At 31.6% G+C, this 281,585-nt stretch overlaps 2 protein-coding genes, 3 long non-coding RNA genes and 1 pseudogene across 9 annotated transcripts; 4 read left to right on the top strand and 2 right to left on the bottom strand.

Moving 5' to 3' along the window:
- Positions 1 to 59,193: 59,193 nt before the first annotated feature.
- Positions 59,194 to 91,807, bottom strand: LOC143241672 (uncharacterized). Of its 3 annotated transcripts, none has more exons than XR_013022253.1 (3): positions 91,681 to 91,807; positions 60,787 to 60,895; positions 59,194 to 60,368 (listed from the first exon to the last, which is right to left on the bottom strand). It is a non-coding gene; the product is annotated as an uncharacterized LOC143241672 (long non-coding RNA). The 3 variants fall into 3 exon arrangements; XR_013022252.1 differs by lacking the exon at positions 91,681 to 91,807 and adding an exon at positions 91,316 to 91,441; XR_013022251.1 differs by lacking the exon at positions 91,681 to 91,807 and adding an exon at positions 82,170 to 82,447.
- Positions 91,808 to 97,593: 5,786 nt separating this feature from the next.
- On the top strand, positions 97,594 to 192,980 carry LOC143241891 (endosome/lysosome-associated apoptosis and autophagy regulator family member 2-like; annotated as a pseudogene). The gene is made up of 20 exons (XR_013022329.1): positions 97,594 to 97,967; positions 114,423 to 114,546; positions 121,313 to 121,520; positions 127,704 to 127,851; positions 128,898 to 128,987; positions 131,166 to 131,340; positions 134,121 to 134,390; positions 135,781 to 135,885; positions 138,196 to 138,412; positions 139,610 to 139,677; positions 141,372 to 141,569; positions 143,556 to 143,777; positions 147,396 to 147,525; positions 151,373 to 151,488; positions 155,491 to 155,567; positions 161,091 to 161,136; positions 161,425 to 161,611; positions 169,532 to 169,743; positions 172,901 to 173,084; positions 189,272 to 192,980. The product of XR_013022329.1 is annotated as an endosome/lysosome-associated apoptosis and autophagy regulator family member 2-like (transcript).
- On the top strand, positions 184,206 to 187,619 carry LOC143241892 (uncharacterized). The gene is made up of 2 exons (XR_013022330.1): positions 184,206 to 186,445; positions 186,500 to 187,619. It is a non-coding gene; the product is annotated as an uncharacterized LOC143241892 (long non-coding RNA).
- A 5,491-nt stretch (positions 192,981 to 198,471) lies between the features above and the next one.
- On the top strand, positions 198,472 to 222,744 carry LOC143241674 (protein SSUH2 homolog). Of its 2 annotated transcripts, none has more exons than XM_076484904.1 (12): positions 198,472 to 198,690; positions 198,988 to 199,067; positions 205,876 to 205,980; positions 208,681 to 208,753; positions 212,380 to 212,509; positions 212,860 to 212,920; positions 217,122 to 217,309; positions 218,270 to 218,376; positions 219,666 to 219,758; positions 220,700 to 220,802; positions 221,737 to 221,841; positions 222,013 to 222,744. In XM_076484904.1, exons 2-12 carry the CDS (start codon positions 198,995 to 198,997, stop codon positions 222,157 to 222,159), a joined length of 1,185 nt encoding a protein of 394 aa, XP_076341019.1. In that variant the 5' UTR covers positions 198,472 to 198,690; positions 198,988 to 198,994; the 3' UTR covers positions 222,160 to 222,744. The 2 variants fall into 2 exon arrangements, with proteins under 2 accessions (XP_076341019.1, XP_076341018.1); XM_076484903.1 differs by having other exon boundaries at positions 198,498 to 198,595.
- A 9,853-nt stretch (positions 222,745 to 232,597) lies between these two features.
- LOC143241676 (uncharacterized) lies at positions 232,598 to 245,918 on the bottom strand. The gene is made up of 3 exons (XR_013022254.1): positions 245,871 to 245,918; positions 243,237 to 243,319; positions 232,598 to 233,082 (listed from the first exon to the last, which is right to left on the bottom strand). It is a non-coding gene; the product is annotated as an uncharacterized LOC143241676 (long non-coding RNA).
- LOC143241675 (uncharacterized) lies at positions 245,472 to 278,031 on the top strand. Its single transcript, XM_076484905.1, has 17 exons — positions 245,472 to 245,976; positions 250,691 to 250,899; positions 250,982 to 251,165; positions 253,170 to 253,268; positions 253,912 to 254,022; positions 254,912 to 257,842; positions 258,775 to 258,989; positions 261,340 to 261,526; positions 261,912 to 262,013; positions 263,633 to 263,743; positions 264,338 to 264,481; positions 264,789 to 264,929; positions 268,713 to 268,909; positions 271,342 to 271,525; positions 274,893 to 274,994; positions 276,672 to 276,782; positions 277,853 to 278,031. Exons 1-17 carry the CDS (start codon positions 245,853 to 245,855, stop codon positions 277,939 to 277,941), a joined length of 5,241 nt encoding a protein of 1,746 aa, XP_076341020.1. The 5' UTR covers positions 245,472 to 245,852; the 3' UTR covers positions 277,942 to 278,031.
- The last annotated feature ends 3,554 nt before the right edge of the window (positions 278,032 to 281,585 follow it).

Raw genomic sequence — 281,585 nt, 5'->3', positions numbered from 1 at the left:
AATACAACAGAATCTCTAACCAGTTGAAACTCGAACAAAAGTTCTAAATCTGTGTTATCCAATACAACAGAATCTATAACCAGTTGAAACTCGAACAAACAGTTCTAAATCTGTGTTATCCAATACAACAGAATCTATAACCAGTTGAAACTCGAACAAACAGTTCTAAATCTGTGTTATCCAATACAACAGAATCTATAACCAGTTCAAACTCGAACAAAAAGTTCTAAATCTGTGTTATCCAATACAACAGAATCTATAACCAGTTGAAACTCGAACAAAAAGTTCTAAATCTGTGTTATCCAATACAACAGAATCTATAACCAGTTGAAACTCGAACAAACAGTTCTAAATCTGTGTTATCCAATACAACAGAATCTATAACCAGTTGAAACTCGAACAAAAGTTCTAAATCTGTGTTATCCAATACAACAGAATCTATAACCAGTTGAAACTCGAACAAAAGTTCTAAATCTGTGTTATCCAATACAACAGAATCTATAACCAGTTGAAACTCGAACAAACAGTTCTAAATCTGTGTTATCCAATACAACAGAATCTATAACCAGTTGAAACTCGAACAAAAGTTCTAAATCTGTGTTATCCAATACAACAGAATCTATAACCAGTTGAAACTCGAACAAAAGTTCTAAATCTGTGTTATCCAATACAACAGAATCTATAACCAGTTGAAACTCGAACAAAAGTTCTAAATCTGTGTTATCCAATACAACAGAATCTATAACCAGTTGAAACTCGAACAAAAAGTTCTAAATCTGTGTTATCCAATACAACAGAATCTCTAACCAGTTGAAACTCGAACAAACAGTTCTAAATCTGTGTTATCCAATACAACAGAATCTATAACCAGTTGAAACTCGAACAAACAGTTCTAAATCTGTGTTATCCAATACAACAGAATCTATAACCAGTTGAAACTCGAACAAAAAGTTCTAAATCTGTGTTATCCAATACAACAGAATCTATGACCAGTTGAAACTCGAACAAAAGTTTCTAAATCTGTGTTATCCAATACAACAGAATCTATAACCAGTTGAAACTCGAACAAAAGTTCTAAATCTGTGTTATCCAATACAACAGAATCTATAACCAGTTGAAACTCGAACAAAAGTTCTAAATCTGTGTTATCCAATACAACAGAATCTATAACCAGTTGAAACTCGAACAAACAGTTCTAAATCTGTGTTATCCAATACAACAGAATCTATAACCAGTTGAAACTCGAACAAACAGTTCTAAATCTGTGTTATCCAATACAACAGAATCTATAACCAGTTGAAACTCGAACAAACAGTTCTAAATCTGTGTTATCCAATACAACAGAATCTATAACCAGTTGAAACTCGAAAAAAAGTTCTAAATCTGTGTTATCCAATACAACAGAATCTATAACCAGTTGAAACTCGAACAAAAGTTCTAAATCTGTGTTATCCAATACAACAGAATCTATAACCAGTTGAAACTCGAACAAAAGTTCTAAATCTGTGTTATCCAATACAACAGAATCTATAACCAGTTGAAACTCGAACAAAAAGTTCTAAATCTGTGTTATCCAATACAACAGAATCTATAACCAGTTGAAACTCGAACAAAAGTTCTAAATCTGTGTTATCCAATACAACAGAATCTATAACCAGTTGAAACTCGAACAAACAGTTCTAAATCTGTGTTATCCAATACAACAGAATCTATAACCAGTTGAAACTCGAACAAACAGTTCTAAATCTGTGTTATCCAATACAACAGAATCTATAACCAGTTGAAACTCGAACAAAAGTTCTAAATCTGTGTTATCCAATACAACAGAATCTATAACCAGTTGAAACTCGAACAAAAGTTCTAAATCTGTGTTATCCAATACAACAGAATCTATAACCAGTTGAAACTCGAACAAACAGTTCTAAATCTGTGTTATCCAATACAACAGAATCTATAACCAGTTGAAACTCGAACAAAAGTTCTAAATCTGTGTTATCCAATACAACAGAATCTATAACCAGTTGAAACTCGAACAAAAGTTCTAAATCTGTGTTATCCAATACAACAGAATCTATAACCAGTTGAAACTCGAACAAACAGTTCTAAATCTGTGTTATCCAATACAACAGAATCTATAACCAGTTGAAACTCGAACAAAAAGTTCTAAATCTGTGTTATCCAATACAACAGAATCTATAACCAGTTGAAACTCGAACAAAAGTTCTAAATCTGTGTTATCCAATACAACAGAATCTATAACCAGTTGAAACTCGAACAAACAGTTCTAAATCTGTGTTATCCAATACAACAGAATCTATAACCAGTTGAAACTCGAACAAACAGTTCTAAATCTGTGTTATCCAATACAACAGAATCTATAACCAGTTGAAACTCGAACAAAAAGTTCTAAATCTGTGTTATCCAATACAACAGAATCTATAACCAGTTGAAACTCGAACAAAAAGTTCTAAATCTGTGTTATCCAATACAACAGAATCTATAACCAGTTGAAACTCGAAAAAAAAGTTCTAAATCTGTGTTATCCAATACAACAGAATCTATAACCAGTTGAAACTCGAACAAAAAGTTCTAAATCTGTGTTATCCAATACAACAGAATCTATAACCAGTTGAATCTCGAACAAAAAAGTTCTAAATCTGTGTTATCCAATACAACAGAATCTATAACCAGTTGAAACTCGAACAAAAAGTTCTAAATCTGTGTTATCCAATACAACAGAATCTATAACCAGTTGAAACTCGAACAAACAGTTCTAAATCTGTGTTATCCAATACAACAGAATCTATAACCAGTTGAAACTCGAACAAAAGTTCTAAATCTGTGTTATCCAATACAACAGAATCTATAACCAGTTGAAACTCGAACAAACAGTTCTAAATCTGTGTTATCCAATACAACAGAATCTATAACCAGTTGAAACTCGAACAAACAGTTCTAAATCTGTGTTATCCAATACAACAGAATCTATAACCAGTTGAAACTCGAACTAAAAGTTCTAAATCTGTGTTATCCAATACAACAGAATCTATAACCAGTTGAAACTCGAACAAACAGTTCTAAATCTGTGTTATCCAATACAACAGAATCTATAACCAGTTGAAACTCGAACAAAAGTTCTAAATCTGTGTTATCCAATACAACAGAATCTATAACCAGTTGAAACTCGAACAAACAGTTCTAAATCTGTGTTATCCAATACAACAGAATCTATGACCAGTTGAAACTCGAAAAAAAAGTTCTAAATCTGTGTTATCCAATAAAACAGAATCTATAACCAGTTGAAACTCGAACAAAAAGTTCGAAATCTGTGTTATCCAATACAACAGAATCTATAACCAGTTGAAACTCGAACAAAAGTTCTAAATCTGTGTTATCCAATACAACAGAATCTATAACCAGTTGAAACTCGAACAAACAGTTCTAAATCTGTGTTATCCAATACAACAGAATCTATAACCAGTTGAAACTCGAACAAAAAGTTCTAAATCTGTGTTATCCAATACAACAGAATCTATAACCAGTTGAAACTCGAACAAAAAGTTCTAAATCTGTGTTATCCAATACAACAGAATCTATAACCAGTTGAAACTCGAACAAAAAGTTCTAAATCTGTGTTATCCAATACAACAGAATCTATAACCAGTTGAAACTCGAACAAACAGTTCTAAATCTGTGTTATCCAATACAACAGAATCTATAACCAGTTGAAACTCGAACAAAAAGTTCTAAATCTGTGTTATCGAATACAAGAGAATCTATAACCAGTTGAAACTCGAACAAAAAGTTCTAAATCTGTGTTATCCAATACAACAGAATCTATAACCAGTTGAAACTCGAACAAACAGTTCTAAATCTGTGTTATCCAATACAACAGAATCTATAACCAGTTGAAACTCGAACAAACAGTTCTAAATCTGTGTTATCCAATACAATAGAATCTATAACCAGTTGAAACTCGAACTAAAAGTTCTAAATCTGTGTTATCCAATACAACAGAATCTATAACCAGTTGAAACTCGAACAAAAAGTTCTAAATCTGTGTTATCCAATACAACAGAATCTATAACCAGTTGAAACTCGAACAAAAAGTTCTAAATCTGTTTTATCCAATGCAACAGAATCTATAACCAGTTGAAACTCCAACAAACAGTTCTAAATCTGTGTTATCCAATACAATAGAATCTATAACCAGTTGAAACTCGAACAAAAGTTCTAAATCTGTGTTATCCAATACAACAGAATCTATAACCAGTTGAAACTCGAACAAAAAGTTCTAAATCTGTGTTATCCAATACAACAGAATCTATAACCAGTTGAAACTCGAACAAACAGTTCTAAATCTGTGTTATCCAATACAACAGAATCTATAACCAGTTGAAACTCGAAAAAAAGTTCTAAATCTGTGTTATCAAATACAACAGAATCTATAACCAGTTGAAACTCGAACAAAAGTTCTAAATCTGTGTTATCCAATACAACAGAATCTATAACCAGTTGAAACTCGAACAAAAGTTCTAAATCTGTGTTATCCAATACAACAGAATCTATAACCAGTTGAAACTCGAACAAACAGTTCTAAATCTGTGTTATCCAATACAACAGAATCTATAACCAGTTGAAACTCGAAAAAAAGTTCTAAATCTGTGTTATCAAATACAACAGAATCTATAACCAGTTGAAACTCGAACAAAAAGTTCTAAATCTGTGTTATCCAATACAACAGAATCTCTAACCAGTTGAAACTCGAACAAACAGTTCTAAATCTGTTTATCCAATACAACAGAATCTATAACCAGTTGAAACTCGAACAAACAGTTCTAAATCTGCTTTATCCAATACAACAGAATCTATAACCAGTTGAAACTCGAACAAAAGTTCTAAATCTGTGTTATCCAATACAACAGAATCTATAACCAGTTGAAACTCGAACAAACAGTTCTAAATCTGTTTTATCCAATACAACAGAATCTATAACCAGTTGAAACTCGAACAAACAGTTCTAAATCTGTGTTATCCAATACAACAGAATCTATAACCAGTTGAAACTCGAACAAAAGTTCTAAATCTGTGTTATCCAATACAACAGAATCTATAACCAGTTGAAACTCGAAAAAAGTTCTAAATCTGTTCTAAATCTGTGTTATCCAATAAACAGAATCTATAACCAGTTCAAACTCGAACAAAAAGTTGTAAATCTGTGTTATCCAATAAAACAGAATCTATAACCAGTTCAACCTCGAAGAAAAAGTTCTAAATCTGTGTTATCGAATACAACAGAATCTATAACCAGTTGAAACTCGAACAAATAAGTTCTAAATCTGTGTTATCCAATACAACAGAATCTATGACCAGTTGAAACTCGAACAAACAGTTCTAAATCTGTGTTATCCAATACAACAGAATCTCTAACCAGTTGAAACTCGAACAAAAAGTTCTAAATCTGTGTTATCCAATACAACAGAATCTATAACCAGTTGAAACTCGAACAAAAGTTCTAAATCTGTGTTATCCAATACAACAGAATCTATAACCAGTTGAAACTCGAACAAACAGTTCTAAATCTGTGTTATCCAATACAATAGAATCTATGACCAGTTGAAACTCGAACTAAAAGTTCTAAATCTGTGTTATCGAATACAAGAGAATCTATAACCAGTTGAAACTCGAACAAAAAGTTCTAAATCTGTGTTATCCAATACAACAGAATCTATAACCAGTTGAAACTCGAACAAAAGTTCTAAATCTGTTTTATCCAATACAACAGAATCTATAACCAGTTGAAACTCATACAAACAGTTCTAAATCTGTGTTATCCAATACAACAGAATCTATAACCAGTTGAAACTCGAACAAAAAGTTCTAAATCTGTGTTATCCAATACAACAGAATCTATAACCAGTTGAAACTCGAACAAAAGTTCTAAATCTGTGTTATCCAATACAACAGAATCTATAACCAGTTGAAACTCGAACAAACAGTTCTAAATCTGTGTTATCCAATACAACAGAATCTATAACCAGTTGAAACTCGAAAAAAAGTTCTAAATCTGTGTTATCCAATACAACAGAATCTATAACCAGTTGAAACTCGAACAAAAAGTTCTAAATCTGTGTTATCCAATACAACAGAATCTATAACCAGTTGAAACTCGAACAAAAAGTTCTAAATCTGTGTTATCCAATACAACAGAATCTATAACCAGTTGAAACTCGAACAAAAGTTCTAAATCTGTGTTATCCAATACAACAGAATCTATAACCAGTTGAAACTCGAACAAAAAGTTCTAAATCTGTGTTATCCAATACAACAGAATCTATAACCAGTTGAAACTCGAACAAACAGTTCTAAATCTGTGTTATCCAATACAACAGAATCTATAACCAGTTGAAACTCGAACAAAAAGTTCTAAATCTGTGTTATCCAATACAACAGAATCTATAACCAGTTGAAACTCGAACAAAAGTTCTAAATCTGTGTTATCCAATACAACAGAATCTATAACCAGTTGAAACTCGAACAAACAGTTCTAAATCTGTGTTATCCAATACAATAGAATCTATAACCAGTTGAAACACGAACAAAAGTTCTAAATCTGTGTTATCGAATACAAGAGAATCTATAACCAGTTGAAACTCGTACAAACAGTTCTAAATCTGTGTTATCCAATACAATAGAATCTATAACCAGTTGAACCTCGAACAAAAAAAGTTCTAAATCTGTGTTATCCAATACAACAGAATCTATAACCAGTTGAAACTCGAACAAAAAGTTCTAAATCTGTGTTATCCAATACAACAGAATCTATAACCAGTTGAAACTCGAACAAACAGTTCTAAATCTGTGTTATCCAATACAACAGAATCTATAACCAGTTGAAACTAGAAAAAACAGTTCTAAATCTGTGTTATCCAATACAACAGAATCTATGACCAGTTGAAACTCGAAAAAAAAGTTCTAAATCTGTGTTATCCAATAAAACAGAATCTATAACCAGTTGAAACTCGAAGAAAAAGTTCTAAATCTGTGTTATCCAATACAACAGAATCTATAACCAGTTGAAACTCGAACAAAAAGTTCTAAATCTGTGTTATCCAATACAACAGAATCTATGACCAGTTGAAACTCGAACAAACAGTTCTAAATCTGTGTTATCCAATACAACAGAATCTCTAACCAGTTGAAACTCGAACAAAAAGTTCTAAATCTGTGTTATCCAATACAACAGAATCTATAACCAGTTGAAACTCGAACAAAAAGTTCTAAATCTGTGTTATCCAATACAACAGAATCTATAACCAGTTGAAACTCGAACAAAAGTTCTAAATCTGTTTTATCCAATACAACAGAATCTATAACCAGTTGAAACTCGAACAAACAGTTCTAAATCTGTGTTATCCAATACAAGAGAATCTATAACCAGTTGAAACTCGAACAAAAAGTTCTAAATCTGTGTTATCCAATACAACAGAATCTATAACCAGTTGAAACTCGAACAAACAGTTCTAAATCTGTGTTATCCAATACAACAGAATCTATAACCAGTTGAAACTCGAACAAACAGTTCTAAATCTGTGTTATCCAATACAATAGAATCTATGACCAGTTGAAACTCGAACTAAAAGTTCTAAATCTGTGTTATCGAATACAAGAGAATCTATAACCAGTTGAAACTCGAACAAAAAGTTCTAAATCTGTGTTATCCAATACAACAGAATCTCTAACCAGTTGAAACTCGAACAAAAAGTTCTAAATCTGTTTTATCCAATACAACAGAATCTATAACCAGTTGAAACTCGAACAAACAGTTCTAAATCTGTGTTATCCAATACAATAGAATCTATAACCAGTTGAAACTCGAACAAAAAAGTTCTAAATCTGTGTTATCCAATACAACAGAATCTATAACCAGTTGAAACTCGAACAAAAAGTTCTAAATCTGTGTTATCCAATACAACAGAATCTATAACCAGTTGAAACTCGAACAAAAAGTTCTAAATCTGTGTTATCCAATACAACAGAATCTATAACCAGTTGAAACTCGAACAAACAGTTCTAAATCTGTGTTATCCAATACAATAGAATCTATAACCAGTTGAAACTCGAACAAAAAAAGTTCTAAATCTGTGTTATCCAATACAACAGAATCTATAACCAGTTGAAACTCGAACAAACAGTTCTAAATCTGTGTTATCCAATACAACAGAATCTATAACCAGTTGAAACTCGAACAAACAGTTCTAAATCTGTGTTATCCAATACAACAGAATCTATAACCAGTTGAAACTCGAACAAACAGTTCTAAATCTGTTTTATCCAATACAACAGAATCTATAACCAGTTGAAACTCGAACAAACAGTTCTAAATCTGTGTTATCCAATAAAACAGAATCTATAACCAGTTGAAACTCGAACAAACAGTTCTAAATCTGTGTTATCCAATACAATAGAATCTATAACCAGTTGAAACTCGAACAAAAAGTTCTAAATCTGTGTTATCCAATACAACAGAATCTATAACCAGTTGAAACTCGAACAAAAAGTTCTAAATCTGTGTTATCCAATACAACAGAATCTATAACCAGTTGAAACTCCAACAAACAGTTCTAAATCTGTGTTATCCAATACAATAGAATCTATAACCAGTTGAAACACGAACTAAAAGTTCTAAATCTGTGTTATCGAATACAAGAGAATCTATAAGCAGTTGAAACTCGAACAAAAAGTTCTAAATCTGTGTTATCCAATACAACAGAATCTATGACCAGTAGAAACTCGAACAAACAGTTCTAAATCTGTGTTATCCAATACAACAGAATCTATAACCAGTTGAAACTCGAACAAACAGTTCTAAATCTGTGTTATCCAATACAATAGAATCTATGACCAGTTGAAACTCGAACTAAAAGTTCTAAATCTGTGTTATCGAATACAAGAGAATCTATAACCAGTTGAAACTCGAACAAAAAGTTCTAAATCTGTGTTATAAAAATACAACAGAATCTCTAACCAGTTGAAACTCGAACAAAAACTTCTAAATCTGTTTTATCCAATACAACAGAATCTATAACCAGTTGAAACTCGAACAAACAGTTCTAAATCTGTGTTATCCAATACAATAGAATCTATAACCAGTTGAATCTCGAACAAAAAAGTTCTAAATCTGTGTTATCCAATACAACAGAATCTATAACCAGTTGAAACTCGAAGAAAAAGTTCTAAATCTGTGTTATCCAATACAACAGAATCTATAACCAGTTGAAACTCGAACAAACAGTTCTAAATCTGTGTTATCCAATACAACAGAATCTATAACCAGTTGAAACTCGAACAAAAAGTTCTAAATCTGTGTTATCCAATACAACAGAATCTATAACCAGTTGAAACTCGAACAAACAGTTCTAAATCTGTGTTATCCAATACAACAGAATCTATAACCAGTTGAAACTCGAACAAACAGTTCTAAATCTGTTTTATCCAATACAACAGAATCTATAACCAGTTGAAACTCGAACAAACAGTTCTAAATCTGTGTTATCCAATAAAACAGAATCTATAACCAGTTGAAACTCGAACAAAAAGTTCTAAATCTGTGTTATCCAATACAACAGAATCTATAACCAGTTGAAACTCGAACAAAAGTTCTAAATCTGTGTTATCCAATACAACAGAATCTATAACCAGTTGAAACTCGAACAAAAGTTCTAAATCTGTGTTATCCAATACAACAGAATCTATAACCAGTTGAAACTCGAACAAAAAGTTCTAAATCTGTGTTATCCAATACAACAGAATCTCTAACCAGTTGAAACTCGAACAAAAGTTCTAAATCTGTTTTATCCAATACAACAGAATCTATAACCAGTTGAAACTCGAACAAACAGTTCTAAATCTGTGTTATCCAATACAATAGAATCTATAACCAGTTGAATCTCGAACAAAAAAGTTCTAAATCTGTGTTATCCAATACAACAGAATCTATAACCAGTTGAAACTCGAACAAAAAGTTCTAAATCTGTGTTATCCAATACAACAGAATCTATAACCAGTTGAAACTCAAACAAACAGTTCTAAATCTGTGTTATCCAATACAACAGAATCTATAACCAGTTGAAACTCGAACAAAAAGTTCTAAATCTGTGTTATCCAATACAACAGAATCTCTAACCAGTTGAAACTCGAACAAAAAGTTCTAAATCTGTTTTATCCAATACAACAGAATCTATAACCAGTTAATACTCGAACAAAAAAGTTCTAAATCTGTGTTATCCAATACAACAGAATCTATAACCAGTTGAAACTCGAACAAAAAGTTCTAAATCTGTGTTATCCAATACAACAGAATCTATAACCAGTTGAAACTCGAACAAAAGTTCTAAATCTGTTTTATCCAATACAACAGAATCTATAACCAGTTGAAACTCGAACAAACAGTTCTAAATCTGTGTTATCCAATACAATAGAATCTATAACCAGTTGAAACTCGAACAAAAAGTTCTAAATCTGTGTTATCCAATACAACAGAATCTATAACCAGTTGAAACTCGAACAAAAGTTCTAAATCTGTGTTATCCAATACAACAGAATCTATAACCAGTTGAAACTCGAACAAAAAGTTCTAAATCTGTTTTATCCAATACAACAGAATCTATAACCAGTTGAAACTCGAACAAACAGTTCTAAATCTGTGTTATCCAATACAACAGAATCTATAACCAGTTGAAACTCGAACAAACAGTTCTAAATCTGTTTTATCCAATACAACAGAATCTATAACCATTTGAAACTCGAACAAACAGTTCTAAATCTGTGTTATCCAATAAAACAGAATCTATAACCAGTTCGTACTCTAACAAAAAGTTCTAAATCTGTGTTATCCAATAAAACAGAATCTATAACCAGTTCAAACTCGAACAAAAAGTTCTAAATCTGTGTTATCCAATAAAACAGAATCTATAACCAGTTCAAACTCGAACAAAAAGTTCTAAATCTGTGTTATCCAATAAAACAGAATCTATAACAAGTTCAACCTCGAACAAAAGTTCTAAATCTGTTTTAATTAATGCAACGTCAGATACAACAGAATCTATAAGCAGTTCAAACCAGACACTACACTTCTATCGTTGTTCTAGACAGTCCATAGGAGGACGGACACAAACACTACATTCTTATAAAGAGTAAACAGTTTAACATTGGAGACCAGTTAAACCTAACAAAAGTTCTATGTTTAATGCGAGGCTTTCAAACGTAAGCAAATTCCAGCTGCACGGGGGGACTCGTATGTGGAATAAGGTTTTAAGGAAGCAATCATATAAGGAACAAAGCTTTAAGGGGACACTTTGGACTGCACGGGGGATTCGTATGTGGAATGAGTTTTAAGGAAGCAATCGTATAAGGAACAAAGCTTTATGGGGACACTTTGGAATGCACGGGGTGACTTGTATGTGAAATGAATGTAATTTGAATGTAATTATTTAATTTCACTAATATATGGTTAATATATTATAACCATAACTTTTAAGCCATGAACACAACACATTAAAAATTAAACAAAATACGCTGGATATTTCTAAAAAACGATCCTACGTCACAAGTTACAACGTAGAATAAAAAATATATCCTAGGTTTTCGAGGTCACTGCGGAAGTAGGACCCACATTGCGATGGGGACACCACCGTCTAACAGTCTTGAACTGCAATTCGCTAGTCTCAGATACGAAGATTTGAAATTTAGAAATTAGGAAAGCGAGATGTGCGTGTTGAAGTCCTACATGTATATACCCTTCACTATCTCCCAAGTGAACGCAAGAATAAAAAAACAGATATACATGAAAAGATAAAAATTAAAAACATATTAAAAACAAATATGGAAATAAGTTACTGATATCTGGTGGTAAGTAAGATAAAACATACCTCTTGAAAATAGCATTCCTGCCCCCAGTATGGTTGAGACATTAACTAACACGACACCAGTAAAGTGACAATTTGAAAACAAAAAGAATAAGGCAGGTATAAACATATCTGTCCCTACTACTTAAGGAACAGATATATCTGGGAGTATTTATTTCTCTTCACCACTTTCAAGACAATTGTTAGATCTCAATACACGGAAGCAATAAAAAAAGAACAAACAACTTCAAACTTTGCTGCAACTCCCATGCTTTTATATGCAATGTATACATCCACATAAAGTAGTTTCAAATCTCAAGTGACCTTATTTCTAAGTAAAAATAATTATAAGTGGAATGTCTCTGATTTTACTTTCTTTGCAGTTATTTAATACATTCTTATTTTTATTGCAAAAAAAGAATTAATAAATTTATGTCAGATTATTAAATCCATTAACTATTAATTTTCGTATCAGTACATCAATGTTATAAATAAAATACTGTAATTTATTACAAATTTTACAATATCTGAATAACAGTGTATTTATAATAGATGGGTATGAAACATTACTATGTAAGGAGGGTACACAATGTTTGAATAACTGTGTAGTAAAACGTTTATAATAGATGGGTATGGAACATCATTGTGTAAGGAGGGTAAAATATCTGAATAACTGTGCAGTTATAACGTTCATAATAGATGGGTATCGAATATTGCTATATAAGAAGGATAAACAATATCTGAATACCTGTGTAATTAAAACATTTATGATAGATGGGTATTGAACATTACTATGTAAGGAGGGTACACAATATTTGAATAACTGTGTAGTAAAAACGTTTATAATAGATGGGTATGGAACATCATTGTGTAAGGAGGGTAAAAATATCTGAATAACTGTGCAGTTATAATGTTCATAATAGATGGGTATCGAATATTGCTATATAAGAAGGATAAACAATATCTGAATACCTGTGTAATTAAAACATTTATGATAGATGGGTATTGAACATTACAATGTAAGGAGGGTACACAATATCTGAATAACTGTGTAGTTATAACGTTTATAATAGATTGGTATGGAACATTACCCTGTTAGGAAAGTAAACAATATCTGAATAACTCTGAAGTTTTAATGTTTATAATAGATGGGTATCGAATATTACTATATAAGAAGGATAAACAATATCTGAATAACTGTGAATTTAAAATGTTTATAATAGATGCGTATGGTACATTACTATGTAAGGAGGGCAGACAATATCTGAATAACTGTGAATTTATAATGTTTATAATAGGTGGGTGATGAAGAAAAGAACCATAATGTAGCTCTTCCTAGTAAAAGTTACTAATTTCATGTCTCGCCACCTTCTGGTTGACTAGTGAACAAAATAATCAAAATTTAACCCTTCAGATCAGTGAACAAAAGAACTATAATCTAATCCTCTATGGAAAGAGTTACTTATTTCATGAAAACTAGTTAGCTGTTCTATCTTACTTTTCTATAATCACTGTAACATTATATTGGGCCGAACAAGAAGTTTTAAAGAACGCCCATTTCAGCCTATACCTACAGGCCACTTGCATATTTCTTCTCGAGCAGCTGTGATAAAAGAATGAAACTTCTCTAAACCTGTATTTTGTTTTACAGATGGTAGAGTTAGATAAAACCCTCCACGCCACTGGTACATACTTCTCCACAATTACTCCACCCTCACTCTCTAAATGCTGACATCTGTATAGAAATCATTTATCATATTTATATGTGAATATGATATAAACAAGCAATGTGAGGAATGAATAAAGATGGTGCTAAGACTATGCCAACACCATCTGCTCACACATATATCACCTGAGAGGTTTGGAACAAATTTACTCACTGTAAAATTCTAATACACAAAAATAATCATAAAAACTGTTCTATTATAAATAAACTGAAAAAAAGAGTCTTCCCGGTGAAAGTTTTAACAAAGGAATAACCGTCAAAACTTTTGTATCAACAATACACTAAACATTAGTCTTCCCGGTGAATGTTATTACAAAGGAATAATCATCAAAGCTCTTCTATCAACAATAAAATAAACATTAGTCTTCCCGGTAAAAGTTTTAACAAAGAAATAAATATCAATACTATCGTATCAACAATAAACTAAACATAAGATTTCCCGGTGAAAGATTTAACAAAGGAATAATCATCAAAACTGTTGAATAATCAGTAAACTAAACGTAAGACTTTCCGCTGAAAATTTTAACAAAAGAATAACCGTCAAAACTCTTCTCTCAACAATAAACTACACATTAGTCTTCCCAGGTGAAAGTTTTAAAAAAATAATAATCATCAAAACTATTGTATCAACAATAAAGTAAACGTAAGACTTTTCGGTGAAAGTTTTAACAAAGAAATAATCATCAAAACTGTTATATTACAGTAAACTAAACATTAGTCTTCACGGTAAAAAGTTTAACAAAGGAATAATAATCAAAACAGTTGTATAAACAAAAAAATAAACATTGGTCTTCCCGGTGAAAGTTTTAACAAAGGAATAATCATAAAAAGTGTTGTATCAACAATAAACTAAACATTAGTCTTCCCGGTAAAAGATTTAACAAAGGAATAAATTTCAAACCTGTTGTATCAACAATAAAGTAAACGTAAGACTTTCCGATGAAAGTTTTAACAAAAGAATAAATGTCAAAATTGTCGTATCAACAAAAAACTAAATCTAAGACTTTCCGGTGAAACCTGTTGTATCAAAAAAAATACAAACGGAAGATTTCCAGGTGAAAATTTTAACAAAAAAATAATCATCAAAACCGTTTTATCAAAAATAAACTAAACATTAGTCTTCCAGGTAAAAGTTATAAGAAAGGAATAATCATTAAAACTGTTGTATCAACAATAAACTAAACTTTAGTCTTCCCGGTAAAACTTTTAACAAAGAAATAAATAGCAAAATAAACTAAACGAGTTGTATGAACAATAAATTAAAAGTAAAACTTTCCGGTGAAAACTGTTGTATCAACAATAAACTAAACGTAAGTTTCCGTAGTAAGATTTAACAAAAAAATAATCATCAAAAGTGTCGTATCAACAATAAACTAAACATAAGACTTTTCGGAGAAAGTTTTAACAAAGGAATAATCATCAAAACTCTTATATCAACAATAAACTACACATTAGTCTTCCGGTGAAAGTTTTAACAAAGGAATAATCATAAAACAGTTACAAACAATAAACTAAACATTAGTCTTCCCGGTGAAAGTTTTAACAAAGGAATAAACATCAAAACTATGGTATCAACAATAAACTAAACATAAGACTTCCAGAAGAAAGTTATAAAAAAGGTATAATCATCAAAATTCTTGAATCAACAATAAACTACACATTAGTCTTCCTGGTAAAAGTTTTAACAAAGAAATAAATGTCAAAAGTGTTGTATGAGTAATAAATTAAACGTAAGACTTTCCGGTGAAAGTTTTAAAAGAGAAATAAATGTCAAATCTGTTGTATCAACAATAAACTAAACGTAAGACTTTCCAGTGAAAGATTTAACAAAGGAATACATGTCAAAAGTGTTGTATGAATAATAAATTAAACTTAAGACTTTCCGGTGAAAGTTTTAAATGAGAAATAAATGTCAAAACTGTTGTATCAACAATAAAGTAAATGTAAGACTTTCCGGTAAAAGATTTAACAAAGAAATAAATGTCAAAACTGTTGTATCAACAAAAACCTAAATGTAAGAAATTCCAGTGAAACCTGTTGCATCAACAAAAAAATAAACGGAAGATTTCCCGGTGAAAGATTTAACTAAAAAAATAATCATCAAAAGTGTCGTATGAACAATAAACTAAACATAAGACTTTCAGGTGAAAGTTTCAACAAAGAAATAATCATCAAAACTGTTTTATCAGCAATAATCTAAACATCAGTCTTCCAGGTGAAAGTTATAACAAAGGAATAATCATCAAAACAGTTGTATAAACAATAAAATAAACATTACCCTTCCCGATAAAAGTTTAACAAAGAACAATCATCAAACCTGTTGTATCAACAATACACTAAACAATAGTCTTCCGGTGAAAGTTTTAACAAAGGAATAATCATCAAAAGTGTCGTATCAACAATAAACTAATAATACGACTTTACCGTGAAAGTTTTAACAAAACAATAAACATCAAAACTATGGTATCAACAATAAACTAAAGATTAGTCTTCAAGCTGAAAGTTATAAAAAAATAATCAATAAAACAGTTGTATAAACAATAAACTAAACATTAGTCTTCCCGGTGAAAGTTATAACAAAAGAATAATCATCAAAACTGATGTGTCAACAATAAACTAAACTTTAGTCTTCCCGGTAAAAGTTTTAACAAAGAAATAAATATAAAAATAATTGTATGAACAATAAATTAAACGTAAAACTTTCCGGTGAAAACTGTTCTATCAACAATAAACTAAACATAAGATTTCCCGGTGAAAGATTTAACAAAAAATAATCATCAAAAGAATGGTATCAACAATAAACTAAACATAAGACTTTCCGGTGAAAGTTTCAACAAAGAAATAATCATGAAAATTTTTGTATCAACAATAAACTACACATTAGTCTTCCCAGTGAAAGTTATAACAAAGAAATAATCATCAAAACTGATGTATCAACAATAAACTAAACATTAGTCTTCCCGGTAAAAGTTTTAACAAAGAAATAAATGTCAAAAGTGTTGTATGAATAATAAATTAAACGTAAGATTTTCCGGAGAAAGTTTTAACAAAGGAATAATCATCAAAACTATTACATCAACATTAAACTAAAAATTAGTCTTCCCGGTAAAAGTTTTAACAAAGGAAAAAATGTCAAAACTATTGTATCAACAATACACTAAACATTAGTCTTCCACAAGAAAGTTATAAAAAAGGTATAATCATCAAAACAGTTGTATAAACAACAAACTAAACATTAGTTTTCCCGGTGAAAGTTTTAACAAAAAAATAATCATCAAAAATGTTACATCAACAATAAACTAAACATTAGTTTTCCCGGTGAAAGTCTTAACAATGGAATAATCATCAAAAGTCTTATATAAACAATAAACTAAACGTAAGAGTTTCCGGTGAAAGTTTTAACATAGGAATAATCATCAAAACTGTCATATAAATAATAAATTAAACGTAAAACTTTCCAGTGAAAGTTTTAACAAAGGAATAATAATCAAAAATGTTGTATCAACAATAAACTAAACAATAGTCTTCCATGTGAAAGTTTTAACAAAGGAATAATCATCAAAATTGTTACATCAACAATAAACTAAAAATTAGTCTTCCCGGTAAAAGTTTTAACAAAGGAATAAATGTCAAAACTGTTGTATCAACAATAAGCAAAAATAAGACTTTCCGGAGAAAGTTTTAACAAAGAAAAAATCATCAAAACTCTTCAATAAATAATAAACTAAACGTAAAGGTTTCCGGTGAAAGTTTTAACAAAGTAATAATCATCATAATTGTTGTATAAACAATAAACTAAACATTAATCTTTACGGTAAAACTGTTAACAAAGAAATGATTAACAAAACTCTTGTATCAACAATAAACTAAACATTAGTCTTCCGGTCGAAGTTTTAACAAAGAAATAATAATCAAAACTGTTGCATCAACAATAAACAAAAAAGTAGACTTCCGGTGAAAATTTTAACAAAGAAATAATCATCAAAATGTTGTATAAACAATAAACTAAACGTAAGAGTTTCCGGTGAAAGTTTTAACTAAGGAAAAATCATCAAATCTGTTGTATCAACAATTAACTAAACATTAGTCTTCCAAGTGAAAGTTATAACAAAGAAATAATAATCAAAACAGTTGTATAAACAATAAACTAAATATTAGTCTTCCCGGTAAAAGTTTTAACAGAGGAATAAATGCAAATCTGTTATATCAACAATAAAGTAAACGTTAGACTTTCCGGTGATAGTTTTAACAAAGGAATAAATGTCAAAACTGTTGTATAAAAAAAAAACTAAATGCAAGACTTTCCGGTGAAAACTGTTGTATCAACAATAAATTAAACGTAAGATTTCCCGGTGAAAGATTTAACGAATGAATAGTCATCAAAAGTGTCGTATCAACAATAAACTATTAAAAAGACTTTCCATGAAAGTGTTAACAAAGGAATAATCATCAAAACTGTTGTATAACAGTAAACTAAACATAAGACTTTCCGGTGAAATTTTAACATAGGAATAAATTTCAAATCTGTTGTATGAACAATAAACTAAATGTAAAACTTTCAGGGAAATTTTAACAAAGGAATAATCATCAAGATTGTTGTATCAACAAAAAACTAAATGTAAGATTTTCTGGTGAAAGATTTAACAAAGGAATAAACATCAAAACTATGGTATCAACAATAAACTAAACATTAGTCTTCCAGGTGAAAGTTATAACAAAGGAAAAATCATCAAAACAGTTCTAAAAACAATAAACTAAAAATTAGTCTTCACGGATAAAATTTAACAAATAAATAATCATCAAAACTGTTGTATCAACAATAAACTAAACATTATTCTTCCCGGTAAAAGTTTTATCACAACAATAATCATCAAAACTCTTGTACCAACAATAAACTACACATTAGTCTTCCCGGTAAAAGTTTTAACACAAAAATAATCATCAAAACTGTTGTATCAACAATACACTAAACATTAGTCTTCCAGGTTAAAGTTATAACAAAAGAATAATCATCAAAACAGTTATATACACAATAAACTAAACATTACTCTTCCCGGTAAAAAATTGAACAAAGGAATAACCATAAAAACTGTTGTATCAACAATAAACTAAACATTAGTCTTCCAGATGAAAGTTATCAGAAAAGTATAATCATCAAAACTCTTATATCAACAACACACTGAACATTAGTCTTCCCGGTGAAAGTTTTAACAAAGGAATAATCCACAAAACTGTTGTATGAACAAGAAACTAACCATTAGTATTCCCAGTAAAAGTTTTAACAAAGAAATAAATGTCAAATTTATTACATCAACCAGAAACTAAACGTAAGACTTTCCGGTGAAAATTTCAACACAGAAATAAATGCAAATCTGTTGTATCAACAATAAAGTAAACGCAAGACTTTCCGGTGAAAGTTTCAACAAAGGAATAAATGTCAAAACTGTTGTATCAACAATAAACTAAACATAAGCCTTTACGGTGAAAGTTTTAACAAAGGAATAATCATTAAAACAGTTGTATCAACAATAAACTAACCATTAGACTTCAATGGAAAAGTTTTAATAGAGGAATAAATGCAAATTTGTTGTATCAACAATAAAGTAAACGTAAGACTTTCCGGTGAAAGTTTTGACAAAGAAATAAATGTCAAAACTGTTGTATCAAACAAAAAACTAAACATCAGTCTTCCAGGTGAAAGTTATAACATAGGAATAATCATAAAAATTGTTGTATAACAGTAAACTAAACATAAAACTTTCCGGTAAAAGTTTTAACAAAGAAATAAATGTCAAAAGTGTTGTATAAACAATAAACTAAACAACAGTATTCACGGTAAAATATTTAACAAATGAATAATCATCAAAACTGTTGTATCAACAATAAACTAAACATTAGTCTTCCCGGTGAAAGTTATAACAAAGAAATAATCATCAAAACAGTTGTATAAACAATAAAATAAACATTACCCTTCCCGATAAAAAGTTTAACAAAAGAACAATCATCAAACCTGTTGTATCAACAATACACTAAACAATAGTCTTCCCGGTGAAAGTTTTAACAAAGGAATAATCATCAAAAGTGTCGTATCAACAATAAACTAATAATACGACTTTACCGTGAAAGTTTTAACAAAACAATAAACATCAAAACTATGGTATCAACAATAAACTAAAGATTAGTCTTCAAGCTGAAAGTTATAAAAAAATAATCAATAAAACAGTTGTATAAACAATAAACTAAACATTAGTCTTCCCGGTGAAGGTTATAACAAAAGAATAATCATCAAAACTGATGTGTCAACAATAAACTAAACTTTAGTCTTCCCGGTAAAAGTTTTAACAAAGAAATAAATATAAAAAGTATTGTATGAACAATAAATTAAACGTAAAACTTTCCGGTGAAAACTGTTCTATCAACAATAAACTAAACATAAGATTTCCCGGTGAAAGATTTAACAAAAAATAATCATCAAAAGAATGGTATCAACAATAAACTAAACATAAGACTTTCCGGTGAAAGTTTCAACAAAGAAATAATCATGAAAATTTTTGTATCAACAATAAACTACACATTAGTCTTCCCAGTGAAAGTTATAACAAAGAAATAATCATCAAAACTGATGTATCAACAATAAACTAAACATTAGTCTTCCCGGTAAAAGTTTTAACAAAGAAATAAATGTCAAAAGTGTTGTATGAATAATAAATTAAACGTAAGATTTTCCGGAGAAAGTTTTAACAAAGGAATAATCATCAAAACTATTACATCAACATTAAACTAAAAATTAGTCTTCCCGGTAAAAGTTTTAACAAAGGAAAAAATGTCAAAACTATTGTATCAACAATACACTAAACATTAGTCTTCCACAAGAAAGTTATAAAAAAGGTATAATCATCAAAACAGTTGTATAAACAACAAACTAAACATTAGTTTTCCCGGTGAAAGTTTTAACAAAAAAATAATCATCAAAAAATGTTACATCAACAATAAACTAAACATTAGTTTTCCCGGTGAAAGTCTTAACAATGGAATAATCATCAAAAGTCTTATATAAACAATAAACTAAACGTAAGAGTTACCGGTGAAAGTTTTAACATAGGAATAATCATCAAAACTGTCACATAAATAATAAATTAAACGTAAAACTTTCCGGTGAAAGTTTTAACAAAGGAATAATAATCAAAAATGTTGTATCAACAATAAACTAAACAATAGTCTTCCAGGTGAAAGTTATAACAAATGAATAATCATCAATATTGTTGTATCAACGATAAAATAAACATTTGTCTTCCATGTGAAAGTTTTAACAAAGGAATAATCATCAAAATTGTTACATCAACAATAAACTAAAAATTAGTCTTCCCGGTAAAAGTTTTAACAAAGGAATAAATGTCAAAACTGTTGTATCAACAATAAGCAAAAATAAGACTTTCCGGAGAAAGTTTTAACAAAGAAAAAATCATCAAAACTCTTCAATAAATAATAAACTAAACGTAAAGGTTTCCGGTGAAAGTTTTAACAAAGTAATAATCATCATAATTGTTGTATAAACAATAAACTAAACATTAATCTTTACGGTAAAACTGTTAACAAAGAAATGATTAACAAAACTCTTGTATCAACAATAAACTAAACATTAGTCTTCCGGTCGAAGTTTTAACAAAGAAATAATAATCAAAACTGTTGCATCAACAATAAACAAAAAGTAGACTTCCGGTGAAAATTTTAACAAAGAAATAATCATCAAAATGTTGTATAAACAATAAACTAAACGTAAGAGTTTCCGGTGAAAGTTTTAACTAAGGAAAAATCATCAAATCTGTTGTATCAACAATTAACTAAACATTAGTCTTCCAAGTGAAAGTTATAACAAAGAAATAATAATCAAAACAGTTGTATCAACAATAAACTAAACATTAGTCTTCCCGGTAAAAGTTTTAACAGAGGAATAAATGCAAATCTGTTATATCAACAATAAAGTAAACGTTAGACTTTCCGGTGATAGTTTTAACAAAGGAATAAATGTCAAAACTGTTGTATAAAAAAAAAACTAAATGCAAGACTTTCCGGTGAAAACTGTTGTATCAACAATAAATTAAACGTAAGATTTCCCGGTGAAAGATTTAACGAATGAATACTCATCAAAAGTGTCGTATCAACAATAAACTATTAAAAGACTTTCCATGAAAGTGTTAACAAAGGAATAATCATCAAAACTGTTGTATAACAGTAAACTAAACATAAGACTTTCCGGTGAAATTTTAACATAGGAATAAATTTCAAATCTGTTGTATGAACAATAAACTAAATGTAAGACTTTCAAGGAAATTTTAACAAAGGAATAATCATCAAGATTGTTGTATCAACAAAAAACTAAATGTAAGATTTTCTGGTGAAAGATTTAACAAAGGAATAAACATCAAAACTATGGTATCAACAATAAACTAAACATTAGTCTTCCAGGTGAAAGTTATAACAAAGGAAAAATCATCAAAACAGTTCTAAAAACAATAAACTAAAAATTAGTCTTCACGGATAAAATTTAACAAATAAATAATCATCAAAACTGTTGTATCAACAATAAACTAAACATTATTCTTCCCGGTAAAAGTTTTATCACAACAATAATCATCAAAACTCTTGTACCAACAATAAACTACACATTAGTCTTCCCGGTAAAAGTTTTAACACAAAAATAATCATCAAAACTGTTGTATAAACAATACACTAAACATTAGTCTTCCAGGTTAAAGTTATAACAAAAGAATAATCATCAAAACAGTTATATACACAATAAACTAAACATTACTCTTCCCGGTAAAAAAATTGAACAAAGGAATAACCATAAAAACTGTTGTATCAACAATAAACTAAACATTAGTCTTCCAGATGAAAGTTATCAGAAAAGTATAATCATCAAAACTCTTATATCAACAATACACTGAACATTAGTCTTCCCGGTGAAAGTTTTAACAAAGGAATAATCCACAAAACTGTTGTATGAACAAGAAACTAACCATTAGTAATCCCAGTAAAAGTTTTAACAAAGAAATAAATGTCAAATTTATTACATCAACCAGAAACTAAACGTAAGACTTTCCGGTGAAAATTTCAACACAGAAATAAATGCAAATCTGTTGTATCAACAATAAAGTAAACGCAAGACTTTCCGGTGAAAGTTTCAACAAAGGAATAAATGTCAAAACTGTTGTATCAACAATAAACTAAACATAAGCCTTTACGGTGAAAGTTTTAACAAAGGAATAATCATTAAAACAGTTGTATCAACAATAAACTAACCATTAGACTTCAATGGAAAAGTTTTAATAAAGGAATAAATGCAAATTTGTTGTATCAACAATAAAGTAAACGTAAGACTTTCCGGTGAAAGTTTTGACAAAGAAATAAATGTCAAAACTGTTGTATCAAACAAAAAACTAAACATCAGTCTTCCAGGTGAAAGTTATAACATAGGAATAATCATAAAAATTGTTGTATAACAGTAAACTAAACATAAAACTTTCCGGTAAAAGTTTAACAAAGAAATAAATGTCAAAAGTGTTGTATAAACAATAAACTAAACAACAGTATTCACGGTAAAATATTTAACAAATGAATAATCATCAAAACTGTTGTATCAACAATAAACTAAACATTAGTCTTCCCGGTGAAAGTTATAACAAAGAAATAATCATCAAAACTGTTGTATCAAAATAAAATAAACATTAGTCTTCCTGGTAAAAGTTTTCACAAAGAAATAAATGTCAAAAGTGTTGTATAAACAATAAACTAAACAACAGTATTCACGGTAAAATATTTAACAAATGAATAATCATCAAAACTGTTGTATCAACAATAAACTAAACATTAGTCTTCCCGGTGAAAGTTATAACAAAGAAATAATCATCAAAACAGTTGTATAAACAATAAAATAAACATTACCCTTCCCGATAAAAAGTTTAACAAAAGAACAATCATCAAACCTGTTGTATCAACAATACACTAAACAATAGTCTTCCCGGTGAAAGTTTTAACAAAGGAATAATCATCAAAAGTGTCGTATCAACAATAAACTAATAATACGACTTTACCGTGAAAGTTTTAACAAAACAATAAACATCAAAACTATGGTATCAACAATAAACTAAAGATTAGTCTTCAAGCTGAAAGTTATAAAAAAATAATCAATAAAACAGTTGTATAAACAATAAACTAAACATTAGTCTTCCCGGTGAAGGTTATAACAAAAGAATAATCATCAAAACTGTTGTATCAACAATAAACTAAACTTTAGTCTTCCCGGTAAAAGTTTTAACAAAGAAATAAATGTCAAATCTGTTGTATAAACAATAAACTAAACGTAAGACTTTCAGGAAAGTTTTAACAAAGGAATAATAATCAAGATTGTTGTATCAACAAAAACTAAATGTAAGACTATCCGGTGAAAACTGTTGTATCAACAATAAACTAAACGTAAAATTTTCTGGTGAAAGATTTAACAAATTAATAATAATCAAAAGTGTCGTATCAACAATAAACTAAACATAAGACATTCCGGTAAAAGTTTTAACAAAGGAATAATCATCAAAACTGTTCTATCAACAATAAACTAAAATTAGTCTTCCCGGTAAAAGTTTTAACAAAAAAATAAATGTCAAATCTGTTGTATCAACAATAAACTAAACATAAGCCTTTACGGTGAAAGTTTTAACAAAGGAATAATCATTAAAACAGTTGTATTAACAATAAACTAAACATTAGACTTCAAGGGAAAGTTTTAACAGAGGAATAAATGCAAATTTGTTGTATCAACAATAAACTAAACGTAAAACTTTCAGGTGAAAGTTTTGACAAAGAAATAAATGTCAAAACTGTTGTATCAAACAAAAAACTAAACATCAGTCTTTCAGGTGAAAGTTATAACATAGGAATAATCATTAAAACTGTTGTATCAACAATAAAATAAACATTAGTCTTCGAGGTGAAAGTTATAACAAAGAAATAATCATCAAACCTGTTGTATCAACAATAAACTAAACATGAGTCTTCCCGGTGAAAGTTTTAACAAAGGAATAATCATCAAAACTGTTGTATAACAATAAACTAAACATAAAACTTTCCGGTAAAAGTTTTAACAAAGAAATAAATGTCAAAAGTGTTGTATAAACAATAAATTAAACAATAGTATTCACGGTAAAATATTTAACAAATGAATAATCATCAAAACTGTTGTATCAACAATAAACTAAACATTAGTCTTCCCGGTAAAAGTTTTAACAAAGAAATAATCATCAAAACTGTTGTATCAAAATAAACTAAACATTAGTCTTCCCGGTAAAACTTTTATCAAAGAAATAAATGTCAAAACTGTTGTATCAACAAAACTAAACATTAGTCTTCCCGGTGAAACTAAACATTAATCTTCCCGGTGAAAGTTTTAACAAAGGAATAATCATCAAAACTGTTGTATCAACAATAAACTAAACATTAGTCTTCCCGGTGAAAGTTTTAACAAAGAAATAATCATCAAAACTGTTGTATCAAAATAAACTAAACATTAGTCTTCCGGTGAAAATTTTAACAAAGAAATAATAATCAAAATTGTTGTATAAACAATAAACTAAACATTAGTCTTTCCGGTGAAAGTTACAACAAAGGAATAATAATCAAAACAGTTGTATAAACAATAAACTAAACATTAGTTTTCCGGTGAAAGTTTTAACAAAGGAATAATCATCAAAACTGTTGTATCAACAATAAACTAAACATTAGTCTTCTCGGTGAAAGTTTTAACAAAGGAATAATCATCAAAACTGTTGTATCAACAATAAACTAAACATTAGTCTTCCCGGTGAAAGTTTAAACAAAGGAATAATCATCAAATATGTTGTATCAACAATAAACTAAACATTAGTCTTCCCGGTGAAAGTTTTAACAAAGGAATAATCATCAAAACTGTTGTATAAACAATAAACTAAACGTAAGACTTTCCGGTGAAAGTTTTAACAAATGAATAATCATCAAAACTTTTCTAAGAACAATAAACTAAACATCAGTATTCCCGGTGAAAGTTTTAACAAAGGAATAATCATCAAAACTGTTGTATCAACAATAAACTAAACATTAGTCTTCCAGGTTAAAGTTATAACAAAGAATAATCATCAAAACTGTTATATAAACAATAAACTAAACATTAGTCTTCCCGGTGAAAGTTTTAACAAAGGAATAATCATCAAAACTCTTGTATCAACAATAAACTAAACATTAGTCTTCCAGGTGAAAGTTATAACAAAGGAATAATCATCAAAACAGTTATATAAACAATAAACTAAACATTAGTCTTCCCGGTAAAAAATTTAACAAAGGAATAATCATCAAAACTGTTGTATCAACAATAAACTAAACATTAGTCTTCCCGGTAAAAGTTTTAACAAAGAAATAAATGTCAAAACTGTTGTATCAACAATAAACTAAACATTAGTCTTCCCGGTGAAAGTTTTAACAAGGAATAATCACAAAACTGTTGTATCAACAATAAACTAAACATTAGTATTCCCAGTAAAAGTTTTAACAAAGAAATAAATGTCAAATTTGTTACATCAACAATAAACTAAACGTAAGACTTTCCGGTGAAAGTTTTAACAAAGGAAAAAATGCAAAACTGTTGTATCAACAATAAACTAAACAAGACTTTCCGGTGAAAGTTTCAACAAAGGAATAAATGTCAAAACTGTTGTATCAACAATAAACTAAACATAAGTATTTACGGTGAAAGTTTTAACAAAGGAATAATCATCAAAACAGTTGTATCAACAATAAACTAAACATTAGACTTCAATGGAAAAGTTTTAACAAAGAAATAAATCAAAACTGTTGTATCAACAATAAACTAAACATAAGTCTTTCCGGTGAAATTTTGACAAAGAAATAAATGTCAAAACTGTTGTATCAAACAAAAAACTAAACATCAGTCTTCCAGGTGAAAGTTATAACATAGGAATAATCATCAAAATTGTTGTATAACAGTAAACTAAACATAAAACTTTCCGGTAAAAGTTTTAACAAAGAAATAAATGTCAAAAGTGTTGAATAAAAATTAAACTAAACAATAGTATTCACGGTAAAAAATTTAACAAATGAATAATCATCAAAACTGTTGTATCAACAATAAACTAAACATTAGTCTTCCCGGTGAAAATTATAACAAAAAAATAATCATCAAAACTGTTGTATCAAAATAAACTAAACATTAGTCTTCCCGGTAAAAGTTTTAACAAAGAAATAAATGTCAAAACTGTTGTATCAATAATACACTAAACATCAGTCTTCCCGGTGAAAGTTTTAACAAAGGAATAATCCACAAAACTGTTGTATCAACAGTAAACTAAACATTAATCTTCCCGGTGAAAGTTATAACAAAGAAATAATCATCAAAACTGTTGTATCAAAATAAACTAAACATTAGTCTTCCCGGTAAAAGTTTTAACAAAGAAATAAATGTCAAAAATGTTGTATGAACAAGAAACTAAACCTAAGAAATTCCGGTGAAAGTTTTAACATAGGAATAAATGTCAAATCTGTTGTATAAACAATAAACTAAACGTAAGACTTTCAGGGAAAGTTTTAACAAAGGAATAATAATCAAGATTGTTGTATCAACAAAAAACTAAATGTAAGACTATCCGGTGAAAACTGTTGTATCAACAATAAACTAAACGTAAGATTTTCTGGTGAAAGATTTAACAAATGAATAATAATCAAAAGTGTCGTACCAACAATAAACTAAACATAAGACATTCCGGTGAAAGTTTTAACAAAGGAATAATCATCAAATATGTTGTATCAACAATAAACTAAACGTAAGACTTTCCGGAGAAAGTTATGACAAAGGAATAATCATCAAAAACAGTTGTATAAACAATAAACTAAACATTAGTTTTTCCGGAGAAAGTTATGACAAAGGAATAATCATCAAAAACAGTTGTTTAAACAATAAACTAAACATTAGTTTTCCCGGTGAAAGTTTTAACAAAGGAATAATAATCAAAACTGTTATATCAACAATAAACTACACATTAGTCTTCCCGGTGAAAGTTTTTGCAAAGGAATAATCATTAAAACTGTTGTATCAACAATAAACTAAACATTAGTCTCCCCGGTGAACGTTTTATCAAAGGAATAATCATCAAAACTGTTGTATAAACAATAACCTAAACGTAAGACTTTCCGGAGAAAGTTTTATCAAAGGAATAATCATCAAAACTGTTGTATAAACAATAACCTAAACGTAAGACTTTCCGGAGAAAGTTTTATCAAAGGAATAATCATCAAAACTCTTGTATCAACAATAAACTACACATTAGTCTTCCCGGTGAAAGTTTTAACAAAGGAATAATCATCAAATATGTTCTATCAACAATAAACTAAACATTAGTCTTCCCGGTGAAAGTTTTATCAAAGGAATAATCATCAAAACTGTCTTATAAATAATAAACTAAACGTAAGACTTTCCGTTGAATGTTTTAACAAATGAATAACCGTCAAAACTTTTCTATGAAGGATAAACTACACATCAGTTTTGCCGGTGAAAGTTTTAACAAAATAATAATCATTAAAACTGTTGTATCAACAATACACTAAACATTAGTGTTCCAGGTTAAAGTTATAACAAAAGAATAATCATCAAAACAGTTATATAAACAAGAAACTAAACATTAGTCTTCCCGGTAAAAAATTGAACAAAAAAATAATCATCAAAACTCTTGTATCAACAATAAACTAAATATTAGTTTTCCAGGTGCAAGTTATAACAAAGGAATAATCATCAAAACAGTTATATAAAGAATAAACTAAACATTAGTCTTCCCGGTAAAAAAATTAACAAACGAATAATCATCAAAACTGTTGTATTAACAATAAACTAAACATTAGTCTTCCCGGTAAAAGTTTTAACAAAGAAATAAATGTCAAAACTGTTGTATCAACAATACATTAAACATTAGTCTTCCCAGTGAAAGTTTTAACAAAGGAATAATCCACAAAACTGTTGTATGAACAAGAAACTAAACATTAGTATTCCCAGTAAAATTTTTAACAAAGAAATAAATGTCAAATTTCTTGCATCAATCAGAAACTAAACGTAAGACTTTCCGGTGAAAATTTCAACACAGGAATAAATGCAAATCTGTTGTATCAACAATACACTAAACATGATTCTTCGAGGTGAAAGTTATAACAAAGAAATAATCATCAAACCTGTTGTATCAACAATACACTAAACATGAGTCTTCCCGGTGAAAGTTTTAACAAAGGAATAATCATCAAAACTGTTGTATAACAGTAAACTAAACATAAAACTTTCCGGTAAAAGTTTTAACAAAGAAATAAATGTCAAAAGTGTTGTATAAACAATAAACTAAACAATAGTATTCACGGTAAAAAATTTAACAAATGAATAATCATCAAACTGTTGTATCAACAATAAACTAAACATTAGTCTTCCAGGTAAAAGTTTTAACAAAGAAATAAATGTCAAAAATGTTGTATAAACGAAAAACTAAACCTAAGAAATTCCGGTGAAAGTTTTAACATAGGAATAAATTTCAAATCTGTTGTATGAACAATAAACTAAATGTAAGACTTTCAGGGAAATTTTAACAAAGGAATAATCATCAGGATTGTTGTATCAACAAAAAACTAAACATAAGACATTCCGGTGAAAGTTTTAACAAAGGAATAATCATCAAAACTGTTCTATCAACAATAAACTAAAAATTAGTCTTCCCGGTAAAAGTTTTAACAAAGGAATAAATGTCAAATCTGTTGTATCAAAAATAAACAAAAATTAAGACTTCGAGAGAAAGTTTTAACAAAGAAATACTCATCAAAACTCTTGTATAAACAATAAATTAAACGGAAAAGTTTCCGGTGAAAATTTTAACAAAAAAATATCATCAAAACTGTCATATAAATAATAAACTAAACGTAAGACTTTCCGTTTAAAGTTTTAACAAATGAATAACCGTCAAAACTTTTCCATGAAGAATAAACTGCACATGAGTCTTCCCGGTGAAAGTTTTAACAAAGGAATAAATGTCAAAACTGTTCTATCAAAAATAAACTAATGTAAGACTTTCCGGGGAAAGTTTTAACAGAGGAATAAATGTCAAAACTGTTGTATCAACAATAAACTATACATAAGACTTTCCGGTGAAAGTGTTAACAAAGGAATAATCATCAAAACTGTTACACCAACAATAAACTACACATTAGTCTTCCAGGTGAAAGTTTTAACAAAGAAATAATAATCAAAATTGTTGTATAAACAATAAACTAAACATTAGTCTTTCCGGTGAAAATTTTAACAAAAAAATAATCATCAAAACTGTTACATCAACAATAAACTACACATTGGTCTTCCCGATGAAAGTTTTTGCAAAGGAATAATCATTAAAACTGTTGTATCAACAATAAACTAAACATTAGTCTTCCCAGTGAAAGTTATAACATAGGAATAATCATCAAATATGTTGTATCAACAATAAACTAAACATTAGTCTAACCGGTGAAAGTTTTATCAAAGGAATAATCATCAAAACTGTTGTATAAACAATAAACTAAACGTAAGACTTTCCGGAGAAAGTTATGACAAAGGAATAATCATCAAAACAGTTGTTTAAACAATAAACTAAACATTAGTTTTCCCGGTGAAAGTTTTAACAAAGGAATAATCATCAAAACTGTTATATCAACAATAAACTACACATTAGTCTTCCCGGTGAAAGTTTTTGCAAAGGAATAATCATTAAAACTGTTGTATCAACAATAAACTAAACATTAGTCTCCCCGGTGAACGTTTTATCAAAGGAATAATCATCAAAACTGTTGTATAAACAATAACCTAAACGTAAGACTTTCCGGAGAAAGTTTTATCAAAGGAATAATCATCAAAACTGTTGTATAAACAATAACCTAAACGTAAGACTTTCCAGAGAAAGTTTTATCAAAGGAATAATCATCAAAACTCTTGTATCAACAAGAAACTAAACATTAGTCTTTCCGGTGAAAGTTATAACAAAGAAATAATCATCGAAACAGTTGTATAAACAATAAACTAAACATTAGTTTTCCCGGTGAAAGTTTTAACAAAGGAATAATCATCAAAACTGTTACATCAACAATAAACTACACATTGGTCTTCCCGGTTAAAGTTTTTGCAAAGGAATAATCATTAAAACTGTTGTATCAACAACAAACTAAACATTAGTCTTCCCGGTGAAAGTTTTAACAAAAGAATAATCATCAAATATGTTGTATCAACAATAAACTAAACATTAGTCTAACCGGTGAAAGTTTTATCAAAGGAATAATCATCAAAACTGTTGTATAAACAAAAAACTAAACGTAAGACTTTCCAGAGAAAGTTTTATCAAAGGAATAATCATCAAAACTCTTGTATCAACAATAAACTAATAATTAGTCTTACCGGTGAAAGTTATACCAAAGGAATAATCATCAAAACAGTTGTATAAACAATAAACTAAACATTAGTCTCCCACGTAAAAATTTAACAAAAGAATAATCATCAAATTTGATGTCTCAACAATAAACTAAACATTAGACTTTCCGGTGAAAGTTATAACAAAGGAATAATCATCAAAACTGTTACATCAACAATAAACTAAACGTAAGACTTTCCGGAGAAAGTTTTATCAAAGGAATAATCATCAAAACTCTTGTATCAACAATAAACTACACATTAGTCTTCCCGGTGAAAGTTTTTACAAAGGAATAATCATTAAAACTGTTGTATCAACAATAAACTAAACATTAGTCTTCCCGATGAAAGTTTTATCAAAAGAATAATCATCAAAACTGTTGTATAAACAATAAAGTAAACGTAAGACTTTCAGGAGAAAGTTTTATCAAAGGAATAATCATTTAAACTCTTGTAGCAACAATAAACTACACATTAGTCTTCCAGGTGAAAGTTTTAACAAAGGAATAATCATCAAATATGTTGTATCAACAATAAACTAAACATTAGTCTTCCAGGTGAAAGTTTTATCAAAGGAATAATCATCAAAACTGTCATATAAATAATAAACTAAACGTAAGACTTTCCGTTGAAAGTTTTAACAAATGAATAACCGTCAAAACTTTTCTATGAAGGATAAACTACACATCAGTTTTCCCGGTGAAAGTTTTAACAAAGGAATAATCATCAAAACTGTTGTATCAACAATACACTAAACATTAGTCTTCCAGGTTAAAGTTATAACAAAAGAATAATCATCAAAACAGTTATATAAAGAATAAACTAAACATTAGTCTTCCCGGTAAAAAATTGAACAAAGGAATAATCATCAAAACAGTTATATAAACAATAAACTAAACATTAGTCTTCCTGGTGAAAGGTTTAACAAAGGAATAAATGTCAAAACTCTTCTATCAAAAATAAACTAATGTAAGACTTTCCGGGGAAAGTTTTAACAGAGGAATAAATGTCAAAACTGTTGTATCAACAATAAACTAAACGTAAAACTTTCCGGTGAAAGTGTTAACAAAGGAATAATCATCAAAACTGTTACACCAACAATAAACTTCACATTAGTCTTCCCGGTGAAAGTTTTAACAAAAGAATAATAATCAAAATTGTTGTATAAACAATAAACTAAACATTAGTCTTTCCGGTGAAAGTTATAACAAAGGAATAATCATTAAAACTGTTGTATCAACAATAAACTAAACATTAGTCTTCCCGGTGAAAGTTTTAGCAAAGGAATAATCATTACAACTGTTGTATCAACAATAAACTAAATATTAGTCTTCCAGGTGAAAGTTATACCAAAGAAATAATCATCAAAACAGTTGTATAAACAATAAACTAAACATTAGTCTCCCACGTAAAAATTTATCAAAAGAATAATCATCAACACAGTTGTTTAAACAATAAACTAAACATTAGTTTTCCCGGTAAAAAATTGAACAAAGGAATAATCCAAAACGGTAAAAAAAACTAAACAAAGGAATAATCATCAAAACTGTTGTATCAACAATAAACTAAACATTAGTCTTCCCGGTGAAAGTTTTAACAAAGGAATAATCATCAAAACTGTTTTTATCAAAGTATCAACAATAAACTAAACATTAGTCTTCCCGGTGAAAGTTTTAACAAAGGAATAATCATCAAATATGTTGTATCAACAATAAACTAAACATTAGTCTTCCCGGTGAAAGTTTTAACAAAGGAATAATCATCAAAACTGTTGTATCAACAATAAACTAAACATTAGTCTTCCCGGTGAAAGTTTTAAAAAGGAATAATCATCTGTTGTATAAACAATAAACTAAACGTAAGACTTTCCGTTGAAAGTTTTAACAAATGAATAATCATCAAAACTTTTGTATGAACAATAAACTAAACATCAGTTTTCCCAGTGAAAGTTTTAACAAAGAATAATCATCAAAACAGTTATATAAACAATAAACTAAACATTAGTCTTCCCGGTAAAAAATTTAACAAACGAATAATCATCAAAACTGTTGTATTAACAATAAACTAAACATTAGTCTTCCCGGTAAAAGTTTTAACAAAGAAATAAATGTCAAAACTGTTGTATCAACAATACACTAAACATTAGTCTTCCCGGTGAAAGTTTTAACAAAGGAATAATCCACAAAACTGTTGTATGAACAATAAACTAAACATTAGTATTCCCAGTAAAGTTTTAACAAAGAAATAAATTTCAAATTTGTTGCATCAACTAGAAACTAAACGTAAGACTTTCCGGTGAAAATTTCAACACAGGAATAAATGCAAATCTGTTGTATCAACAATAAAGTAAATGTAAGACTTTCCGGTGAAAGTTTTAACAAAGGAATAATCATCAAAACTGTTGTATCAACAATAAACTAAACATTAGTCTTCCCGGTGAAAGTTTTATCAAAGGAATAATCATCAAAACTCTTGTATCAACAATAAACAAAACGTAAGATTTTCCGGATAAAGTTTTATCAAAGGAATAATCATCAAAACTTTTGTATCAACAATAAACTACACATTAGTCTTCCCGGTGAAAGTTTTAACAAAGGAATAATCATCAAATATGTTGTATCAACAATAAACTAAACATTAGTCTTCCCAATGAAAAATTGAACAAAGGAATAATCATCAAAACTCTTGTATCAACAATAAACTAAATATTAGGCTTCCAGGTGCAAGTTATAACAAAGGAATAATCATCAAAACAGTTATATAAACAATAAACTAAACATTAGTCTTCCCGGTAAAAGTTTTAACAAAGAAATAAATGTCAAAACTGTTGTATCAACAATACACTAAACATTAGTCTTCCCGGTGAAAGTTTTAACAAAGGAATAATCCACAAAACTGTTGTATGAACAAGAAACTAAACATTAGTATTCCCAGTAAAAGTTTTAACAAAGAAATAAATGTCAAATTTCTTGCATTAACCAGAAAATAAACGTAAGACTTTCCGGTGAAAATTTCAACACAGGAATAAATGCAAATCTGTTGTATCGACAATAAAGTAAACGCAAGACTTTCCGGTGAAAGTTTCAACAAAGGAATAAATGTCAAAACTGTTGTATCAACAATAAACTAAACATAAGACTTTACGGTGAAAGTTTTAACAAAGGAATAATCATTAAAACATTTGTATCAACAATAAACTAACCATTAGACTTCAAGGGAAAAGTTTTAACAGAGGAATAAATGCAAATTTGTTGTAATAACAATAAAGTAAACGTAAGACTTTCCGGTGAAAATTTTGACAAAGAAATAAATGTCAAAACTGTTGTATCAAACAAAAAACTAAACATCAGTCTTCCAGGTGAAAGTTATAACATAAGAATAATCATTAAAACTGTTGTATCAACAAAAAACTAAACATTAGTCTTCCCGGTGAAAGTTATAACAAAGAAATAATCATCAAAACTGTTGTATCAAAATAAACTAAACATTAGTCTTCCCGGTAAAAGTTTTAACAAAGAAATAAATGTCAAAAATGTTGTATGAACAAGAAACTAAACCTAAGAAATTATGGTGAAAGTTTTAACATAGGAATAAATGTCAAATCTGTTGTATAAACAATAAACTAAACGTAAGACTTTCAGGGAAAGTTTTAACAAAGGAATAATCATCAAGATTCTTGTATCAACAAAAAACTAAATGTAAGACTATCCGGTGAAAACTGTTGTATCAACTTTAAACTAAACGTAAGATTTTCTGGTGAAAGATTTAACAAAGGAATAATCATCAAAAGTGTCGTACCAACAATAAACTAAACATAAGACAGTCCGGTGAAAGTTTTAACAAACGAAAAATCATCAAAACTGTTCTATCAACAATAAACTAAAAATTAGTCTTCCCGGTAAAAGTTTTAACAAAGGAATAAATGTCAAATCTGTTGTATCAACAATAAACAAAAATTAAGACTTCCGGAGAATGTTTTAACAAAGAAATACTCATCAAAACTCTTGTATAAACAATAAACTAAACGGAAGAGTTTCCGGTGAAAGTTTAACAAAAAAATATTATCAAAACTGTCATATAAATAATAAACTAAACGTAAGACTTTCCGTTGAAAGTTTTAACAAATGAATAACCGTCAAAACTTTTCCATGAAGAATAAACTACATATGAGTCTTCACGGTGAAAGTTTTAACAAAGGAATAAATGTGAAAACTGTTCTATCAAAAATAAACTAATGTAAGACTTTCCGATGAAAGTTTTAACAGAGGAATAAAGGTCAAAACTGATGTATCAACAATAAACTAAACGTAAGACTTTCCGGTGAAAATGTTAACAAAGGAATAATCATCAAAACTGTTACATCAACAATAAACTAAACATTAGTCTTCCCGGTGAAAGTTTTATCAAAGGAATAATCATCAAAACTGTTACATCAACAATAAACTACACATTAGTCTTCCCGGTGAAAGTATTTCCAAAGGAATAATCATTAAAACTGTTGTATCAACAATAAACTAAACATTAGTCTTCCCGGTGAAAGTTTTTCCAAAGGAATAATCATTAAAACTGTTGTATCAACAATAAACTAAACATTAGTCTTCCCGGTGAAAGTTTTAACAAAGAAATAATCATCAAATATGTTGTATCAACAATAAACTAAACATTAGTCTTCCGGTGAAAGTTTTAACAAAGGAATAATCATCAAAACTGTTGTATAAACAATAAACTAAACGTAAGACTTTCCGGACAAAGTTCTATCAAAGGAATAATCATCAAAAGTCTTGTATAAACAATAAACTAAACATTAGTCTTCCCGGTGAAAGGTTTAACAAAGGAATAAATGTCAAAACTGTTGTATCAACAATAAACTAAACGTAAAACTTTCCGGTGAAAGTGTTAACAAAGGAATAATCATCAAAACTGTTGTATCAACAATAAACTAAACATTAGTCTTCCGGTGAAAGTTTTAACAAAGGAATAATCATCAAAACTGTTGTATAAACAATAAACTAAACATTAGTCTTTCCGGTGAAAGTTTTAACAAAGAAATAATCATCAAAATGTTGTATCAACAATAAACTAAACATTAGTCTTCCCGGTGAAAGTTTTAACAAAGGAATAATCATCAAAACTGTTGTATAAACAATAAACTAAACATAAGACTTTCCGGTGAAAGTTTTAACAAAGGAATAATCATCAAAACTGTTGTATCAACAATAAACTAAACATTAGTCTTCCAGGTGAAAGTTTTAACAAAGGAATAATCATCAAAATGTTGTATCAACAATAAACTAAACATTAGTCTTCCCGGTGAAAGTTTTAACAAAGGAATAATCATCAAAACTGTTGTATAAACAATAAACTAAACATTAGACTTTCCGGTGAAAGTTTTAACAAAGGAATAATCATCAAAACTGTTGTATCAACAATAAACTAAACATTAGTTTTCCCAGTGAAAGTTTTAACAAAGGAATAATCATCAAAACTGTTGTATAAACAATAAACTAAACATTAGTCTTCCCGGTAAAAGTTTTAACAAAGGAATAATCATCAAAACTGTTGTATCAACAATAAACTAAACATTAGTCTTCCCGGTGAAAGTTTTAACAAAGAAATAATCATCAAAACTGTTGTATCAACAATAAACTAAACATTAGTCTTCCGGTGAAAGTTTTAACAAAGGAATAATCATCAAAACTGTTGTATCAACAATAAACTAAACATTAGTCTTCCCGGTGAAAGTTTTAACAAAGGAATAATCATCAAAACTGTTGTATCAACAATAAACTAAACATTAGTTTTCCGGTGAAAGTTTTAACAAAGGAATAATCATCAAAACTGTTGTATCAACAATAAACTAAACATTAGTCTTCCCGGTGAAAGTTTTAACAAAGGAATAATCATCAAAACTGTTGTATCAACAATAAACTAAACATTAGTCTTCCCAGTGAAAGTTTTAACAAAGGAATAATCATCAAAACTGTTGTATCAACAATAAACTAAACATTAGTCTTCCAGGTGAAAGTTTTAACAAAGGAATAATCATCAAAACTGTTGTATAAACAATAAACTAAACATTAGTCTTCCCGGTAAAAGTTTTAACAAAGAAATAATCATCAAAACTGTTGTATCAACAATAAACTAAACATTAGTCTTCCGGTGAAAGTTTTAACAAAGGAATAATCATCAAAACTGTTGTATCAACAATAAACTAAACATTAGTATTCCCAGTAAAAGTTTTAACAAAGAAATAAATGTCAAAACTGTTGTATCAACAATAAACTAAACGTAAGACTTTCCGGTGAAAATTTTAACAAAGGAATAAATCAAAACTGTTGTATCAACAATAAACTAAACATTAGACTTTCCGGTGAAAGTTTCAACAAAGGAATAATCATCAAAACTGTTGTATCAACAATAAACTAAACATAAGACTTTACGGTGAAAGTTTTAACAAAGGAATAATCATCAAAACATTTGTATCAACAATAAACTAAACATTAGACTTCAAGGTGAAAGTTTTAACAAAGGAATAAATGCAAATTTGTTGTATCAACAATAAACTAAACGTAAGACTTTCCGGTGAAAATTTTAACAAAGAAATAAATGTCAAAACTGTTGTATCAAACAATAAACTAAACATCAGTCTTCCAGGTGAAAGTTTTAACAAAGAATAATCATTAAAACTGTTGTATCAACAATAAACTAAACATTAGTCTTCCCGGTGAAAGTTTTAACAAAGGAATAATCATCAAAACTGTTGTATAACAATAAACTAAACATAAGACTTTCCGGTAAAAGTTTTAACAAAGAAATAAATGTCAAAACTGTTGTATAAACAATAAACTAAACAATAGTCTTCCCGTGAAAGTTTTAACAAAGGAATAATCATCAAAACTGTTGTATCAACAAAAAACTAAACATTAGTCTTCCCGGTGAAAGTTATAACAAAGAAATAATCATCAAAACTGTTGTATCAAAATAAACTAAACATTAGTCTTCCCGGTAAAAGTTTTAACAAAGAAATAAATGTCAAAAATGTTGTATGAACAATAAACTAAACCTAAGAAATATGGTGAAAGTTTTAACAAAGGAATAAATGTCAAATCTGTTGTATAAACAATAAACTAAACGTAAGACTTTCAGGGAAAGTTTTAACAAAGGAATAATCATCAAGATTCTTGTATCAACAAAAAAAACTAAATGTAAGACTATCCAGTGAAAACTGTTGTATCAACAATAAACTAAACGTAAGATTTTCTGGTGAAAGATTTAACAAAGGAATAATCATCAAAACTGTCGTATCAACAATAAACTAAACATAAGACAGTCCGGTGAAAGTTTTAACAAAGGAATAATCATCAAAACTGTTCTATCAACAATAAACTAAAAATTAGTCTTCCCGGTAAAAGTTTTAACAAAGGAATAAATGTCAAATCTGTTGTATCAACAATAAACAAAAATTAAGACTTCCGGAGAATGTTTTAACAAAGAAATACTCATCAAAACTCTTGTATAAACAATAAACTAAACGGAAGAGTTTCCGGTGAAAGTTTTAACAAAAAAATATTATCAAAACTGTCATATAAATAATAAACTAAACGTAAGACTTTCCGTTGAAAGTTTTAACAAATGAATAATCATCAAAACTTTTGTATGAACAATAAACTAAATATGAGTCTTCACGGTGAAAGTTTTAACAAAGGAATAAATGTCAAAACTGTTCTATCAAAAATAAACTAATGTAAGACTTTCCGATGAAAGTTTTAACAGAGGAATAAATGTCAAAACTGATGTATCAACAATAAACTAAACGTAAGACTTTCCGGTGAAAGTGTTAACAAAGGAATAATCATCAAAACTGTTACATCAACAATAAACTAAACATTAGTCTTCCCGGTGAAAGTTTTATCAAAGGAATAATAATCAAACAGTTGTATAAACAATAAACTAAACATTAGTTTTCCCGGTGAAAGTTTTAACAAAGGAATAATCATCAAAACTGTTACATCAACAATAAACTACACATTAGTCTTCCCGGTGAAAGTTTTTCCAAAGGAATAATCATTAAAACTGTTGTATCAACAATAAACTAAACATTAGTCTTCCCGGTGAAAGTTTTAACAAAGAAATAATCATCAAATATGTTGTATCAACAATAAACTAAACATTAGTCTTCCCGGTGAAAGTTTTAACAAAGGAATAATCATCAAAACTGTTGTATAAACAATAAACTAAACGTAAGACTTTCCGGAGAAAGTTTTATCAAAAAAATAATCATCAAAACTCTTGTATCAACAATAAACTACACATTAGTCTTCCCGGTGAAAGTTTTTGCAAAGGAATAATCATTACAACTGTTGTATCAACAATAAACTAAATATTAGTCTTCCAGGTGAAAGTTTTAACAAAGGAATAATCATCAAAACTGTTGTATCAACAATAAACTAAACATTAGTCTTCCACGTAAAAATTTAACAAAAGAATAATCATCAAAACTGATGTATCAACATTAAACTAAACATTAGTCTTCCCGGTGAAAATTTTAACAAAGGAATAATAATCAAAATTGTTGTATAAACAATAAACTAAACATTAGTCTTTCCGGTGAAAGTTATAACAAAGGAATAATCATCAAAACTGTTGTATCAACAATAAACTAAACATTAGTCTTCCCGGTGAAAATTTTAACAAAGGAATAATAATCAAAATTGTTGTATAAACAATAAACTAAACATAAGACTTTCCGGTGAAAGTTTTAACAAAGGAATAATCATCAAAACAGTTGTATCAACAATAAACTAAACATTAGACTTCCCGGTGAAAGTTTTAACAAAGGAATAAATCAAAACTGTTGTATCAACAATAAACTAAACGTAAGACTTTCCGGTGAAAGTTTTAACAAAGAAATAATCATCAAAACTGTTGTATCAACAATAAACTAAACATTAGTCTTCCGGTGAAAGTTTTAACAAAGGAATAATCATCAAAACTGTTGTATCAACAATAAACTAAACATTAGTCTTCCCGGTGAAAGTTTTATCAAAGGAATAATCATAACTGTCATATAAACAATAAACTAAACGTAAGACTTTCCGGTGAAAGTTTTAACAAATGAATAACCATCAAAACTTTTGTATGAACAATAAACTAAACATCAGTTTTCCCAGTGAAAGTTTTAACAAAAGAATAATCATCAAAACAGTTGTATAAACAATAAACTAAACATTAGTCTTCCCGGTAAAAAATTTAACAAAAGAATAATCATCAAAACTGATGTATCAACATTAAACTAAACATTAGTCTTCCCGGTGAAAATTTTAACAAAGAAATAAATTTCAAATTTGTTGTATCAACAATAAACTAAACATAAGACTTTCCGGTGAAAGTTTTAACAAAGGAATAAATCAAATCTGTTGTATCAACAATAAACTAAACATTAAGACTTTCCGGTGAAAGTTTTAACAAAGGAATAATCATCAAAACTGTTGTATCAACAATAAACTACACATTAGTCTTCCCGGTGAAAGTTTTATCAAAGGAATAATCATCAAAACTGTTGTATAAACAATAAACTAAACATAAGACTTTCCGGTGAAAGTTTTATCAAAGGAATAATCATCAAAACTCTTGTATCAACAATAAACTACACATTAGTCTTCCCGGTGAAAGTTTTAACAAAGGAATAATCATCAAAACTGTTGTATCAACAATAAACTACACATTAGTCTTCCCGGTGAAAGTTTTAGCAAAGGAATAATCATCAAAACTGTTGTATCAACAATAAACTAAACATTAGTCTTCCGGTGAAAGTTTTAACAAAGGAATAATCATCAAAACTGTTGTATAAACAATAAACTAAACGTAAGACTTTCCGGAGAAAGTTTTATCAAAGGAATAATCATCAAAACTCTTGTATCAACAATAAACTACACATTAGTCTTCCCGGTGAAAGTTTTAGCAAAGGAATAATCATTACAACTGTTGTATCAACAATAAACTAAATATTAGTCTTCCAGGTGAAAGTTATACCAAAGGAATAATCATCAAAACAGTTGTATAAACAATAAACTAAACATTAGTCTCCCACATAAAAATTTAACAAAAGAATAATCATCAAAACTGATGTATCAACAATAAACTAAACATTAGTCTTCCCGGTGAAAGTTTTATCAAAGGAATAATCATCAAAACTGTTGTATAAACAATAAACTAAACGTAAGACTTTCCGGAGAAAGTTTTATCAAAGGAATAATCATCAAAACTCTTGTATCAACAATAAACAAAACGTAAGATTTCCGGAGAAAGTTTTATCAAAGGAATAATCATAAAAACTTTTGTATCAACAATAAACTACACATTAGTCTTCCCGGTGAAAGTTTTAACAAAGGAATAATCATCAAATATGTTGTATCAACAATAAACTAAACATTAGTCTTCCCAATGAAAAATTGAACAAAGGAATAATCATCAAAACTCTTGTATCAACAATAAACTAAATATTAGGCTTCCAGGTGCAAGTAATAACAAAGGAATAATCATCAAAACAGTTATATAAACAATAAACTAAACATTAGTCTTCCCGGTAAAAGTTTTAACAAAGAAATAAATGTCAAAACTGTTGTATGAACAAGAAACTAAACATTAGTATTCCCAGTAAAAGTTTTAACAAAGAAATAAATGTCAAATTTCTTGCATTAACCAGAAAATAAACGTAAGACTTTCCGGTGAAAATTTCAACACAGGAATAAATGCAAATCTGTTGTATCGACAATAAAGTAAACGCAAGACTTTACGGTGAAAGTTTTAACAAAGGAATAATCATTAAAACAGTTGTATCAACAATAAACTAACCATTAGACTTCAAGGGAAAAGTTTTAACAGAGGAATAAATGCAAATTTGTTGTATCAACAATAAAGTAAACGTAAGACTTTCCGGTGAAAATTTTGACAAAGAAATAAATGTCAAAACTGTTGTATCAAACAAAAAACTAAACATCAGTCTTCCAGGTGAAAGTTATAACATAGGAATAATCATTAAAACTGTTGTACCAACAATAAACTAAACATTAGTCTTCCCGGTGAAAGTTTTAACAAAGGAATAATCATCAAAACTGTTGTATAACAGTAAACTAAACATAAAACTTTCCGGTAAAAGTTTTAACAAAGAAATAAATGTCAAAAGTGTTGTATAAACAATAAACTAAACAATAGTATTCACCGTAAAAAATTTAACAAAGGAATAATCATCAAAACTGTTGTATCAACAAAAAACTAAACATTAGTCTTCCCGGTGAAAGTTATAACAAAGAAATAATCATCAAAACTGTTGTATCAAAATAAACTAAACATTAGTCTTCCCGGTAAAAGTTTTAACAAAGAAATAAATGTCAAAAATGTTGTATGAACAAGAAACTAAACCTAAGAAATCATGGTGAAAGTTTTAACATAGGAATAAATGTCAAATCTGTTGTATAAACAATAAACTAAACGTAAGACTTTCAGGGAAAGTTTTAACAAAGGAATAATCATCAAGATTCTTGTATCAACAAAAAACTAAATGTAAGACTATCCGGTGAAAACTGTTGTATCAACATTAAACTAAACGTAAGATTTTCTGGTGAAAGATTTAACAAAGGAATAATCATAAAAAGTGTCGTACCAACAATAAACTAAACATAAAACAGTCCGGTGAAAGTTTTAACAAACGAATAATCATCAAAACTGTTCTATCAACAATAAACTAAAAATTAGTCTTCCCGGTAAAAGTTTTAACAAAGGAATAAATGTCAAATCTGTTGTATCAACAATAAACAAAAATTAAGACTTCCGGAGAATGTTTTAACAAAGAAATAATCATCAAAACTGTTGTATAAACAATAAACTAAACATTAGTCTTACCGGTGAAAGTTTTAACAAAGGAATAATCATCAAAACTGTTGTATAAACAATAAACTAAACGTAAGACTTTCCGGAGAAAGTTTTATCAAAGGAATAATCATCAAAACTCTTGTATCAACAATAAACAAAACGTAAGATTTCCGGTGAAAGTTTTAACAAACGAATAATCATCAAAACTGTTCTATCAACAATAAACTAAAAATTAGTCTTCCCGGTAAAAGTTTTAACAAAGGAATAAATGTCAAAACTGTTGTATCAACAATAAACTAAACATTAAGACTTCCGGAGAATGTTTTAACAAAGAAATAATCATCAAAACTGATGTATAACAATAAACTAAACATTAGTCTTACCGGTGAAAGTTTTATCAAAGGAATAATCATCAAAACTGTTGTATAAACAATAAACTAAACGGAAGAGTTTCCGGTGAAAGTTTTAACAAAAAAATATTATCAAAACTGTCATATCAATAATAAACTAAACATAAGACTTTCCGGTGAAAGTTTTAACAAATGAATAATCATCAAAACTTTTGTATCAACAATAAACTAAACATTAGTCTTCCCGGTGAAAGTTTTAACAAAGGAATAATCATCAAAACTGTTGTATCAACAATAAACTAAACATTAGTCTTCCCGGTGAAAGTTTTAACAAAGGAATAATCATCAAAACTGTTGTATCAACAATAAACTAAACGTAAGACTTTCCGGTGAAAGTGTTAACAAAGGAATAATCATCAAAACTGTTATATCAACAATAAACTAAACATTAGTCTTCCCGGTGAAAGTTTTAACAAAGGAATAATCATCAAACAGTTGTATAAACAATAAACTAAACATTAGTCTTCCCGGTGAAAGTTTTAACAAAGGAATAATCATCAAAACTGTTGTATCAACAATAAACTAAACATTAGTCTTCCCGGTGAAAGTTTTAACAAAGGAATAATCATTAAAACTGTTGTATCAACAATAAACTAAACATTAGTCTTCCCGGTGAAAGTTTTAACAAAGAAATAATCATCAAATATGTTGTATCAACAATAAACTAAACATTAGTCTTCCCGGTAAAAATTTAACAAAGGAATAATCATCAAAACTGATGTATCAACATTAAACTAAACATTAGTCTTCCCGGTGAAAATTTTAACAAAGGAATAATAATCAAAATTGTTGTATCAACAATAAACTAAACATTAGTCTTTCCGGTGAAAGTTATAACAAAGGAATAATCATTAAAACTGTTGTATCAACAATAAACTAAACATTAGTCTTCCAGGTGAAAGTTTTATCAAAGGAATAATCATCAAAACTGTTGTATAAACAATAAACTAAACGTAAGACTTTCCGGAGAACGTTTTATCAAAGGAATAATCATCAAAACTCTTGTATCAACAATAAACTACACATTAGTCTTCCCGGTGAAAGTTTTAACAAAGGAATAATCATCAAATATGTTGTATCAACAATAAACTAAACATTAGTCTTCCCGGTGAAAGTTTTATCAAAGGAATAATCACCAAAACTGTCATATAAATAATAAACTAAACGTAAGACTTTCCGTTGAAAGTTTTAACAAATGAATAACCGTCAAAACTTTTCTATGAAGAATAAACTACACATCAGTTTTCCCAGTGAAAGTTTTAACAAAAGAATAATCATCAAAACAGTTATATAAACAATAAACTAAACATTAGTCTTCCCGGTAAAAAATTTAACAAACGAATAATCATCAAAACTGTTGTATTAACAATAAACTAAACATTAGTCTTCCCGGTAAAAGTTTTAACAAAGAAATAAATGTCAAAACTGTTGTATCAACAATACACTAAACATTAGTCTTCCCGGTGAAAGTTTTAACAAAGGAATAATCCACAAAACTGTTGTATGAACAAGAAACTAAACATTAGTATTCCCAGTAAAAGTTTTAACAAAGAAATAAATTTCAAATTTGTTGCATCAACCAGAAACTAAACGTAAGACTTTCCGGTGAAAATTTCAACACAGGAATAAATGCAAATCTGTCGTATCAACAATAAAGTAAACGTAAGACTTTCCGGTGAAAGTTTCAACAAAGGAATAAATGTCAAAACTGTTGTATCAACAATAAACTAAACATAAGACTTTACGGTGAAAGTTTTAACAAGAGAATAATCATTAAAACAGTTGTATCAACAATATACTAAACATTAGACTTCAAGGGAAAAGTTTTAACAGAGGAATAAATGCAAATTTGTTGTATCAACAATAAAGTAAACGTAAGACTTTCCGTTGAAAGTTTTGACAAAGAAATAAATGTCAAAACTGTTGTATCAAACAAAAAACTAAACATGAGTCTTCCCGGTGAAAGTTTTAACAAAGGAATAATCATCAAAACTGTTGTATCAACAATAAACTACACATTAGTCTTCCCGGTGAAAGTTTTAGCAAAAGAATAATCATTACAACTGTTGTATAAACAATAAACTAAATATTAGTCTTCCAGGTGAAAGTTATACCAAAGGAATAATCATCAAAACAGTTGAATAAACAATAAACTAAACATTAGTCTTCCACGTAAAAATTTAACAAAAGAATAATCATCAAAACTGATGTATTAACATTAAACTAAACATTAATCTTTCCGGAGAAAGTTTTATCAAAGGAATAATCATCAAAACTCTTGTATCAACAATAAACTACACATTAGTTTTCCCGGTGAAAGTTTTAACAAAGGAATAATCATCAAATATGTTGTATCAACAATAAACTAAACATTAGTCTTCCCGGTGAAAGTTTTATCAAAGGAATAATCATCAAAACTGTCTTATAAATAATAAACTAAACGTAAGACTTTCCGTTGAAAGTTTTAACAAATGAATAACCGTCAAAACTTTTCTATGAAGGATAAACTACACATCAGTTTTCCCGGTGAAAGTTTTAACAAATGAATAATCATCAAAACTGTTGTATCAACAATACACTAAACATTAGTCTTCCAGGTTAAAGTTATAACAAAAGAATAATCATCAAAACAGTTATATAAACAATAAACTAAACATTAGTCTTCCCGGTAAAAAATTGAACAAAGGAATAATCATCAAAACTCTTGTATCAACAATAAACTAAACATTAGTCTTCCCGGTAAAAGTTTTAACAAAGAAATAATCATCAAAACTGTTGTATCAACAATAAACTAAACATTAGTCTTCCCGGTGAAAGTTTTAACAAAGGAATAATCCACAAAACTGTTATATGAACAAGAAACTAAACATTAGTATTCCCAGTAATAGTTTTAACAAAGAAATAAATTTCAAATTTGTTGCATCAACCAGAAACTAAACGTAAGACTTTCCGATGAAAATTTCAACACAGGAATAAATGCAAATCTATCGTATCAACAATAAAGTAAACGTAAGACTTTCCGGTGAAAGTTTCAACAAAGGAATAAATGTCAAAACTGTTGTATCAACAATGAACTAAACATAAGACTTTACGGTGAAAGTTTTAACAAGAGAATAATCATCAAAACAGTTGTATCAACAATAAACTAAACATTAGACTTCAAGGAAAAGTTTTAACAGAGGAATAAATGCAAATTTGTTGTATCAACAATAAACTAAACGTAAGACTTTCCGTTGAAAGTTTTAACAAAGAAATAAATGTCAAAACTGTTGTATCAAACAAAAAACTAAACATGAGTCTTCCCGGTGAAAGTTTTAACAAAGGAATAATCATCAGAACTGTTGTATCAACAATAAACTACACATTAGTCTTCCCGTTAAAGTTTTGCAAAAAGAATAATCATTACAACTGTTGTATAAACAATAAACTAAACATTAGTCTTCCAGGTGAAAGTTTTAACAAAGGAATAATCATCAAAACAGTTGTATAAACAATAAACTAAACATTAGTCTCCCACGTAAAAATTTAACAAAAGAATAATCATCAAAACTGATGTATTAACAATAAACTAAACATTAATCTTTCCGGAGAAAGTTTTATCAAAGGAATAATCATCAAAACTCTTGTATCAACAATAAACTAAACATTAGTCTTCCCGGTGAAAGTTTTAACAAAGAAATAATCATCAAATATGTTGTATCAACAATAAACTAAACATTAGTCTTCCCGGTGAAAGTTTTATCAAAGGAATAATCATCAAAACTGTCTTATAAATAATAAACTAAACGTAAGACTTTCCGTTGAAAGTTTTAACAAATGAATAACCGTCAAAACTTTTCTATGAAGGATAAACTACACATCAGTTTTCCCGGTGAAAGTTTTAACAAATGAATAATCATCAAAACTGTTGTATCAACAATACACTAAACATTAGTCTTCCAGGTTAAAGTTATAACAAAAGAATAATCATCAAAACAGTTATATAAACAATAAACTAAACATTAGTCTTCCCGGTAAAAAATTGAACAAAGGAATAATCATCAAAACTGTTGTATCAACAATAAACTAAACATTAGTCTTCCAGGTGAAAGTTTTAACAAAGGAATAATCATCAAAACAGTTATATAAACAATAAACTAAACATTAGTCTTCCCGGTGAAAGTTTTAACAAAGGAATAATCATCAAAACTGTTGTATTAACAATAAACTAAACATTAGTCTTCCCGGTGAAAGTTTTAACAAAGAAATAATCATCAAATATGTTGTATCAACAATAAACTAAACATTAGTCTTCCCGGTGAAAGTTTTATCAAAGGAATAATCATCAAAACTGTTGTATAAACAATAAACTAAACGTAAGACTTTCCGGAGAAAGTTCTATCAAAGAAATAATCATCAAAACTCTTGTATCAACAATAAACTACACATTAGTCTTCCCGGTGAAAGTTATACCAAAGGAATAATCATCAAAACAGTTGTATAAACAATAAACTAAATATTAGTCTTCCACGTAAAAATTTAACAAAAGAATAATCATCAAAACTGATGTATCAACATTAAACTAAACATTAGTCTTCCCGGTGAAAGTTATAACAAAGGAATAATCATTAAAACTGTTGTATCAACAATAAACTAAACATTAGTCTTCCCGGTGAAAGTTTTATCAAAGGAATAATCATCAAAACTGTTGTATAAACAATAAACTAAACGTAAGACTTTCCGGAGAAAGTTTTATCAAAGGAATAATCATCAAAACTCTTGTATCAACAATAAACTAAACATTAGTCTTCCCGGTGAAAGTTTTAACAAAGGAATAATCATCAAATATGTTGTATCAACAATAAACTAAACATTAGTCTTCCCGGTGAAAGTTTTATCAAAGGAATAATCACCAAAACTGTCATATAAATAATAAACTAAACGTAAGACTTTCCGTTGAAAGTTTTAACAAATGAATAACCGTCAAAACTTTTCTATGAAGAATAAACTACACATCAGTTTTCCCAGTGAAAGTTTTAACAAAAGAATAATCATCAAAACAGTTATATAAACAATAAACTAAACATTAGTCTTCCCGGTAAAAAATTTAACAAACGAATAATCATCAAAACTGTTGTATTAACAATAAACTAAACATTAGTCTTCCCGGTAAAAGTTTTAACAAAGAAATAAATGTCAAAACTGTTGTATCAACAATACACTAAACATTAGTCTTCCCGGTGAAAGTTTTAACAAAGGAATAATCCACAAAACTGTTATATGAACAAGAAACTAAACATTAGTATTCCCAATAAAAGTTTTAACAAAGAAATAAATTTCAAATTTGTTGCATCAACCAGAAACTAAACGTAAGACTTTCCGGTGAAAATTTCAACACAGGAATAAATGCAAATCTGTCGTATCAACAATAAAGTAAACGTAAGACTTTCCGGTGAAAGTTTCAACAAAGGAATAAATGTCAAAACTGTTGTATCAACAATGAACTAAACATAAGACTTTACGGTGAAAGTTTTAACAAGAGAATAATCATTAAAACAGTTGTATCAACAATATACTAAACATTAGACTTCAAGGGAAAAGTTTTAACAGAGGAATAAATGCAAATTTGTTGTATCAACAATAAAGTAAACGTAAGACTTTCCGTTGAAAGTTTTGACAAAGAAATAAATGTCAAAACTGTTGTATCAAACAAAAAACTAAACATGAGTCTTCCCGGTGAAAGTTTTAACAAAGGAATAATCATCAGAACTGTTGTATCAACAATAAACTACACATTAGTCTTCCCGGTTAAAGTTTTTGCAAAAGAATAATCATTACAACTGTTGTATAAACAATAAACTAAATATTACTCTTCCAGGTGAAAGTTATACCAAAGGAATAATCATCAAAACAGTTGAATAAACAATAAACTAAACATTAGTTTTCCACGTAAAAATTTAACAAAAGAATAATCATCAAAACTGATGTATTAACATTAAACTAAACATTAATCTTTCCGGAGAAAGTTTTATCAAAGGAATAATCATCAAAACTCTTGTATCAACAATAAACTACACATTAGTCTTCCCGGTGAAAGTTTTAACAAAGAAATAATCATCAAATATGTTGTATCAACAATAAACTAAACATTAGTCTTCCCGGTGAAAGTTTTATCAAAGGAATAATCATCAAAACTGTCTTATAAATAATAAACTAAACGTAAGACTTTCCGTTGAAAGTTTTAACAAATGAATAACCGTCAAAACTTTTCTATGAAGGATAAACTACACATCAGTTTTCCCGGTGAAAGTTTTAACAAATGAATAATCATCAAAACTGTTGTATCAACAATACACTAAACATTAGTCTTCCAGGTTAAAGTTATAACAAAAGAATAATCATCAAAACAGTTATATAAACAATAAACTAAACATTAGTCTTCCCGGTAAAAAATTGAACAAAGGAATAATCATCAAAACTCTTGTATCAACAATAAACTAAACATTAGTATTCCCGGTAAAAAATTTAACAAACGAATAATCATCAAAACTGTAGTATTAACAATAAACTAAACATTAGTCTTCCCGGTAAAAGTTTTAACAAAGAAATAAATGTCAAAACTGTTGTATCAACAATACACTAAACATTAATTTTCCCGGTGAAAGTTTTAACACAGGAATAATCATCAAAACTGTTGTATAACAGTAAACTAAACATAAAACTTTCCGGTAAAAGTTTTAACAAAGAAATAAATGTCAAAATTGTTGTATAAACAATAAACTAAACGTAAGATTTTCTGGTGAAAGATTTAACAAAGGAATAATCATCAAAAGTTTCGTACCAACAATAAACTAAACATAAGACATTCCGGTGATAGTGTTAACAAAGGAATAATCATCAAAACTGTTGTATCAACAATAAACTAAACATTAGTCTTCCCGGTGAAAGTTATAACAAAGAAATAATCATCGAAACTGTTGTATCAAAATAAACTAAACATTAGTCTTCCCGGTAAAAGTTTTAACAAAGAAATAAATGTCAAAAATGTTGTATGAAAAAGAAACTAAACCTAAGAAATTCCTGTGAAAGTTTTAACATAGGAATAAATGTCAAATATGTTGTATGAACAATAAACTAAACGTAAGACTTTCAGGGAAAGTTTTAACAAAGAAATAATCATCAAGATTGTTGTATCAACAATAAACTAAACGTAAGATTTTCTGGTGAAAGATTTAACAAAGGAATAATCATCAAAAGTTTCGTACCAACAATAAACTAAACATAAGACATTCCGGTGATAGTGTTAACAAAGGAATAATCATCAAAACTGTTACATCAACAATAAACTACACATTAGTCTTCAAGGTGAAAGTTTTTGCAAAGGAATAATCATCAAATATGTTGTATCAACAATAATCTAAACATTAGTCTTCCCGGTGAAAGTTTTATCAAAGGAATAATCATCAAAACTGTTGTATAAACAATAAACTAAACGTAAGACTTTCCGGAGAAAGTTTTATCAAAGGAATAATCATCAAAACTCTTGTATCAACAATAAACTACATATTAGTCTTCGCGGTGAAAGTTTTATCAAAGGAATAATCATCAAAACTGTCATATAAATAATAAACTAAACGTAAGACTTTCCGTTTAAAATTTTAACAAATGAATAACCGTCAAAACTTTTCTATGAAGGATAAACTACACATCAGTTTTCCCGGGGAAAGATTTAACAAAGGAATAAATGTCAAAACTGTTGTATCAACAAACAATAAACTAAACATTAGTCTTCCCTGTAAAAAATTTAACAAAAGAATAATCATCAAAACTGATGTATCAACAATAAACAAAACATTAGTCTTCCCGTTGAAAGTTATAACAAAGGAATAATCATCAAAACAGTTGTATATACAATAAACTAAACATTAGTCTTCCAGAAGAAAGTTATAAAAAAGGTATAATCATCAAAACAGTTGTATAAACAATAAACTAAACATCAGTTTTCCCGGTGAAAGTTTTAACAAAGAAATAATCATCAAAACTGTTGTATAAACAATAAATTAAACGTAAGACTTTTCGGTAAAAGTTTTAACAAAAGAATAACTATCAAAACTGTTGTATCAACAATAAACTAAACATTATTCTTCCAGGTGATAGTTATAAAAAAATTAATAAATGTCAAAACTGTTGTATCAACAATAAACAAAAGTAAGACTTTTCGGAGAAAGTTTTAACAAAGAAATAATCATCAAAACAGTTGTATAAACAATAAACTAAACATTAGTTTTCCCGGTGAAAGTTTTAACAAAGGAATAATCATCAAAACTGATGTATCAACATTAAACTAAACATTAGTCTTCCCGGTTAAAGTTTTATCAAAGGAATAATCATCAAAATTCTTGTATCAACAATAAACTAAACATTAGTCTTCCAGGTGAAAGTTATAACAAAGGAATTATCATCAAAACAGTTGTTTTAACAATAAACTAAACAGTAGTTTTCCCGGTAAAAAATTTAACAAAGGAATAATCATCAAAACTGTTGTATCACCAATAAATTCAATGTTAGATACTTTAATATATATTTATGAAACAAGTTAAAAAGTAGTTATAAAATATAAGAACATACTTGGAGTATGTAATATCGCCATCTATTGAGAAAACACAACGGAAGTGTCATATTCAACAATTCTTACTTATTAACAAAGGAACAACGTATAGGACTACATTGATGTTGTTTTAGTCTTATTACACAGCAGCATAACGTGCCTGAAAAGATATTGTATTAATAATGTGTCCCGAACAGGTAGGTTCTTTTACTTTTCATAAAAGCACAAATATACGGCATCCCCAAACCTCATAAACCAGATTGTCCATTACGACCAATAATGTCCACATATGAATCGTTTAATTACAATCTTGGTAAATACATAGCATGGGCATTCTCCAAATATGTAACATCAGCCAGCTAATTCATGAAAGAGTCTTTTAATTTCAAGTCTAATCTAATGCAACTTGATCATAAAGCCTTAATGGCCAGTTTCGATGTTATATGTAAAGAGTTACAGACGTTCTAACCCAACTATAGACATTCCCAGCAACCAATTAGCAACCCTTATAGAATTCACCTCGATAAAGACAGACTTCATGTTCAACAACCACAACTATACACAAACAAATGGCCTAAGCATTGGCAACCCAGTATCACCAGTTCTAGCCAATATTTTTATGACACAAGTTGAAACACAAGCAATTATCACAGCATTACATCCACCACTATACTGGTACAGATATGTAGATGACACCGTTGCGGGATTCAAATCTACAGAACAAATACTTAATTTTTTTAATCACATTAACTTTATACATCCCAACATTAACTTCATATGTGAACAGGAAAAAAGCAATCAAATATCATTTCTTAATCTCAAAATTACAAGAACCGACACACAATTCAAAACAGAAATCCACCGAAAATCACCCATACTGGACTATACATTCCTTGGGACTCAGCACATGAAACAAAACAAAAACTCAACATACTAAGAAACCAAATAAACACAGCCATAAAACTATGCTCACCAGATAAAATTAACGATGAATTAGACAAAATAAAACATTACTACATCAACATCAATAAGTTTCCTTCACAAACCGTAGAAAACATTATACGCACACACCTAGACAGAAAGCAAAATCAACCAACTTAAGTAAATATATCTCACGAATGAAAAAATTACGAAACCATTTACTGCTGCATACCATATATTCTTGACATCAGTAGACAAATAACCAACATTTGGCAAAACTAGTAACAAAATATGACATTCCATTTAGTACCAAATTTATTCAAAAACGAGGCACAAAACTGAGGTCTATACAATGTAAAAACTACACTGACAAACACCACACCAACATTATTTATAAAATACAATGTGATAACTGCCACGACTTCTATATTGGAAAAACAAGTAGAAAAATGGAAACCAGATTCAAAGAACATAAAAATTCACCTTCACACGTTTTCGAACACTGCAAGTCAAATAAACACAACAAAACCATAGAAAACACTCAAATACTAAATAAAGAAACAAACATAAACAAACGCAAAATTAAAGAAGCCTTACTTATACAACTTAAACCCAAAATAAACCACTATAAAGGAACGTCTTTATACCTATATTAATATAATAAAATAAATAAAATTATATATTCAAACATGTAACACCGCCCTCTACATTCCGACACTCAGTTACACAACCCCTTCCAAACATTTAGTCAGCTTCCGGTCAGTTACCTCTTTCTTTGTGAACATGACAATGACCGAAGAAGGTCGAAACGTTGTTCGCTCTTCTATATAAAATATTTTCTCAACCCAAACGAGCCGTTTTTGCATATAAATTTCTCAACAAGTGGGTTTTCTCGACATCACTGAGAATATCTAGTTACACAAACTACTGTTTCATGAACAGAATATCCAGTTACACAAACTACTGTTTCATGAACAGAATATCTAGTTACACAAACTACTGTTTCATGAACAGAATATCTAATTACATAAACTACTGTTTCATGAACAGAATATCTAGTTACATAAACTACTGTTTCATAAACACCATATCTAATTACATAAACTACTGTTTCATGAACAGAATATCTAGTTACATAAACTACTGTTTCATAAACACCATATCTAGTTACACAAACTATTGTTTCATGAAGAGAATATCTAGTTACATAAGCTATTGTTTCATGAACACAATATCTAGTTACACAAACTACTGTTTCATGAACACAATATATTTATTTACCTATGTACTGAGAAGCCGCATGACTCGATGTAAGGATATCCATACCATCTTTATCCATGTCCAGAGAGATCACATGACTTGATGCAAGCATATATGTACCATCTTTATCTATGTCCAGAGAGACCACATGACTCAATGTAAGGATATCCATATCATCTTTATCCATGTCCAGAGATCACATGACATGATGTAAGTATATACAGTCATGTCAAAAAGTTAAAACACCCTATTAAAGCCTGTGTATTTTTGTAACATTTTTGGATATACAGATATATATTTAATCTCAATTTTAACAATACTGAGAGATTATAGAAATATAACTAAACAATTAAAATTGAAGAAAAGACTTTTCAAGATCTTCTGTAAATGTAATTCTACAAAAATGCATATTCTAACTGAAAAAAAAGTTAGGACACTCCCACATTTATTCCCACTTAAAATGGCTCAACTCACACACAGGTGTATCACATCAGGTGCACATGATTAGAAGATAGTTACTCAGCATTTTAAATGAGGCTTCCCTATTTAAACCTCAGACATTTAGTTTGGTGTGCTCCTGACTGTTGAAGTGAGAGTGAGCACCATGGTGAGAGCAAAATAGCTGTCTGAGGCCTTCAGAAAGAAAACTGTAGCACCTTATGAGTCTGGTAAGGGATTTGAAAAATCCCAAAAGATTTTGTAATCAGCCATTCCACTGTCCAAAAGATAGTCAACAAGTGGAGGGCTTTCAAAACAACTGTCAACATGCCCAGGTCTGGTCGTCCAAGCAAGTTCACCCCGACAGCAGACCGCAAGATGCTAACATGTCATCACGGAACCTACAGCAGGCTCTGGCTACTGTTGATGTAAAAGTGCATGCCTCTACAATCAGAAAAAGACTGCAGAAGTTTAACTTGCATGGGAGGTGTGCAAGTTGGAAATCTTTGCTAAGAGAAACATCAAGGCCAGACTGAAGTTTGCCAAAGAGAATGTAGACAAATACCAGGACTTCTGGGATAATGTTCTTTGGACAGATGATTCCAAAATTCAATTATTTGGACACCAGAACAGAGGACATGTTTGGCATAAACCAAATACAGCAATCCAGGAAAAGAACCTCATACAAACTGTGAAGTATGGAGGTGAAAGTGTCATGGTTGGGGCTGCTTTGCTGCAGCAGGACCTGGACAGTTCACAATCATAGAATCCACCACGAATTCTACTGTGTATCAGAGAGTGCTTGAGGATCATGTGAGACCATCTGTAGAAACATTAAACCTGAAGCAAAACTGGACCATGCAACACGAGAATGACCCAAAACATACCAGTAAATCCACCAAGGACTGGCTGAAAACTAGAAATGGAGAGTCCTGGAATGGCCGAGCCAAAGCCCAGATCTTAATCCCATTGAGATGCTGTGGGATGACTTGAAACGAGCTGTACATGCAAGAAACCCCTCAAACATCTCACAGCCGACAGAATTCTGCATTGAGGAGTGTGGCAAACTTTCTTCAGGCCGATGTCAGAGACTGTTAGATGGCTACAAGAAGCGTCTCACTGCAGTTATTTCACCCAAAGGAGGTAACACTAGCTATTAGGGGGTAGGGTGTCCTCACTTTTTCCTCAGTTCAAATATGCATTTTTGTAGCATGACATTTACAGAAGTTCTTGAAAAGTCTTTTCTTCAGTTTTAATTGTTTAGTTATATTCCTATAATCTCTCAGTACCCTTGAAATTGTGATTAAATATCTATATATCCAAAAATGTTACAAAAATACACAGGCTTTCATAGGGTGTCCTAACTTTTTCACATGACTGTATGTACCATCTTTATCTATGTCCAGAAAGACCACATGACTTGACGTAAAGATACCCGTACCACCTTTATCCATGTCCAGAGACACCACATGACTTGATGTAAGTATATATGTACCATCTTTATCCATATCCTGAGAGACTACATGATTTGATGTAAGGATATCCATACCATCTTTATACATTTCCTGAGCCTCCACGATAGAGAGATATTCGTACCATCTTTATCCATGTCCTGAGAAACCACATGATTGATGTAGAGATACTCTTTATCTGTTTAACCTTGAACGCTTCGGCTAGATTTGGGAAAAGCTGAAAATGAGTAGTTACTTGAGATTGAACTGTCCGGTAATATCTTATTTTGGTGGGTGTGGCCATAAACTAAAGCGTACATGAGCCACGTGAGAACTTGTTGTTCATGTGTGTAACACACTTTTGAACAGTTTAACATGTCGAACAAGACAGATCAGATATAAATGTTGGTTAACTTCTGTCGCTGGTATTGAGCTGGTATTGGTATTCCCGAATTGCTTCAAATATTTAGTTCACAAAAAAATAACAATATTAGTTACTGACTGAATACTTACTGTAAATGTTGAGTGTCTTACTGAGTGCTGACTCTACAAGATGAGTGTCTTACTTAGTGCTGACTGTACAAGTTGAGAGCTTTATCAAGTGCTGACTGTACAAGTTGTGTGTCTTATTAAACGGTAACTGCATACATTCAGGGTTCAGTGTCTTACTTCGTGTATAACTTTATAACAGTGCCAGCGTATTGATTTGTTTATCCTACCGACAGATTAAACTTTGCACGAGACAGGTTTTCCTTAACAGCAAAAATAGAATACGTCACTAAAGAAATACCAAAGAACAAAAACTCTCAAGCGAAATTGTTTAACTCTTTGGCTCTGTCATAATTCACTATAAAACTAAAATTAGAGTCCTTGTTTAACCCTAAATCTCTGATAGAAACTACCGGAAGACTAATAAGAAACTACTGACTGAGTGAATTAGGTGTGACAGCATATGTAATACATTCTGTAATAATGAAGGAACTGGGTATTAAAATACTACTGTAAGATCTAAAAAACACACCGAACGTTTATATTAAAAAACGTTGCTTTTATCTAACTGCTTTTCACTTTTAACTAAATGTACATGTCCAGCATAGCCAGGTGGTTAAGGAACTCAACTCGTAACCCGAGGGTCGCAGGTTCGAATCCCCGTCACACCAAACATGTTCGCCCTTTCAACTGTGGGGGCGTTATAATGTGACGGTCAATCCCACTATTCGTTGGTAAAAGAGTAGCCCAAGAGTTGGCGGTGGGTGGTGCTGACTAGCTGCCTCCCCTCTAGTATTTCACTGCTAAATTAAAGTCAGCTAGCGCAGATAGTCTTCGTGTAGCTTTGCGCGAAATTCAAAATAAATCGAACCAGTAAATGTACGGGTGTGTGAACATGGCCTTAAGGTTCAAATATATAATCAAACACTGTACAGAAACCTATAAATAAACGCATACACGTTTAGGATATCTGATGTTATGTACGAGGTTTTCTTACGTCATACAACAACGTATGCCAAACGTAATCCTTACAGAACGTTTTAGTACTTTTCTTTATCTGAAGGCCCGAGGTGTGTCTATAGCTGGAAGTCAGCTACACTGACGCTTTTGTAGGTAATTTTTGTGTTTTTTCTATTTATACACATAAATACAGATATATATTCAGGCATCAGTGAAACTCGTGTTTTGTTAACTACATCCATCGAGTACTTCATCCAAGTGAAACATCCAAAACGACTTAAAATTTCTGTCTCCTAACATAGATATTTAATGTGTTTCGAAATGTCCCTTTGTATACATACTTAATGTGTTTCTTAACTGTTACTAGCGCAGATAGCATTTGAATAGCTTTGCGAGAAATTCAAAAACAAAAAAAAATCAAATTAACTGTTGCCTTGCACAGATATTCAATATGCTTCCGAAATCTCTTTGTACCTAAGCCTAACGTAATTTTTACATGTCCCATTCTCACTGATATGTAATGTATTTCCAAAATGTCTCCTGGAAGATGTACTTAAACGTGTTTCTAAGATGTCTCCGTGCACTGATACTTAATGTGTTTCCTAAGTGTCTCCTTGTACAGACATTTAATACGTTTCAGAAACGTACATGTTTTTAAACATTGTTTGGTTTTAAAAGATGTACTTCGGTACAATCTGTACATGTTTCTAAACACAATTTTGTTTTACTCTACCAACTACATGATTAATAATTCACGTTTATCTTTCTTTAAGAAATGACCTTTCATGTTTTCCTCATGTCACTAACTTCTTACCACCAAATTGTGACGTCACAGTGTTGTCCGATATAAACATGGTAGGAGATTGTCAGTGTAAACAAAGAAAATAAACCTGATATTTCTTTGTAAAAGTAGGTAATAATTTAACTATCAAAAATTCTGTCAGTTATTAGTTGCACAATACAGTGATTTCAAATCCTGATGACTCTTGTTTGAACACTCAGTGATCAGCGATTTGTTTAATTTCGCGCAAAGCTACTCCAGGGCTATCTGCGCAGGCCGTCCCTAATTAAGCAGTGTAAGACTCGAGGGAAGGCAGCTAGTCAACACCACCAAACGCCAACTCTTGGGCTACTCTTTTACCAACGAATAGTGGGATTGACCGTCACATAATAACGCCCCCGCGGTTGAAAGGGCGAGCATGTTTGGAGCGATGGAAATTCGAGCCCGCAACCCTTGAATTCGAGTCGAGCTCCTTAATACACCAGGCCATGTTGGGCCCTGATGGTTGGGCCAGATAATTAATGTAGCGATTTTTAGCAATAAATATGAAACCTTCTTCTCTTTACTCATGTACAAAAACAACTATAAAACATAAAGCTTCTCTTTACTCATGTACAAAAACAACTATACAACATCAAACTTTCTCTTTACTCATGTACAAAAACAACTATACAACATCAAACTTTCTCTTTACTCATGTACAAAAACAACTATAAAACATAAAGCTTCTCTTTACTCATGTACAAAAACAACTATAAAACATAAAGCTTCTCTTTACTCATGTACAAAAACAGCTATACAACATCAAACTTTCTCTTTACTCATGTACAAAAACAGCTATACAACATCAAACTTTCTCTTTACTCATGTACAAAAACAACTATACAACATCAAACTTTCTCTTTACCCATGTACAAAAACAACTATACAACATCAAACTTTCTCTTTACCCATGTACAAAAACAACTATAAAACATAAACCTTCTCTTTACTCATGTACAAAAACAACTATAAAACATAAAGCTTCTCTTTACTCATGTACAAAAACAACTATAAAACATAAAGCTTCTCTTTACTCATGTACAAAAACAACTATAAAACATAAAGCTTCTCTTTGCTCGTGTACAAAAAAACAACTATACAACATCAGGCTTTCTCTTTACTCATGTACAAAAACAGCTATACAACATCAAACTTTCTCTTTACTCATGTACAAAAAACAACTATACAACATCAAACTTTCTCTTTGCCCATGTACAAAACAACTATATACAACATCAAACTTTCTTTTTGCCATGTACAAAAACAACTATAAAACATAAACCTTCTCTTTACTCATGTACAAAAACAACTATAAAACATCAAACTTTCTCTTTACTCATGTACAAAAACAACTATAAAACATCAAACTTTCTCTTTACTCATGTACAAAAACAACTATAAAACATCAAACTTTCTCTTTACTCATGTACAAAAACAACTATAAAACATCGAACTTTCTCTTTACTCATGTACAAAAACAACTATAAAACATCGAACTTTCTCTTTACTCATGTACAAAAACAACTATAAAACATCGAACTTTCTCTTTACTCATGTAAAACAACAACTATAAAACATAAAGCTTCTCTTTACTCATGTACAAAAACAACTATAAAACATCAAACTTTCTCTTTACCCATGTACAAAAACAACTATAAAACATCAAACTTTCTCTTTACTCATGTACAAAAACAACTATAAAACATCGAACTTTCTCTTTACTCATGTACAAAAACAACTATAAAACATCGAACTTTCTCTTTACTCATGTACAAAAACAACTATAAAACATAAAGCTTCTCTTTACTCATGTACAAAAACAACTATAAAACATCAAACTTTCTCTTTACCCATGTACAAAAACAACTATAAAACATAAACCTTCTCTTTACTCATGTACAAAAACAACTATAAAACATAAACCTTCTCTTTACTCATGTACAAAAACAACTGTAAAACACCAAGCCTTCTTCTCTTTACCTATGTATAAAAACATCTGTAAAACACCAAGCCTTCTTCTCTTTACCTATGTATAAAAACAACTATAAATCCTCAAACCATCTCTTTAGTGATGTATAAAAACAACTGTAAAACACCAAACCTTCTCTTTAGTGATGTATAACAACTACTATAAAATATCAAACCTTCTCTTTACTCATGTACAAAAACAACTATAAAACATCAAACTTTCTCTTTACTCATGTACAAAAACAACTATAAAACATAAACCTTCTCTTTACTCATGTACAAAAACAACTATAAAACATCAAACTTTCTCTTTATTGATGTATAACAACAGCTATAAAACATCAAACGTCCTTCTCTTTACTGAGGTATAAAAACAACTGTAAAACATCAAGCCTTCTCTTTAGTGATGTATAAAAACAACTGTAAGACATCAAACCTTCTTCTCTTTAGAGATGTATAAAAATAACACAACTTACCACATCCATTACTTGTAATGCTTGCTGGTTATCTTTTCTTCTCACAGTTAACGAACCTTGTGTAAACACTTCGTCTTAGCTGTCGCAGCCGATCGACCTTTAGGATTTCCTGAGAACAGAATATATTTCACTACATCAGTAACAACAATGTTCACATAGAAATCTGCGCTTGCAAGTTAGCTCTATGCTCTCACAACATTTGTGCACTTATCAAACGATGTATGGTGTTTTACCAACACAACAAATAACTCGATGTCTTGTTACCATGATACGACAGTGATTTCCGTTTCTTAATGTCACACTTTATAGAGCCCAAGGCTCGAGCTAGTTTTCTCGACACAGTCGAACAGAAAAACAAGTTTTGTGCAGAGAACTGGAGGGAATCTAACAGTTACTGCAGCAACACTCGTTCATGTTGTCTCCCAAATCAAACTTCTCTAAAGCCATCGTTTATTAAAATTGAACACTACACCAAACGGTAGACTTATGTTTAGATTGCGGCTGTAGTAAGGACGAGACCGAACGCTCTATGTGCGCGTGTGGTGTTGGAACTTTCCAATGAAACACTGATAAAGATATACTCGGGATAAAATTTCCGCCAATACGTGTCCTGTGCCAATACAACAAGTTTCGCGGTTAAGTGAGGGCGGGAACAACGGTCGCAAAACACCTGTATGACCTACAAAACGTTATCCAATCAGAGACTGCTTAGAAATGCTACCAGCTCCGCCTATCGGACACGAAACAGTTGGAAAACAGCACGAATTCCGAATTCCGTGACAGTATCCTGCGGTGACGTCCGTATTCTTGATCCGTATACAGAAAACAAACTGGGCGACAAATAATGATCTTGGTCACATAATGACACTGTAGACAAAATGAAACTGTTGGTACGACACCTATAATCACAGATAATCGTATTAGAACTTGCTTTTCTCGGATAGTTGTGATAAAACTACGAAATATTTCGCTCCTTCTGAGCTAAGCTTGAGGTTAAGCGGATATTCAAAGTTTACAATCTTTAAATTAACTAGATACAAAAACAAGTATTTTTCATGACACGCGTTTGTTTAATATCTTTCAAAGTCGCACCAAAGGTTCGAACTAGTTTACTTCACACACGTGGATTGTTCAGAGAAACGAAACAAATGGACCAGCAGGCTGGTGTCATCACTTTGTTTTTTATGTTATTTGTACATCTAGATTCTTTTAATTCAGTTCAATCCCGAGTAGAAGTTTCTTTATTTTAGGTTCGGATCTATTCACTTGTGTGTAAGTTGTTTCTTCAAGTAAAACTGTGAAGTTTCTTAGATGTTTAGTACATGCTTCAAGATAAACTGAGTTTCTAATCTTGTTAATTGAAATTTGAGGAACAATCTGGAATATTCTTACACTAAAGGTTTCTGATTTTAAAACCCTTTGTTAGAAACTATAAAATTAGGTTCTTTAAGTCAAGGTTCATTTATATTCAGTAATTATTGTGTCAAATTACAATCTAAAGATTCCGGTATGTCACACTACGGAACAAAACAGTCCGGTATCTCAGACTGTGGAACAAAGACTCTGGAGTGTTAAAATTCGGAACAAAGAAGTCTGGTGAGTCAGTCTATGGAACAAAGAATCCAATGTGTCAGGATACGGAACACAGAGTTCAGAATTTCATACTACGGAACCAAAAAGAGGCGGCTTTTCTGTCCACGAAACAAATATTGCGAGACAGAGGGTTCGGTGCTCGAAATGTGAATACACTCCACAGTTTGGGCGCATTATAAAAGTGACAGTCAATCTTGCTATTGGACTGAAAGCCCTTGTGACCTTTGGCATATTGATTGACTGGTCACTAGGTCAAAACGTCCAGTACGTTGTATACTGTTTATGTCATTCTGGGCAATGTGAGTGAAAGTTCTAAGCACCTAAGGTGCTAAATACGTCACGCATGAAACACCAAAAGTTAAATTATTTTTATCTTACCTGTTTCACCAATTATCATGTTAAAAAGTGGCATTAACTGTGGATATCATTACTATAAAAACACTTCCAAATAAATTACAGGATGCTGTAATTATAAGACATTTTATTGTTGCTATCGCCATCTAGTGGTGAAATGTGTCTTAGCCTGCACTTGTCCTATACGAAATTTACTTTAATTGTTGTATATATTTTTAATATTATACCTTAATACTAATGCAATAATATTCAACACACGATAAGCTTATTGTAAAGTGCAATATGTAAGAGTAAAACAAACAAAGTGTGAATGTAGAGATATGTAGAAATGTTCAACTCTATACATACATACATACACGAAACGTAAGTAGAAACCTTTCAAATATGTACACTTAACATATACTAGTAATGTATTCAAGATATGAGGAACATAGTACATATACAGTGTATATTTGTATCTTGAGACAAAGGAATAGCAGTATGTCTGATAGTTTGAAGTTTCCATAAAACTTTATTCTGTGTGATATATATATATATATAAAGACTTTACATAAACCACCCAGACCTACAAGTACCTATACAGACTTTACATAAACCACCCAGACCTACAAGTACCTATACAGACTTTACATAAACCACCCAGTCCTACAAGTACCTATACAGACTTTACATAAACCACCCAGTCCTACAAGTACCTATACAGACTTTACATAAACCACCCAGTCCTACAAGTACCAATACAGACTTTACATAAACCACCCAGTCCTACAAGTACCTATACAGACTTTACATAAACCACCCAGTCCTACAAGTACCTATACAGACTTTACATAAACCACCCAGTCCTACAAGTACCTATACAGACTTTACATAAACCACCCAGTCCTACAAGTACCTATACAGACTTTACATAAACCACCCAGACCTACAAGTACCTATACAGACTTTACATAAACCACCCAGACCTACAAGTACCTATACAGACTTTACATAAACCACCCAGTACTACAAGTACCTATACAGACCTTACATAAACCACCCAGTACTACAAGTACCTATACAGACCTTACATAAACCACCCAGTCCTACAAGTACCTATACAGACTTTACATAAACCACCCAGTCCTGCAAGTACCTATACAGACTTTACATAAACCACCCAGACCTACAAGTACCTATACAGACTTTACATAAATCACCCAGTCCTACAAGTACCTATACAGACTTTACATAAATCACCCAGTCCTACAAGTACCTATACAGACTTTACATAAATCACCCAGTCCTACAAGTACCTATACAGACTTTACATAAATCACCCAGTCCTACAAGTACCTATACAGACTTTACATAAACCACCCAGTCCTACAAGTACCTATACAGACTTTACATAAACCACCCAGTCCTACAAGTACCTATACAGACTTTACATAAATCACCCAGTCCCACAAGTACCTATACAGACTTTACATAAACCACCCAGACCTACAAGTACCTATACAGACTTTACATAAACCACCCAGACCTACAAGTACCTATACAGACTTTACATAAACCATCCTGTCCTACAAGTACCTATACAGACTTTACATAAACCACCCTGTCCTACAAGTACCTATACAGACTTTACATAAACCACCCTGTCCTACAAGTACCTATACAGACTTTACATAAACCTACCTATACAGACTTTACATAAACCACCCAGTCCTACAAGTACCTATACAGACTTTACATAAACCACCCTGTCCTACAAGTACCTATACAGACTTTACATAAACCACCCAGACCTACAAGTACCTATACAGACTTTACATAAACCACCCAGTCCTACAAGTACCTATACAGAGTTTACATAAACCACCCTGTCCTACAAGTACCTATACAGACTTTACATAAACCACCCAGACCTACAAGTACCTATACAGACTTTACATAATCCTACCTATACAGACTTTACATAAACCACCAAGTCCTACAAGTACCTCTACAAACTTTACATAAAAATTTTAGTATACAGAGAGAGTTGTATACGTCACTCTGTAGTTCACATAGTGGGTGATATCTGTCATACTAGTTTACGGAGAGAATTATATCTGCCACTTTGTAGTTGAAATACTGATGGTATCTGTCAGTCTAGTTTAAACTGAACGATGTATTCATTACTCTGTAGTTTGCATTGTAAGGAGTGTCCGTCACTGTAGCTTACATGGAAAATGGTATCCGTCACATGGTAAACAGTATCTGACACAATAATTTATATCAATAGTAATATTTATCATATTGTGAGAGGTATTCGTCACTCTATATTTACACAGATCGGTATCGTCATTCTGTAGTGTAAATGGTATGTTAATGTTACGTAACTGGCTTGAAACGGACGCCATATTGGAGATAGAGTTTTAAATTTTTTGGACTGTAAAAGTTGAAATTACAGCATCAGATAGTTGGACGCAGATTGCTGAAGGTATGGTTAGATTAGGTTAAACTCTTCGTCCTAAGAAACGTATAAAACATATAATGATAGAGTACAAGAAATAGCTTTCTTTTCTTCCATTAAATGTAAATGTGGCTCACAACGAACGAACGACTTATCCGTCACGTGTTTTAATAGATATGTTTGGTGTACTTTCTACAGGCAGTTTCGAAACGACTGTTACAGGCCAATGTCTGTGACACAAGGCACAGATGGCGGCCCAGTTCCAGCACGTGAGCGCCACGGGTGATAGCTCTGGACAGGAACTACAAAGAAGATGACTGCTAATTCGGGATTTTAATTACAAGTTACCAGTTTCTATGTGGAAACTACGTCAATATGGTAATGTATATTATGTAACAAATTTCGTACTTAAAGATTTTTATAGTTAAACTTCATTCATGTTGTGCTCTAAATATTCATGGTTCGAGAAACAACTCTTCAACTCAAACAAAAGCTGATCCTGATGATAACAGAATATGTTAGACGTTTACACAAAGAGAAAGAGTTGTGAAACTCTTAATAAATCATCATATGTATACTGGAACACACTGCACAATAACGACTATAAAAACACTGAATAAGATCTACTTACATCTTAAATAAGCCCGAAATAAGCAAAGTAAATATATCTACCTAATCCCTACATAAATAAAGTAAACATATCTATCTAATCACAACATAAACAAGAAAAATATCTACCTAATCCCCACATAAGCAAGGTAAACATATCTACCTAATCCTTATATAAATAAGGTAAACATAGCTAATTCCTACATAAAAACAAGGTAAACATATTTACCTAATTTTTACATAAACAAAGTAAGCATATCTACCTAATCCCAATATAAGCAAGATAAACACACCTACCTAATTTTTACATAAACAAGTGAACATAGTTAATTTCTACATAAACAAGGTAAACATATCTACCTAATCCCAATATAAGCAAGATAAACACACCTACCTAATTTTTACATAAACAAGTGAACATAGTTAATTTCTACATAAACAAGGTAAACATATCTACCTAAGCATTACACAAGCAAGGTAAACAATATCTGCGTAATCCCCACATTAGCAAGGTAAACATATCTGCCTAATCCCCATATAAGCAAGGTAAACAAATCTATCTAATCCCTACAAAAAACAAGGAAACATATCTTTTTAATGCCTACATAAACAAGGAAGATATCTATCTAATCCACACAAAAGAAAGGTAAACATATCTTTTTAATGCCTACATAAACAAGGAAAATATCTATCTAATCCACACAAAAGAAAGGTAAACATATCTATCTAATCTCACGTAAACAAGGTAAACATATGTACCTAATCCCTATATAAGGATTGTAAAAATATCTAACTAATCTATACATAAACAAAGTAAAAATATCTCTCTAATTTCTACGTAAGCAAGGTAAACATACCTACCTAGTCCCTATACGAACAAGGTAAACATACCTACCTAGTCCCTATATGAACAAGGTAAACATACCTACCTAGTCCCTATATGAACAAGGTAATCATAGCTAATTCCTACATAAACAAGGTAAACATACCTACCTAGTCCCTATATGAACAAGGTAATCATAGCTAATTCCTACATAAACAAGGTAAACATATCTACTTAATCCCTACGTAAACAAGGTAAACATATGTACCTAATCCCTATATAAGGATGGTAAAAATATCTGTCTAATTCCTACGTAAACAAGGTAAACATACTTATCTAATCCCTATATGAACAAGGTTAACATATCTACCTAATCCCTATATAGACAAGGTTAGCATATCTACCTAATCCTTACATAACCAAGATAAGCATTCCTACCTAATCCTTATATCAACAAGATAAGCATTCCTACCTAATCCTTATATGAACAAGGTAAGCATTCCTATCTAATCCTTATATCAACAAGATAAGCATTCCTACCTAATCCTTATATCAACAAGATAAGCATTCCTACCTAATCCTTATATCAACAAGGTAAGCATTCCTACCTAATCCTTATATCAACAAGATAAGCATTCCTACCTAATCCTTATATCAATAAGGTAAGCATTCCTATCTAATCCTTATATCAACAAGATAAGCATTCCTACCTAATCCTTATATCAACAAGATAAGCATTCCTACCTAATCCTTATATCAACAAGGTAAACCCATCTAATCTAGCTCTACAAAATAAGATTACACACATTGTTGTAAAAATAATTGAACAGTTGACAAAACTTGTTGCAACAAGTATCAAAAATGTAGATATAACACATGGTGAAACAGCTACACGTGTGTTATATGTTTACTAATTTTCTAGCTATGTTATGAATTAGCATGTATTATGACAACACATGTTAATATGTCAGTAACACACAATACAACGTACGCTGTGATTGAATCATCAAGGTGTTCTACTTTGGGCTTTAGCTCGGCATGACCAGGTGGTTAGTGGGTGCTTGACTCGCAATCTAAGGGTCGCGAGTTCGTATCCACATAACGCCAAACGTTTTCGTCCTTTCAGCCGTGGGTGCGTTATTATGTGATGGTCAATCCCACTATTCATTGGTAAAAGAGTAGCCCAAAGAGAAAGAGATGGCGGTAAGTGGTGATAACTAGTTACCTTCCCTCTCGTCTTACCCTGCTAAATTAGGGACGACTAGCGAAGATAGCCTTCATCTAACTTTGCACGAAATTCGAAAACAAACAAACGAAGAACTTTGTCGCAGAACACAACTGGTTAGAACACAGTCAGTTGCCACACAGACTTTGCTCTGAGTGAAGCTTCCAGGAAATTTTTTTCGAAAGTAAAATCACTGGAAAGAAGAACCAAAGTCTTCTAGTTGTCTGATCTAAACTGTATAGTTCGCTGTAGATAAAGACGACGAACAGAAATTATATGTGTTTTTATTATACTTCTTGTGTTCTGTAGTATAGGAATATATTCACAATGTTTAAGCCTTATGTACTGAAATAACACGAATTAAAATTTGTCATCAGTGTAATATACATTTCAATGTGATATATTTATATTATCTTACATAGCTTTACTATTTTTAGCCGCGGCATAAGGGCTGATAGAACGGCTTTAATTTTTTTTGAAATACACATTTTTAGCTCATTGACCGGTTTGAGATCTAATTCCACTTTTGATGCAGATGACCAAGGTCTCCGATCAGTTTTCTCTACTTCTGCCTTAAGTGCTGTGATTATTGAAGTATCCCTCTTGTTCTACCTGAAGAAGAATAGTTTGAACACTTGGTGAATGTGTCAAGCATCGAATCGTCATAAAAGTTTAAAATACAAAACTGATCATGTTTACCACGTGGTAACTTCGACACGTTTAATGGCATGTTCGTTCACCGGTGACACTAAAGTTCCAAGCACGAGAAGAGCACGTGCCAAAACACAACCAGGATGTTAGAATGTGTTGTGTAGAACCGCGTGCATTCCGATATTGGAGAGAAGTTTTTAGTTACCCATTAAGACAAGATGTAATGGACATGTTTGCCATTTCTGTCCCTTTATTGCTCATGCGCAAATCAATTGTGTTCAAAGAGAACATTCCTTCCATTTTGAGGATTGGTTATTCTATAACACAATTTTTCTGTTTAAAGAATTAAACAAATATGTCTTTATTACTTATTGCTTAAATGTTTGTTCTCGTTATAAAATCGTAGTAATAATAATGATTAAGACATATAAGTGGTAATAATAATAATGACACGTAAGTGGTAATAATAATAAGGTCATGTAATTGGTAATAATAATAATAATGTCATGTAATTGGTAATAATAATAATAAGGTCATGCAATTGGTAATAATAATAATAATAAGGTCATGTAATTGATAATAATAATAATAAGGTCATGTAATTGGCAATAATAATAATAATGACATGTAAGTGGTAATAAAAATAATAAGGACATGTAAGTGGTAATAATAATAATGACATGTAAGTGATAGTAACAAGAAAAAGAACATGCAAGTGGTAATAATAATAATAAGGACAGGTAAGTGGTAATAATAATAATAATAATAATAAGGACATGTAAGTGGTAATAATAATAATAATGAAACGTAAGTGGTAATAATAATAATGTCATGTAATTGGTAATAATAATAATGTCATGTAATTGGTAATAATAATAATAATGTCATGTAGTTGGTAATAATAATAATAAGGACATGTAAGTAGTAATAATAACAATAATGACATGTAAGTAGTAATAATAATAATAATGACATGTAAGTAGTAATAATAACAATAATGACATGTAAGTAGTAATAATAACAATAATGACATGTAAGTGGTAATAATAATAATAATGAAACGTAAGTGGTAATAATAATAATAATGAAACGTAAGTGGTAATAATAATAATGTCATGTAATTGGTAATAATAATAATAAGGACATGTAAGTGGTAATAATAATAATAAGGACAGGTAAGTGGTAATAATAATAATAAGGACATGTGAGTGGTAATAATAATAATAAGGACATGTAAGTAATAATAATAATAAGGACATGTAAGTAATAATAATAATAAGGACATGTAAGTAATAATAATAATAATAAGGACATGTAAGTAGTAATAATAATAATAAGGACATGTAAGTAGTAATAATAATAATAATAAGGACATGTAAGTAGTAATAATAATAAGGACATGTGAGTGGTGATAATAATAATAATAAGGACATGTGAGTGGTGATAATAATAATAATAAGGACATGTAAGTGGTAATAATAATAATAATAATAAGGACATGTAAGTAATAATAATAATAAGGACATGTAAGTAGTAATAATAATAATAATAAGGACATGTAAGTTGTAATAATAATAATAATGACATGTAAGTAGTAATAATAATAATAATAAGGACATGTAAGTAGTAATAATAATAAGGACATGTGAGTGGTGATAATAATAATAATAAGGACATGTGAGTGGTGATAATAATAATAATAATGAAACGTAAGTGGTAATAATAATAATGTCATGTAATTGGTAATAATAATAATAAGGACATGTAAGTGGTAATAATAATAATAATAAGGACAGGTAAGTGGTAATAATAATAATAATAATAAGGACATGTGAGTGGTAATAATAATAATAATAAGGACAGGTAAGTGGTAATAATAATAATAATAATAAGGACATGTGAGTGGTAATAATAATAATAATGACATGTAAGTAATAATAATAATAAGGACATGTAAGTAATAATAATAATAATAATAAGGACATGTAAGTCGTAATAATAATAAGGACATGTGAGTGGTGATAATAATAATAATAAGGACATGTGAGTGGTGATAATAATAATAATAAGGACATGTGAGTGGTGATAATAATAATAATAATAAGGACATGTGAGTGGTGATAATAATAATAAGGACATGTAAGTTGTAATAATAATAAGGACATGTGAGTGTAAAATACGATGGAATTAAGCTTGTTTGTTTTTGAATTTCGCACAAAGCTACACGAGGGCGATCTGTGCTAGTTGTCCCTAATTTAGCAGTGTAAGTTCGCGCACAAAGCTACACGAGGGCTATCTGTGCTAGTTGTCCCTATTTTAGCAGTATAAGACTAGAGGGAGGACAGCTAGTCATCACCACCCATTGCCAACTCTTGGGCTACTCTTTTACAAACGAGTAGTGGAATTGACCGTCACAGTATAACGCCCCCATGGCTGAAAGGGCGAGCATGTTCGTTGCGACGGGGGTTCGAACCCGCGACCCTCGGATTACGATTTGAACACCTTAACCCACCTGGCCATGCCGGGCTTGCAATTAAGCATTAACTTGAAGCTTAGGATAAAGACAAACATTTGTTTTACAAATAAACTGAGAATACAGCTAATTATCTTTTAAGCAGACACACCAAACCTTCATCTCGCGGAGTTTCTTACACAGACTTGTTAACTAACAAAGAAGTTGTTTGACGTTGGCATTATGGTATCGTTTATTCTTTAGAATATATATTTTTTAAACACACATGAGCACAAAATCGACGAAACATATACAGTTTAAGTAGTTTATATTGAAATGATTTTAGCGCCGCATCACGTTGTTATAATGGAAGTTTCGTGTTCTGTTATGTTCTCTCTGACGATCGTGCATCTTGACAATAGTCCTGCAGCGTTGTTGCTTTTACAAAATACTCTATCGTAAAGCTGTCAGGCTTGTATGATACTCGTACTATTTTTATATGTTTTAATTTCCTTTTTTAACTCTACAATAGACCATATTTCTTAAATGAACTAAGATATAAAGTTATATTTTATCTATCTTAATTTACTGGTTAGAAACCCTCTTACAGAATGCATCTCCTGTAGAAACAGTGGTGTGATAAAGTTGTCTCTATGAACTGACTGAGAGGCTTCGGCCAACAGCGCGATTTTTCTGATGAAACTCGGATGGAAAATGCATTAATGATGCATAACTAAAAATAAATTCATTTTAAAGGTTTATTTTCATAGAATTAGAGTTAATTGACATTATGTCCTCACGGTTTTCGAGTAAAACGAATGTCACTTGTGCCTCTTATTGTGTCACTTCTAGAGTTTAGTGTTATGGGGTTTCCTTGGCGTAAAAGGCTATTTAAAAGATTAAGCGGTTTCTGTAAACCGAAACCTACACATTTATTTCACGTGGAACGGTTGGAATAACCACAGCACGTGGCATGGCATGTCAGATGTGACACGTGTCGCGTGGAGTGAAGAGTATTTCTCAGTGATTTAGAGAAGCCGAATCCGCTTGGCTAAGGATTACTGCAGAAGCTGTCAAAATTAATCACACGTGACCCTTCTGGTTGTAAGATGTGTAAGGAAACACTCGGGGGAAGTGACGTGCTGGAGCAGTCAAACGTCACAAAAAAGATGTGTGGTGCCCAAAGTTGTTACTGAAAGGACTTACGGTATTCAAACACAAATTACAAGTTATAGCAAGAGAATGAGTAATTAACTTTATTTGTTATCGAGAAAAATACGTTGAGATATTTCTAGTGGTTTGACAAACATTCTCTCTTGAGAAAAACAAAGTTTCAGTTTACACACGAAAAACTTTTACAGTTAATACTGACCCACACAATGTCCACAGAACAACACTTGAACCGACACGTGTATTTAACCTCTCAATACGGGTTACTTCTATCAGCTGTATTCAACCTCTCAATATGGGTTACTTCTAACAGTTGTATTTAACCTCTAAATACGGGTTACTTCTAACAGCTGTACTTAACCTCTGAAATACAGGTTACTTTTATCAGCTGTAGTTAACCTCTAAATGCGGGTTACTTCTAACAATTGTATTTAACCTCTCATCAAGGGTTCATTTTAACAGTTGTATTTTCACCTCTTATTAATATCTCGTACAAGCATCTATTTTACAATTGATATACAAACATGTATCTATTAATTCTTATAAAAAGTATCTGGTCTAATGAAATTTTATTGGAAATTACATAAATCGAGATATTTAACTTACAAATATGTAAATAATTAATTATTATAAATAATGAAATATATAATGTTCTTATTACAATCCATCCAGTGGAATTAGAAACTGAAATATTTAATATAGAGACACAAAAATTAATTTAGAAATTATTTTACTTTTCTAACTAATGGTCCACCCTGTTTTAATAGTAATGAACCAAACCCTTCTGTTATAAGTATTATAACGTTATAATCATTCAGACTTTACCAATGTTTTAATAAATTACAATATTAATGTTGAAATATTGATACAAAATATAGTAATTAGTGGATATAATAAAGAAACTAGGGACCGGCATGGCCAGGTGGTTAAGGCACTCGTGTAATCCGAGAATCGCGGGTTTGAATGATCATCACACCAAACATCTTCGGCCTTTTAGCCGTGGAAGCGTTATAATGTGACTGTCAATCCTACTATTCGTTGGTAAAACAGTTGCCACATTGGATGGTGATGACTAGCTGCCTTCCCTCTCGTCTTACACTTCTACATTAGAGACGGCTAGCGCAGATAGCCCTCGAGTACCTTTGCGCGAAATTCAAACCAAACCAAAGAAACTCTAAATAAAATTATTAAAATCAATACTATATTCAAGTATACTAGATGCATATACTAAATATAAATACTCCGTAAAAGTATAATAAATACATATATATATATTTATGTTGTATTTATGTCTAATATATATATATCAGATAAAATATTAGATACATATATGTACTAGATATTAATACTACATAGATATATATACTAGATATAAATACTAGATAAAAGTATACTATACACACATATATACTACATGCATCTATACACTATACATAAATAATAGATACATATATATATACAAGATATCAATACTAGAAACAAGTATACAAGATATATTAGATACATATAAATATCAGATATAAATACTTCGTACATATATATATATATATATATATACAATATTTAAATACTACATACATATATATATTAGATATAATTACTAGATACAAGTGTATTAATTACATATATATACTACATATAGTTACTACCTACAAGTATACTAGATACACATAAATACAAGATATAAATACTACATAAACATAGATACTAGATATAAATGCTAGATCCAAGTATACACATACACTGCTGGCCAAAATCTTAAGGCCAATGAACATAAAGAAAAAATATGCATTTTGCATTGTTAGACTCAACCACTTATTTGAGTAGAGCTTCGAAAGATGAAAATAAGAAATGGGAAAATAAAAATAAAAACCTTATTTAGCATTTAATAGGGAAAATGTGAACACTATGAAATTAGCCTAAATACTCGCTGGTCAAAAGTTTAAGACGAAACGTTAATCGGTAAAACGTAACGAAATTTAGTCATTTCTGTTCAAGCATTAGCGTTGTCAACATCTCCCACTGATCATCTCCTGTGTTACATTGGGTAAAATCATGGTAAAGGCTAAAAAGTTGACAGAGTTTGAACGTGGCAAAATTGTCGAGCTGCAAAAGAAAGGTCTCTCTCAACGTGAGATTGGGCGTAGTAAAACTGCTGTTGCAAATTTCTTAAAAGACCCTGAGGGAAACAGAACGAGAATTTTAAGTAGTTGGCCAATGAAAATTTCGCCGGCGTTGAGCAGGAGGATTCGAAGGGTTGTCCGGCAAGACACCAGCCAATCATCGAACCAGATTAAGGCCCTTACGGATGCAAAATGCAGCTCAAGAACAATAAGACAGCATCTACAAGAGAAAGGATTTAAAACCGTAAACGTCTTCAATGGCTACGCCTCCTTCCACACCACGAAACAGCTCGGTTAAACTTTGCTGAGAAGCACCAAATGTGGGACGTAGAAAAGTGGACGAAGATTTTGTTCTCTGATGAGAAAAAATTTAACCTGAGTGGTCCAGATGGCTTCCAACGTTACTGGCACGATAAGGATATCCCACCGGTGACATTTTCTACACGACACAGTGGAGGAGGTTCCATCATGCTCTGGGTGCTTTCTTCTTCCATGGAACAATGGAGCTTCAGATTATACAGGGGCGTCAAACAGTGGCTGGCTACACTGGCATGTTGGAGAGAGCATCCTTATTGAATGAAGGCCTTCGCTTGTGTGGAAATTCCTGGATCTTTCAGCAGGACAACGCTGCAATCCACAATGCCCGTATGACAAAGGACGTTTTCATGGCGAATAACGCGATTTTTTTTTTACCTTCCAGCGTGTTCGCCCGAAATGAACCCCATTGAAAATGTTTGGGGTGGATGGCAAGGGAAGTCTATAGAAATGGACGTCAATTCCAAACAGTGCATGATCTTCGTGAAGCCATCTTCACCACTTTGAATAACATCCCAGCCAGTCTTCTGCAAACGCTCATATCGACCATGCCGAAGCGAAGTTTGCAGTTATTCGCAATGATGTCCGTGCAACTCACTGCTGAGACCTCTTGTTGGGCATTTCCTACCCTGTTTAGGACTTCATTTCAGTACAGTCTTAAACTTTTGACCAGCTAGTATTTTGGCTAATTTCATAGTGTTTACATTTTTCCTATTAATTGTTAAAAAAAAAATTCCCTTTTCTTATTTTTATCTTTCGAAGCTCTATTCAAGTAAGTGGTTCAGTCTAACAACGCAAAATGCATATATTTTTTATGTTGTTTATCTTAACATTTTGGCCAGCAGTGTATACACTAGATATAAAAACTACATTCAAGTATACTAGGTACATATATTTACACAAGATATAAATACTGGATACGGGTATACTAGATTCATATATATACTAGTTATAAATACCACACACGTATATATACCAGATATAAATGCTAGATACATATATATACTAGATATAAATACTGCATAGATATATGTACTAGATATAAATACTATATACAAGTATACTAGATATAAATACTATATACAAGTATATTAGATACATATACATGCTAGATATAAACAGTAAATACAAGTATAATACATATATAAATACTAGATACATATATACAGTAGATACATATACTACATAGATTTATATCTAGTATACTTGTACCTAGTATTTATATTTACTATATAAATCTATGTAGTATACAAGATACATATAGATACTAGACACAAATACTAGATACAAGTATTCTATATACGTATACATACTAGGTATAAATGCTACATACAAGTATACTTCATATAAATTCTAGAGACAAGTATATTAGATACATATATATAGTTAATAAGTACTACATACATATATATAGTTAATATAAGTACTACACAGAAGCATAGTACAGACAAACAGAAAGTGTAAACTGATGGTATGTGTTTGTCAATACAACATTAATACAGACAGACAGAAAGTGTAAACTGATGGTATGTAAGTGTTTGTCAATACAACATTAATACAGACAGACAGAAAGTGTAAACTGATGGTATGTAAGTGTTTGTCAATACAACATTAATACAGACAGAAAGAAAGTGTAAACTGATGGTATGTAAGTGTTTGTCAATACAACATTAATACAAACACACAGAAAGTGTAAACAGATGGTATGTAAGTGTTTGTCAATACAACATTAATACAGACACACAGAAAGTGTAAACTGATGGTATGTAAGTGTTTGTCAATACAACATTAATACAGACACACAGAAAGTGTAAACTGATGGTATGTAAGTGTTTGTCAATACAACATTAATACAGACACACAGAAAGTGTAAACTGATGGTATGTAAGTGTTTGTCAATACAACATTAATACAGACACAGAAAGTGTAAACTGATGAAAGAAAGTGTAAACTGATGGTATGTAAGTGTTTGTCAATACAACATTAATACAGACACACAGAAAGTGTAAACTGATGGTATGTAAGTACAACATTAATACAGTGTAAACTGATGGTATGTAAGTGTTTGTCAATACAACATTAATACAGACACACAGAAAGTGTAAACTGATGGTATGTAAGTGTTTGTCAATACAACATTAATACAGACACACAGAAAGTGTAAACTGATGGTATGTAAGTGTTTGTCAATACAACATTAATACAGACACACAGAAAGTGTAAACTGATGGTATGTAAGTGTTTGTCAATACAACATTAATACAGACACACAGAAAGTGTAAACTGATGGTATGTAAGTGTTTGTCAATACAACATTAATACAGACACACAGAAAGTGTAAACTGATGGTATGTAAGTGTTTGTCAATACAACATTAATACAAACACACAGAAAGTGTAAACTGATGGTATGTAGTGTTTGTCAATACAACATTAATACAGACACACAGAAAGTGTAAACTGATGGTATGTAAGTGTTTGTCAATACAACATTAATACAGACACACAGAAAGTGTAAACTGATGGTATGTAAGTGTTTGTCAATACAACATTAATACAGACACACAGAAAGTGTAAACTGATGGTATGTAAGTGTTTGTCAATACAACATTAATACAGACACACAGAAAGTGTAAACTGATGGTATGTAAGTGTTTGTCAATACAACATTAATACAGACACACAGAAAGTGTAAACTGATGGTATGTAAGTGTTTGTCAATACAACATTAATACAGACACACAGAAAGTGTAAACTGATGGTATGTAAGTGTTTGTCAATACAACATTAATACAGACACACAGAAAGTGTAAACTGATGGTATGTAAGTGTTTGTCAATACAACATTAATACAGACACACAGAAAGTGTAAACTGATGGTATGTAAGTGTTTGTCAATACAACATTAATACAGACACACAGAAAGTGTAAACTGATGAAAGTGTAAACTGATGGTATGTAAGTGTTTGTCAATACAACATTAATACAGACACACAGAAAGTGTAAACTGATGGTATGTAAGTGTTTGTCAATACAACATTAATACAGACACACAGAAAGTGTAAACTGATGGTATGTAAGTGTTTGTCAATACAACATTAATACAGACACACAGAAAGTGTAAACTGATGGTATGTAAGTGTTTGTCAATACAACATTAATACAGACACACAGAAAGTGTAAACTGATGGTATGTAAGTGTTTGTCAATACAACATTAATACAGACACACAGAAAGTGTAAACTGATGGTATGTAAGTGTTTGTCAATACAACATTAATACAAACACACAGAAAGTGTAAACTGATGGTATGTAAGTGTTTGTCAATACAACATTAATACAAACACACAGAAAGTGTAAACTGATGGTATGTAAGTGTTTGTCAATACAACATTAATACAGACACACAGAAAGTGTAAACTGATGGTATGTAAGTGTTTGTCAATACAACATTAATACAAACACACAGAAAGTGTAAACTGATGGTATGTAAGTGTTTGTCAATACAACATTAATACAGACACACAGAAAGTGTAAACTGATGGTATGTAAGTGTTTGTCAATACAACATTAATACAGACACACAGAAAGTGTAAACTGATGGTATGTAAGTGTTTGTCAATACAACATTAATACAGACACACAGAAAGTGTAAACTGATGGTATGTAAGTGTTTGTCAATACAACATTAATACAGACACACAGAAAGTGTAAACTGATGGTATGTAAGTGTTTGTCAATACAACATTAATACAGACACACAGAAAGTGTAAACTGATGGTATGTAAGTGTTTGTCAATACAACATTAATACAGACACACAGAAAGTGTAAACTGATGGTATGTAAGTGTTTGTCAATACAACATTAATACAAACACACAGAAAGTGTAAACTGATGGTATGTAAGTGTTTGTCAATACAACATTAATACAGACACACAGAAAGTGTAAACTGATGGTATGTAAGTGTTTGTCAATACAACATTAATACAAACACACAGAAAGTGTAAACTGATGGTATGTAAGTGTTTGTCAATACAACATTAATACAGACACACAGAAAGTGTAAACTGATGGTATGTAAGTGTTTGTCAATACAACATTAATACAGACACACAGAAAGTGTAAACTGATGGTATGTAAGTGTTTGTCAATACAACATTAATACAAACACACAGAAAGTGTAAACTGATGGTATGTAGTATTTGTCAATACAGCATTAATACAAACACACAGAAAGTGTAAACTGATGGTGTGTAAGTGTTTGTCAATACAGCATTAATACAAACACACAGAAAGTGTAAACTGATGGTGTGTAAGTGTTTGTCAATACAACATTAATACAGACACACAGAAAGTGTAAACTGATGGTATGTAAGTGTAAGTGTTTGTCAATACAACATTAATACAAACACACAGAAAGTGTAAACTGATGGTATGTAAGTGTTTGTCAATACAACATTAATACAGACACACAGAAAGTGTAAACTGATGGTATGTAAGTGTTTGTCAATACAACATTAATACAGACACACAGAAAGTGTAAACTGATGGTATGTAAGTGTTTGTCAATACAACATTAATACAGACACACAGAAAGTGTAAACTGATGGTATGTAAGTGTTTGTCAATACAACATTAATACAGACACACAGAAAGTGTAAACTGATGGTATGTAAGTGTTTGTCAATACAACATTAATACAGACACACAGAAAGTGTAAACTGATGGTATGTAAGTGTTTGTCAATACAACATTAATACAGACACACAGAAAGTGTAAACTGATGGTATGTAAGTGTTTGTCAATACAACATTAATACAGACACACAGAAAGTGTAAACTGATGGTATGTAAGTGTTTGTCAATACAACATTAATACAGACACACAGAAAGTGTAAACTGATGGTATGTAAGTGTTTGTCAATACAACATTAATACAGACACACAGAAAGTGTAAACTGATGGTAAGTGTTTGTCAATACAACATTAATACAGACACACAGAAAGTGTAAACTGATGGTAAGTGTTTGTCAATACAACATTAATACAGACACACAGAAAGTGTAAACTGATGGTATGTAAGTGTTTGTCACTACAACATTAATACAGACACACAGAAAGTGTAAACTGATGGTATGTAAGTGTTTGTCAATACAACATTAATACAGACACACAGAAAGTGTAAACTGATGGTATGTAAGTGTTTGTCAATACAACATTAATACAGACACACAGAAAGTGTAAACTGATGGTAGGTGTTTGTCAATACAACATTAATACAGACACACAGAAAGTGTAAACTGATGGTAAGTGTTTGTCAATACAACATTAATACAGACACACAGAAAGTGTAAACTGATGGTATGTAGTGTTTGTCAATACAACATTAATACTCTCTATGTTGAAATTTTCACCTCTGAATTTGTTTTACTTTATTTCTACAACATACTCGTTGTCTAAAAATCAACAGTTATACAGTTCTGTTATAACAACATAATGATTGATCGTGTTCAATTCTGATTAAAAATGAGTTGTTAACAACTATGTTTACAGTTAGAAAAGTAGCAATAGAGCCCTCTATTTCTACACCTAACACCAGTTTCATGGAATATATATTGTATAAATTCGTGTGTATTTATTCTTTTAACTAGCTATTATCGTTGCTAAAGCTGGAACCATACAATTACGTGGGTACAGTTACTACAGCGCCCTTGTATGAAAGCAAACAGCAGAGCAGAGACCGTGGCTGACGTTTCCGTTTAAACTTATCTGACCTCAAACCAATGGTTCGTCCCGCCCGTTGTAGTGATCGTTTAGGGTAACTTATATATTTAGAGTCCTCGTAAAACAAAAGACACAGACCACTGGAATGCTAACATTAAGAGGTAATTTTTCATCTTACTTACCCCGAAATGCTAGAACCTTATTTTTATTTCAATTAATTGTTTACTTGGATGAGCAAGTCACCTCCCTAAAGTGAAGGGTGATACAGATGTGGATTGTTGGGAGCACCCACATCTCGCTCTCCTAATTCTATATCTATTGCCGCTCTATATTTCTTATGTGAGATTGGCGAATGTAGGTTACATTAAGACTTCGTAGACAGAGTATTCCCACCGCAATGTATTCCGCAGTCACCTCCAAAACCTAGGGTACATTTTATAACCCCATATTATAGGATTTGTAAATTAGATTCTGGGAAGACATATTAGTTTGTCATGTATATGGGATGGATGCAAGACTTGAGAATTCTTGAGTTAGTGGATTTCTTGTAGAAGTGTGTGGCTAGTTCCATTATTCTGTTCTTAATATTTGGGATGTTGTTAACATATAAAAGGGAGTGTATACTGGTACTCTGTATGCTATCTTCAAGGCTGTTGTACTTGGTGTTTACTGTACAAATTATCTGACATCTTACACAGGACCATACTGTGTGAAAGCGCAAAACACCAACAGTGATTATTTTCCTGACACAACTGCCCTCTTCCGAGTTATTTGCGAAATGCTTATAAACTGAACTATATGTTCCATTGGCCTTTACTTACCTCCGGAATATTATAGAGGGAGACACAATTAACTCGTTTCTAGTTAATTGTTACAGATATTTAACACATGTATAATAATTTATACTTTAAGCATACCCATTGAGTTTTAACGTGTTGAAATCTACAAATATGGTCCATTGTTGTCCATTGTGTCTTAGAAACATTTTTCCTGTACACTGACAAAATTACCATAATACAGACATTTCATATTTCAGCTTTATATCTACCTCCTATTGTCGGGAATTATTACTAGTTTGTTCTTTTTGTAATAAGTTATAGAAATTAATCTTATAATATTATTGAATAATACAATAATCAGTGATGACGAGAAACCCACTTGTTGAATTAGTTTTGAAATGAAGAAGAGCGAACAACGTTTCGAACCTTCGTTGTTCGCTCTTCTATGTAAAGTGTTTTCTCAGCCCAAACGAGCCGTTTTTGCATATAAATTGAATAATACAGTCAGTAATGAAATAATTAGTTTAAGTTTACAGATGGTGAGTCATACAACAATGTATGTATTCAGTGTTAGTGACGGTAAGTCATACAACACTATATTCAGTGTTATATCTGTAATAAATATTTTGATAAAATTCCAAATGTTTTTTTTTAGTTTTCCATCATAGGTTTTAAATAACTTTATGTTAACTAATTCAAACCATGTTGATTTATAATCTTATCTATGATGAAAACAAGCATGCTTGGTCTAGTCACTAAATCTATAAAATCAAATGTCACTTCATATTTTACCTAGATAACTTTAGTTATTGGTCTGATAATTATATAGAGCATACCAAGCTGTTTCCTTTAACAACTCGGGACTTTTTCTTTCCAATGTATTTACATCTAACTTATTAGTTAATCACTCAACTACAAAATGAATGGGGATAGTAGGCCTGTACCAGTGCTCTCAACCCGATACATCAATCCTACGTCGTCAGTTTGGACATTTTTACAACAGAGATCACCTCTTGGGTCTCAATGTAATACGGTTTCAGGTTTTCAGCCAGCTCTAGTCACATCTCTTTAAGACAATAAAGTGAATCGATAGGGTATTATATGTAAGACCTGTGATAAACTTACCATTAGCAGAGAACAGATGTGCTTGAGAGCTACCAAGGAAGTGTATCCATGGGTGAGCCAGGATGGTAGCAGTTTTCTGTTCCTGTCATTTGTTCCAACCCCAAAAACTAGAGAAACTGACCACTGAAACAAATTCTCATAGTAAAGCTTCATGGGATTGAAACCTGCTGCTTATGAAAAAATGAAATTCTATCAAACTGTGGTTCAAAATTAAAGAACCGCTCCAGTAGATAGAAATGTTCGAACTTACTGCACGTGCTCCCACACTTAAACCTAGGTGAAACTGACAAAGAGCGTGAAAGAGATCTAAATCTAAAATCGAGGTCGAAAAAAATCCATACAGGGTAATCGAAGAGCTCCGCCCACTTCAGATGTGATTGGATGATAAAGATGTTCTTCAAACTAAGAGGATAGTTACAACGATAAGAACAATAAGAAGTTTAATGAAGAAACATTGAAAGACAGGTAAAACACGATCACTTTCAATCACTTAATGTTGAAAACTGGATTTTAATATACTAACTTTTTGTTCTCCGAAGTTACTGAGAAACAAAACTTTTATCGTTCTATGACGATAATCAAATTCGGGAAAGGACAGTACACAACTGTTAACTGTTATAACCCAGGACAACTGTTATAACCCAGAACAACTGTTATAACCCAGAACAACTGTTATAACCCAGGACAACTGTTAACTGTTATAACCCAGAACAACTGTTATAACTCAGGGTGAGATCTGATAATTCATGACGTTTAGTCTGACTCTGATACACCAGGGTAACATCTGATAGTTCATGATGTTTAGTCTGACTCTGATACACGAGGGTAACATCTGATACTTCATGATGTTTAGTCTGACTCTGATACCCCAGAGTGAGATCTGATAATTCGTGAAGCTTAGTCTGACTCTGATACACCAGGGTAACATCTGGTGTATCAAAGTGGTTTAAATATGGAGGATAAATAGGTAAGTTTAAACCACTTATTTACATTGACAACGAAATTTATTTTTACTGATTACAGAAGTTATTGTTTGAAAAGTTAAAACGTATAAACGATACGCACAGGTTTAAAAAGATTAGTATTACACAAGTATTATAAAAAATATCTTTATTCAACAGAAATTATTGCAAATTTAATTTTTTTAGGAATGTTTATAGCGCCATCTTTTGGTCGTATGCAGAGTTTTATTATTACATGTCTCGGCATTCAAATAACAATGCATCCATAAAATATAATACCTTTCAATTGTAAAGAGAGATTTAAAAACAAAATTATAGAACACTTGACAAATTTAAAGCAGATAGAGTATTTTTCTTACAACAAACAAAAGAAGAAAAATATATTTAATCGCTATCAAATCAAAATTAATATTATTTTAAAACCGGGTCGCTTTACCTTTCTTTCAGAGCTCTGAATTTTAGAACCAATTATCCGAGTTGGTATCATTGCGACAGTGTAAAATATTGCCCGCTCTATAAGAGCTGTTGGCGTTATAAGAATGAAAATAAAACCTTTAGTTTGGATGGTCAGTGATAAACTTTTCCTCAGTGGCTATCTTCCTTTTGGCCATTAGGTAAAATTAGGGATGGCGGCCAGAAGATGCGAAAAGTTGTGTCATACATGAAATTAAAGTAAGTTACCCAACTAAGTATAATAATAATTGTTCATAGTAATTTTCAATACATCCGTAACTCATAGAATCTACTTATCTTATACGTTCTAATACATGATTATCTAATTAGTTTCACTTTTAATTTACTCATAAAAAATCTATATTTAAACCACTTTTCTTTCTTAATTATCTCGTACTTACCTAATTATCATCTATTTTCAAACCATTTACTTTCTTAATTATCTCAAAGTTACTTAATTATCCTCTATATTTAAACAACTATCTTTCTTAATTATCTAGAACTTACGTAATTATTCTCTATATTTAAAACATATTCATTCTTAATTATCTCGTACTTACCTAATTATCCTCTATTTTGAAACCACTTTCTTTCTTAATTATCTCGTACTTACCTAATTATCCTATATATTCAATCCACTTTCTTAATTATCTCGTACTTACCTAATTATCCTCTATATTTAAAACACTTTCTTTCTTAATTATCTCAAAGTTACTTAATTATCCTCTATATTTAAACAACTATCTTTCTTAATTATCTAGAACTTACGTAATTATTCTCTATATTTAAAACATATTCATTCTTAATTATCTCGTACTTACCTAATTATCCTCTATTTTGAAACCACTTTCTTTCTTAATTATCTCGTACTTACCTAATTATCCTATATATTCAATCCACTTTCTTAATTATCTCGTACTTACCTAATTATCCTCTATATTTAAACCACTTTATATCATAATTATCTCGCACTTACCTAATTACCCTCTATATTTAAACCACTTTCTTTCTTAATTGTCTCGTACTTACCTAATTATCTTCTATATTTAATCCACTTTCTTTATCAATTATCTCACACTTACCTAATTATCCTCTGTATTTAAACCACTTTCTTTCTTAATTATCTCAAAGTTACTTAATTATCCTCTATATTTAAACAACTGTCTTTCTTAATTATCTAGAACTTACGTAATTATTCTCTATATTTAAAACATATTCATTCTTAATTATCTCGTACTTACCTAATTATCCTATATATTCAATCCACTTTCTTAATTATCTCGTACTTACCTAATTATCCTCTATATTTAAACCACTTTATATCATAATTATCTCGCACTTACCTAATTACCCTCTATATTTAAACCACTTTCTTTCTTAATTGTCTCGTACTTACCTAATTATCTTCTATATTTAATCCACTTTCTTTATCAATTATCTTACACTTACCTAATTATCCTCTGTATTTAAACCACTTTCTTTCTTAATTATCTCAAAGTTACTTAATTATCCTCTATATTTAAACAACTGTCTTTCTTAATTATCTAGAACTTACGTAATTATTCTCTATATTTAAAACATATTCATTCTTAGTTGTCTCGTACTTACCTAATTATCTTCTATATTTAATCCACTTTCTTTATCAATTATCTCACACTTACCTAATTATCCTCTATATTTAATCCACTTTCTTTCTTAATTGTTTCGTACTTACCTAATTATCCTATATATTCAATCCACTTTCTTTATTATCTCACCCTTACCTAATTATCCTTTATATTTAAACCACTTTCTTTGTTAACTGTCTCGACCCTCATACTACGAGTCGAGTACCTTAACCATCTTGCCTGGTTATGTGTTTTCATCAGATGATATTTATCACCATCTTGCCTGGTTATGTGTTTTCATCAGCTGATATTTATCACCATCTTGCCGGGTATTGTGTTTTCATCAGATGATATTTATCACCATCTTGCCTGGTTATGTGTTTTCATCAGATGATATTTATCACAAGATATTATTAAGTTCTTTATGCGTCTGTGTGTTTCATTTTCGTTTTTTAAGTTGACAGGAGTCAACTAGCCTCATCTGCTATACACTTGATGGTGGGTTTAGGTGCTCCTGGCTTAGCTGCATAACTTGGCTCAAACCTTGGACTTTCTGATCTACCTCATACTAAGAGAAAGATCAAACTTGACTTCAATATTCCAAAATCTTCGATTTATTTGTATAAAATTTTGTCTTTCAAATATAACAAATCTTGGTTTTATAGTTCGTATCTCATTTAAATATCGGAGTTTTATTGTTTAACCCCTGATCGGCAGCCATCATCAATTGATGATACTATGTTAGTTCACAACATTACCGCTTTTAAGGGTTAAATATCATGTGTTTCATAGTGCGATGTCACATGATACACAGTATCATGGGTTCAGTAACTTGATATTACGTAATATTATTGGTTCAGTAAATCAACGTTACGTGACATTACTGGTTTAATAATTGATATTACATAACATTACTGAGTCAGTAAGTCAACATAATGTGACATTATTGGTTCAGTAATTCGATGTTACAGAGCATTACTGGTTGAGTAAGTCAACGTTATATGACATTACTAGTTCCGTAAGTTAACGTTACGTGGCATTATTGGTTCAGTAAGTCAAAGTTATAAAACATTATTAGTTCAGTAATTCGATTTTAAGTAACATTACTGGTTCAATAATTCGATTTGAAGTAACAATATTGGTTCAGCAATTCGATGTTACGTAACATTACTGGTTCAGTAAGTCAACGTTACGTGACATTACTGGTTCAATAATTCGATTTTAAGTAACATTATTGGTTCAGCAATTCTATGTTACGTAACATTACTGGTTCAGTAAGTCATAGTTATAAAACATTACTGATTCAGTAATTCGATGTTACGTAACATTACTGGTTCAATAATTCGATTTTAAGTAACATTATTGGTTCAACAATTCGATGTTACGCAACATTACTGGTTCAATAATTCATTTTAAGTAACATTACTGGTTCAGTAAGTCAACGTTACGTGACATTACTGGTTCAATAATTCGATTTTAAGTAACATTATTGGTTCAGCAATTCTATGTTACGTAACATTACTGGTTCAGTAAGTCATAGTTATAAAACATTACTGATTCAGTAATTCGATGTTACGTAACATTACTGGTTCAATAATTCGATTTTAAGTAACATTATTGGTTCAGCAATTCGATGTTACGTAACATTACTGGTTCAGTAAGTCATCGTTACGTGACATTATTCGTTTAGTAATCGATGTTACATAATATTATTGGTTCAATAATTCGATATTACATGATATTAATGGTTCGTTAAGTCAACGTTACGATATGTAATAATTCTGATATGTCAGTGTTACACATATGTAATAGTATTTTTATTGTAATATAGAACATAAGAACTTTCCATCTTCTTATTTTAAGTTCTAATACGTAAACTTGACAGACCCCTTCGTCAACTAAAACACAGTAAACATGACAGACTATACATTAGCTGAAACATAAAAGAGTTAAAAATTAATATTCATTATGTAAACGTTGATACAAGAAAGAAGCCTTAGAAAAATACAGAAAGACAGTTATTTTTATCTATCCTTCAATGCCATGTAAGTTGAAGATATTCCTCTAATATACTAAACTCTCAATTAACATGTTTATTTCCTTTCTAAAAGCACTTTACCTTTAAATTACTCATCCATAAGAATCATTTTGTCTTTAAATCATTCATCCATTGGAATCATTTTATTTTTAAATCACTCATTCATAAGAATCATTTTGTCTTTAAATCATTCATCCATAAGAATCATTTTGTCTTTAAATCATTCATCCATAAGAAACCTTTTATTTTTAAATCATTCATCCATAAGAATCATTTTATTTTTTAATTTATCATCCATTAGAAACATTTTGTTTTTAAATCACTCATCCATAAGAAACATTCTGTCTATAAGTGGCTCATCCATAAGAATATTTGTCTTTAAATCACTCATTCATAAGAAACATTCTGTCTATAAGTGGCTCATCCATAAGAATAATTTTGTCTTTAAATCACTCATTCATAAGAAACATTCTGTTTATAAATGGCTCATCTATAACAATCATTGTCTTTAAATCACTCATTCATAAGAAACATTCTGTTTATAAATGGCTCATCTATAACAATCATTGTCTTTAAATCACTATCCATAAGAAACATTCTGTCTATAAGTGACTCATCCATAAGAATCATTTTATTTTTTAATTTATCATCCATAAGAAACATTTTGTTTACAAGTGGCTCATCCATAAGAAACATTTTGTTTTTAAATCACTCACCCATAAGAAACATTCTGTCTATAAGTGACTCATCCATAAGAATCATTTTATTTTTTAATTTATCATCCATAAGAAACATTTTGTTTACAAGTGGCTCATCCATAAGAAACATTTTGTTTTTAAATCACTCACCCATAAGAAACATTCTGTCTATAAGTGGCTCATCCATAAGAATAATTTTGTCTTTAAATCACTCATTCATAAGAAACATTCTGTTTATAAATGGCTCATCTATAACAATCATTGTCTTTAAATCACTCATTCATAAGAAACATTCTGTTTATAAATGGCTCATCTATAACAATCAGTCTTTAAATCACTATCCATAAGAAACATTATGTCTATAACTGACTCATCCACGAGAAACATTTTATCTATAAGTGGCTCATCCATGAGAAACACTTTATCTATAAGTGGCTCATTCATAAGAAACATTCTGTCTATAAGTGGCTCATCCATAAGAATTATTTTATCTTTAAGAAACTCATCCATAAGAAGCATTTTGTTTTTAAATCACTCATCCATAAAAATCATTCTGTCTATAAGTAGCTCATCTATAAGAATCATTTTGTCTTTAAGAGACTCATCCATAAAAATCATTGTCTATAAGTAGCTCATCCATAAAAAAATCATTTTATCTATAAGTGGCTCATCCATAAGAAACATTCTCTATGTAAGTGGCTCATCCTTAAGAGAGATTTTGTCTTCAATATTTTAAATATTATAAGTTTCCACAGTTTTATCAAAGTTCTCTGGTTTGAGGCTGTTTTCTCTTTAGATATTTTTATATGACTTCTTCTACTTAACATTAATTGTTCAGTATTTCACTCTTGATATGGCATATACATCGGCTCACTGAACAAACTTTTGGTGAACAGTTCGGTCATATGCACGTGGCGCCATCTAATGACGACATATGTCATTCTAATCTGAAAGCTTTAATTAAATGTGATGAAACTGACACTGTAATTATTTGTATGTTTTTTCGATTCGGTGTTCTTAAGTAGTTACAAAACACGTTCTCTACTGTTAGACAACTGAGTGGGTTATACTTCTCACGACCTGTTGTGAATCCATGGCACCTAAGGTTTTTATCGACTTTGTACTTAAGAAAACAAAACACCTCTTTGAAGAGTACTGAACTCAGTTGTAAATTCCGTTTTAGGCTGCTGTGTACTAAACGGGATTTCATTAAGAAAAAACGATATTTTTGCTCAATCTCGTGGAAAACGGACAGAAACCTACGTTTCTTGTTTGCAATATTAACTACAAACTTAATTTTGTTCCTCTAGGCCTGATATTTTTCTTATATTTTGAAATAATTTAATGATATTATGTTCTCTAAAAAGATGTAATGGAAACTGTGTTTTGTTTCTATACAACTTACGCCGTAGAAATTATTCTTGGTAAGATAATATTCAAATCTTTTCAAATCTGTTTGTCATTAAGTTGGGAAATATCCGCCATCCGGCTTGCGGGAATAACAACTAGCAGTCTAATATCCGCCATCCGGCTTGCGGGAATAACAACTAGCAATCTAATATCCGCCATCCGGCTTGCGGGAATAACAACTAGCAGTCTGATATCTGCCATCCGGCTTACGGGAATAACAACTAGCAGTCTGAAAATTATGGGAACATTCTATGTATAAAACAATATAGAAATAAACGATGGTTAGTGGAAGAAATGTATTCACAGAACACAGAAAAAAAAATTATTATATGTACAAGTGATATCATACAATAATTAACAATAAAAGTTTCAACTGTATGTCTGATAGCTTATAAACTGGGTTTCGATAAGGTTTGTATAGGTATGTGCTAACATCAAACAAAGGAACTGCAGTCAGTTTAATGTATAACAAGTGAGAATATATTTGCTGAATTTCAAACTAAGCCATTCGAGGACTATCTGTGCTAGGTGTCCCTAATTTATAAAGTGATAGGTTAGAGGGAAAGTAGCTAGTCAACACCATTCACCGCCAACTTTTGGGTCACTATTAACGCAATGATAGGGGGACTGATCCTCACATAATAGCGTCCCCACGGCTGAGATGGCAAACTTCGGAAACAGGATTCGTACTCGCCACATTTAGATAGCGAGTCGAGTATCCTAATCCTAAGAACATTCGGTTTGATTTCTTTGGAAGCTTGTGAAAAACAACGCCAGAGGTAGCTGCGCTACCCCTCTCTAACTGGGAAGTGAATGACTAAAGAGAAGGCCGCTAGTCAACACCACCCACTGCCAAACCCCAGACCATGCAAGATCTGTTTTAAGAGTTAACTATTTAAAAAGACAGAATGGAAGTTTCGGTGTGTTCTGACCTGCGCGGACATTTATCATTATTTGACAATATTTTTATATGACACAATATTTCTACAAAAAACATATTAACAGTCCGAAAAATACTTTTATATGGTACAGTTAAAGGCATTGCTAGGCACCGACATAAGGGGTTCGTGCTCTAAGACACCAACAAACAGTCCCCTGAATCCTCAGTTGGTGTCTTGAAAAATCAGCAATTCCTGCGTCCCGAATCTTTCAAGCATTTAGCGACACCTGTAGGTAGAATATTTCTATACGAAAATACTTATAATTAGTGAATACAGACTTAATAGTTATGTATAAACCCACCTATAGTGTGACACGATAAAAAAAAAAGCTTGGAACGACATTTTATATCAATGTTATACATAATACTAATATCTAGAAGACGGGTGAAATGACCATAGTTGATGTCAATGTGTTCACTCGAGCAGCCGACAGCTTTAATCAAAGTCCGGTTTGCTGGACTTTAATATAGACTAAAAATAATATTATTATGTTGGTAATTTTTTTAATTTTCAATTTTTATGTTCTGCATAAAACTGTTAATTAATTTTAGTTTAGACCCGATATTACATCCCACCAAGAGGCTAGGGCCCATCTAATAGGCAAATCATTGAATGTTTCTCACCCTGAATTATAACTACATTATGTTCAAATACACATAGGTAATAATAATACATGCTACATTAAAATTCTTGTAATATAAAATAATAATAATTGTAACAAAATATTATGTTAATTAATACCCATAATATAAAATTGTTTTATTACTTATGCTAATTAGTAATAATAATTGCAACTATATAGGGTAATTGAAACGTATTACTCTTTTCAAACAGGGAAATGTTGATTTCGATACTTAACCGTAACTAACACTAGTACAAAACTTACCGGTTACTTAAAACTATGAGATAGTGAAGTCCTTACATTCCTAAGATCCATAACAATAATATTCTAAATTAATTTGGAAACAAAAAACAGACCAAATGTATGTCATACGGGATATTTAATCAAAGTAAAGTTTAAAAGATAAGGACCTTACCTACAGCTAGCTTAGCCGAACTGATATCGTTTCTTTCTGAAATTCGTGCAATGTACAGAGAATGTTGGTAGGCCCACAACGACATCCCACCCCTTGTCTGAAACAAACTTGAATGATGAGAAACAAGGGAATAATAACTCATCAGATCTCCTTGTTTGTTATCTAAATACATTTTCAAATAAAAAATACCCAAGGCTAATTTAGTTATTTAACCCTAACTAACACCCTGTGTGTGTCTTTACAACTGGACAATATGATTTTACATAATTAGTTCTAATTAACATAAGTATTGACTTGTGACTGTCAATCCAAGCGAGAAATGTAGCTTTACATAATTCACCGTAACTAACACTGATATTATTTACCTCTTACTGTTCTTCAGAAGCAGGAAATGTTAATTTAGAAAATTAACACTATAGATATTCTACTGGTCATCCACAACGAGTTATGCTGATTGAATATTAACCCTAACTAATACTCTAAATGTTTCTCATGGGCCTGGCGGATTATCGAACGTTTTAAGCAAAAGGCCATTCAGAGCGAGAATACAAAAAGAAAACAAACAAACAAACAATTATTTGTCAATAACCTAAGAAAATACCCAGTTTTACAACGATCACACAAAAACAAAAGTAGAATTTTACAATGACAACGCAGAAATGCCCATTTTTACAATAAAAGCGTTGGAAGAAATGTCTAGTTTCACAATGATAGTGTAGCAACGTGATTATATTTTAATTATAATTTAACTATTATCTAAATATTCTATTTAACAGTAGTAAAAATCTATAGATATTTATTACTATGTGATGTGATATTTATTACTAAGTTCTGGTGATTGTTGGTATATTTAACGACGTGACTACATTTTACTTGTGCCTGTAAAGTTTAGTACAACAGTTTGCATGTGACATCACTAATAATATAAAATATATAGGTGACTAAGATAGTTCCTGAAAAATCATTACAAAATATTTTCTTATTATCAGATGTATCCTTACCCCTTTCGCAGATTGTCTTCATTTTGCAAGAATTCTCAAAAGTCACGTTTTTTAATTTCTCGATAGATAGCGCTTCGTATTCAGACAGAAATCGTATCGGAGTCTCAACAATGGATTTTCTTTTTGGATATTATTTCTAGTGTCAGTTATCTTCGGATCGGGCCTGGCATGGCCAAGCGCGTAAGGCGTGCGACTCGTAATCCGAGGGTCGCGGGTTCGCGCCCGCGTCGCGCTGAACATGCTCGCCCTCCCAGCCGTGGGGGCGTATAATGTGACGGTCAATCCAACTATTCGTTGGTATAAGAGTAGCCCAAGAGTTGGCGGTGGGTGGTGATGACTAGCTGCCTTCCCTCTAGTCTTACACTGCTAAATTAGGGACGGCTGGCACAGATAGCCCTCGAGTAGCTTTGTGCGAAATTCCAAAACAAGCAGACAAACAAACGGTTTCTCTCTGACAGTTATTTACTGTAAACCCCATGGTATCATATTACAGTATCAGTCCTTATATCACTTTAAATGTAAATTTGGAGCAGGGTCAGTGACTCTTCGTTTTTATCAGGTCACTGAATCGTCACAGAACAGCAAAATTATTCATTATTATTTTTGCAGCCGCGGAAGAGAATAGGGTAGGGATGTAAGACTTTTGGCTTTCTGAACATAATTTTAGTTATGTATTTCACAATTTCGGCGAAAACATTTTCGCTATCAATTTTCCTTCATAGAAAAACAAGTTTTTATCATTATACTGATGGAAAAGATGTCTGTACATAATTAATTAACATATTTCTGAAAGAAATTAAAAATATAAAGTGGGCATCAAATAACTTCAGTATTTTCCTTAATTAAATACCCCTAATGGCTACAAATCTATACTGTGTGTGTGTTTTTTTCTTATAACAAAGCCACATCGGGCTATCTGCTGAACCGCCTATGGGAATCGAAACCCTGATTGGAGCGTTGTAAATCCGTTAGCTTTCCGCTGTACTAGCGGGGAGCAAACCTATCGGAATCAGAGAATCTGTTATACAATTTTATATAACAAAAATGTAATTTCATCACTGATTTAAAATTATTTTGGCATTTTTCATAACGGCTTTAAAAGTTGTTTTGTTATCATGGATGGTTGAAGTTTCACACCCATCACAGCTGATAAAAATTTTTATTTTCTGATTTCCAAAAGTTGTATGTCTGCTTTCCAAAATTGGTGATAAAATTCTGTCGTTGTAAGGCCTCATGTAAAAATATGAGATTCATGTTTCAGTGAGCTGTAAATAAATATTTCGTCTCCACTAGATTGTTAGAATTTTCAAACGTGTTGTTATTTTTCCTGTTAGAATATTTAGTGACTTATTATGTGATAAGATTAATAAGCAGTTTTAGTGATATTTACTCAAACGTTCTTTGCTTAAACAAGCAAGCCATTTACTCTTATCACTAAGATATGACTAACTGCCTTGCTCAAACGTGTGAAAAGGTCAACTGTTTCGAGATTATCGGCCTCTGACAACACCACGGTGGTAAATGTTTAAATTTAATATCTTTATAACGAAGGTGTTCAAGCTAAACTTTGTGGTTGGTTAAGTTACACATCTTATTTCACATCGAAATGGCTATCATTAATTACATTTCTTCTCAACTGTTTTAGCTTGTCATGTTACTCAGCACCTGCTTTATTGAATAAACTATTAACTGTTTTAGCTTGTCACGTTACTCAACACCTGTTTTGTTGAATAAACTATTAACTGTTTTAGCTTGTCATGTTACTCAACACCTGTTTTATTGAATAAACTATTAACTGTTTTAGCTTGTTATGTTACTCAACACCTGTTTTGTTGAAGAAACTATTAACTGTTTTAGCTTGTCATGTTACTCAGCACATGTTGTATTGAAGAAACTATTAACTGTTTTAGCTTGTAATGTTACTCAGCACCTGCTTTATTGAATAAACTATTAACTGTTTTAGCTTGTCACGTTACTCAACACCTGTTTTATTGAATAAACTATTAACTGTTTTAGCTTGTCACGTTACTCAACACCTGTTTTATTGAATAAACTATTAACTGTTTAGCTTGTCATGTTACTCAACACCTGTTTTGTTGAAGAAACTATTAACTGTTTTAGCTTGTCATGTTACTCGACACCTGCTTTATTGAATAAACTATTAATTGTTTTAGCTTGTCATGTTACTCAACACCTGTTTTGTCGAAGAAACTATTAACTGTTTTAGCTTGTCATGTTACTCAACACATGTTGTATTGAAGAAACTATTAATTGTTTTAGCTTGTCACGTTACTCAACACCTGTTTTATTGAATAAACTATTAACTGTTTTAGCTTGTCATGTTACTCAACACCTGTTTTGTTGAAGAAACTATTAACTGTTTTAGCTTGTCATGTTACTCAACACCTGTTTTATTGAATAAACTATTAACTGTTTTAGTTTGTTATGTTACTCAACACCTGTTTTATTGAATAAACTATTAACTGTTTTAGCTTGTCACGTTACTCAACACCTGATTTATTGAATAAACTATTAACTGTTTTAGCTTGTCATGTTACTCGACACCTGCTTTATTGAATAAACTATTAACTGTTTTAGCTTGTCATGTTACTCAACACCTGTTTTATTGAAGAAACTATTAACTGTTTTAGCTTGTTACTCAACACATGTTGTATTGAAGAAACAATTAACTGTTTTAGCTTGTCATGTTACTTAACACCTATTTTAGTGTAGAAACTGTTAACTGTTTTATCTTGTCATGTTACACAACCTCTATTTGTATGATGAAATTTCCTGGAGTTATATGCCTCTGAAACTTACCACTGAGTCACCAGGAGATTTTTCAATATCTGTCTTACTTGAAATGGTTGTGTTAAGAGGAGACATATCTTTAAAATGTTGAATAAATGAATAATTTTATAAAACACATAAATTTCAAATGAAAGCTAACAACAACACAAAAGTAAGACACTTGTATAGATAAATTCAATTTATTTCTGATTTGTTGTCATAGAAACATTTATTGTTAGTACAACAACATATTTAAAGTTAAACGTCTTTATTGTAATTGGTTTAATTTGTTTTGAATTTCACGCAAAGCTACATGAGTGTTATTTACGCTAGCCGTCCCTAATTTAGCAGTGTAAGACTAGAAAGAAGGCAACTAGTCATCACCACCCACCGCCAACTCTTAGGCTATTCTTTTACCAACGAATAGTGCGATTGACTGTCAATTATAATGCCCCCACGATTCAAAGGGCGAGCATATTTGGTGCGACGAGGATTCGAACCTGCGACCATCGAATTACAAGCTAAGTGCCTTAACCTCGTGGCTATGCCAGGCCCTTTATTCCAAAACCTTTAGGTTTCGTCAAATTTGTAAATTATTATCACCGTATAACCCTATCATACCCATTCCATAGCATACCCTAACCGTACATTTAATAGCTAACTGATAGTCGGTAAGTTTCTTTGAGAGCTAATCACAATTAACATCATTCATGAAATTATATCATTGCGTATGCGTAGAAAAATTATTGGTAAAAATTAGGTTGTTTAACAATTTCTAATATGCAGTAAAGCCAATGTGTTTTGGTAACATTACGTTCTTACAACGGGTTTTATGTCACGTCGCTGAGCAATAAAAGTATAATCTAATATTATGGTTTGTCTATATATGTGTGTTTTCTTATAGCAAAGCCACCTCAGGCTATCTGCTGCGTCGTCCGAGTGGAATCGAACGCCTGATTTGAGGCATTGTAAACCGTAGACTTACCGCTGTACCAGCGTCGGGCGTTTGGCTATATACTGAAAGTTTCAAATAAAATGTATAGACAACAAAACTATAAAAAATATTTGTTGATTAAATTTGTATTAAAAATTTGGTGATATAACAGAATGTAGCTTAGTTTACAAACGATTTAAGTTTAAAATTGAATAAATATTTTAATCTCAATGATCCATTTTATGCATTTGTCTTTGGACAAAATATTCCCACATTACGTCTTTACTTCAGGTTTATTATACCAACACTGCTATACTTATGACCGGAACCATCAACCCTTTGAGGCCCTCTTGCAACCACGACACTAAATTGATAATTGACAGAAAATAATGGAAATATTCTATTTGGATAAATGCATTTTAACTTGACCCCAGCGGTATGTCTGCGGACTTACAACACTAAAACCGGGTTTCGATACCTGTGGTGGGCAGAGCACAGATAGCCCATTTTGTGCTTAATTCAAAACACCAACATTTTAACATTTATAACTCCTCCTATTACAAGAAATCGAAAGTCATGTGACGTGATACATGCTGGCCCTTAAATAGGTTCGATAGTTTAACTTTAAATACTCGATTCATTATATTTTCAACTCATAACGTGGGTAAATTAATATATAAAAGTATAAATAGACTGTCCTTTACGTTCTTTAATCGCGAGTTTTCGGATTTCTTACCAGAGCCATTACTGGGTTTACTTTGTTTCTTTTGAATTTCGCGCAAAGCTACACAAGGGCTATCTGCACTAGCCGTCCCTAATTTAGCAGTGTAAGACCAGAGGGAAGGCAGCTAGTCATCACCACCCACAGCCACCCTTTGAGATACTCTTTTACCAACGATTAGCGGGATTGACCGTCACATTATAACACCACCACGACTGAAAGAGCGAACATGTTTGGTGCAACGGAAATTCGAACCCGCGAACCTGGGATTACGAGTCAAGCGCCGTAACCATCTGGCCATGTTTGAAAGTCTGTAAACTCTTCTTTGCCTCACTTGGGGACATACATACACACACATTTATATCTACAAATATCGAAATATTTTACATACCTAAATTATATCAGCATGCAAGGAAGTATCCGTATGTACACGTGCGCTTATGTTACATTTGATTTTTATACTAAAATATTGAAGAAATTTATGAGTATTTAAGAGTAAATTAAGTTGTTGTTGTTTTTTTTCTGTAAACGTACACAAAACAACCTAACGTTAACCCAGATGATTTCATTAATTGTTACAGGCCAGTATTTTGCGTTGTGTCTTTGTCGACAATCTGAAGAAACCGCTAGCCAAAATATTTTAAACAATAAATGAAAAAAATTAAACAGTGTAAAACGTTTTGTACATGACTGAATGTATCAAAACTACTAGTAACTGAAACGGGGAAAATACACAGAAATGATTCAGAGACATCTGTCGATAATAAATAGAAACAGCTGTTGCTACGGTGACGCATGCGTGGTATTGAAAGAATATACATATCAGTGTTTTGTTTAACATAGTGTACGATAAATAGTAGAGACGGCTGGTGTATATGTATATTCTAAGAGGGATGTTAGTTCAAAACTAGCCTTTTACATTAGACGTAATGTGATTAATAAAGCCAGAGTTAAAACGTATCTGGCTTAAATTGATTTAGAAGATAATCTGGAGACTAAATTAGATTTTTTGAATTCGTAATGGATTCAATTTATAAATGTACCTTTAAGTTTAGGTCACTACTATGTGTTCGTATGCTTTCAACATACGTGCAGGCTTATACTGGTGGTAGCTTTTATCTTAGTGCACTCGTGTTAGGCGTAGTTTGTGTTGTTTGTTTATCCCCAGAATATTGCAGTGGAGATGAACTGCCAGCGTGTTTACCAGTAAGTTGCAATATGTCAATAGAAAACCGTTTCATGTATTTTGTTAAGACTTGATCACCCTTTACATGGCAAATACGTATTTTTAAAGAATGTTTTCATAAGAAGTTGTCGTTTGTTAGGGTAACCGAAGATTTTATATTTCAGGTTTAATTATTTCAGGCGTTTTCTCTTAAATAATTGCATGAAATTGTATTAGCTTTATTTAGATATATGTAACATTTTAAATTGATTGCTAGGTTGTTATTCACTTTGTAATTGTATGAACAAAATCTATACTTTTATATAATACTGTATGTAGAAGTATAATAGTATTTCTTCATTATTTTCCTAAGTACTGCTCTTAGAATCTTATAACTAGTTTGATATAATAATATAAAATTTGTAAATAAGAAACATGAAATAGTTTATATATCAGTTTTTGTGTTGTGAGTTGTAGAACATGTAATAATACTCAAATAATGGATTATTAAGTTATATTTAACATCTTATATTGAAAACAGTTACATTATGTTAATAATGAACTGTTTAGGTTCTTGCTTATTTTGCCTGTTTCAGTGTTATCTAACCTCTTGTTTGTATATTATTTAACTGGTAAGTGTTATAAAACAGTTAAACTAGAAAGGCTACTAGGTTTTTTATCCTGGTTAATGTAATCAATGTAGTGTATTTTTGAACTTTCACCAAATGTTTTCTTTTGCTAATTTTATTGTTATAGATTCTATAACAGAAAACAAAATATGTTAGTAATTTAGAATACTACCATTTGTATGTAAGGTTTTTATTAAAAGAGTAATTCCTACAATGATTGGGTTGTGTCCATTAATTTTATTGTCTAAAGGAATTTATCCTTACTTGATATATACCAGAACTGTGTGAACCTTAGCATCTTCCACTGTTGTACATCCAGAGGTGTAGAGCCATGTAATGATACCTTTCTCTTAGTAAAGTAAAATTATTGTGTTCAACTCAATACATTCTGTCAGCTGTTTTTCATAGCAACAAATGCAAAATAAAAAAATTACCAATTTTAGAATTTTGGTATTTATTATATGGAAATGAGTTCTTCATAACACAGAAATGTGTGGAGAAGTCAACAGTAGATAAGGTAATAAACATCAGGTACTATGTTGGGTACTTATAACTTTGTACTCTATGAAAGTCAGGTGTTAGTGATACTTTAATCAGTGTCGTTTTTAAGTACCAATAGAATATTGATTTTAACATTTATTATTTTAGTATCTGAGTGTTTTAGAAGTTATCTATTTAGTAAAAATACATTCTTCTTTGCTAAGTTTTCACTTGTGTGTTTTTCCTTTCAAGTAGGTGTGCGTACCCTGCTGGTTGCAATACTTCTTCTATCAGCCAGTATAATGTCACAGTGTTTACTTGTCCAACCATCAATCAGCACTAGCAGCTTACAAAGTTGTAAAAACAGCCATTCACCCACATCCATACTTTAGATCTACACAGTCCATTTACTCAGTTTTAATTTTGTACTTAATAAATGTTTATACTATATTATTAGGTAGATAATAGATTAAATTTTCATAATTCCTAATCACAGAGTTTGTGCAAGCTAATTAGCATTAATTTGTCAATTAGACAAAGTGTCATTTTAAACCAGAATTAGTGAGAGTTTCTAATATTAAGGATAACTAAACCTTAAGACATAAACCATAGGTCTTGAGTCTTTTTACAGTTAGTGTATCCCGAACACCATGCTTGTATGGGGAAAGAAGCTTATATGAATTTATAATCTGAGGTTAAAAATTGTTCATAATATATTTTAAACTAAATGTAAAGTTTTGATAAGTTGAAACACTATAAAGCTATTTATCAAGAGTAGTCCGTTAAGTTAGTCAAGGAATTTAAAATACTAATTTATTCACATAAACACAGTTACTTCTATGTTGGAAAGCTACTTTCTAAACCTCTTTACAAAATAAAAAGGTTAGATTATACTTTGTTGATTTTCATGGTAGAAAACTGACATTTATTGAATATGAACAGTGTTATAAGGAAGCTGAAAGAAATACTATACAAGTTATAAAAGAATGAAAGGTACAGAAACATGATCTTAGTGAGTGTTGTTGTTTGACAGAAATGGTTTCTCAATTGTGTCACAGTAACAGTTTTTGAATTGTGTTGCACCAATGCTTTCTAGATTCTGTCACACTAATGCTTTCTGGATTGTGTCACACTAATGGTTTTGACTGTGTCACAGTAATGCATTCTGGAATGTATTACAGTAAGGGTTCCTGGATTGTCATACTAATGCTTTCTGGATTGTGTTACAGTAATGGTTCCTGGATTGTGTCATACTAATGCTTTTTTGGATTGTGCCACAGTAATGGTTTCTGTATTATGTTGTAATAATGGTTTGTGGATGTGTCATGCTAATGCTTTTAGGATTGTGTCACAGTAATGGTTTCTGTATTGTGTCATACTAATGCTTTCTGGATTACATTACACTAATACTTTCTGGATTGTGTCACAGTAATGCATTCTGGAATGTGATACAGTAATTCTCACTGCTTGGAAAATAACTAGACATACACGTTTTTCAATAAGTTACCAGAGTGAACAGCTTTTTAATGTAACACAACCACAACACTGGTAAATTTCAGTTGTATAATCATTTTTCTTGCTATTCAACACGTGTATATAGTTTATACCGCATCAATTTGCTTCAAGCTGACAGAAGAACAGGGCAGTGTTGTATACAGTGGCCACGTATACACGTGGTTGTGAACACACCACAGCTACGTGTGAGGCTTTACTGTGTAGGTTCAGTGCACTATCGGAAAGTTTCTATGAGCTGTGCGTGTGTTGTTTGTCAAAGTTTGGATATCAGTTTGTCTGCTATAGCCCGTTGTGTTTAAACTTTCGTAAAATATAGTTCAGATTTTCAAAGGCCAGGAAATAAAGTAGTTTTATTGTAGACGTTTTAAATATCGATGTAAACTTGTCAATAAGTTTTAAGATTTTTGCTCAACCTTGAGAACTGATGTACTCCATTTGCACGTGTGCAGACAAAATTCGAACGTTACAAAACGTGTACCACTCCTGTAATATGTTAGAAGAAGAAAGCGTGCTGTTGGCGCAACGATGGTCTGTTTCCGTTTATGCGTGATAAGGTTGTCAATTTCCGGTCTTTCCTTCTAGTTCCGCTTTCGTGGAACACAAGTTTTCTGTGAAGCTGGTGGAGTTAGACATTATGACTCACAATCACAGGTTTACAAAGTAAACAGTTTTCTTGGGTGGTTTGAAAATCTAAAATCGTATGTGTTAATTGGAAATAAACATAATAAAATAACTTACATTATATATGTGTGTATTTTCCTTTCTTTTTACACAGGATGTTGTGTGTTATATTTTCGGGTCCTAGTAAGTCGATGGAGTTACAAGACGTTAAGTCCGACGTTCAGTTCCTCACGGTGGAAACAGTGCGCTATAAAACAACATAAATTGAACCTTAAATACGTTAGCTCCTTGTGATGTAGTAACTATGAAATAAAGATTCTCTTTTTTTAGTAACCTGAAATTTGTGTCAGAAACATTGAAGTGTTAATATATGAAAAACGGATTATATCACATACATAACGTGTTGGTTTAAGACGTTTCTTATGGTAGATGTATAACGTACACAACAGTTGTTTTATTATTTTGTGTTGTATTTGTTTAGTGGTTTTCATGATATTTTTAATCGGATCATACCTGTTGTAACAATACTGCTCGCGATATATTTTACTTGCACTGTAGTTGTTCCCACGACATGTTAGTTGCACGAGGCAGAACGACAGTTGTATTCAGAAACCTTCAACACATATAACCATTTTATTAGATTTAATTATAAGTGTTAACATGTTTGCAGAACGACAGTTGTATTCAGAAACCTTCTACACATATAACCATTTTATTAGATTTAATTATAAGTGTTAACATGTTTGCAGAACGATAGTTGTATTCAGAAACCTTCTGCACATATAACCGTTTTATTAGATTTAATTATAAGTGTTAACATGTTTGCTTTTAGTATTTAATACGAAATGCAGCAGAAAGGACATTCAACAGTTTTAATATTTGTATTAAATAACACAATGGTACACTATAGACTAGTGTACGCGTACTAATTTTTATTTGTTATCAGTCACGTGCAATAAGTGATAATTTATTTTGCCTGTATCTGGATTGTGAAGAGTTTATAGTGAGCATGATATTGAAATATATTAGTGTTAACTACATGTAAGACTTCAGTGACTCTGTAAGCCGTAATATGTACAAAGTATGACAGTTAATATAGGTTTTTAACTTTAACGAATCTTTCGTTGTTAATGTAGTAACCAAAGTATGACAAAAATTCAATCAGTTTTGAAAACGTAAAATACAGGTGTGACGATGGAGCTCCGGATCCAGAGCTCGAGGGCTACGTTGAAATTAGTATAATACCACAAAATATCTTCCATGATTTTAAGTTGTGTGTTATAAGAGTCATAGGCAAGTTATTGGCGTAGATTGTAGTGTAGCTTTTGGTTATTAGTTTTAACTTAGTTATGAAGACAACCTTGCTAGCTTCCACAATATACAGAAGTATTAATAGCTTGGACAAACATAAATATATATGATTAACGTTTTACAGTTTGAAATTAGGTGCGTGAATTTTGTAATAAAACGTCTGTTAATCCACGGTGAGTACAAATGACAAACAAACAATATCCATTTTTTTGTCGTGTAGTGTGTTCTAATGGAAACATAATATAGATTTTCTTTCTCAAATCTTTATGAATCTAGAAACTCGTTATGTTCAAGGTAACAAAATGGCGCTGCTCTGTTCTGTGTTTCAACAACAGGCGTCTGTAACAGTGTACGTTCTACCAAGCACTTGTTGACCAGGTGCACCAGGTATCTAGTCTAGGCCTGTGAGAATACTCTTATCGTTGGCAGTTGTGTAAACACCAGGAACAGTTTGAAAAACAGATGCGCGGGGCGGTGTTCGTTTCTGCGGGAACGAGTTGTCCCTTTCGTGAGACGTAATCAGCGTCGTGAGGGGTAAATAAAAAGTATGTGTAATTATGTAGACCAGTGTTTATGAGTCCTAACAATTTATCGGTGATATGATGATGTCATTAGTTTATTAACGTTATCATCGCTTATTTTAAACACGTATTAAAATGCAAGTATGTGTCCATAGCAGGGACTGTTGTAGCTATTCTGGGTATTGGAGGTAATTCAGTAAATGGGGCTCCATAATTATCAGAAAACTCATAAGTAAATTAAAGGGCATAGGGTACTTCCATTGTGAGGCCCCAGGCAATTGCCCACTTTACCCAGTAGGTAAAACTGACTGTCTATTTTGACAGAATTTTGTTTCATTGATAATTCTCTTATACAAAATAACCTGGAGGAACATTTATACAAATCTATACTTCCCTGTAGATCTGTAGTCCCTTTGTACTTCCCAGAATGTCTGTAGTCCCTTCATACTTCCCTGTAGGTCTGTAGTCTATTTACACTTTCCTGTAGGTCTGTAGTCCCTTTGTACTTCCTTGTACACCATTTATCATTAAATACTGTCCACATCTGGTCAGTGTCTTCAGATAACTGAGTTGTATATTTAACTTTAATATTTAAACATTTATCATTAAATACTGTCCACATCTGGTCAGTGTCTTCAGATAACTCAGTTGTATATTTAACTTTAATATTTTTAAACATTTATCATTAAATACTGTCCACATCTGGTTAGTGTCTTCAAATAACTCAGTTGTATATTTAACTTTAATATTTAAACATTTATCATTAAATACTGTCCACATCTGGTCAGTGTCTTCAGATAACTCAGTTGTATATTTAACTTTAATATTTAAACATTTATCATTAAATACTGTCCACATCTGGTCAGTGTCTTCAGATAACTCAGTTGTATATTTAACTTTAATATTTAAATATTTATCATTAAATACTGTCCACATCTGGTCAGTGTCTTCAGATAACTCGGTTGTATATTTAACTTTAATATTTAAACATTTATCATTAAATACTGTCCACATCTGGTCAGTGTCTTCAGATAACTCAGTTGTATATTTAACTTTAATATTTTTAAACATTTATCATTAAATACTGTCCACATCTGGTTAGTGTCTTCAAATAACTCAGTTGTATATTTAACTTTAATATTTAAACATTTATCATTAAATACTGTCCACATCTGGTCAGTGTCTTCAGATAACTCAGTTGTATATTTAACTTTAATATTTAAACATTTATCATTAAATACTGTCCACATCTGGTCAGTGTCTTCAGATAACTCAGTTGTATATTTAACTTTAATATTTAAACATTTATCATTAAATACTGTCCACATCTGGTTAGTGTCTTCAAATAACTCAGTTGTATATTTAACTTTAATATTTAAACATTTATCATTAAATACTGTCCACATCTGGTCAGTGTCTTCAGATAACTCAGTTGTATATTTAACTTTAATATTTAAACATTTATCATTAAATACTGTCCACATCTGGTCAGTGTCTTCAGATAACTCAGTTGTATATTTAACTTTAATATTTAAACATTTATCATTAAATACTGTCCACATCTGGTCAGTGTCTTCAGATAACTCAGTTGTATATTTAACTTTAATATTTAAACATTTATCATTAAATACTGTCCACATCTGGTCAGTGTCTTCAAATAACTCAGTTGTATATTTAACTTTAATATTTAAACATTTATCATTAAATACTGTCCACATCTGGTCAGTGTCTTCAGATAACTCAGTTGTATATTTAACTTTAATATTTAAACATTTATCATTAAATACTGTCCACATCTGGTCAGTGTCTTCAGATAACTCAGTTGTATATTTAACTTTAATATTTAAACATTTATCATTAAATACTGTCCACATCTGGTCAGTGTTTTCAAATAACTCAGTTGTATATTTAACTTTAATATTTAAACATTTATCATTAAATACTGTCCACATCTGGTCAGTGTCTTCAGATAACTCAGTTGTATATTTAACTTTAATATTTAAACATTTATCATTAAATACTGTCCACATCTGGTCAGTGTTTTCAAATAACTCAGTTGTATATTTAACTTTAATATTTAAACATTTATCATTAAATACTGTCCACATCTGGTCAGTGTCTTCAGATAACTCAGTTGTATATTTAACTTTAATATTTAAACATTTATCATTAAATACTGTCCACATCTGGTCAGTGTCTTCAGATAACTCAGCTGTATATTTAACTTTAATATTTAAACATTTATAATTAAATACTGTCTCCATTTCTCCAATTTGACGTGCCCTTTCAGGTTTATGATGCAAGCCTTAAGCTGGTAATGTTTTTATAAATTAGATCTGGAAAGTTAAATGTGGCATAGTCAGAATTTGTGTTGTTTGTTCAACACAGGTGGATAAATATGAAAATATTATACAGCATTGCTTTACATTATTGACTTTTACAGTGTGGTGTGACATTGATTATAAATATTTGTAGCTCACTATAGATAACATAACAAAGTTGTAACTGCCTTCTATTGGTTTTTCTCAAGGTCTGGAAATGTAACCACACTTCCTTTTAGTTTGGTGAAGCTGTGTAGGATTGGAAGTTAATGGTTGACACTTCCTGTTTGTCATCCATGTACCTACAGCACACTCAATAAACCATTACTAGTTGCCTACCCAGGTTACTTATCATTTTACCAGAGTATTGATTGACTTTACAGCTAGCTTACCTAGTTTTATTGTCTTAGAAAAGGACAAAGTAAACTTAGGTTTTTTAAACAATAAGTACTGAATATAGCTAATAATCTAATTATTGTTTTGTATACTGTTTATGTAACAAATAAACTCAGGCGTTTTAAACAATAAGTACTGAATATAGCTAATAATTTAATTATTGTTTTGTATACTGTTTATGTAACAAATAAACTCAGGCGTTTTAAACAATAAGTACTGAATATAGCTAATAATCTAATTATTGTTTTGTATACTGTTTATGTAACAAATAAACTTAGGTATTTTAAACAATAAGTACTGAATATAGCTAATAAACTAATTATTGCTTTATATACTGTTTATATAACAAATAAACTCAGGCGTTTTAAACAATAATGCACTGAATATAGCTAATAATCTAATTATTGTTTTGTATACTGTTTATGTAACAAATAAACTTAGGTGTTTTAAACAATAAGTACTGAATATAGCTAATAATCTAATTATTGTTTTGTATACTGTTTATGTAACAAATAAACTCAGGTGTTTTAAACAATACGTACTGAATATAGCTAATAAACTAATTATTGCTTTATATACTGTTTATATAACAAATAAACTCAGGCGTTTTAAACAATACGTACTGAATATAGCTAATAATCTAATTATTGCTTTATATACTGTTTATATAACAAATAAACTCAGGCGTTTTAAACAATAAGTACTGAATATAGCTAATAATCTAATTATTGTTTTGTATACTGTTTATGTAACAAATAAACTTAGATGTTTTAAACAATAAGTACTGAATATAGCTAATAAACTAATTATTGTTTTATATACTGTTTATATAACAAATAAACTCGGGTGTTTTAAACAATAAGTACTGAATATAGCTAATAATCTAATTATTGCTTTATATACTGTTTATATAACAAATAAACTCGGGTGTTTTAAACAATACGTACTGAATATAGCTAATAAACTAATTATTGCTTTATATACTGTTTATATAACAAATAAACTCGGGTGTTTTAAACAATAAGTACTGAATATAGCTAATAAACTAATTATTGTTTTATATACTGTTTATGTAACAAATAAACTTAGATGTTTTAAACAATAAGTACTGAATATAGCTAATAAACTAATTATTGTTTTATATACTGTTTATATAACAAATAAACTCAGGGTGTTTTAAACAATAAGTACTGAATATAGCTAATAATCTAATTATTGCTTTATATACTGTTTATATAACAAATAAACTCGGTGTTTTAAACAATAATGTACTGAATATAGCTAATAAACTAATTATTGCTTTATATACTGTTTATATAACAAATAAACTCGGGTGTTTTAAACAATAAGTACTGAATATAGCTAATAAACTAATTATTGTTTTGTATACTGTTTATGTAACAAATAAACTTAGATGTTTTAAACAATAAGTACTGAATATAGCTAATAAACTAATTATTGTTTTATATACTGTTTATATAACAAATAAACTCGGGTGTTTTAAACAATAAGTACTGAATATAGCTAATAAACTAATTATTGCTTTATATACTGTTTATATAACAAATAAACTCGGGTGTTTTAAACAATACGTACTGAATATAGCTAATAAACTAATTATTGCTTTATATACTGTTTATATAACAAATAAACTCGGGTGTTTTAAACAATAAGTACTGAATATAGCTAATAATCTAATTACTGTTTTATATATGAGGGCTGTTAAAAAAATACGCGGACTGACGTCATAAAACAAAATGTACTATATTTACAAGTTACAGGTCTGGGACCCCTTCAAAGTACTCTCCTCCCCAACGCACACACTTATCCCAACAGTGTTTCCACTTGTTGAAACAGTCCTGGTACGCTTCTTTTGTAATGTTCTCCAGCTCCTTCGTCGCATTTGCCTTAATCTCGGGAATCGTCTCAAATCTTCTTTCTTTCAAGGGTCTTTTGAGTTTGTGGAACAAGAAAAAATCGTAAGGAGCAAGATCAGGTGAGTAGGGGGTGGGGAAGAACAGTGATCGAGTGTTTGGCCAAAAATTCACGAGTTCTGAGGGCTGAATTTCGCAGCAACGCAGTCCATCTTTAATTTTTCGGTCAAAATCTCGTAACAAGATCCAACTGATATCCCACACTCTTCAGCAAGCTCGCTGACAGTTAGACGTCGATTTGCCCGCATCAGAGTGTTGATTTTGTCGACGTGTGGGTCGTCAGTTGACGTGGAAGGACGTCCAGGACGCTCATCATCTTCAATGGACTGTCGACCATCCTTAAAACGTTCATGTTACTTGAAACATGCCGTACGCTTCATAGCAACATCACCGTAAGCCGTGTTAAGCATAGCAAAAGTTTCAGTCGCAGATTTTCCAAGTTTAACACGAAATTTCACAGCAAGTCGTTGCTCCTTCAGGTCATTCATTTTGAAATCCGCCAAACGAAAAAATTGCACTTCACTTAAAACCGCGTAGCTAATACACAAATGAAGATATCTGCAATTGGGAAATGACATCGTAATCAGCTGATCTGTGCAAATCTAGCGACACCAAACGGATTCCCCTGGAACCAACTGGAGCCGCGCAATTCAAACAGTCCGCGTATTTTTTGAACAGACCTCGTACTGTTTATGTAACAAATAAACTCAGGTGTTTTAAACAATAAGTACTGAATATAGCTAATAATTTAATTATGTTTTATGTACTGTTTATATAACAAATAAACTCAGGTGTTTTAAACAATAAGTACTGAATATAGCTAATAATTTAATTATGTTTTATGTACTGTTTATATAACAAATAAACTCAGGTGTTTTAAACAATAAGTACTGAATATAGCTAATAATTTAATTATTGTTTTATGTACTGTTTATATAACAAAACAATAAACTCAGGTGTTTTAAACAATAAACTACTAAATACTGAATATAGCTAATAATTTAATTATTGTTTTATGTACTGTTTCATTAAAATATAAACTCAGGTGTTTTAAACAATAAGTACTGAATATAGCTAATAATTTAATTATGTTTTATGTACTGTTTATATAACAAATAAACTCAGGTGTTTTAAACAATAAATACTGAATATAGCTAATAATTTAATTATTGTTTTATGTACTGTTTCATTAAAATATAAACTCAGGTGTTTTAAACAATAAGTACTGAATATAGCTAATAATTTAATTATGTTTTATGTACTGTTTATATAACAAATAAACTCAGGTGTTTTAAACAATAAGTACTGAATATAGCTAATAATTTAATTATGTTTTATGTACTGTTTATGTAACAAATAAACTCAGGTTTTTTACATAGTTTTTAATATAACTTATAACCTAATTATTCTTTTTACATACTGTTTAATTAGAAAGTAAAGTCAGATGTATATGTAATATAAAGTTGAAGTCTAGCAAAACCATAAAGGTAGTTATTTTATGTTCAAAAATTGTGGTACGTTTATCATTAAATTACTAACCTGTTTTGAACCATTGTTTCCAGTATTCTCGTAATTGAGTGTATATAATTTCATGTTTTTATTTTGTTGCAACAATTACTGTAGAAATTTTGAAGTTTTTCATTGAATGAATAAAATATGTAAGGAGATTCTTTTAGTAACACTTGTAATTACATTATTCTTGTTTAAGTTTTATTATAATATAGCTCTTACCTATCCTCACATGATTAGCTGTTCTCATTCAGTTATCCACACTATATGTAGACTCTTTCTTTATGCATACTACAAGCTATCAGCTCCCCCTGTTGGAATTAGAAGATCCCACCATTCTGTCATGCAAATCATCTTGCATTACCACTTCACCAACTGTAGAACATTATGATCATGTGACATGCAACTCTTTCTACACTCATCTACTGAACTATGACTTCTTGTTTGACAGCATTTGAGTTAAAATGTACTCTTTTATTTGTTTATTGCTGCATGTTTGACTTTGTTTACCATCACAAAGTGGTTATTTTTCACCTTAATTTGATTTATTTAACCTAATTTTAATTTGCATATTAACCAGTTAATTTAAGTCACTTTATTTATGTACTTGAGTTTGGTGAAACCTTCATGTGGAATGAATTCCAAAGTTAACTTTATCATTTCGAGGATTTCACCAACAAATAGCATTTTTCTCATGCCTCATATGTGGGCAACTGGAAAGTAAATTTACCTGTTTTTGTATGTTGGGAGACTGAATGTTTATTTAGTTTCCCAACCCTCATTCCCAGACATTGCAAAGGCTTGTATGGAAATTGCTGAATCTTTGCTGGTTGATGAGGGCTTTGATTGCAATTTTTTAATCTCCAGAGGTTTTATCACTTTTGGTGATGCAGTCTTCTGTGACATCACTGGTTCCTCTCTGTTATGCCCATATGAGATCCCTTTGGTGGATGCTTCAAGAACAAAGGAACCAGATTTATATGTCCATTTTTCTTCCAGATATGTTTCCTTCCCAGACATCCTACCCTTCCAGATTGTGACATTAATACTGTCCAATGTTCCTGTACATCTGTTTGAACCATGTTACCTCATGTTTCATCTTTCTCTTAACCTATGAATATTACATGTTGGATTTGTTTTCCATTGATATTCCATATAACCTTTATTACCCTGCCTATCTTCATTTTTATTCAGATAATTTCTTTCTCCTGAAGACCTCAGCAGCTTGGGAGGGCTGTTTGTCCTTTTATTTTATTCCTTTCATTCTATTTCACATCTCTACCATTAACCAGATTTTAAATAGACTTTTGTGTCAGGTCACTGCTCTTCATTCTTTTTCTGCCTGTACTGCTACTTTCCTGGTTACGTAATCTCGACTCTTTATATCTTGCCAGTTCTCCTCCTTTTGTGATCTTTCACCTTCTACCTTCACCAGTTGGGTACATTTTTTGGTTAGATTCTTCCCTATCTTCTTCCTCCTGGACTTTGTTTCAATTATCTTTCCATCAGATCTGACACCTTATTTTTCTCCATTGCTTTTCTTTTTTGTCATCCAATGGAAAAGACCTTAATTTGACATGTGGACCATTCTCAGTACATTTATCTGTCTCCATAATATTGCAGCTTACTCTTTGTTGGGTTTCTTCTACCACCTGTTGTGCCCATTATGCAGACTTTGGTGTGACTCACAGATAAGTTTCGTATTTACTTTCTTTCAGAGGTCTTATCTGGTTTTTATCACATGGCTCCTGTTCTGTGGTAAGTGGTGCCTGACTGGGTATTCTTTAATTCTAAATCTGTACTGTACAACCATGCTGACTATTGCTTTATCTCCATGGCTTCACATTCTAACCAGGGAGCTGGGTTGTTCCACAATATCTCTTGAAGGTGAATAACCTTGCAATATTTTGCTTCAAACAGCTCATTTGGGTTGAGAAAACTTTTTTTACGTAGAGGAGTGAACAACGTTTCGATCTTCTTTGGCATCGGTTTTCTCGATGTCACCGTCATGGACTGTTCCATACCTGGACTGCATGGGTAAAGCATAACTGGACTTCTACCAATTCTTACCATGCCTAAAGTGAATATCTCAGTATGATCTATTTTACAAAATAAGGTTTTATGATCTCTCATTACACTGTCTCCAGTGATGACTTTCTTCTGAACACTCTAACACATTGTCACCCTCCTATGAGTGAAGTATGGGTATCCTTGCCACTTACCAGTTTCAAGCCACTCTGCTGAATAAGTTCCACACAATAACCATTCATTTACAGAGTAGGACAGTGGTGTGATAATCCATACAATGGAGAGAAACATCAGAATGCAGTGTTCCCTTGCATTGATATCTGTGCCACATGGGCAGGTTTTCAGGTGACCCATCATATTTCAGCTTCTCTCTATTCTTTCATTGATTTCCTCCATCTGTGTTGTGGGTCACCACGGCAGTATGTGGGATTATTCCAGTTCAGTCTTTGGTTATCCCTTGTCCTCTCATTTACAGAGTTGTTATTGCTACTTGGGTTGTCCTGGACTGTTTCATAGTTGGGGGAATTGACTGCATGTGATTGACATTTTTTTGGTACTGGATATCAGGCTCCTTACTTGAAAGCTGAGCTAATCTCTGTGCCATACTTAGGAAGTGGAGGGTTTCTCAATTCCAAGTTTTTGGGTTTGAGGTGAAGAGAGTAAATCATCATCCCATTCTTACATGGATGTACATACATATCTCTTCATGAGGTTTTGGATGTAGTTGACTTATCAAGTGTGGTTCACCATTCCATAGCCACTCTACATCCTTGTTTACTTCTTTTTTTTGTAGGACTGAGTTACAATACATTTTTCTGGTTAAGATAACTTTTTCTGCCACATTCTCTCTCACTTGGATGTGCTCCTATTACTTTTCACCCTTGTGTCTTTCTTACTCATTCCACACGTGAGTGAAGGGTACAACTGGCTCAGAAGTGGTGTAGCTCCTTTCTTTAGGTCTTCAGGGGTATTGATTGTTTGGGAGCTACTTCTGTTGTTCCCTTGCAGGGCATGTTCTTATTGGTGAAGAGGTGTAAAGGGAGTCACATGCATCATGTGAGCAGGTCATGTTCCTCTTGTTGAAGAGGTGTAAAGAGTATCATGTGAGCAGGTCATGTTCCTATTGGTGAAGAGGTGTAAAGGGAGTCACATGCATCATGTGAACAGATCATGTTCCTATTGGTGAAGAGGTGTAAAGAGTATCATGTGAGCAGGTCATGTTCCTATTGGTGAAGAGGTGTACAGAGCATCATGTGAGCAGGTCATGTTCCTCTTGGTGAAGAGGTGTACAGAGCATCATCATGTGAGCAGGTCATGTTCCTCTTGGTGAAGAGGTGTAAAGAGTATCATGTGAGCAGGTCATGTTTCTATTGGTGAAGAGATGTAAAGGGAGTCACATGCATCATGTGAGCAGGTCATGTTCCTCTTGGTGAAGAGGTGTAAAGAGTATCATGTGAGCAGGTCATGTTCCTCTTGGTGAAGAGGTGTAAAGAGTATCATGTGAGCAGGTCATGTTCCTCTTGGTGAAGAGGTGTAAAGAGTGTCATGTGAGCAGGTCATGTTCCTATTGGTGAAGAGGTGTAAAGAGCATCATGTGAGCAGGTCATGTTCCTCTTGGTGAAGAGGTGTAAAGAGCATCATGTGAGCAGGTCATGTTCCTCTTGGTGAAGAGGTGTAAGAGCATCATGTGAGCAGGTCATGTTCCTATTGGTGAAGAGGTGTACAGAGCATCATGTGAGCAGGTCATGTTCCTCTTGGTGAAGAGGTGTACAGAGCATCATGTGAGCAGGTCATGTTCCTCTTGGTGAAGAGGTGTAAAGAGCATCATGTGAGCAGGTCATGTTCCTCTTGGTGAAGAGGTGTAAAGAGCATCATGTGAGCAGGTCATGTTCCTATTGGTGAAGAGGTGTAAAGAGTATCATGTGAGCAGGTCATGTTCCTATTGGTGAAGAGGTGTACAGAGCATCATGTGAGCAGGTCATGTTCCTATTGGTTAAGAGGTGTACAGAGCATCATGTGAGCAGGTCATGTTCCTGTTGGTGAAGAGGTGTAAAGAGCATCATGTGAGCAGGTCATGTTCCTCTTGGTGAAGAGGTGTACAGAGTATCATGTGAGCAGGTCATGTTTCTATTGGTGAAGAGGTGTAAAGAGCATCATGTGAGCAGGTCATGTTCCTATTGGTGAAGAGGTGTTTTAGGGAGTCACATGCATTATGTAAACAGGCCATGTTCCTATTGGTGATGCAAGATGGTTTGGATGAGAGACATGTTGGAATCTTACAATTTCAATACAAGAGAGTGAAAGGCTTGTGGCATGCATAAAGTTAGGATATAAGTAACATAGATAATATTGTGAGTTAAGTACCTGTTGGAAATAGATTTTAAGTATAGGAAAATCACAAGTTTTTATTCTGTGTATATTATTAGTGATCCTGTAACCAGCAAAATCATGAATCCACAAGGAATTTGGCACAGAAATGGTTTATAAGTTGACCCCATCAGTAATTCTGAAGTTAACATTTCTTGAAAGTAGTTTATTAGAAATTTAATAAGTTTAAAGCTTTTATTATATTAAATTGTGTTAGCTGTGATTATCCCTGAATTATTAGTTGAACTGCATTACTATTTTGATGTCATTTGTGTGAGGAGATGTAGGGTGGGGTCAACAAGCAGGTAGTGAACATAGTTGTATGTAATGAGAGAAAGGTGGCATAGGTGATTATCTTACGAGTGATTGTGTTTTAACTGAAACTTTACTAATTGTTAATGTTCTTACACAGCTAGGTGTGAGGTAAGTAAATTAACTAATTGTGGACAGAAAGCTCATGTTATAATTGTTTCATATACACATGTGACAGTTTTACAGTTTGGGAAAGTATTCTGCATAAGAAGAAAATATTAAAAATTGTTTTAGCTGTTTTTTATTCAAACTTCCCAAAGTTTCAAGTTTAAACATATAATTAAATTTTAACAATTAACTTCCAACAATGATTTCAGAGTTATTTTTTGTTAAAGTTTAAACAAAAGATTTCTTTATGGAGTTATTTTCTTTTATGAAGTTCTCTTCCAACAAAAAGTAAAATGGGAAGTTTAAACATAGAATTAGTAATCACAATCGAGACATATTGTCTGGAACTAAGATCAGAAAGCTTTGTAATTACATGTACCTGATTTAATTTGTGTTATTGTCTACTCTAAATGGAATTCTTAACTGAGTGAAAACCTTCCACAGAAAGACTTTCACTATGAGTTCACAGAGTGTGACAGCTATGGGGGTCGATGGAGGGTGTCAGTACCTACACCTAAAAGGTGTGTGGGTGGAGCACCAAATCCACCTACTAGAGTCAATGACTGCAGTGAGTATAGATTCATTTCTAAGCTTATACTAATGTAACTAAACTTTAAAGTATTAGTAGATGAAATACTGAAAAACAAACATCTGATGTTAAAAACATGGTAATCGGTAGGGTTCAGAGCTAAGAATATCTGTAGATGTTTGTGTGTGTACTTATAATGTGAATGTTAAAATTCTGTATGTATCTGTGCAGTTAAAAAATGTGTTAGCTTTCAAGTCCATATGTGTGTGAATAAAGTGTACATGCTATAGAATATAAAAAACAAATGGTAATCTGTAGCATTCAGAGTTAAGAATATCTGTTTGTGTGTGTATTTATAATGTGAATGTTAAAATTCTGTATGTATCTGTGCAGTTAAAAAATGTGTTAGCTTTCAAGTCCATATGTGTGTGAATAAAGTGTACATGCTATAGAATAAAAATCTGAGCATACAACATATACATTAGCTTTTGCAAAAAAATGTGTGGTTATAGTGTACATGTTAACATGAGTATGTAATGTTAAAGTGTAGATGTTAACATGAGTATGTAATGTTAAAGTGTAGATGTTAATGTATGTAATGTTAAAGTGTAGATGTTAACATGAGTATGTAATGTTAAAGTGTAGATTTTAAAATGAGTATGTAATGTTAAAGTGTAGATGTTAACATGAGTATGTAATGTTAAAGTGAAGATGGTTACATGAGTATGTAATGTTAAAGTGTAGATTTTAACATGAGTATGTAATGTTAAAGTGTAGATGTTAACATGAGTATGTAATGTTAAAGTGAAGATGGTTACATGAGTATGTAATGTTAAAGTGTAGATGTTTACATGAGTATGTAAGGTTAAAGTGTAGATGTTAACATGAGTATGTAATGTTAAAGTGTAGATGTTAACATGAGTATGTAATGTTAAAGTGAAGATGTTTACATAAGTATGTAATGTTAAAGTGTAGATTTTAACATGAGTATGTAAGGCTAAAGAATACACCTGAACATGAATATCTTAATATAAACATATGTTAAAAGTAAGTACTAAAGAACACACCTGAACATCAATATCTTAATATAAATATATGTTAAAAGTAAGTACTGAAGAACACACCTGAACATCAATATCTTAATATACATATATGTTAAAAGTAAGTTATAAAGAACACACCTGAACATCAATATCTTAATATAAATATATGTTAAAAGTAAGTACTGAAGAAAACACCTGAACATGAATATCTTAATATAAATATATGTTAAAAGTAAGTTATAAAGAACACACCTAAAGATGAATATCTTAATATAAATATATGTTAAAGTAAGTACTAAAGAACACACCTAAAGATGAATATCTTTATAATAAATACATGTTAAAAGTAAGTACTGAAGAACACACCTGAACATCAATATCTTAATATAAATATATGTTAAAAGTAAGTACTGAAGAAAACACCTGAACATGAATATCTTAATATAAATATATGTTAAAAGTAAGTTATAAAGAACACACCTAAAGATGAATATCTTAATATAAATATATGTTAAAAGTAAGTACTAAAGAACACACCTAAAGATGAATATCTTTATAATAAATACATGTTAAAAGTAAGTACTGAAGAACACACCTGAACATCAATATCTTAATATAAATATATGTTAAAAGTAAGTACTGAAGAACACATCTGAACATCAATATCTTAATATAAATATATGTTAAAAGTAAGTTATAAAGAACACACCTAAAGATGAATATCTTAATACAAATATATGTTAAAAGTAAGTTATAAAGAACACACCTAAAGATGAATATCTTAATATAAATATATGTTAACAGTAAGTACAAAAGAACACATCTGAACATCAATATCTTAATATAAATATATGTTAAAAGTAAGTACTGAAGAACACACCTGAACATCAACATCTTAATATAAATATATGTTAAAAGTAAGTACTAAAGAACACACCTGAACATCAATATCTTAATATAAATATATGTTAAAAGTAAGTACTAAAGAACACACCTGAACATCAATATCTTAATATAAATATATGTTAAAAGTAAGTACTGAAGAACACACTTGAACATGAATATTTTAATATAAATATATGTTAAAAGTAAGTACTGAAGAACACACCTGAACATGAATATTTTAATATAAATACATGTTAAAAGTAAGTACTGTAGAACGCACCTGGACATGAGTATCTTAATATAAATATATGTTAAAAGTAAGTACTGAAGAACACACCTGAACATCAATATCTTAATATACATATATGTTAAAAGTAAGTACTAAAGAACACACCTGAACATGAATATCTTAATATAAATATATGTTAAAAGTAAGTACTGAAGAACACACCTGAACATCAATATCTTAATATAAATATATGTTAAAAGTAAGTACTGAAGAACACACCTGAACATGAATATCTTAATATAAATATATGTTAAAAGTAAGTACTGAAGAACACACCTGAACATCAATATCTTAATATAAATATATGTTAAAAGTAAGTACTGATGAAAACACCTGAACATGAATATCTTAATATAAATATATGTTAAAAGTAAGTTATAAAGAACACACCTAAAGATGAATATCTTAATATAAATATATGTTAAAAGTAAGTACTAAAGAACACACCTGAACATCAATATCTTTATAATAAATATATGTTAAAAGTAAGTACTGAAGAACACACCTGAACATGAATATCTTAATATAAATATATGTTAAAAGTAAGTTATAAAGAACACACCTAAAGATGAATATCTTAATATAAATATATGTTAAAAGTAAATACAAAAGAACACACCTGAACATCAATATCTTAATATAAATATATGTTAAAAGTAAGTACTGAAGAACACACCTGAACATCAATATCTTAATATAAATATATGTTAAATGTAAGTACTGAAGAACACACCTGAACATCAATATCTTAATATAAATATATGTTAAAAGTAAGTACTGAAGAACACACCTGAACATGAATATTTTAATATAAATATATGTTAAAAGTAAGTACTGAAGAACACACCTGAACATGAATATTTTAATATAAATACATGTTAAAAGTAAGTACTGTAGAACGCACCTGGACATGAGTATCTTAATATAAATATATGTTAAAAGTAAGTGCTAAAGAACACACCTGAACATCAATATCTTAATATAAATATATGTTAAAAGTAAGTACTGAAGAACACACCTTAAAAAAAATTATTTTGTTTCACGTCTCCACTTGCGAAACCTCTTAAGATTTAGCAATATATGACAAGCATATAAGTTACCATCTAATGATGCATGTTTAAAATGTTGATGTTAGCTTCTAATGATGTGTGTTTGAAATGTTAATGTTAGCATCGAATGATGTGTGTTTAAAATGTTAATGTTAGCATCTAATGATGTGTCTTTAAAATGTTGATGTTAGCTTCTAATGATGTGTGTTTGAAATGTTAATGTTAGCATCGAATGATGTGTGTTTAAAATGTTAATGTTAGCATCTAATGATGTGTCTTTAAAATGTTGATGTTAGCTTCTAATGATGTGTGTTTAAAATGTTGATGTTAGCTTCTAATGATGTGTGTTTAAAATGTTGATGTTAGCTTCTAGTGATGTGTGTTTAAAATGTTGATGTTAGCTTCTTATGATGTGTGGTTAAATGTTGGCGTTAGCTTCTAATGATGTGTGTTTAAAATGTTGATGTTAGCTTCTAATGATGTGTGGTTATATGTTGGCGTTAGCTTCTAATGATGTGTGTTTAAAATGTTGATGTTAACATCTAATGATGTGTGTTTAAAATGTTGATGTTAGCATCTAATGATGTGTGTTTGAAATGTTGATGTTAGCATCTAATGATGTGTGTTTAAAATGTTGATGTTAACATCTAATGATGTGTGTTTAAAATGTTGATGTTAACATCTAATGATGTGTGTTTAAAATGTTGATGTTAGCATCTAATGATGTGTGTTTGAAATGTTGATGTTAGCATCTAATGATGTGTGTTTAAAATGTTGATGTTAGCATCTAATGATGTGTGTTTGAATTGTTGATGTTAGCATCTAATGATGTGTGTTTAAAATGTTGATGTTAGCATCTAATGATGTGTGTTTAAAATGTTGATGTTAGCATCTAATGATGTGTGTTTAAAATGTTGATGTTAGCATCTAATGATGTGTGTTTAAAATGTTAATGTTAGCATCTAATGATGTGTGTTTGAAATGTTGATGTTAGCATCTAATGATGTGTGTTTAAAATGTTGATGTTAACATCTAATGATGTGTGTTTAAAATGTTGATGTTTGGGTCTATATGTGTGTATATATTGAAGTGGAGACATAAAGATATAAATGTTTGTGTGTACTGAAATGTGTGTTTACCTTGAAGTTTGAATGTGTAATAAAATGTGTATGTTAGCATTTAAATGTACAAGTATAATGAAATGTGGGTATTAACATCTAAAGGTTTAATCTTTAAGTGGTACAGTTACGACAGAAAGTGTTCGTACCACTGCGTCCCAAGTGGTTTTTTTGCTCATAACTTAAAAAGTGTCAAAATTAGGCTAATAGATGTGTAATATATTATAAATATTATACTAACACACATCTACATAATTTTTTAATGTAAATTAAATGACAAATAAACTGTTTATAAACAAATAACCAAAAATAGGAGGACGTACAGTTCAGAACGTGTGAAAAACTGATATTCCCGTAAAACTTTTGTTTAGTTTGGCGAATAAACTACATTATACCACTCCAGAACTAGACATTGGGTTCATAATTATTGGAATTTAGCCAGCAAAAAATTTACTTCCGGCATTTTAGCACCATCTCCGTCATTATCTGCTTGGTCATGATGGCAAACAGGAAACAACTGTCCAGTGACTTAAAAAACTGAATTATTGTAAAATACAAGTCTCGTGTGTCTCTTTCTGGTATTGCTACACAACTTAATGTGCTGAAATCTACTGTTCAAAGCATAATTGCCAAGTTTAAGCTTACAGGATCAACTGCTAACCTCCCTCGTTCTGGACGCCCCACCAAAATTCCAGAGAGAACCAAGAGGAAGGTTCTCAGAGAAGTTAGTAGAAACCCTCGTTTAACATGTAATGACATACAGAAACTGGTAAGGGAAACTGGGGTTGAAGTAAGCATCTCTACAGTTACGAACATGTTAAGTTCTTCTGGGTTCAAAGCATCCCGTCCTCGTAGAACTCCATATTTAAAGCCTGTTCATTTAGAAGCATGATTAAGGTATGCAAGAAAGCATGTAGATAAACCATTTACCTTTTGGAAGAGTATTCTTTGGTCAACCCAGACTAAAATTGAGCTTTTTGGCCACAATAATGTTCGCTATATTTTCCGTAAGAAGGGGGAACGAAATCTTCCAAAGAACACCATCCCTACAGTTAAACATGGAGGTGGTTGGATCATGCTATGGGGTTTCTTCAGCTCTTCTGGCATATGCAGCCTTCACTGTGTTAATGGAATCATGAAAAAAGAAGAGTACGTTGATATATTAGGCACTTATATCAAGAATGATGCTCGGAACACGCGGCTTGGGCGTCGTTGGATCTTCCAGCAAGACAATGGCCCGAAGCACACACTGAAATATATGCAATCCTGGTTACAGAGGAACCATATAAGTGTTCTGGAGTGGCCATTGCAGTCACCCGATCTCAACCCAATTGAAAACGTTTGGCATGAGTTGAAGACCAGGGTTCATCAGCGTCATCTGAAAAACTTGCAAGAGTTATTGGCCTTCTGTAAAGAAGAATGGAAGAAAATACCAGTCGAGTACTATCAAGTGATCATGGAGTGCGATGAGCAGAAATTGCACCAAGTAATTCACCTGAAAGGCTACACAACTGACCATTAAAGTAGATGCACGAACAATTTCTGCCCCTCCTATGTTTGGTTACTTGTTTATAAACAATTTATTTGTCGTTCAATTTGCATAAAAATTTAGGTAGATGTGTGTTAGTATAATATTTATAGTATACTGTACTTTCATTATGCTAATCATGATATGTTTTAAGTTATGAGAAAAAAACTACTCACGACACAGGGTATGAACACTTTCTATCGTAACTGTATACACGTGTCCTGAAGTTTGAAGTTGTGAAGTATAATATCCATATTTATACTTTCAGTTTTAATTATATGAACTACATCTGTTATGAACTTCAGAATTTAATACTTAAATTAGACTTCTATACTAACTTTAGTAACTTCCATAATTTGGCTAGGTATGATCTGTTGGTTAGGGCACTTAACTCTCAATCTTTTGGTTCAGATCCCTGTCACCAACATGCTAGTTGTTTCTTTAGTGGGGACATTATAATGTAAAGGTTATTCTCACTATATGTTGGTAAATGAATAATTTTAGAGATGGAAGTGGGTGCTGTTCTCTACCTGATAGTCTATCACTGTTAAACTAGGAATGGCCATCAGAGATAACCCTTGTGTACTTTTGCACAAACTAAAAAAAAAAAAGCACTAAAAATTCCCTAGATGGCAATATTAAAGACATGTTGGGTGAATGTTATAGGTCATCAGTGAGATACCAACTTTATTAAAACTTATGTCTGAAATTCATTAGGTATCAAGTGAATATGAAGGCTGTTACAGTAAAGTATGACAAATTTACTGGATTGAGATGCATGTTTAATAGTGATGTTACAGTTCATACATGAGCATAAAAGATACTTTGTAACATAACAAGTGTCATACTTTTTAACAAATAAAAAATCATATGTCTCGCTGCTTCCTTTGCAGTGACAGCATGTGAGGCAGGTACTTACTACAATCGAACTCATCTGGACTGTGTGCCCTGCCCAACAGGGACATACTCACTTGGTGGGGGAGTGAAGTTTGACTCATGGGAGAAACTTCCACAGAGTTTTCACGTATCTGTGGAACCATTTGAGAGAAGTTTTCCCCTCGTTGGCCAAAACACGGACGAGTCTCGTATTAATTGCTCAGAGTAAGTTTATTGGTTAGTATATAAGGATTTGTGGGTTTTTTTCAAATTGAATGATGCAACAGATGTAACTTGGATATCCACCTACAACATTTTATGGACTCTTAAATTTCTTTCGTTTGAAACACTTTCCGGAGTAAAGACACTTTAGGCAGCATGAAGAAAATTATTGTCTTTTTAACTATGTCGAGGAATGGCTGACTGTTTTTATGTGCTCTTTAATTTTTAAACTTAAATAGTGAAGTGTTAGAGCCAACATAGCCATGGCTACATCTTGGACATCTCAGTTTATAGATGATATGAAAGTGGTAAAGTCTGGCATGGCATGATGGTTAGGGCACTCAACTCACAATCTGTGGGTCAAGAGTTTGAATCCTGTTACCAACATGCTCATCTTTTCAGCCATAAGGGAATTATAATGTTATGATCAATCTTGCTATTCATTGGTAAAGAGTAGCTCAAGAGTTGGTGTTAGTTGGTATTTATAAGCTGTCTTTCCTCAAGTTTATCATTTAAAAATCTGGGACATCAAATGCAGGTAACACTTGAGTTCAGAATATTCTTTTTGAACCTAAAGTAATTATTTATATGAAATATTGAATTAAAAACAATTTTAAGTTGATCTTGAGAATAAATCCTAGAATTCTAGTATGTTAGATTACTTCTGTTCATATAAATAACTATTCTTGTTCAGTGCTGTCACTATATGTAAAAGAAAAAACATTTTTAAAATATCCCACAAGCCTTTTATCTCCCTTCTATTGGAAATCATCAGATGCCAACCTTCCACCAGTATGAGTGTGACATACTGTTATGACACCTGTGATTCCCTCTATTCAAGTTTTCCAAATTACCACTTCTCATTTGTCATGTGCACAAGTTTTTATTTTCATGCTCTTTATGTGAATCATCATTTTAATAGTTTAATTACTGACGTGGGAAATTATTATTGTTACACTGAAGAAATATATTCATTATTATTGTTACACTGAAGAAATATATTAATTATATTAATTCAATGTAATTTCCAGTATTTTTTTCTCACTCTTGTATTTGATGTACACACTCCATCCTTCTTGATGCACACACTCCATCCTTCTTGATGTACACACTCCATCCTTCTTGATGCACACACTCCATCCTTCATATCTTCTCTTTCCTTTGAATTGTTTTCCTCCTACCACTTTTGTGGCTTGTGACAATAACTCCTCCATTTAGCAGCTTTTCCTTGCTTCTGTTTCACATCTTTAGTTTCATCCTGATCTGGAGAGACTTCTTTATCATGTATGTGCTTTTCTCTGTTATATTTCCTGTACATCTTTCTGTTTGTGTGTCACTTCCTCTTCCTTCTGTTCTCTGTTTGTTTATTATTGTTCCTTCTATGTTTGACTCTTTATTCAGTTGGCTGCTTTCTCTTTATCATCATGTACCACTCTAGAATATCAGAAATCAGTGATACTGTGGTTGGATAAGTTGTTTTGTTTTCTTTTTTCCCCTTTTCCTTTTATTAATATTTCTTTTTTGCATATCTCTCTGTGGAGAGTGGTGCTGGTCAGGTATTCTTTAACTGTTCATATCCACAATGTCAAGTCACATCAACTTGTATAGTATAATTCCATGGCCACTCAACACATACTACAGAGATAGGATGATTCACAAGATTGCTTGTAAGTTCATCCCTGCTACAGAATTGCTTCACAAGTTTGCTTATCCCAGACTATACCACACTCATGGATAACTACATTGGTAAAGCTGAAGGGAATAGCCATCCATCCCTGCCATGTTTAGTATTGAATAAATTGGAATGGTTTAATTTTCAAACTAGGATTTCATGGTTTTCAGTGTTGTTGTACCTCTGGATTGTCTACTGAACATTCTTTTGTCTTTTCTTCCAACATAGTTAGAGAGTCCTTACCACTATCCAGTTCCAAGCAACTGGGATGATGGACAGTGGAGACACCCTCTTGAATGGGTTAATGAAATAAAAACAAACAACAGAAATGATTATACAACCATTCAGTTGAGAGTATCATTCTGCTGGTGTTGATAATGTGATGTCGTCCAATATGAAACATAAAACACAAATGGGAGTGAGATCTCAAAATTGCTTCCTACCACCACCCATATAATCAGTTCCTAGTGGCCATACTTTATGTTAGACTATAGCCTATCAATATAAGTTCCCACAAATCTATTTACCTCCCTCATTTCTACTCCCAGTGGCCGTACTTTATGTTAGACTATAGCCTATGAATATAAGTTCCCACAAATCTATTTACCTCCCTCATTTCTACTCCCAATAGCTGTACTTTATGTTAGACTATAGCCTATGAATATAAGTTCCCACAAATCTATTTACCTCCCTCATTTCTACTCCCAGTGGCCGTACTTTATGTTAGACTATAGCCTATCAATATACGTTCCCACAAATCTATCTACCTCCCTCATTTCTACTCCCAGTGGCCGTACTTTATGTTAGACTATAGCCTATCAATATAAGTTCCCACAAATCTATTTACCTCCCTCATTTCTACTCCCAGTGGCCATACTTTATGTTAGACTATAACCTATCAATATAAGTTCTCACAAATCTATTACAGATTTCTATTTACCTCCCTCATTTCTACTCCATTAGTATTGTGGGTCATGATGGAATTGTAGATTGTTATGGTTCTTTTCCTTTGTTATCCCTTGGAGTTTCTTATTCTGAGGATGTTAATGTGCTTGTGGTGGTTCTGATCAGTTTAACTTTTGAAGGTGATAGTTTATATTGTTTAGACATCTCTTGAGGGAGATGACAGTTTATATTGTTTAGACATCTCTTGAGGGAGATGACAGTTTATATTATTTAGATACATTTTCAATAGGTTCCCAAATTGATCTATCAATTTATCATATCCACATATATTCTGCTCATGAGTCAGGAGGGTACTAGATTCTTTCTGGTTTCATGAACTTCAAGTGAAGATGTTATAATTTTCTTTTTTACCCCCCATCCCCACACCAGATGGCTGGGTTAGGGATTGTAGTTGAATTACCAACAGTATGATCATATTTCCTACCCCTACATGGTTGTTGGTACCTGGTGTCTGGGTTTTGGCTTATAGTTCACTTGCCACATATAGTCTGTTATATGCTAGCTGCTCTTTACCTAAAGGCACATCCTTTTCATTTCACTTGCTTTTGTAATTTCTGGTTTTGAGTGTCATTAATATTGTATGATTAGGATATTTATTCTTCCATAGTTCTTTCCCACTTGGATGTGCTCTTCTGTTTTCTGTCCATATATGTGACATCTTTCTACAATATGCAAAGAATATACCTGTTTCAAAAGTGGTGCAGTTCCTCAAATCATATTTTAGAATCTATCTGTCTCATCATTCGGAGTGTCCTTCAGATGCATTCGAAGGATGATTATTTCTTTACATTGCATTGATCTCTTCATCCATTCAATATAAGATTTTAGCTAGTTGTGTGAGAAGAGATAATGTACCATATCAGAAGTTATAATGTCTCCTTAACTGAAAGTGTATTTCCAGTAGGTTCTTATCTCTGCTTACAAATTAAGTGTCACTGTCTCTAGGAAACACATTGTTAACAAGTTTAACTGTAAATGAAGTGTCATTCTCTGTAAGAAACATATTGGTAACAAGTTTAACTATAAATTAAGTGTCAGTGTCTCTAGAAAACATACAGTTAACAAATGTAACATGTAAACCACATTTCACTGCCTCTAAGAAACTTTTTAAAGTGGTACCTTTGTAGTAGGATACAATAGCTTTTGGTTTTGTATAACATTAATTTTATAATAGTAGCTAGTTAAAAACAAATATTTATTTTATTTTAACCCATCTTTATGATTTTACATCACATGCCTTTTCAAAATGGTACTTTAGAAGTAAAATATACAGAACTTGAACATACATTAAAAAGGAATAACCAAGTGGGGAAAGGTTGTGTTCAATGTTTAGCAGAGTCAGTGGAGTAAGGATGTGTTTAGTGATTACTAGTAGTTGTTGGTGGAGTAAGGATGTCTTTATTATTTAGTAGTAGTTGTTGGTGGAGTAAGGATGTGTTTATTATTTAGTAGTAGTTGTTGGTGGAGTAAGGACGTGTTTACTGATTAGTAGTAGTTGTTGGTGGAGTAAGGACGTGTTTACTGATTAGTAGTAGTTGTTGGTGGAGTTGGGATGTGTTTATTATTTAGTAGTAGTTGTTGGTGGAGTAAGGACGTGTTTACTGATTAGTAGTAGTTGTTGGTGGAGTAAGGACGTGTTTACTGATTAGTAGTAGTAGTTGTTGGTGGAGTAAGGATGTATTTAGTGATTACTAGTATTTATTGGTGGAAATAGGATATATTTATTATTTAGTAGTAGTTGTTGGTGGAAATAGGACGTATTTATTATTTAGTAGTAGTTGTTGGTGGAGTAGAGATGTATTTATTATTTAGTAGTAGTTGTTGGTGGAAATAGAACGTATTTATTATTTAGTAGTAGTTGTTGGTGGAATAGGACGTGTTTATTATTTAGTAGTAGTTGTTGGTGGAGTAAGACGTATTTATTATTTAGTAGTAGTTGTTGGTGGAGTAAGGACGTGTTTATTATTTAGTAGTAGTTGTTGGTGGAGTAAGGATGTGTTTATTATTTAGTAGTAGTTGTTGGTGGAGTTAGGACGTGTTTATTATTTAGTAGTAGTTGTTGGTGGAGTAAGGATGTGTTTATTATTTAGTAGTAGTTGTTGGTGGATAGGACGTATTTATTATTTAGTAGTAGTTGTTGGTGGAGTAAGGACGTGTTTATTATTTAGTAGTAGTTGTTGGTGGAGTAAGGACGTGTTTATTATTTAGTAGTAGTTGTTGGTGGAGTAAGGACGTGTTTATTATTTAGTAGTAGTTGTTGGTGGAGTAAGGATGGGTTTACTGATTAGTAGTAGTTGTTGGTGGAGTAAGTATGTGTTTATTATTTAGTAGTAGTTGTTGGTGGAGTAAGGATGTGTTTATTATTTAGTAGTAGTTGTTGGTGGAGTAAGGATGTGTTTATTATTTAGTAGTAGTTGTTGGTGGAGTAAGAACGTGTTTATTATTTAGTAGTAGTTGTTGGTGGAGTAAGGATATGTTTATTATTTAGTAGTAGTTGTTGGTGGAATAAGGATGTGTTTATTATTTAGTAGTAGTTGTTGGTGGAGTAAGGATGTGTTTATTATTTAGTAGTAGTTGTTGGTGGAGTAAGGATGTGTTTACTGATTAGTAGTAGTTGTTGGTGGAGTAAGAACGTGTTTATTATTTAGTAGTAGTTGTTGGTGGAGTAAGGACGTGTTTATTATTTAGTAGTAGTTGTTGGCGGAGTAAGGATGTGTTTATTATTTAGTAGTAGTTGTTGGTGGAGTAAGGATGTGTTTACTGATTAGTAGTAGTTGTTGGTGGAGTAAGGATGTGTTTATTATTTAGTAGTAGTTGTTGGTGGAGTAAGGATGTGTTTACTGATTAGTAGTAGTTGTTGGTGGAGTAAGGACGTGTTTATTATTTAGTAGTAGTTGTTGGTAGAGTAAGGGCGTGTTTATTATTTAGTAGTAGTTGTTGGTGGAGTAAGGACGTGTTTGTTATTTAGTAGTAGTTGTTGGTGGAGTAAGGATGTGTTTATTATTTAGTAGTAGTTGTTGGTGGAGTAAGGATATGTTTATTATTTAGTAGTAGTTGTTGGTGGAGTAAGGATGTGTTTATTATTTAGTAGTAGTTGTTGGTGGAGTAAGGATGTGTTTATTATTTAGTAGTAGTTGTTGGTGGAGTAAGGATGTGTTTACTGATTAGTAGTAATTGTTTTAAAAATCTTCATTCTTTTCACACAATTATTGTAAACTGTTTAATTTTCTATATTTGTTTGAAAATGTAATTTAAAATCTGTGGCCTCCATCGTAGTGTTTATATATAATGGTTGAATATGTAGATGTTTATGTATCCTGGTTCAATATCATGTCTGGGTTTTATAACTTTGTTTTCAAAAACCAGCTAAGTGATTGCATGTGAATGTCTATATAGAAGTATATTGTCTGAAGTGACTGTGTGTGAGTGTCTACATAGAAGTATATTGGTTTGGGTTACTGTCTCTATATAGAAGTATATTGTTTGAAGTTGGTACACATTAAAGGTACTCTACTATCATCTTGTGACATTTACTTTATTGTTTTCAGCAATGCCTGGGAACCTATGGGCAACTTCATAGTATCACATGGTGGATCCTGTGTTAGCACACTGACCTACTCTGTTAAACTTGTGAAGCCTGGTGTTCTCTCTTACACGTATGAATATACTGACAATGATATCATCTTTAACTTTGAGGTAAAAGGAATTCATTACTGAAAACATAACTTTATTAAGTTAATAAGGAAATAACTTTGATGAAATTTATAGACAAATCTAAAGTGTTATGACAAAGTCTGACTGAATTATTTAGTGATAGAACTATAATTTTTTCAATGGTTAAACATCTAGTTCATTAATCCATGACATTCAACAAACTTGAAAATTCAGTTAATAGAATTCCATATATTTGTTCCTTCAAGTCTATCATAGTGAAACTTAACTTTTTTTGATGAAAACAAATTTAATTTCATAACATTTATTATAAATCAGAAAAAATACTAAACATATTTAGTATTTATATATAGTTTATTATAGTATTTATATATATTATTTATATATAGTTAGTATATTTACTTTGTAAATTAAAAAGATTACTGTTAGGTGCAGGTTAAGTACAGTCATGTATGTCTTGAGATGGACACACATGTGGTGGTAAACACATTGCACATTTCTAGGTGAACCAGCTTGGATATATCTTTGGAGAATTTTAAAAGTACACAGGGAAGGTAAGCATAAATAGATGTCCTGCTTCACTTGTTTGAGGTGGAGAATATTATGACTAGTAAATCAGTAATTATAACGTGTAAGGTAATATACCTTTGTAAAGTAAGCCAAACATTTGTCAGTAACATGATAAACATTTACTTTCATGAGTCACAGCACTAATGAACATAGTGGACCAGACATAAACTAGTGAGAGTCACTCATCACTGTGATGGTGTGCTGTTTTAAAAATCACTGTTTCTCCCACTTAATGTACTGAGAGAAATATAATGAATGTAGCAATGTACTATTACAACAAACAATTCTTTATTTCACTTACTGAGACATTAAACTAAAATAGTGAATTAATATTATCATACAAACCTCTTTAGGCCTCACAGGAAAAACACCGCAAATCTATGTAATTCATCTTATTTCATTCATAATATTCACATCATTATTTTGCTATAAGAAATTTCTAGGTTACCTTAAGATACAAGGCTATCTGGTATTATATGAACTCACATTTTCTACCTCAGGCCCAGAATGATCAATGTCAGTCAATAAGTGAAGTGGAAAAGTACAAGTGGCCTTCAAAATCTGAAGAAGGACAGTGGAAAACAGTAACTGTAAGAATATTTACTTTGTTACTGGTGCAAGTCATTACTTTTATAAAATAGTTGCTGTTAGTGTATTTACCTTGGTAACTGATGCAAGTCATTACTTTTATAAAATAGTTGCTGTTAGTGTATTTACCTTGGTAACTGATGCAAGTCATTACTTTTATAAAACAGTCACTGTTAGTATATTTACCTTGGTTACTGGTGCAAGTCATTACTTTTATAAAACAGTCACTGTTAGTATATTTACCTTGGTTACTGGTGCAAGTCATTACTTTTATAAAACAGTCACTGTTAGTATATTTACCTTGGTTACTGGTGCAAGTCATTACTTTTAAAAAACAGTCACTGTTAGTATATTTACCTTGGTTACTGGTGCAAGTCATTACTTTTATAAAATAGTTACTGTTAGTATGTTTACCTTGGTTACTGGTGCAAGTCATTACTTTTATAAAACAGTCACTGTTAGTATATTTACCTTGGTTACTGGTGCAAGTCATTACTTTTATAAAACAGTCACTGTTAGTATATTTACCTTGGTTACTGGTGCAAGTCATTACTTTTATAAAACAGTCACTGTTAGTATATTTACCTTGGTAACTGATGCAAGTCATTACTTTTATAAAACAGTTACTGTTAGTATATTTACCTTGGTAACTGATGCAAGTCATTACTTTTATAAAACAGTCACTGTTAGTATATTTACATTGGTTACTGGTGCAAGTCATTACTTTTATAAAACAGTTACTGTTAGTATATTTACCTTGGTTACTGGTGCAAGTCATTACTTTTATAAAACAGTCACTGTTAGTATATTTACCTTGGTTACTGGTGCAAGTCATTACTTTTATAAAACAGTCACTGTTAGTATATTTACCTTGGTTACTGGTGCAAGTCATTTCTTTTATAAAATAGTTACTGTTAGTATGTTTACCTTGGTTACTGGTGCAAGTCATTACTTTTATAAAACAGTCACTGTTAGTATATTTACCTTGGTTACTGATGCAAGTCATTACTTTTATAAAACAGTTACTGTTAGTATATTTACCTTGGTTACTGGTGCAAGTCATTACTTTTATAAAACAGTCACTGTTAGTATACTTACCTTGGTTACTGATGCAAGTCATTACTTTTATAAAACAGTTACTGTTAGTATATTTACCTTGGTAACTGGTGCAAGTCATTACTTTTATAAAACAGTTACTGTTAGTATATTTACATTGGTTACTGGTGCAAGTCATTACTTTTATAAAATAGTTACTGTTAGTATATTTACCTTGGTTACTGGTGCAAGTCATTACTTTTATAAAACAGTTACTGTTAGTATATTTACATTGGTTACTGGTGCAAGTCATTACTTTTATAAAACAGTTACTGTTAGTATATTTACATTTGTTACTGATGCAAGTCATTACTCTTATAAAACAGTTACTGTTAGTATATTTACCTTGGTTACTGATGCAAGTCATTACTTTTATAAAACAGTTACTGTTAGAGTATTTACCTTGGTTACTGGTGCAAGTCATTACTTTTATAAAACAGTTACTGTTAGTATATTTACCTTGGTTACTGATGCAAGTCATTACTTTTATAAAACAGTTACTGTTAGTATATTTATCTTGGTTACTGATGCAAGTCATTACTTTTATAAAACAGTTACTGTTAGTATATTTACCTTAGTTACTGATGCAAGTCATTACTTTTATAAAACAATCATTGTAATTATATATACCTTGTTACTGTTGGAAGTCATTACTTTTATAAAACTGTCACTGTAAGTATATTTACTGTGTTTACTGTAAGTAAGAAATTAAAGATAGGCTGAGTAATTCTTCTATAAAAATACCCACCAACCTAAACTACATGTTTAGATTATGCAACCTGCTAGGTGAGGGGCAGCAGATAAGTGAAACACATGGAATCACAGTGTAAACAACAAAGAAGATATAATTTTAGGTAACTTTTGTTAGATATGCAGATCATCATAGTATGTTGCGTAAATAGGAACAAAAGTATATGATATCCAGTAGCATGTTGTATAGGATGTAACTGATAGAAGTAGATATAGCAGTGTAGTTTCTGTGATACAAATTTTCTAACTCTTTTTTTCCATTGTTTGTTCACTACAAAATGTTGAAGGTGAATTTCATGATCTGTTTATAAATGTACTTTCCTGTGATTGTTCAGATTGCTACAACTGTATGGCTGTACTGGAATAGAGTTCATAAACTTCTTACTGTCACACAGGTGGAACTGAAAGCTGGTCTAAATGTCCTGTATTGGAAGACTGTTGATATGGGGATGATGAATAGAAATGATAGGAAACATAAGCCTGTAAGGATCAAGTCCATCACTGTTACAGGTAATATTAACTATTAATAATTATTCCTCAAATTCACCACAGAAATGTTTACAAAAACTGTTTCTAGTTTGTTCTATTTTAATTGTGTTCTGTAATAAACCATATTTTATTTCTTACGGTGAAGGAATTGTTCAACTTGATTCTTCTATCAGACTGTAGATATTAGTATGTATTCCAGTTATTAACCATTAACCTGACTCTTGTTTAACTGGTTAACAGACTGTAGATACTTGTATGTATTCCAGTTGTTAACATTTAACCTGACTCTTGTTTAACTGGTTATCACATCACACTGTAGATATTAGTATGTATTCCAGTTATTAACCATTAACCTGACTCTTGTTTAACTGGTTAACAGACTGTAGATATTAGTATGTATTCCAGTTATTAACCATTAAACTGACTCTTGTTTAACTGGTTATCAGACTGTAGATATTGGTATGTATTTCAGTTTTTAAAAGTTAATGTGTCTTGTTCAACTGGTTATGAGACTGTAAATACTAGTATGTATTACAGTTATTAACTGTTAACCTGTCTCTTGTTCTGCTGTCTTCTGCTATTGATTACTAGTCATTTACATGTAACCCATTTCATGCATAGTTGTTTATTAGCTTGTAATTACCAGTTTTTAACATATAACTCATTTTGTATGTTACTGTTTATCAGATTATAAATATCACCTATTAACCATTGTCATATATTCTTTGGCTGCTAATAAACTTTAATTATCATTATTAATAATTAATTCATCTTTTTTATAACTGTTTATTATATTGTAAGACTAGTAATTGACATTTAACGTGTCTTTCATGAAACTATTAATTAGTATAGTTGTTATATTGGTATAACTTGTTTTTTCTATATCCTGTTGAAGTTGATACATTTTTCTACACATTATTAAATACCAGAGAAAGTTAATTATTGATGTCATTTTTCAGTGTTTAAACTCCCAAATTCACAAAAGACTCAATTGTTTTAAACCTCATATATTCATATCTAACTACTAATGTAAAAATATTAAACCTATTATCTGATGTATATTTTGTGGATTAGTTACAGCAACAGAGAGTTTGGTGGATATAAATTACAGAACTTCACTAAGTGAATTTTAGATGTTTACCTTCATTTTCTAGGGGTTGCTTATGCCTCTGAGTGCACCCCATGTGAGGCTGGAACTTATAGCAGTAAAGGCTCAAAGTTTTGTACACAATGTAAAGAAAACACTTACTCGGAAAGAGGGGCTTCATCTTGTTTACCATGTGATACTGTCATCCAGTTTTCCGTAAGTTACTGTCCTTGTGTGTATTTAGGATCTTTAACTACTTATTTCCCATGAGATACTGTCATCCAGTTTGTCTATAACTTTACTGTCCTTGTGTGTATATAGGATCTTTATATCCAGTAACACAGGTTGAACGTTTCCATTGGTTAAAGGTCTATATGTTTTTGTGTACATTCAGTTTATATATAGGATCTTTATATCCAGTAACACTGAGGTTGAACGTTTCCATTGGTTAAAAGTCTATATGTTTTTGTGTACATTCAGTTTATATATAGGATCTTTATATCCAGTAACACTGAGGTTGAACGTTTCCATTGGTTAAAGGTCTATATGCTTTTGTGTACATTCAGTTTATATATAGGATCTTTATATCCAGTAACACTGAGGTTGAATTTTTCCATTGGTTAAAGGTCTATATGTTTTTGTGTACATTCAGTTTATATATAGGATCTTTATATCCAGTAACACTGAGGTTGAATTTTTCCATTGGTTAAAGGTCTATATGTTTTTGTGTACATTCAGTTTATATATAGGTTCTTTATATCCAGTAAAACTGAGGTTGAATGTTTCCATTGGTTAAAAGTCTATATGTTTTTGTGTACATTCAGTTTATATATAGGATTTTTATCTTCAGTAACACTGATGTTGAATTTTCCATTGGTTAAAGGTCTATATGTTTTTGTGTACATTCAGTTTATATATAGGATCTTTATATCCAGTAACACTGAGGTTGAATTTTTCCATTGGTTAAAGGTCTATATGTTTTTGTGTACATTCAGTTTCTGAGTGTGATCGTGCTGTATTTCAGCATCTGGGAAATTTTAATCATAAAATTAACTATTAATTATTACATAAAACTAGCAAAACAAGACAGCTTATTCATCCTGATACAACTGAAGTTTAGCAACTCTGAAACTCACTTTAAGCTGAACGATCTTGTGCCCTAGTGGTACTTGGAATAAGCTGTGTATATAATCTATTCACAAGAATTAAAGTGTTGAAACTTGTACTTGATACTATTGGTTTTTAACATTGTTTTTCCATATCTTTACACACTAAAGTGTTGAAACTTGTACTTTATAGTAGTGGTTTTTAACATTGTTTTTCCATATTTTTACACATTAAAGTGTTTAAACTTGTACTTGATACTATTGGTTTTTAACTTTGTTTTCCATATCTTTACACACTAAAGTGTTGAAACTTGTACTTCATAGTAGTGGTTTTTAACTTTGTTTTTCCATATTTTTACACATTAAAGTGTTTAAACTTGTATTTAATACTATTGGTTTTTAACTTTGTTTTTCCTATACAAATGAAGAGTTGCTATTAAAGATAGATGTTGATATTTTTTACTAGTCTGTAAAGCTACACTTTCTTATATTATCTGATATCTAAATGGTCTTATTGTATGGTTCTATTTTTGCACACCAGGTTGTTGTTCTTGCATTATGAAATGCTTTTATATTTATAAAAAAAACAACTTTATTTTTATCATCAGCCAAAGGTTCATCCAAATGTGTGGACCGTCCTCCATGTACAAAGTTTGATTACTATGAGATACAAACGCCTTGTGATGAGAAGAAACAAACTGAACTTCGCTATGAGTGGGTTAAACCAAGGATCTGTAGAGACGATCTGAAGGTTGCTGCCAAGCTTCCAGTCTCAGGTACAAAAATGGACTGTCCACCCTGTAATCCAGGCATGGAGTATTCCAACAATTCAATGTGTGCTTTCTGCCCTAAAGATCACTTCTCTGATGGTTATTCAGGTAATGTTGAAAATTAATTTACCAAGGATACTGTGGTTAGTCTTATCTATTGAACATTACTGTACAGTTTTCAAGTGAGTAAAACAGAGTCAAACAGTTTGTGAATCACTTTAAAAAATGAAGAAACTACAAACCTCTTCCCTCCAGTTGCTTAGCAATGAGTCTGAAGGCTTGTAATGCTAAAATCCAACTTTTGATAATCATGGTGGACATAGAACAAACAGACTGTTGTACAGATTTTGTACTTAACAACAAACAATAACACCTTTATAGATGAATCTGTCTTCTTCAGGTAAAAGTTTCTGAGATAGAATTATTTATATTAATTTTGAAACAACGTACAATATTTTGATAGTTAAGTTTGAGTTTCTTCTTTCAATGTATTTAGATAACACATATTACTGTTTAGGTTATATGTCTTATTTTATCTGTTGTTAGTTCCCATGACTTTAATAAATAGTATTAAGTATGTTGTATGTTAATTATGTTCACAATAGAGATTATACAAACATCAACCACACACTGACAGCTTTAAATATCTGGGAACTGGTCCATTGTTGTCTATTGTTTTGAATGGTTTGGTTACCTGGCATACCAAGTATCACTGTGTGAAAAACAAATAACAAACAACCCTTAGAAGGCTGGTTATAAAAATAACAACCCTTAGAAGGCTGATTATAAAAATAATGAACAATCCCTACAAGGCTGGTTATATAAATAACAAACAACCCTTAGAAGGCTGGTTATAAAAATAATGAACAATCCCTACAAGGCTGGTTATATAAATAACAAACAACCCTTAGAAGGCTGGTTATAAAAATAATGAACAATCCCTACAAGGCTGGTTATATAAATAACAAACAATCCTTAGAAGGCTGGTTATAAAAATATTGAACAATCCCTACAAGGCTGGTTATATAAATAACAAACAATCCTTAAAAGGCTGGTTATAAAAATATTGAACAATCCCTACAAGGCTGGTTATAAAAATAATGAACAATCCCTACAAGGCTGGTTATATAAATAGCAAACAATCCTTAGAAGGCTGGTTATAAAAATATTGAACAATCCCTACAAGGCTGGTTATATAAATAGCAAACAATCCTTAGAAGGCTGGTTATAAAAATATTGAACAATCCCTACAAGGCTGCTTATACAAATAACAAACAATCCTTAGAAGGCTGGTTATAAAAATATTGAACAATCCCTACAAGGCTGGTTATACAAATAACAAACAATCTTTAGGCTTGTGATGATGGCATAATCTCACTCTTTTTCATATAGTTTTAAATGTATTTTTATTTTATTTAAATTTCTCTATGTTATAATAAATATATTGTAGTTACTGTATGACATCAGTTCTTTAAACTCAACTTTTATCATTTCTTAGCTTGTAAACCTTGTCCTGCATCAACAGTACCCAATTATGGCCTCTCTTTCAAGTGGTGGCATGAATTACCCCCAGGAATATCTGAAAAATGTATGACCTTGGAAGGTAAGACATCATGAAATTATGGCCTCTCTTTCAAGTGGTGGCATGAAATACCCCCAGGAATGTCTGAAAAATGTATGACCTTGGAAGGTAAGACATCATGAAATTATGGCCTCTCTTTCAAGTGGTGGCATGAATTACCCCCAGGAATGTCTGAAAAATGTATGACCTTGGAAGGTAAGACATCATGAAATTATGGCCTCTCTTTCAAGTGGTGGCATGAATTACCCCCAGGAATGTCTGAAAAATGTATGACCTTGGAAGGTAAGACATCATGAAATTATGGCCTTTCTTTCATGAACTACACCAGGCATGTCTGAAAGATGTGTGACCTTAGAAGGTAAGATATGATGCAATCCTCAACCATGAATTACCCCCAGACTGTTATGTTGTGTTATTCATAATCATGACTTATTCCAGTCATATCTGAATGGTGTATGACTTTGGAAGATGTGGCATGAAATATATCATTGGGCAATTACCTCTTATGTGTGTCTAAATGAGTAGTGTCTCATTTAGAAAGGTAAGATTAGGTAAAAAATGCTCAGTATAATTTAACAAATTGTAAGAATAGCATAATTTATTCTGATTATTTGATAAAATAGTTTTATTTAGTATAGAACTTCTTTATGACTTACTTTTATAGCACAGTATTGTTCATAAAATTATAACAATATTTTAATAATTTTGTTTTTAATTTAATACATTTAACAAAGTTTTTATCTGCTGTAATATATCTCAGAATGGCTGGTATGGGTATTAACACTTTTACTGATAAGTAGAGAACAACGTTTCGACCTTTCTTAAGCTGAAGATGGAAGGTCAAAACGTTGTTCTCTCCTTATCAATAAAATACCTGTACCAACTGTTCTGAGATTTATTTTCATTTCAAATGGGTTTCTCATCATCAAGTATATCTGCTGTAATGTTCAGTTTTCTTTAGATGATTGTTATTTGCCCAAGAAATAAGGTTAAATAAAGTTACTAATTTAATTTTTGAATGATCAAGGGCAATCTTTTCACAGAACTGTTGTGTGTAGTTTCTTTTATTGCATTAGAAATAAACTAATGATTGAAATAGTTTGAAACTCGAGATAACCTTTCTGTGGCTTATGTATCTTTGAAATGTATTATATTTTAATGAATTTGCAGCTTAGAAAATTCAACAATATTTTATATTGATTTTAATAAAGAAATGGTTAAAAATGATTTGAATTACAAATGCTGTTTTATGTTTTCCTATATTTTTGTAAAATTTTCCAATAAAGCTTTTATTTTTGTAAAACTCTAAATTTTATCTGTTTTATAATATCTGTAAACAGTTTCACAGTGTTTACAATCACTGTAATACAGTTAAAATAACATTTTGTTTACCTTACCAAAAAGCCCCCCAATGGAACAGCAATATGTCTGCAGACTCTCACTGCTATAAACCAGGTTTCGATACTTGTGGTGGGCAGATAGCCCATTGTATAGTTTTGAGCTTAATTCTAAACAAACAAAACCATACCAAAATAACCAACCATTTAAAATTATTAATGAAAATATTTTATTTAATAAGTTTTAAATCCATTTGTTTATTTTACTTACAAATCTTTTTGATAATTTCCTACACTCCTTCAAGCAGTTACTTAAGCCAAGAAGGCCTAATATAAACATAGCCTAATAATTAGTGGACTTGTTGGTTAAATGAAACTTCATATAGTCAAGTGTAAAATGATCTAATTAAGACTACCTCATCTTTTCCCTTAAAACATGTCGTGCTACAACATAATTAAAATAAAGTATAAGGAGGAACTTTTTACAAAGTTTTAAAAGAAACTTAGTGTTGTAGTTGTCATAGATAAATATCTTATAACTACATACTACCAAAATAAACTTTTATAACTTTTGTCAGAAACAGTTGAAAAGAATAGGAAAAAAGAATGTATAATTCCTCAAAACTGAGATGTATAGACGGTTACATGAAACCATGAAAACTTAAGTTGAGAAACGGTGATTGGCTAAAATCTATAAAACTATTGAGGGATACTAACCAAGTTAATATTTTCATTTGGAAATCAACCTAAAACTAAAAACTTCAGTGTTTTGTATATTTTAATGTATACAGTTCAATAGATAAAACATTTTGTTGTAAAATTCAAAGTCTGAAGTATATTTATTTTTAAAATGTATGAAAAACCAAATACAAGTATTTCCTATAATGACAGGTGGAGACTCCATAGACTTACAAGATACATCAACTAAGGAAAACTTTCAAGTCTAATACCTTTAAAAAACTAATATATTTTCCTAAACAACTTTCATTTTCAGAAGGAGGATGCCACACAATGTCAGCTTGGAAGCCAGAGGGAAACTTTATACGTAGCAACTTTGGACATCGAGAATATGCTTATCTTATACTTTCACTGGACGTTCCAGGCTTTAGGACTAAAGAACGAATAGTCAATGGTCAAGCTATAGAGATAGGAAGAGTCAGTTTACATTTGAATTGGATTGTGAGAAAGACTGTGAATTTGTGTTCATGCAGGTATATAGTTTATTATGTGTTTGTGTATTTATTTCTAGCTTTATATATGTCCTCTAATGGCTCAGTGATAAGTCTGAAGATTTGGAACACCAAAAACTGGGTTTCGATACCAGAGGGGGATTATATTTAACAACAAAAGAAACAAGAACCATATATGTAGTCTTGCAGTTTGTTCTAATGCGTATATTTGTATAAATTGAAATTGTGTGTGTTTGTGTTTATGAAAAGTTATATAGGTAGATTAACTTACACAGTAATGGGTGTTTATCTAGTACTATAGGTAGATTAACTTACACAGTAATGGGTGTTTATCTAGTACTATAGGTAGATTAACTTACACAGTAATGGGTGTTTATCTAGTACTATAGGTAGATTAACTTATACAGTAATGGGTGTTTATCTGTAGATTAACTTACACAGTAATGGGTGTTTATCTGGTACTATAGGTAGATTAACTTACACAGTAATGGGTGTTTATCTAGTACTTAAGTTGAGACTTCTGATGGCAGCATGTTGGTTTTCACTTGTGTTTCGTGAACATTGTCCATGAGTGCTCAGTTTGATTCAAGATGTCTATGTCAGTGTAATTCTAAATAATTGAAAAGCATGCTGTTTTAACAAAGACATTGGCAGATAACCCCTGACTAAGACATTGGCAGATAGCCCCTGACTCCTTATACTTAATGATTGACCACCAGTGTTCCAAGAAGACAACTCTTCACTAAGCTTATTACAACCAATGTAAATGATGATCTAAAGATTATATTTGTGTCAGCTAATTGGGAGCCTACATAATAACTCATCTTTATTTCTATTTATTTATCTGTTTTTGTTTGGGTCAAAGGAGTGACAACTTATAAAAGAATCTTGAGCCAAATCTCTGGTTTTAATTCTACACTGACAAATCTGCATCTAGTTCAGTACATTATATTCTATGGTCCAGTAGCTGACTTAATACACACATATATATATATATACAGCAGTCAGTCATCCTTTGAAGATTATCAGTGAATTATGTTAGGATTGGACCTACTTTATTTTTCAGTTCTGAAATATGAATTATTGTTTGCAAGCAAATTATGTCAGAGAATTTCAGTTTTAATTAACATGTGACTTGTATACAAATGTTGGAATTTATATGATATGCAAGTTCACAGAATCATTGTTTTCATTAAATAAAATACTGCTAATTTATAGAGTACAGTGCAACGGGGCGTTTCAGCTCTAGAAACTTGGACTGGTAAACAGAAGAAGCAACATTATAGGTAAGAGACTAATATTTAGTCACTATTATACTCAGAATCTTGTCTTACACGTGTTTCCAGAGAAGGTTAATCAGTAAAGGGTACACTGAGTTTCTTTTATAAAGTTTGTTAAATAAAATACTTTTTAACCATTTTTTTAAGATATTAATAAATCACTGTAGTATAGTATAACATAATGTTTAGAGACAGTTAGAGACCTATTGGTCTATCTGCACTATCCTATCTTCTAAACTAAACTAAAATATTAAAATAAATCTCAAAGCCAGCCCTTGTATTTCATAGTTATTAAGCTTTCTCTTAACTCTGTCAGCACATGTTCGGTGGATTTAATTGACCTCATGAGCTCTTTCTACTTGTTTAAAGACTTTACAGTTTTGATGCTACTAACTTTTAAATTTGGCACACCTTTAATAAACATTATAAGACTTTCACAAAAATAATTTTTTCAGTGAAGTAATTTTAATATGTTAAAAAAGAATTGATTGTGAATTTATGGAGTATTCTGTTTCACTAGTCTGTGTGAAAAAAGGTTTTATATCAAGATTAAAAATAGTTGTCTTCATCTCAAAAATCTCAAATTTCACTTTTGTATTTTCGGAAACTTCCAAAATACATTTCAAATGTTTGTTCTTAGCAAGATTTTATATTTTATCTGTTATTTTTTCTGCTATGACTCTGTACAAGGTTGATCATTTTGACTGACCTTGTAACCACCAAAAGAAATTGAATTCAATGTAAAATTACCCTTTATTTCTCTCTAGTATGACTTCAGATAGTAACATGAAACTACATTCATTTATCATAAATAGTTTTAGCCTCACAACACCATACATCTATTTATACTTAACTATTATTGTTTTATTGGCCTTTCGATCCTGTCTAACTACCATTCTCACTGTTATAAGTTCAAAATAACTTGTGGAACATGAAGCTCATGTTATGTTATCACATTGCATCACCTAAGAGCTACATGCATTAGAGCCTTATGAAGGATTTCTATCTTATTATTATTATTTATTTTATGTAATATAATTTTAACTAACCTAAAGAGAGCACTATTTTTTATTTTAGTTTTTTTATGATAATAAATAAAGAATAAACAGGGAATAAAATATGACAGTTTCTCACTGATGACCTTTAACCCTACTCTTTTTATACTAATGGTAACAATATACTAAATAATTTTTATTTACTTAAATAATGCACAAAATAACTTAGAATAATAACACAGGTATAAAGTGATGTTTGTATAGGTAGACTTTTGGCTTCTATAGCAATGATTCTAAAATAGTTTCTATAGATAGACTTTTGTTGTCTGTATTTATTGGTACAAAATGATGTTTGTATAGGTAGACTTTTGGTTTCTATAGCAATGATTCTAAAATAGTTTCTATAGATAGACTTTTGTTGTCTGTATTTATTGGTACAAAATGATATTTGTATAGGTAGACTTTTGGTTTCTATAGCAATGGTTGTAAAATAGTTTCTATAGATAGACTTTTGTTGTCTGTATTTATTGGTACAAAATGATGTATGTATAGGTAGACTTTGGGTTTTTGTATTATTACATATAATCTAAAGTTGATGTTTGTATAGAAATAAGAAATGTTTCCTGCTTATTCTGTTTGTGTAAAAAATTCTGTTCCAATGGATAAGTCAATTTTACAGGGTTTACTGACTCTGTTTTTTTATAGTTATAAAGTGACCCAAGATGTCCCCTACACCTTTAGTTGGGCATTTCAAAAATATGGGAGTGACAGCCTGTGGAAAGATACTGACACAGTACACGAAGTAGACGACAAGGCCATAATCTACGACATTTCAGTTACTAACACCAAAAATGGTGGAGCTGCAGAGTGTCTTCCTTGTCCTGAAGGGACAGAGGCAGTTGGGTATGTGTGATTTTTCAAGCTGTTTCCTGTATAATTTATAATGTTAATATTGAACTGAAGTAGTTGGGTATGTGTGTTTTCACACAGAGACAACACATACTGTGTTCCTGAATAATTTATAATGTTAATATTGAACTGAAGCAGTTGGGTATGTGTGTTTTTTTACACAGAGACAACACATGCTGTGTTTCCTGTATAATTTATAATGTTAATATTGAACTGAAGCAGTTGGGTATGTGTGTTTTTTGACACAGAGACAACACATGCTCTGTTTCCTGTGTAATGTATAATGTTAATATTGAACTGAAGCAGTTGGGTATGTGTGTTTTTTCACACAGAGACAACACATACTGTGTTTTCTGAATAATTTATAATGTTAGTATTGAACTGAAGCAGATGGGTATGTGTGTTTTTTCACACAGAGACAACACATACTGTGTTTTCTGAATAATTTATAATGTTAGTATTGAACTGAAGCAGTTGGGTATGTGTGTTTTTTCACACAGAGACAACACATGCTCTGTTTCCTGTGTAATGTATAATGTTAATATTGAACTGAAGCAGTTGGGTATGTGTGTTTTTTCACACAGAGACAACACATACTGTGTTTCCTAAATAATTTATAATGTTAATATTGAACTGAAGCAGTTGGGTATGTTTGTTTTTTCACACAGAGACAACACATGCTGTGTTTTCTGAATAATTTATAATGTTAGTATTGAACTGAAGCAGTTGGGTATGTGTGTTTTTTCACACAGAGACAACACATGCTCTGTATAATGTTTAATGTTACTTTGAACTTTGTTTTGTGTATAACAGAAAACATTTGAACAAGTTTTGTGAAGATTTGGTTGAAAACTTGGACTAATTAATTTGGCTAAGTGTGACCATTGTAATAAATAAGAAAGGTTAATAAACTTTATTTTAGAATGAGAAACTGAAGAAATACAATATAGTATTGAATTGAAGAAATGCAGCATGTAAAGCACGTCATGAAACTGGGTTTCGATATCCCTAGTGGGCAGAGCACACTTATGTTGAAACAAACAAACTCATCATTAATAAGAAGATTGCTGCATTAAAAACATTTTTTTCTACTTGTTTAACTCCGGTGATGTTCAACTACTTTAGTTAATATATTCTTAAGGTTTAAAATACGAGTCTTTGTACATGAAGATAGCAAAATTTTGTTGAAACATTGTGTGTGTGTGTTTGCTTTGTAACAGTTTTCTCAACTGCTTATTCTTCAGAGTTTAATACATAAAAACTGTTATGATCTTTAAAGAATTGTGTGCAGAATTAAAAATAACATACGAAACATATTACTTAGTGAAATCCTTGTTATTATTTGTACTTTATACCCACTAACTCATACCACAGAGACGTAAGTATAGTAGATTTTGTACATACATTCATAATTTCAATATTTCTTTAATTCAGAGATTGTTTCATAGCCAAATAAGGCCACTAAGAATACATTATTAGCGTAAATAGTTCATAAATAATAAAGATTTCTGATCATAGTAAGCTGTGTATATAGGTCATTAATATAGTTAATTAACTACTTATAAAGATTAGAATTAATTATTTAGTCACTTGTGTGTACCGTCTCTGTTAGTGACCTTCAACAGACCTAAACCCAATAATGTTTGATGAAATTCAGCCAACTTTAGAAACTTACATTAATTATGAACACAAAATCTAAGCTAAGAATGCAAATAACCATTATAATGAAGTTATAGTTGTGAATATAAAAATATACTATTGCTGATATATATATTTGTGAAAGAAATCACTTACATTGCACAAACACAGTGATGTGTTATAACATGAAATAACATGCAAAAGTTTTCACAGGTTATCCTGAGATGACAGCCATACTGTATTTTTAACTAACAACATTTATATACTGTAATAAATTATTTGTTCACATTGTGTATGATCATATTTTCTTCTGGCACTACTCATTATATGTTTGTTTTACAGATGCATTCCTTGTCCACCAGGTCATTATATCAAAAGCAGAGACACACTGGAATGTTCTCCATGTCCTCCAAATACCTATGTGTCAGACCCATTACCATATGGAATGAAGTCCTGTAAACCTTGTGGCCCTGGCCTTAGATCAGAACATTCAGAGAGTTGCTATAGTGATTGTCATGTCTTCCTTGCTAAAGGACAGGAATTTGATTTCTCTGTGTTACCCACGTAATACATGTTTAAAAAATCAGATATATAGTATTAGTTGTGTTAGTGAAATATCAATAATTCTTATAATATATTGTAGCACTTTGTTAATGAAAGTTAGATGATTCTCATGCAACATTGTAGCAGTTTGTTAGTGAAACTTAGATTATTCTCATGCAACATTGTAGCAGTTTGTTAGTGAAACTTAGATTATTCTCATGACACACTGTACCAATTTATTAGTGAAACTTAGATTATTCTCATGACACACTGTACCAATTTATTAGTGAAACTTAGATTATTCTCATGACACACTGTACCAATTTGTTAGTGAAACTTAGATTATTCTCATGACACACTGTACCAATTTGTTAGTGACTTAGATGATTATCATGACACATTGTAACAGTTTATTAATAAAACTTAGATTATTCTAATGACACAGTGTACCAATTTGTTAGTGAAACTTAGATTATTCTCATAAAACACTGTAACAGTTTGTTAGTGTAACAGATGATTCTCATGATGCATTGTTACAATTTGTTAGTGAAACTTAGATTATTCTCATGACACACTGTAACAATTTATTAGTGAAACTTAGATTATTCTCATGACACACTGTACCAATTTGTTAGTGAAACTTAGATGATTCTCATAAAACACTGTAACAGTTTGTTAGTGTAACAGATGATTCTCATGATGCATTGTTACAGTTTGTTAGTGTAACAGATGATTCTCATGATGCATTGTTACAGTTTGTTAGTGAAACTTAGATTATTCTCATGACACACTGTAACAATTTATTAGTGAAACTTAGATTATTCTCATGACACACTGTACCAATTTGTCAGTGAAACTTAGATGATTCTCATAAAACACTGTAACAGTTTGTTAGTGAAACAGATGATTCTCATGATGCATTGTTACAGTTTGTTAGTGAAACTTAGATTATTCTCATGATACACTGTACCAATTTGCTAATGAAACATAGATGATTTTGATGATACACTAACAATTTGTTACTGAAACATAGATGATTTTGATGATACACTAACAATTTGCTTGTGATATATAGATGATTCTCATGATACACAGTAACAATTTGTTACTGAAACATAGATGATTCTCATGATACACTTTAACAATTTGTTATTTTAACATATATGTCTCTCATGGTACATTGTAATAATTTGTTAGTGAAACTTATATGGCTCTCATGACACACTGTAACAATCTGTTAGTGAATATAGTGTTTCAAGTACAGAGTTTTCTGTAGTATAACAGTTTGACCAATGTTTTCTGTAATATAACAGTTTGACCAATGTTTTCTGTAATATAACAGTTAGAACAATGTTTCAGGTACAGAGTTTTTTCTTGCATAACAGTTTGACTAATGTCTAAGGTACAGAGTTTTCTGTAATATAACAGTTTGACCAATGTTTCAAAGAGAGTTTTCTGTAGTTTAACAGTTTGACCAGTGTTTCAGGTACAGAGTTTTGTTTAGTATAACAGTTTGATCAATGTTTGAGGTAGAGAGTTTTCTTTTGTATAACAGTTTGACCAATGTTACAGAGGAGTTTTCTGTAGTATAATAGTTTGATCAATGTTTTCTGTAGTATAACAGTTTGACCATTGTTTCAGGTATAAAGTTTTCTCTGGTATAACGGTTTGATCAAAGTTATAGGTATAATATTTCCTGTAGGTTCACCAGTGTTTAAGGTACAAATGTTTTGGTTACATAACAGTTTGACAAATGTTTCAGGTACAGAGTTTTCTGTAGTATAACAGTTTGATCAATGTTTGAGTTAGAGAGTTTTCTGTAGTATAACAGTTTGATCAATGTTTGAGTTACAGTGTTTTCTGTAGTATAACAGTTTGATCAATGTTTGAGTTACAGTGTTTTCTGTAGTATAACAGTTTGACCAATGTTTCAGGTACAATTTTCTGTAATATAACAGTTTGATCAATGTTTCAGGTACAGATTTCTGCAGTATAAAAGTTTGACCATTGTTTCAGGTATAAAGTTTTCTCTGGTATAACGGTTTGATCAAAGTTATAGGTATAATATTTCCTGTAGTTTCACCAGTGTTTAAGGTACAAATGTTTTGGTTACATAACAGTTTGACAAATGTTTCAGGTACAGAGTTTTCTGTAATATAACAGTTTGATCAATGTTTGAGTTACAGTGTTTTCTGTAGTATAACAGTTTGATCAATGTTTGAGTTACAGTGTTTTCTGTAGTATAACAGTTTGACCAATGTTTCAGGTACAATTTTCTGTAATATAACAGTTTGATCAATGTTTGCGGTACAGTGTTTTCTGTAGTATAACAGTTTGATCAATGTTTGCGGTACAGAGTTTTCTGTAATATAACAGTTTTACCAATGTTTGAGTTACAGTGTTTTCTGTAGTATAATAGTTTTACCAATGTTTCAGGTACAATTTTCTGCAATATAACAGTTTGACTAATGTTGCAGGAGCATATTTCTGTACTTTAATAATTTGACCATTGTTTCAGGTACAGTTTTTCTTTAGTATAAGATTTTGACCAGTGTTTAAGGTATAGAGTTTTCTGTAGTATAACAGTTTGACCAATATTTCAGAGAGAGTTTTCTGTAGTAGAATAGTTTGACCAGCATTTAAGGTACAGAGTTTTCTGTGGTATATGAGTTTCTCCAGTGTTTGAGGTACAGAGTTTTCTGTCATATAACAGTTTAAAGGTTTGAGCAATGTTTCAGGTACACTGTTTTTCATAGTTTAATGGTTTGACCTGTGCTTCAGGTACACACTGTTTTTTCATAGTTTAATGGTTTGACCTGTGCTTCAGGTACACACTGTTTTTCATAGTTTAATGGTTTGACCTGTGCTTCAGGTACACACTGTTTTTCATAGTTTAATGGTTTGACCTGTGCTTCAGGTACACACTGTTTTTCATAGTTTAATGGTTTGACATGTGTTTCAGGTACACACTGTTTTTCATAGTTTAATGGTTTGACATGTGTTTCAGGTACACACTGTTTTTCATAGTTTAATGGTTTGACCTGTGTTTCAGGTACACACTGTTTTTCATAGTTTAATGGTTTGACCTGTGTTTTAGATACACACTGTTTTTCATAATTTAATGGTTTGACATGTGTTTTAGATACACACTGTTTTTCATAGTTTAATGGTTTGACCTGTGTTTCAGGTACACACTGTTTTTCATAGTTTAATGGTTTGACCTGTGTTTCAGGTACACACTGTTTTTCATAGTTTAATGGTTTGACCTGTGTTTCAGGTACACACTGTTTTTCATAGTTTAATGGTTTGACCTGTGTTTCAGGTACACACTGTTTTTCATAGTTTAATGGTTTGACCTGTGTTTCAGGTACACACTGTTTTTCATAGTTTAATGGTTTGACATGTGTTTTAGGTACACACTGTTTTTCATAGTTTAATGGTTTGACATGTGTTTCAGGTACACACTGTTTTTCATAGTTTAATGGTTTGACCTGTGCTTCAGGTACACACTGTTTTTCATAATTTAATGGTTTGGCCTGTGCTTCAGGTACACACTGTTTTTCATAGTTTAATGGTTTGACCTGTGCTTCAGGTATACAATTTTTCATTGTGTTATGGTTTGATATTAATCTGTAATAGGTTTAATGAACTTCGTGGAAGCCAACTTTTCACAGCAAGTGGTACCCAGTATTTCCATGTTTTCAACATCAGTCTCTGTGGTCGTGATGGGAAACCAATGGCAGTTTGTAGAAACAATGTCTCTTATGATGTAAGTGTGATGTATAAATAAATTCACATTGATGTGCTAACAAAATTTGCCAGAGCCGTTCCATGTTATATGTAGTTTTTATTCTGTGTAGTATGAAAACTTTATTATCCTGTAGTAAACCAATCTTTAACTTTGAAACTTACTTAACATTAGAGTAAACCAGTCTACAGTAGTGAATACTACCTTATTCTGTGTTAAACCAATCTATAAATAATAAAACTAATAACAATGGTAATACTGCTACAATTTTGTTTACACTGTATTATAGGTATGTAGCCATATCATTAACGATGGTATTACACTGTAGACTAAACCTGTTAATAATATAGCTGTATACATAATGATAGTTTATCTGTAACAATGAATGCTGTATTATACTATAGAATAAACCTGTTAATTATATAGCTGTATACATAATGCTAGTTTATCTGTAACAATGAATGTTATATTACACTATAGAATAAACCTGTTAATAATATAGCTGTATACATAATGATAGTTTATCTGTAACAATGAATGCTGTATTATGCTATAGAATAAACCTGTTAATTATATAGTTGTATACATAATGATAGTTTATCTTTAACAATGAATGTTATATTACACTATAGAATAAACCTGTTAATAATATAGCTGTATACATAATGATAGTTTATCTGTAACAATGAATGTTGTATTATACTATAGAATAAACCTGTCAATTATATAGCTGTGTACATAATGATAGTTTATCTTTAACAATGAATGTTGTATTACACTATAGAATAAACCTGTTAATAATATAGTTGTATACATAATGATAGTTTGTCTTTAACAATGAATGTTGTATTATACTATAGAATAAACCTGTTAATAATATAGCTGTATACGTAATGATAATTTATCTTTAACAATGAATGTTATATTACACTATAGAATAAACCTGTTAATAATATAGCTGTATACGTAATGATAATTTATCTTTAACAATGAATGTTATATTATACTATAGAATAAACCTGTTAATAATATAGCTGTATACATAATGATAGTTTATCTTTAACAGTGAATGTTGTATTATACTATAGAATAAACCTGTTAATTATATGGCTGTATACATAATGATAGTTTATCTGTGACAATGAACATTATGTTATACTATAGAATAAACCTGTTAATAATATAGCTGTATATGTAATGATAATTTATCTTTAACAATGAATGTTATATTACACTATAGAATAAACCTGTTAATAATATAGCTGTATACATAATGATAGTTTATCTGTAACAATGAATGCTGTATTATACTATAGAATAAACCTGTTAATTATATAGTTGTATACATAATGATAGTTTATCTTTAACAATGAATGTTATATTATACTATAGAATAAACCTGTCAATTATATGGCTGTATACATAATGATAGTTTATCTTTAACAATGCATGTTGTATTATACTATAGAATAAACCTGTTAATTATATGGCTGTATACATAATGATAGTTTATCTTTAACAATGAATGTTGTATTATACAATAGAATAAACCTGTTAATTGTATGGCTGTATACATAATGATAGTTTATCTGTGACAATGAACATTATGTGATACTATAGAATAAACCTGTTAATAATATAGCTGTATACGTAATGATAGTTTATCTTTAACAATGAATGTTGTATTATATTATAGAATAAACCTGTTAATAATATAGATGTATACATAATGATAGTTTATCTTTAACAATGAATGTTGTATTACACTATAGAATAAACCTGTTAATAATATAGTTGTATACATAATGATAGTTTATCTTTAACAATGAATGTTGTATTATACTATAGAATAAACCTGTTAATTATATGGCTGTATACATAATGATAGTTTGTCTTTAACAATGAATGTTGTATTATACTATAGAATAAACCTGTTAATAATATAGCTGTATACATAATGATAGTTTATCTTTAACAGTGAATGTTGTATTATACTATAGAATAAACCTGTTAATAATATAGCTGTATTCAAAATGATATTTTATCTTTAACAATGAATATTGTATTATACCATAGAATAAACCTGTTAATAATATAGCTGTATACATAATGATAGTTTATCTTTAACAATGAATGTTGTATTATACTATAGAATAAACCTGTTAATAATATAACTATATACAAAAGCATAGTTTACCTCTAACAATGAACATCATGGTACATAATAGAATAAACAGTTAACAACATGGCTTTATACACATGGATAATTTACCTTTATCAGTGATCATCATGTTATATTATAGAATAAACCTATTAATAATATGGCTGTATACGTATGTATAGTTTACCTTGCACACAAGGCACTTCTACAGAATTCTTGAAGTGGGTAAAATAAAATATTGTCATCTGTGAGGACAAGTCAGATATCTAGAAATGGGTAATATGTATCACAGTTTGTATATTTGTGATATCAACTATTCAGGGATTTTGGAAGTATTAAGTTGGTGATTGTTGGAGCTGATATCCATGCAATAAGTAATGAGCACCATGAGGGATTATCAGGATATCCATGCAGTAAGTAATGAGCACCATGAGGGATTAGTTATCAGGATATCCATGCAGTAAGTAATGAGCACCGTGAGGGATTAGTTATCAGGATATCCATGCAGTAAGTAATGAGCACCATGAGGGATTAGTTATCAGGATATCCATGCAGTAAGTAATGAGCACAGTGAGGGATTAGTTATCAGGATATCCATGCAGTAAGTAATGAGCATCGTGAGGGATTAGTTATCAGGATATCCATGCAGTAAGTAATGAGCACCGTGAGGGATTAGTTATCAGGATATCCATGCAGTAATTAATGAGCACCGTGAGGGATTAGTTATCAGGATATCCATGCAGTAAGTAATGAGCACCGTGAGGGATTAGTTATCAGGATATCCATGCAGTAAGTAATGAGCACCATGAGGGATTAGTTATCAGGATATCCATGCAGTAATTAATGAGCACCGTGAGGTATTAGTTATCAGGATATCCATGCAGTAAGTAATGAGCACCGTGAGGGATTAGTTATCAGGATATCCATGCAGTAAGTAATGAGCACCATGAGGGATCAGTTATCAGGATATCCATGCAGTAATTAATGAGCACCGTGAGGTATTAGTTATCAGGATATCCATGCAGTAAGTAATGAGCACCATGAGGGATTATCAGGATATCCATGCAGTAAGTAATGAGCACCATGAAGGATTAGTTTTGAAGAACTGTCATCAGGAGAAACATAAAAAGTTTTTTTCATTATTTTTTTTGTTTTCCTTGTGGTCCTGGTCATGTAGTTGTTTTACAGTTATTAACATGAAACACATCAGAACCTTTGACATTCTTTTCTTCTTATGTTGTGGTCATGGTTATTGAAATATAATACATGGACAGATTTGATAATAAAACTAGATCCGTACAAAGATTAATTACCTGATATTTCAAGTTGTCTGGAATATAGCAGCACCAATTTAGCTCACCATAAAACAACAAATAATATTAAATAACAAATATTTACCTTATTGGTATTTCTATATTAAAATTTATCAGTAACAAAAGAAGCCAGAGAAACAGAATGTATTTAATATTTCCCAAATATTCAACAGTTAAACTAAAACTGATAAATAAATGTGAATTAAAAACGTTTATAAATTCATATTGTGTAGTAGCTATGTGTGCTTGTACATGTATTTACCTATAGTGCTTTGTAACATTTTGCTATATCGTTCTTGCATATAAATTGGCACCAATATTTTTTTCAGCTTGGAATGTGAAAGTACAGTGCCAATAAAACTGTTTACATACATTTCACCTGTTTCATTAATAGGAAAAAGTAGAACAATTTCAAACCAACAACGAAATAAGATCTATGGTCTGTAGGTCAACACTAGTGCCTTCTACAGGTCAAGTAGCATCATTACCTATTGCTACTCAATCTGTCAGGTAAGGGATCCAATATGTAGGTCATACAAAGGTTCTCAAGTAGATTGTTTTGAAATCTCTTACCCTAACTTTAAGGAAGGAGAGTATAAGTACATTACATTATCTGTTTAGCAGTATAGGTACATTACATTATCTGTTTAGCAGTATAAGTACATTACATTATTTGTTCAGTAGTATCAGTACATTATGTATCTGTTTAGCAGTATAAGTACATTACATTATTTGTTCAGTAGTATCAGTACATTATGTATCTGTTCACAGTATGAGTACATTACATTATCTGTTCAGTAGTATCAGTACATTATGTATCTGTTCACAGTATGAGTACATTACATTATCTGTTCAGTAGTATCAGTACATTATGTATCTGTTCACAGTATAAGTACATTACATTATCTGTTCAGTGGTATAAGTACATTATGTATCTGTTCACAGTATAAGTACATTATGTTATCTGTTCACAGTATAAGTACATTACATTATCTGTTCAGTGGTATCAGTACATTATAATAACAAATAGCATGGGTTAGTGTCTTAATGCTATAATGAAGCAATTTTCAAACTTTATTATGTCAAAGTGGGTTCATTGTCATCAAATGTTACAATAAGTTATTTATATTAACAAGTAAAAAAACTAAAATATAGCACTACAAGGTAGGTTCAGATAGTTCTACATATTGAGATTGTTTCTGATATAGCACTACAAGGTAGGTTCAGATAGTTCTACATACTGGGATTGTTTCCGATATAGCACTACAAGGTAGGTTCAGATAGTTCTATATACTGGGATTGTTTCCGATATAGCACTACAAGGTAGGTTCAGATAGTTCTACATACTGGGATTGTCTCCGATATAGCACTACAAGGTAGGTTCAGATAGTTCTATATACTGGGATTGTTTCCGATATAGCACTACAAGGTAGGTTCAGATAGTTCTACATACTGGGATTGTCACCAATATAGCACTACAAGGTAGATTCAGATAGTTCTATATACTGGGATTGTTTCCGATATAGCACTACAAGGTAGGTTCAGATAGTTCTACATACTGGGATTGTTTCCAATATAGCACTACAAGGTAGGTTCAGATAGTTCTATATACTGGGATTGTTTCCGATATAGCACTACAAGGTAGGTTCAGATAGTTCTACATACTGGGATTGTCTCCGATATAGCACTACAAGGTAGGTTCAGATAGTTCTATATACTGGGATTGTTTCCGATATAGCACTACAAGGTAGGTTCAGATAGTTCTACATACTGGGATTGTCACCAATATAGCACTACAAGGTAGATTCAGATAGTTCTATATACTGGGATTGTTTCGATATAGCACTACAAGGTAGGTTCAGATAGTTCTACATACTGGGATTGTTTCCAATATAGCACTACAAGGTAGGTTCAGATAGTTCTATATACTGGGATTGTTTCCGATATAGCACTACAAGGTAGGTTCAGATAGTTCTATATACTGGGATTGTTTCCGATATAGCACTACAAGGTAGGTTCAGATAGTTCTACATACTGTGATTGTTTCTGTACAAGTTATGAATAGATGTGCTAGAGCGGAAGCAAATTCTTTCTCATAAATTTGCTTATCATGGGAAGCCCTCTATCTAAGAAATGGACCTAATATAGGAAGCATCTTGTCACCCACTAAAGGAAAGTTGTGTGTATTCTCTTTGTTGAAAATAACAACAAATGTACTTAATATAGGAAGCATTTTGTCACCCACTAAAGGAAAGTTGTATGTATTCTCTTTGTTGAAAATAACAACAAATGTACTTAATATAGGAAGCATCTTGTTACCCACTAAAGGAAAGTTGTATGTATTCTCTTTGTTGAAAATAACAACAAATGTACTTAATATAGGAAGCATTTTGTCACCCACTAAAGGAAAGTTGTATGTATTCTCTTTGTTGAAAATAACAACAAATGTACTTAATATAGGAAGCATCTTGTCACCCACTAAAGGAAAGTTGTATGTATTCTCTTTGTTGAAAATAACAACAAATGTACTTAATATAGGAAGCATCTTGTCACCCGCTAAAGGAAAGTTGTATGCATTCTCTTTGTTGAAAATAACAACAAATGTACTTAATATAGGAAGCATTTTGTCACCCACTAAAGGAAAGTTGTATGTATTCTCTTTGTTGAAAATAACGACAAATGTACTTAATATAGGAAGCATTTTGTCACCCACTAAAGGAAAGTTGTATGTATTCTCTTTGTTGAAAATAACAACAAATGTACTTAATATAGGAAGCATCTTGTTACCCACTAAAGGAAAGTTGTATGTATTCTCTTTGTTGAAAATAACAACAAATGTACTTAATATAGGAAGCATCTTGTCACCCACTAAAGGAAAGTTGTATGTATTCTCTTTGTTGAAAATAACAACAAATGTACTTAATATAGGAAGCATCTTGTCACCCACTAAAGGAAAGTTGTATGTATTCTCTTTGTTGAAAATAACAACAAATGTACTTAATATAGGAAGCATCTTGTCACCCACTAAAGGAAAGTTGTATGTATTCTCTTTGTTGAAAATAACAACAAATATACTTAATATAGGAAGCATTTTGTCACCCACTAAAGGAAGGTTGTATGTATTCTCTTTGTTGAAAATAACAACAAATGTACTTAATATAGGAAGCATCTTGTCACTCACTAAAGGAAAGTTGTATGTATTCTCTTTGTTGAAAATAACAACAAATGTACTTAATATAGGAAGCATCTTGTCACCCACTAAAGGAAAGTTGTATTCTCTTTGTTGAAAATAACAACAAATGTACTTAATATAGGAAGCATCTTGTCACCCACTAAAGGAAAGTTGTATGTATTCTCTTTGTTGAAAATAACAACAAATGTACTTAATATAGGAACCATCTTGTTACCCACTAAAGGAAAGTTGTATGTATTCTCTTTGTTGAAAATAACAACAAATGTACTTAATATAGGAAGCATTTTGTCACCCACTAAAGGAAAGTTGTATGTATTCTCTTTGTTGAAAATAACAACAAATGTACTTAATATAGGAAGCATTTTGTCACCCACTAAAGGAAAGTTGTATGTATTCTCTTTGTTGAAAATAACAACAAATGTTCTTAATATAGGAAGCATCTCGTCACCCACTAAAGGAAAGTTGTATGTATTCTCTTTGTTGAAAATAACAACAAATGTACTTAATATAGGAAGCATCTTGTCACCCGCTAAAGGAAAGTTGTATGTATTCTCTTTGTTGAAAATAACGACAAATGTACTTAATATAGGAAGCATCTTGTTACCCACTAAAGGAAAATTGTATGTATTCTCTTTGTTGAAAATAACAAGTCAGTAAACATGATCATTACACTTCAGAATGTCAGTATTTAAATAAAGAAATAATTCAATTGTTGTAAGGAGACAACAGTTATTGTGAATATTACTATAAAACAGATTATATTAATTTTGAAGTTTTAATGGTGGTTTCTAATGAACATCAACAAGTTTGTTGTTTTAACAGTTCATACTTAAAAATGCTGGAATCATTGTTAAAATAATTACATACAAAGACAAGACTGACTGAAGAAACTGTGGAAATTCTTCATGATTAACATTTCCACAAGATGTTCCAGATACATTACATTTTTTTTTTAAAGAAAGACCATGACATAGACTTGAGACTAAAAGATGTAATTTCACCAAACTGTTAGGTTGAATGATGACACACATCTTATTACATCACTATTCTTCTTTTAATTCTTTTAGGATTTTTTTCACAATCATAATAATAAAAGAAATGTTAATGGTGGTAAATGAAATAATAATTCGATTAAAAAACGTTTTATTTTACTTTTTCTAATAGAAAAATATGAATATTATTTTGGAAAGCTGCAAAGTGGAATTAAAATCTGTTTTTAAAACCAAAATAACTAATATAATGTTTAAATTCCCAGGGCTGTGTTGTGTGATTGTTATATGTGTAAAACAAGAACCAATGTCCACATTTAATTTTGACAGTTTGGGGGATACTTTAATTGGAATAACAACGAAATCTTCATACAACAACATCAGTATTGTGAAAGAGTTTGTGGAAGGTGAGTGATCTTAGTTGATGTTTCTCATTAATTATGTTATTTTAGATTAAAAATGTAGCAGTTCAGTGAAAAAACACAAACTTATGTACAGTACTGGGAAATAACACAGATGTTACTAAAGTGTTAAACTACAGATACAGCTAACACAGTATTAAACTACAGGTACAGGTAATACAGTGTTAAACTACAGGTACAGCTAACACAATATTAAATTACAGATACAGCTAACACAATATTAAGCTACAAATACTCATGTGGTTTATCAATTGAAAGTTATAGTTGTTGCTGCTAGCTGCCTTGTCTTCCATTTATAAATTATACATAATCTAACAGGTACCTGATATACAGCTATGTGTAAGGATATGAAACAAGGAGATAATAGCAATGTGAAATAATTCATGTTGTATGAAAAGTGAACCAGTTCTGTCAGCAGATAAATTCATAAAAACTTTGTCAATTAACCTAGTAAGGCCTTCTGCGAAAATGATGAAAAACTGTATGGTTGGAAGAATATGCAAGATTTACTCTAATGTTATGACAAGTAATGTTGTGTGTTCATTGTAATGTTATGACAAGTAATGTTGTGTGTTCATTGTAATGTTATGACAAGTAATGTTATGTGTTCATTGTAATGTTATGACAAGTAATGTTGTGTGTTCATTGTAATGTTATGACAAGTAATGTTGTGTGTTCATTGTAATGTTATGACAAGTAATGTTGTGTGTTCATTGTAACGTTATGACAAGTAATGTTATGTGTTCATTGTAATGTTATGACAAGTAATGTTGTGTGTTCATTGTAATGTTATGACAAGTAATGTTGTGTGTTCATTGTAACGTTATGACAAGTAATGTTGTGTGTTCATTGTAACGTTATGACAAGTAATGTTGTGTGTTCATTGTAACGTTATGACAAGTAATGTTTTGTGTTCATTGTTTTTTTAAATATAGTGTTAAAGCTATTATTTGAGCTCTTGTATCTCAGTTTGTTATGGTTTTCCAAGAGTTCTTTCTTTAAAACTATAACTTATAGATTTCCATGCATTATCTGTACATTATTCATACATTATCTGTATATTATTGGTACATTATCCAAACATTATCTGCACATTATTGGTACATTACCTGAACATTATCCATACATTATCTGTACATTATTTGTATGTTATCCATACATTATCCGTATATTATCTTTATATTAGCGGTACATTATTCATACATTGTCTATACATTATCCATACCTTATCTGTACGTTATCCATATATTATCTGTACATTTTCCCAACATTATCTGTACATTTTCCCTACATTATCTGTACATTTTCTCTAAATTATTCATACATTATCTGTACATTTTCCCTACATTATCTATGCATTATCTGTACATTTTCCCTGCATTATCCATACATTATTTGTACATTTTCCCTGCATTATCCATACATTATTTATACATTTTGCCTGCATTATCCCTGCATTATCCGTACATTATTTGTACATTTTCCCAACATTATCTGTACATTTTCTCTACATTATTCATACATTATCTGTACATTTTCCCTGCATTATCCGTACATTATTTGTACATTTTCCCTGCATTATCCATACATTATTTGTACATTTTCCCTGCATTATCCATACATTATTTATACATTTTGCCTGCATTATCCTGCATTATCCGTTGCATTATTTGTACATTTTCCCCAACATTATCTGTACATTTTTTTTCTCTGCATTATTCATACATTATCTGTACATTTTCCCTGCATTATCCGTACATTATTTGTACATTTTCCCTGCATTATCCATACATTATTTGTACATTTTCCCTGCATTATCCATACATTATTTATACATTTTGCCTGCATTATCCCTGCATTATCCGTACATTATTTGTACATTTTCCCAACATTATCTGTACATTTTCTCTACATTATTCATACATTATCTGTACATTTTCCCTGCATTATCCATACATTATTTGTACATTTTCCCTACATTATCTGTACATTTTCCTTACATTATCTATACATTATCTGTACATTTTCCCTACATTATCTGTACATTATCCATACATTACATGTGCATTTCATTGTAATATATAGTGAAAATGGAAGTGATTAAAGTACCAAAAATATTACTTTAGATCTAAAGTAATAGGTGTGGCATTTGATCACTAGCCACTTAAAAACCACCATATCTCAGTTTTTTTCTTACATAAGCTTGGAATTTTGATAATGATGGAACATTTGTAGATATTAAATATTAGAATCAAAGTAGTGTGTGTTAAATATTAGTATCAAAGTAGTGTGTGTTAAATATTAGTATCAAAGTAGTGTATGTTAAATATTAGTATCAAAGTAGTGAGTGTTAGATATTAGTATCAAAGTAGTGTGTGTTAGATATTTGTATCAAAGTAGTATGTGCCAGATATTAGTATCACAGTAGTATGTGCCAGATATTAGTATCAAAGTAGTGTATGTTAAATATTAGTATCAAAGTAGTGAGTGTTAGATATTAGTATCAAAGTAGTGTGTGTTAGATATTAGTATCAAAGTAGTATGTGCCAGATATTAGTATCACAGTATTATGTGCCAGATATTAGTATGAAAGTAGTATGTGCCAGATATTAGTATGAAAGTAGTATGTGCCAGATATTAGTATCAAAGTAGTATGTGCCAGATATTATTATGACAGTAGTGAGTGTTTGATATTAGTATCAAAGTAGTGTGTGTTAAATATTAGTACCAAAGTAGTATGTGCCAGATATTAGTATCACAGTAGTGTGTGTTAAATATTAGTATCAAAGTAGTATGTGCCAGATATTAGTATCACAGTAGTGTGTGTTAAATATTAGTATCAAAGTAGTATGTGCCAGATATTAGTATCACAGCAGTGTGTGTTAAATATTAGTATCAAAGTAGTGAGTGTCAGATATTAGTATCAAAGTAGTGTGTGTTAAATATTAGTATCAAAGTAGCGTGTGTTAAATATTAGTATCAAAGTGGTGTGTGTTAAATATTAGTGTCAAAGTATGAGTGTTAGATATTAGTATCAAAGTAGTGAGTGTTAGATATTAGTATCAAAGTAGTATGTGTTACATAATAGTATCAAAATAATGTGTTAGATGTTACTATGACGGTAGTATGTGTTAGATGTTACTATCAATGTGGTGTGTGTTGTATATTAATAACAAAGTGCTGTGTGTTAGATATTAATAACAAAGTGGTGTGTGTTGTATATTAACATCAAAGTGGTGCGTGTTGTTTATTAACATCAAAGTGGTGTGTGTTAGATATTAACATTAAAGTGGTGTGTGTTAGATATTAACATTAAAGTGGTGTGTGTTAGATATTAATAACAAAGTGGTGCGTGTTGTATATTAATAATGAAGTGGTGCGTGTTGTATACTAATAACGAAGTGGTGCGTGTTGTATACTAATAAGAAAGTGGTGCGTGTTGTATATTAATAACAAAGTGGTGCGTGTTGTATACTAATAACAAAGTTGTGCGTGTTGTATATTAACATCAAAGTGGTGTGTGTTGTATATTAACATCAAAGTGGTGTGTGTTGTATATTAATAACAAAGTGGTGCGTGTTAGATATTAATATCAAAGTGGTGTGTGTTGTATATTAACATCAAAGTGGTGTGTGTTGAATATTAACATCAAAGTGGTGTGTGTTGTATATTAATAACAAACTGGTGTGTGTTGAATATTAATAACAAAGTGGTGCGTGTTGTATACTAATAACAAAGTGGTGCGTGTTGTATACTAATAACAAAGTGGTGCGTGTTGTATATTAATAACAAAGTGTAGCGTGTTGTATACTAATAACAAAGTGGTGCGTGTTGTATATTAACATCAAAGTGGTGCGTGTTGTATATTAACATCAAAGTGGTGTGTGTTGTATATTAATAACAAAGTGGTGTGTGTTAGATATTAATATCAAAGTGGTGTGTGTTGTATATTAACATCAAAGTGGTGTGTGTTGAATATTAACATCAAAGTGGTGTGTGTTGAATATTAATAACAAACTGGTGTGTGTTGTATACTAATAACAAAGTGGTGTGTGTTGAATATTAACATCAAAGTGGTGTGTGTTGAATATTAACATCAAAGTGGTGTGTGTTGAATATTAATAACAAAGTGGTGTGTGTTGAATATTAACATCAAAGTGGTGTGTGTTGAATATTAATAACAAAGTGGTGCGTGTTGTATACTAATAACAAAGTGGTGCGTGTTGTATACTAATAACAAAGTGGTGCGTGTTGTATATTAATAACAAAGTGGTGCGTGTTGTATATTAATAACAAAGTGGTGCGTGTTGTATATTAATAACAAAGTGGTGCGTGTTGTATACTAATAACAAAGTGGTGCGTGTTGTATACTAAATAACAAAGTGGTGCGTGTTGTATACTAATAACAAAGTGGTGCGTGTTGTATATTAATAACAAAGTGGTGCGTGTTGTATATTAATAACAAAGTGGTGCGTGTTGTATACTAATAACAAAGTGGTGCGTGTTGTATATTAACATCAAAGTGGTGTGTGTTGTATATTAACATCAAAGTGGTGTGTGTTAGATATTAATATCAAAGTGGTGTGTGTTGTATATTAACATCAAAGTGGTGTGTGTTGAATATTAACATCAAAGTGGTGTGTGTTGAATATTAACATCAAAGTGGTGTGTGTTAGATATTAATAACAAAGTGGTGTGTGTTAGATATTAATATCAAAGTGGTGTGTGTTGTATAGTAACATCAAAGTGGTGTGTGTTGAATATTAACATCAAAGTGGTGTGTGTTGTATATTAATAACAAACTGGTGTGTGTTGAATATTAATAACAAAGTAGTGTGTGTTGTATATTAACATCAAAGTGGTGCGTGTTGTATGTTAATATCAAAGTGGTGTGTGTTGTAGATTAATAACAAAGTGGTGCATGTTGTATATTAATAACGAAGTGGTGCGTGTTGTATATTACAATCAAAGTGGTGAGTGTTGTATATTAACATCAAAGTGGTGAGTGTTGTATATTAACATCAAAGAGGTGTGTGTTGTATATTAACATCAAAGTGGTGCGTGTTGTATGTTAATATCAAAGTGGTGTGTGTTGTATATTAACATCAAAGTGGTGCGTGTTGTCTATTAACATCAAAGTGGTGCGTGTTGTCTATTAATAACAAAGTGGTGCGTGTTGTGTACTAATAACAAAGAGGTGCGTGTTGTATATTAACATCAAAGTGGTGCGTGTTGTATATTAATAACAAAGTGGTGCGTGTTGTATATTAACATCAAAGTGGTGTGTGTTGTATGTTAATATCAAAGTGGTGCGTGTTGTATGTTAATATCAAAGTGGTGCGTGTTGTATGTTAATATCAAAGTGGTGCGTGTTGTATGTTAATATCAAAGTGGTGCGTGTTGTATGTTAATATCAAAGTGGTGTGTGTTGTATATTAATATCAAAGTGGTGTGTGTTAGATATTAATATCAAACTGACACATGTTTGTAACATTTGTTGTTTTTCAGGTCAAGCTCATCACAATGACATTAATTTCTACTACACCTCTTCAATGTAAGTCTTTAGTCTTTTTGTTGACATAAATATTACAGTTTTAGTTTTTAAAACAAATGTGTGTGAGTCTCACTGGTCTTGTGAATAACAAGTCTTATTTCAAGTTTAAGGATATTCATATATGTGTCACAGTTTCAATTATTTTACTAGCAGTATTAACGTGATGAAATATTTATATATCATCAAGGTGCTAATTAACAGTGAGTATGTTTGTATCATCCGCTACCCTTTAATACTTTGTCACAGTCTCATTTTAAACATATAACACATCGTATTGAAATCTAATAGAACCACTCAAGCTTGCAAGTCTGGTCGTGCAACCACTATCACTCTTCACTGTGATAGTAACCAGGAGGGAACTGGCACTTTGATGCCACCTACTTCATGTCCAGATGGAACATGTGATGGATGTAACTTCCATTTTATATGGAAAACACGTCTAGCATGTCGTATATGTACCAAAGACGACTATGAGGTGAGCTCACTTGATTTATCATATTTAATATTCTTACTATTTGTTTAATAAAATACCAAACGTATTTCACTAAATAAAAAAACAGACACACTGAGAATTGGTGTATTTATTTGCTGTAAAGTTACAAACATTGTTTTGTTTATGTGGTAAAAAGTTACAAACATGGTTTTGTTTATTTGGTAAAAAGTTACAAACATTGTTTTGCTTATTTGGTAAAAAGTTACAAACATTGTTTTGCTTATTTGGTAAAAAGTTACAAACATTGTTTTGTTTATTTGGTAAAAAGTTACAAACATTGTTTTGTTTATTTGGTAAAAAGTTACAAACATTGTTTTCTTTATTTGGTATAAATTTACAAACATTGTTTTCTTTAATTGGTATAATGTTACAAACATTCTTTTGTTCATTCTGTATAAAGTTGTAAACATTTTATAAATGTAGTTTCTGTTGTTTTACTTTTGACAAATATATAATTAAAATGTTTTGCTCACATGTGTTTCACAAATCTTCACAAGAAAATTGATTACATGGAAATAACAGTATAGAATAACAGATCACTAATTAATAAACTCATATTTATTAAAATAAAATAATTGTTTCATTGTTTTATTTTCCAGGTAAAAGATAAGTTTCATTTTTTTAACATCAGCAAGTATTTCATTGTACTAATGTACTATAGTATCCTTACTGTATAGATATAATGTACTATAGTATCCTTACTGTATAGATATAATGTACTATAGTATCCTTACTGTGTAGATATAATGTGCTATAGTATCCTTACTGTATAGATACAATGTACTATAGTAACCTTACTGTGTAAATATAATGTATTGTAGTATCCTTACTGTGTAAATTTAATGTACTGCAGTATCCTTACTTTGTAGATATAATGTACTATAGTATCCTTACTGTGTAGATATAATGTACTGTAGTATCCTTACTGTGCAGATATAATGTACTGTAGTATCATTACTGTATAGATATAATGTACTGTAGTATCCTTACTGTGTAGATATAATATACTATAGTATCCTTACTGTGTAGATATAATGTACTGTAGTATCCTTACTGTGCAGATATAATGTACTGTAGTATCCTTACTGTATAGATACAATATACTATAGTAACTTTACTGTATAGATACAAAATACTATAGTAACCGTACTGTATAGATGCAATGTACTATAGTATCTTTACTGTATAGATACAAAATACTATAGTAACTTTCCTGTGTAGATATAATGTACTATAGTATCCTTACTGTGTAGATATAATGTGCTATAGTATCCTTACTGTATAGATACAATGTACTGTACTGTCCTTACTGTATAGATATAATGTACTATAGTATCTTTACTGTATAGATACAAAATACTATAGTAACTTTCCTGTGTAGATATAATGTACTATAGTATCCTTACTGTGTAGATATAATGTACTGTAGTATCCTTACTGTGTAAATTTAATGTACTGCAGTATCCTTACTTTGTAGATATAATGTACTGTAGTATCCTTACTGTATAGATATAATGTACTGTAGTATCCTTACTGTGTAGATATAATATACTATAGTATCCTTACTGTGTAGATATAATGTACTGTAGTATCCTTACTGTGCAGATATAATGTACTGTAGTATCCTTACTGTATAGATACAATATACTATAGTAACTTTACTGTATAGATACAAAATACTATAGTAACCGTACTGTATAGATGCAATGTACTATAGTATCCTTACTGTGTAGATATAATGTGCTATAGTATCCTTACTGTATAGATACAATGTACTGTACTGTCCTTACTGTATAGATATAATGTACTATAGTATCTTTACTGTGTAAATATAATGTATTGTAGTATCCTTACTGTGTAAATTTAATGTACTGCAGTATCCTTACTTTGTAGATATAATGTACTGCAGTATTCTTACTTTGTAGATATAATGTACTGTAGAATCCTTACTGTGTAGATATAATGTACTGTAGTATTCTTACTGTATAGATATAATGTATTGTAGTATCCTTACTGTGTAGATATAATATACTGTAGTATCCTTACTGTGTAGATATAATATACTATAGTATCCTTACTGTGTAGATATAATGTACTGTAGTATCCTTACTGTGCAGATATAATGTACTGTAGTATCCTTACTGTATAGATACAATATACTATAGTAACTTTACTGTATAGATACAAAATACTATAGTAACCGTACTGTATAGATACTATATACTACAGTATCCTTACTGTGTAGATATAATGTACTATAGTATCCTTACTGTATAAATTTAATGTACTGCAGTATCCTTACTTTGTAGATATAATGTACTGTAGTATCCTTACTGTATAGATATAATGTGCTATAGTATCCTTACTGTATAGATACAATGTACTGTACTGTCCTTACTGTATGGATATAATATACTATAGTATCCTTACTGTATAGATACAATATACTATAGTATCCTTACTGTACAGATACAATATACTATAGTATCCTTACTGTATATATACAATATACCATAGTAAATTTACTGTGTAGATATAATGTACCATAGTATCCTTACTGTATAGATACTATATACTATAGTATCCTTACTGTGTAGATATAATGTACTATAGTATCCTTACTGTGTAAATTTAATGTACTGCAGTATCCTTACTTTGTAGATATAATGTACTGTAATATCCTTACTGTGTAGATATAATGTACTGTAGTATCCTTACTGTATAGATATAATGTACTGTAGTATCCTTACTGTGTAGATATAATATACTATAGTATCCTTACTGTGTAGATATAATGTACTGTAGTATCCTTACTGTGCAGATATAATGTACTGTAGTATCCTTACTGTATAGATATAATGTACTGTAGTATCCTTACTGTGTAGATATAATATACTATAGTATCCTTACTGTGTAGATATAATGTACTGTAGTATCCTTACTGTGCAGATATAATGTACTGTAGTATCCTTACTGTATAGATACAATATACTATAGTAACTTTACTGTATAGATACAAAATACTATAGTAACAGTACTGTATAGATGCAATGTACTATAGTATCTTTACTGTATAGATACAAAATACTATAGTAACTTTCCTGTGTAGATATAATGTACTATAGTATCCTTACTGAATAGATACAATGTACTGTACTGTCCTTACTGTATAGATATAATGTACTATAGTATCTTTACTGTATAGATACAAAATACTATAGTAACTTTCCTGTGTAGATATATTGTACTATAGTATCCTTACTGTGTAGATATAATGTGCTATAGTATCCTTACTGTGTAGATATAATATACTATAGTATCCTTACTGTGTAGATATAATGTACTGTAGTATCCTTACTGTATAGATACAATATACTATAGTAACTTTACTGTCTAGATACAAAATACTATAGTAACCGTACTGTATAGATACTATATACTATAGTATCCTTACTGTGTAGATATAATGTACTGTAGTATCCTTACTGTATAGATACAATATACTATAGTAACTTTACTGTCTAGATACAAAATACTATAGTAACCGTACTGTATAGATACTATATACTATAGTATCCTTACTTTCTAGATATAATGTACTGTAGTATCCTTACTGTATAGATATAATGTGCTATAGTATTCTTACTGTATAAATACAATGTACTGTACTGTCCTTACTGTATGGATATAATGTACTATAGTATCCTTACTGTATAGATACAATATACTATAGTATCCTTACTGTACAGATACAATATACTATAGTATCCTTACTGTATAGATACAATATACCATAGTAACTTTACTGTGTAGATATAATGTACTATAGTATCCTTACTGTGTAGATATAATGTACTATAGTATCCTTACTGTATAGATACTATATACTATAGTATCCTTACTGTGTAGATATAATGTATTATAGTATCCTTACTGTGTAAATTTAATGTACTGCAGTATCCTTACTTTGTAGATATAATGTACTGTAGTATCCTTACTGTATAGATATAATGTACTATAGTATCCTTACTGTATAGATACTATATACTATAGTATCCTTACTGTGTAGATATAATGTACTATAGTATCCTTACTGTATAGGTACTATATACTATAGTATCCTTACTGTGTAGATATAATGTACTATAGTATCCATACTGTGTAAATTTAATGTACTGCAGTATCCTTACTTTGTAGATATAATGTACTGTAGTATCCTTACTGTATAGATATAATGTACTGTAGTATCCTTACTGTGTAGATATAATGTACTGTAGTATCCTTACTGTGCAGATATAATGTACTGCAGTATCCTTACTGTATAGATACAATATACTATAGTAACTTTACTGTATAGATAGAATATACTATAGTATCCTTACTGTATAAATACAATATACTATAGTAACTTTACACAGCAGATATAATGTATTATAGTATCCTTACTGTGTAGATATAATGTACTATAGTATCCTTACTGTCTAGATACAATATACTATAGTATCCTTACTGTGTAGATACAATGTACTATAGTAACCTTACTGTGTAAATATAATGTACTATAGTATCCTTACTGTGTAGATACAATATACTATAGTAACTTTACTGTGTAGATACAATGTACTATAGTATCCTTACTGTGTAAATATAATGTACTATAGTATCCTTACTGTGTAGATATAATGTACTGTGGTATCCTTACTGTGCAGATAAAATGTACTGTAGTATCCTTACTGTATAGATACAATATACTATAGTAACTTTACTGTATAGATACAAAATACTATAGTAACTGTACTGTATAGATGCAATGAACTATAGTATCCTTATTGTATAGATATAATGTACTATAGTATCCTTACTGTATAGATATAATGTACTGTAGTATCCTTACTGTACAGATATAATGTACTATAGTAACTTTACTGTATAGATATAATGTGCTATAGTATCCTTACTGTATAGATACAATGTACTGTACTGTCCTTACTGTATGGATATAATGTACTATAGTATCCTTACTGTATAGATACAATATACTATAGTATCCTTACTGTATAGATACAATATACTATAGTATCCTTACTGTATAGATACAATATACTATAGTATCCTTACTGTATAGATACAATATACTATAGTAACTTTACTGTGTGGATATAATGTACTATAGTATCCTTACTGTGTAAATATAATGTACTATAGTATCCTTACTGTGTAGATATAATGTACTGTAGTATCCTTACTGTGCAGATAAAATGTACTGTAGTATCCTTACTGTATAGATACAATATACTATAGTAACTTTACTGTATAGATACAAAATACTATAGTAACTGTACTGTATAGATGCAATGAACTATAGTATCCTTATTGTATAGATATAATGTACTATAGTATCCTTACTGTATAGATATAATGTACTGTAGTATCCTTACCGTACAGATATAATGTACTATAGTAACTTTACTGTATAGATATAATGTGCTATAGTATCCTTACTGTATAGATACAATATACTATAGTATCCTTACTGTATAGATACAATATTCTATAGTATCCTTACTGTATAGATACAATATACTATAGTATCCTTACTGTATAGATACAATATACTATAGTAACTTTACTGTGTGGATATAATGTACTATAGTATCCTTACTGTGTAGATATAATGTACTATAGTATCCTTACTGTATAGATACAATACACTATAGTATCCTTACTATGTAGATATAATGTACTATAGTAACTTTACTGTGTAAATATAATGTACTGTAGTATCCTTACTGTGTAAATTTAATGTTCTGCAGTATCCTTACTTTGTAGATATAATGTACTGTAGTATCCTTACTGTATAGATACAATATACTATAGTAACTTTACACTGCAGATATAATGTACTATAGTATCCTTGCTGTGTAGATATAATGTACTATAGTATCCTTACTGTCTAGATACAATATACTATAGTATCCTTACTGTGTAGATACAATGTACTATAGTAACCTTACTGTGTAAATATAATGTACTATAGTATCCTTACTGTGTAGATACAATATACTATAGTAACTTTTCTGTGTAGATACAATGTACTATAGTATCCTTACTGTGTAAATATAATGTACTATAGTGTCCTTACTGTGTAGATATAATGTACTGTAGTATCCTTACTGTGCAGATAAAATGTACTGTAGTATCCTTACTGTATAGATACAATATACTATAGTAACTTTACTGTATAGATACAAAATACTATAGTAACTGTACTGTATAGATGCAATGAACTATAGTATCCTTATTGTATAGATATAATGTACTATAGTATCCTTACTGTATAGATATAATATACTGTAGTATCCTTACTGTACAGATATAATGTACTATAGTAACTTTACTGTATAGATATAATGTGCTATAGTATCCTTACTGTATAGATACAATGTACTGTACTGTCCTTACTGTATGGATATAATGTACTATAGTATCCTTACTGTATAGATACAATATACTATAGTATCCTTACTGTATAGATACAATATACTATAGTATCCTTACTGTATAGATACAATATACTATAGTATCCTTACTGTATAGATACAATATACTATAGTAACTTTACTGTGTGGATATAATGTACTATAGTATCCTTACTGTGTAGATATAATGTACTATAGTATCCTTACTGTATAGATACAATACACTATAGTATCCTTACTATGTAGATATAATGTACTATAGTAACTTTACTGTGTAAATATAATGTACTGTAGTAACTTTACTGTGTAGATACAATGTACTATAGTAACCTTACTGTGTAAATATAATGTACTATAGTATCCTTACTGTGTAGATACAATATACTATAGTAACTTTACTGTGTAGATACAATGTACTATAGTATCCTTACTGTATAGATATAATGTACTGTAGTATCCTTACTGTGTAGATATAATGTACTGTAATATCCTTACTGTATAGATATAATGTGCTATAGTATCCTTACTGTATTGATACAGTGTACTGTACTGTCCTTACTGTATGGATATAATGTACTATAGTATCCTTACTGTATAGATACAATATACTATAGTATCCTTACTGTATAGATACAATATACTATAGTATCCTTACTGTATAGATACAATATACTATAGTATCCTTACTGTTTAGATACAATATACTATAGTATCCTTACTGTATAGATACAATATACTATAGTAACTTTACTGTGTAGATATAATGTACTATAGTATCCTTACTGTATAGATATTATATACTATAGTATCCTTACTGTGTAGATATAATGTACTATAGTAACTTTACTGTGTAAATATAATGTACTATAGTATCCTTACTGTGTAAATATAATGTACTGTAGTATCCTTACTGTGTAGATACAATGTACTGTAGTATCCTTATTGTGGAGATAGAATATACTATAGTATCCTTACTGTATAGATACAATATACTATAGTATCCTTACTGTATAGATACAATATACTATAGTATCCTTACTGTGTAGATATAATGTACTATAGTATCCTTACTGTGTAGATATAATGTACTATAGTATCCTTACTGTATAGATACAATATACTATAGTATTCTTACTGTGTAGATATAATGTACTATAGTAACTTTACTGTGTAAATATAATGTACTATAGTATCCTTACTGTGTAGATACAATGTGCTATAGTAACCTTACTGTGTATACATAATATACTTTAGTATCCTTACTGTGTAGATACAATGTGCTATAGTAACCTTACTGTGTATACATAATATACTTTAGTATCCTTACTCTATTGATATAATATAGTAGTTTGTTACTTGTTGTTAGTGTTACAACAATACCAACAGTATACAGTTACACTAATATTGTTATTTCCTGGTACAGGTAGTGAAGGGAGAGTGCATGCATGGAGTCCAAACTCTTCATTATATATCACCACAAGGTTGTATCTCTCGAGGTGGAGAGAGATCAACTCTGACACGGACACGTCCTTGCTCCATTATTCCTGTAGAACTACAGGTCATTATAGGATTAACCATCTTTTTTGGAATTTTATTGTGTGCCTTGGTTCTCTATTTCTGGAAGAAGAACAGAAAGTGAGTACAAGCTTTTAATGTTATTTATTCATGATGGTTAAACCAACGTAAACAGAGTTTCTGATGAGTCCATTATCTAGCCTAAACCAACGTAAACAGAGTTTCTGATGAGTCCATTATCTAGCCTAAACCAATGTAAACAGAGTTTCTGATGAGTCCATTATCTAGCCTAAACCAACCTAAACAGAGTTTCTGATGAGTCTGTTATCTAGCCTAAACCAATGTAAACAGAGTTTCTGATGAGTCCATTATCTAGCCTAAACCAACATAAACAGAGTTTCTGATGAGTCCGTTATCTAGCCTAAACCAATGTAAACTGAGTTTCTGATGAGTCCGTTGTCTAGCCTAAACCAACGTAAACAGAGTTTCTGATGAGTCCGTTATCTAGCCTAAACCAACGTAAACAGAGTTTCTGATGAGTCCGTTATCTAGCCTAAACCAATGTAAACAGAGTTTCTGATGAGTCCATTATCTAGCCTAAACCAATGTAAACAGAGTTTCTGATGATTCCGTTATCTAGCCTAAACCAATGTAAACAGAGTTTCTGATGAGTCCATTATCTAGCCTAAACCAATGTAAACAGAGTTTCTGATGAGTCCATTATCTAGCCTAAACCAACCTAAACAGAGTTTCTGATGGCTCCATTATCTAGCCTAAACCAACGTAAACAGAGTTTCTGATGAGTCCGTTATCTAGCCTAAACCAATGTAAACAGAGTTTCTGATGAGTCCATTATCTAGCCTAAACCAACCTAAACAGAGTTTCTGATGAGTCCGTTATCTAGCCTAAACCAATGTAAACAGAGTTTCTGATGAGTCCATTATCTAGCCTAAACCAATGTAAACAGAGTTTCTGATGAGTCCATTATCTAGCCTAAACCAACCTAAACAGAGTTTCTGATGAGTCCGTTATCTAGCCTAAACCAATGTAAACAGAGTTTCTGATGAGTCCATTATCTAGCCTAAACCAACGTAAACAGAGTTTCTGATGAGTCCGTTATCTAGCCTAAACCAATGTAAACAGAGTTTCTGATGAGTCCATTATCTAGCCTAAACCAACGTAAACAGAGTTTCTGATGAGTTCGTTATCTAGCCTAAACCAATGTAAACAGAGTTTCTGATGAGTCCATTATCTAGCCTAAACCAATGTAAACAGAGTTTCTGATGAGTCCATTATCTAGCCTAAACCAACCTAAACAGAGTTTCTGATGAGTCCATTATCTAGCCTAAACCAACGTAAACAGAGTTTCTGATGAGTCCATTATCTAGCCTAAACCAACGTAAACAGAGTTTCTGATGAGTCCATTATCTAGCCTAAACCAATGTAAACAGAGTTTCTGATGAGTCCATTATCTAGCCTAAACCAACCTAAACAGAGTTTCTGATGAGTCCGTTATCTAGCCTAAACCAATGTAAACAGAGTTTCTGATGAGTCCATTATCTAGCCTAAACCAACGTAAACAGAGTTTCTGATGAGTCCATTATCTAGCCTAAACCAATGTAAACAGAGTTTCTGATGAGTCCATTATCTAGCCTAAACCAATGTAAACAGAGTTTCTGATGAGTCCATTATCTAGCCTAAACCAACCTAAACAGAGTTTCTGATGTGTCCATTATCTAGCCTAAACCAACGTAAACAGAGTTTCTGATGAGTCCATTATCTAGCCTAAACCAACGTAAACAGAGTTTCTGATGAGTCCATTATCTAGCCTAAACCAACGTAAACAGAGTTTCTGATGAGTCCATTATCTAGCCTAAACCAATGTAAACAGAGTTTCTGATGAGTCCATTATGTAACCTGAACTAACGTAAACAGAGTTTATGATGAGTCCATTAACTCAACTAAACAAACCTAAATAAAGTTCATGATGAGGCTGTTATCTAATCTAAACCAACCTAAACAGAGTTCATGATGAGTCCATTAACTCAACTAAGCTGACCTAAATATAGTTCATGATGGGTCCATGATCTAACCTAAACCTAACATAAGTAGAGTTCATGATGAGTCCATTATCTAACCTAAACAGACATCATGATGAGTCCATTATCTAACCTAAACCAACCTAGAGTTCTTGATTAGTCCATTATCTAACCTAAACCAACCTAAACAGAAATCATGATAAATCCGTAATCTAACCAAAATTGACCTCATGATGGATCCATTAACTCACCTAAACCAACCTAAATATAGTTCATGATGAGTCCATTATTTAACCTAAACCAACCTAAACAGAGATCATGATGAGTTTATTATCTAGCCTAAACCAACCTAAACAGAGATCATGGTGAGGCCATTATCTAACCAAAACTAACCTAGTGAGTGTTTTTGATGATTCTGTAACCTAACCTAAACACACCTAAACAGAATTTTTGATGAGTCATTTATCTAACCTAAACCTAACATAAGTGAAGTTCGTAATGGGTCCGTTATCTAACCTAAACCAACATAAGTAGTTTTTGATGAGTGCATTATCAAACCTAAACCAACATAAGTAGTTTTTGATGAATCCATTATCAAACCTAAACCAACATAAGTAGTTTTTGATGAATCCATTATCTAACCTAAACCAACCTAAGGAGAATTCATGGTGAGTTTGTTATTTAACCAGAACAACCTAATTAGTGTTTTTGATGAGTCTAGCCTAAACCTAATCTAAACAAAGTTCATGATGAGATCATGAATAATGTGATTAGTATTCTACCAACTTGTCAGTTTTCTTTAAGCTTCTCAAATGATGTCTTTACAGAGCTATAATCAAAGTACAGTATTATGGAAACTAGTTCAAATAATGCCAAGGAATGTTTACAAACACATTTTTTGTGTATATGTACAATGGTTTATTTGGTACTCAACCATTGCTTTTGGAGCTATTATAATAATTGGTATTTATTTTATTATGTACAACAGTTGTATAATAATGTAAGGATAAGTAATAGTTTGGAGTTTTGCTTCAAAGTAAGTTAGTATTGTCAAGTTTTTAGATAATTAAATCTTGACTTATGTGTATACATGAGAATAATGTCTTCTGTTTACCTCTTTTCATGTGGTGACATAATTATTTATAGGACCATACAATACGTTAATTTACATGTTCAAGTTAGCCCTAGTTTTTCATTCATGGACAATGCTGGTATTTAGGTTTTGTTTGGTTTTTAAGGCTTGAGTACAGATACATGAAGTTAGTTCAGTCAAGTTCCAGCAAGGAAAGTGAGCTTCCATCAGCAGAGAGCTGTGCCATTGACGATGATGATGACGATCAGTATGACAATAGCGTTGCCTTTACTGACAAAGGAAATGGACTTCTGGGAAAATTCCGAGCCATTCGAGTGGGAAACAATAAGGTAGGTTTCAGTGGAAGAAGTTAAGTAGTAATGATGTGATTGGTAAAATTAGAATTATTATAAATTGGTCAAATTAGCTAAGTGTTCACTGGATGAAACACGAGAACCTATGGTAATTTGTTTTCTGTCACATCGTACTTCCACATTAAGAGTAAAATACAAAAACAGAGTGTTAGATGAAATTATGATTAGATATTTCATCTGACCAGCGTTATTAACACAGTACCAATGTCAGGGTCACTTTTAATATTATCAGTACTTCTTTAGGTACTTTGTGACACAGTTTTGTCATTCAAATTATTTTTTTAATTTAGAGGTAACGTAACCTTCTTTGTTTTATAACTTATCTGCACATGGAGTATTTCTAAACTATATTTTATCCAAAATTGAAACTAGTCTCATCTACTGTGCTCCATCTCAATCAAGAAACCCTCACCAAAATGACAAATCTGAAAACTAATATTTGTTGGTCTGGTTAAGTCATGTTAACTTTGTCAAGTGTATTGAATGTGCAAACTATGAAATATTTAAGTTATTTTTATGTGAACTATAGATTAAAAACCACATACCAAACATTATGTTCCAGAGAAGAAATGTTTTAAAGAAGAACCACTTGGGTGACACCTGGGATGGTGGGATGAGGAGAGACTAACATATATGAAAATATATCTCAGAGTAGCTGGTATGGCTATTAACACTTTTACTAATAAAGGAGAGAACGACATTTCGACTTTTCTAGTTCATCTGCATGTTAACAAAGAGAGAGTGTGCAACTGACTGTTGTAGGACACCCCTCAGAGATGATCAGCCCTTTGTTAACCTGCTTTATTAGTAAAAGTGTTAATAGTCATACCAGCTGTTATGAGATACACTTTTGCTTCCAATGTGTTTCTTTTCACCCAGAAGTGAAACATCTAAATTTCTTTTATCTGGAAAGAAGAAGGGTTAGAGGGTGCTTGGTTGAGGTGTTTAAGATAATTAAGGGTATTAAAGAAGGGTCAGAGGGTGCTTGGTTGAGGTGTTTAAGATTATTAAGGGTATTAAAGAAGGGTTAGAGGGTGCTTGGTTGAGGTGTTTAAGATTATTAAGGGTGTTAAAGAAGGGTCAGAAGGGACTTAATTGAGGTGTTTAAGATTACTAAGGGTATTAATAATGAAGGTCCATCAAATGTTTCTGTTTTTAATAGTTCAAAAAATAGGACAAGGTTTCATAATTTCAAATTTTGGCAGTGAAGGAGCCATTTCTAATTTAGAGAGTATTACTTTTCAAACAAGATGGTTGGCTTATGGAATGAACTGCCTTCAAGGATGATGGGGACAGAAAATTTACTGGGTTTAAGAAAAGACTGGATTATTATATAAGTAGTAACCAGTGGTTACAGTTAGGAGCTGGAAGAGACATCCTTCATGGGAAAATAAGCTTCTTTTTGTTCCTTTAAATTGTTATGAATGTTAAAAACTGATTTCCCTGTTGTAGTTAACATTAATAAGCTTATGAACAGATACAAAATATCACTCTTGTAGTGACAAACTTGTTTTTATTATAATATGTGTAATATCTTTAATATTTATTTATTCTAATTAATGTAACTTCTACTTGATATTTAATATCCACAGCTTAAATATTAAAGTAGACAAAAATAATTAAATTCTTTCATATTAGTTATGAGTAATTAATTACAGGAACCTTCTCTGTTTTCAAGGTAAAATTAATCACTTGAAATAATTCATCTAAAATTATAAAGTAAGAACCTGACCTAATTGTATATATACACACACATGTAACACACACATACAATACACACACACATATAATACACATATATATACACACACATATATAATACACATATAATACATTGAATACTTATTAATAATCCATTTTTTCTATACTAATATTTTTACAGTCACTTTTAACAAATACTGTAAATTCAATGAGATAGTGAAAATTATTTTGTCTATTTACTTCTAACAACATTATTAAGTTTTACTAACAGAACTTACAAAATTAATTTAAAGTATACTGAATGAAAGTAAAAACTTTTTCTCTCCTTGCTTTTACTATTCTCATAAAGTTACACTAACCTATCTAGCATATTAAAGTAGTAATTACATGATTAAAAACACGTTTGACCAAATTTTAAACTTGGCAAACATATGACACTAGTTGAATCGTGGACAAATCTTATATAACTGTAGTTACCCAATATCTGATGCAGTATTTCTGTAGTAATATCTTACCAGAGATCTCTGTCCTTTCCATTATACATTTGTGGTTTACTGTGGCACACAGATGTTTCACAGTGCAGTCAGCAAGACATGCTATTGGGGTGTTTGACAAGTAATATATTGTACATTATGTGTCCATTACTTTAAATTTGCTACAAAAGTGAACAGATGTATACTACTTTCAAATGATCTTACACATCACTCATTCTAGTGTAATGTAACTCTGAAGGTGAATGGATGTATACTACTTTCAAATGATCTTACACATCTGTCTTCCTGGTGTAATGTAACTCTGAAAGTAAATGGATGTATACTACTTTCAAATGATCTTACACATCTATCTTCCTGGTGTAATGTAACTCTGAAAGTAAATGGATGTATACTACTTTCAAATTATCTTACACATATGTCTTCCTGGTGTAATTTAACTATGAAAGTGAATGGATGTATACTACTTTCAAATGATCTTACACATCTACCTTCCTGGTGTAATGTAACTCTGAAGGTGAATGGATGTATACTACTTTCAAATGATTTTACACATCTGTCTTCCTGGTGTAATGTAACTCCGAAAGTAAATGGATGTATACTACTTTCAAATGATCTTACACATCTATCTTCCTGGTGTACTGTAACTCTGAAGGTAAATGGATGTATACTACTTTCAAATTATCTTACACATCTTTTAGTAGTGTAATGTAAGTATGAAAGTGAACAGATGTATACTACTTTCAAATGATCTTACACATCTGTCTTCCTGGTGTAATGTAACTCTGAAAGTGAATGGATGTATACTACTTTCAAATGATTGTACACATCTTTTAGTAGTGTAATGTAACTCTGAAAGTAAATGGATGTATACTACTTTCAAATTATCTTACACATCAGTCTTTCTGGTGTAATGTAACTCTGAAAGTAAATGGATGTATACTACTTTCAAATGATTGTACACATATTTTAGTAGTGTAATGTAAGTATGAAAGTGAATGGATGTATACTACTTTCAAATGATCTTACACATCTATCTTCCTGGTGTAATGTAACTCTGAAAGTAAATGGATGTATACTACTTTCAAATTATCTTACACATCTTTTAGTAGTGTAATGTAAGTATGAAAGTGAATACATGTATACTACTTTTAAATGATCTTACACATCTGTCTTCCTGGTGTAATGTAACTCTGAAAGTAAATGGATGTATATTACTTTAAAATGATCTTACACATCTATCTTCCTGGTGTAATGTAAGTATCAAAGTAAATGGATGTATACTACTTTCAAATGATTGTACACATCTTTTAGTAGTGTAATGTAAGTGTGAAAGTGAATGGATGTATACTACTTTCAAGTGATCTTACACATCACTCATCCTAGTGTTATGTAAGTATGAAAGTGAATACATGTATACTACTTTCAAATTATCTTACACATCACTCATCCTAGTGTAATGTAACTATGAAAGTGAATGGATGTATACTACTTTCAAATTATCTTACACCTCTCTCTTCCTAGTGTAATGTAACTATGAAAATGAATACATGTATACTACTTTCAAATGATCTTACACATCTGTCTTCCTGGTGTAATGTAACTCTGAAAGTAAATGGATGTATACTACTTTCAAATTATCTTACACCTCTCTCTTCCTAGTGTAATGTAACTATGAAAATGAATACATGTATACTACTTTCAAATGATCTTACACATCTGTCTTCCTGGTGTAATGTAAGTATGAAGGTAAATGGATGTATACTACTTTCAAATTATCTTACACATCTTTTAGTAGTGTAATGTAAGTATGAAAGTGAATAGATGTATACTACTTTCAAATGATCTTACACATCTGTCTTCCTGGTGTAATGTAACTCTGAAAGTGAATGGATGTATACTACTTTCAAATGATTGTACACATCTTTTAGTAGTGTAATGTAACTCTGAAAGTAAATGGATGTATACTACTTTCAAATTATCTTACACATCAGTCTTTCTGGTGTAATGTAACTCTGAAAGTAAATGGATGTATACTACTTTCAAATGATTGTACACATCTTTTAGTAGTGTAATGTAAGTATGAAAGTGAATGGATGTATACTACTTTCAAATGATCTTACACATCTATCTTCCTGGTGTAATGTAACTCTGAAAGTAAATGGATGTATACTACTTTCAAATTATCTTACACATCAGTCTTTCTGGTGTAATGTAACTCTGAAAGTAAATGGATGTATACTACTTTCAAATGATTGTACACATCTTTTAGTAGTGTAATGTAAGTATGAAAGTGAATGGATGTATACTACTTTCAAATGATCTTACACATCTATCTTCCTGGTGTAATGTAACTCTGAAAGTAAATGGATGTATACTACTTTCAAATTATCTTACACATCAGTCTTTCTGGTGTAATGTAACTCTGAAAGTAAATGGATGTATACTACTTTCAAATGATTGTACACATCTTTTAGTAGTGTAATGTAAGTATGAAAGTGAATGGATGTATACTACTTTCAAATGATCTTACACATCTATCTTCCTGGTGTAATGTAACTCTGAAAGTAAATGGATGTATACTACTTTCAAATTATCTTACACATCTTTTAGTAGTGTAATGTAAGTATGAAAGTGAATACATGTATACTACTTTTAAATGATCTTACACATCTGTCTTCCTGGTGTAATGTAACTCTGAAAGTAAATGGATGTATATTACTTTTAAATGATCTTACACATCTATCTTCCTGGTGTAATGTAAGTATGAAAGTGAATGGATGTATACTACTTTCAAATGATTGTACACATTTTTTAGTTGTGTAATGTAAGTGTGAAAGTGAATGGATGTATACTACTTTCAAGTGATCTTACACATCACTCATCCTAGTGTAATGTAAGTATGAAAGTGAATACATGTATACTACTTTCAAATTATCTTACACATCACTCATCCTAGTGTAATGTAACTATGAAAGTGAATGGATGTATACTACTTTCAAATGATTGTACACATCTTTTAGTAGTGTAATGTAAGTGTGAAAGTGAATGGATGTATACTACTTTCAAGTGATCTTACACATCACTCATCCTAGTGTAATGTAAGTATGAAAGTGAATACATGTATACTACTTTCAAATTATTTTACACATCACTCATCCTAGTGTAATGTAACTATGAAAGTGAATGGATGTATACTACTTTCAAATGATTGTACACATCTTTTAGTAGTGTAATGTAAGTATGAAAGTGAATGGATGTATACTACTTTCAACTTATCTTACACCTCTCTCTTCCTAGTGTAATGTAACTATGAAAATGAATACATGTATACTACTTTCAAATGATCTTACACATCTGTCTTCCTGGTGTAATGTAACTCTGAAAGTAAATGGATGTATACTACTTTCAAATTATCTTACACCTCTCTCTTCCTAGTGTAATGTAACTATGAAAGTGAATGGATGTATACTACTTTCAAATTATCTTACACCTCTCTCTTCCTAGTGTAATGTAACTGTGAAAATGAATACATGTATACTACTTTCAAATGATCTTACACATCTGTCTTCCTGGTGTAATGTAAGTATGAAAGTAAATACATGTATACTACTTTCAAATTATCTTACACATCTGTCTTCCTGGTGTAATGTAAGTATGAAAGTAAATGGATGTATACTACTTTCAAATGATCTTACACATCTATCTTCCTGGTGTAATGTAACTCTGAAAGTAAATGGATGTATACTACTTTCAAATTATCTTACACATCAGTCTTTCTGGTGTAATGTAACTCTGAAAGTAAATGGATGTATACTACTTTCAAATGATTGTACACATCTTTTAGTAGTGTAATGTAAGTATGAAAGTAAATACATGTATACTACTTTCAAATTATCTTACACATCTGTCTTCCTGGTGTAATGTAAGTATGAAAGTAAATGGATGTATACTACTTTCAAATTATCTTACACATCACTCATCCTAGTGTAATGTAACTATGAAAGTGAATGGATGTATACTACTTTCAAATTATCTTACACCTCTCTCTTCCTAGTGTAATGTAACTGTGAAAATGAATACATGTATACTACTTTCAAATGATCTTACACATCTGTCTTCCTGGTGTAATGTAAGTATGAAAGTAAATACATGTATACTACTTTCAAATTATCTTACACATCTGTCTTCCTGGTGTAATGTAAGTATGAAAGTAAATGGATGTATACTACTTTCAAATTATCTTACACATCACTCATCCTAGTGTAATGTAACTATGAAAGTGAATGGATGTATACTACTTTCAAATTATCTTACACCTCTCTCTTCCTAGTGTAATGTAACTATGAAAATGAATACATGTATACTACTTTCAAATGATCTTACACATCTGTCTTCCTGGTGTAATGTAACTCTGAAAGTAAATGGATGTATACTACTTTCAAATTATCTTACACATCTTTTAGTAGTGTAATGTAAGTATGAAAGTGAATACATGTATACTACTTTTAAATGATCTTACACATCAGTCTTTCTGGTATAATGTAACTATGAAAGTCAATAGACGTATACTACTTTCAAATTATCTTACACCTCTCTCTTCCTAGTGTAATGTAACTATGAAAGTGAATACATGTATACTACTTTCAAATTATCTTACACCTCTCTCTTCCTAGTGTAATGTAACTATGAAAGTGAATACATGTATACTACTTTCAAATTATCTTACACATCACTCATCCTAGTGTAATGTAACTATGAAAGTGAATACATGTATACTACTTTCAAATTATCTTACACCTCTCTCTTCCTAGTGTAATGTAACTATGAAAGTGAATACATGTATACTACTTTCAAATTATCTTACACCTCTCTCTTCCTAGTGTAATGTAACTATGAAAGTGAATAGACGTATACTACTTTCAAATTATCTTACACATCACTCATCCTAGTGTAATGTAACTATGATAGTGAATAGATGTATACTACTTTCAAATTATCTTACACCTCTGTCTTCCACTGTCCAGTTATTAAAAACTAAGAATTTAAATAGTCTTGCTGTAATCTTTACTTTTTCCAATGAAAGACATTTTACATTATTTCGTGAACTGTAAGTTTAAGACAGACTATACTGTGATATAAACTGTAAGTTTAAGACAGGTTATACAGTGTTATGAGCTGTAAGTTTAAGACAGGTTATTTTGTGTTATGAATTTACCTTTAAGACAAGCAATACTGTGTTATGAACTGTAAGTGTAAGACAGGCTATACTTTGTTATAAATTGTAAGTTTAAGACAGGCTATACTGTGGTATAAACTGTAATGTATTATCTGCATAGAGTTTATATGGTAAAGAAAGAAGAAGTTAACTGTAATTTAAAGACATAATAGAAGAATTGAAACCTTGTGAAAGTCCTAAGTTGGGTTTAATATACGTGTACCTGTAGGTTTATACTTGGGACCCTGACACAGAGGGTGTGTGGAGCCCAGACAGTTAGTAACATAAATTACCTGCTGGTCTCACAAAGAAGGTACTGTATTTTTATCTACATTAAGCACTGTACACTGATTATGTGTATCACCACAGTACATAAAGTATTTCTTTGAATTTGTGTGTGTTTTTTATGTGTATGTGTGTTTTTCTTATACCAAAACCACATCAGGCTATTTGCTGAACCCACTGAGAGGAATAGATATGTAGATGACACGATTGCGAGATTCAGATCTACAGAACACACACTTAATTTTTTTCACTCGCATTAACTCTATACATCCCAACATTAACTTCACATGTGAACAGGAAGAAAGCAATCAAATATCATTTTTTAACCTCAAAATTAAAAGAACCAATACACAGTTTAAAACAGAAATCCACCGAAAAAATCACCCATACTCAACTGTACATTCCTTGGGACTCAGCACATGAAACAAAACAAAAACCGAACATACTAAGAAACCAAATAAACACAGCCATAAAACTATGCTCACCAGATAAAATTAATGATGAATTAGACAAAATAAAACAATACTTCATCAACATCTGTAAGTTTCCTCCACAAACCGTAGAAAACATTATATGTACACACATAGACAAAATGCAAAATCAACCAACAAAAGTAAATGTATCCCACAATTTAAAACATCATGAAACCATATTCAGCTGCATACCATATATTCCTGACATCAGCAGAAAAATAACCAACATTTGGCAAAATTTAACAACAAATATGACGTCCCAGTTAATACTAAATTTATTCAGAAACCAGGCACAAAACTAAGGTCTATACTATGTTGAACCTACACTGGCAAACACAACACCAACATTATTTATAAAATACAATGTGATAACTGCCACGACTTCTTTTTGGAGAAACAAGTAGAAAAATGAAAAACATATTCAAAGAACACAAAATGTCACCTACACATGTTTTCGAACACTGCAAATCAAATAAACACAACATAACCATAGAAAACACCCAAATGCTAAATAAAGAAACAAACATAAGCAAATGCAAAATTAAAGAAGCCTTACTTATACAACAACTCAAGCCCAAAATAAACCAATACAAAGGAATACCTTTATACCTATATTAATAACTATATTCAACATCTAAACATGCCCTTTGCATTCCTACACTGAATTACACAACCACCTTTAAACATGTGGTCAGTAACCCTTTCTTTCTTTGTGAACCTGACAATGACTGAAGAAGGTCAAAATGTTTTATAATCTCCTACTAGTGCTTTTTCTACACATACCAGCCATTTTTTAATATAAAATTTTCTCTACAAGCAGGTTTTCTTGTCATCATGGAGTAGTACTGTAGTATCTTCCTTTGTCTACAATTCTGACTGTAATACAGTCTGCCCATAAGACTGACTGTAATACCATTACCGTCTATCAGACTAACTGTAATACCCATCTTTGAATATCATACTGACTGTAATACCCATCATTGTTTAGAAGAGTGACTGTAACAGGCATCACTGTCAATCAGAGTGACTGTAATACCCATCACTGTCTATCAGACTGACCATAATACCCATTTCTGTTTATCAAATTGACTATAATACCCATCTCTGTGTATCAGATTGACTATAATACCCATCACTGTTTATAAGATTGACTGTAATACTCATCCCACTAACTGTAACACTCATCACTGTCTTTCAGACCTAGTGTAATACCATCACTGTTTATAACATTGACTGTAACACCAATCACTGTTTATAAGATTGACTGTAACACCAATCAGTGTTTATAACATTGACTGTAACACCCATCACTGTCAATCAGGTTGACTGTACTACCCATCACTGTTTATAACATTGATTGTAATACTCATCACTGTTTATAACATTGACTGTAACACCAATCACTGTTTATAACATTGACTGTAATACTCATCACTGTTTATAACATTGATTGTAATACTCATCACTGTTTATAACATTGACTGTAATACCCATCACTGTTTATAACATTGATTGTAATACTCATCACTGTTTATAACATTGACTGTAATACTCATCCCACTAACTGTAACACTCATCACTGTCTTTCAGATCTAGTGTAATACCATCACTGTTTATAACATTGACTGTAACACCAATCACTGTTTATAAGATTGACTGTAACACCAATCAGTGTTTATAACATTGACTGTAACACCCATCACTGTCAATCAGGTTGACTGTACTACCCATCACTGTTTATAACATTGATTGTAATACTCATCACTGTTTATAACATTGACTGTAACACCAATCACTGTTTATAACATTGACTGTAATACCCATCACTGTTTATAACATTGATTGTAATACTCATCACTGTTTATAACATTGACTGTAATACCCATCACTGTTTATAACATTGATTGTAATACTCATCACTGTTTATAACATTGACTGTAATACCAATCACTGTTTATAACATTGACTGTAATACCCATCACTGTTTATAACATTGATTGTAATACTCATCACTGTTTATAACATTGACTGTACTACCCATCACTGTTTATAACATTGATTGTAATACTCATCACTGTTTATAACATTGACTGTAACACCAATCACTGTTTATAACATTGACTGTAATACCCATCACTGTTTATAACATTGATTGTAATACTCATCACTGTTTATAACATTGACTGTACTACCCATCACTGTTTATAACATTGATTGTAATACTCATCACTGTTTATAACATTGACTGTAACACCAATCACTGTTTATAACATTGACTGTAACACCAATCACTGTTTATAACATTGACTGTAACACCCATCACTGTCAATCAGATTGACTGTAATACCCAACTCTGTCTATGATATATCTTTTTTTGTTAGTCTGAATATAATAGCTATGTCTTCTAGTCTTGGTACAATATATCTATTAGTTTTGGTATATGTATCTGTCCTACTAGTTAGTAGCTCCTATCTATGAATAATAACTAACAATTAAACATAAACTGGCCATCATATGTACGCATATCTCTGTAATTTATGTATCGGGCTATCTGTAATATACTCATCTGTTAGAAACTTGTGTAACACATTTATGCATTTCTTTATATCAAACTGTTTGTAGTGTATTTATCTGTATCAAGCTGTACATAGTATATTTATGTGTATCTGTATCAAGCTGTACATAGTATATTTATATGTGTATCTGTATCAAGCTGTATGTAGTATATTTATATGTGTATCTGTATCAAGCTGTACATAGTATATTTATATGTGTATCTGTATCAAGCTCTACGTAGTATATTTATATGTGTATCTGTATCAAGCTGTATGTAGTGTATTTATATGTGTATCTGTATCAAGCTGTATGTAGTATATTTATATGTGTATCTGTATCAAGCTGTACGTAGTATATTTATATGTGTATCAGTATCAAGCTGTATGTAGTGTATTTATATGTGTTTCTGTATCAAGCTGTATGTAGTGTATTTATATGTGTATCAGTATCAAGCTGTAGGTAGTGTATTTATATGTGTATCTGTATCAAACTGTATGTAGTGTATTTATATGTGTATCAGTATCAAGCTGTATGTAGTATATTTATATGTGTATCTGTATGTAGTGTATTTATATGTGTATCTCTATCAAGCTGTATGTAGTGTATTTATATGTCTATCTGTAGCAAGCTGTATGTAGTTTATTTGTATGTGTATTTGTATCAAGCTGTCCATAGTGTATTTATATGTGTATTTGTATCAAGCTGTCCATAGTGTATTTATATGTGTATTTGTATCAAGCTGTCCATAGTTTATTTATATGTGTATTTGTATCAAGCTGTCCATAGTGTATTTATATGTGTATCAGTATCAAGCTGTATGTAGTATATTTATGTGTATCAGTATCAAGCTGTACGTAGTATATTTATGTGTATCTGTATGTAGTGTATTTATATGTCTATCTGTATCAAGCTGTATGTCGTATAATTATATGTGTATCAGTATCAAGCTGTACATAGTATATTTATATGTGTATCTGTATGTAGTGTATTTATATGTCTATCTGTAGCAAGCTGTATGTAGTCTATTTATATGAGTATCTGCATCAAGCTGTATGTAGTGTAATTATATGTGTATCAGTATCAAGCTGTATGTAGTATATTTATATGTGTATCAGTATCAAGCTGTATGTAGTATATTTATATGTGTATCTGTATCAAGCTGTATGTAGTATATTTATATGTGTATCTGTATCAAGCTGTATGTAGTCTATTTATATGTGTACCTGTATCAAGCTGTATGTAGTCTATTTATATGTGTACCTGTATCAAGCTGTATGTAGTCTATTTATATGTGTACCTGTATCAAGCTGTATGTAGTCTATTTATATGTGTACCTGTATCAAGCTGTATGTAGTCTATTTATATGTGTACTTGTATCAAGCTGTATGTAGTCTATTTATATGTGTACCTGTATCAAGCTGTATGTAGTCTATTTATATGTGTACCTGTATCAAGCTGTATGTAGTATATTTATATGTGTATCTGTATCAAGCTGTATGTAGTGTATTTATATGTGTATCTGTATCAAGCTGTATGTAGTATATTTATGTGTATCTGTATCAAGCTGTATGTAGTATATTTATATGTGTATCTGTATCAAGCTGTATGTAGTATATTTATATGTGTATCTGTATCAAGCTGTATGTAGTGTATTTATATGTGTATCTGTATCAAGCTGTATGTAGTGTATTTATATGTGTGTCAGTATCAAGCTGTATGTAGTGTATTTATATGTGTATCTGTATCAAGCTGTATGTAGTGTAATTATATGTGTATCAGTATCAAGCTGTATGTAGTATATTTATATGTGTACCTGTATCAAGCTGTATGTAGTCTATTTATATGTGTATCAGTATCAAGCTGTATGTAGTATATTTATATGTGTATCTGTATGTAGTGTATTTATATGTGTATCTCTATCAAGCTGTATGTAGTGTATTTATATGTCTATCTGTATCAAGCTGTATGTAGTATATTTATATGTATATATGTATCAAGTTTTCCATATTATATTTATATTTACTGGTAAGTTAGATCAGGTTTTAAAACCAAAAACACATTGGTGCCAAATGTGTAACTTTATGACCATGAAAACCTTTCATGTATTTGAAACACCTCTCAGTATTTTAGTAGCCAATTCTATTTGATAAGGAAAAATAAAATTTATTAATATTAGTACAGATAATAATTATAAATATCCATGTTTCTGCATAAAATCTGCATATCTAACAGTGTGCCATTTGTTTGATGTTCCTTGCTAAAGATGTTACCACAAAGGTCCAGTAATTTATATAAAAGGATTTGCCACTTACAACTAATCTACTGTTGAGTTAACTTTATGGAAGTGCTTGAGTTTTGGATGTATTTGTGAAATTCATTGTTTCAAGTTTGTTTGTTTTTTTTAATTATTGTCAATTACCCCATTTCTTGAGTTTCAGAAATTTTTGTTACAGTTTTGATTGCTGTCAATAACTCAACAGTTAGAGTTACAGAAACTCCTGTTAGGTTATTTACTGTTATTAGCAGTTCAACATCTCAAGTTACATAAACTTCTGTGAAGTTATTTACTGTCACTAACAGTCCAACAACTGGAGTTACAGAAACTCCTGTTAGGTTATTTACTGTTACTAATAGTTCAACAGCTGGAGTTACAGAAACTCTTGTTAGGTTATTTATTGTCACTAACAGTCCAACAACTGGAGTTACAGAAACTCTTGTTAGGTTATTTACTGTTATTAACAGTCCAACAGTTGGGGTTACAGAAGTTGCTAGTGGATTCTGTTTAATACTTGAGAACTTCTAAACTGAGTTAACTTTCTTCTGCCATATATGTTGAGAACTATTACAATATCATTTATGTTGGTCACAACAAGGAATATAAAACACATTTAAATAGTAACACCATTACTTATTTTAAAGTATTTAAACAAATATGAGCTTATAGGAACCAGTCATTTGTTAACCTGTTTCACAAGTGGTATGATAGAATGCATCTGTGAAAGATAACAACAAAGTGATGGTAATAGGGCTTGTCTGTGAAACTTAACATCATTATAGAAGTTTGTCATTTGTTGTACAAGTTTAAAATGTAAGTTTGTTTGTGGTAGTAATATATTAAAGCATATAAACAATGGATTTTTTAACATAAAGGTAGAAATGATTTGTTTTGAAGGTTATTTTTATTTAAAAGAAACAATTATTATCAACTAATCAAGTTATAAAACACTTTCTGCTACCTATAAATCCTACAATGATAAACTGACTTATAAGTAAGACAAACAAGATAAATTTATAAAAATATTATTATTAATGAGTTACAATTAACTTGACAGTTTTATAATTTTATCATGTTTTCTTCTTATAATTTGTACTTAAAAAGACCAACATTACCAAGAACCACTCTTTATAATTATTTGGGTAATGTTGATAAATACCAGACAATCAAAAGAATGGCAAAATGTTTTATTTATTTTCTTAAGAACCTCATTTACATAGAAGTTGTTTGTTGTGTGTGTCTATAAACAACAGTATGTGTAATATAGTGTAATTCAACCTGGGAAGTTTATCTAATTACAGAGTGTTTATATTGTTTGATGAAATTATACATCTATTGCCTATCTAGGTGGTAATTTAATATATAATGCTTTCTGTAAGTTTGACTGTTGTATATAAAATAATATTTTTATTATGTTCATCAGTAGATTATTATTGTTGTTACTGGAAACAGCAGTTAACAATTTACACTGTTGTAAAACAAAATTTTTAATAAAAGTGAATGTTTCTCTCCATTTATTGGTAACATAAGTTTTATTTTAACCAAATGAATCATTTGATATGAAATTTGTTTATTTACATAACACCCAAATCCTGCTATAACCAGCCCATCCAGGTGGTTAGGGTGTTCCTATTATAATCTGAAGGTACCAGGCAAGTCCCGTCACACCAAACATGCTTGCCCTTTCAGCCATTAGAGCATTATAATGTGGTAATCAATCCTTCTATTTGTTGGTAAAACAGTAGCCCAAGAGTTGGTGGTTAGCTGTGATGACTAGCTGCCTTCCCTCTAGTCTTACACTTCTATATTAGGGATGGCTAGTGCAGATAGCCCTCATGTAGTATTGCACAAAATTAAAAACAAACAAACAAACTGCTGTAAGAACAAAAACAGTTTAAAGTTTGGAATATGGTATATATTTCTGGTTCAACCCACACTCTAATGTCTTGATTTTTTTGTTTCTACCTTAATCTGTTGTATTTAAGGAATTTTCAAATGAAAGATAAATATGTAAGCATATATGTTATTTGGTAATGACTTTTGTAGTTAATTTAATGAGTTGATATAAAAGCTCTGTTACAAATATGTAATGTTTAAACAAACTCAAAATATCAACAGGTAAATGTTTCTCAAAATGTTGTTCATGTACTGTGTAACAATGTGTAGTGAGGATATTTAATATTTGCTAGTTTTTATCAGTTAGGAGATGGGCTAGCTACATGGGGTGTGTAACAATGTGTAGTGAGATTATTTAATGTTTGCTAGTTTTTATCAGTTAGAATATGGGCTAGCTACATGTGGTTTGTAACACTGTGTAGTGAGATTATTTAATAGTTTTTATCAGTTAGGAGATGGGCTAGCTACATGGGGTGTGTAACACTGTGTAGTGAGATTATTTAATATTTGATTGTTTTTATCAGTTAGGAGATGGGCTAGCTACATGGGGTGTGTAACAATGTGTAGTGAGATTATTTAATGTTTTCTAGTTTTTATCAGTTAGAATATGGGCTAGCTACATGTGGTTTGTTACACTGTGTAGTGAGATTATTTAATAGTTTTTATCAGTTAGGAGATGGGCTAGCTACATGGGGTGTGTAACAATGTGTAGTGAGATTATTTAATATTTGATTGTTTTTATCAGTTAGGAGATGGGCTAGCTACATGGGGTGTGTAACAATGTGTAGTGAGATTATTTAATGTTTGCTAGTTTTTATCAGTTAGAATATGGGCTAGCTACATGTGGTGTGTAACACTGTGTAGTGAGAATATTTAATATTTGATTGTTTTTATAAGGAGATGGGCTAGCTACATGGGGTGTGTAACACTGTGTAGTGAGAATATTTAATATTTGATTGTTTTTATAAGGAGATGGGCTAGGTACATGTGGTTTGTAACACTGTGTAGTGAGATTATTTAATAGTTTTTATCAGTTAGGAGATGGGCTAGGTACATGTGGTTTGTAACAGTGTGTAGTAAAGAAAGAAAACAAACATCTAGTAATGGTACAAGAAGAGTAGGATAGTCTGTAACAGGATTTAATGAAAATAAACCTTTACATTAGTCAGTGGCAACTTTATGTGTTGTATGGTCTACTACCTGTTGTAGCATAACAGTTTTCACATACATGCTCATATTAGAAGTAGACTTTGTTTCAATTTCTGAAGGATGGAGATGCCCAGTTTGAAACCATCCACTTGACCAAAAAGGACACTTTCTCATAAGGACTGGACAAGAGATGAGTCTTATGTCGTGCATCAACTCTCCAGTTTTCAATGAGAACGTGACATTGAGTGCCTGTCTTTTAGCCATCTCACCAGTATTTACATAAGTTGAATATATCATAAAAATATTTGGAAACTTTGCAAAATAAAACTTTAAAGATACTATATGTTTTTTTTTATGTATCTCTATTCATTATGTTGTGAATGTATTTCTTTTATGTATTTCCACTACCAGTATCTTTCTAGTATTTACATCTGTTTTCATACCTGTACTGCCCTATGAATATTTCAAAATGTATATTTCAAGCAAAATATTAGTTGTGTGATGATTTTATATTTTTCAGGGTAAACCAAACTTCATAAATCAGTTGAAGAACACTTTTACTGTCTCATGTGATATTGAGTTTACAGCTCCAACAATATAGTTTTACTGCTTTAGTTGCATTTTGTGTACAACATGGGCACAATATTTCTACATTTTACTGTTTTAGTTTATCTTGTATGTATAACTTTCTCCTGAACCATTTACTTGTTACTGCCTAGAAAACAATAGAAGTTTCGTTTTTCTTCATTTCCACAGCCTTAGTAAAAATATCAAGGTTTATTATTATGTATGTATGTCTTATGTATATTATGTATTTTCACATAACAGCCATATCATTTGTTGATCCTTTAGTATCAGTAATTACTCATTTCTTCCTTCTCTACAACGTGGTTAGTAATGCCCAGCCTTAGTGTATTAGGTTAATTCTTTAGTTATCTGTCAGTAATTACTGTTTTCTTCTTTCTTTACAGCGTGGTTAGTAGTGTCCAGCCTTAGTGTATTAGGTTAATTCTTTAGTTATCTGTCAGTAATTACTGTTTTTTTCTTTCTTTACAACGTGGTTAGTAGTGTCCAACCTCAGTGTATTAGGTTAATTGTTTAGTTATCTGTCAGTAATTACTGTTTTCTTCTTTCTTTACAACGTGGTTAGTAGTGTCCAGCCTTAGTGTATTAGGTTAATTCTTTAGTTATCTGTCAGTAATTACTGTTTTCTTCTTTCTTTACAACGTGGTTAGTAGTGTCCAGCCTTAGTGTATTAGGTTAATTCTTTAGTTATCTGTCAGTAGTTACTGTTTTCTTCTTTCTTTACAACATGGTTAGTAGTGTCCAGCCTTAGTGTATTAGGTTAATTCTTTAGTTATCTGTCAGTAATTACTGTTTTCTTCTTTCTTTACAACATGGTTAGTAGTGTCCAGCCTTAGTGTATTAGGTTAATTCTTTAGTTATCTGTCAGTAATTACTGTTTTCTTCTTTCTTTACAATGTGGTTAGTAGTGTCCAACCTTAGTGTATTAGGTTAATTTTTTAGTTATCTCTCAGTAATTACTGTTTTCTTCTTTCTTTACAGCGTGGTTAGTAGTGTCCAGCCTTAGTGTATTTGGTTAATTCTTTAGTTATCTGTCAGTAATTACTGTTTTCTTCTTTCTTTACAGCGTGGTTAGTAGTGTCCAGCCTTAGTGTATTAGGTTAATTCTTTACTTATCTCTCAGTAATTACTGTTTTTTTTCTTTCTTTACAGCGTGGTTAGTAGTGTCCAACTGTAGTGTATTAGGTTAATTTTTTACTTATCTCTCAGTAATTACTGTTTTCTTCTTTCTTTACAACGTGGTTAGTAATACCCAGCCTTAGTGTATTAGGTTAATTGTTTAGTTATCTGTCAGTAGTTACTGTTTTCTTCTTTCTTTACAGCGTGGTTAGTAGTGTCCAGCCTTAGTGTATTAGGTTAATTGTTTAGTTATCTGTCAGTAGTTACTGTTTTCTTCTTTCTTTACAACATGGTTAGTAGTGTCCAGCCTTAGTGTATTTGGTTAATTCTTTAGTTATCTGTCAGTAATTACTGTTTTCTTCTTTCTTTACAGCATGGTTAGTAGTGTCCAGCCTTAGTGTATTAGGTTAATTCTTTACTTATCTCTCAGTAATTACTGTTTTTTTCTTTCTTTACAGCGTGGTTAGTAGTGTCCAACTGTAGTGTATTAGGTTAATTTTTTACTTATCTCTCAGTAATTACTGTTTTCTTCTTTCTTTACAACGTGGTTAGTAATACCCAGCCTTAGTGCATTAGGTTAATTGTTTAGTTATCTGTCAGTAGTTACTGTTTTCTTCTTTCTTTACAACATGGTTAGTAGTGTCCAGCCTTAGTGTATTTGGTTAATTCTTTAGTTATCTGTCAGTAATTACTGTTTTCTTCTTTCTTTACAGCGTGGTTAGTAGTGTCCAGCCTTAGTGTATTAGGTTAATTCTTTACTTATCTCTCAGTAATTACTGTTTTTTTCTTTCTTTACAGCGTGGTTAGTAGTGTCCAACTGTAGTGTATTAGGTTAATTCTTTAGTTATCTGTCAGTAATTACTGTTTTCTTTACCACTATGTAACTAGTGTGTATATTTATTATTTGTAATGACATCATAAATTCCCATTTGTTTTACAATGACTCCAGCATCATTCCTTGGTTATTATAAAATAATTAATATGTTACTCATTGTGATAATACTGTATTTTTTGTTTTCTCTTACATTATATACTATGGATCCTCTGAAGATTAATGGAAAACTAATATCACAAACGTTATTTAACTGAGTTTACAAATTGATTATTATCCTTGATTCTGGTCATTTTGTGTTCCATTATCTAGTCTTTAATACAGAACACATTGTACTTTATATTTTTAAAATACATTCCATTTCTGTGTGATATTCACTGATGACTCTACTTTGGATCTTTTAGGCTAGACAACTGTATAAGACAAGGTTTGGTAGTGTAAAGAAAATATTTTTCTACAAAAGTAGAAGTGTGTTTCTTAATTTGAAAATATTTGGATTCTTCCATACTGTGCATTTCTGGTTCCATATTTGTGTTTCACAAAGTATGCAGGAGTAATACTGTGCATGGTCTACATTGTGACATGCATTGGATGAGTAAAAACTAGTCATATTTAATATTAAACTTTCAATGGTTATGTTGTGAGATTTAACGTTTTGAGTGTTACTTTTGTTAGATTTAGGCTTAACAAAATTAGTAAGTGTGAGAATATTATGCATATTATTTTTAGGTGTAATGAGCTTATTTAAGCTCTATAATTATTGTAAACATGTTGTATGTTAGAAGTTCATTATTGATGCTTTAAACTTACAGGACTCTTTTAGTCTATATTATTAGTAATCTAAAACCAGTGTACGTTTAGTAATCCAAAACCAGTGTACGTTTAGTAATCCAAAACCAGCGTGCGTTTAGTAATCTAAAATCAGTGACAGAAATATGATCCTAGTTTATTTAGAATAGTAATTTATTCTAGCTATTATTATTCCAATATTCTAATGCAAATTACCTCCATTAAATGTTGCTGTAACTGTTTCAGAAGTGGAACAACATTAAGTGAGTTTTGTGTTTGTTCTAGTCAAAGCACATCTGGTACAACTCTTAGCGTTTGATTTTAAACATGTTTATAGTCACGTCTGATAAAACTTGTTCAACTTATCTGTCAAGTTGTGTATGGTTTTGTTGTACAGTTTCATTATTATCTTTTATTAACTTACCATAAAAGAAAATTGTTCTATTGTACTTTTTCTTTGTAGCCAACATAATGTTTTGAATAAAGAATGGTTTGTGCTGAAATGTATCTGTAAGGTGACAAATAACAAAAGAAACATTCTGACTATTTAAAATATATATCCAGGTGTTATACAACACACTGACCAGTAAGTTTCATAGGAACATCCGAACTAATATGCACATTTAAGTTGCCATGTGTTTCAGAAATAGTGACTGCTACAACTATGTAACTGACTGCATATCACAGTAATAATCTCCAAAGTTAGAATGTATCTATGTGGCCACAGAACATCACAATGAGTGACCTTTTGTCATAGGAACATTATAATCTGAAATCATATATATGCAAGTGGCCACATGTCAAATGAACATTCTTAATAACAGACCTAAAATCTTTGATAAACATTGTGTTAACTTCAGTTTCTCCAACATACATATTTACAGAAGTAGTTTTTTATTTACTCTGACCAGCTTCGTAACACCGAACGATGTTAAAGTTAACAGACAGAATGTCCTGCCTTTTTCATGTCAAAACGATCAGTATTGGATGTAAGATTTCAAGAAAGAAGAGAATTTTTCATTGATGGAATATATAATTTAAGTATACATCTTTTATATAGATGCACCCAGATAACATATTAAATGTAATATTATATAAACTTATATTTTGTTAGAAAAGGGCACAAAATTATGAAAAGTGGTGCATGCCACTGAATCTGTAAGAAACAACAGTCATCATGTAACTAACTACTCTGTCCAGTATTAGCAGACATTTCTGTATAGGATTATGGAGAAAACAGAATCCATATTACCATAGAAACAGAGAGCCACAACAGATTACCATTCCTGTTGTGGTCCCACTTAACTTCCTCCAACAATAAAAAGCTTTAATCAACAGAATCCATATTACCATAGAAACAGAGAGCCACAACAGATTACCATTCCTGTTGTGGTCCCACTTAACTTCCTCCAACAATAAAAAGCTTTAATCAACAGAAGCCATATTGTTATAGAAATAGAGACATAACAGCCTACTGTTCTTATTGTGGTTCCACTCTCCTTTTGACAACAACCAAACAACAGTAACCATGTTACTACGGGAATGGAGAGCCACCACATTCTTAGATGTTTCCATTAACAAACACAGTAAGCCATTGCTGCATAACAAGAAACAAACAAACAAACAAAACTTGTAATGACATATATATACAGTTCTGCTCAAATCTTCACATTTATTAAACACACCATCATCCAATATCAACACAACAAACACACACAAGGAACAATGAATTCAATCAGATTGCACAACATGGTACGTATTTTAAACAGAGTAGCAATGCAACAACATTACCCTGAAGACCAATGGGAAAAATCAACTCTTACCAAACAAACTTTCCTAAATAGATCAAGATATACTGGAATTTTACAGCTCACTGAGATATGTTATTTCAAAATGAAAAACTATTACAGAACACACATACATTGCTGTCAAATGTAAAAACAATATTACAGAATACACATCACTCTCAAATGTGAAAACAATATTACAGAATGACATACATCCCTGTCAAATGTAAAACCAGTACTATAGAACACACATCACTACCAAATCTAAAAACAATATTACAGAACACACATCCCTGTCAAATGCAGACATTCAGCTTAGTCTTTGCCATTAATTAAGAAATCTAGCAGTACACTTGGATATATTGTTATAAATACTAAACAAATCTCACAGTATACTCAAATATATTGTTATATTGGGTAAACAAATCTTACAGTAGACTTAGATGTATTGTTATCATTACTAAACAAATCATACAGTATACTCAAATATATTGTTATATTGAGTAAACACATCTTACAGTACACTTAGATATATTGATACAATTAGTAAACAAATCTTACATTACACTTAGATGTATTGTTATAATTAGCAAACAAATATTATAGTATACTAATATATATTATAATTACTAAAATCTTTCAGTGTAATTAGGTATATTGTTATACTAATATAAACTCTTCAAAAAAAGAAACGCAAAAGGCAAAATTTGAGACAAATTGTTAACAAGTTTATTCCGGGTAGTTCTGTATGACATGTGTGAAACTTTGCACATTCACTGCTGAACATCCAAAGTCTACAAAGGCAAAGTCCACGCTTACTAGTTGAAGTTTAACGTCAATAAAGAGTATGCCCCCCGTGAGCATCAATAACTGCTTGGCATCTCCTGCCCATGGAAGCGATGAGATGACGAATCACATCCTGTGGAATGGCTGCCCACTCAGCCTGCAAAGCTGCTGCAAGCTGAGGTAGAGACTGCGGTTGAGGTTGTCGCCGTCGCAGACGTCGGTCCAACTCGTCCCAAAGATGTTCGATGGGGTTTAAATCTGGTGATCTGGAGAGCCAGGGAAGAACGTTGATGTTGTGGTGTCTCAAGAAGACAGTGGTAAGTCGGGCTGTGTGAGGACGGGCGTTGTCATGTTGAAAAACGTCGTTGACGTTCACCATGATGGTTTGCACATGGGACCTAAGAATCTCGTCGACGTATCGTTGAGCCGTAAGATTCCCTCGAATGTGCAAAAGGTCTGTTCTGGCATTCTAGGCAATGGCAGCCCACATCATGATGCTGCCATCACCAAAGCTGTCAACTTCCTGCACACAGTTTGCTGCAAAACGTTCACCTCGGTGACGATAAACACGGGTCCTTCCATCCTGCCTACGAAGCATAAAACGTGATTCATCGCTGAACCAAACATGCCTCCATCGTCGATGAGGCCATACCCGATGTGCCCGAGTCCACTGCAGCCGTGCTTGACGATGTTGCTGGGTGAGGATGATGCCTCTGACTGGACGTCGAGGTCGGATTCCTGCATCTCGTAGACGGTTGCGTACGGTCTGATCGGAAATCGTACGCAGCCCTGGTATGGTTGAGGCAGTAGACGTCGCAGTGGTGGTCCTATCCCGAAGGTGACGTAACCGGATGTTGCGATCTTGTGCGGGCGTGGTCACACGAGGTCTGCCAGATCGTGGACGGGTACGAGTTGATCCATGTTGTTGGTGACAATTCCATAGCCTTGTGATGGTGCTTGGGTGGACATTCATAGCTTTGGCAACATCTGATCGAGATTCGCCTGCTTACAAGCGACCAATGGCGTTTTATGCTATGTGCTTCAGTCAGTCTTGGCACAACTGTATTGCGTGTCGGTGGCTTAACACTGAGCTATGGAAACCGAGAACCCGTCACTTTTATAGCGATTTTGCACATGTTGCACTTGCAGAACATGCAGATCTCTCAAACAAATTTATTTATTTATTTATTGGACACGAATGCATTTTGGCGAAAAATCCGATGTTTTCCTCCGTTTTCAAAGTGCACAACTTTTATTGTCATTTTGGTCTGACAATCAGTGCCTTAACATATGTAACATCACATACTCTGAGCTTGTAACGTTATTACATATATTTCTATTTAAAATAAAAAATATCCCTTTTGCGTTTCTTTTTTTGAAGGGTATATATTATAATTACTAAAGAAATCTTTCAGTGCAATTAGATATATTGTTATAATAAGTAAACAAATCAAACAGTTCAGTTAGATATGTTGTTATAATTCGTAAACAAATCTAACAGTACACTTAGATATAGTTATAATTGGTAAACAAATCTAATACCACTCTTAGATATATTGTTATAATTGGTAAACAAATCTAATACCACTCTTAGACATATTGTTATAATTAGCAAATAAATCTTACATCACACTTAAATATATTGTTATAATTCATAAAGAAATCTACCAGTACACTTAGATATATTGTGATAATTTGTAAGGAAATGTTTCAGTGCAATTAGATATACTGTTATCATTAGTAAATAAATCATTCAGTGGAAATAGATATACAGTTATCATTAGTAACTAAATTTTACAGTACTCATATATATTGTTATAATTAGAAACACATCTAACAGGAAGCTTGATATATTGTTATAATTATCAGAGAAATCTTACAGTACACTGAGATATATTATTATAATTAATAAACAAATCTAACAGTGCACTTAGATATATTATTATAATAAGTAAACAAATCTAACAGTACAGAGATATATTGTTCTAATTAGTGAAGAAATATTTCAGTGCAAATAGATACACTGTTATAATTAGTAAACAAATCCCACAGTATATTAATATACATTGTTATAATTAGCAAACCAATCTTACAGTGCAGTTTGATATATTGTTATGATTAGTAAACAAATCTTACAGTACACTTAGATAGTAATGTTATAAGTAGTAAATAAATCTAACAATACACTCAGATACATTGTGATAATTTATAAAGAAATGTGTCAGTGGAATTAGATATACTGTTATAATTGGTAAACAAATCTTACATCACAAATATATTGTTATAATGAGTAAACAAATCTTACACTACACGTAGATATATTGTTATAATTGGTAAACAAATCTTACATCACAAATATATTGTTATAATGAGTAAACAAATCTTACACTACACGTAGATATATTGTTATAATTAGTAAACAAATCTTACACTACACGTACATATATTGTTATAATTAGTAACAAACAATTAACTAGACATATATACTACAGAGTCAAATAAAACAAGAAACAGTTAACTAGACGTATATACTACAGAGTCAAATAAAACAAGAAACAGTTAACTAGACATATATACTACAGAGTCAAATAAAACAACAAACAGTTAACTAGACATATATACTACAGAGTCAAATAAAACAAGAAACAGTTAACTATACATATATACTACAGAGTCAAATAAAACAAGAAACAGTTAACTAGACATATATACTACAGAGTGAAATAGAAGAAACAGTTAGTTAACTAGACATATATACTAGAGAGTTATATAAAACTTCAAACAGGGAATTTAAAATGTATGCTACTGTCTCAAATAAAACAAGAGGTTGTTAACTACTTAAATATAGATTAAACTCTCTAGTATGTACTTTATAACTTCATAATTTATGTTTATAATTTTGTTATATGAATTGTGTATTGAAGTCCCAAAGTACCGGGAAGAAGTTTACTTTTCAGTATTTATCATTTCATTGTTGTATGGTCCTTTTATTTTTTTTTTTTGTACATGAACATTTAATGACGTGGTGAATTTCAGTGTTCAAAGTCATCTGTCCTACAACCTGAGAACTGGAGGGTTTGATAAGAGAAAAACAACAACATCACAATAAAGACTGTAATAACAATGTAATTGTAATGTCTATTAACATGATCTTTTACATCTGAAAAAGAATATATTAATTAATATCGCTACCGACCCACTGACTGCATCTGTTCTCTGAAAAAAAAAAATCCATTTTTATGTGGTTTATGTTATATGCAAATCACTTGGCTTTTATTACGCCTGTCTTACACTAAACACTTGATTAGACTTCCTTATCTTCTGATGGTTCAAAGTTCTGTATAAAGATGAGTCACGTGGGTAAATTAACCACTAAAAAAGACTTACATCGGATTCACGCCCCCTGGTTGTTCACTACTCAGGATATTCCAAGCATATTACAAGTCGTGGTGCAATATTTGTATGCAAAGCTCGCCAACAACTCACCCCCCTTTGTTGAATACGTTTAACTGTACGGCAAGGGGCGGATGTGAACGGGACGTTAGGTATTAGTAACGTTTTTATCGCATAACAGGTGCTTTACTGAAACCTACTTTTAAAACTGTTAACTCCGATCCATTCCTAACTGGTACTTAACAGGGTAAGAATGTTCTTTCTCACAATTTTAATAAACTTTCTTTTAAGTAACTTCCTTGTACGTATATAATCTCAGTGTTAATAAAACCAAATCAAGCTGTGAATACACGACATTAACTATAGACTTGTCAGAATATCAAGCCTACATTGTTTTATTATTATTACTTTAATTTATAAAAGTAAACGTCATGCTTGTGAGAAGAACATTGAATAATTGCTTACAATTGTAAGGGATTTCTTAGTATTTATGTAATGAATTTATTTAATTCTCAGTCTTTTAAGAATATGTTTCCTCACTCAGCTCCGAGATGTATTCAGCGACATCTGTAGGGAATTATCCCACTTCATCTAAAGAAACTACAGCGTCGCCAGGGCTAACAGGTATCAGAGTACATCTAGTGGTTGATCTAGTAGTGCATCTAGTAGTTGATCTAGCAATGGATCGAGTAGTTTATCTAGTAGTGCATCTAGTAGTTGATCTAGCAATGGATCGAGTAGTTTATCTAGTAGTGCATCTAGTAGTTGATCTAGTTTTGAAAGAAACGTTTTACATAAATAATTTTTTTTGTATTCAACATTTTCTTTGAAGTCTGATATAATACTACAGTAATAATAACATTAATAAAAGTGTGTAATATTATGTTACCTACACTATATCTGCTACATGTTCAGGGTGATATAAGACAACAGTAATAATAATAACATTAATAAAAGTGTGTAATATTATGTTACCTACACTATATCTGCTAAATGTTCATGGTGGTATAAGACTACAGTAATAATAACATTAATAAAAGTGTGTAATATTATGTTAACCACACTCTATCTGTTACGTCTTCAGGCTGATACAAAATATCTATTACAGTCATTATTTTAATGAATCATAGTGCACAAAATATCTATTACAGTCATTATTTTAATGAATCATAGTGCACAAAATATCTATTACACTCATTATTTTAATGAATCATAGTGTACAAAATATCTATTACACTCATTATTTTAATGAATCATAGTGCACAAAATATCTATTACACTCATTATTTTAATGAATCATAGTGCACAAAATATCTATTACACTCATTATTTTAATGAATCATAGTGCACAAAATATCTATTACACTCATTATTTTAATGAATCATAGTGCACAAAATATTTATTACAGTCATTATTTTAATGAATCATAGTGTACAAAATATCTATTACACTCATTATTTTAATGAATCATAGTGTACAAAATATCTATTACACTCATTATTTTAATGAATCATAGTGTACAAAATATTTATTACAGTCATTATTTTAATGAATCATAGTGTACAAAATATTTATTACAGTCATTATTTTAATGAATCATAGTGTACAAAATATTTATTACAGTCATTATTTTAATGAATCATAGTGCACAAAATATCTATTACACTCATTATTTTAATGAATCATAGTGTACAAAATATTTATTACAGTCATTATTTTAATGAATCACAGTATACAAAATATCTATTACACTCATTATTTTAATGAATCATAGTGCACAAAATATCCATTACAGTCATTATTTTGATTGAATGTATTTTTGATTGGTTTAGTAAATCACTTAGAATGATATAAGCCAAGAAGTATAATTTATAGTTTACTAAAGTTTTAACTCCTGTATTTTATCATATCTATTTTTGTTAATATATAATAAGAATTAAACTATTGGTCATAATAGAAGCTGGTGGTAAGTGGTTAGAATAAAACCATAACCGAGACATGTTTCTACCTTACATGTTGCCAGTTTTGCAGTACTCTCTTGATGCTAACCTGTTTTGTAATGTTAACCTGTTTGTTATTATTATACTGTCAATTGATAAACATGGTTCGAATCCTGTGGCAATGCTAGACTATTTTTGTTTATAACTTGCAATCTAACATGCTCACCCCTTCAGTAAGCGGTGAAAGAGTAGTACAAGATTAGCTGCCTTCCTTTTAGCCAATCACAGCTGAATTAAAGTGGATTAGCTCAGGTAGTCCATCGAGCAGCATTGTGCCACAAACAAGAAATATCATTCAGAGGTTTCGTTGATGTGGTGAATTATTATGTAAATACTGTGAAAATACGGGACATGTGACGAAGATGACGAGAAAAAGAAGTGAACAAAATATAAGTAAGAAGTTATTACGGTCGCTGTTAATAACACTGTATACATATTTGTTTGGGGCTAAGCGTATTAAGACGTTCCGCTCGTAATCTGAGGGTTGCGGGTTCGACTAGCTGCCTTCACTCTAGTTTTACACTGCTAAATTAGGGACGGCTAGCGCAGATACCCCTCGAGTAGCTTTGGGCGAAATTCAAAACAAACAAACATTTTTGTTTGTTTAAAGAGTAGCCACATCTGCTATTTCTACCCTAGATTGTAGCGTTGTAAATCCGTAGAGTTACAGGTGTCCTATTGGCGGCCATAATCCAATACTGTGACTGATGCCAGCTTATATAAACAGAGAGATATCATAGGTAGGGCTGATGCCAGCTTATATAAACAGAGAGATATCATATGTGGGACTGATGCCAGCTTATATAGACAGAGAGATATCATAGGTAGGACTGATGCCAGCTTATATAAACAGAGAGATACCATAGGTAGGACTCATACCTACCCCATCCAATTGAACATGCTAACACCAAAACAGAACTAGACAATTATGTTGATCAAATTACAGAACCCATAAAGTAAGCCATAAAAAACACAATTCCTAAAACAAATAAAAAGCAATCACTTATTCAATGGACTCTAACACCAGAAATTCACGCACTAATTATCAAACGCAGACAATTAAGACGAACACACTACGTTACACGCGATCCACACATTAAAACAGAAATCAATAAAACAAATACAAAAATTAAACAAGAAATTAAAAAAGCAAGAGAAAACAATTGGCAAAACTTCTGAAAAACTTAGAAAAAACCAAGAACAATCCAAAAGAATTCTGGAAAAAATTCAAGAGTATTGCTTCAGACAAAAACACAAATCACATGCTACAACATATCACACACAACAATAAAATCGCAAGGACAGACGTAGAGAAAGCTGACTTATTACCTGACTATTTGTATTTTTTGTAATTTCGCACAAAGCTACTCGAGGGCTATCTGTGCTAGCCGTCCCTAATTTAGCAGTGTAAGACTAGAGGGAAGGCAGCTAGTCATCACCACCCACCGCCAACTCTTGGGCTACTCTTTTACCAACGAAAAGTGGGATTGACCGTCACATTATACGCCCCCACGGCTGGGAGGGCGAGCATGTTTAGCGCGACTCGGGCGCGAACCCGCGACCCTCGGATTACGAGTCGCGCGCCTTACGCCCTGACTATTACAAATCCTCATTTAGCGACCTAAATTCAGTACACTTTGACTCACAACACCAACAACTTTGTCAACAAGTTCATAAATACAAACCAAACTTCATTCTCACCAGGATTCCCTGGCGAGACACTAGAAGCATACTCAAGTTCAATCAATAGAAAAATAACCATAACCGAACTAAAAATTAATATCAAAAACTTGAAGAACACTTCCCCCGGACATGACCAAATACCAAATATTATTCTGAAAAAAAGCTCCACTCTCCTACTACAACACCTCACAAACATCATGAACATTTCATGACCGGATACTACCCTGACAAGTGGAAAAAAGCCGTCATAACAACGATCCCCAAGAAACAAACTAATAGAACAAATCCAGATAATTTCCGCCCCATCAGTCTGTTAAGCTGCCTTGGCAAACTGATGGAGAGAATTATCTCCAACAGTCTCCTCCATTTTTGCGAATCGAATAACATCCTTCCAGAATCTCAAAATGCCTCCAGAAAAAATAGGCAAACAACAGATCACCTCACACGACTCACCGAATCAATCTACAAAGCTTTCAACAACAATCAAGTAACCATCGGGGTATTCCTAGATGTCAAAAAAGCATTCGACAGCGTATGGCACAATGCCATCAAATACAAACTAAATCACCTGCAAATAAATCCCACGATAGTTAAATGGATTTCAAATTTCTTAACAGATAGAACAGCACTAGTAAAAGTCAATAAACTATATCCAAATCATTTAATATAACTGCAGGAGTACCCCAAGATCAGTCCTCTCTCCACTTCTATACATAATTTTCGTCAGTGACATACCTTTTCCAAATCTAACATACACACACAATTCACAATACGCAGACGACATCGCTATCTGGAGCACCTCCAGAAACCCAGTGATGGCCATGTCTCGCGTACAAGAATCACTAAATAACGTCTCAACATGGAGCAACAACTGAAGAGTCGTGTTAAATCCAACGAAAACACAAGCAATCACCTTCTATAGGAAATTAAAGAAGCAAAGAAAAATCTAGAAAAAATGAAACTATCACTCGGAAACACAACCATTAACATGAACAAAAACATCACATTCCTTGGCATCACTTTCGACACAAAATTAACATGGAAAAAACATATAAACATATACACTCATCAATCAGAAAAAGGATTTCACATCTAATGACTATAACTGGTAAACAATCGAAATGCTCACCAAACACCATTATACAAATATACAAGGCTTACATCCGTCCACTAATAGAGTACGGATGTCAAGTAACATACAATATGTCAAACAACACACTCCAGAAAATCCAAGTTCAACAGAACAGAATATTAAAATCTGCATTCAGCCTACCATCATTCACGCCAACAAATTATATACATCAAATTAGCAATTTACCAACAATAAGAGATAGAATAACGGAAATATCACTTAAATATTATCTAAAAGCAGAAAATAGAAACAAACTAACGGCATCACTACACAAATTATCCAGTGCACCAACAAAATACATTTCACCTTACAACATATTTCAAGAATCACAAATTACTCAGCAAAGAATGTAAATAAATAAATCCATGTCATTAACATGTATTCCTTTTTTCTTCAGATACCGGGCACACGACAGGCAAAACTTTCGGCGCCTGTCCTGTGAAAGTGGGTTTTCTCGGGGCACTACCGTTTCCCCCCACAGCAAAAAATTTAGGCATTGGATTTCTAGATCCCAGGCAACTTTATTGCCAGACCCTGAATCGCGCCGTTTGATTTGATTTGAATTCTATTCATGAATTGTATTCATGTTCACATTTGCTTGACTTCTTCCTTTCGGGACAGGTCTCGCCCTTTTTTTCCGGTGCTGCCTTTGCCTCCACCCAAGACAACATTTAGAGAGACATCCTCCACCCAAAGAGTTAAAAATAATAATAATAATTAATTTTTAAAAAAAACTTATTCCTAATAACAATTCACGAAAGGGGACGAAGAGGAACCACAACGTTCCTGAACACCCCAGTTGGAGAGAGAACTCTTCTGATTTCTCTCTCTCTAAACTAAACCCCTGCCACGTTAGTTTGAGTTTTTGAGGTAGGACTGATGCCAACTTATATAAACAGAGAGATATCATAGGTAGGACTGATGCCAGCTTATATAAACAGAGAGATATCATAGGTAGGACTGATGCCAGCTTACATAAACAGAGAGATATCATAGGTAGGACTGATGCCAGCTTATATAGATAGAGAGATATCATAGGTAGGACTGATGCCAGCTTATATAGACAGAGAGATATCACAGGTAGAACTGATGCCAGCTTATATAGACAGAGAGATATCACAAGTAGGACTGATGCCAGCTTATATAGACAGAGAGATATCACAGGTAGAACTGATGCCAGCTTATATAGACAGAGAGATATCACAAGTGGGACTGATGCCAGCTTATTTAGACAGAGAGATATCACAGGTAGGACTGATGCCAGCTTATATAGACAGAGATTACAGGTAACGTATTTACACTAATGTATTTTATACTAATGTAGTTTAAACTGATGTATTTTAAAGTAATGCATTTTAAACTAATGTCTATTAAAGTAACGTATTTTAAACTAAAGTAATTTAACGTACTGTATTCTAGGGTAATGTATTTTATTCTAATGCATTTTAATGTAATGTATTTTAAACTAATGTATTTTAAAGTAAAGTATTTTAATGTAACGTATTTTAAACTAATGTATTTTAAAGTAACGTAACTTATGTTAACGTATTTTAAACTGGTGAATTTTAAATTAATGCATTTTAAACTAATGTATTTTAATGTAGTTTAAACTAATGTATTTTAAACTAATGCATTTTAAAGTAAGGTATTTTAAACTAATGTATTTTAAGGTAACGTATTTTAAACTGATGAATTTAAAAGTAATTCATTTCAAACTAATGTATTTTAAGGTAACGTATTTTAAACTGATGAATTTAAAAGTAATTCATTTCAAACTAATGTATTAAAACTAATATATTTTGTACTTTACAGTAACGTATTTTAATCTAATGTATTTTACACTAATGTATTCCACAGTAATGTGTTTTTAAGTAATGTATTTTACAGTAATGTACTTGTAAGTAATGTAATTTAATTAAACATGCATGGCCAGGTAGATTAAGGTGTTTGAGTCATAATGTGATGGTCGCAGGTTCGAATCCCTGTCGCTTCAAACATGCTTGCCATTTAAGCCTTGGGGGCGTTATAATGTGATGGAGTAGTCTAAAAGATGGCAGTGGTAGGTGATGACTTGCTGTCCTCCCTCTAGTGCTACACTGCTAAATTAGGAACGGCTAACGCAGATAGACCGGGTGTTGCTATGCGCGAAATTAAAAAACAAACAATTTAATACATTTTAAAGTAATGTAATTTAAACTAATGATTTTACCAAAAGTAGAAAATTAAAATTCGTCTGTGAAGAACAAAATACCGATAGATCATATTTCGTTGACGTCATACAAAGTTAACAAGTTCTAGATATTTCTTTTTAGAAATGAACGGTCTGTTATAGTCAGGTGATTAAGGCGCTAGACTCGCAATGTGAGGGTTGCTGCTTCGACTCCCCGTCACACCAAACATACACGATATTTCAGCCGTGGGAGAGTTATAATGTGAGGGTTGACGGTGGGTGGTGTTGACTAGCTGCCTACCCTCTAGTCTAAATCTTCTAAATTACGGACAGCTAGCGTAGACATCCTTCGTTTAGCTTTGCGCGATATTCAAAAGCAAACAAAGCAGAAATAGAAACTTCGTTTTTGATTAAACTGATTATATTTTCACTTTCCTTAACTTTAGAGGGCACTTCTCAGACGATAATGGACGAAAATGAACAAGCTTCTGCTCCACCTTTATCTTCAATGGAAGTAATTGCAGGTTACGAGAACATAACGTTTGACTCAGGTACTGCCATCTATCATCCTTTCTCCACATAAAAGTTCTATCGCACAAAGTTTTCAAAATATCCTGTAATTATAAAGACATTTTAAATGTTGTTCAACTCGGTAATGAATATGTTTTTAATCAATAATTTTAAATATAAAATTTCACAGTTCAACTTCCTAACTACAGGTGTCCAGTAAATATTGGATTATTGTAACGGTAAGATATTGTAATCAGTGATGATGTGATAAATAATTATTGGTTTATTATAATGGTAAGATCTTGTAATCAGTGATGATGTGACAAATAATTATTGGTTTATTATAACGATAAGATGTTGTAATCAGTGACGATGTGATAAATAATTATTGGTTTATTATTACGGTAAGATATTGTAATCAGTGAGGATGTGATAAATAATTATTGGATTATTATAACGGTAAGATATTGTAATCAGTGACGATGTGATAAATAATTATTGGATTATTATAACGGTAAGATATTGTAATCAGTGACGATGTGATAAATAGTTATTGGTTTATTATAACGGTAAGATATTGTAATCAGTGATGACGTGAAAAATAATTTTTGGTTTATTATAATGGTGATATATTGTAATCAGTGATGGTGTGATAAATAATTATTGGATTGTTATAACGGTAAGATATTGTAATCAGTGATGATGTGATAAATAATTATTGGATTATTATAACAGTAAGATATTGTAATCAGTGATGATGTGATAAATAATTATTGGATTATTATAACGGTAAGATATTGTAGTCAGTGGTGATGTGATAAATAATTATTGGATTATTATAACGGTAAGATCTTCTGATCAGTGATGATGTGATAAATAATTATTGGATTATTATAACGGTAAGATATTTTAATCAGTGATGATGTGATAAATAATTATTGGTTTATTATAACGGTAACTTATTTTAATGAGTAAAAATGTTTTAAATAAAAATGATTCTTCTTAAGACACTAATGTTTATATTAGTCACTAAACTCTATCATTCCTCAATACTTTATAACACTAATGTTTGTATTAGTCTTTAAACTCTGTCAATCTTCAGTAGTGTATAACACTAATGTTTGTATTAGTCACTAAACTCTGTCATTCCTCAATACTTTACGACATTGACGTTTGTATTAGTCACTAAACTCTGTCATTCCTCAATACTTTACGACACTAACGTTTGTATTAGTCACTAAACTCTGTCATTCCTCAATACTTTATGACACTAATGTTTGTATTAGTCTGTTTTCTCTATCAATCTTCAATAATGTGGGACAGTAATTATTCTAATATTTGTTAACCTCTATTGATCTTCAACAGTTTAAGACACCCATGTTTGTATTAGTCATTGAACTCTTTTATCTTCAGTAGTATATGACAGTAATGTTTGTATTAGTTGTTAAACTCTGTCAATCTTGAATATTGCATGACACTAATGTTTGTATTAATCATTAAACTTTGTAAATCTTCAATCTTTATGACACTAATTTATTATTAGTTGTTAACCTCTCTCGATCTTCAACAGTGTATAACACTAATGTTTGTATTAGTTGTTAATCTCTATCAGTCTTCAATAGTTTATAACACTAATGTTTGTATTACTTGTTAATCTCTATCAGTCTTCAATAGTTTATAACACTAATGTTTGTATTAGTTGTTAATCTCTATCAGTCTTCAACAGTTTATAACACTAATGTTTGTATTAGTTGTTAATCTCTGTCAGTCTTCAACAGTTTATAACACTAATGTTTGTATTAGTTGTTAATCTCTGTCAGTCTTCAATAGTTTATAACATTAATGTTTGTATTACTTGTTAATCTCTATCAGTCTTCAACAGTTTATAACACTAATGTTTGTATTACTTGTTAATCTCTGTCAGTCTTTAATAGTGTATAACTCTATCAGTCTTCAACAGTTTATAACACTAATGTATTACTTGTTAATCTCTGTCAGTCTTTAATAGTGTATAACTAATATTTGTATTAGTTGTTAATGTCTATCAGTCTTCAATAGTTTGTAACACTAATGTTTGTATTAGTTGTTAATCTCTATCAGTCTTCAACAGTTTATAACACTAATGTTTGTATTAGTTTTTAATCTCTATCAGTCTTCAACAGTTTATAACACTAATGTTTTTATTAGTTGTTAATCTCTATCAGTCTTCAATAGTTTATAACACTAATGTTTGTATTAGTTGTTAATCTCTATCAGTCTTCAATAGTTTATGACACTAATGTTTGTATTAGTTGTTAATCTCTATCAGTCTTCAATAGTTTATAACACTAATGTTTGTATTAGTTGTTAATCTCTATCAGTCTTCAATAGTTTATAACACCAATGTTTGTATTAGTTGTTAATCTCTATCGATTTTCAACAGTTTTAGACACTAATGTTTGTATTAGTTGTTAATCTCTATCGATTTTCAACAGTTTTAGACACTAATGTTTTTTATAAGTTGTTAAACTCTGTCATTCTTCAATAGTGTAAGACAGTAATGTTTGTTTCAGTTATTTTTCCTCTGTCAATCTCCAATACTTTATGACACTAATGTTTGTATAATCATTAAACTCTGTCTATAATCAATAGTTTATAACACTAACGTTTTGTATCAGTCGTTTGTATCAATATTCGACAGTTTAAGACACTAATGTTTTAGTAGTTGTTTAATCACTCAACTGTATGTTTTGGGTTGCTAGTTCCTCTACCCCCACCGTCGTACGAGAACAGTATTCTAGGTCAGCCTCCCCCAGAACGAAATGATGTAGCGAGGTAAGATTTACCTTTGAGAAACCTAAATGTAGTTTTGTAAAAAAACAAAAACGGAATCTATGTCTTGAGAAAATCCAAGAAGGATTTCCATTAATCTAAAAACTTTGAAACCTGTATTTATATAATGTGTACATGTAGGTAAAACCTGTATTTATATAATGTGTACATGTAGGTAAAACCTGTATTTATATAATGTGTACATGTAGGTAAAACCTGTATTTATATAATGTGTACATGTAGGTAAAACCTGTATTTATATAATGTGTACATGTAGGTAAAACGTGTATTTATATAATGTGTACATGTAGGTAACACGCGAACTCTAACAACAATGATAACTGGTGAAACAGTCTGTGAATATTGTGAAAACACGCGAACTCTAACGACAATGATAACTGGTGAAACAATGTGTGAATAGTGTGAAAACACGCGAACTCTAACGACAATGATAACTGGTGAAACAGTGTGTGAATATTGTGAAAGCTTCATCTGTATTACAAGCTTGTGTTCCAGTTTGTAATATTAACAAACTTTAACTTAGTTAAAATATATTTAGTTCTTGCTCTATTAAAGTTAACGTTTCTTTAAAACTTATCTTCGACACATGGAAGTCGGGAGCCTCATGACGGGAATCCTCGATAGGCGCGGCTCTTAAAATTCTGTTATACAGAAATGGAGTAAATTATCTGGACACTGTATGACATAGTGGTCTCTAGTTTCGTATGATTGAAATTGGACTGCCGCGTGGGATGTATTGGTGGCTCTAAAACTTTCTGAAAAACAGGAAATGTAAACGTTGAGGGAACCCTCTCGGAGTTCTCCACACCAGAAGCTGGCGTCCCTTGAGGAGGGGTGTTTAGCCCCATAGTCATCATGCATGTGAACAATATGCCACTCAAAGATCCTAATTATGGATATTTTTCACAGTTTGCCAACGATGTAGCAATCTGGAAATGTGCTCCATCATCAGAAATAGCAGCCACAAATATACAACCAAAAGTATACAACCAAAAGTATCGAATCAAAATAAATAAATACAGCAAAACCCAACTAGTGATGTTTACAAAGTAGTGACGTTTACCAACTAGTGATGTTTACCAACTAGTGATGTTTACAAAGTAGTGATGTTTACAAAGTAGTGATGTTTACAAAGTAGTGATATTTACAAAGTATTGATGTTTTTACCAACTAGTGATGTTTACAAAGTAGTGATGTTTACCAACTAGTAGTGATGTTTACCAACTAGTAGTGATGTTTACCAACTAGTGATGTTTACAAAGTAGTAATGTTTACCAACTAGTGGTGTTTACAAAGTAGTGATGTTTAACAACTAGTGATGTTTACAAAGTATTGATGTTTACCAACTAGTGATGTTTACAAAGTATTGATGTTTACCAACTAGTGATGTTTACAAAGTAGTGATGTTTACCAACTAGTGATGTTTACAAAGTAGTGATGTTTACGAGTATTGATGTTTACCAACTAGTGATGTTTACAAAGTATTGATGTTTACCAACTAGTGATGTTTACAAAGATGTTTTACAAAGTATTGATGTTTACCAACTAGTGATGTTTACAAAGTAGTGATGTTTACCAACTAGTGATGTTTACAAAGTAGTGATGTTTACAAAGTATTGATGTTTACAAAGTAGTGATGTTTACCAACTAGTGATGTTTACAAAGTAGTGATGTTTACAAAGTATTGATGTTTACAAAGTAGTGATGTTTACCAACTAGTGATGTTTACAAAGTAGTGATGTTTACAAAGTATTGATGTTTACCAACTAGTGATGTTTACAAAGTATTGATGTTTACAAACTAGTAGTGATGTTTACAAAGTATTGATGTTTACCAACTAGTGATGTTTACCAACTAGTGATGTTTACAAAGTAGTGATGTTTACCAACTAGTGATGTTTACAAAGTATTGATGTTTACCAACTAGTGATGTTTACAAAGTAGTGATGTTTACAAAGTATTGATGTTTACCAACTAGTGATGTTTACCAACTGGTGATGTTTACCAACTAGTGATGTTTACCAACTGGTGATGTTTACCAACTAGTGATGTTTAGAAAGTATTGATGTTTACCAACTAATGATGTTTACAAAGTATTGATGTTTACCAACTAGTGATGTTTACAACCAGAGATTTTTATAAATGGAACACTGGTTCACACTCCCCCATCATACAAAATTTCTAGAACTAACTTATGATTCGAAACTAACATGGATAAGCCATCTATATAATATTAAAACTAAAGTCTCGCGAAGAACAAACTATGCTGGGAGTCTAAATGTAGAAAACAGTGGAACATGAGCTGACAATATACAAAACATATATAAGACCTGTAATAGACTATACAACTCGAGCATGGATTAATGTACTCAAACTATTGAAAACCAAAGTACAGACAATACAAAATACACTATTCACTGGGCATATAAAGTACCCAGATCTACCCTATCAGAGTTCATGTACAAATATTCAAACATACCAGTAATAGTAGATAGACTCCTATGAATAATACAGTAAATTACTTTGATAAAAATTGGAGGAAAAACGACTTAGTATGCAAACTCGACAGGTACTGCTTGGATGATGAAGATAGTTTTAAACACCTCTTAAATTATACACTGGGTTATAAAGAATGAATAATAAAAAAGACCACCTCCAAACTAGATGTTACGTTAGTGAGAAACTCGCTAATAACGACTAATTTATGTACATGTTTCTTAGTAAATTCCTTCTAGTGAAAGTGCGACATATTATGGAACTTTAGAGAGAAGAGATAAATTTGCACCAAATGTATTGGTGAATGGTACATGGACATTGCCCTGATAGGGGTCTGAGTAAGTACGGGTTACTGTGGCCCTCATGTAATATTTATCTCCTACATTTAACCGTTGTGAAGGAGGGAGAGGTCAACGTGCACCTGACCCTCCCGGGTATACAAATATCCAAGAGGTCAACGTGCACCTGACCGTCCCGGGTATACAAATATCCAAGAGGTCAACGTGCACCTGACCGTCCGGGTATACAAATATCCAAGAGGTCAACGTGCACCTGACCCTCCCGGGTATACAAATATCCAAGAGGTCAACGTGCACCTGACCGTCCCGGGTATACAAATATCTAAACAACAAGAGAGTAAATTAGTCTGTGAGACCTTATTTCCCTTTATATTAGCTATATTTTGTGAGCCAACTACATGAAACGTGGGGCACCTGATTCAGGTTTGTTACTCATCAGGCACTTTACAGCCTACTCTCAATCTCAGTTATTTTTTAGCCAGGATTAGAGTAAATTAATATATGAAAACTTGGGCGTGGACAAATACACCAACAGAAAGTTTTTGACCTCCTGAGTCCCCAACACTAATAAGATTTCAAACCAGTCAAGAGATGACAGACCATCAACTTAAAACCAACAACTCAGAGTCGTTTTATGAGCCATTATGCCGCGGCTAATAGTGGGATTTCTACTCTTACGTATGAAATAACTCAATTACTTTTTTTATATCTCACCATGATGTTATGTAACGACAGAATGTTAGGACAACAATATTTATTTACGTTTGTTCTACAATATTCTAGGAACTATATATACTTTTCTGCCATTTGTTAGTATTCCTGCAATGACAGAAGAACAGGTTCGGGCAGCATTGTTGGACCACGTATCAGAACATTGTTGCTATGGTAGCGGACCAGCCAAGACAATGGTCATTCGTGACGTATTGATGAACAGTGCTTTTCACGTAAGTCTGTCCAAATCTAATTTACGATTTATCCTTGCTGAAATCTCGTTTGAACGTTACCTTTTGAAGTAGATGAATTTAGATTCAATGAAAATGATTAATGAAAAATGTTAAGTGACTTGGTTCTTATAGTATGTCTAACATTGTGTTGGTTACTATCTTCTCAAAAAGACTTGTTTTTTGTAGAACTGCATATCGTCCAGAATACATATTATAGTAAAAAGTAAAATTACCTACACTGGTAACATTTTAATTACAGTAATATAAACGTGGTTGGTACATATAATGTCCAGTTAAATCATTGAATCTCGACGTATCTTATCATTTCTATTTCTTTATATTTATTTCAGTACACCTTGGAAACTTTTACCGAAAAACGTGAGACCGCTTGGGCATATGAACCTTATGACGGTTTGTTTGCATTGGATTTTTTTACTTGATTAATGGTTAATTTAACAGATGGTATATTTTATCTAGCGAATGGTTGTTAAACAAACTGCAGATTGTATCTAGTGAATGTTTGATAAAACTGATGGTACATTTTATGTAATAAATATCCGGTTAAACAAATGGTGTATTTTGTGTTTTAAAGTTGTAATTAAACAGATGATGGACTTTGTTGAATGTTTAACGTGGAGAAACATAAGTTTTACTGAGGTTTTACGACTAATAAGAACAAGAGGGAATGCTCAATAGTCTCGGCACAAAAAATTATTTAAGGCGAAATTAAAGTAAATTAACCTATGGTATCTGTTTCCCTTTTTAATAGCTTTATTTCTATAGGACAGCAATACCAAGCATGGGGGCGCATATCCGAAGTTTGATTTTTATTAGTCCTCAAAATGTTTACCAATCTACCCTAAAATTGAAATATTTAGGCAGAAGTAGAATAAATTGATGTATAATATCAGCCTTTAGGCTCAATCAAGTGTATGAATCTCAAATCGATCACGTGATAAAGGAATTATGAGCTGGTGGTTTGTAGCTGAAAAAACAACAACAAGAACTTGAGCCGTCCTATCAGCCGTTATGCCGCAGCTAAAAACATGGTAAAGAAAAACATCACAACTACAATTTTGTATTCAAAAGAAACTAGTTGAACAAAGAAAGGTGAATACATTCGAGAGTATTTGATCGTTTTGTTCACAAATTCGGTAATTCAACTAAATATATTTTAAACCGTTAATAAAATATATACGAGTTTTTTAGTTTCTTCGAGTTATTAGTGGTTATCGTTCCTGGTACAGATTGATGGATCGTCTAATCGTTTATACGTGTGGTTTATAAGAATGACAGTCAAATCCCATTATTCTATTACTGTAGCTTAAGAAATAGCGATTGGCACTTTTGAATAACTGGCTTTTCTCAAACGTTACCAATATAAAGTTAGAGACAGATGTTCACATATCGGCCTTGCTTGCCAAAGAAATCCTAACAAATGAACTTAGCTTTTCGTTTCTTTACTACAATATTTTAAAAGTTACACTCTTTAAAGACATTTATTTACGACAAACCTTTCACCCATAAGGTCATATTGTTTGGACGAAATGTCATTCATTCAAAGATAATAAATATATTTTGTACTTCAGTGTTTTGGCTAAAATTAACAGGCTGTGCACAAGCGTTAAAAATCATAAATAAATATTAATACCTAAATAAAATATACTAAAAATCAAAACTAATTATTACTAACCAAATAAAATATACTATAGATCAAAACTAATTATTACTAACTAAATAAAATATACTAAAAGTAAAAATTCATTATTACTATCTAAATAAAATATACCAAAAATCAAAACTAATCATTACTAACCAAATAAAATATACTAGGGGTAAAAATTCATTATTACTACCTAAATAAAATATACTATAGATCAAAACTAAGTATTACTACCTAAAAAATATATTAAGGATCAAATCTAATTATTACTACGTTAATAAAATATACTGAAGATGAAGACTAATTACTACTATCTAAATAAAATATACTATAGATCAAAACTAAGTATTACTACGTTAATAAAATATACTGAAGATGAAGACTAATTACTACTACCTAAATAAAGTATACTATAGATCAAAACTAAGTATTACTACGTTAATAAAATATACTGAAGATGAAGACTAATTACTACTACCTAAATAAAGTATACTATAGATCAAAACTAAGTATTACTACCTAAAAAATATTTTAAAGATCAAATCTAATTATTACTACGTTAATAAAATATACTGAAGATGAAGACTAATTACTACTACCTAAATAAAATATACTATAGATCAAAACTAAGTATTACTACCTAAAAAATATATTAAAGATCAAATCTAATTATTACTACGTTAATAAAATATACTGAAGATGAAGACTAATTAATACTACCTAAATAAAGTATACTATAGATCAAAACTAATTATTACTAACTAAATAAAATATACTAGAAGTAAAAATTCATTATTACTATCTAAATAAAATATACCAAAAATCAAAACTAATCATTACTAACCAAATAAAATATACTAGGGGTAAAAATTCATTATTACTACCTAAATAAAATATACTATAGATCAAAACTAAGTATTACTACCTAAATAAAATATACTAGGGGTAAAAATTCATTATTACTACCTAAATAAAATATACTATAGATCAAAACTAAGTATTACTACCTAAAAAATATATTAAGGATCAAATCTAATTATTACTACGTTAATAAAATATACTGAAGATGAAGACTAATTACTACTACCTAAATAAAATATACTATAGATCAAAACTAAGTATTACTACGTTAATAAAATATACTGAAGATGAAGACTAATTACTACTCCCTAAATAAAGTATACTATAGATCAAAACTAAGTATTACTACGTTAATAAAATATACTGAAGATGAAGAGTAATTACTACTACCTAAATAAAGTATACTATAGATCAAAACTAAGTATTACTACCTAAAAAATATATTAAAGATCAAATCTAATTATTACTACGTTAATAAAATATACTGAAGATGAAGACTAATTACTACTACCTAAATAAAGTATACTATAGATCAAAACTAAGTATTACTACCTAAAAAATATATTAAAGATCAAATATAATTATTACTACGTTAATAAAATATACTGAAGATGAAGACTAATTACTACTACCTAAATAAAGTATACTATAGATCAAAACTAAGTATTACTACGTCAATAAAATATACCGAAGATGAAGACTAATTACTACTACCTAAATAAAGTATACTATAGATCAAAACTAAGTATTACTACCTAAAAAATATATTAAGGATCAAATCTAATTATTACTACGTTAATAAAATATACTGAAGATGAAGACTAATTACTACTACCTAAATAAAGTATACTGTAGATCAAAACTAAGTATTACTACGTTAATAAAATATACTGAAGATGAAGACTAATTACTACTCCCTAAATAAAGTATACTATAGATCAAAACTAAGTATTACTACGTTAATAAAATATACTGAAGATGAAGACTAATTACTACTACCTAAATAAAGTATACTATAGATCAAAACTAAGTATTACTACCTAAAAATATATTAAAGATCAAATCTAATTATTACTACGTTAATAAAATATACTGAAGATGAAGACTAATTACTACTACCTAAATAAAGTATACTATAGATCAAAACTAAGTATTACTACCTAAAAAATATATTAAAGATCAAATCTAATTATTACTACGTTAATAAAATATACTGAAGATGAAGACTAATTACTACTACCTAAATAAAGTATACTATAGATCAAAACTAAGTATTACTACGTTAATAAAATATACTGAAGATGAAGACTAATTACTACTACCTAAATAAAGTATACTATAGATCAAAACTAAGTATTACTACCTAAAAAATATATTAAGGATCAAATCTAATTATTACTACGTTAATAAAATATACTGAAGATGAAGACTAATTACTACTACCTAAATAAAATATACTATAGATCAAAACTAAGTATTACTACCTAAAAATATATTAAGGATCAAATCTAATTATTACTACCTAAATAAAATATACTAAACGAACTACATGTTTGGTGGATTTACACAGCTGGTTTTCTTCTGGTTTATCATAGGATGTTCTGTAGTGGATTAAATATGTGCTACGTTTTATTTTATCATCACTCTACACTCAAATAGTTGTTACCCTAACTGGTGCTAAGTTAATTCTTTACAGGATCAACAATTGAAACCTGTATGTTAAAGGAAGTTGGTTATATTTCGAAAAACGAAAAATCTAAAGTTCACTACACCAATGCCCATGGTTCTTCACTATAAAATTTTGGAACAAATTTAAAGTTTGAAGGATGCAATATAGATGAGTTAAAAAGAGTAAATATATTTGTTTTGTAAAGAAATGGTTTGATTCACTTAAATATACTTCTAAATACAAATATCTGTTATATTGTTTTTTTGAAAAGCTTTGTCAGAAGATAAACTTTTTGACAAAGTTACGTCCTGACTGAACTATCATCAAGGAAGGGTGGTTGCTTTCATTTCAGAGCTTATATATTAATATGTTGGTGTTAACTACAGTTTTTAATCACATATCTCCTCTCCTCACAACAGGAAAGCATTTGGACACTGCAATGAACGGTCCAGCTCCTTCTCCTTGGGATGTTCTTGTTAATCCAAGTAAACATTTCGTCAACGAACAAATAAAACTAGAGATTCCTCATACTGCTTATGCAAAGATGTGTCACGCATGCATCGGTAATGGACGGCTAAGGTGCTCTCGTTGTATAGGGCTTGGACAGGTGACGTAAATTATCATAAAAATTTCATTTTTTCTTCATTTGTTTAGGAAAAACTTTTATCGAATTTATTTTTCTAGAATCTCATATCGGTGGTAAAATCACTTATGCCTCCAATCTCCATTTGAAATATTCTCTGAATCAGTGACACTAATTGTTAATCAAACACCAATATCATCGAAATACCAAATCACTGGTTAAAGACAACCAATTAATGTCATCAAAAGACCCTGTCAGTGGTTAAAGATCACCAATCAACGTTATAAAATAACCAAACCAATGGTTAATATCCATCAACTAACGTTGTCAAAAGACCCATCCAGTGGTTTAAGATCACCAACCAATTTTATCCAATAACTAAACCAAAGGTTAATACCCATCAACTAACGCTGTAAACAGACCTAGCCAGTGGTCAAAGATCACCAACCAACATTATCCAATGACCCAATCAATGGTTAATACCCATCAAAGATTACCAACCAACGTTATCCAATAACCCAACTAATAATGTCATTAAAAGACCCAGCCAACGGTTAAAAAATACCAACTAACGTTTTAAAATAACCCAACAAACGGTTAATACCCATCAAATAACGTCATCAAAAGACCTAGCTAGTGGTTAAATACGAACAAGCTAAATTACTGTTGAAAACCCTAATGGCTAAAGATAACCAATGTGTGTATGTGATCCAAGATTAAACATATTGTTTATATATTTACTTTTTGTATGCAATTTTAGCCTCAATTAATGTATAAATTCCCTCATCTAAAGGATGAATTGTAATGTTATTTTACAAAGAGATGTTGAAAAACACCAGATACTGATAAAAAAACATTTTGAAAAGCTTCAAGGGGAATGTGTAATACTACTTCCAACTGTTCTAGCTCTGGACTACATAATGGATTCTCTTACAACAAAAGAACAATATTATCTGAATATAATATACTTGTTTTTAACTGCAGATGTGTTGTACGTGGTGTAATGGAAGTGGTCACCATCATAAAAACCACCACCATCACCATCATCATGACGATGTGTGTAACCACTGTCTTGGTAGAGGACAACAACGGTAAGTAACAAAAGTACATATTCCAACATCAGAAAATGCAAACTTATAGAAATCATTATTGTTGTGATAAATTTATAATAACACATTAAAACAAAACAAAGAACACTGGAAAACAGATAAACGTTTAGTAAACACTATCTTTCTTACAGCTTATGGTGTTCCAACAGAGAACACAACAATGGCGAACATATAAATGTGTAGAAAACATTGCCTTTGTTCCAACAGAGGACACAACAATGGTGAACATATAAACATTGTAGAAAACATCATCTTTGTTACAACCTATGGTGTTCAAACAGAGGACACAACAATGGTGTAGAAAACATTGCCTTTGTTACAATATATGGTGTTCCAACAGAGGACACATCAATGTCAAACATATAAACGTGTAGAAAACATCTTCTTTGTTACAACCTTGGTGTTCAAACAGAGGACACAACAATGGCAAACATATAAACGTGTAGAAAACATCTTCTTTGTTACAACCTAGGGTATTTCAACAGAGGACACAACAATGGCGAACAGATGTTGTTTTGTTTATTTTAACTCGTGCAGTGTAACGGTATCTTCCTTTTAAATAATAATTCGAATGGTAATGATAAAAGCAGTTAACAGCCCTTTCTGTTTTATACGTTAGACAGTTATATAAGGTGGGAATATCAACTGACACTTCAGGCTAAGGCCAACTGACAGTTATATTTTATATCAGGTGGGAATATCAACTGACACTTCAGGCTAAGGCCAACTGACAGTTATATTTTATGTAAGGTGGGAATATCAACTGACACTTCAGGCTGAGGCCAACTGACAGTTTATTTTATGTAAGGTGGGAATATCAACTGACACTTCAGGCTAAGGCCAACTGACAGTTATATTTTATGTAAGGTGGGAATATCAACTGACACTTCAGGCTAAGGCCAACTGACAGTTTATTTTATGTAAGGTGGGAATATCAACTGACACTTCAGGCTAAGGCCAACTGACAGTTATATTTTATATAAGGTGGGAATATCAACTGACACTTCAGGCTAAGGCCAACTGACAGTTATATTTTATATAAGGTGGGAATATCAACTAACACTTCAGGCTAAGGCCAACTGACAGTTATATTTTATATAAGGTGGGAATATCGACTGACACTTCAGGCTAAAGCCAACTGTCCAATAGCTTTCACTATTTTTACAAAAACCCGTTCCCTACTTTTCACTTTTCATTATTCTATCAACGAGTTTTATTCATTTTCTATAAAGTGACTAAATGAATTTTAATTTTTTTTATATTTTGTTTAGTTGTTTTCGATGTAATGGACTTGGTCAAGTCACTTGCCGCATGTGCTCCGGATATGGTCAGTTGAAATGTTACGTCCAGATGACAGTCACATGGTAAGAAACGCTAGAAACAATTGAAACATAACTTTCAATAACATCTCTAAACATTTATCATTTCCCGTGGTATTGACAACCTAGATTAAAAGTGTATATGGAAACAAAGTAACCTTCAAAGTGTTTTAAAATGTCAGCAGGAAGGTAAAACAATAACGTAAATAAATGTTTAAAAAACTTGATAGGTTTTAGTTGTTGTTTTAACAAAAGTTTTCTTGAACTGTGTTATGATGACAGTCTAATGATTATTGTGTAATAATGTTGACATTGTAACAACAATTGTGTTATGATGACAGTCTAATGATTATTGTGTAATAATGTTGACATTGTAACAACAATTGTGTTATGATGACAATCTAATGATTATTGTGTAATAATGTTGACATTGTAACAACAATTGTGTTATGATGACAGTCTAATGATTATTGTTTAATAATGTTGACATTGTAACAACAATTGTGTTATGATGATAGTGTAATGATTATTGTGTTATAATACTACTATTGTAACAACAATTGTTTTATGATGACGGTGTAGTGGTTATTGTGTTATAATGATAATAGTAACAACAATTGTGTTGTGATGATAGTGTAACACAAGGGGATAAATGAAGGAAAGAAACCGTTGGATTAATGATTGACTTATTTATACTGAGAGACAGAAACATAATTTAAAATTTACAAATATTCAATATCCCAGCAGTAAATTGACAGACTTACAACAGTTTCATGATTTTTATATTTATCATAATGCTTTCTTTTTTAATCAAGAGGCAGAAAAGTTTAGCTTCCAATGTAAGTATTTCAACAGTTGTGATATATCTATATTTATCTTATACTTTGTTGTTATTAGTGCTTTGTTATTAAAATTCTGAAATATTTGTTTTGATAGTAAATATTTCAAAAGCTACTAATTGTATAATTTCATTTTATCAAATCGAGGACTAATCATCTCGAGGATCACATTTCTGACGTCACCAAACTACCAAAAGAACTCGTGCGTGAAGTCAGTGGCCACGTGGCTTTTGAAGAACTACAGTCACGGGTAGTACAGAACTTTAAAACTATATTTATATATATACATAAATATGTGAAGCTACTACCGAACTTCCTTTATAAGTTTGCAAACACATTCTTGTTAAAGAAAGTTAAACATATAGTTACAGTTACTTATTGGATGTCATCAAGTTTCTGTTCTAATACTGTATCAATATCTATCCTATTACACTGTAATTTTTAAACAGTCATTGTAACACTATCATAAGTGCAATATACTTGTTAAACAGTCATCGTTACACTATCATTAGTACACTGTAATTCTTAAACAGTCATTGTAACACTATCATAAGTGCAATATACTTGTTAAACAGTCATCGTTACACTATCATTAGTACACTGTAATTGTTAAACAGTCATCGTTACACTATCTTTAGTACATTGTAGTTGTTAAACAGTCATCGTTACACTGTCATTAATACACTGTAATTGTTTAACAGTCATCGTTACACTATCATTAATACATTGTAATTGTTTAACAGTCATCGTTACACTATCATTAATACACTGTAGTTGTTAAACAGTCATCGTTACACTATCATTAATACACTGTAATTGTTAAACAGTCATCGTTACACTGTCATTAATACACTGTAGTTGTTAAACAGTCATCGTTACACTATCATTAATACATTGTAATTGTTTAACAGTCATCGTTACACTATCATTAATACACTGTAGTTGTTAAACAGTCATCGTTACACTATCATTAATACACTGTAGTTATTAAAAATCATTTGTAATTTGGAGAAGAATAAAACTTAATGTGTTATTGTCACATGACTGTGTTTAATTTTGAAAAGAAAAACAAAACATTTTAACGTTTAATTAAACAGATTCTTCTTAAGAGAACTAGATGTAGTTTACATAGAGCTGTTTTGTGGTGTGCTTATTGTACAGTTTCATTTTCTATATTTTTCAAGGTGTGGCCAATCACACATTTTCCGGACCGAGCGATAAATGAAGCATCTTCGAGGATCGTCAATTTTCACACTTCAGCTTTTCCCATGGAAAAAATCATACAACAGGTAAGACCTGTGAAACATATTAAACGTAGGATTTGTCATACGAGGTTGTATGCTAACCATGTTAAGTTTACATAGATTATTGGAGCCGAAACTTTAATGAAAATGGATCATACTTAACTCGTAGTTTTCTATAAAAAAATTGAAATATGTTGTGTTTTTTTTCGTTTCCAGCGCCATCGTGTGAGAATTGTACCAATAGCAGAGGTACACTGCACGTGGAAAGATTCCTTCACAACCTTCTTCGTGTATGGATTCGAGAACAAGGTCTACTTTCCAGATTACCCTCAGCAGTGTTGCTGGGGCTGTACCCTACTTTGATACAACCCTTATCAGTACTACTGTACCATACTCTGATACAACCCTCATCAGTACTACTGTACCCCAATCTGATAAAATACCTATCAGTGTTACTGTACCATACTCTGATACAACCCTCATCAGTACTACGGCACCCTACTTTGATGCAACCCTTATCAGTACTATGCCACCATATTTTGATACAACCCTTATCAATACTACTGTACCTTACTCTGGTAAAACTTTTGTCAGTGTACCCTACTCTGATACAACCCTTATAAGTACTATGACATCCTACTTTGATACAACCCTTATCAGTGTTACTGTATCCTACTCTGATACAACCCTTACCAATACTGCTGTACCCTAATCTGATACAACCCTTATCAGTGATAATGTACCCTACTTTGATCCTTTGAGAACCCTATCCATGTCTGATCTATCCATGTCTGATCTTCCTCGAAGATTCAAATTAAAAAATGATTTGCCATTTTAAAAACTTTATTGTTTGATGGTTATATATATATATATTGGAATATATAGTCGATTATATTGTTGATTCTGTTATTTTTTGAAAAAATCTCGAATAAACCTGTTATAAAGTTACAACTTGTAATTTACTATTACTCAGCTATGCAAAGCTTCTTTCTATAATGAATATTGACGCATTTATATGGCATATTAACCGTAATCTGTTCACCCTCTTTTCTAGGTGGGTATAATTTATCCTGTGTGGTCAGTCCAGCTATTCTTGTAGATTGGTGTATACTGCACAAAATAATTATATTTGTTATCTAAGAGAGAGATCTGGTAATGAAGGTAATACATATACAAGAGCATGACACAGACACAACTGCAACATTTTAATATTTCTGTTCGAGTTCTTAACATAATCTTCTATCTAAGTACAGATTGTTAACAATGTCAATCTAATCTCGTATCATCGTTACGCGACAACCATCTAATGATTTTTTGTGTTTTTATAACTGACATCACAAATGTCAGAGACCATGGTTCGAAACCACAAACCAAACTTTATATATCATTATTAGCATCAGCATTTTAATGTATTGAATACTCCTAAGTGTGGCTTTTGAAAAGACACTTTACCATGAACTATGGAGGTAGTAACCATAAGGGACAACAGATGGCGATAACAAAATGAATAGCAAATAAATTGGTCGCAAACGGAAACATAACTTTAATCATATAGATTGAAGTATATTTTTCTTTTATTCATAAACAGATCTTAATATGGTATTTTTAACGTGTTTAAACCTTCATTTAAATTTGTTTAGTGCTTTGCCTTGTACAGTTTGAAATCTTCTTCCGATAGCTGACAACTAAGAGGTATGTTTGTAATTAGTAAAGTATATTGTTAGAGTATATTACACCAACTGGTACTACTTGATATAGTACATTAAACTACAACTAGTACACCTGGATCAGAAGAGTATATACTAACTGGTACTACTTGACAGTGATACCTGAACTACAACTAGTATACCTGGATCAGAAGAGTGTATACTAACTGGTAATACTTGACAGTGCTACCTAAACTACAACTAGTATACCTGGATCAGAAGAGTGTATACTAACTGGTACTACTTTACAGTGATACCTGAACTACAACTAGTATACCTGGATCAGAAGAGTGTATACTAACTGGTACTACTTGACAGTGATACCTGAACTACAACTAGTATACCTGGATCAGAAGAGTGTATACTAACTGGTACTACTTTACAGTGATACCTGAACTACAACTAGTAAACCTGGATCAGAAGAGTATATACTAACTGGTACTACGTGAGAGTGATACCTGAACCACAACTAGTATACCTGGATCAGAAGAGTATATACTAACTGGTACTACTTGACAGTGATACCTGAACTACAACTAGTATACCTGGATCAGAAGAGTGTATACTAACTGGTACTACTTTACAGTGATACCTGAACTACAACTAGTAAACCTGGATCAGAAGAGTATATACTAACTGGTACTACGTGAGAGTGATACCTGAACCACAACTAGTATACCTGGATCAGAAGAGTATATACTAACTGGTACTACTTGACAGTGATACCTGAACTACAACTAGTATACCTGGATCAGAAGAGTGTATACTAACTGGTAATACTTGACAGTGCTACCTAAACTACAACTAGTATACCTGGATCAGAAGAGTATATACTAGCTGGTAATACTTGACAGTGATACCGGAACTACAACTAGTATACCTGGATCAGAAGAGTGTATACTAACTGGTAATACTTGACAGTGATACCTGAACTACAACTAGTAAACCTGGATCAGAAGAGTGTATACTAACTGGTAATACTTGACAGTGATACCGGAACTACAACTAGTATACCTGGATCAGAAGAGTGTATACTAACTGGTAATACTTGACAGTGCTACCTAAACTACAACTAGTATACCTGGATCAGAAGAGTATATACTAGCTGGTAATACTTGACAGTGATACCGGAACTACAACTAGTATACCTGGATCAGAAGAGTGTATACTAACTGGTAATACTTGACAGTGATACCGGAACTACAACTAGTATATCTGGATCAGAAGAGTGTATACTAACTGGTACTACTTTACAGTGATACCTGAACTACAACTAGTATACCTGGATCAGAAGAGTGTATACTAACTGGTAATACTTGACAGTGCTACCTAAACTACAACTAGTATACCTGGATCAGAAGAGTATATACTAACTGGTACTACTTGACAGTGATACCGGAACTACAACTAGTATATCTGGATCAGAAGAGTGTATACTAACTGGTACTACTTTACAGTGATACCTGAACTACAACTAGTATACCTGGATCAGAAGAGTGTATACTAACTGGTTCTACTTGACAGTGATACCTGAACTACAACTAGTATACCTGGATCAGAAGAGTATATACTAACTGGTACTACTTTACAGTGATACCTGAACTACAACTAGTATACCTGGATCAGAAGAGTATATACTAACTGGTACTACTTTACAGTGATACCTGAACTACAACTAGTATACCTGGATCAGAAGAGTGTATACTAACTGGTAATACTTGACAGTGATACCGGAACTACAACTAGTATACCTGGATCAGAAGAGTGTGTACTAACTGGTACTACTTCACAGTGATACCTGAACTACAACTAGTATACCTGGATCAGAAGAGTGTATACTAACTGGTAATACTTGACAGTGATACCTGAACTACAACTAGTATACCTGGACCAGAAGAGTGTATACTAACTGGTTCTACTTGACAGTGATACCTGAACTACAACTAGTATACCTGGATCAGAAGAGTATATACTAACTGGTACTACTTTACAGTGATACCTGAACCACAACTAGTATACCTGGATCAGAAGAGTGTATACTAACTGGTAATACTTGACAGTGCTACCTAAACTACAACTAGTATACCTGGATCAGAAGAGTGTATACTAACTGGTACTACTTGACAGTGATACCTGAACCACAACTAGTATACCTGGATCAGAAGAGTATATACTAACTGGTACTACTTGACAGTGATACCTGAACTACAACTAATATACCTGGATCAGAAGAGTATATACTAACTGGTACTACTTGACAGTGATACCGGAACTACAACTAGTATATCTGGATCAGAAGAGTGTATACTAACTGGTACTACTTGACAGTGATACCTGAACTACAACTAGTATACCTGGATCAGAAGAGTGTATACTAGCTGGTAATACTTGACAGTGATACCTGAACCACAACTACTATACCTGGAACAGAAGAGTGTATACTAATTGGTAATACTTGACAGTGGTACCTGAACTACAACTAGTATACCTGGATCAGAAGAGTGTATACTAACTGGTACTACTTGACATTGATACCTGAACTACAACTAGTATACCTGGAACAGAAGAGTGTATACTAACTGGTACTACTTGACAGTGATACCTGAACTACAACAAGTATACCTGGATCAGAAGAGTGTATACTAACTGGTACTACTTGACAGTGATACCTGCACCACAACTAGTATACCTGGATCAGAAGAGTGTATACTAACTGGTACTACTTGACCAGTATTTTCATTTAATGATATTTAAACTTCATATATCCATTTCAAATAAAGGAACAAAGTTTGTTTATTATTCTTCCAGTTTGGAGTAAGTTACGTTTTGTGTATGAGTGTTGTGAAACTCATAGTTTATTGCACGACACATTTAAACTGGTTTTTTTTAGAAGTTGTCATCCAGAATATTTTTCTTAGATTTCCAGATTTATAAACTTCCTTCCCGATAATTAAATTGTGAATTCTTTCTTTCTATTACCTAACAAAAATAAAATAAATTCTACGACTTTCCAATCAGTTCCCACAACGTCTCCGTTTTCCTTGTTTTATTATTGTTTAAATTTGTTTCAAGGACAACTGAATGTATAGTTAGAACAAGTAGAGAAAAAATTATAAAAAAATGAGTTAAAGGGCACCTGGGTTTAGGGTTTAAGATTGTCAAGTGAATTACTAGTGTTAATATATCCTCTCTATAATTTACAGCAAGAATAGTAGAACTAGAGGTCTCAAATATAAATTATAGCAAGGTAGGAGCCACCCTAAGATAAGACAGTTTTATAGTTAGTTCACCTATGGACTTGATTAACTTCGGATGTTATAAATGCACTAAATGTCAGTTTAAGAGAAACCTTGACATATGTATATAAATAATAAGGGCTGGTTTTAAGTTTTTAAATTTATTTATTTAATAGTTTAAGTTTGGTTAACAAGACAGGATATCCAAAATGGACCAATAGGTCTCATGTTGTCCTTAAATGCTATCTTATGTTATAATAAACTAGGAATAACTCTAGAGTTTGTTTCGTTTACAGATATCTACAGACTAATAACCCTAGAGATAACGTGTTTATTTACATATCTCTACAGACTAATACCACTACAGAGATTGTGTTTGTTCACAAACCTCTACAGATTAATAACACTACAGAGAACGTGTTTGTTCACAAACCTCTACAGACTAACAACACAACAGAGAATGTGGAGCTTATGACAAGATAAAAGAAAACATGCATAGAACAACAAAACATACGTCGGATTCAGCAATAGTGAAGCATTAAATATATCTGTATAAGACAAGAGTATGAAAGCAATAGTAACACTCCTTGAGTACAAACAAATGTAAATATTGTGTATGGTAACACTCCTTGAGTACAAACAAATATAAATATTGTGTATGGTAACACTCCTTGAGTACAAACAAATGTAAATATTGTGTATGGTAACACTCCTTGAGTACAAACAAATGTAAATATTGTGTATGGTAACACTCCTTGAGTACAAACGAATGTAAATATTGTGTATGGTAACACTCCTTGAGTAGAAACGAATGTAAATATTGTGTATGGTAACACTCCTTGAGTACAAAAAAATGTAAAATATCATATATGGTAAGACTCCTTGATACAAACAAACGTAAAATGTTTTGTAGGGTAACACTCCTTGAATAGAAACAAATGTAAAATATTATGTATGGTAACAATCCTTGAGTTCAAACAAATGTAAAATATTGTGTATGGTAACACTCTTTCAGTACAAAGAAATGAAAAATCTTGTGTATGGTAACAGTCCTTCAGTACAAACAAATGTAGAATGTTGTCTATGGTAACAGTTCTTGCAGAGAAACAAATGTAAAATGTTGTGTGTGATAACAGTCCTTAAAGAGAAAAAAAATGTAAATGTTGTGTATGGTAACACTTATTGAATAAAAACAATTGTAAAATGTTGTGTATGGTGACTCTCACTGGATACAAAAAAATGTAAAATGTTGTGTAAGGTAACACTCCTTCATACAAACAAATGTAAAATGTTGTGAATGGTGACACTCACTGGATACAAAAAAATGTAAAATGTTGTGTAAGGTAACACTCCTTCATACAAACAAATGTAAAATGTATATGGTAACACTCCTTGAAGAGAAACAAATGTAAATTGTTGTGTATGGCAACACTTGAGTACAAAAAATGTAGAATTTTGTGTGTGGTAACACTCCTTCAGTAAAAAAAAATAAAATGTTGTATATGGTAACATGCCTTGAATACAAACAAATTTAAAATGTTGTGTATGGTAACAGTGCTTGAATGTAAAGAAATTTAAAATGTTGCATATGGTAACACTTTTTGAATACAAACAAATGTAAAATGTTGTATATGTTAACACTCCTTGAATAGAAACAATTGTAAAATGTTGTGTATTGTAAGAGTCCTTGAATAGAAACAAATGTAAAATATTGTGTATGGAAACATTCCTTAAATACAAACAAATGTACAGTCTTGTGTATGGTAACACTTCTTGAATACAAACAATTTTAAAATGATGTGTGTGGTGACACTTCTTGAATACAAACAATTATAATATGATGGGTTTGGTAACAGTCCTTGAATACAAACAATTATAATATGATGGGTTTGGTAAAGTCCTTGAATATGCACAATTATAATATGATGGGTTTGGTAACAGTCCTTAAATACAAACAATTATAATATGATGGGTTTGGTAACAGTCCTTGAATACAAACAATTATAACATGATGGGTTTGGTAACAGTCCTTGAATACAATCAATTATAATATGATGGGTTTGGTAACAGTCCTTGAATACAAACAATTATAACATGATGGGTTTGGTAACAGTCCTTGAATACAAACAATTATAATATGATGGGTTTGGTAACAGTCCTTGAATACAAACAATTATAATATGATGGGTTTGGTAACAGTCCTTGAATACGCACAATTATAATATGATGGGTTTGGTAACAGTCCTTGAATACAAACAATTATAATATGATGGGTTTGGTAACAGTCCTTGAATACAAACAATTATAATATGATGGGTTTGGTAACAGTCCTTGAATACAAACAAATGTACAGTCTTGTGTGTGGTAACACTTCTTGTACACAAATTCCTAAAATCACTGTCAGAGGAACTTCATTTGTAGAGGTTTATTTTATAAATCATTTTGTTTCGTCACCATATTTTATAAACTTGTAATGGGATTTAAATTAACATGAGTAATTAGTTTGAAAGAGTGTTATAATATAATATACGTAATGTAATTTTATTCGTTATATAATAGTTGTTCTTGTTCATTACAAAACAATAAGTGATATCACATGGAAAATCACAACTTTAATTTGAATGAACTAAATTTATTCAATTAACTTACACACAGCGTAATAAGTCATATGAAAATCATAACCCGTGAGTTTCGCGTTAAAATTCCTGCTTCAAAGTCTATAAAATGGATATTATTGTTACACATAGGCTAGTGTTAGATACCTTTCTATTTTACACAGGTTACTGTTAGATACCTTTCTATACTACATAGGTTACTATTATATACTTTTCTATACTACATAGGTTACTATTATATACCTTTCTATGCTATACAGGTTACTGTTAGGTACCTTTCTATACTACATAGGTTACTGTTAGATACCTTTCTATACTACACAGGCTACTGTTAGATACCTTTCTATACTACACAGGCTACTGTTAGATACCTTTCTATACTACATAGGTTACTGTTAGATACCTTTCTATACTACACAGGTTACTTTTAGATACCTTTCTATACTACACAGGTTACTGTTAGATACCTTTCTATACTACATAGGTTACTGCTAGATACCTTTCTATACTACACAAGTTACTGTTAGATACCTTTCTATACTACATAGGTTACTGTTAGATACCTTTCTATACTACACAGGTTACTGTTAGATACCTTTCTATACTACACAGGTTACTGTTAGATACCTTTCTATACTACATAGGTTATTGTTAGATACCTTTCTATACTACATAGGTTATTGTTTTATACCTTTCTATAATACACAGGTTATTGTTAGATACCTTTCTATACTACACAGGTTACTGTTAGATACCTTTCTATACTACACAGGTTACTGTTAGATACCTTTCTATACTACACAGGTTACTGTTAGATACCTTTCTATACTACATAGGTTACTGTTAGATACCTTTCTATACTACACAGGTTACTGTTAGATACCTTTCTATACTACACAGGTTACTGTTAGATACCTTTCTATACTACACAAGTTACTGTTAGATACCTTTCTATACTACACAGGTAAGTGTTAGATACCTTTCTATACTACACAGGTAAGTGTTAGATACCTGTTTATACCGCATAGTGCACTGTTAGATATCTTTCTATAATACAAAAATTACTGTTACATACATTACTATACCACAAAATCTAAGAGAGAAACATTAGTTCTAGTGTAAATTATTATTGTTAACAGAAAAGTGTTACTTTTCTATCAGAACAGTACATGGTGTTTAAGAACAGTACAATAGGGTAATTTTAAAATGGCATTAATGTATTTTTAACAACAGAACAGATGTGTAATTTTAACATGGCATTAATGTATGATTTACAACAGGATAGTAGTGTTATCTTAGCATGGCATTAATGTATTGTCAGCAAAACATAACTATATTTTTAACAGAATGTTACCATATTCACAAACAGACATTACCATGTTTCTAACAGAACATTACCTTCTTCTCAACAAGACTTACCATGTTTCTGACAGAACGTTACTACGTTCTTAACGACACATACCATGTTTCTAACAGAACGTTACCACGTTCGTAACAAATCATTACCATGTTTTTTAATATAAATGGTTATGAATATGACTTTATTTGTTTTATTATTTGTTTGTTGTCTTGAAGTTGTGGTTTTTTTTCTTTACGGGTAGTTTTCCGACACAAATTTTATTTGTAACACAAATAACACAAGACGTTAAGTATTCTATCAGTCCTTACCAAAAGACGTATTTCTTAATAACTGAAAGTATTAAATAGGTTGTATGGACGTTAAGTATTATATCAGTTCTTACCAAGAGACGTGTTTCTTAATAACTGAAAGTATTAAATAGGTTGTATGGACGTTAAGTATTATATCAGTTCTTACCAAGAGACGTGTTTCTTAATAACTGAAAGTATTAAATAGGTTGTATGGACGTTAAGTATTATATCAATTCTTACCAAGAGACGTATTTCTTAATAACTGAAAGTATTAAATAGGTTGTATGGACGTTAAGTATTATATCAATTCTTACCAAGAGACGTATTTCTTAATAACTGAAAGTATTAAATAGGTTGTATGGACGTTAAGTATTATATCAATTCTTACCAAGAGACGTATTTCTTAATAACTGAAAGTATTAAATAGGTTGTATGGACGTTAAGTATTCTATCAAGAAACGTTTCTACTGAAAAAAATGTCACAAAATATTTACCACTGTATATTATCGAAAATAATAACACTTAAACATTTATTTAGCGGAAATACTTTCTGCTTCTCGTAAAAATATTATATTGTAAATATATTCACGAGTACATACATATTTGGAAAACCAGATACATATTATCGTGTTCAATTATTTATTAATTATTAATTATCCGTCCCACCTACAATCTTGTAATATAGATTGTGTATATTATATATATATGTTTCCTTGTGAGGTAATAAAACATACGTCAAACTATAGATAAAATGATTTCTTGTTATGAACATAGCCACAGAAGGTGTCAAAAACAACAGTAAACGTTCATGTTTTTCAAGTGAACGTATTGGATGTCAGTTAAGCTTTTTTTCCAGGATGAAATCATTTCCTGAAAACTTGATAACGAACTTTGTTTCATGACACAGGTCATGACCATGGTCAGAACTGGCAGTGTTCTCATGGTGTTGAAACTCAGCAACATCAGTATTTTTGTGCAGTGATGTAACCGTGGTTTAGTGTAAATCTAATTTGAATTATCACGTCATGGGGAACTCTTCTCAGTTCCTAGGAAAGGTTTGAAACTTGTATTTGGGATGTGAATCCAACATGGTCGGTGAATAAAAACCATGTTACCCAGTAACACCAATCCCCATAATGGATAACCTCAGTTGGATAGAATGTACATTTTCATTAAATAAGGTGTTCAAGTTCCACCAAAGATCAACCGGTCGTCAAAATTATTGATTTAATCTTGGTTGAAACCACGAAAACGTACTTAGTGATGAAAGGGTTAACGTGGATGTAGCACAATCCTGAATAAGTTAATGTGGGTTTATTATAAACTTATAAGGATATCTGAAGATATTAATGTCTCTCTATATATGAAAATGTTAACGTAGATGTTGATACAATCCTGTGTGTGTGTATCAGGTGTCCCTTGAGTAATAAAATCTTCCAGGTTCTTAGCTGGTCTTAATATGTAAAGCATGTAGGTTATATAGTTTAAAAACTGATTAATTATGACCACTACTTTTACCAACAACATTTAAACTACAAGATAATATTGTCATATCTATGTAAATACAAGTTGTCCATAAAGTACTTGTCCAGTTTTAACCTTTAATAACTTCACTTCTATATAAGATACAAACAAATCTGTAAAATGAAAATAAAATAGACAATGTATGAAAGATTTGGAATATTTAACTGTAAGAATGTCAACCAGCTAACCTAACATGGTTGTCTTCTTCCAACAAACCTTGGTGGGCTTGAATCTTGTACGTTAGGTTACGTAATTTTGTTTTGAGAATTTTGTGAACTGTTGTTTTAGGAATGTCTAATTCCAATGAAGCCCGTCTTAACAATTTTCGTGGATTATTTGTAAACACGTGCTCTACAGACAACACAGTCTCATCGGTCTTCCAGTTCGTGGCTTATCATTAATGAAGCCAGTCTCCTTAAATTTGGCCATGCAGTTTGGGATTGAGTTTCTACGGGCGCTTCAAAGGTCTGACACAGACTTCAGATCAGCTAGCCAGGAAACACAGCTTACCTTTTCTTCAGTTGAAGCCATTCAGTAAAGTAAATAGTTTATTATCTGGAAATTAAAAGAAAGAAATTAGAACAAATAAATCATTAACAATTACGTTCAGAAAACTTTCCCTTTCTATTTTACTTGACAGATTGTTTATATCTTATACAGAAGTAAAGTTATTAAATATTCAAACTGCACAAGTGTTATATGGATACCCTGTATAATAGTACTGTCTGTTGTATGTCCATGTAACTACTTCGTATATGGTGGATGGATCATCACAAAAATTAGAATGGGGTTCGTTCTCAGAACAGCTGGTATGGGTATTAACACTTTTATCAGAATGGGGTTCTCAGAACAGCTGGTGTGGGTGTTAACACTTTTATCAGAATGGGGTTCTCAGAACAGCTGGTGTGGGTATTAACACTTTTATCAGAATGGGGTTCTCAAAACAGCTGGTGTGGGTATTAACACTTTTATCAGAATGGGGTTCTCAGAACAGCTGGTGTGGGTATTAACACTTTTATCAGAATGGGGTTCTCAGAACAGCTGGTATGGGTATTAACACTTTTATCAGAATGATGTTCTCAGAACAGCTGATATCGGTATTAACAGTTTCATCAGAATGGGGTTCTCAGAACAACTGGTATGGGTATTAACACTTTTATCAGAGAACAAAGTTTTGACCTTCCTAGGTTATTTTCAGGTTTCTCGTCATCAAGATTTAGTATGGAGTTCATTAGAGCCATACATATAAATTTTAATGATTGATTTTACGTTTCATTTCAAATGTTTTCACCTCTCTTCATACTCAACATGAGTTACAAGAGAACTTGTAGTTTCATGTTATGCGTTGTGCGGACTTTTAAGGACTTTTTTACAATTACTTATAAAGGGACCAACTTTTCATGTGCTAAGATAAAAGGGCCCGGCATGGCCAAGCGTGTTAAGGCGTACGACTCGTAATCTGAGGGTTGCGGGTTCGCATCCCGTCGCACCAAACATGCTCGCCCTTTCAGCCGTGAGGGCGTTACAATGTGACGGTAAATCTCACTATTCGTTGGTAAAAGAGTAGCCCAAAAGTTGGCGGTGGGTGGTGATGACTAGCTGCCTTCCCTCTAGTCTTACACTACTAAATTAGGGACGGCTAGCGCAGATAGCCCTCGAGTAGCTTTGTGCGACATTCAAAACATAAACAAAATGAGATAAACTTTTATTACTCATAACTCTCATCCAGAGGACGGATATTCAAGGTAGTTTTCAATAAAATATGAAGTCTATTATATATCACCATGATATATGCAAGATTTATCCACGAATTTAAGACAATAATTACATTTTTCTGTAGAATCTATAGCAATATCACTTAGAATTTATATTTTTACAATTTTATTTGTGTTTCAAACTTCATGTAATTATCTGTTCTTTTTTATTTCAGAACCTTCTAACCATTTGAAATATAATAAACTTTTTGCATAGACCTTTTAGACACTATGGTGAAGGTGGCTAGTTAATGCAAGCCACAATTAGTCTTTTGGGAAGATAAATAGTTAACACTAATTACAAATAGAGTAGATGGAAGGTAGCTAATTAACACAATCTACAGATAGAGTAGAGTAAATGTAGTTAGTTAACACTACCTTTAGAGAGACTACAGTGAAAGTAGCTATTTAACAATACCTACAGATAGAGTAGAGTAAATGGTTAGAGAATAGTGAAAGTAGCTATTTAACAATACCTATAGATAGAGTGGAGAGAAGATAACTAGTTAATGTTACCTACAGATAGACTAGGGGGGAAGTAGCTAGTTAACAATACCTGCAGATAGAGTAGAGGAAAGGTAAATAGTTAACACTACCTACAAATAGAGTAGAGGGAAGGTAGATAGTTAACTTTACCTACAGATACACTAGTGGGAGGGTAACAAGTTAACGCTACCTACAAATAGAGTAGAGGGAAGGTAAATAGTTAACTTTACCTACAGATAGACTAGTGGGAAGGTAAAAGTTAACGCTACCTACAAATAGAGTAAAGGGAAGGTAAATAGTTAACTTTACCTACAGATAGACTAGTGGGAAGGTAATAAGTTAACGCTACCTACAAATAGAGTAAAGGGAAGGTAAATAGTTAACTTTACCTACAGCTAGACTAGTGGAAAGGTAATAAGTTAACGCTACCTACAAATAGAGTAGAGGGAAGGTATATAGTTAACTTTACCTACAGATAGGCTAGAGAGAAAGTAGCTAGTTAACAATACCTGCAGATAGAGTAGAGGAAAGGTAAATAGTTAACATCATCAACCTCTAACTTTTTTACCAAGGAATAGTGGGATTTGATTATCACTTTTATAACGCACCTTTGGTCGCAAAATACAAACAACACATTAACAGCAACAGCCTGCGAACCATCAAACTTTAAATTCACAGTACAGCATGCCAATCACTAGACCGCGTCCATTATTTACTGAGTTGAGAAACCTTGCTTTTTGAACCCTTTTAAAACTGTTATTAAGAGTACCAATCTATAGAATTGAGCAGAATCCAAGTTTATATTACGACAAAACTTTTTGTGTTGTTGTTTGAAACATTAAATTATCTATTGTTCTTTTAATTCCGACCTCAAACCAATTCTCAATTTTTTTTCCTTTCTGCTGCTTCAATATACATGCTAGTATTACCGTTATAACCTCATAGTGCTTCTTTACTTCAATATACATGCTAGTATTACCGTTATTACCTCATAGTGCTTCTTTACTTCAATATACATGCTAGTATTACCGTTATGACCTCATAGTAATTCTTTACTTTAATATACATGCTAGTATTACCATTATAACCTCATAGTGCTTCTTTACTTCAATATACATGCTAGTATTACCGTTATGACCTCATAGTGATTCTTTACTTCAATATACATGCTAGTATTACCGTTATAACCTCATAGTGCTTCTTTACTTCAATATACATGCTGGTATTGCCGTTATGACCTCATAGTGATTCTTTACTTTAATATACATACTAGTATTGCCGTTATGACCTCATAGTGGTTCTTTACTTTAATATACATGCTAGTATTACCGTTATAACCTCATAGTGATTCTTTACTTCAATATACATACTAGTATTACCGTTATAACCTCATAGTGATTCTTTACTTCAATATACATGCTAGTATTACCGTTATGACCTCATAGTGATTCTTTACTTCAATATACATACTAGTATTACCGTTATGACATCATAGTAATTCTTTGCTTTAATATACATACTAGTATTGCCGTTATGACCTCATAGTGGTTCTTTACTTTAATATATATCCCAATATTGCCGTTATGACCCGTTAGTGGTTCTTTACTTCAATATACATGCTGGTATTGCCATTATGACCTCATAGTGATTCTTTACTTCAATATACATGCTGGTATTGCCGTTATGACCTCATAGTGATTCTTTACTTCAATATACATGCTAGTATTGCCGTTATGACCTCATAGGGATTCTTTACTTTAATATACATGCTGGTATTGCCGTTATGACCTCATAGTCATTTTTTACTTCAATATACATGCTAGTATTGCCGTTATGACCTCATAGTGATTCTTTACTTTAATATACATGCTGGTATTGCCGTTATGACCTCATAGTGATTCTTTACTCTAATATACATTCTGGTACTGCCGTTATGACCTCATAGTGATTCTTTACTCTAATATACATTCTGGTACTGCCGTTATGACCTCATAGTGATTCTTTGTTTTAATATACATACTAGTATTGCCGTTATGACCTTATAGTGATTCTTTACTTTAACATACATCTCAATATTGCCGTTATGACCTCAGAGTGGTTCTTTACTTCAATATACATACTAGTATTACCGTTATAACCTCATAGTGATTCTTTACTTCAATATACATGCTAGTATTACCGTTATGACCTCATAGTGATTCTTTACTTCAATATACATACTAGTATTACCGTTATGACCTCATAGTAATTCTTTGCTTTAATATACATACTAGTATTGCCGTTATGACCTCATAGTGGTTCTTTACTTTAATATATATCCCAATATTGCCGTTTTGACCCGTTAGTGGTTCTTTACTTCAATATACATGCTGGTATTGCCATTATGACCTCATAGTGATTCTTTACTCTAATATACATTCTGGTACTGCTGTTATGACCTCATAGTGATTCTTTGTTTTAATATACATACTAGTATTGCCGTTATGACCTCATAGTGATTCTTTACTTTAACATACATCTCAATATTGCCGTTATGACCTCATAGTGGTTCTTTACTTCAATATACATACTAGTATTGCCGTTATGACCTCATAGTGATTCTTTACTTTAATATACATGCTGGTATTGCCGTTATGACCTCATAGTGATTCTTTGCTTCAATATACATGCTAGTATTGCCGTTATGACCTCATAGTGATTCTTTACTTCAATATACATGCTGGTATTGCTGTTATGACCTCATAGTGATTCTTTACTTTAATATACATGCTGGTATTGCCGTTATGACCTCATAGTGGTTCTTTACTTTAATATACATGCTAGTATTACCGTTATAACCTTATAGTGATTCTTTACTTTAATATACATGCTAGTATTGCCGTTATGACCTCATAGTGATTCTTTACTTCAATATACATGCTAGTATTGCCGTTATGACCTCATAGTAATTCGTTGCTTTAATATACATATTAGTATTACCGTTATAACCTCATAGTGGCTGTTTACTTCAATATACATGCTAGTATTGCCGTTATGACCTCATAGTGATTCTTTACTTTAATATACATGCTGGTATTGCCGTTATGACCTCATAGTGATTCTTTACTTTAATATACATACTAGTATTGCCGTTATGACCTCATAGTGGTTCTTTACTTTAATATACATGCTAGTATTACCGTTATAACCTCATAGTGGTTCTTTACTTCAATATACATGCTGGTATTGCTGTTATGACCTCATAGTGATTCTTTACTTTAATATACATGCTGGTATTGCCGTTATAACCTCATAGTGATTCTTTGCTTCAATATACATGCTGGTATTGCCGTTATGACCTCATAGTGATTCTTTGCTTTAATATACATGCTGGTATTGCCGTTATGACCTCATAGTGATTCTTTACTTTAATATACATGCTAGTATTGCCGTTATGACCTCATAGTGATTCTTTACTTTAATATACATGCTGGTATTGCCGTTATGACCTCATAGTGATTCTTTGCTTCAATATACATGCTAGTATTGCCGTTATGACCTCATAGTGATTCTTTACTTCAATATACATATACATCCCAATATTGCCGTTATGACCTCATAGTGGTTCTTTACTTATATGACCTCATATGGTTCTTTACTTTAATATATATGCTAGTATTAACGTTATAACCTCATAGTGATTCTTTACTTCAATATACATACTAGTATTACCGTTATAACCTCATAGTGATTCTTTACTTTAATATACATACTAGTATTGCCGTTATGACCCGTTAGTGGTTCTTTACTTCAATATACATGCTAGTATTGCCGTTATGACCCGTTAGTGGTTCTTTACTTCAATATACATGCTAGTATTGCCGTTATGACCTCATAGTGATTCTTTACTTTAATATATATCCCAATATTGCCGTTATGACCTCATAGTGGTTCTTTACTTTAATATACATGCTAGTATTACCGTTATAACCTCATAGTGATTCTTTACTTCAATATACATACTAGTATTACCGTTATAACCTCATAGTGATTCTTTACTTCAATATACATGCTAGTATTGCCGTTATGACCTCATAGTGATTCTTTACTTCAATATACATGCTAGTATTGCCGTTATGACCTCATAGTGATTCTTTACTTTAATATACATGCTAGTATTACCGTTATGACCCGTCAGTGGTTCTTTACTTCAATATACATGCTAGTATTGCCGTTATGACCTCATAGTGATTCTTTACTTCAATATACATGCTAGTATTGCCGTTATGACCTCATAGTAATTCTTTACTTTAATATACATGCTAGTATTACCGTTATGACCTCATAGTGATTCTTTACTTTAATATACATGCTGGTATTGCCGTTATGACCTCATAGTAATTCTTTACTTTAATATACATACTAGTATTGCCGTTATGACCTCATAGTGGTTCTTTACTTTAATATACATGCTAGTATTACCGTTATAACCTCATAGTGGTTCTTTACTTCAATATACATACTAGTATTGCCGTTATGACCTCATAGTGATTCTTTACTTTAATATACATGCTGGTATTGCCGTTATGACCTCATAGTGATTCTTTGCTTCAATATACATGCTAGTATTGCCGTTATGACCTCATAGTGATTCTTTACTTCAATATACATGCTGGTATTGCTGTTATGACCTCATAGTGATTCTTTACTTTAATATACATGCTGGTATTGCCGTTTTTACTTTAATATACATGCTGGTATTGCCGTTATGACCTCATAGTGATTCTTTACTTTAATATACATACTAGTATTGCCGTTATGACCTCATAGTGGTTCTTTACTTTAATATACATGCTAGTATTACCGTTATAACCTCATAGTGATTCTTTACTTCAATATACATGCTAGTATTGCCGTTATGACCTCATAGTAATTCGTTGCTTTAATATACATATTAGTATTACCGTTATAACCTCATAGTGGCTGTTTACTTCAATATACATGCAAGTTTTGCCGTTATAACCTCATAGTGATTCTTTGCTTCAATATACATGCTAGTATTACCGTTATGACCTCATAGTGATTCTTTACTTCAATATACATGCTAGTATTGCCGTTATGACCTCATAGTAATTCGTTGCTTTAATATACATATTAGTATTACCGTTATAACCTCATAGTGGCTGTTTACTTCAGTATACATGCTAGTATTGCCGTTATGACCTCATAGTGATTCTTTACTTTAATATACATGGTGGTATTGCCGTTATGACCTCATAGTAATTCTTTACTTTAATATACATACTAGTATTGCCGTTATGACCTCATAGTGGTTCTTTACTTCAATATACATACTAGTATTGCCGTTATGACCTCATAGTGATTCTTTACTTTAATATACATGCTGGTATTGCCGTTATGACCTCATAGTGATTTTTTGCTTCAATATACATGCTAGTATTGCCGTTATGACCTCATAGTGATTCTTTACTTCAATATACATGCTGGTATTGCCGTTATGACCTCATAGTGATTCTTTGTTTTAATATCATGCTGGTATTGCCGTTATGACCTCATAGTGATTCTTTGCTTTAATATCATGCTGGTATTGCCGTTATGACCTCATAGTGATTCTTTACTTCAATATACATGCTAGTATTACCGTTATGACCTCATAGTGGTTATTTACTTTAATATACATGCTAGTATTACCGTTATAACCTCATAGTGATTCTTTACTTCAATATACATGCTAGTATTGCCGTTATAACCTCATAGTGATTCTTTGCTTCAATATACATGCTAGTATTACCGTTATGACCTCATAGTGATTCTTTGCTTCAATATACATGCTAGAGTTACCGTTATAACCTCATAGTGGTTCTTTACTTTAATATACATGCTAGTATTGCCGTTATGACCTCATAGTGATTCTTTGCTTCAATATACATGCTAGTATTGCCGTTAAGACCTCATAGTAATTCGTTGCTTTAATATACATATTAGGATTACCGTTATAACCTTATAGTGGCTGTTTACTTCAATATACATACTAATATTGCCGTTATGACCTCATTGTGATTCTTTACTTCAATATACATGCTAGTATTGCCGTTATGACCTCATAGTGATTCTTTACTTTAATATACATGCTAGTATTACCGTTATGACCTCATAGTGATTCTTTATTGCAGAGTTTTATCTGTTATGACATTTGAGTGATTGTTTACTGCAAGTCTTTTTCTCTTACAACCTTTGAGTGACGGTTTACTGTTAGTATTTCGTGTAGCAGCGTTTGAGTATCTCTTTATTGTTAGTTTTTTGTTACAGGCTTTGAGTAGCTGTTTAGTATTAGTTTTTCTGTTACAACCTGTGAGTAGCTGTTTAGTATTAGTTTTTCTGTTACAACCTGTGAGTAGCTGTTTAGTTTAGTTTTTCTGTTACAACCTGTGAGTAGCTGTTTAGTATTAGTTTTTCTGTTACAACCTGTGAGTAGCTGTTTAGTATTAGTTTTTCTGTTACAACCTGTGAGTAGCTGTTTAGTTTAGTTTTTCTGTTACAACCTGTGAGTAGCTGTTTAGTATTAGTTTTTCTGTTACAACCTGTGAGTAGCTGTGTAGTTTAGTTTTTCTGTTACAACCTGTGAGTAGCTGTTTAGTATTAGTTTTTCTGTTACAACCTGTGAGTAGCTGTTTAGTATTAGTTTTTCTGTTACAACCTGTGAGTAATGTTGAAAGTTATGTGTTTTAGAGAAACTTATGGTTGAAATAAAACATTTTCGAGTCCTTATTTTCCCAGTGTTTTTAATTTGCCCCAGTTATCGTTATTGAAACAAAGTTTCATGTTCTTTGATGTCCTGAATTAGACCATCATTTTGTTTCTCCAACATTCTTCCTTATATATTAAAGGGTCAGAATTTACACTACGACATCATCTATAACGAGGATGACCCGAACTTACATAGTTTCAGTTCTTGTGCATGGAGAGAAGTCTGTCTTAACCCAATGAATGTGAGCCATATTCTTACCCACATCTTGTGAAATGTGGGCACGGTCAGCCTGTGTAAGGTGACAGTTTGTTCCATAATGGCTGCCAGTGTTAAAAAACTGTAATTTATCAACCTTGAGGCTCAACCTTATGTGGCCTTTTGTGTAAGTTTTCCCGTAAATTTGCTGACCAGTGTAGCTGTTTATAAACCTTACACGAAAGGAATCAGAAGGTACGAATGTTTATTTGAGGTTGATGAGCTGTTCTAAACATTAACCTTTCTTGACCTAGAGTAAGAAGCCAGGTACCATGAAGATATCATAGGTGCAGATGGTTTGGTTTATTCTAAATTTCGCAAAACTACACGGGAGTTTTCTTTAATTTATCAGTGCCAGACTAGAGGGAAGGTATCTAGTTAACACTGCTTACTGTAAGCTTTTGGACTACTCTTTTACCAATGAATAATGGAAATTACCGTCGCATTATAAAGACCTTAAGGATGACATGGTGAGCATCTTAATGGCGGGGATTCGAACCTGCGATCTGCAGATTGTGAATCGAGTGCCTTGGCCACCAGGTTACGCCAGCTTTCGTTGGTTCAGAGAGACCCAATGTACGTTTGCTAACTTTACTGACTCAGGAAATAGGCGTATAGTAATACTTCATCGATACAAGGACAAATACTATTGTAGTATAGAACAAACAGTGCTTAAGGAATAGAAATGAGGTATCATACTGAACTGTTGTGGAAACAATAATAAAGTCAGAAGTTGACCATGCTATCGTCGTGTCATCAAATTAATGATTTTGAATTTTGTAAATATTATATTTAGCATACTGCGTTGTATTCGTAGAATTAGTAGATGTTTTCCAGAGAAAGTGCACGTCTTGCCAGATTCTGGTGGTTTCCCTACATTTTTCTTGTTTTTCGAGAGTCACGAAAAGCCGTGATCACTCGTGCCCATCCAGTAATTATCTCGTGAAGTTACCTCAAACAACTTTTCCATTTCATTCAACTGTTTTCTCTCCGATAAACACGTGTTACTAAAGAGAAATACATTCATTCTTAAAACTTAAGTAGTCGATATTCATGTTATGATAAATGAAAACAAGTAATTAGTTTAAATAGTTATTTCGTGTAACACTATGAACTCAAAGTATTTATCCCCAGTGCTGAGATCAGTTGTCTTCTCTTCTTTTTGCTCTGTTAACCTCTTGACGTTCATGTAGCATTTCAAGTCGAACAAACGTATCGTATTGGTTCATAATAAATCGTTTTCTCTTGTTTTGTACGCTAATTATATTCACTAGTATATAATACCCTACTTACTCGTAACGTCACAGTAACCGACCTACAAGACAAGCCTTACCCTCTCAGGGTACTCGCAACAAATGACAGTGAATCTACCTGATGAGTTTGCTTCTGACAAATCCAGTCGGTAGAAAGACTTGTACCTTAATATACATAACTTGATGACGTGATATTAGCTAGTGATATCTTACCTATTTACCCAGTACAATTAGTAGACAGTGGTCAGTCTCCAGATGTGGAACGTCACTGTCAGAGCTTCGATTACCTTCTGTGTCTGTGATACAAAAAATTACACTCTATGTTAAACCGTGGAGATTAGGTACATAATAGGTATTACTACCTATACTTTATGTTATACCGTGTAGATTAGGTAGATAATATATATATTACTATCTATACTCTATGTTATACCGTATAGATTAGGTAGATAATAGATATTACTACCTACACTCTATGTTATACCGTATATATTAGGTAAATAATATATTTTACTAACTTCACTATATGTTATACCGTGCAAAATAGGTAGATAATATATATTACTACCTACACTCTATGTTATGTCGTGGAGATTAGGTAGATACTAGATATTACTACCTACACTCTATGTTATGTCGTGGAGATTAGGTAGATACTAGATATTACTACCTACACTCTATGTTATGTCGTGGTGATTAGGTAGATAATATATATTACTACCTACACTCTACGCTATACCGTAGTAATTAGGTAGATACTAGATATTACTACCTACACTCTACGCTATACCGTGGTAATTAGGTAGATACTAGATATTACTACCTACACTCCATGTGTTACTGTTGGGATTCTTCAAGGATGCTTTCAAATCGAACCTTTTCACTGCTAGAAACTATAAATAATGGTTGGACAGTAGTCATTTAGAAAATAGTAGCTCAGACATAGATTAGGTAGCAATCCAAACTGGCAGACGTAGTTAAGTACAGTAGCAGAGGTCATGAATTATTGTATGAAATTTGTTGTAAGACGCCATGTAAAGATGTAGGTTTAAAGTGAGATTCTGAGTGACCAGGTTCCGTAAACTATTTAAAAACTAGTTCCAATGCTTTACAAACTAGGTTAAAAGTTTAAAAACGTAGTATTCTTCGTTTTGGATACGAGTAGAGGTTTTAGAATAGCCTAGTTTGTATCCAAAGTTTCATTAATAAAATATATGTTATTATTGTTATACAGCTGTATCCAAATTTTAGTGTTTTTTTCGACAACCTGTAATTTGACAGGACTTTGTCTTTTATTCCTGACATAAAGGAAAGACAAGAAAGAATTTAATCAGTTTTTACTTTTGTTTGTGGTGGTAAATGAATCCAAGGTTTTTATAGTAATTAGGTCATATTTTTATTAAGCACAAAACGTTATTCAAGTGGCTGTTTTCACAGGAAGACTGATCAGTTTTAGAAAAACTGGACTTTCATCCATTATTTGAAGTATGTAGTAACATTGTTTCTCTTCAAAAAGGAATGCGAGTTGAAGGACTGAAAATGTTTTAGTATTACGTGAACATTTTTAAAACATAGACATCGGGGCCGGCATGGCCAAGTATTCTACTCGTAATCAAAGGGCCGCTCTGTCACACCAAACATGCTCGCCCTTTTAGCCATGGGGGCGTTATAATGTGACGGTCAATCACATTATTCGTTGGTAAAAGAGTAGCCCAAAAGTTGGCTGACGGTGATGAGTAGCTGCCTTCCCTCTAGTCTTACACTGCTAAATTAGGGACGGCTAGCACAGATAGCTCTCGAGTAGCTTAGTGCGAAATTCAAAAACAAACAAACACACAAAATAATAAAATAATATAATATGATAAAAACACGAAAATACAACCACTGCTAGTACATGTTCGGGATATTCAAAATACAATTAACTTTTCAGGTTTATAACTCATAACTCACTTCCCGAGAAATCCTTAGTTCGATACCAGTTCGTGAGTTGGTCTAAATATTCTCTCTCTGAAACAACCAACATAATAATGGTTTGTTTAAAAGTGTTTCAAGCATTGATGTGTTTTTGTATCTCAACCGATCCGATGTATTACGTAGTGAGAGAAATGTATGGTGAGCGATGGATTCGGTGGACATAGTGTTGTTGAAATATATGATATATTCTTGCAAAACCTAAAGGATTGCGTAAAGAATGAAGAACTTTAGCTGTAATAGACGTAATGCTAGTAACTTTGACAACAATAATTAATATAATCATTCTTTGTCAGCTTAGAAAAGGACTTTACACCATTAGAATTGTTTACACGATGGAAATATGTTTTAACTGGTTAAGATATATAAACAGTTTAGATATTTAAATCAGATTAGATTCCGGGACGAAACAGAAACACTTGACGAGGAATAGAGATAAATACCTATAGCTATGTTAGATGAATCACTTCTAAAGGTAGTGTAGATCAGAAAAAACTGTTTTCTTCGAATGCTAGTGACTAAAGATACGTTCGTCTAAAAGTGTAGAAAAAAGCCTATATACATGCAACCGGAAAACTAGAAGCGAAACCTTCAATTAGCCCTAAGATCAGCCCTGCGTACTTCGGGTTATTTAGAAGCGATGACGTTTGTTTATAACATTCCCCTGTCAAGGACAGAACATTTTCAGGTACTTAAAGAACGATTGTCTACCCGCACAACACAGGAACCCGACTTGAACAATCGCACTGAGAAGAACTGTGCACCTAGCAACTTATTAACGATCTCATTGAGAAACAACTGTGCACCTAGAAACGTATTCGAATAGTTTGTTTCATTCACTGGTATACAGCTGACAAGATGGCCAGCAAAACTTACCTCGCCTGGCTCATGTTAGCTGCTGCTGTCTGCTCTTCCGTCAAGTGTGAAGATTCTGTTTTTGGAGATGTGCAGAAGAAACTTTTAAAAGCTCAGTACCCTAACGGTGAGGACTGAACAAACTTATTTTAAAGTTTGTACCCTAAAAGTAAGGACTGAACAATTTACTTCAAAATTTGTATCCTAACGGTAAGAACTCAACAAAATTATTTCAAAGTTTGTACCCTAACGGTGAGAACTGAACAAACATATCTCAAAGTTTGTACCCTAACGGTAAGAACTGAACAAACGTATTTTAAAGTTTATACCCTAAGGACTGAACAAAATTACTTCAAAGTTTGTTCCCTAACGGCTAGAACTGAACAAAATTACTTCAAAGTTTGTTCCCTAACGGCTAGAACTGAACAAAATTATTTCAAAGTTTGTACCCTAACGGTAAGGACTGAACAAAATTATTTCAAAGTTTGTACCCTAACGGTAAGGACTGAACAAAATTACTTCAAAGTTTGTATCCTAACGGTAAGAACTGAACAAAATTACTTCAAAGTTTGTACCCTAACGGTGAGAACTGAACAAACATATCTCAAAGTTTGTACCCTAACGGTAAGAACTGAACAAACGTATTTTAAAGTTTATACCCTAAGGACTGAACAAAATTACTTCAAAGTTTGTTTCCTAACGGCTAGAACTGAACAAAATTACTTCAAAGTTTGTTCCCTAACGGCTAGAACTGAACAAAATTATTTCAAAGTTTGTACCCTAACGGTAAGGACTGAACAAAATTATTTCAAAGTTTGTACCCTAACGGTAAGGACTGAACAAAATTATTTCAAAGTTTGTACCCTAACGGTAAGGACTGAACAAAATTATTCCAAAGTTTGTTCCCTAACGGCTAGAACTGAACAAAATTACTTCAAAGTTTGTATCCTAACGGTAAGAACTGAACAAAATTACTTCAAAGTTTGTACCCTAACGGCTAGAACTGAACAAACATATTTCAAAGCTTGTACCCTGCCAAGCGCGTTAAGGCGTGCGACTCGTAATCCGAGGGTCGCGGGTTCGCATCCCCGTCGCGCCAAACATGCTCGCCCTTTCAGCCGTGGGGGCGTTATAATGTGGCGGTCAATCCCACTATTCGTTAATAAAAGAGTAGCCCAAGAGTTGGCGGTGGGTGGTGATGACTAGCTGCCTTCCCTCTAGTCTTACACTGCTAAATTAGGGACGGCTAGCACAGATAGCCCTCGAGTAGCTTTGTGCGAAATTCCAAAACAAACAAACAAACAAAAAAGTTTGTACCCTAACGGTAAGGACTAAAAAAGTTATTTCGAAGTTTATACCCTAACGGTAAGAACTGAACAAACGGATACTAAAGTTTCTACCCTAACGGTAAGAACTGAACAAACGTATATTAAAGTTTTTACCCTAACGGTAAGAACCGAACAAACTTATTTTAACCTTTGTACCCTAACGGTAAGAACTGAAAAAAACGTATTTTAAAGTTTTCGCTTTTATACAAGTGCTTGGACCAATACGATTGCACGAAACTTAAATGTGTGGAAAGTTATTAATGTTAATTATCACACACTGTTCACAAACATTTTTTACACATGTGTAGAAAGTTATTAATATTAATTATCACAAACCGTTCACAAACATTTGTTTCACATGTGTGGAAAGTTATTAATATTAATTATCACACACAGTTCACAAACATTTGTTTCACATGTGTGAAAAGTTGTTAATATTAATTATCACACACAGTTCACAAACATTTGTTTCACATGTGTGAAAAGTTGTTAATATTAATTATCACACCTTTCTTAAACATAAACTATAGTTTGTGTTGATTCGCTAGCATGTTTTTATCGGTTGTGTTTCTTGTTTTAAGAACGTGTTTTATCCAATAGCGCTTCGTTTTGTTCTGAGATTAAACACGTTAACTGTAACTAAGGTGTTAAATATACCATAATAGTAGGGAAGAAACGTTTCGTCAGCTGAGGTTTCGATTTTGGAATACAATGGTTTCTGCTTATTTGTCAGAGATATATTTAACGGCGACATCCTTATAAACTCTTCAAATTATCGAAACGTAAATAAATATTTAATTATATGGTGAGGGTTTTATACATGGATTTGTTTGTTTGTTTTGGAATTTCGCACAAAGCTACTCGAGGGCTATCTATGCTAGCCGTTCCTAATTTAGCAGTTTGAGACTAGAGGAAAGGCAGCTAGTCATCACCACCCACCGTCAACTCTTGGGCTACTCTTTTATTAACGAATAGTGGGATTGACCGTCACATATTAATGCCCCCACGGCTGAAAGGGCGAGCATGTTTGGCGCGACCGGGATGCGAACCCGCGACCCTCAGATTACGAGCCGCACGCCTTAACACGCTTGGCCATGCCGGGCCATTTATACGTGGACCAATGGTGACAAAGTTAACGTATAGTAATGTAAGTCAGTATCTGATTCGTTGCTAACTGGAGACCCAAATGAGTTGCTCGAGTTTTGTGCTCGGTAAGAGTTGTTTAGTTTTGGAGTAGACGTGTCTAATAATGCAGAATAACTTATCATTTGTAATAATAGAAAACAAAACACTTAAAAACTTTAAAAACGCACATTGAGAATCTTGTGAGACGTACATTAACTAATAGTTATATAACACTATGTAACAAATGTTTACTTTTTCTTTTTCCTGGACAGAAAGTCTTATTTCCCAATTGCTTGTTCCTAAAGTAAATGGAAAAGACCTGTTTTTCTCTTCAAACTTTGCTTTTGTGACCTGGGAGCATATAACGAAAACATGATGGGAGACTATATTTGAGGGCTGATACGTGAGAGTGATTTACATTACAGTCGCAAATCTCGAAAAACTACTCACTTCTAAACATTTTTGTATAACTTTACTATAAATAAATGTAAATCTTGATTCATATGTTGTTTTATTCAGACCTTATGTAAATGAAAATGTACAAATTTGCCCGTTTTTACATAGAAAATAGGTTAATTTATAAATTTCATTATCCAGGTCACAAAACAAAGTTTGAAGGGAATAATGACCATTTTCTGTACTTTTACAACATAAGCAATTTAGACATACTATCCAGGAACAAAATCTGTGTTATATAACGTAATTATTATCTCAGTGAACACAACCATCTGTAACACATACATTGATATTAATGTAGTTGGCGGCCCGGCATGGCCAGGTGGTCAGGGCGCCCCACTCACAATCCGCGGATCAAGAGTTCGAATCTCCGTCACACCAAACACGAACGCTCTCTAATCTGTAGAGGTGTTATAATGTGACGGTCAATACCACTATTCCTTGGTAAAAAGTAGCCCAAAAGTTAATGGCGGATGGTGATGACTAGCAGTCTTCCCTCTAGTCTTACACTGCTAAATTAGGGACGGCTAGCACAGAGAGCCCTCGTGTAGATTTGCGCGAAAAAAGAAAGAAAGAAAACAAACAATTATTGTAATTACCTAGACTTATCCTACTAAACACAACCATCTGTGACACATGTTAATACTGTTATAAATACCTACTGAAAAAAATGTCACAAGTGCTTATTTTATTTTTTATTGGTATAAATTTGTCGTTCTAAACTTTCATATTCATTTCTTTGGTTATACTTTACATTGTAAAAATCGAAAATTTTATATTTCGCACCATAATCAGCCCAGATATTGCTTATGTTAACATGATGAGCAAGTGTTATCAAAGATTCAAGGCTCGAGACGCGACCATGCTCCAGAATTTTAACTACGATAACCTTGATATCCGATTGAGAGTAAGCTACACAATAAGCTACGAGTTCTGCTGTTTGTTACCTTTCCTTGTGTCTGGACCTCAGCTCTAAATGAAAGATGGACGTATCTGAGTATTAGTAGTTTGTGGGTTAATCTTGTGTCACATTACATGTATTTCAGAATCAAACGTACCAGGTACTGTACCATTAAAATCCAGATTGTAAATAAGTACATTTCTATCATTATCAGATTTAATAATTAGGCAGGAACATAACGATTACTTAATAAAAGTTCAAACCGTGATTTTAATGTTGTTTTATTTATAGAAAACTTTACAATATTTTAATGTTGTTTTATTTACAGAAAACTTTACAATATTTTAATGTTGTTTTATTTACAGAAAACTTTACAATATTTTAATGTTGTTTTATTTACAGAAAACTTTACAATATTTTAATGTTGTTTTATTTACAGAAAACTTCACAATATTTTAATGTTCTTTTATTTACAGAAAACTTTACAATATTTTAATGTTGTTTTATTTACAGAAAACTTTACAATAGTTTAATGTTGTTTTATTTACAGAAAACTTTACAATATTTTAATGTTGTTTTATTTACAGAAAACTTCACAATATTTTAATGTTGTTTTATTTACAGAAAACTTTACAATATTTTAATGTTGTTTTATTTACAGAAAACTTTACAATATTTTAATGTTGTTTTATTTACAGAAAACTTCACAATATTTTAATCTTGTTTTATTTACAGAAAACTTTACAATATTTTAATCTTGTTTTATTTACAGAAAACTTTACAATATTTTAATCTTGTTTTATTTACAGAAAACTTTACAATATTTTAATGTTGTTTTATTTACAGAAAACTTCACAATATTTTAATGTTCTTTTATTTACAGAAAACTTTACAATATTTTAATGTTGTTTTATTTACAGAAAACTTTACAATATTTTAATCTTGTTTTATTTACAGAAAACTTTACAATATTTTAATGTTGGTTTATTTACAGAAAACTTCACAATATTTTAATGTTGTTTTATTTACAGAAAACTTTACAATATTTGCCCCCACGGATGAAGCTTTCGCTCTTCTTCCCGTCAGAGCACTTCAACAGATCCGGACTAATCCGCAAGCTATCCAGGGATTTCTTCTTCATCATATAGTTATCGGACCGATTCCTTCTTCTAACATTGAAAACGATATTAAGGTTCAAGCCCTCCGTGGAAGTCCCTTGAGACTAAACGTGTACGGCCCGGTAAGTTCTGGTCGTGTTTCTAGCTTTAGTAGATTGAAACAAAGAGAAACTAAGATTTAATGACGAACGTTCTCCCTTTTAGACGATCACTGTGAACGGGGCGGAACTGGTCCAGCGAGACAAGAAGTATGGAGCTAATGTTGTACACGTGATAAACAAAGTTCTCTATCCCATATCATCGAACGATCTTTTAAGTCAAACAAAGCAGGAATTCAATATATTGTATCAATTATTGGGACTAGCTGGACTTACTAGACAACTTTCAGGTGAGCCAATATGTAGTGATGTTCTGACGCTATTGTCTTCCCCATTGTAATATTCTAATTCTATTATCTTCTATATGGAGACATTTTGATTCTATTATCTTCTCTGAGGAAACGTTCTGATTCTATTATCTTCTCTATGCAGACATTTTGATTCTATTATCTTCTCTGAGGAAACGTTCTGATTCTATTATCTTCTCTGAGGAAACGTTCTGATTCTATTATCTTCTCAGTGTACACGTTCTGATTCTTTTACCTTCGGCATGGAGACGTTCTAATGCTATTATCTTCTCTGTGAAGACGTTATAAGTTCATATCTGTAGTTTAGACCTTCTGATTCCGTTGTTTCTTTTAACAGTTTGTATAAAGTAAGTAAAGTAACATTATATACATATTATATATATAACATTATACATACACTGTACTTACGTTTCTCTCAAGTTTTCAGACTACCTGTACCTGGAAACAGAATAAGTATATATTTTATTTACCGAAATAATAAATTTATTAAACAGTTTGTTTTCTGATTCAGTTCCTAGTAGTTGTAGTGAAATATAAATAAATTAAACAGTTCATTTACTGATTCAGTTCCTGGTAGTTGTATTGAAATATAAATATAATAAACAGATCATTCACTGATTCAGTTCCTGGTAGTTAAGGTGACATATGAATAAATTAAACAGATCATTCACTGATTCAGTTCCTGGTAATTAAGGTGAAATATAAATATAATAAACAGATCATTCACTGATTCAGTTCCTGGTAGTTAAGGTGACATATGAATAAATTAAACAGATCATTCACTGATTCAGTTCCTGGTAGTTAAGGTGACATATGAATAAATTAAACAGATCATTCACTGATTCAGTTCCTGGTAATTAAGGTGAAATATAAATATAATAAACAGATCATTCACTGATTCAGTTCCTGGTAGTTAAGGTGACATATGAATAAATTAAACAGATCATTCACTGATTCAGTTCCTGGTAATTAAGGTGAAATATAAATATAATAAACAGATCATTCACTGATTCAGTTCCTGGTAGTTAAGGTGACATATAAATAAATTAAACAGATCATTCACTGATTCAATTCCTGGTAGTTAAGGTGACATATGAATAAATTAAACAGATCATTCACTGATTCAGTTCCTGGTAATTAAGGTGAAATATAAATAAATTAAACAGTTCATTCACTGATTCAGTTCCTGGTAGTTGTAGTGAAATATGAATAAATTAAACAGATCATTCACTGATTCAGTTCCTGGTAATTAAGGTGAAATATAAATATAATAAACAGATCATTCACTGATTCAGTTCTGGTAGTTAAGGTGAAATATAAATAAATTAAACAGTTCGTTCACTGAGTCAGGTTGTAGTACTTGTAGTAAAACATAAATAAATTAAACAGTCTTTTCTCTGATTTGATACTGGTAGTTGGAGTGGAAGATAAATAAATAAACAGTCCGTTCACTGATTAATGTGCTGGTAGTTGTACTTTTAATTTGTCCTATTGGTTTCTAACGCGTCACCAGCTGGTGATATTTTGAACGTGTACCTTTTACAGTATTGTAGAGTATAATACTTTTACAATACTATATCGAGTATATAAATAGCGTTTTAAATAACCTATTGTTTCTTATGGGTCAGATGAACTGAAGAGTTTCATTTTGCTAGTGACTTGTGGGAGAAAAATATTGACCTAAAATGGTATTTTAGTCCTTAGTGGAAAAATTAGGACAGCGAGAATCTGTAACTAACACGATCTTCAAACAATTTTTAGGGCTCTGCTATCTAACTTAGGAATTTAAACAATAAGTTTATCTTATTACATTATAGCTACACGTGTTTTATTACACCAGTTACAACTATTCTTAATGTATGTCGATATATTATTATTATTAATGAGAACTATTACTGATACACATTCGTTTTGTCATACCAGTCCAAACCATTGCATCTAAGCACTCTTGTCAGTGTTATATGTGTTTTCTAATTTATCCACCAGGCGGACCCTACACATTGCTGGCTCCGACAGACGACAACCTTCGTTCCCTTCCAGGAAAAGCCTTCGATCTTCTTTTCTCTAATGTGACAATGTTAAGAAGTAAGTGTCACACCTTTCTTTGGCAGTTCTGTTCCTTCTGCCAACCGTTCTTTCTTACGATTTTTACTTATACAAACAGAGAAGCTATTAAACTGTTAGGGTTACGTGTTTAATAAGAGAATACAACCACGTTTAATATGTTAGGGTTACGTGTTTAATAAGAGAATACAACCACGTTTAATATGTTAGGGTTACGTGTTTAATTACTGAACAATCAGTAGAAAACTGTAACAAAAATCAAGCAATTTACCAAGACTAATAAGATATAATTTATTCTCGAAATTTTGTTTTCTCTAACATCCCACTTTATTATTATTATTTACACTTCATATTTTTCTACTTTTCCTGTAGGCGAGATAGAGTTGTTTTCATAATAAGTTCGTATTATCAAATATCATCTACTTCTAAACAAAGATCGTGTTTAACTTCTGTAATACCAGCAAGTTTACAACTAATTCTCAACAACTCGTATTATGTTTAACATGTTTAATACTAACAACGAGCTATTAGCAACTTGTAGTAATATGTTTAATTTGATATTAACAACCAGTCGTCACCAAATTGTAATATTATGTTTAACATGTTTGATATTAACTAGCTTACAACTAAGTCTAATGTTTAACATCTATGAACTGTTTAATAGGCATACTTTTGAATCACGTGATTCCCGGAACTTATTACAGTCCTGCGTTAAAGAGTGATATTTTACTAGAACCGCTATATGGAGCTCCAGTTATCTTGAGCAACAACACGGGTAGGTAATGAATACTTATTACAGAAGTGCTCTATTAACTGTCCCTTCTTTTGTTGTTACAGAAGTGCTGTATTAACTATCCCTTATTTTAGAATACTTTTGCTGTTACAGAAGTGCTGTATTAACTATCCCTTAGTTTAGAATACTTTTGTTGTTACAGAAGTGCTGTATTAACTGTCCATTATTTTGGAATGTTGATTATAGCTGTTCATGACGTTTTTATAATGTTTATTTACTATAGCCATGTACCATATGTTTAAAATTGTTCTAAAGCAGCTTATAATAAATGAAAAATTGTATTTAAACTTTAAAAATACGTGTCTTTAATTTAATGTTCAGACACCGCTGTGAATATGTTTCCAAGTAAGCAAATCATATTACTCTTGGAGTGAATTTTACTTTTAATATTACATTATCAAATACTTAAACTGCAAGCTTCAGCGCAACAATTTATCAAATTAAACTCCACTCGACTCGTAATCTGTGGGTCGCGGTTTCGAATCCCCGTCACAACAAACATGCTCGCCCTTTCAACCGTGGAAGCATTAAATTGTTACGGTTAATCCCACTATTCGTTGGTAAAAGAGTAGCCCAAGAGTTGGCGGTGGGTGGTGATAACTAGCTGCCTTCCCTCTAGTCTTACAATGCTAAATTACGGAGAGATAGCGCAGATAGCTCTCGTGTAGCTTTGCTCGAAATATATATAAACAAAAATTACCGGTAACGTTGTTATGGTAAGTAAAAGAGTTAACCAGTAGTTCAGTACGTAGTGGTTTCGGATTAATGAATACAAATGTAAAGAAATAACGTTTCTAATCGTTAATTTACACTTAAGCTTCCTAAATCTGTATCTTTTTGTTTCTAATACTATTGTTTTGATCATGTCCAGGTGTTATGCTAGTGAATAAAATTCCCATTGTACGACCGGACATAACAGTTACCAACGGCGTGATTCACGGTATAAATGGTATTCTTCTGCCTCGAGACATTTTTGGTGGTTGCAAATGTCTTCCCCGAGAACGTGAAAATGATCTAGTTCCGGAGTTTCCGTCGAACATTGAGAGAGAAAGTTCCCTAACCCCAGGGACCTCTACAAAAACACCCCTCTCTGAGACTACCAAACCATATGAAATAATTTCAGGAAGAAAGAGGCCTGCGGCTTCTACACCAGAATCAACGCCTCAACAACCAGTAAATCAGCCTGACACAGCAACTGAACCAAAAGCAAGAGAACCTGAAACAGCAACTAAACCATCAAAAGAACAGCCGGATATAACGACTCAACCAGCAACAAGAACATCTGGTCCAACAAGTCAATCATCACAAAGCAATCCGGATACTAAAACTCAATCAACACCAAGAACATTCGAACCAACAAATCCAACTTCAAAGAGACAAACGGAACCAACCACTCCCTCAACATCAAAACATCCAGAGCCAACGACTACTCACTCAAAAGAGAAAACCGCAACTGTTCCTCCAATCCTACCCAGAAGATTAAACACAGACACTTCAACTACTGAACACTCTACAACCTCGTTTTCACTCTCAGAAAACATAATTCCTAAACGACCTAATCAGACAAAATCACCACCAAGACAGAATGATACAGTTAATTCAGTTTCTACCTCCACGCAAATTTCACCTACTGATTTAACTGATGTAACAAGCGATACGTCAATGAAAGCTTCAGCTAATACTCAAATGAATAACAAAAAAGACGAAACGGCACCAAGTGAGATCTCTACACAGACCTCACCAAAATATGATGAAAACCAAACCACCATTTCAAGTGATTTTTCAAGTACTCTGACTTCTGTAGTGACAACTAAAGATTCAGTAGAAGACCCAGATGCTCAGTTAACCAACAGAAAATCAAAGAAACCTGACAATAGTCTCCAAAACACACCAATTAAAGAAGACAACCAGAAAACAACAAAACCCACACCAAGTACAGAAGACAGCCAGGAGCCGACAAAAACCACACCAAGTAAAGAAGACAGCCAGGAACCGACAAAAACCACGCCAAGTAAAGAAGACGGCCAGGAACCGACAAAAACCACACCAAGTAAAGAAGACGGCCAGGAACCGACAAAAACCACACCAAGTAAAGAAGACGGCCAGGAACCGACAAAAACCACACCAAGTAAAGAAGACGGCCAGGAACCGACAAAAACCACACCAAGTAAAGAAGACAGCCAGGAACCGACAAAAACCACACCAAGTAAAGAAGACGGCCAGGAACCGACAAAAACCACACCAAGTAAAGAAGACAGCCAGGAACCGACAAAAACCACACCAAGTAAAGAAGACAGCCAGGAACCGACAAAAACCACACCAAGTAAAGAAGACAGCCAGGAACCGACAAAAACCACACCAAGTAAAGAAGACAGCCAGGAACCGACAAAAACCACGCCAAGTAAAGAAGACGGCCAGGAACCGACAAAAACCACACCAAGTAAAGAAGACGGCCAGGAACCGACAAAAACCACACCAAGTAAAGAAGACAGCCAGGAACCGACAAAAACCACACCAAGTAAAGAAGACGGCCAGGAACCGACAAAAACCACACCAAGTAAAGAAGATAGCCAGGAACCGACAAAAACCACACCAAGTAAAGAAGACAGCCAGGAACCGACAAAAACCACACCAAGTAAAGACGACAGCCAGGAACCGACAAAAACCACACCAAGTAAAGAAGACAGCCAGGAACCGACAAAAACCACACCAAGTAAAAAAGACAGCCAGGAACCGACAAAAACCACACTAAGTAAAGAAGACAGTCAGGAACCGACAAAAGCCTCCGCAAGTAAAGAAGACAGCCAGGAACCGACAAAAGCCTCCGCAAGTAAAGAAGACAGCCAGGAACCGACAAAAGCCTCCGCAAGTAAAGAAGACAGCCAGGAACCGACAAAAGCCTCCCTAAGTAAAGAAGACAGGCAGAATCCAACAAAAACCACACCAACTAATGAAGACAGCCAGGACTCTACAAAAACCACACCAAGCAAAGAAGGCAGCCAGGGACCAACAAAAATCACACCAAGTAAAAATAAGAGCCAAGACCCGGAAGAAACCACGCCAAATAAAGAAGACAGCCAGGACCCGACAGAAACCACACCAAGTAAAAATGGCAGTCAAAACCCAAAAGGAACCACACCAGTTAAAAATGACAGCGAGGAATCGACAAAAACCACACCAAATGTAGAAGACAGCCAGAACCCGAAAGAAACCACACCAAGTAAAGAAGATATTCAGAAACCAACGGAAAACTCACCAAATAAAGAAGACAGCCAGGACCCGACAAAAACCACACCAAGTAAAGACGATGACCAGGACCCGACAGAACAGGCACAAACAACTGAAGAAAAAGAAGATAACCATGAGAAACCGAACAACTTATCAAAAGATAATAATGAAGAAAATCCTGATAAACTCACGCCAAGGAAACGTGGTAATAAAAATCCGCCGGTCTCCTCCTCAGAAAAACCACGTGGTCAACAACAACCAACAGCAGACGATGAGAGAGGAAATCCAAATAAAATCTCACCAAGAAAAATTGGGAAGCATCCACCAAATACAGAAAGAGAATATCCGTCATTTCCCTTACCAGAAGAAGGAGACGAACAGAAGCCGCCATTTATTTCAAAAGAAGGAGATGCCGAAAACCCAGAAGAAGATGATGAAACACAAAGACGTGGAAGGACAATTTTTGAAATCATCGTACATCCAGGATTATTCATCAGAGGAAATCCTGTAGGACTTAATATTATACGTCAGCTTTTTGAGAAAGCAGGACTTTTAGATGACCTGAAAAAAACAGGTAGCAAACATTAGTTACTGTTCTTAACTTACAGACATAAAAAGTGTAGTAAGAAATGCTTGTCCTCGTCTTTTGTATATGTTTTCTTCTGTTTAATACTTTTAACTTTGAACAGTACAAAACCTAAAGAATGTTTTAGATAACTGGAAAAGATACGAAATGGCTCTAGTGCATTTTGTTCCACTCTTTCGCTTCACAAGGTCAGTATAAAAGAAATATATATAATTACCACCTTGATTCGAATTGAAAGCAGCCTCGAACTCAACTTGGCCTTATTTCTCAAAGAAGGAAAATTAAGTTCCTTAGTGTAGGCATAAGCATTAGTAAGATGATAAGATAAAAGAGATAAGACACCTTAAGCAAAAAATGGGGAAAAACTTGTCTTTTCCACCCTTAGAGGGCGCTAGAGATAGAATCTTCTGATTCAGTGAAGCTCTCATATTCTGTTAACCTGTGTCACACTACGGTAATCCCTTATTTTTCGTAGTCTGATACACAAACGAAAAATTGTCTACATAGCTTTAAAAATGAGTGTTAGTAGTATTCTGACCATAAGTGTCTGTAAAATATAATTATTTCACAAAAGCTTTACACTTGACTTGAAGCATTGTCTGCGAATATAGGGCGAGCTGTACCTTAAAAAACCCAAAGAACTCGCGTTATGTTTGGGCCAATACGTTATGTAATAGTTTCTGCCATGGAAGTTGTTAATAATATCTACTGTTACTGAAACCACAAACGGTTACGTAACCATTCTTCCTAAGTTGTCATCAGTTGCACATCCTCCCAGTTAACGAGTTATTCACACATTAGGGTTAGCAGGTGATTTATTCTATGTGCATAAATTCTTTAATTAATAATTATGCAGTAGTGTGAAAGGTTTTTAACTGAACAATGTGAATTGTCATGCTAACAAACAGTACATATCTCAGACCCGTCGACAGTTTTCCTGCCAACCGACGAGGGTTTTTTGCTGTTGCCAAGCGACGTCTTGAACAACCTGAAAGACAATCCGCCAGGGTTAAAGCGATTCCTTCGTCATCACATTCTCAGTAATCCCCTCTATCCCAAGAACATTCAAAACAACATGATTGAAACAAGCGCTGAAGGAATCGGTATACCCTTCAACCTGTTCAACAGAGGAAAGGTAAGTACAGCTCAGGCTAAATAAAGTCTTATGTCATCTAAAAGAGTATATCCTTTCACATTACTGGTAATTACAGTTACTTTTATACGGCTGGTCTTTAATATTTAGTGTACTATAATACAGTGTTTTTATAACTGATCTGTATTATTTAGAGTACTATAGTGTAGTGCGTTTTATAACTGTTCTATGTTATTTAGTGCACAAAAGTATAGTGTTTTTATAACTGTTCTATATTATTTAGTGAAGTGATTTTTAAAGAACACCATACTAACACGGTCAGTAAGGATTATTAAAAAACACCATACTAACACGGTCAGTAAGGATCATTAAGAAACACCATACTAACACGTTCAGTAAGGATCATAAAGAAACATCCTACTAACACGGTCAGTTAGTATCGTTAAGAAACACCATACTAACACGGTCAGTAAGGATCATTAAGAAACACCATACTAACACGGTCAGTTAGTATCGTTAAGAAACACCATACTAACACGGTCAGTAAGGATCATTAAGAAACACCATACTAACACGGTCAGTAAGGATCATTAAGAAACACCATACTAACACGGTCAGTTAGTATCGTTAAGAAACACCATACTAACACGGTCAGTAAGGATCATTAAGAAACACCATACTAACACGGTCAGTAAGGATCATTAAGAAACACCATACTAACACGGTCAGTAAGGATCATTAAGAAACACCATACTAACACGGTCAGTAAGGATCATTAAGAAACACCATACTAACACGTTCAGTAAGGATCATTAAGAAACACCATACTAACACGGTCAGTAAGGATCATTAAGAAACACCATACTAACACGTTCAGTAAGGATCATAAAGAAACACCATACTAACACGGTCAGTTAGTATCGTTAAGAAACACCATACTAACACGGTCAGTAAGGATCATTAAGAAACACCATACTAACACGGTCGGTAAGGATCATTAAAAAACACCATACTAACACGGTCGGTAAGGATCATTAAAAAACACCATACTAACACGGTCGGTAAGGATTATTAAAAAACACCATACTAACACGGTCAGTAAGGATCATTAAGAAACACCATACTAACACGGTCAGTAAGGCTCATTAAGAAACACCATACTAACACGGTCAGTTAGTATCGTTAAGAAACACCATACTAACACGGTCAGTAAGGATCATTAAGAAACACCATACTAACACGGTCAGTAAGGATCATTAAGAAACACCATACTAACACGGTCAGTAAGGATCATTAAGAAACACCATACTAACACGGCCAGTAAGGATCATTAAGAAACACCATACTAACACGGTCAGTAAGGATCATTAAGAAACACCATACTAACACGGTCGGTAAGGATTATTAAAAAACACCATACTAACACGGTCAGTAAGGATCATTAAGAAACACCATACTAACATGGTCAGTAAGGCTCATTAAGAAACACCATACTAACATGGTCAGTAAGGCTCATTAAGAAACACCATACTAACACGGTCAGTTAGTATCGTTAAGAAACACCATACTAACACGGTCAGTAAGGATCATTAAGAAACACCATACTAACACGGTCAGTAAGGCTCATTAAGAAACACCATACTAACACGGTCAGTAAGGCTCATTAAGAAACACCATACTAACACGGTCAGTTAGTATCGTTAAGCAACACCATACTAACACGGTCAGTAAGGATCATTAAGAAACACCATACTAACACGGTCAGTAAGGATCATTAAGAAACACCATACTAACACGGTCAGTAAGGATCATTAAGAAACACCATACTAACACGGTCAGTAAGGCTCATTAAGAAACACCATACTAACACGGTCAGTAAGGATCATTAAGAAACACCATACTAACACGGTCAGTTAGTATCGTTAAGAAACACCATACTAACACGGTCAGTAAGGATCATTAAGAAACACCATACTAACACGGTCAGTAAGGCTCATTAAGAAACACCATACTAACACGGCCAGTAAGGATCATTAAGAAATACCATACTAACACGGTCAGTAAGGATCATTAAGAAACACCATACTAACACGGTCAGTAAGGCTCATTAAGAAACACCATACTAACACGGTCGGTAAGGCTCATTAAAAAACACCCTACTAACACGGTCAGTAAGGCTCATTAAGAAACACCAAACTAACTGATATTTAAAATTCCGACTTTTCTAAATATTCCATCTGATGTATTGCTGTAATCATAACAAAGTGTTTTACAGGCAGTATGGTGACAAGAAATCATAATACATGTTTAGAACTGGATTGTAAGTCACCTAGTTCTAACCTCACAATTGTCCGAGACACTTCGTATACGTTTTCATCTATCTTTCTTATAGACTATTCTTGTCGGAGGTTCCCAAGTTCTTGCTGCCACAAATGCCATCAATGGTGTCGTGTACGTCATTGACAAACCTATGTTTCCTGTTCCGTCGATAAACCTGGTGAAGTGTTTAGCTAATAATCCAGGCTTCACTGTAACTGAACCTTTGGTCACTCAGTCTGGGATCAACAATCTCCTACAAGGTGAAACATGAGAAATGAAATAGACATTACTACGCCCCACGTGTTGAACATGAAATATGCATTAGCTAACACGTGATTTTTGGAATAAAGTAATACAGTTATGTTTTGAGAAACAATAAAATGATGTAACTATATTGTTACATGGCAGCGTTGGCTATTATAAAAGGATACAAACATTTGAAGACTACTAGATTAAATTACATTCCGTCATATATCAAGTTGAGACAATAGCAAGGAAATAACTGTTATATGTTTTATACAAACTAAAGGTCATAGCTATGAACATAATTCTGTTAGTTGTATTATTATCCGTATAGACATAACATTATGTATTTTGTACTAGCAAGTTAGTAGACTCACTATCATGTTATATGTTTCTCACCAGATAAAGGCCCTTTCACCATGTTCATGCCTGCCGACGAAGCTTTCTCTAGAATAAAAAGAGCTGTTCTGGAGAAAATGATGTCGAATAGAAATGTCTTAGATGGTAATATTTTGGTATAATTATACACATCATGAAGAACATGATGTCTAACATAAATGTCTTAGATGGTAATATTTTGGTATAATTATACACGTTATGAAGAACATGATGTCTAACATAAATGTTTTATATGGTAATATTTTGGTATAATTATACATTATGAAGAACATGATGTCCAACATAAATGTCTTAGATGGTAATATTTTGGTATAATTATACACATCATGAAGAACATGATGTCCAACATAAATGTTTTAGATGGTAATATTTTGGTATAATTATACACGTTATGAAGAACATGATGTCTAACATAAATGTTTTATATGGTAATATTTTGGTATAATTATACATTATGAAGAACATGATGTCTAACATAAATGTCTTAGATGGTAATATTTTGGTATAATTATACACATCATGAAGAACATGATGTCTAACATAAATGTTTTAAATGGTAATATTTTGGTATAATTATACACGTTATGAAGATGGTGTCTAACATAAATGTTTTAAATGGTAATATTTTGGTATAATTATACACATCATGAAAAACATGATGTCTAACATAAATGTTTTATATGGTAATATTTTGGTATAATTATACACGTTATGAAGATGATGTCTAACATAAATGTTTTATATGGTAATATTTTGGTATAATTATACACATCATGAAAAACATGATGTCTAACATAAATGTTTTATATGGTAATATTTTGGTATAATTATACACATCATGAAGAACATGATGTCTAACATAAATGTTTTAAATGGTAATATTTTGGTATAATTATACACGTTATGAAGATGATGTCTAACATAAATGTTTTATATGGTAATATTTTGGTATAATTATACACATCATGAAGAACATGATGTCTAGCATAAATGTTTTATATGGTAATATTTTGGTATAATTATACACATGTTTACTGAAAACTACCTCAGGGAAGTATTTCTTTTAAAAAAATACTCATGAAAAATTATTTTAATTAGAACAGTACTCACTGAACATGTTTCAGGAAGGTATTAATGCAGGGGCGTAGATCCTGAGAGGGATGGAGGGTATACATCCCTCCTTTATTTTAGGTGGAGGGTATGGTGCATACAATCATCCCCCCCAACAGTTTGGTCTGTTGAATTGTTTTATTGCATCACAGGCCTACAAATTGTGTGTTTGTTCTTGTGATTCTCGCGTTCTTTCCAATCGAATTACATAATTAGGCCTAGATGTAGGCTTTTTCAGTAGCCGAAATGTACATCTTTAATATAGACGTGCATCTAAACTTTTCGATCTAAGCGATACTTCGTAAGTATCAGTCAGTATGCCTAAGTATACATGTAAGTATCGTGGCAACAAGATTACTCTGTGACTGCATGTTTACAGCTTTCAGGTTCACGTAATCAGAGATTACCAATTTGTAAATTGAACAGTCCACATAAGTGGTTGCAAAAATCATCCCTCCCATTGGGTGTATAAAATCTACTCCCCTGTATATATTAATGGTACAACAATGTTTACTGAAAGGTGTTTCTGTGAAAAGAATACTTAAAACAAATGTTATTTCATCCACATAGATCATGTTCGTTACCCAACTGATATTTCAGTTTTATTTACTTAGATTTCTTGATGAGTCATATTGTACCTGGAGTTCACTTCAGCCGTGCGTTTAGGAATAACTTGATTCTTCCCACGTTAAATGGCAGGCAGATACAACTGTTTATTTCTCCAAGTAAGACGACCTACTTGTCTGTTTTTAAATAGGCTACAAAATCAATACATCAGATATTTTGTAAAGAACGTATAAATGGTCTTACAAAATCAATACATCACAGTATTTTGTAAAGAACGTATAAATAGGCTTACAAAATCAATACATCACAGTATTTTGTAAAGAACGTATAAATGGTCTTACAAAATCAATACATCAGACTATTTCGTAAAGAACGTATAAATAGGCTTACAAAATCAATATATCAGAGTATTTTGTAAAGAACGTACAAAATAGGCTTACAAAATCAATATATCAGAGTATTTTGTAAAGAACGTATAAATAGGCTTACAAAATCAATACATCAGACTATTTTGTAAAGAACGTATAAATAGGCTAGAAAATTAATATATCACAGTATTTTGTAAAGAACGTATAAATAATCTTACGAAATCAGGACATCACAGTATTTTGTAAATCTCATTGACGTAAGTAGTAAAAATGATATTTAATAAAAATTTTGAAAATATTCCAAACGTGCACTTCAACCTCTGGGGGCGAGCAGATTCTAAAGAGTTTGGATGTTTCCTGAGATATAATTATTATGTGTTTCAGATGGACAAGTCATGCTTAACGGCGTGAAGGTTCTATCAAAGGATATTCCAGCAGGAAATGGAGTTGTCCACAAGATTGGTGGAGTTCTTGTTCTCCCAAAAGTAAATACAACGCCATATCCAGATGAGAATATATCAGGAAGACGTAAGAAGTGACTGTCATTAGATATGTTTTCTTTTAATACTGTATTATATTTCTAAAACGCACGGGTTTCACGGCTTGAAAACAAGTCTGTCTCGAAAACATTTCACGTTTACAAATATTAAAACTGAAAAATATAAACAGTAGTTTGATAAACTACATACTGTAAATTTCGTAACAATATCAGTCATATATTATATTTAAAGATTATCTGACTCACTCCTAGTTTATACAAAAATCAGTTACATTCCAGTGTTAAATTTTTCTCACTTCAAGTCAAAATATTTATGACCTGATAATTTGAATAAAGGTTTGCCGGATGATCGTGGCATTCCAACCCCTGTTGATAAGATGGATTCGTCGCTGCTGGATGACCCGAAGAAGGGAAGTGCTAACACATTCTTCAAGTTATTAGAGGAGTCAGGTCTGGACGAAGTAGTGAACAATAAAGGTGCTCGAAGTGATTGTTATACTACTATAAAGAGAAAAATACACATTTAAATGTAAGATGATTAGACTAGAATCAAAGTCAGTAATATTTTATATCTATAGGTGGCGCTTAAAACACATATCGATAAACCGTTTTTAACACCGAAATCAAATATAATGAATCACCTTGATAAGAATTACTGCTGGTATTTGGGCAGCTCACAGAATCACTGCTGGTATTTAGACAGTTCACAGAATCACTGCTGGTATTTGGGCAGTTCACAGAATCACTGCTGGTATTTGGGCAGCTCACAGAATCACTGCTGGTATTTAGACAGTTCACAGTATCACTGCTGGTATTTAGGCAGCTCATAGTATCACTGCTGGTATTTAGACAGTTCACAGAATCACTGCTGGTATTTAGGCAGTTCACAGAATCACTGCTGGTATTTGGGCAGCTCACAGAATCACTGCTGGTATTTAGACAGCTCACAGTATCACTGCTGGCATTTAGACAGTTCACAGAATCACTGCTGGTATTTAGGCAGTTCACAGAATCACTGCTGGTATTTGGGCAGCTCACAGAATCACTGCTGGTATTTAGGCAGTTCACAGAACCACTGCTGGTATTTGGGCAGCTCACAGAATCACTGCTGGTATTTAGGCAGTTCACAGAATCACTGCTGGTATTTAGGCAGCTCACAGTATCACTGCTGGCATTTAGACAGTTCACAGAATCACTGCTGGTATTTGGGCAGCTCACAGAATCACTGCTGGTATTTAGACAGCTCACAGTATCACTGCTGGCATTTAGACAGTTCACAGAATCACTGCTGGTATTTAGGCAGTTCACAGAATCACTGCTGGTATTTGGGCAGCTCACAGAATCACTGCTGGTATTTAGGCAGTTCACAGAACCACTGCTGGTATTTGGGCAGCTCACAGAATCACTGCTGGTATTTAGGCAGTTCACAGAATCACTGCTGGTATTTAGGCAGCTCACAGTATCACTGCTGGCATTTAGACAGTTCACAGAATCACTGCTGGTATTTAGGCAGTTCACAGAATCACTGCTGGTATTTGGGCAGCTCACAGAATCACTGCTGGTATTTAGGCAGTTCACAGAACCACTGCTGGTATTTGGGCAGCTCACAGAATCACTGATGGTATTTAGGCAGTTCACAGAATCACTGCTGGCATTTGGGCAGCTCACAGAATCACTGCTGGTATTTAGGCAGTTCACAGAACCACTGCTGGTATTTGGGCAGCTCACAGAATCACTGATGGTATTTAGGCAGTTCACAGAATCACTGCTGGTATTTAGGCAGCTCACAGTAAATATTTTACTACAGCTCTTGTATCTGTAGCACGATTTCTGATTCGACAAATATACTTTCAGTTAAAGGTTGTTTTGCCTTCAGCAAAATAAAAATATAGCGTGAATAAAATATTCATAAAATTATGGACTAAAATAGTCCAGAAATCAAACAGTAAATTGATTTATAACGTAGCAAATAAAGTATATATGTTTACTGTATTCAACTTGTGACAACAATGATTCATTATGTAATAAGTACAAGTATGAATAGTGTATTAAACTTGTTACAACAATGATTCATTATGTAATAAGTACAAGTATGAATAGTGTATTAAACTTGTTACAAGAATGATTCATTATGTAATAAGTACAAGTATGAATAGTGTATTAAACTTGTTACAAGAATGATTCATTATGTAATAAGTACAAGTATGAATAGTGTATTAAACTTGTTACAACAATGATTCATTATGTAATAAGTACAAGTATGAATAGTGTATTAAACTTGTTACAAGAATGATTCATTATGTAATAAGTACAAGTATGAATAGTGTATTAAACTTGTTACAACAATGATTCATTATGTAATAAGTACATGTGTAAGTTTTAAGCTTTTTTATTATTTTTATACGACTTGTTTTAAATTTGTCATTAATAATTGTGAAGATTTTTAAAGTATTATATCTTTAATGTATAATGTTCAATTTGTCTAATTTTATTGACGTTCTGCGGATGAAAAGCATATTATCAAATATTGTAAATCTTTTTTATGTGATATACTTTCTTGTCTAACAATATTTGTTACTGGATTATGGATTATTTCGTTTCTTTATCTTTGAAATTCGTGCAAAGCTACTCGAAGGCTATCTGCTCTAGCCGTCTCTAATTTATTAGTGTAAGATAGAAAGAAGGCAGCTAGTCATCATCTCCCACTGCCAACTCTTGGGCTACTTGTTTACCAACAAATAGTGGGATAGACCACACATTAGAATGCTCCTATGGTTGAAACGGTGAGCATGTTTGGTGTGATAAGTATTCGAATCCATGACCCTCAGATTGTGAGTCAAGTGGCTGTGTCAGGCTGAATTATTTTTGAAGTTCTACAGTTAGTATCGCTTTAGTAGTTTAAGCTTCAAAATACTCCTGTGAAAGGATAAGCTATGTCTATTTGATCATATATTATCTACAGTGAAAGTGTCAGCTGTATCTGTTTGATCATATATTATCTACAGTGAAAGTGTCAGCTGTATCTCTTTGATCATATATTATCTAGAGTGAAAGTGTTAGCTATATCTGTTTGATCATATATTATCTACAGTGAAAGTGTTAGCTATGTCTGTTTGATCATATATTATCTACAGTGAAAGTGTTAGCTGTATCTGTTTGATCATATATTATCTACAGTGAAAGTGTTAGCTGTATCTGTTTGATCATATATTATCTACAGTGAAAGTGTTAGCTATATCTGTTTGATCATATATTTTCTACAGTGAAAGTGTTAGCTGTATCTGTTTGATCATATATTATCTACAGTGAAAGTGTCAGCTGTATCTGTTTGATCATATATTATTTACAGTGAAAGTGTTAGCTATATCTGTTTGATCATATATTATCTACAGTGAAAGTGTTAGCTGTATCTGTTTGATCATATATTATCTACAGTGAAAGTGTCAGCTGTATCTGTTTGATCATATATTATTTACAGTGAAAGTGTTAGCTATATCTGTTTGATCATATATTATCTACAGTAAAAGTGTTAGCTATATCTGTTTGATCATATATTATCTAGAGTGAAAGTGTTAGCTATATCTGTTAGATCATATATTATCTAGAGTGAAAGTGTTAGCTATATCTGTTTGATCATATATTATCTACAGTGAAAGTGTTAGCTATATCTGTTTGATCATATATTTTCTACAGTGAAAGTGTTAGCTGTATCTGTTTGATCATATATTATCTACAGTGAAAGTGTTAGCTGTATCTGTTTGATCATATATTATTTACAGTGAAAGTGTTAGCTATATCTGTTTGATCATATATTATCTACAGTGAAAGTGTCAGCTGTATCTGTTTGATCATATATTATCTACAGTAAAAGTGTTAGCTATATCTGTTTGATCATATATTATCTACAGTGAAAGTGTTAGCTATATCTGTTTGATCATATATTATCTAGAGTGAAAGTGTTAGCTATATCTGTTAGATCATATCTTATCTAGAGTGAAAGTGTTAGCTATATCTGTTTGATCATATATTATCTACAGTAAAAGTGTTAGCTATATCTGTTGGATCATATATTATCTACAGTGAAAGTGTTAGCTGTATCTGTTGGATCATATATTATCTACAGTGAAAGTGTTAGCTGTATCTGTTTTCATATTTGATCAGTGAAACAACTTAATGGGATGTGATTTGTAAGGAGTTTACTTTCTACTTACTGAACAACAACCATATTTCTAACAAACATCAATATTTTTTCCTATCTAGAAAATTTCACTGTATTTGCTCCTACTGATAATGCCATAGCCTCGAACCCTTCTTCACAGAACAGAGATCTCAGGGAACTACTTACTTACCACATCTGTCCTGGTCTTGTTCCTGTCGAAAACATGCTCAATGAAATGACTGTGCCATCGCTTTTAGATGGAACAAATATTCGGTTCAATCGGTATCAAAATGGAAAAGTAAGTATGTAAACTAAATGTAGAGAAGTATATCGGGTTTGGGTGTAAATTCCAGGGTGTACATGAACTAATCATAGAGGAACATGTCAGGTTTGAGTGTAGGGTGCAAGGTGTACATGAACTAATCATAGAGGAACATGTCAGGTTTAGATGTTGGTTCCAGGGTGTACATGAACTAATCACAGAGGAACATGTCAGGTTTAGATGTTGGGTCCAGGGTGTACATGAACTAATCATAGAGGAACATGTCAGGTTTGAATGTAGGGTGCAAGGTGTACATGAACTAATCATAGAGGAACATGTCAGGTTTAAATGTTGGTTCCAGGGTGTACATGAACTAATCACAGAGGAACATGTCAGGTTTAGATGTTGGGTCCAGGGTGTACATGAACTAATCATAGAGGAACATGTCAGGTTTGAGTGTAGGGTGCAAGGTGTACATGAACTAATCATAGAGGAACATGTCAGGTTTGAGTGTAAGGTCCAGGGTGTACATGAACTAATCATAGAGGAACATGTCAGGTTTGAGTGTAGGGTGCAAGGTGTACATGAACTAATCACAGAGAAACATGTCAGGTTTGAGTGTAGGGTGCAAGGTGTACATGAACTAATCATAGAGGAACATGTCAGGTTTGAGTGTAGGGTGCAAGGTGTACATGAACTAATCACAGAGGAACATGTCAGGTTTGAGTGTAAGGTCCAGGGTGTCCATGAACTAATCATAGAGGAACATATCAGGTTTGAGTGTAAGGTCCAGGGTGTACATGAACTAATCATAGAGGAACATGTCAGGTTTAGATGTTGGGTCCAGGGTGTCCATGAACTAATCATAGAGGAACATGTCAGGTTTGAGTGTAAGGTCCAGGGTGTTCATGAACTAATCATAGAGGAACATGACAATGATGTTATCATGTTTCTGTTTATTTAAAATGTTCCAACTTTTGGACAATGATGTTATCATGTTTCTGTTTATTTAAAATGTTCCAACATCTAGACTGTGATATTACTATCTTTCTATTTATTTAAAATGATCCAACATCTAGACTGTGATATTACTATCTTTCTATTTATTTAAAATGTTCCAACTTCTGGACAATGATGTTATCATGTTTCTGTTTATTTAAAATGATCCAACATCTAGACTGTGATATTACTATCTTTCTATTTATTTAAAATGTTCCAACTTCTGGACAATGATGTTATCATGTTTCTGTTTATTTAAAATGTTCCAACATATAGACTGTGATATTACTATCTTTCTATTTATTTAAAATGTTCCAACTTCTGGACAATGATGTTATCATGTTTCTGTTTATTTAAAATGTTCCAACATCTAGACTGTGATATTACTATCTTTCTATTTATTTAAAATGTTCCAACTTCTGGACAATGATGTTATCATGTTTCTGTTTATTTAAAATGTTCCAACATCTAGACTGTGATATTACTATCTTTCTATTTATTTAAAATGTTCCAACTTCTGGACAATGATGTTATCATGTTTCTGTTTATTTAAAATGTTCCAACATATAGACTGTGATATTACTATCTTTCTATTTATTTAAAATGTTCCAACTTCTGGACAATGATGTTATCATGTTTCTGTTTATTTAAAATGTTCCAACATCTAGACTGTGATATTACTATCTTTCTATTTATTTAAAATGTTCCAACTTCTGGACTATGATGTTATCATGTTTCTGTTTATTTAAAATGTTCCAACATCTAGACTGTGATATTACTATCTTTCTATTTATTTAAAATGTTCCAACTTCTGGACAATGATGTTATCATGTTTCTGTTTATTTAAAATGTTCCAACATCTAGACTGTGATATTACTATCTTTCTATTTATTTAAAATGTTCCAACTTCTGGACAATGATGTTATCATGTTTCTGTTTATTTAAAATGTTCCAACATCTAGACTGTGATATTACTATCTTTCTATTTATTTAAAATGTTCCAACTTCTGGACAATGATGTTATCATGTTTCTGTTTATTTAAAATGTTCCAACATCTAGACTGTGATATTACTATCTTTCTATTTATTTGAAATGTTCCAACTTCTGGACAATGATGTTATCATGTTTCTGTTTATTTAAAACTTTCAAACTTCTCTACATTGATATTTTCATTTTTCTCTTTATTTCTGTAAAACAAATTGCTTGAACTAAAGAAATCTTAAACTGAAGGTGGAAACATTGTTCTTGCGTTGTGAATAAAATTGTTAATACCCATATTAGTCGTGAGAAACAATACGTGTTTTTGATTCGTCTGTCGGGTGTCTTCTTGCTCGAACCCATGTCAACATATTTTTGATTGGTTAGTTAGGTGTTAACATTTTTGAGTGAATAACTGAGCGTGTGTGATTAGTTTACAAGATGTCACGTGCTTGAAGTAACGACTACGTGTGTTTTATTGGTTCTTCAGGTGTTCACTGTTGCAGGAGCCAGAATCCTCGGTGTGAAAGATTTACCAAACACCAGAATATTCCTTATCGACCGTGTTTTGTATGTACCCCAAGGCGACATCTATAACTCAGTAGCGAGATCTCCTGAATTACAGAACCTAACTCGATGTCTACAAAAGACAGGACTGGCTGACTTACTTAAAGGTTAGAAATACCTGTAGTTATGGAAAACCTGCAGAGGTTCTCTTGTGCCATTTCTAATTTTGAACCAACTACCAAAGGGAAGGCTGTCAACCAATAGCATCACCACTTTTATAATGAGTTACAGACACGTGTTTGTTAAATTACTTTTTATCAAGTGTGTGTGTGTTTTCTTATAACAAATCCACATTGGGCTATCTGCTGAGTCCACCAAGGGGACTTTGATCAAACTGTGAAACATGATTATTAGATGTAAAATATGACATTTAATATTCTTACTCGAACTCTTGTCTAATCAGTAAAGTTAAAATATATCTGAATGTGAAAAAAGCAGCATTCCTAACTAATACATACAGTTTGTAGTTAAGATACAAACTGGGTTTACGTTTAAAGGTCGTTGAATGACGTAGGCTTAACGTGGGCCTGCCCATTCTGATTATTTGTTATTACATCGTTTATTATTGCTTTCATATTTTGTGTATTGGTAAATACACGCCTTGGCTGTCTTTGGATATTTTGTGTATTGGTTAATACATACCTTGGCTGTCTTTGGATATTTTGTGTATTGGTTAATACACATCTTGGATGTGTTTAGATATTTTGTGTATTGGTTAATACACACCTTGGCTATCTTTGGATATTTTGTGTATTGGTTAATACACACCTTGGATGTCTTGGATATTTTGTGTATTGGTTAATACACACCTTGGATGTGTTTAGATATTTTGTGTATTTGTTAATACACACCTTGACTGTCTTTGGATATTTTGTGTATTGGTTAATACACACTTTGGCTATCTTTGGATATTTTGTGTATTGGTTAATAAAACCTTAGATGTGTTTAGATATTTTGTGTATTGGTTAATACATACCTTGGATGTGTTTAGATATTTTGTGTATTGGTTAATACACACTTTGGCTATCTTTGGATATTTTGTGTATTGGTTAATACACACCTTGTATGTGTTTAGATATTTTGTGTATTGGTTAATACACACCTTGGATGTGTTTAGATATTTTGTGTATTGGTTAATACACACCTTAGATGTGTTTAGATATTTTGTATATTGGTTAATACACACCATGGATGTGTTTAGATATTTTGTGTATTGGTTAATACATACCTTGGATGTGTTTAGATATTTTGTCTATTGATTAATACATACCTTGGATGTATTTAGATATTTTGTGTATTAGTAACAAATAACTCATATTTCCAAAATAAAATATATTTTTATTTCAAAATATCTATCAGTAAACTTGTGAGTTATTTGTTGCTGTTAGTAATTGAATTAATGTTATGTATAGATAGATATATGATGATATACTAGTAATTGAGTTAATGTTATGTATAGATAGATGTATGATGATATACCAGTAATTGAGTTAATGTTATGTAGATATATGATGATATACTAATAATTGAGTTAATGTTATGTATAGATATATGATGATATACTAGTAATTGAGTTAATGTTATGTATAGATATATGATGATATACTAATAATTGAGTTAATGTTATGTATAGATATATGATGATATACTAATAATTGAGTTAATGTTATGTATAGATATATGATGATATACTAGTAATTGAGTTAATGTTATGTAGATATATGATGATATACTAATAATTGAGTTAATGTTATGTATAGATATATGATGATATACTAGTAATTGAGTTAATGTTATGTAGATATATGATGATATACTAGTAATTGAGTTAATGTTACATATAGATATATGATGATATACTAGTAATTGAGTTAATGTTATGTATAGATATATGATGATATACTAATAATTGAGTTAATGTTATGTATAGATATATGATGATATACTGGTAACTGAGTTAATGTTATGTAGATATATGATGATATACCAGTAATTGTAGATATATGATGATGATATACCAGTAACTGAGTTAATGTTATGTAGATATACGATGATATACCAGTAACTGAGTTAATGTTATGTAGATATATGATGATATACCAGTAACTGAGTTAATGTTATGTATAGATATATGATGATATACTAGTAATTGAGTTAATGGTATGTAGATATACGATGATATACTAGTAATTGAGTTAATGTTATGAATAGATATATGATGATATACTAGTAATTGAGTTAATGTTATGTAGATATATGATGATATACTAGTAATTGAATTAATGTTATGTATGGATATATCATGATATACTAGTAATTGAGTTAATGTTATGTAGATATATGGTGATATACTAGTAATTGAGTTAATGTTATGTATAGATATATGATGATATACTAGTAATTGAGTTAATGTTATGTAGATATATGATGATATACTGGTAATTGAGTTAATGTTATGTAGATATATGATGATATACTAATAACTGAATTAATGTTATGTATGGATATATGATGATATACTAGTAATTGAGTTCATGTTATGTATAGATAGATATATGATGATATACTAGTAATTGAGTTAATGTTATGTATAGATAGATATATGATGATATACCAGTAATTGAGTTAATGTTATGTATAGATATATGATGATATACTAGTAATTGAGTTAATGTTATGTATAGATAGATATATGATGATATACCGGTAATTGAGTTAATGTTATGTAGATATATGATGATATACTAGTAATTGAATTAATGTTATGTATGGATATATGATGATATACTAGTAATTGAGTTCATGTTATGTAGATATATGATGATATACTAGTAATTGAGTTCATGTTATGTAGATATATGATGATGTACTAGTAATTGAATTAATGTTATCTATGGATATATGATGATATACTGGTAATTGAGTTAATGTTATGTATAGATATATGATGATATACTAATAATTGAGTTAATGTTATGTAGATATATGGTGATATACTAGTAATTGAGTTAATGTTATGTATAGATATATGATGATATACTAGTAATTGAGTTAATGTTATGTATAGATATATGATGATATACTGGTAATTGAGTTAATGTTATGTAGATATATGATGATATACTGGTAATTGAGTTAATGTTATGTAGATATATGATGATATACTAGTAATTGAATTAATGTTATGTATGGATATATGATGATATACTAGTAATTGAGTTCATGTTATGTAGATATATGATGATGTACTAGTAATTGAATTAATGTTATCTATGGATATATGATGATATACTGGTAATTGAGTTAATGTTATGTATAGATATATGATGATATACTAGTAATTGAGTTAATGTTATGTATAGATATATGATGATATACTGGTAATTGAGTTAATGTTATGTATAGATATATGATGATATACTGATGTCAATCACATAACAATGGTTCTGAGTTAACATTTTGATTCTTCCGAAGGTCCTGGCCCTCTTACTCTCTTTGCCCCCAATGATGCTGCATTTGGAAATCTGCCACAAAGAGAATTTGACCAGTTGTTGAATGACCCTGGGAAACTTAGAGGTGAGTTTAGGATTAGCGAAAAGCATGAGGTATGATTTGTCTACATAATTTTATTGAACTCCAGTTACAAACTCATAAATTAAACTTTAAACAGGTCTAATCATTTTAATGAAGTGAACCACACCTGTGACACATGAATAAACCGCAACTGTGACAATGTTACCAGTTTCACCCAGTGAACTGCAACTGTGACAATGTTACCAGTCTCACCCAGTAAACCGCAACTCTGACAGTGTTACCAGTTTCACCCAGTAAACCGCAACTGTGACAGTGTTACCAGTCTCACCCAGTAAACTGCAACTGTGACAATGTTACCAGTTTCACCCAGTAAACTGCAACTGTGACAATGTTACCAGTCTCACCCAGTGAATTGCAACTGTGACAATGTTACCAGTTTCACCCAGTGAATTGCAACTGTGACAATGTTACCAGTTTCACCCAGTGAACTGCAACTGTGACAATGTTACCAGTCTCACCCAGTAAACCGCAACTGTGACAATGTTACCAGTCTCACCAAGTGAACTGCAACTGTGACAGTGTTACCAGTTTGACCCAGTAAACCGCAACTGTGACAATGTAACCAGTCTCACCCAGTGAACTGCAACTGTGACAGTGTTACCAGTCTCACCCAGTGAACTGCAACTGTGACAATATTACCAGTCTTACCCAGTAAACCGCAACTGTGACAATGTTACCAGTCTCACCCAGTGAACTGCAACTGTGACAATGTTACCAGTCTCACCCAGTAAACCGCAACTGTGACAATGTTACCAGTCTCACCCAGTGAACTGCAACTGTGACAATGTTACCAGTCTCACCCAGTAAACCGCAACTCTGACAATGTTACCAGTCTCACCCAGTGAATCGTAACTGTGACAATTTTACCAGTTTCACCCAGTGAATCACAACTGTGGCAATGTTACCAGTTTCACCCAGTAAACCGCAACTGTGACAATGTCACCAGTCTAACTCAGTGAAATACAACTGTTACAATGTCACCAGTCTAACTCAATGAAACACAACTGTAACAATGTACTAGTCTAACTCAGAGAAGTAGACGGAATCAAAACTTGGATCATGACTAGGCTTAACACAGACTGAAGATGTACTGATATAATCCAGACGTATGTAGGGAAGAAACATGAGTGTCTTGTTCCAGATAGGTGGACTGGAACATAACATGGATCACAGGCGGTCATGTTAGAGATAGGTGCACTGGAACATAACATGGATGATATAGTGTCCTATTACAGATAGGTGGACTGGAAGATGGACCACATAGTGTCCTATTCCAGATAGGTGGACATATATAACATGTATAATGTTTATACATATTACAGAGCTAACCATAATGACTTTAGACCGGAAGTAAAATATTGGTAAAGACAATCTCTATGTACTTGCTAGCTATCAACACCAACGTTTATGAAGCTAACAACAAATATATCCTGTTACTCCAATGTCAGCCAGTGGTCACCACACTGGTGTGATGAACACTTCATGTAACTTCCGTGGACATAAGATGCAAAACTGTGTGTTTAAAAAGGTTTTAAAAACATTTGTATAAATTAATGTTGATCGAAACTTGTTGTTACCGTGACAACCTTGGTGAAGCATGAATATATTAATGTTTTAGTGAGGCCGTTCATTGATGATTATTTTACAAATTGTAAACAGATCTGCTGAGAAGACACATGGTTGGAGGAACGTTCTACACAGCAGGACTGTCCAGTGGGATGAAGTTGAAGGCGACTGGTGGTAATGATCTAACAATCGGAGATGAGCCTGGTAAACCTTTACTTATTTTACTGATGTACTACCATTAGTAAGAATGGTGTAATGAATTTAGAAACTAAATATAACATTAGGTTTGGTGAAGTGGTACTTAGACCAGTGCAGGATGTAGACTTGGGCTTATTTAAGTTACGTTTTCATAACTTGGTAGTAAGCCATGTGAAATGTTCATGGGGTTGTTTACTAAAGTCTTACATTTTAAGACTAAATATTAATTTAAAAATTAACCATTCTGCTTAGTTATATCAAGTATAAAACACCATTCTGCTTAGTTACGTTAGGTATAAAACACCATTCTGCTAAGTTACGTTAGGTATAAAACACCATTCTGCTTGGTTACATCAGGTATAAAACACCATTCTGCTTAGTTACGTCAGGTATAAAACACCATTCTGGTTAGTTGCATTAGGTATAAAACACCATTCTGCTTAGTTACGTTAGGTATAAAACACCATTCTGGTTAGTTACGTTAGGTATAAAACACCATTCTGGTTAGTTACGTCAGGTATAAAACACCGTTCTGCTTAGTTACGTTAGGTATAAAACACCATTCTGCTAAGTTACGTCAGGTATAAAATACCATTATGCTTAGTTACGTTAGGTATAAAACACCATTATGCTTAGTTACGTTAGGTATAAAACACCATTCTGCTTGGTTACATCAGGTATAAAACACCATTCTGCTTAGTTACGTCAGGTATAAAACACCATTCTGCTTAGTTACGTTAGGTATGAAACACCATTCTGCTTAGTTACGTGATATAATAAAGAATATTGTAAAGTAGTGATGGTTTCTATTGAAAACTCAATGCTAATAATTACAGAAACTTTCATTTTTAATTTTTACCAAGGAAACTCAGGCTGGTTCATTTTTGTGTTTGTCAAAATTTATATGAATCAGTTTCCTGAATTTTTCTGGGAATTACTGTCTTATTGTTGTATGAATGATATTATTACTCCTATAGTTAAAGTTATTATAGATACAAATTTATTTCTATTTTTATTAGTCATTTTTAGGAAACATATATATAATATTATGGTGTTATCGTATTTTTGTTGTTTAGATTGTACTACGGTAGATGGCGTGAAGATCAGTTATCCAGACGTCAATTGTAACAATGGTGTTATTCACATGATCAGCCACATGCTTTAGAAAGAAATAAAATCAAGTGTGTTGGATATTTTAGTTTAAATTCTGAAGTGACCATTGTAGTATAACATAGAATAAATCACACGTACTGTTTGTGTGCTTGTTTTTGCCTCATTACTGTAATAGTCTAATAAGACAGAATGCCATTTTATATGTCAGACACGGGACTATTAATTATGATGACGTCACAATTCCCTCTTACTGGGTTATGATAAAAAATATAAACATAAGGAGATACGAAATGTGAAATTAGTATAAGTGTTTCTCAGAAAATCACTAACGGATAATTAGTTATAACAAAAACAGAAACAGATATAACAGCTAACTATTCAGTGTTAAAGAACTAATCCATCACAGTTATAGTTTAGTCTTTAAGCTTATAAATCATTAGAAAACGACAGGCCTAAAATCTGTGATAAAAATAACGTTATAAATACGTTCATCTTAACTTGTCTAATTCGGAGTTAAAATAAGATATGTGTACAAATGTCTTTAGTATTCCACAAGTAGGCTAGTGCGAATATACAAATTAATGGTGAATGGAAAATATATATATACAAAGATTTCAAATATATGTTTTATTGTTCAGTCGTGGTTAAAATTATCTACTAACAATTGGATAAACCTTTATAAAATGTTTAAATTCAATTTACCTTCTAGTCCAGCCATAAAATGCAAATATCGTACTTTGCATTTGTAAATATCCAAATATAAACAGGAACTGGAAATAACAAACTATGATGACAATATACAGGAACTAGAAACAATAATAACAATGGACATAAACTGGAAACAACAATATACATAAACTGGAAACACCATCACAGAGGAAGCGGAATCAACAAACAATATACAGAAACCGGAAACAACAAACTATGATGACAATATACAGGAACTAGAAACAATAACAACAATGGACATAAACTGGAAACAAAAATATACAGAAACTGGAAACACCATCACAGAGGAAGCGGAATCAACAAACAATATGCATAAACCGGAAACAACAAACAATAATGGCAATATACAGGAACTAGAAACAATAACAACAATGGACATAAACTGGAAACAACAATATACAGAAACTGGAAACACCATCACAGAGAAAGGAAATCAACAAACAATATATGTAAACCGGAAACAACAAACTATAACACAATATACGGGAACTGGAAACAATAATAACAATGGACATAAAGTGGAAACACCATCACAGAGAAAGCGAAATCAACAAACAATATGCATAAACCTGAAACAACAAACTGTGATGACAATATACAGGAACTAGAAACAATAACAACAATGGACATAAACTGGAAACAACAATATACAGAAACTGGAAACACCACAACAGAGGAAGCGGAATCAACAAACAATATATGTAAACCGGAAACAACAAACTATAACACCAATATACGGGAACTGAAAACAAACAATATACATCAACCGGAAACAACAAACAATAATGGCAATATACAGGAACTAGAAACAATAACAACAATGGACATAAACTGGAAACAACAATATACAGAAACTGGAAACAACAATGTACAGAAACTGGAAACACCACAACAGAGGAAGCGGAATCAACAAACAATATATGTAAACCGGAAACAACAAACTATAACACAATATACGGGAACTGGAAACAATAATAACAATGGACATAAAGTGGAAACACCATCACAGAGGAAGCGGAATCAACAAACAATATGCATAAACCTGAAACAACAAACTATGATGACAATATACAGGAACTAGAAACAATAATAACAATGGACATAAACTGGAAATAACAATATGCATAAACCGGAAACAACAAACTATGATGACAATATACAGGAACAAGATACAATAATAACAATGGACATAAACTGGAAACAACAATGTACAGAAACTGGAAACACCATCACAGAGGAAGCGGAATCAACAAACAATATACGTAAACCGGAAACAACAAACTATGATGACAATATAGAGGTACTAGAAACAATAACAACAATGGACATAAACTGGAAACAACAATATACAGAAACTGGAAACACCATCACAGAGGAAGCGGAATCAACAAACAATATACATAAGCCGGAAACAACAAACAATGATGACAATATACAGGAACTAGAAACAATAACAACAATATGTACATAAACTGGGATTTACAAACTATAATAACAACATGAAGGAACCAGAAACAAACTTTAACAACGATATATAGAAACCGGAAACAATAATAACAATATACAGAAACTGCAAACAATAACAACATTATATCTAAATTAGAAACAACAAACTATAACAATACACAGAAATTAGAAACAACAGTATAGAGGAAGTGGAATCAACAAACAATATACATAAACCGGAAACAACAATCTATGATAACAATATAGAGAAACTAGAAACAATAATAACAATATATACTTAAACTAGAATTAACAAACTATAATAACAACATCAAGGAACTAAAAACAAACTTTAACAACAATATATAGAAACCGGAAACAATAATAACAATATCCAGAAACTGCAAACAATAACAACATTATATCTAAATTTGAAACAACAAACTATAACAATACACAGAAATTAGAAATAACACTATAGAGGAAGTGGAATCAACAAACAATATACAAGACCTGGAATTAATAAAGAATAGCAACAACGTATAGAAACTAGAAACAATAAAAATATACATAAATTGAAATACACGAACTATAACAACAATATACATAATCTGGAAACGACAAACTATAACAACAATAATCAGAAACTATAAACAACACTACAGAGGAAGTGGAATCAACAAGTAATATACAAGACCTGGAAACAATAAACAATAGCAACAACATATAGAAATTAGAAACAACAACAAGAATATGCATAAACTGGAAACATCAAACTATGGCAACAACATACATAAACTGGAATCAACAAACTATAAAAACAATATACAGAAACTAGAAATAGCAAACAATAACAACAATATACAGAAATTGGAAATAACAATATACAAAAACAAGAAACAACAAACTTTAACATTCAATATACAATCCTCAGTTCCATTTTGATGAGTTGCTTGGTCTAATTCATCAGTCCACTGTTCCATTTTTATGAATTGCTTGGTGTATTTTTTTCAGTTCACATTACTATTTTTATGTATTGCCTTCCTAACTTCTTAGATTAGATTTTCTCTGTGGAACCTCTCATCAATGTTACTTCTCAAGCTGCAATCCCTGCTGGTGAATCTCTTAGTTTATTTCCTGAAGCTACGGTTCTCTTCTGATGACTTCCTTCTCTGACTTTTTTTAAAGGGTCACTAACACTAATATTATTTCTTGAAATATTTCTTGTTTTTTACAAACAATTTACTAAAAGTATGACATTCGTCTAAGGCAGCCATTAAAAATTGTCGTTTATGATTCAATATACAAGAAAAAGTCGTTATTATAATATGAAATAATGTGTTATTATAATATGAAGTAATGTGTTATGATAATATGAAGTAATGTGTTATTATAATATGAAATAATGTGTTATTATAATATGAAGTAATGTGTTATTGTAATATGAAGTAATGTGTTATTATAACATGAAATAATGTGTTATTATAATATGAAATAATGTGTTATTATAATATGAAGTAA

This window comes from Tachypleus tridentatus, unplaced genomic scaffold (assembly GCF_004210375.1).
Source record: "Tachypleus tridentatus isolate NWPU-2018 unplaced genomic scaffold, ASM421037v1 Hic_cluster_1, whole genome shotgun sequence".
In the NCBI taxonomy this organism is placed as follows: domain Eukaryota; kingdom Metazoa; phylum Arthropoda; class Merostomata; order Xiphosura; family Limulidae; genus Tachypleus; species Tachypleus tridentatus.
Note: the sequence above shows the minus strand (reverse complement) of the source record. Positions and strands in the feature narration are given on the sequence as shown.

What these genes read in the sequence shown, in the direction of transcription:
- LOC143241675 (XM_076484905.1), top strand. Translation starts at nt 245,853, where the DNA reads ATGGCCAGCAAAACTTACCTCGCCTGGCTCATGTTAGCTGCTGCTGTC. An exon ending in TATCTTGAGCAACAACACGG is followed by an intron (nt 254,023 to 254,911) that starts GTAGGTAATGAA and finishes GATCATGTCCAG; the next exon opens with GTGTTATGCTAGTGAATAAA. An exon ending in GAATAGAAATGTCTTAGATG is followed by an intron (nt 262,014 to 263,632) that starts GTAATATTTTGG and finishes TTATTTACTTAG; the next exon opens with ATTTCTTGATGAGTCATATT.
- LOC143241674 (XM_076484903.1), top strand. Translation starts at nt 198,513, where the DNA reads ATGCAAAGCTCGCCAACAACTCACCCCCCTTTGTTGAATACGTTTAAC. An exon ending in GGCATATGAACCTTATGACG is followed by an intron (nt 212,921 to 217,121) that starts GTTTGTTTGCAT and finishes TCCTCACAACAG; the next exon opens with GAAAGCATTTGGACACTGCA. An exon ending in TGGAAAAAATCATACAACAG is followed by an intron (nt 221,842 to 222,012) that starts GTAAGACCTGTG and finishes TTTCGTTTCCAG; the next exon opens with CGCCATCGTGTGAGAATTGT.